Source organism: Dendrobates tinctorius, unplaced genomic scaffold (assembly GCF_039654945.1).
Source record: "Dendrobates tinctorius isolate UK_male_01 unplaced genomic scaffold, ASM3965494v1 ptg000044l, whole genome shotgun sequence".
In the NCBI taxonomy this organism is placed as follows: Eukaryota; Metazoa; Chordata; class Amphibia; order Anura; family Dendrobatidae; genus Dendrobates; species Dendrobates tinctorius.
The window spans coordinates 3,071,190-3,359,547 of record NW_027361712.1 but is presented as its reverse complement, the minus strand read 5'-3'; the positions used below and the strand labels follow the sequence as shown (position 1 = coordinate 3,359,547).

At 44.8% G+C, this 288,358-nt stretch overlaps 1 protein-coding gene across 3 annotated transcripts; it reads right to left on the bottom strand.

Annotated features, from left to right (window-relative positions):
* Window positions 1-65,980: 65,980 nt before the first annotated feature.
* On the bottom strand, window positions 65,981-200,065 carry LOC141089042 (spindle assembly abnormal protein 6 homolog). Of its 3 annotated transcripts, none has more exons than XM_073575311.1 (17): window positions 199,870-200,065; window positions 159,687-159,747; window positions 150,719-150,798; window positions 149,597-149,701; window positions 138,227-138,398; window positions 136,495-136,572; window positions 131,368-131,487; window positions 130,835-131,026; window positions 127,071-127,265; window positions 126,815-126,904; window positions 126,552-126,731; window positions 117,768-117,849; window positions 116,717-116,853; window positions 93,108-93,260; window positions 92,734-92,831; window positions 92,478-92,566; window positions 65,981-66,969 (listed from the first exon to the last, which is right to left on the bottom strand). In XM_073575311.1, exons 1-17 carry the CDS (start codon window positions 200,043-200,045, stop codon window positions 66,878-66,880), a joined length of 2,100 nt encoding a protein of 699 aa, XP_073431412.1. In that variant the 5' UTR covers window positions 200,046-200,065; the 3' UTR covers window positions 65,981-66,877. The 3 variants fall into 3 exon arrangements, with proteins under 3 accessions (XP_073431412.1, XP_073431413.1, XP_073431414.1); XM_073575312.1 differs by lacking the exon at window positions 199,870-200,065 and adding an exon at window positions 199,764-199,792; XM_073575313.1 differs by lacking the exon at window positions 93,108-93,260.
* Window positions 200,066-288,358: the final 88,293 nt, after the last annotated feature.

Below are 288,358 nucleotides of genomic sequence, written 5' to 3'. Positions count from 1 at the left end.
TATATTTTGAATGTGTACGCTATCCATACATGTTATCCGGGGATACGGTACCCCTTCTAACCTTTGTGCAATGACGTGCAATCCATACTGGGCCTAACACCGTCTGAGCCTGCCTCATGCTGTATAGACATATATTTTGAATGTGTACGCTATCCATACATGTTATCCGGGGATACGGTACCCTTTCTAACCTTTGTGCAATGACGTGCAATCCATACTGGGCCTAACACCGTCTGAGCCTGCCTCATGCTGTATAGACATATATTTTGAATGTGTACGCTATCCATACATGTTATCCGGGGATACGGTACCCTTTCTAACCTTTGTGCAATGACGTGCAATCCATACTGGGCCTAACACCGTCTGAGCCTGCCTCATGCTGTATAGACATATATTTTGAATGTGTACGCTATCCATACATGTTATCCGTGGATACGTTACCCCTTCTAACCTTTGTGCATTGACGTGCAATCCATACTGGGCCTAACACCGTCTGAGCCTGCCTCATGCTGTATAGACATATATTTTGAATGTGTACGCTATCCATACATGTTATCCGGGGATACGGTACCCTTTCTAACTTTTGTGCAATGACGTGCAATCCATACTGGGCCTAACACCGTCTGAGCCTGCCTCATGCTGTATAGACATATATTTTGAATGTGTACGCTATCCATACATGTTATCCGGGGATATGGTACCCCTTCTAACCTTTGTGCAATGACGTGCAATCCATACTGGGCCTAACACCGTCTGAGCCTGCCTCATGCTGTATAGACATATATTTTGAATGTGTACGCTATCCATACATGTTATCCGGGGATACGGTACCCTTTCTAACCTTTGTGCAATGACGTGCAATCCATACTGGGCCTAACACCGTCTGAGCCTGCCTCATGCTGTATAGACATATATTTTGAATGTGTACGCTATCCATACATGTTATCCGGGGATACGGTACCCTTTCTAACCTTTGTGCAATGACGTGCAATCCATACTGGGCCTAACACCGTCTGAGCCTGCCTCATGCTGTATAGACATATATTTTGAATGTGTACGCTATCCATACATGTTATCCGGGGATACGGTACCCCTTCTAACCTTTGTGCAATGACGTGCAATCCATACTGGGCCTAACACCGTCTGAGCCTGCCTCATGCTGTATAGACATATATTTTGAATGTGTACGCTATCCATACATGTTATCCAGGGATACGGTACCCTTTCTAACCTTTGTGCAATCACGTGCAATCCATACTGGGCGTGAGAACGGCTGGCGAGCTGTTAAGCAAGCTACAGCACCTGTCCAGACAAGTACAGGGATTCCCTAGCGAGGAGACTTATTTGATTGTTTTCTATGTTGGGACAGCAATTTTTGGGGAGAACTATACTCTGGAGAATGATAGATGGGGCCCACCATACACTGGAACATTCCAAAGGTGGACATCAGACACTGGAGCAGCATTTACAGGGCCCATTATACACTAGAGCATTAGAAATGGGGCCCATTATGTTTGGAGCATTATTTGGGCCCATAAGACAGTGGAGCTTCATCCATGGGGACCAACATATACTGTAGCATTATGTGGAGCTCATCATATACTGTTTCAAACATTATATGGGACCAATGATTTTGTATGGAGAAATAGATGGGCCTCGTCATGAGATGTAAAAAGTGAGGTATTTTTCATTGTACTATACCGCTATTTCTCTGCCGTATCGGAGCATGATGAGTTGTGGTATGTGTTAAATGGGCGCTCTTTCGCCCAGGGCACATGAAAACCTGCAGCCAGCCTTCCCCCCCCACAAATTTAGCCAAATAACCCCCATTTTATTCGGTCGTCCATGACAGCACCACCTGAGAGAGGGGATCCGCCCTTTAGGAACAGGAAACCTACAGATACAAAAGGGTGGCACCTCTCCCACGCATCAGTTGGTTTCCTGTTCCTAGAGGACAGGACTCTCTACAGATCGCCCGTCAGAATCATCATGGAATACCCAGGCCGGCTGACCGACCCAGGTAGTGAGGGGGTCTCCTACCTCGGTCAGTGCGGGGTCCCTGGAAGCGCCACGGTGGGGCCGGGTAGGTCACCACGGCAGTGGACGAAGCAGGTGGAGCAAGGGTCCGGTGGATGCCGTCTCCAGAGCCAGCACCTGGTAGGTATACCCCGGTGCGCTTCCCCAGGCCCGGTCCTCCGGGTCAGTGCTGTCTCCTGGCCGGGCTCATGGCGGCGGGCGCGGGGGGTGCTGGCACTCCGGGCGGACCTGCGCGGCTCCTTCGCGCGCACTCCCGCAGGGCTCTGTGAGCAGCGGAAGTGACGCGGCGGAAGGGGCGGAGCGATGGCGCCGATACCAGAAGTCGGGTGCCGGCGGCCTCCGGCGCGCGCCGCGGGTGCATGCCGGTCCGGGGGTCGCGCGGCGACCCGACGAAGGCGAGGGGGGCCGGAGCATGGGGGAGGGAACGCAAATGCCGGGGGGTGGTGCTAGGACAGTATGCCTGCTAACCCGGACAGGAGACCATATAAGGCAGATGGGGACGCCGCTGGGGTGCTTCTGAAGGCCCCAGCAATGGAGACGTCGGAAGCCCCCTTAGTCCAGCAGGACGAGACGCAGGAACACCCGCAGAAACAGGCGAGTGGCCAGCAGAAGAGACAGAAACGAACCAGCGACCAGAGCCGCGAAAGTTCCTCCAGAAAGGACCCCCCTGCCTCCCTCCGTGATCCGGTACCTGCCTCATCTGCATGGGTAAGAGATCTCCGTGAATGTACCCTGATGCAGTGTTCCTTTATGCTTTTTTTCAGGGGAAGAAGGTTACGGGAAAACAGAAACACAGGGAATGTGCCCTCTGTAGTTCCCCCCTTCCAGATGGCCACCCTAAAAAATTATGCCAGCCATGCATACGGCAGACGGTAGGAGTTATTAAGGACAGGGAGTCCAGGGGTAGATTGTCAGGCCCTTATACTCTCCCCCGTTTATGCAGGTAGCGGAAGAGACACCTGACTTCACTTCAAACCTGAGAGACATGATCAGGGCAGAAATGAAAGCTTTACCTCAAAGAGAACCTTCTAGGAGAAGAGAGGCTAGTGGTTCAGGCTCGGAGGCCTCAGTCGCCCCTGGGAAGGGGGACAATTCCTCGGACTCCTCGGCCTCCTCGTCGTCTTCCTCGGATGAAGACTCTAGCCGGTTCTGCTTCCCCTTAGACCAGATGGACAAATTAGTGAAAGCTATACGGTCCACCATGGGGGTAGCGGACAAAAAACAGGAACTCTCAGCACAGGACATTATGTTCGGGGGGTTGGACCCCAAAAAACGTAAAGCCTTTCCATTAAACGAAAAGGTTCAGAGCCTAATTGATAGAGAATGGAAGAGACCGGAAAAAAGGGGTTCCATGCCACCAGCCTTTAAGCGGAGATACCCCTTCGAGGACCCGGTAGTAAATAGATGGGATAAAGCCCCGAAACTAGATGCTGCAGTAGCCAAAGCATCTAAAAAATCCGCCATACCATTTGATGATATGGCCTCCCTGAAAGATCCGTTAGATAAGAAAGCGGATTCTTTCCTTAAAGGGACATGGGAGATGTCAGCAGGCGCGTTAAGACCAGCGGTAGCTGCCACCTGTACAGCCAGATCCATGATGGTCTGGCTAGATCAGCTAGATTCCGAACTAAGAGATGGAGCATCAAGATCATCTATTCGGAAAAATTTACCCATCATTCAGAATGCCACAGCGTTTTTAGCCGATGCTTCTGCAGACTCTGCAAGAATGGCGGCAAAAGCCGCAGGTCTGTCTAATGCAGCGCGAAGAGCACTCTGGTTAAAATGCTGGCCAGGAGATATTCAAACCCGGTCCCGTCTCTGTTCCATTCCCTGCGAAGGGGAGTACCTATTCGGTCCCGTCTTGGACGAATTGTTGGAGAAAGCTGGAGATGACAAAAAGAAATTTCCCAGTCTCCCGAACCCCTCGTACAGACGTCCCTTCGCCAGGAAAGGGGTTTTCCGGAGAAGGCCGTCCAGAGATCAGGGCAGATGGGATGATAAAAAAAGGAAAGGTACAGGATTCATGTTTGGGGGAGGGCGCCAGGAAGGTCCAGCTCGGGATACGAAAAAGCCGCCCCAATGACTAGTTGCCCCGGTAGGAGGGAGACTAGCTGCCTTCTACCCATCCTGGTCTCTGATCTCCAATAGCAGCTGGATATTGGGGATAATAGCCGTGGGACTACGACTAGAGTTTTCTAGGGTTCCCCTTGATCAATTTAAAATCACCCCTCTCAGGTCATCTGCGGCAGAACAAGCTGCCCTGGAAGCCGAGGTTCATATCCTGTGCGCTAAGGAAGTCCTGATAGAGGTTCCGGAGGAAGAATGGGGGAAGGGATTCTACTCCCCTCTGTTCCTGGTCCGCAAACCGGACAGCTCCTTTAGGACAATAATTAACCTTAAAGCCCTCAACAAATTTTTGGTCATACGTCCCTTTAAGATGGAAACAATTAAATCTGCAATAAAATTGCTGTTCAAAAATTGCTTCATGGTGGTGTTAGATTTAAAAGACGCATACTACCATATACCCATCCATGCAGGCCATCAGCGGTTCCTCAGAGTGGCGGTTCATTTGGATGGGTCAATTCGACATTTCCAATATGCGGCCCTCCCTTTTGGAGTGGCAGTCGCTCCCCGAGTGTTTACTAAGGTGATAGCGGAGGTCATGGCCCATCTACGTGAATCAAACATTCTGGTGATCCCGTACCTGGACGATTTTCTTATTGTAGGTAAAACGGCAAACCATTGTTTACAACAGCTACAAAAGGCAATGTCTGCCCTAGAACGGTTAGGATGGTTGCTGAACGTCAAAAAGTCCCGGTTGCAGCCAATGAAAGTCCAACAATTTTTGGGCCTAACCCTGGATTCTGAAAAACAGGAATGCCGTCTGCCTCCGGACAAGCTCGTTCGCCTCCATTATCAGATCCTGAACGCCTCCAATAACCCCACCATGTCCCTCAGAAAAGCCATGTCCCTTCTAGGCTCTCTCTCGGCCTGTATCCCGGCAGTCCAGTGGGCCCAGTTTCATGCAAGGAAACTACAGAGCGAGGTCTTATTACATCAAAAAGTCCTTGGAGGTTACTTGGAGGGTCAGCTAACCTTATCCCGTAACACAAGGGAGTCCCTAGAGTGGTGGTTACACAAGGATAACTTATTAAAAGGGGTGCCCTGGGAGTATAACGTAACCCGCATAGTCACCACGGATGCTAGTCCTTACGGTTGGGGAGCTCATATGGGTGAAATTTTAGTCCAGGACCGATGGCAACATCATCAGTTAGGAATGTCATCTAACCTAAAAGAATTAACGGCAGTAGAACAGGCGGCTAAAAAGCTCCTTGTGTATCTACAGGGCCATCATGTACGAGTGTTCTCCGACAATCAGGTCACCGTGGCATACATCAATCACCAAGGCGGGACTCGTTCCAGACCCCTGATGTTGGTAGCAGAACGGTTGTTCCATCTAGCAGAACAATACTTCCTATCTTTAACAGCATTGCATATAAAAGGAAAAGACAACATCACGGCAGACTTTTTAAGCCGCAATCGGCTAAAGCAAGGGGAATGGTCTTTAAACACCTCCATATTCAAACTGATTGTTCAAAAGTGGGGATATCCAGAGGTAGACCTATTCGCCACCAGAGACAACACTCAATTGGAACAATTCTGCTCCCTGAATCCCAGAGAAAATCCTCTGGCGGTAGATGCCTTCCTGATAAACTGGGACTTCAAACTAGCCTACGCCTTCCCTCCCCTATCTCTTCTACCCCTAGTGATGAGGAAAATCAGGAAAGACAGAGCAAGGGTGATAGTTATCGCTCCGTTTTGGCCCAGGAGAGCATGGTTCTCATGCCTCAGGACCATGTCGGTGTCCGATCCTTGGGTTCTGCCGGACATCCCGGATCTCCTGTCCCAGGGCCCAGTCTTCCATCCTCAGGTGGCTGGCCTTCATCTGACGGTGTGGAGTTTGAACGGTCATTATTAGAAGAAAAGGGTTTCTCCACAGACCTAATTAACACCCTTCTTAAAAGTAGGAAAATCATTACCACAAAAATTTTTGTCAGGATTTGGAAAAAATTCCTTCAAAATTCAGAAGTAATCGCTGGGGATTCAGCACCTATAATGCAGATATTAGAGTTCCTACAAAAAGGTCTAGACATGGGACTCTCTACCAGTACCCTTAAAGTACAAGTGTCAGCCTTGGGGGCTCTGTTTAGCTGCAACATTGCTGGTAATTATTGGATAAGCAGATTCATTAAGGCAGCAGGTAGATCCAGGCCAATAATGAAAGATAGGTTTATGCCGTGGGACTTGAACCTAGTCCTCACTGCTATGACAGAGACTCCATTCGAACCTATCTCGTCGGCTTCCCTAAAAATCCTGTCCCTCAAGGTAGCCTTCCTGGTAGCTCTGACATCAGCTCGCAGAATAAGCGATATTCAGGCCTTACCTAGGTGTCCTCCTTATTTACAGTTTAAAGAGGATAGGGTAATACTCAGACCTGATCCTGCGTACTTGCCAAAGGTAGTTTCTAGTTTCCATAGGACGCAGGAGATAGTTCTGCCATCCTTCCTCCCTAATCCAACTAATGAGAAGGAAAGGAAACTACACACCCTGGATGTCAGGAGAGGCCTCATAGAATATCTGTCAGTCACTGATCCCTGGAAGAAAGATAATGCCCTATTTATCTCTCATCAAGGCCCCAGAAAAGGTTGTAGAGCATCAAAAAATACACTAGCCAGATGGATTAGAGAGGCGATTGCAATAGCATACACATCAAAGGGCAGGTCGCCACCCGGAAAGCTGAGGGCGCATTCCACCAGGGCAATGGCAACCTCCTGGGCCGAAAGATCAGAAGTCTCCATCGACCAGATATGTAAGGCGGCTACTTGGTCCTCTCCGAGCACCTTTTATAGTCATTATAGGCTAGACCTAGGTGCTTCCACAGACCTCTCTTTTGGTATAAGGGTGCTGCAGGCTGTAGTCCCTCCCTAAAACTGATATTACTCTCTGTAAATCTCTCAGGTGGTTCTGTCATGGACGACCGAATAAAGTCTTAGTTACTCACCGGTTAACGGTATTTTTCGGAGTCCATGACAGCACCCGTATATTCCCTCCCTTTAGTTTAATTGGGGTGTGCACGTCTTTTTTCTTGTATATACCCACTGGTGATAAAAGTTATAATTGTAAAGAATACTGTACATAAATCATGCATTAACCTTGGAAGTCCTCTTGTGCTCTGTAATCCAACTGATGCGTGGGAGAGGTGCCACCCTTTTGTATCTGTAGGTTTCCTGTTCCTAAAGGGCGGATCCCCTCTCTCAGGTGGTGCTGTCATGGACTCCGAAAAATACCGTTAACCGGTGAGTAACTAAGACTTTTCAGTGCGTAACTTGTATTATGAAGTTACTTAAGGTTGACAAGCTTAAGTAAGAAGAATTGATGCTTTTGGCATTCAAATGGGCACTGTAGGTGTGTTTCCTGTCCTCCTCTCACTGCCGACTTTTATTCCCCATTGACTTACATTGGGTTTCGTGTTTCGGGACGACCCCGACTTTTCCCTATAATTGGACGATCTTGCTCGACTCGACTTTTGGAAAAGTCGGGTTTCACGAAACGAAACGCGACCCTAAAAAACCAAAAGTCGCTCAACTCTAGACAAAAGTATTGGCACTGTTCGCAAAATCATGTGATGCTTCTCTAATTTGTGTAATTAACAGCACCTGTAACTTACCTATGGCACCTAACAGGTGCTAGCAATAACTAAATCACACTTGCAGCCAGTTGACATGGATTAAAGTTGACTCAACCTCTGTCCTGTGTCCTTGTGTGTTCCACATTGAGCATGGAGAAAAGAAAGAAGACCAAAGAACTGTCTGAGGACTTGAGAAACCAAATTGTGAGGAAGCATGAGCAATCTAAAGGCTACAAGTCCATCTCCAAAGACCTGAATGTTCCTGTGTCTACTGTGCGCAGTGTCATCAAGAAGTTTAAAGCCCATGGCACTATGGCTAACCTCCCTAGATGTGGACGGAAAAGAAAAATTGACAAGAGATTTCAACGCAAGATTGTGCGGATGTTGGATAAAGAACCTCGACTAACATCCAAACAAGTTCAAGCTGCCCTGCAGTCCGAGGGTACAACAGTGTCAACCCGTACTATACGTCGGTGTCTAAATGAAAAGGGACTGTGTGGTACAAGACCCAGGAAGACCCCACTTCTTGCCCCGAGACATAAAAAAGCCAGGCTGGAGTTTGCCAAAACTTACCTGAGAAAGCCTAAAACGTTTTGGAAGAATGTTCTCTGGTCAGATGAGACAAAAGTAGAGCATTTTGGGCAAAGGCATCAACATAGAGTTTACAGGAGAAAAAAAGAGGTATTCAAAGAAAAAAACACGGTCCCTACAGTCAAACATGGCGGAGGTTCCCTGATGTTTTGGGGTTGCTTTGCTGCCTCTGGCACTGGACTGCTTGACCGTGTGCATGACATTATGAATTCTGAAGACTACCAACAAATTTTGCAGCATAATGTAGGGCCCAGTGTGAGAAAGCTGGGTCTCCCTCAGAGGTCATGGGTCTTCCAGCAGGACAATGACCCAAAACACACTTCAAAAAGCACTAGAAAATGGTTTGAGAGAAAGCACTGGAGACTTCTAAGGTGGCCAGTAATGAGTCCAGACCTGAATCCCATAGAACACCTGTGGAGAGATCTAAAAATCGTGGTTTGGAGAAGGCACCCTTCAAATATCAGGGACCTGGAGCAGTTTGCCAAAGAAGAAAGGTCTAAAATTCCAGCACAGCATTGTAAGAAACTCATTGATGGTTACCGGAAGTGGTTGGTCGCAGTTATTTTGGCTAAAGGTTGTGCAACCAAGTATTAGGCTGAGGGTGCCAATACTTTTGTCTGGCCCATTTTTGGAGTTTTGTGTGAAATGATCAATGTTTTGCTTTTTGCTTAATTCTCTTTTGTGTTTTTTCATTTAAGACAAATTAAATGAAGATAATAATACCAAAGAATTTGTGATTGCAATCATTTTCAGGAAGAAACTGAGTATTATCTGACAGAATTGCAGGGGTGTCAATACTTTTGGCCACAACTGTATACGATGCTGTTTGACAAGTGGACAGCTCTATACGGTGTATGTATGGAAAATTTTAAATCTCCGTCTAATTTTTTACGGAGTCACACACACGCTGTCTCTGTATAGATTTGACCGCAATACAAACAGCAGATATACAATACTGTTTGAGAAGCGGACAGCTCTATACGCTGTATGTATGGAAAATTTAAAATCTCCTATTTTTTTACGGAGTCACACACAGCATGTATATGTCTGTGATACCAGCACGGTAGTGTGTGAGGAGCGTACACCTCTATATGGTGTGCTAAAAAATGAACGCTCTGCAACTGTGCAGAAAATCAGAATAAATTTTGTTTTGCTTTTAAAAAAGCAGTCTGCACAGCAGTGTGCACACAGCAATGCAGCTAGCAGGTAGCCTTATAAGGCAGTCTAATAACCACCAGCGCTGCTGCAGAAACAAAAATCCTCCCCTGTCACTGCACACTAACTGTACAGTTGAAATCGCTATCAGAAGAAGCAGGTTTTTTTTTTCTTTGTTGCCTAACGCTCTCCCTATTGAGAATCAGCGGCAGCAACCTCTCCCTATGCTAAGATCGGCAGAAGTAAAATGGTGGTCAGGGCTTTTATAGCCACTGTGATGCCACACAAAGCAAGCCAATCACGCGAATGCCCTTCTCTAAGATGGTGGTGGCCGCTGCCGATGTCATCGCGTTGCCCAGTGTGAAGTCCTTGATGATTGGTTGAGAAGAGGCGCTGGAAGCATTATGGGAAACGCGACTTGGCGCGCGGGTCAGCGTCCTCATGGCTATGGTCGGATTTCGATCGGCGAAACCCGACTTTAGCGAAAGTCAGCGACTTCTGAATTTGACCGACCCATTTCGCTCAACTCTAATAACAAGGTATAATTACCTAAAGGTCACATATACAGTATATTGTTATATTTTACTTCAGCAACTTGTGCACTTATATCTAACTATTATAATTTACTGTGCTCCCTGTTGCATGTAGCGGGTGAATTTTTGTGTATACCATCTTGACGGAAAGTGCCAAATAGCATAAAACCAATCTTGGTGAGATATATATATATATATATATTTTTTTGTATATATTTACTTGTAAGGGTTGATTCTTGGGTATACCCCCCTTTTTCCCTGTATCTTGCGGTACCTGCCTTGTCTTTATTGTTTTGTTATTTTCTTAATAAAGATTTTGTTGCTTATTGTGATATGGCCCCGTGTGAAGTTTTGTTGTCGGGTTTCTTACATATGTTTGCTTCATGGCTTTGTATAAGGGATATGCTTAGGTGTTTCTGAAGCCTTTGTTAGCAACATTTTAAATAACTTTAAGGATTGCATTTATCCGGCGCTCTACGCACTTACTTTAAGGATTCTATCTAAATCTAATGGTGACGTGATTCAGATGAAACACCCAAGGGATCCATTCACTATAATGAGGCAGCAGTTACTCTGGACATCTGGCCTTTGTTCAGCGGTGTCCTTCTTTTCAAAGGTGCAGAAAACTGTGGCCAACGGCACTTTTACACAATCATAAAAAGATGAACACCGCCATATCACTGGTCCTATGGCATACACAGTGCCTCCAACTGCCTCATTACAGGGAATCTTCTGCTGGGGGATTCCACCTGAATCATGTGTTTCAGAGATTTACACAGAAGCCCTGTGTAAGTGCTCAGCACAGAGCAGAGGATAAACGTGTGTCAAGCCTAAATAGGATATTTGGGAGGCAGAATGAACAAAACAGCAGGTGAAGAATTAGTTTTATTTATTTTTTACTCCGTTCCTTGTGTGGTACAAGTGATTAAGTGACTTTACTCTTCAGGTTGGAGCGATTACAGCAATATGAAATTTATATTGGGTTTTTATGTTTGGCTGCTGTCACACGCTAAAAAACGCTTTTTATTGCAAAATCATCACCATATTTTGAGAGTTATGATTTTTCCATATTTCGGCAGCAGGATCTTTATTTTTGCAGGACGAGTTGACATTTTATTGGTAGCATTTTCAGACACATGACATTTTTTGATCGCTTTCTATTCTATTATTCGGGTTAGTACGATTACAGCAATACCACAGTAATATAGTTTTTTTCATGTTTTGTCGCTTTTACACAATAAAAACTATTTGATAGAGAAAATAATTATTTTTGCATAGCTTTATTCTGAGAGTCATAACATTTTTATTTTTCCGATGATGATGGCTTGTTTTTTTCAGGACAAGATTACATTTTCAGGGGTACCATATTGATTTATATTAGTCTTTTTGATTACATTTTATTCTACTTAGATAAAGAATTGTTTTTTGACTTTTTTATGGTGTTTACTAAAGGGGTTAACTAGCAGGACAGTTTCAAAGGTTGGGTTGTTGCACAAGGATATACCAAATATGTGTACTTTTTTTTTTTTTTTTTTTATATTTATGCGTACAATATATTTTGATTTTTTAAATTATCATCATCTTTAATATACATTTTGCAATTTTTTAAAAACTTTTTTAAACTTTTACATTTTTCACTTTGTCCCACTCTGGGTTTATCACTTTTTGCAGGGTGATTGCTTGTATAGCATGGGGATGCAGCAGCATGCCTATGCTAAGCAAACTATCAGCGTTGCCTTGACAAGGTAAGTTGCAGATCATGCTCTGAGCATGATCAAGCAACTTTCCTTGATCTGGTGACCGGGATGTTGTAATGACAACATCGAGTCACCATGGCAACGAACAGGACCCCACATGGCATTGCAGGGTCTCCGATCTAAGGGCAGAGGGACTGTCATCCCTTTGCCGACTCCCAAAATGCTGCGATCAAATTTGATTGTTGCGTTTAGGGTATTACAGTTCTGGGAGTGGCGCTGAACAGATCATGGCACTGACATCCAGCACCAATCGCGTACACAGCCCATGTGAGTGCAAGATTGCTGGGACGTATCCATACGTCCCAGGTCAATCAGACCAAGCTCACAGGGACATATGGAAACATCTAAGGTGGGAAAGGGGTTAACTCTACAAGGAGATGCATATTTTTTAGCTTTTTGCGCTTTCATTTTTTCCTCGCCTTCTTTAACCCCTTAACGACCGCCGATACGCCTTTTAACGGCGGTAATTAAGGGTACTTAAACCACAGCGCCGTTAATTCACGGCGCTGTGATTTAAGTGAATAGCGCCCCCCAGTGTCGGATTTTCTCCAGGGTCTCGGCTGCCAGGGGTAGCCGAGACCCCAGAGAACATGAATCGGTCGGTTTTTACCGACCCCCGCTTTTGCGATCGCCGTTATTAACCCTATAACGGCGACCGCAAAAAAAAAAAGCCGCGATTTTACATTTAATTTCTCTTTCCTCTGATGTGATCGCACATCAGAGGATAGAGAAATAGGGTCCCCGATCCCCCCGGTCCCCTCCCGGTACCTCTCCCTTGTCCTCTGTCCCCTCCCGGTGGTCCCGCGCCCGCCGGCGTCATCCGATGGGCGCCGCCATCTTGAAAATGGCGGGCGCATGCGCAGCGCGCCCGCCGGGAATCTTCTGGCTCCGGCTGGCAGATTCCATTCATTATTTTGATCACTATGATAAACGATCATAGTGATCAAAATAATAAAAATAGTACATAACCCCCCCTTTTATCACCCCCTTATTCTGGCACACATAATGAAATAAAAAAAATATTTTTTTTTTCAGTTTTCCATAAGGGTTAGGGTTAGGGTTAGGCTAGGGTTAGGGTTAGGGTTAGGCTAGGGTTAGGGTTAGGCTAGGGTTAGGCTAGGGTTAGGGTTAGGGTTAGGCTAGGGTTAGGGTTAGGGTTAGGCTAGGGTTAGGGTTAGGCTAGGGTTAGGGTTAGGCTAGGGTTAGGCTAGGGTTAGGGTTAGGCTAGGGTTAGGGTTAGGCTAGGGTTAGGGTTAGGCTAGGGTTAGGCTAGGGTTAGGGCTAGGCTAGGGTTAGGGTTGGGCTAGGGTTAAGGGTTAGGGTTGGGCTAGGGTTAGGGTTGGGCTAGGGTTAAGGGTTAGGGTTGGGCTAGGGTTAAGGGTTAGGGTTGGGCTAGGGTTAAGGGTTAGGGTTGGGCTAGGGTTAAGGGTTAGGGTTAGGGCGAACTAGGATTAGGGTTAGGATTAGGGATTAGGGTTGGGATTAGGGTTAGGGGTGTGTTGGGGTTAGGGTTGGAGCAAGAATTGAGGGGTTTCCACTATTTACCAACTTTGGGGGTCTAAAAATTGGGGTCTAAAAAATCACTTTTGTGGAAATAAAAAAGACTTTTTATTTTCACGGCTCTGCGTTTATAAACTTCTGTGACGCGCTTGGGGGTTCAAAGTGCTCACCACACATCTAGATAAGTTCCTTAGGGGTCTAATTTCCAAAATGGGGTCACTTGTGGGGGGTTTCCACTGTTTAGGCCCATCAGGGGCTCTGCAAATGCAACATGATGCCCGCAGACCATTCCATCAAAGTCTGCATTCCAAAATGGCACTCCTTCCCTTCCGAGCTCTCCCATGCACCCAAACAGTGGTTCCCCCCCACATATGGGGTATCAGTGTACTCAGGACAAATTGCATAATAACTGTGGGGGTATGATTTCTCCTGTTACCCTTGTAAAAATAAAAATTTGGGCGCGAAAAGATCATTTTTGTGGAAAAAAAATGGATTTCTTATTTTCACGGCTCTGCGTTTATAAACTTCTGTGAAGCACTTGAAGGTTCAAAGTGCTCACCACACATCTAGATAAGTTCCTTCATGGGTCTAGTTTCCAAAATGGAGTCACTTGTTGGGGGTTTCCACTGTTTAGGCCCATCAGGGGCTCTGCAAACGCAACATGATGCCCGCAGACCATTCCATCAAAGTCTGCATTCCAAAATGGCACTCCTTCCCTTCCAAGCTCTCCCATGCACCCAAACAGTGGTTCCTCCCCACATATGGGGTATCAGCGTACTCAGGACAAATCGCATAATAACTGTGGGGGTATGATTTCTCCTGTTACCCTTGTAAAAATAAAAATTTGGGGGTGAAAATATAATTTTTGTGGAAAAAAAATGGATTTCTTATTTTCACGGCTCTACGTTATAAACTTCTGTGAAGCACTTGAAGGTTGAAAGTGCTCACCACACATCTAGATAAGTTCCACAATGGGTCTAGTTTCCAAAATGGGGTCACTTGTTGGAGTTTTCCACTGTTTAGGCACATTAAGGGCTCTCCGAACGCAACATGGCATCCGATCTTAATTCCAGCCAATTCTGCGTTGAAAAAGTCAAACGGTGCTCCATCCCTTGCGAGCTCTGCCGTGTGCTGAAAAAGGGGTTTACCCCCACATATGGGGTATCGGCGTATTCAGGAGAAATTGTACAACAAATTTTGTGGTTAATTTTCTCTTTTAACACTTGTGAAAATAAAAAAATTGGTTCTGAAGTAATTTTTTTCCCAAAAAAAGTTAAATGTTAATTTTTTCCATCCACATTGCTTTCGTTCCTGTGAAGCACTTAAAGGGTTAATAAACTTCTTGAATGTGGTTTTTTAGCACCTTGAGGGGTCTAGTTTTTAGAATGGTGCCACTTTTGGGTATTTTCTGTCATGTACACCCCTCAAAATGACTTTAAATATGATGTGGTCCCTAAAAAAAATGGCTTTGTAAATTTTGTTGTAAAAATGAGAAATCGCTGGTCAACTTTTAACCCTTATAACTTCCTAACAAAAAAAAATTTTGCATCCAAAATTGTGCTGATGTAAAGTAGACATGTGGTAAATGTTATTTATTAAGAAATTTATGTGACACATCTCTCTGATTTAAGGGCATAAAAATTTAAAGTTTTAAAATTGCAAAATTTTAAAATTTTTTGCCATATTTCTGTTTTTTTCATAAATAAACACAAGACTTATCGAAGAAATTTTACCACTAACATGAAGTACAATATGTCACGAAAAAACATTCTCAGAATCAGCAGGATCCATTAAAGTGTTCCAGAGTTATAACCTCATAAAGGGACAGTAGTCAGAATTGTAAAAATTGGCCTGGTCATTAAGCTGCAAACTGGCTCTGTCGCTAAGGGGTTAAAGAGCCATAACTTTTTATTTTTCAGTCAACATACAAGTGCTTCTCATTAAATTAGAATATCATCAAAAAATTAATTTATTTCATTTCTTCAATATAAAAAATGAAACTCATATATTAGATAGTCATTACAAACAGAGTGATCTATTACCAGTGTTTATTTCTGTTTATGTTGATGATTATGGCTTACAGCCAATGAAAGCCCTAAAGTCATTAGCTCAGTAAAATTAAAATACTTTTTAACACCAGCTTGAAAAATGATTTTAAAATTAGTGGCCTACTGAATTGTATGTTCAGTAAATGCACTCAATATTTGGTTGGAGCTCATTTTGCATCAATTACTGCATCAAAACATCGTGGCATGGAGGCGATCAGCCTGTGGCACTGCTGAAGTGTTATGGAAGCCCAGGTGGCTTTGATACAGCCTTCAGCTCATCTGTATTGTTGGGTCTGGTGTCTGTCATTTTCCTCTTGACAATACCCCATAGATTCCCCTTGGGGTTAAAGTCATGCGAGTTTGCTGGCCAATCCAGCAAAGTGATACTGATGTTTTTAAACCAGGTATTGGTACTTTTGGCACTGTGGACAGGTGCCAAGTCCTGCTGGAGCATGAAATCTCCGTCTACAAAAAGCTTGTTGGCAGAGGGAATCATGAAATTCTCTAAAATTTCCTGCTAGATGGCTGCGCTGACTTTGGTCTTGATAAAACACAGTGGACTTATATCAGCAGATGACAGGGCTCCCCAAACCATCACAGATTGTGGAAACTTAACACTAGACCTCAAGCAGCTTAGATTGTGTACCTCTCCACTCTTCCTCCAAACTCTGGGACCTTGACTGCCAAATAAAATACAAAATTTACTTTCATCTGAAAACAACACCTTGGACCACTGAGCAACAGTCCAGTTCTTTTTCTCCTTGGCCCAGGTAAGACGCTTCAGGCATTGTCTATTGGTCATGAGTGACTTGACACATGGAATGCGACACTTGCAGCCCATTTCCTGGATACGTCTGTGTGTAGTGGCTCTTGAAACAATGACTCTAGCAGCAGTTCACTCCTTGTGAATCGCTGCAAATTTTTTGAATGGCTTTTTCTTAACAATTCTTTCAAGGCTGTGGTCATCCCGGTCGCTTGTGCACATTTTTCTACCACACTTTATCCTTCCACTCAACTTTCCATTAATATGCTTGGATACACCACTCTGTGAACAGCCAGCTTCTTTAGCAATGACCTTTTGTGGCTTACCCTTATTGTAAAGGGTGTCATTGACTGCCTTCTGGACATTTGTCAAGTCAGCCTGATGAAGAAGGCAGTTTGCACCTTCGAAACGCGTTGGTTTGCTTTTTGGCCTACACACTGCCCTGTACAGGCTGTGACGTCACACGCCCAGGTACTCTCGGGCAGCTGTTCCTAAGTGGGTTTCTAGGGACGCCACCGGCCGGGGCTTTCCCTTCCCACTCCTTTCATCTCCTGCCCTCCCCTGTGCCTGTGCAAACGCTTCTTATCTTGGCAGCACGCCGTTTGTGCACGGACTTCCTAGCACATTATCACCCTGCATTGTGCTCCCGTCACATCTGCTGGTATGCAACTACTGCTGTTTTTGTAATTTATGTCCCTGTTCATTCCGGGGCATGCTCAGCCTTTGCTTTCATTATCATCATCATCATCGTTTCTCTGGTGAGTGCATGCCTGTTGCCTTGAGGACGAGTATTTAATGATTACTGTTTTATGTGCAACTATCCATTGCATTTGGAGCTTGCACTTTTGTTGAACTGGTGTATGTTTACTTGGGGGGTGCCTTTGACTATCATTTGTTTACTTTTGTAGCCTCGATTTAACCCTTTTAGCGCAGGTCTTCCTGTTTATTTTGCATTTGTTTTCTAACTGTGGGCTGACACCGACCTGCACTAGACCTAGCAGCTGGGGAATCACTAGTGTTGATTGCTTGGTAAGCGCTTGTGTGATTTGTTGTTCAATTATTACATTTTTAGGGAGACTAGGTGACTAAAAATTAAAACAGAACATAATTCTGGCATTTTGATTTTTTTTCTCTTTATGGTATAAATCAATTGGTCAATTAGTTCCATACTTTAATATATCAGACTTTTTTTTTACTAATGCAGCTAAGGCTACTTTCACACTAGCGTCGTGCGACGTACGTCGCAATGCGTCGTTTTGGAGAAAAATCGCATCCTGCAAAGTTGCCCGCAGGATGCGTTTTTTCTCCATAGACTTGTGTTAGCGACGCATTGCGATGTATGGGCACACGTCGCATCCATCGTGCGACACATTTGTCGTGTTTTGGCGGCCGCGACACACACAAAAACGTTACATGTAATGTTTTTTTGTGCGTCGTGTACGCCATTTTCGACTGCGCATGCGCGGCCGAAACTCCGCCCCTCCTCCCTGGACATTACAATGGGGCAGCGGATGCGTTGAAAAACTGCATCCGCTGCCCCCGTTGTACAAAACTTTCACAATGTGCGATGGTACGTCGCCCCGACGCAGCGCGACGTCCGTCGCATGACGCTAGTGTGAAAGTAGCCTAAACAAATATGTTTATTTCTTTATTTTTTCTCCCTCTATTTTTAAAGGGGAAAAAGTGGGGTGATTTGAACTTTTATATTTTCTTAACAATTTTTATATTTTTAAAAACTTTTTTCTTTATTTTTTACATTATTTTTAAATTCCCTTTAAGGAACTTAAACCTGCAAACAAATACCATAGGATTTAGAGAAAATCTTGATTTGTAATATAGCTCAGTCTACATCGGTGATGGCAGTCTTCACCAGACTCCTCCCTATCATGATAACCCCATTGGTCCTATGCATTTAAATGATTAACAGCCATAGCTGGAACTCGGAGAAATCCAAGAACAGGGGAACACAACATCCTTCTTTTTGGAACTTTAACCCCTTTCCTATATTAGACATACTATTCCATCCATGTGACCTGGGACCTAAGTCTCAAGGATGGAATAGTACGTCTAGCGCGATCAGCAGCGCTCACGGGGGGATCGCAGCTGATCGCGGCCGGGTGTCAGCTGATTATCACAGCTGACACTCGGCACTATGTGTCAGGGGCAGTCACAGACCGGCACTATGTGTCAGGGGCGGTCACAGACCACCCCTGACCCATTAACCCCTGGCACACTGCAATCAAACATGATCGCAGTGTACCGGCGGCATAGGAGAGAAGCGCGCAGGGAGGGGGCTCCCTCCGTGCTTCCCTGAGACCCCCGGAGCAGCACGATTTGCTGCGCTGCTCTGGGGGCCTCCTTCCCTGCAGGTCTCTGGATCCAATATGGCGGCGGGGACCTTCGGGGGCCTGCAGGGAGGTGGCTTCCTCACTGCCTGCAGAGCGCAGGCATGAGGAAGGCTGTGAAGCACCTGTGTCAGATCGCTGATCTGTCAGCGATCTGTGATGTGACAGATCAGCAATATGTCACATGACAGTGATGTCCAACCTGGTACAATGTAATAAAGTTTAAAAAAAAAATTGTAAAAATAATTTATAAAAAAAATCGCTAAATAAATTTAAAAAAATATTCCCTAATAAATTCATTTTTTGAAAATAAAAAAATACAATAAAAGTGCACATATTTGGTATTGCTGCGTCCGTAATGACCCGCCCTATAAAACTTTCCCACTAGTTAACCCCTTTAGAGAATCCCTTAAAAAATAAAAATAAAAAACGAAGCAAAAAATAATGCTTTATTATCATACCGCCAAACTAAAAGTGCAATAACGCGCAATCAAAAAGACGGATATAAATAACCATGGTACCGGTGAAAACATCATCTTGTCCCCGAAAAAAACAAGCCACCATAAAGCATCATCAGCCAAAAAATAAAAAAGTTATAGCTCACAGAATAAAGCGATGCAAAAATATTTATTTTTTATATAATTGTTTTCATTGCATAAAAGCGCCAAAACATAAAAAAAGACATAAATGAGGTATCACTGTAACCATACTGACCCAAAGAATAAAAGCCTTATCAATTTTACCACATATGGAAAGGTGTAAATGCACCCAACAAAAGAAATTCATGAAACGATGGTTTTTGTTCATTCTGCATCCCAAAAATAGGAATAAAAAGCGATCAAAAAAGTCACATTCCCAAAAATAGTACCAATAAAAACGTTAACTCGTCCCACAAAAAATAAGACCTTACATGACTCGGTGGGTTAAAATATGGAAGAATTATAGCTCTCAAAATGTGGTGATGCATAAACTATTTTTACAATAAAAAGCGTCTTTTAGCATATGACAGCTGCCAAATATAAAAACCCGCTATAAATAGTAAATCAAACCCCCCTTTATCACCCCCTTAGTTAGGGAAAATTAATAAAATAAAAAATGTATTTATTTCCATTTTCCCATTAGGGCTAGGGTTAGGGCTAGAGTTAGGGCTAGGGTTAGGGGTGTGTTGGGGTTAGGGCTGGAGTTAGAATTGGGGGGTTTCCACTGTTTTGGCACATCAGGGGCTTTCCAAATGCGACATGGTGTCCGATCTCAATTCCAGCCAAAAAAGTCAAATGGCGCTGCTTCCCTTCCGAGCTCTGCCATGCACCCAAAGAGTGGTTTACCCCCACATATGGGGTATCAGTGTACTCAGTACAATTTGAACAATAACGTTTGGGCCCTGTTACCCTTGGGAAAATAAAAATTGGGGGTGAAAAGATCATTTTTGTGGAAAAAATATGATTGTTTAAATTGTACGGCTGTACATTATAAACTTCTGTGAAGCCCTTGGGGGTTCAAAGTGCTCACTACATATCTAGATAAGTTCCTTGGGGGGTCTAGTTTCCAAAATGGGGTCACTTGTGGGGTGTTTCCACCGTTGAGGCACATCAGGAGCTCTCCAAACTTGACATGGCTTTCGATCTGAATTCCAGCCAATTTTGCAGTGAAGTCAAACGGCGCTCCTTCCCTTCCGAGCTCTGCCATGCACCCAAACAGTGGTTCCCCCCACATATCAGGTATCAGCGTACTCAGGACAAATTGCACAATAACTTTTCCAGTCCAAATTCTCATGTTACCCTTGGTAAAATAAAAAAATTGAACCTGAAGTAATTTTTTTTGTGAAAAAAAGTTAAATGTTCATTTGTTTTTTTAAACATTCAAAAAATTCCTGTGAAGCACCTGAAGGGTAAATAAACTTCTTGAATCTGGTATTGAGCACCTTGAGGGGTGCAGTTTTTAGAATGGTGTCACTTTTGGGTATTTTTCTATCATATAGACCCCTCAAAGTGACTTCAAATGTGATGTGATCCCTAAAAATAAAATGGTGTTGTAAAAATGAGAAATCGCTGGTCAAATTTTAACCCTTATAACTTCCTAACAAAAAAAAATTTTGGTTCCCAAATTGTGCTAATGTAAAGTAAACAAGTGGGAAATGTTACGTATTAAGTTTCATATCTCTTGATTTAAGAGCATAAAAATTCCAAGTTGGAAAATTGCGAAATTTTCAAAATTTTCGCCAAATTTCCGTTTTTTCCACAAATAAACGCAAGTTATATGAATGAAATTTTACCACTAACATGAAGTACAATATGTCATGAGAAAACAATGTCAGAATCACCAGGATCCTTGGAAGTGTTCCAGAGTTATTACCTCATAAAATGTACAATGGTCAGAATTGTAAAAATTGGCCAGGGCATTAACATGCAAACGACTCTTGGGAGTAAAGGGGTTAATGGTACAGAAAAATCTTAATGTTTTGGCCACATAAGGCCTTTTTCAAACCATAAAAAAGGAATATTTGCATAGACAACCAGATATGTTACTGTTTTAGAGAGTTAATTGTAAACCACTACCCATGGATCCTCTTGTCAGTCCAACCTCTATTGCTATGGAATATGTACATAATAATAAAAACAAAACATCATTATCATTAAAAACATGGGTTAAAATGCAAATATGCATTCATGCAATGTCACAAACAAGTTTAATTATTGATAACTTAAGTATCTAAATAGAGGCTTAAGACTGTTGATATGTAGGTGATTAGTAAGATCATGTTTATTAATGCAAACATCAATAATGACCACACCCCCAGAGTTAGCTGTGACCATTCATACTAGGCATCATCCATACTGAGGGGAAAAGAGACATGTGAATAGATAGCAAAGCAAGGCTCCACAGCTCAAAAATGTGGATCCAAAAACACTAAGCAGCCAAAATTGTAAACATTAGATGACATTAAGTATGCAGAAGCCAAACCCACCCTGAGCATGATACCATTCTAGGTCAACCCCTTTAGAGTACATTGTGTGTCATTTATTAACCAGCAAGCAACCAATGCATGTAGAGCACCTTGTGTGTCATCTGTTGCTAACCAGCAGGTAACCAATTCCTGTGAAGCACCTTGTGTGTCATCTGTTATTAACCAACAAGCAACCAATCACAGTAAAGCATCTTATGTGTCATCTGTTGGCAGCCAGCAGGCAGCCCATCCTTGTAGAGCATTTCAAGTGTTATGTTCTCTCAAAACTCAAATTTAACTAAGAAATGATAAACTAAAACTTGAACAAATATTTCCTCATAAAACTAGATTTATTATGATTAAAAAAACGCCAACCCAGTGAAAAAAGGGGTATATATCCAATTATACCCAAAAGATAGAACCTAACCTATAGGATACCCTACAATAGGCCTAAATATTTTTCCTTCCTGACTGTGGAGGTTGGCACCCTAAAAGCACGATTTTAGCGCCCCCACTCAGCATAGGCTTTCCCTCACTCCCCTATATTACTCTGCGATGAAAGGTGGGAAAACAATGTCCAAGAAGGCAGAGGTGAAGAAAGTCTTGAAACTATAATGGTAACCAATAGGTTAAAAAAAAAAAAAGTTCATGGCAGCATCCTGCTACCAAGTTTGAAGGAACTGCTCAATCACAGTACAAAATGGCACATTAAAGACAAAAACTAATAAGCATCATTGCCCAATAGTCAGCTTCGCATTCAAATGAGACATAAATAAGTCAAACAGTTTCAATGACGGTCCTTACGACTGTAGATAAACAATAGATATGCAGCAAAAGCTTTTGAATTCATGAGTTATCATATCTGATGCTGTCCAAACTCATATAACCCAAACACTGATGCCAGCATAGTCTCATATTCGATGAAATATCAAGCTCATATGCAAAAAGATGCCATAATGGATGATGACACACTGCAGGCCCACAGAGATTGGACTTAAATAACCACCCACAGTATACACGCCTCAATGTTCTATATAGTTACCAAAAGGAGGACATCTGGTGCCCTGATTCCGGGATTTCTCTGTATTAGTACAACCTTGTGGAGGGTTGCACCAAGTGTACATTGACAACAGAGTTGTGCAAGGGATCATGTATTCCAAGTAAAGCCATCACTCATATCCAACTGTGGCTGTTAGAGACAGGTTCTAGCTAATAATATAGTAAGTGTCTACCACATGTGGATGGAGCTCAGAAAGTGAGCCCTCTGCACACTTGAGGACCTCTTCACAAAACTTGAATTTAATGTCGTTTTGTGGAAAGGGGTTAAGATTTTCTAAAAGTCTCCTTTTTATCAATATATATTAAGCTGCATTTAACACATTTAAATATATGTATATGATTAAATATATAAGTGTAGATATCAAATTAGAAAAATTACAGCTTATATCATTTTATATTGGATATGATTTTTCTTGTTTGGAATTAAAAAAATATTTACAATTTTTGTTATAGTTGCACATTTTTCATTGATAGAAACCACACTTACACAAATCATTGACATGAAACCACGATTTAATTAGTTTACTAAAGTTTTAAAAACTTGGAGAAATTTGGTTGCTAGTGGTAATAGCCTTTCTAGATACCACTTTTGCAACCAATTATAAGTATTAGAATCAAAATAGCATAGATGTTTTTCATCTCTTTAAGTTTTTGGAGAGCAATTTTATGTTTATGGGTTAAGTTTTTACAAAATATACTGTTGTATAATTTCAGCAGTAATATATTTGGTACTGAAAATGCAATATGTATTGATATGGCAGATACATAGACAATTTACTGTTCATCTAGTCAGAAGATGGGTCTGCCATACCAATAATCATGAAGATCTTAAATGAAAACATCCATAATCTACATTTTAATCACCAGAGTCATAAATCCCAGATAACATTTTTAGATTTAACCCTAAGAGCTCTTGTGGGAGAAACAATTATTGCCTCTTATATATTGCTAACCTACTGCAAGTCTACAATTCTCCATACCAAAAGTGCACATCCACCCAAAATGCAACAGTAGCTCTGCTAATATCTTGAAAACAGAATCTGATGGTATTCACTTGAGACTCACTGTTAGAGATGATTAATAGAGCAGATATTATCGTACAACATAGAAATTGCATGGATTTAATTTTTCAACATAATCAACTCAAAAACAACACAATGACAGCAAACAAATCCAACTCTTGTACTAATATACAATCAAAAATTAAATCTAATTAATAATTAGTGTTGAGCTATACTGTCCGATACTACTTAAAAGTATCGTATCGGATGGTATCGGCCGATCTAAAAAAAATATCGGGTATCGCCGATTCCGATACCGGAAGTCCCATTCAAGTCTATGGGACTTCCGGTATTGGAATAAGAAAAACCCTATTTTTGCCTTGTACAGCCTCTCTGGGGTCTGTACGGGCCTTTTGGGGGGCTGTGCCGGCCTGCCGGGGGGTCTGCGCAGGCTCCGGTGGCCTGTGCAGGCCTGCCGGTGGTCTGTGCAGGCTCCGGGGGTCTGTGCCGGCCTGCCGGGGGGGCTGTGCCAGCCTGCCGGTGGTCTGTGCAGGCTCCGGTGGTCTGCACAGACCACCGGCAGGCCGGCACAGCCCCCCGGCAGGCCGGCACAGACCCCCGGAGTCTGCACAGACCACCGGCAGGCCGGCACTGCCCCCCAGCAGGCCGGCACAGACCCCCGGAGCCTGCACAGACCACCGGCAGGCCGGCACAGACCCCCGGACAGTCGGCACAGCCCCCCCGAAGGCCCGAACTGACGGCGCATCATGATGCGCACAGACAGCGCATCATGATGACGTCATTTCGGCAGCCAATCAGAGCCACAAAAGTGGCTCATTGCATTTTGGACTTCCGATTCCGGTATCCGATACGAAAAAAGTATCGGTACTCGGTATCGGAATTCCGATACGGCAAATATCGGCCGATACCCGATACTTGCGGTATCGGAAAGCTCAACACTATTAATAATAGTTTGCAAATACCTACCCGCTTCAAACGAGGATACTGATGTAAGATGTATTCTTTCTTATGGTCATAGAGTGGCACCTAGAAAGACATTCGACTTTCTCTAACTATTAATACCGCTAGCAAACTGTGGATACATCTCAACAGTTTTTATAAGTGTGGCTCCCATTAAAGCAAAATTTGCAATTATAACAAAAAATTATAAGGAATTTTTAATTCAAAACAAGACAAATCCTATACAATACAAAATTATATATGCTGTAATCCTCCTATTGTGATTTACATAGCTGAATGTGTTAAATGCAACTTACTATATGTAGGTTGTACTATATGTAGACTGGAAAATTTTAGAACAACTTTATGATATCATTAATACAAGATAACAAAATATATGAATTGATGGTAGACACTTCATTGAGTTTCAACAGAGAAACACTAAATAATTTTGCACATATCGTATGGAGATAGTTAAAAAATGTACAAAGTGGGGACACCAGACGATAGTGAAGCTTTCTGGTTATTTAATCTTGAGATATCACGACTGTACACCTAAGCCCAGGTGCAGCTTGTGCAGGAAATTCCAAGCTTGGACTGAGGTGAGTTAATGCATCTTGATTTTTCTGCACTGAATATTTATAGGGAGGTTTGGCAACCAAACAATTCAAATTTGGTGTTAGTCGATTATTTTTCCCTTTATAACATACACCACACATGGGTTAATTTTATCTGTTAATTAACTAGTATTTTTTGACAGTGGGTGTGATTCAAATCTTAATATATATTTTATTTTTTTAATTTAACTTTATACTTAGTCCCCTTAGGGGACCTAAACCTACAATTATTTGATCATTTTTTCTACAGATTGCGAAACTACTGTATTATGGTATATAGTTAAAATAACCTTCAAGCTGGACATCACTGTAATATTAAGATGGCAGCCATGGGGCCTTTAATAGACCTCTAGCTGCTATATCAGCAATATCACTATTCCACCGCAACTGTTAGTGATTGAAAATTGCTTTTAACACTAGAACTACCGCATGTTTCATAATACCTATAACTACCATTAGGGGTCATTTTGACCCCCATTCAAAAGTACTGACTCTGGAGTAAAAATAACTTTTTTGTTGCCAACAAATTAAAGAACATTTATTTTAACTTAGTAGGAACAGTGTTAAGATCAAGTACAGCACGCATTTTCCTTTTACATGGTCATAGCATGCGGTGTCCAACAGTTAACACATACAGTACTTTCCTCCACTTTCCCAGTGCATTTTCCACAAACTGGTTTGCTACAGCTTGCGCAAGTTTTAGTTGTTTTGTTTTCGTTGCATCTTCCAACTCCACATTTTCGACGCTTGCGGATTTCTTGTCCTTTTGTTTGTGGTTCAGACATTGCGGATGATGGGCCACTTCTTCTGACTCATTTTCAGATAAATTCTGAAGACATTTCAAAATTACATCACTTATCAGACCCCTCTGCTTACTCATGCTTCAAATATATGTTGCAAAAAGGGACTTGTAAGATCGCAGAAGTAATAAAATGACACTGTACAAACATGCAGAGTTGTAGCTTCAACTGTAATGTTTGCTACTGAAGTGCAGACAGAAATCGCTGCAAGAGACATGGATCAAACATGTTCAGACAAGTTTTGACAAAACAAAATGCTGAATCATCCCTGATATGCAAAGATACAATTACACTCTACAACTAGGGAGAAGCACTGTGATTTTCTGTACTCTGTAATATTAAGTGACTTGCCTACTACTACTTTTATGTATGGGGTCAAAATGACCCCTTCAGTACTTATAGGTATGAATTTTAAAATCCGGGCCCCTGAAAAAGTTACAATTCATTTTTGTATCCTAAAATATACAATACCATGAATAAATAAAAGTCACAAAAAGTCAGAACTCATTTGTTAAAATTTTAGAAATGATAGGAAAAAGAAATAGCAAAAGGGTCAAAATGACCCCTCTGGTAGTTCTAGTGTTAAATGGGGAAACAGCAGCAATTGGAGCAAGCTCCAGAGGCTGCTATTATATGAAGATATTGGTTGTTTAACACACCTGGCATCTGCACTGTATGAAGTGGACTCAACTCCTGAGCCTGCTCAGTACACCAAAATCTGACTCATGTGACATACTATTGCATCACACTTTGTGCTATGTGTCACAATTTGTGACATATATGGTATGCGAACATTGTAGGTTGCTTACGTGACAATTTTCTGCTCATAAGGAGTCAATATAAAATATTGGGCAGGCAACGTTTGGAACTTATTAACTACTAGATGTGTGCCCGATGCTATCGCATCGGGAGGGCAGTAACATCATGATGGGGGCAGCTTTGTGGTGCTGGGGTGGTGGCCCACCCACTTCCGTGCAGTCACAACCTGCAGGAAAGTCAATGTTTTGCGGCCTGTGCTGGAGATGGTGTGCGGCGCCACCAGAGGGTGGCCGCACCCAATCTTCAGCACAGGCCTCAAGCTGCGGTCTTTCCTGCCGGCTGTGACTGCACGGAGGTGGGTGGGCAGGCAGTTGCGGGATCCAGTCAGGCGGTGGGTCCTGGCGGCGGTCCAGCGGCGGCATCCCTCTCATTACTCCCCCCTCATTACACCCTCTTGTTACACCCCTCTCACAGCCGGCAGGAAAGATGGTGTTTTGCGGCCTGTGCTCTAGCACAGGCCCCAAGCCACGGTCTTTCCTGATGGCTGTGACTGCATGGAGATGGGGGGCAGGCAGCGGCGGGATCTGGCACGTGTAGTCAGGCGGTGGGTCCTGGCGGGGGTCCGGCAGCGGCATCCCTCTCAATACTCCCCCCTCATTACACCCCCTCATTACACCCTCTTCATTACACCCCTCTCATTATACCCTCTCGCTACACCCCTTTCACAGCCTCATGATCGCAGCGGCGGCCAGAATCTGAGCGGTGGCTGGGAGTCGAGCGGTGGCTGGGATCCAAGCAGCGGTCGGGATCCCAGCAGCAGTCGGGACTGCAGCGGCGTTCGGGATCGCAGCCGTAGCCTGGATCTGAGCGGCAGCTGGGATCCCAGCGGCATTCGGGATCGCAGCGGCGTTTGTGATCGCAGCTGCAGCCTGGATCCAAGTGGCAGCTGGGATCCCAGCGGTGGTCGGGATCACAGCGGCGGCCTGGATTAGAGCGGCGGTCGAGATTGCAGCAGAGTTCGGGATCGCAGCTGCATCCTGGATCCGAGCGGCATCACTTGGCTTGGGTGTTCCAAAATGGCGGTCGGCGTACTTCCGGTGTGACGCGGTGGATTGTGGGATTCGGGGCATCCAGACGGAAGTGGATAATGGACAATTTAAGGCAATTATATATATTGATTCCCTTTATTGTTATGTTTTTGATAATTTGGTTCTATTGCATTGCACTATAGTTTTATATGAATCATAAAAAAAAATAAAAAATATGCTTGTTCCGATCACTCATGTTTTCTTGAATAAAATGGTATGCATTTTACAAATTCTGCCTAGGGCTTGTAACCTTTTGGGCAAAACTGCGTATCAGCATAAAAAGTCTAATTAAATCACCTGTTATTTAATGTCATTATATGTTGAATCCTGGATACATTTTATTTTTAGGCACTTTATATACACGTTACAATATCACTTATAGGATAAAAGTAAATTGATACAAAATGTCAGTGCCTGTCATCACTGTTAACATTTATGTTATAACAATTAAATAAGAATTGTCTCAAAGTTGTATATTATGGTAAATTTAGTGAAGAACTGTCCATCATCAACAAGCACAGGGTTATTTTCTCAGCACCTGGAAGATGTAATGTATCTTGAAGTTATTCAGTCACTATACTTGGCAGACAAAACATAGGTTTTGTGTGATTTAAAGAAAATTGTAATAATAATTCTTTGTCAGACACCAAGATTAGATTTTAAGCTACATTTAGAAACCGACTCAATTGTCAAACGTATTTCTAGAGGTCATTGCATTCTATCACTAATGAGGAAAAAACTTACTACACTGTAAGCTTAATAGTGCTTATAGAGGCTAGAAGTAAATATTCAAAGGGTTTTCTAATCAAGACAATTATATTTTAATTGATAGCTTATGTATTTTTTAAAATGTCAATCAAGGTTTTCACCCATTTTTGATATCTGATCTTATTGTACCTCTACTAGATATCTGCCTAATGTACATTTTTGTTGCCAATACTGAATATAAGCAGATCGATCCTCTGGGAATTGTTTTTGAGTCAAATATTCTTGATATTCACAGGTTCATAAGAAATAAGGATGGCATAAGAAAGGAAAATAAATGTTAGCCAACATTTCACACATTGCTAAAGATTGCCGAAGCAACAGTTGATGAAGGTGCCATACGGGCTTCTTTATTATGTTTTGCAGTCAACCAGGGGAGACTACCAAAGGGATTATAAAACAAGAATCATCAAATTTCGAATTTTACAGCCTGGATAGAAAGTCAGAATGCACACTTTATTTTACACAGACTTTGAAAAAGGCCCAAATCTGATTGTGGTGTACTACTGTAATACTGAATCACATTGAAAATGGGAGTGAGAGGGAGGTGTTGGATCTGAAAAGTCAAAATAACGATGAAATTATTGATCTGAGATACAGTTGAAATCAGAAGTTTACAAACACTAAATAAAAAGACACATGCATGTTTTTCTCAATATCTGACATGAATTCTTCTCTCCTATATTTTCATTGTATGAAATTAGAATAAACTTTTCCCTTTTTAGGTCATTTAGGATTGCCATAATTATTATTTGCCAAATGCCAGAATAATGAGAGAGAGAATGTTTTAAGGCATTTTTACTACTTACTCTAAAGTCAAAAGCTTACATAAATTTCATTAGTATTTGGTTCCATTGCCCATAAACAGAATGACTTGGGTCAAACGCTTGAGATATCCTTCCCCAAAATAGTTGGTCGGAATTTGGGCCCATTACTACTGACAGAACTGGTACAACTGATCCAAGTTTGTAAGTCGCCTTGCTTGCACCTGCCTTTTCAGCTTTGCTCATAAATTTTTAATTGCACTGAGATCAGGGCTTTGTGATGATCACTCCAAAACATTGACTTTGTTATCCTTAAGCCAGTTGTTCCCATTTTGGCAATATGCTTCGAGTCATTGTCCATTTGGAAGACCCATTTCCTCCCAAGCTTCCTGGCTGATATCGTGAGATGTTGCTTCAGTATTGCCACATAATCTTTTCTCATGATGCCATCTATTTTGTGAAGTGCACCTTCTCCTGCAGCAAAACTACCCCACACCATGATGCTGCCACCCCCTTGTTTCACAATTGCGATGGTGTTCTTAGGCTTCCAGGCCTCCAAATGTAACGATGGTCATTATGTCCAAAAAGTTAAATTTTAGTTTCATCAGACCACAGGACATGTCTCCAAAAATTAAGGTCTTTGTTCCTGTGTGCATGTGCATTTATGTTTCTTTTGGAGTAATGGCTTCTTCCTGCAGAGTCAACTTCCTGCCCATGTTGATACAGTACTCTTTTCACTGTGGATATTGACACAATGTTACAAGCTTCCGCCATCATCTTCACAAGACTTTTTGCTTTTGTTCTTGGGTTGATATGCACACGTTGGACCAAAGCACATTCATCTCTGGGACACAGAACCCATCTTCTTCCTGAGTGGTATGATGGCTGGACATTCTCATCTTGTTTGTACTTGCGTATAATTGTACGGATGAATGAGGCACCTTCAGGTATCTTGAAATTGTACCCAAGGATGAGCCAGACTTGTGCAAGTCCATTATCATCTTCCTGATATCTTTGCTGATTTCTTAAGACTTTCCTATGATAGTACATAAAGAAGCAGTGTGTTTTAGGTGTACATTAAAATACAACCACAGGTATATCTCTAATTAATTAAGATGTTGCCAAGAAAACTATCAGAAGCTTCCAAACACATGACATCATCATATGGGCAGTCCAGAATTGTTTAAAGGCATAGTAATCTTAAAGTATGTAAACTTTTGACTTTGTAATAAAAATGCATTAAAACATTCTCTCTCTCATTCTGGCATTTGGCTAATATTAATAATTATGGTAATCCATAATTTGAACTGCTTTTCTCTACAGTAAGTCATCAGTTTAAGAAGGGCCCACAAGTAGAGATGAGCAAATTTGTTTGGAAAACATCCGCCAATCTCAAATTCAAATGTAGCACATTCGTATTTGTGTTCAGTTTCCCGATGATTTTTACTTAAAGTTGGCAAAATTCAGTCACAGTTGGGTAAATGATCTCCTTTCCACTAATGCTTTTGTTTAGACTTTGTCTATGATAGTGGTGATGTATGATGAGCGGTGGGGATGTTTTATGAGGGGAGATGGTGTATCTAGATCAGGTGAGCAGCAGAGTGTAAAAATTTTTTTTCTCTTTAATAACAATGTGTGTACATTCCGGCAGCCAATCAGGATGCAGAAACCATGCACAATGTCATGACATAAGGTCTTCTGTGATTGACTGCCAAAGTCATATGTGTTTGAATCTGTTTAGTTTGTGACTATCCGCCATTTTCTTGTGGTGTTCTGGCTGCTCATCTTTTTCCTCTGGTGCTGGGTTTGTCTTGGGTCAGGTGATTGTATCACTTTTTATTAACCAACACCTGTCTCCCAGTCCATGCTGGACAAAAGTGTTAATCCGCTTGAGTTCTGACTTGGTGCTTTGCTTTGCCTTCTGTGTGCTTTAATTTGTGCAGTGCTGGGACCTCTGGTTCTGCTAGTCTTAGTTTCTGTTTTCAGTTGGTTTCTGCAGCCTTCTCTGTGTTTTCTATTAGGTGACCCGTTTTTGTACCCAGTCCTTAGATCTTTCAGGGACCCCTTTTGTGAACACTTTTGACCTGACTTCTGAGTTTGGGCTCCCTCTGGTGGTTGCTGTGAGTAATGGAGTTGGTCGGGTTGACAGAAGTCAATCACCTAAAGAGGATGATTGGAGGTCAGGTGTTACAGACTGGGAATATTTAAGTCAGCAAGCTTCCCTTAGTTGTTGCTGGTGATTTGGTTTTCTTCCTGTGCATTTTGAAGTCCGCTTGCCCCCTGCTTGGTCCTGCATTGTTCAGATAAGTTATGTGTTTGCTGGAATCTTTTTGCATTTGATCCTGTTTTTGCCTTTCTCTGCTTTGATGTGTGGGTTCAGCATTGTTCACTGCTGGGACCAGTGCTGGACCCCATTCCATATGCCACAGCTTATGTCAGTCTGTTCAGTATTGCTAGTCCCTTGTTATATCAGTATCTTTTGCTTTGCTTCCAGTTCACACCAGAATGCTGATCTAGTGGGGGAGAGATTGTGTGACCTCAGTATTTTTGCATATCAGACGTGTTGGATTTTTCTTAGGGTTTTTTGCGTGATTGCAAACAGTATCTTTCCTGTCCTGTTCTATCTAGACAGTTTGGGCCCCATCATTTGCTTACTCTATTTTCTGCCTGTGTTTGTGCCTCATCTTGTCTCACCGGCAATATATGTTTGGGGGCTATCTATTCCTTTGGGGTTCTACTCCGGGGCAGTTTAGCTTTCCCCTTTCTTGCTTTAGGCTTAGTTAGCTCTTTGGCTGTGCCCAGGCGTCTAGGGTATCGTAGGTACGTCCCACAGCTAATTCTAGTTGTGTTGTTAGTTTTTGGGGTCTGCAATCTGCTTAGTTACCAACCTTTCTGGTTTTCTGGTTGCCTAGCTTTTTCCCCGGCTATCCTCCTCGGTGACCTAATCATAACAGACCCCCCTCCCCCTATCTATAGGTCTTCGCTTGAGATTAACCTAGAGTCGTCGGTGGGTCTATTCACAAGGAATGGGTCGCCCACTCCATTGTAGGGGATCAGCCTTGTCATAGTGCAGGGTCAGTTTTCCCCCTTCTACCCTACTCCTGTGTTGCAGATCCGTAACAAAATGTCCCTGTCCATATAAAAAGTGGACATCTTGTTTTGCTGTTCACATTTTGTCAGTGTCACAGTGCAGAGAGGCTGCTGCTGCTGAAAGTGAACTTGTCAGTTACCTAGATAGGATCCTGTCCTGTGTGAAATCAATCTTCCAACATCTGACAAGATTGTGTTAAAACTGTGTTGCAGTCTCAGGAGGCTCCATATGCTAACAAGAATCATTTGGGAAAAAGCTTTGTTGCAGGCAGGAATCTGGAGGCTCCATTTCCTCTTTAAAATTGTTAGACCCAATATTGGGGATCAGCCAGGAGTCCATATTTGCTATTCCAAATCGTTTGTGATAAAACTGTGTTGCAGTGAGGAATCAGAAGGCGACATTTCCTCTTAAAAATTGTTAGGCCTAATATAGGGGTTCAGTCAGGAGGCTGTATTTTCTAATACAATTTTTTTGTGATAAAACTGTGTCATTGCATTTCCTTCAATATCGTTAGGCTTAATATAGGGGATCAGCCTGTAGACTGTATTTGCTAATTCAAATAGTTTGTGATAAAACTGTGTTGCAGTGAGGAATCAGAAGGCTACATTTCCTCTTATAAATTGTTAGGCCTAATATAGAGGTTTAGCCAGTAGGCTGTATTTGCTAATTAAAATTGTTTGGGATCAAACTGTGTTGCAGTGAGGAATCAGGAGGACGCATTTCCTCTTAAAAATGGTTAGGTATGAGAGTGTTGTTCAAGCACACTATAAAAAAAAAATAAATAGTGATTGTTCATTTAGAGACAGGTGACTGACAGCTGAGGGCCTAGGGTTGTGAAACAGCAGGTTAAAAGAGGGGAAGGGTACATACATGAGTGGGAAAAACAAATGCATATATACCAGGCTAATACCCACAAAAAAGCTGATTAAAAAATCAGTATATATATATATATATATATGTGTGTGTAAGGACGTGTAATGAGGGGTTCAGTGCAAAAAGCAATAGAGATCTTATCAGGAAAAAGCACCAGTAGTGAATCAGGTAAATGGAAACACAGGCAAAGTAAATAATCTAAGACATATAGGTCAGCTCAAAGTGCAAGTGCATAGTGCAAACAAATATATCATCAGTACTGAAGGCAAAAATCAGCCATAATCAAAAAGCATATGGAGCAGAGACTGTAGGTAGAAAGTACATGTGAGCCTGAGAAGTTACCTGAAGGACCGTGGCGTCACCCACTCCAACGTGCGTTTCAGCGCAGTACCTTCTTCCGGAGGTGGCATCTAAAGGAACTGTGGGCCTTATATATATGTAAGTAGCCAGTCCGGGCAACCGTAACATGAGGGGTAAAATGCTGATCCATCAGCAGCGCATGCGCAGTTGGCCGCAAACAGAGCCCAACGTCACTGGATGGACGAGCCACACATCACTTGGACATGCCCACAAAGTCATGTGAGCGAGACCGAGGACGTGAGCCCACCCAGAGCCAGAAAGATGCCATCGGCGATGCCAAGCAACGGAGCACCGGCACGAGTGCGCAAGGAGCAGTGGATATCTACAATGCAACACAAGGGAAAATGTAATGAAGATGACGTGGGGTAAATAGTGAAGGGGAAAGAAAAATAATGTGAAGTGTGCATGGTGAAGTGAGTATTTAATAGTAAAAAGAATATAACCAAACAAGTGTATTAATAATGAAATGTTGATGGGGCAATGTAAAAAAAGAAAGAAAATGAATATATGACCCACTAGCTGAAGAGCCCGGCGTTTCCCGGGCATAGTAACTAACTACGGTTAGTTATAACAAATTATAATGATTATATCTATATATAAAAAGCTGAGTGTAGAGCACCGCCCACGCCGCATATCCACATTCTCTATACTACCCCTAATATCCCACATTGTCCCGTCTGCCAGAGCCACGGACTACTACCCCTAATATCCCACATCATCCCATCAGCCAGAGCCACCAGACTACTACCACTAATATCCCACATCATCCCATCAGAGCCACCGAACTACTACCCCTAAAATCCCACATCATCCCCTCAAAGCCACCGGACTACAACCCCTACTATCCCACATCATCCCGTCAGCCAGAGCCACCGGACAACTACCACTAATATCCCACATCATCCCGTCACAGCCGCCGGACTACTACCACTAATATCCCACATCATCTTTCCCACTGTGGTTGATCCCCCCTATTCCCACAAGGGGTTGTAGACCCTGTGGAAATTGTATAGCATGCCCCAACATTATCCATGCAAGTCATTTCTCTTCCTCTGATGGTAGGGATTTTCTTATTACTCAATCACTTGTTCAACTACTATGGTTGTGTACCACGGGACGTGCCCATGTAATAAAATTTACGTGGGTCTTACAACATGTGCCCTCAAGGTTCGGGCACGTGAACATGTGAGGGACATTTTGGAGGCTGCTAATGAGGATAGTGTTGAGTCTCTTGAATCTATCACTCGACACTTTAAGCTTCATCATTCTTGTGATCCCACTGGCTTTAAAATCAAGGGGATAGATTAAACAGTCTCCAATCTCCATGGAGGTAACTTGGGTCATCTATTAGCACAGAAGGAGTCTCGTTGGATCCAGAGGCTTTGCACCTTACAACCTCATGGCCTTAATGAAACTTTGAGTTTTGCCCCTTTCCTTTGATTCACCAGTCACATGTTTTTTAATTGGCATCTGTCTTGTTTTTTTATTTTTCCATGCTGTTTGTTTTGATTTTAATACTGTTTGTTTTTTTATTTATTATTTTGTATGTAGTCATTAATGGACTCTGCATTACTCCATACTCTGCCTCTCCGGATGTATACCTTACTAAGGGATCAACGTTTTATCATCCAAGAAAGGACTGCAATTCATTCACTTTCATTTTTCTCTTCTTTCTTTTTTTAATTATCAGTTACCTTTGCTATTTATTTGTGTTTGTCATATGTTTTTTATTAACATCTTTCCTTCTATTTAAACTTTTATTTCATATTTTGTATTTTTCATTTCTCTCTCTGTTGCTAGGTTTCTCTTTTATATTGTGTATTTTACATTGTATATTTACTTATATTTGATATGTGCATGCACTTTTATATTTAGGCTTCCCATAGCTATGGTTCATATATTCATTTTCTTTCTTTTTTCATTGCCAATATCAACATTTCATTATTAATACACTTGTTTGGTTATATTCTTTATACTATTACATACTCAGTTCACCTTGCCACACTTCACATTATTTTTCTTTCCCCTTCACCATTTACCTCACGACATCTTCATTACATTTTCCCTTGTGTTGCATTGTAGATATCCACTGTTCCTTGCGCATGCACGCTGACACTCCATTGCTTGGCATCGCCGACGGCGTCTCTTTCTGGCTCTGGGCGGGCTTGCGTCCTCGGTTGCGCACACATGACTTTGTCAGTGAGTCTAAGTGATGTGGGGCTTGTCCATCCAGTGACGCGCTCGGTGATGTTGGGCTCTGTTTGTGGCCAACTGCGCATGCGTGGTTGATGGAGCAGCATTATACCCTTCATGTTACTTATATATAAGGCCCACAATTCCTTTAGATGCCACCCCTGGAAGATGGCACTACGCCAAACCACGCGTTGGGGTGGGTGGCGCCACAGTCCTTCAGGTAACTTCTCAGGTTCACATGTACAGTACTTTCTACCTACGGTCTCTGCTCCATATGCTTTATGATTATGGCTGCTTATTGCCTTCATTACTTATATATTTGTTTGCACTATGCACTTGCACTGTGAGCTGACCTATATGTCTTAGATTATTAACTTTGCCTGTGTTTCCATTTACCCGATTCACTACTGTGGCTGTATCCTTTTCCTGGTTTACCATTGTCACTTTCCTGTCATCTTATCAATTTATTGTTACTTCAATAAAGTTTTCTATTTTTCAGTATTTTGGTTCGTTATGTTGCTTTTTCCTGATATGATCCCTATGAGTGGGAAAAAGTGACGTCGTGGTGGAAGGGGGAAAAGGTTTTCTTGTTCAACGTATACGTGGGAATAGGTGTTAATGTTTATGAAAATTCAACTGAACATACAAAGTCTTGTCCTATCCAAAGACCACTGACAACATCTGATACTGTACTGGCTACTCAACTCCCTTTCTTTGTCACCAGCACAGTAGTAAGCCTTGTAGGGAAGGGCCAGAAAAAGCATGTGCTCCCAGAGATGGCAAATGCTGTATCAAGTGGTTTCTCTTCCTCTTCTTCCACCTTAACATGACACAGTACAATTTTCAAAGGTTTGGCACCCCATACACCCTTTTTTCCTCCTGCGTCACACATTCCAAATGCCCAATTGACTCATGAGCCATTCTACACAGCTGTTCACACATTCACCTAACGCTCATTCCATTGAAGCCCTCGTCTCCTGTAATAAATAGAAAATAAAAATCAACCATATCCCTTACCTGTCATTTTGTCCCATGCCATAATCCATGTCTGGGGATAAACAGTTTTCAACCTGGACAGAGCCAAGATGCAACCTTCCATGCTGAGAACCACTGGGGAATGAGCTGCTGCGAACTCCACCTCAGTGACTAGAGGTTGCCGCCAGTCACAGAGGTTGCATTCCCAGCTGGGCCTGTTGTGAATTCACTTTCTGGTTTGCCTCTGGTTTCTGGTGAGTGTGGTGGAGCTGGTTGTATTGACAGAGGAGTCGTGAGTTCTCTTTCCAGGCTCCCTCTGGTGGATGCAGGAGGTAATTAAGCTGATCTAATTAACAGAGACCTGCCACCTGATAATGAGGACGACGATTGGACATCTGGAGTCTCTGACTGGATTTAAGACAGCCGACTCCCTCTTTCCTGCCTCCTGAGGTCTTAGTTTCCAGTTCAGTCCCTGCATTCTCAAGCTAAGTGTTCTTTGCTATTGTTCACATTTGATTTGGTTTTGTCTATTCAGTTTTGTGTGTTCAGCCAGCCCCGGCTGGGGCTGAGCGGAATTTCCATTCTTATGTTACCGTTTGTGCCAGTTTGCTTTTTGTCCCTTATTAGATTGGCCTCTTTTTGCTCTGTTTTCAGAATGCTGATATAGTGGGTGAAGTCTAGTGACTTCAGGGTTTTTTTTGCTATCAGAAGTGTTGGACATTTTTGCAGTGTTTTTTGGCGTCATTGCAGACAGTATCTTTCCTTTCCTGTCCTTTCTAGTTAGTGTGGGCCCCATTGTTTGCTCAGCCTATTTTCGTACCTGTGTTTGTGTTTTCATCTTGTCTCTCCGACAATATATGTTTGGGGGCTATCTATTCCTTTGGGGTCTGCTCTGGGGCAGTTTAGATTTCCCCTTTTCTTGCTTTAGGCTTATTTAGTCCTCCAGCTGTGTCAAGGCATCTAGAATCATCGTAGGTACGCTCCACGGCTACTGCTAGTTGTGTGGATAGGATCAGGGGTCTGCAATCCGCTTAGTTACCAACCTCTCTGGTTTTCTGTGGCTTAGCTTGGTCTTGTTTTCCTCCTCGGTGACCCAATCATAACATGGGCCCCTGAACTGCGGGGACCTCGGTGAAATTACCTCTAGCACAGTGAGAAAAAGTCTCATGGTGCAGTGGTGAATTCACCACAGTACACAGGGAGAAGTTTCAGGGACCCTGCTGGGAACTACTGTAAATTATTAATGCCGGTCACAGCTGCGGGGTCACGCTGACATCTGACAGCATGTCCCCACAGCACTCTGACCAATGATAAAGATTTTGCTGCAATAAGAACCAACGGTAAGATCACAGCCTTAGTGGACACTCAAGCATTTACCAAATTTTGAGAAACATGGTCAGAATCCGAACACAAATCGGAATGTGCAATGTCGTGCCAACTTTGAACTTGTTCTGAAAAAGTTCACCAATCTCAATCAACTCTAGCTGTCATGCTGCGACCTCTTGGAACTAGAAGATACCTCTACAGAGAAGATCTTCACATTGGTCACATCCAGGATACATTCTTCAGGCAGTAGGTCTTTAGGAAACCGGCCATTGGAGTCATCACCTGCCGTAGAGGATGGCAACACTGGCAATGTAGCTGGAAGCAGACCAACCAGGCACTTTTCGAGAAATTCCTTTCTCCATTTAATTACCTCACTAGACTTCCAATCTAGCACAGGCTCATGATCTCTCAGCTATGGAAGATCTAAAGGGCCTGTCACACTAAGGGATATCGCTAGCAATATCGCTGTAACGTCACTGGTGTATGTGACGTGGCAGCGATATTGCTAGTGATATCGCTATGTCTAATACTTACCCCAGACCGGCTCCCCGTTGGTTATCGCTGATCGCGCAAGAACATCCTGGATCGTTTCTCGTCGTCAGCTTCCTGCTGGGCTTCCTGTGGCACCGATGAGCGACGCGTGGACACGGGCGGGAGGACGTCAGGATCGCCTCGTCTGACAGGTAAGTAATGACCCCCAACCCCTGCTATGTCGCTGTTGGGATCTGCCTGTGTGGCAGCTCACTAGCGACCACTTAGTGATGCACCAGCGATCCTGACCGCGTCATATCGCTGGTCGGGATCGCTGGTGCATCACTAAGTGTGACAGTACCTTTAGAGAAAGGGGTGAAAAATGTCAGTAAGTAAAAAGAAAGCAATTTTCTCTGAACCAAGTGCTTCAGTCTGTAGCTCCACTGGTTCCCTGATGAATTGAACAATTTCAGGGAGATCCCTCCCTTCAAAAGATGTCAATGTCAGCAGGCTCTGGAGGCATTGGACAGGAACATAATACCGATCCATCATGGCTTGCTGTAGAAAATTTCCTGCCAAACCAGAGTCAAGGAAGGCTGTTTCTTTGAAGTAGACTCCTCGACAGGACATGGAATTGTTCAGTCAGTGGCAAAGAACATACTCTCTCAACTAGGAAAGCTTCACCCACCTTCCCACTGTGTCACAGCCCAGATTTACCCTGGAGGGCGTTACTAAGCAGCTACCTTGGTGCTCACTGGAGCATCTAGTGGTGAGGTCAGACTTGTGTACCAGGTAGTTGCCAGGTGCTACTCCAGGGCTACGTCTGGCAGTAGCTGTTGACCCCAAAGGGACAGAGACGTTATTTCAGATTCTCAGACAAAGCAGGATGGCCACTTAGGATAAGTTAGGCAGGATGGCCTCTTCGGACAATTTCTGAGACAGGGCGGCGACAGGGACAGATTCATATGGTGCAGACTGGATGGCCACAGGGATAAGTTCACAGTTCCAGCCTGGGCATTCAGCCCCAAGGGTGTACGACAGGTACCGCCACTGCAGCCATACCACAGGTACCACAAACGCAATTTAGTGATTCAGACATCGCCGAAGTGGTTGTGGGAAACACAAACTAACTATGGTGAACTAATGGGAACACAGGATACGGGACATTAATAGATGAGAGAAGGGGGACCTGCAACATACATTTGCACACCAATCCACCTAACAAAACTATAACGGTTGCTCGGGCACCTCCTAATAGGAAAGGGTGACTTTTATATAAGATGTTTCCCAGATATTGGCTGAGAGACACCATGCAGGTAAGTACACATTAACTAACTCCCTTCCAGCAGCTGCTGGGAGCATTTACCATGTGTGCATGTTGCCCCATTAAGAACAGGGAAGTGCACGCACCCATGCCCTACACACAGTGTGGTGTGCACAGAGAAGGAAAGAGGCAAGAACAGGAGCATGCTGGGTATCTTGCCGCTGGTAGCAGAACATGACACCATGCAGGGGCACAAGGCATGGCATTACAATAACCCTTTTAAGTTTTTCTTTGGTTAAGAATCCACTGGCATTAATTGGTTAAAACTGCTTTCACAAATCAAGTGAAAAATACACAGCACATTTAATGACTAGAAGGTTTGCACACAACTAGATAGATCATGTTTTTAATTTTCTACTCACAAAGAACAAGCTCTCAGCAGGATAAATAAATTGATGTAATAAAATGTATGGAAATAAACTATTTGACATTTGCTATCCATATAGAAACACCTGCTAGGATGAACAGCCATCTGATGGTAAACTGTCATAAAAATGGCACATGCTGATATTTTAGAGTAAACAGGGCTTAAGTGAATTTGAATAGTTTTGCTTTATTTTGTCAAACATTTTCAAAAAAATAATTATATTCATTTTTAGAGCAATTTTCGACCTTTCAAAGGAATGCATTTAAAACTTGAGAGTTTTTAAAGGTTTACATACTGCAATAAACAAGATGTTTTTATCTGTTTTATTTCCTACAAATGCACTGTTCTGTGTCATATGATAAATAGCTATAGGTGAACCCAAACAGTAAATTTCAGGGTCCATACTGAACACCTACTGTTGGGGCACATACCCCGAACATGGACTGTTACTGTTTGTGTTCGGCACCCCAAACATCTGGTGTTTCTCACGCTGTCATCTCCGTGACGGCACGAGAAAAAATGGCAGCTCTGATTAGCGGTAAGATTATTATCGCCGGTCAGAGCACCAGAAGCTGTAACCTGTGGTGAAAAGTTTACTTCCGGTCACAGAGGTGTTAGCTGATGAGAGAGTACTACTCCCATCAACCTACGCTTGCTGCTAATAACAGCAAGAGCAAGCACTTCTGATGGGAGTATTGATCAGCAGGTATCTGCTCTATAAATAAATTAAAAAGAATGATGTGGGGTCTGTTCTATTTTTGATTACCAGTATGGCAAAACTAATATCTACAGGCTGCAACCCTCAGCTATCAGCTTTATCATGACTGGTTGTCAAGAATAGAGGGGTCCAACAAGTTTTTTTTTTTAATTTAAACAAATAATTTAAAGGGAATCTGTCACCCTTTTTTTGCCCTGTTAGCTGCCGGCATAGACATCGGGGGCTTATCTACAGCATTCTGTAATGCTGTAGATAAGCCTCCGATGTAACCTGAAAGAGAAGAAAAACATGTTATATTATACTCACCGAGGTGGGCGGTCCAGTCCAATGGATGTTGCGGTCCCGTCCGGCGCCTCCCTTCTTCATGCGATGACGTCCTCTTCTCCTGTCCTGTAATGGTTCTGGCGCAGGTGCATTGCTCTGCCCTGTTTAGGGCAGAGCAGAATTCTGCAGTGCGCAGGCGCCGCACCTCTCCCGACGCCTGCACACTGCAGGACTCTGCTCTGCCCTCAACAGGGCAGAGCAATGCGCCTGCGCCGGAGCATTACAGGACAGGAGAAGAGGACGTCATCGCATGAAGAAGGGAGGCGCCGGACAGGACCGCAACACCCATCGGACCAGACCGCCCACCTCGGTGAGTATAATATAACGTGTTTTTCTTCTCTTTCAGGTTACATCGGAGGCTTATCTTCAGCATTACAGAATGCTGTAGATAAGCCCCCCGATGTCTGTGCCGGCAGCTAAAAGGCCAAATAAAGGGTGACAGATTCCCTTTAAAAAACAGTGTGGGGTCCCCCCATTTTTGACAACCAGGCAAGCTGAAACAGACATCTGGGGGCTGGTATTCTCAGATTGGGAAGGGGCCATGGATAGTTGTCCTCCCCAGCCTAAAAATAGCAGCCAGCAGCCATCCTAGATAAGGTGCATCTATTAGATGCAACAATTCTAGCACTTTTCCCAGCTTTTCTAACTTACCCTGGTGCGGTGGCAAGTGGGATAACAGCTTCAGTGGATTAGACAAAGGTGAGTATAACTTCGCTTTTTTTTATTTCTTAAAAAGGTGTCAGTGTCTATTTCTAATAAAGAAATTTATAGGGTTATGTGGTGTAATGACCACTGTGTCCACTAGGGGGCGCTGTGTGGCTGCCAAGCGAGTGTCCCCCAACCTTGCATGACAGCGCTACCTCACAATTGGTGGAGAAGCTATGGGCAGGGTTGTAGCTTTGTTGCTGTGAGCAACGGAAAAGGACTGCAAAATTTGGTGGCAAAGAGCAAGGCTGAGCCAGGAGGGCTGACGGTTGTGGAAGCCGTGTGATGTGCTGCTGACTGGCCACGTGTGAGCAAAGCCTGTGATGGCCTGCAAGTGGGGAAGCCACTGTCCGGCTGTGGTTTTGGAAACCGTGGGGCGGCCTAGTGAGTAAGGCACTGTCCGGATCAGTGAGCTCAGTGCGGCCGCTTCCCCAGGAGAAAGAGACTGGTAATTGCTAGGGTGCCTCTGCGGAGAAGAGGTACCTGAGGACCTGTGTGGGCAACACAGGAGAAACGGACTGGTGTTCGTGTGGTACTGACCTGGGTCAATGAGTAAAACGGTGACCCGTGTGGCCGACACAGGTATCGGACATGTGTTCGTGTGGTACTGACCTGGGTCAGTGAGGAAGACAGTGCACCTGGAGGGTTCAGTGAGGAAAGGTCCTGGAGGGTCAGCCCTGGGAGAAGAGTCGGATCCCAGGAGCACGTGGTATGACCTTGGACCTGGTGAGGCACGAGTGTTGAGCAGTCTCAGGTGGAGACAGATGTCCTGAAGAGCAACCGCCGAGCCCCTGGACCTGGTGAGGCCGGTGTGTTGGGAGACCCTGGGAGGAGGGTCACTCCCTGAATCGCACCCGATGCGCCCTGTGTGTGGGATGGTCTCAGGTGGAGACAGGAGTGTCCTGGATAGCACACAGTCAGGACACATGAGTTTTTGAGTTTTTTCTGATGTGTTTTTTCTTCTTTTTTCTCTACTCAGCCTGCGGTGGCTCAGTGGGAGTCAAGAAGGTGACAAGCGGTTTGATGTGGCTCAGTGGGGCCACGAAGGTGACAAGCGGCTTGATGTGGCTCAGTGGGGCCACGAAGGTGACAAGCGGCTTCCGGTGGATCGGCGGGTCCACGAAGACGGCGCAGCAGGAGCTGCAGTGACTCCAGCCGCTGTGTGTGAACAGCAGCAGTTGGTGCCGGTGATCGGTGACAGCAGGAGCTGTGGTGGTGCCAGCAAGGACTTGTCTAGTATCGTAAGAGACATAAACTGTGTGGTGTGAACTGTGGTCTGAGAAGACCGGTACAACAGACATGGGGAGATCACGAAAGGGGGTGGAGTCCCAAAAGGGGCGGTGACCCAAATCTGGGTGGTAGCCCACAAGGGGGTGGAGTCCCAAATTGGGGTGGTAACCAAAAAAGAAGTGGAGTCCCAAAAGGGGGTGGAGTCCCAAATTGGGGTGGTAACCCAAAAAGGGGTGGAGTCTCAGAGGGAGGCGGTAACCCAAATTGGGGTGGTGGTCCAGAAAGTAGCCGAGTTTGAAGAAATGGCAGCACTGGTTGGCTCAGTGGGTATGTCTGGGAAACTGCAGTGTTCATGTATGTCATTTCCAGAATGTGGGATATTCTTTCCGGGTGATGACTGGCCGCAAGTGTGCACTGTGATGCTACACCGGGAAGGGATCTCGGGACGGTTGGACTCAAAGAGTCAGGTGACTCTGGTAGGAACTCCTCTCACTTTCTGTCTGACCAAAAAAATGGTCCAGGTTCGCTGTAAACATGGGGTCACAGTGAACTATGCGGTAGACAGAATAATGTTTGAGGGGCTCGAAGGCAGTGAGTGCCAAGGGGGCAGTATACCATCAGACTTAGTGTATGCCTTGGAGTGGGGCCGGGACTTTGTCAGGTTTGATGATATATGCCACGAGGGTGGAGACATTCCTACTGTTGGACTAACCAATATGAAGACGCTGACGCCTCCTAACGTGGACAGGCCAGACATAGGGGTGACCAGAGAAAGAATTGCGTTAGATGAATTTACTGACCTGACGTCACCTGAAGGGTACCACAGTGTGAATGAGAATGGTGTGGTAAACAAAAAGAGCGGAGCTGACACACCGATAGAGTGTCTTGGGGGTTCACCGTATGATGTGGTGTGACTGTGACGTGTTGTTGCCAGTAGCCACCACTAGGACAGAATCTAGTGCTGTGCTGACTGAAACTTGTGATAAAACTGACGCTGACATGGTGGGTAAGATGGCGGAAGTAGTCACCCGGTTAGTGAGTAACTGGAGGGATGACTTAATCTCTGGGGGTGACTGTGGCTCTGAGAAAGAAAGGGAGCACAGATTAGAAGGGCTAGAGAAAAGTCTCTGAGCTCAAAGGTCACATGGTAACGTGGCAAGGACTGAATAAAGCCCTCAAAGAAGAGGTGGATGAACACGTCAAATGAGAAAGAGTCCTGAGACAAATGGCCGAGCACAGGGTCGAGGAGCTCGAGAAAGAAGTCTTGGAGCTCAGAGGTCACCTGTCCACCTGGCAAAGTGTGAACAAGAACCTCAAGGAAGAGATGGAGGAACTCAGAGGAGTAGTAAAAAGTCTTGTGCGGGAGAAATTGGACGAAGACTTACCACGGGTGAGCGTGAGTGATAATAAGACAGAACTGCCAGTGGCCATACTGGCCAAGGGTCATGAAGTGGTCCAATCGTGTGAAGTTGATGAATTAAGAACTGAAGAAGACAGTCACCCGGTCGGGTCAACTGTAGTGAGGGAAGTGTCCGTGGTAAGGCCAGAGCCTCCTGGCCTGGAAGAGAGCAAGACCACGTCCTTCAAGACTGTGATTGACTTTCCAGAAAACATGCAAGACGCCTGTGCGGAGGAAGGGGTACATGAGGCTTTCAAAGAGGCGGTCAAGGCGTGTGAGGTGCACTGGGCACCTGAGACTCAGCAGTTAGTGATAATATCTGCCAGGGAAGATACAGCAAACCGGGTAGCTGTCCTGAAAGAGATGCATTTGCAGTGTCTCCACGTCAAACAGTTGGTCAGGCAGAGTAATGTGAAAGCTGCTCGACGCCTGGAGTTAGCCAGGGAGGCTATGGATCGGAGGGGTTTGCGGAAAGATGTGGTTCCGGTACCCAAAGCTCTGATTGGCAGAATCATTGGAAGATCCGGGAAGGTAATGCAAGACCTTGTGAATATCTCCGGTGTCGTGAGAGTGAGGATCCCTCATGATGATGAAGACCAGATATCCAGTGAAGTGGGTAGGAATCCCACCATGGTGGTTGGCTCCATGGAGAGCCTGAGAGACTTTCGGATGCTCATAGAGTATCGAGTGGGGTACCTGCAAGAGATTGAGCAGTTGAGGCAGGACCGCCGGCGAATTAATAAAGAAGTACGGAACACCAGGTGGCAGCTGCCTCCAACCCAAGATGTAAGGACCCGAAGGGCTCCTCCAAGTAGTGACATGGCAGGTGGCCGAAGAATGTCAGCAAGTGGCAGTTTGATGGGCCGTGCGAGGCTGAGAGACAGCAGTTCCTGTGAGACGCTGAATGGGTCAGACTCAGGCCAGACAGTAGGACCAATTAAGACTGATGACCATACCAACCGGGAGAGCCGGTGAGTGGGAGAACGGTCAGGTGACAAAGCGCACTCTAGGAGGGTGGTGACTAAACAGTGTCTGGTGACGCAGACAGACTGCAAATGGAGGGTCAAAGACAATGACCGATATTCTGACTGCTTGGGGCGGGGGAGGCCTAATGCAGAGATGAGGCCGTATGACAGATGGAGACGGTTCTCTCGACCTATGGGGCAAGGTGTAATGTGTGCCCGGTCTCGAGATCCTGGTGTAAGATTGTGTGTTCAACTCCACAAGTTTGAACAGAGGGGCGGGGTATGTGGTGTAATGACCACTGTGTCCACTAGGGGGCACTGTGTGGATGTCCCAAGAGAGAGGATGTGTGGCAGAATACGGAGTGGCCGTGGTGTGTCTCAAAGTGGGTGGCTTTGAGATGAAGGCTTGGTTATGTGCTGATCAGCAGAGTTGATCTTTCGTGCCTATGTGTTAGGGAGAAGCCTTCAGGCAGCTGGAGAGATGGGCGGGTTCTAGCTGCCCACAAACCCACCCAGGGGTGTGTCTGATAACACCTATAGTAAAAGGCTATGTGAGTGTGTGAAGGACCTGTGATGAGGTCATAGCCATGTGACCCAGTGGGCGTGGCTACGGACCATATAACGTAGCCAGGATAGGTCACGAGTGAGTGAATGCTGGGACCTGATTGGTCCAGTTTGGAAGGTCCCGTGAGGAGAAGGATCTCCTCACTAACAGCCTATGTGTGGCTATGTGTATAATGGCTGCCAGAGCTTGAGTTACCTGGAGGGATATGAACGTCTGCAGCCTGAATGAAGGAACCATGTGGAGACCCTGATGTGGGTGAGATAAATGAGGCTAGAAAGCCTCCTAAGCATAACCTGTATGATCACAGGCTTAACAGAGGGAAGCTCTGTAATGGACGCTATGCTGTGGTGAACTTTGTTATATTGCTGTGGTTTATGATGACAAATAAACCTCATGGACTGTTATGGCTTATGAAAATCCAAGCTGGATCTGATTGTGTGGCTGCCAAGCGAGTGTCCCCCAACCTTGAATGACAGCGCTACCTCACAGTTAGTAATGGGGTTGTCTTATAGATGCCTCTCCATTATTTACCCCTGAGATTGATGTCAGCTGACATCAACCACAAACCTAGTACCCCACATTCCACCGCACCAGGGCAAGTGGGAAGAGCAAGGCAAAGCACCAGAATTGCTGCATCTAACAGCTGCGCCTTTACTGGGGTGGCTGCGGGCTGCTATTTTTAGGCTGGGGAGGGCCAATATCCATGGCCCCTTCTCAGTCTGAGAACACCAGCACCCATCTGTCTGCTTTGGTTTGGATGGTTGTGAAAAATGGGGAAGACCCCACGCCATTTTTTAAAATTCTTTATTTAAATAATTTAAAAAAAACAAGTTGGACCCCTTATTTTTAATAACCAGCCATGATAACGCTGACATCTGGGGGATGCAGCCCACAACAGTCAGTTTTGCCTGTGCTGATTGTCAAAAATAGAAGAGACCCAAAATCATTTTTTTACTTATTTTTTTGCAGTCGCCAATTGATGAATACTCTAATCATCAGACTTGCCTGCTCTCGCTGCTATCAGCGACAGCTGGTGTACTCTGATGAGAGTAGTTTTTGCTTGTGACCAATAGTAATCATTTTACCACTGGTCACACCTGCTGGCTGTCATCTGACAGTGTGGGAACCGCAGCTCTTTGACAGGCAGTAATGATCTTAGCCTGTGTTCGCCGAGCTGTCATGCAGATGTTTCATGTTCTCATATATTGGTGTTGTCATAGACTCTAAGAGATTTTCTGCATTGCTGGTTTCTGCTTTGCCAGCATTGAAGATGGGTCATGGCTGGGTCTTCCAGCATGACAATGACCTGATACATACAGCCAGGGCAACTAAGAAATAGCTCCTTAAGAAGCATTTCAAAGTCTTGGAGTGGACTAGCCAGTCTCCAGACCTGAACCTAATAGAAAATCATTGGAGTGATCTGAATCTTAATGCTGCCCAGTGACAGCCCCAAAACCTGAAAGATCTGGAGAAAATCTGTATAGAGGACTGGTCCAAAATCCCTGCTGCAGTGTGTGTGCGCAAACTTGGTCAAGAACTACAGGAAACATCTGACATCTGACCTTTGTAATTATGAACAAAGGTTTCTGTACCAAATATTAACCCTTACACGACATGCGCCATACACGTATGGCGCATGTCAGGTATTCCCAATTGATGAGGGCTCCAGCGCTGAGCTAACATCTTTTCTGGCAGATGTCAGCTGATTCGAATCCCTAGTAGCCGAGGGGGGAATCATGATCCTCCCGTGGCTGTTAACCTGTTAAATGCCACCCCTGTGGTTGTCATTGTCGGATTGCTATGAGCTCCACCCTATGGTCATTAATCAATGCTCAGCGGTTGCTGGATGTGCGCACAGAGGTGGTGCAAAGGGGGGAGAAAAAATAGTAAGTGAAAAAAAGTGTAAAACAGCGAGCACAAGTGCTGATGAGTGAACTGCGTCACTAATCAATGCTCGGCGGCTGCTGGTTTGCGCACAGAGTTGGTGAAAAGAGGGTTGGTGGAGGGGGTAAAAATAAAGGGGGGAGGGTGAAAGGGAGATTGGGGTAGATGAGGAGACATCAGGCAGGGATCAAAAACTTGTCTTCTCTCTTCCTTTTTTATTCCTTCTTCTGTGTTCTTCAGGAGCAGCGATTGTGGTGTCACAGGCTTCTGTGGCACCACAACGCCCAGCACGGCCCATGATCGGACAGCGTGACTGCAGAAAGAGGGGTTAGGGAGGGGGTGAAAATGGGGGAGGTGAGGGAAAGGGGAGAGAGAACGCTACGGTATCGTGAGACCGTTATGTCATCAAAGGTCATTGCCGCAAGGCATCACTGGGAACGGGACTAGCCGGGAGTATTGCTGAGGCCTCGTGACACTGCGAGGGACGCTGGAAGGTGAGAATAACATGATTTTTATTATTATTTTTAACTTTATATCTTTTTACTACTGATGCTGCATAAGCAGCCTCAATAGTAAAAAGTTGGTCACACTAGTCAAACACTATGTTTGACGAGTGTGACCAACCTGTCAGTTTTCCAAGCGATGCTACAGATCGTTTGGAAAACGCTAGTATTCTACAAGCTAATTACACTTGCAAAACGCTAGTTAAAATGCGGGAAATAAGCGGGAATTACACATGCGGAATTTTAGCATATTTCCCACGGCATGGAATTGCAGAATTTCCGCGGGAATTCCGAACATGTGCACATAGCCTTAAGCTATAAAACCTGGAGAATAGAGAATGAAGGCTGCAATTCAAGCTGAGTGTCACGATGTGACTCAACCCAACGGGGGGGAGTCGATCAGCGGACGGCGCAACACACACACATAACGGTATGAAAATGGGGAGAGGAGGCCTTACTGATAGGGAAATGGGGGATGATCAACACCTGAGCTCAAATACGAGCCTGTCCCTGCACTCCTCTAACACACTAAGTGAGTCCTTCCCCACACTGCCATCAGGAAAATCATCTATCACTGTCACCTAGTACCGCCCTGGCTAGTGCAGTGGCTGACAAGGGGCACTAGCCTCACCACTGCAGATGTTAACATACAGCGGACAGTGACAAAAACGAAATGGAGGAGGAAAAAACACCACACTAACCTTCCAGACTCTGCTGCCAAGCTCTACACTGCAGATGACACACAAGCCATACTCCAAACTCCAGAAATAGTGGACACCAGAGAGCTCCCACTGCAAGGCTGGTCTCCATAAACTCTATCACCGATAGTCAGCTGATGCATCAGGTGACCGTTTAAACTAGGATGGTGGGAGTGGTCACGGCCCACATCAGCTGACCCAGCAACTGCAGATTGCCAGCAAGGGAAACCAACATTAACCCCTGCTGGTCAGGAAAGGAAAAAGCTACATTTAAAAAACAGAGTGGAACCAGAGCTGCCACAAATCCAAAAATGTATCTAGACAGTACCCCCTTTTAATGAGATGCCTCTGGATGCTCAACACCGAACCACACCGGAAACGACGTATGGGGAGCACACCTCTATCCAGAGTTCAACTCTGCAGTCACCTGATCTTCAGGCTTATGGCAAATGCAGCCCGATGAAGATGGCAATAACGTAGGCTCCAGAGGTGCCACAAATCTCCAGAGCGCCAACCTGTGGAATATGTTGTGTACATGCATTACTGGAGTTAACTCCAGCTGGAAAGACCCCAGGCTGAGAATGGCCGACACCCCATACGGCCCAATCACCCTAGAACTCCAGGTCCCAGTTGTGTACTTCCACCTGATGTTTTTGGTGGACACTCACACGTACTCATTCACACACAGGTCTTGACCTGAATATTTCCATGCATGCGTTTGTCTCAGGATGTGAACTCTTTGAGGAACCGACAGCAGAGGCATCCCCCTGTGTTGCTAAACTCTTACCCTCACTGCATACAGAGGGAACCACCACCCTCCCCTGACCCCTCCTCCTAAGAGGACTTTGAGACTCAGGGTTTACCTGTGGTGAGGGTTGAGTCTTGCCCCTACTCCCTGGCAGCACCTTCGCTGCCCCCACTGGAGAAGGGGTAGGTTTGAGAAAGATGGCAGAGACAGTAGCTCCTTGGCAGCAGTCCTTACACGACTACTTCCCTGGACCACCAATTTATGATCAGGTTGTGTTTATTCAACCAAGGGAGGCCAAGGATGATGGGAGATGGTATACCCTCCAAGACGTAGCATGACGAGTCCCAATATGCAGGTTTATATTATCTACAACTTGGGTCATCCTCCCTGGCTGAGTGGGACAGTCAATTGCCTGAATGCTAAGGGGCCTCGCCAATGTCCCACTCATTAGACCATGGGTTTGGACAAAGTGAGAATCCACCAAAGTGACTCCAGGTCCACTATCCACAAGCACTGGTATAGTCTCAGTTACCCTGCCAACCACTTCAGCAGGAATGGTACATTGAGGCGAAACGATGGAGGAAATTATACACACCCTGGTTGCCTACCTCCACATGACCAGGGGGACGCAGCTTTTGAGAAGTTGAACGTACTTTGATGCAAGCCAGGCAGACGTTGATGAAATGATCCGTACGACCACAGTAGAAATGCCCCCATCCCATGGCAAAGCCCAGGCAAGTTTGAGAGGCGACTCCTCCCACCTGCATGGGTTCATCCGTCTGCACCCGTGTGTTCTCTCTAGATAGAACGAGGGGTATATTTTGTGTATGTCTCTCCCTGAGGCATCTATCCACCCATATAGCAAAGGCCATGGCTTCCTCCCTCCAATGACCCAGGAGTAGCATACTGCACCAGTGTATCCTGCAGCCTAGGTGACAGACCCTGACAAAAATGACCTTTAAGAGCAGGGTCGTTCAACTGTGTGTCAGTGGCCCACCTCCTAAACTTTGAGCAGTACTCCTCAGCCGGCCGGCCCCCTTGCTTGATCTTCTGGAGTCTGGACTCAGCCACGGAGACACCATCAGGATCCCCATACACCAGTGCCAATGACACAAAAAAACTCATCCACTGACCTCAAAGATGGTGAATCAGTCGGCAGGGAGAAGGCCCAGGATTGGGGACCACCCTTGAGAAGGGAGACTATAATCCCCATACACTGTTCCTCATTCCCTGAGGTATGAGGGCGAAGCCTGAAATATAGCTTACAGGCATCCTGAAAAACCCAAATTTTATCTCTCCCTCCAGAGAACCTGTCAGGGAGATATCTTGGGTTCTGGTTGAACCTGCACATGAGCCAAGACCCAGAACCCTGACAGCTGCTGAAGCTGCTGAGCAACCTGACACCACAGCTCCTTAATCTCATCAGTGCGGGTCTGGATCAGCTGGACAAAAGCCTGGGCTTGAGCCACAGGTTCACTGGAAAAAATATGGTTTGGTGATAATGTCACGATGTGACTCGACCCAACGGGGGCACAACGGACGGCACAACACACACACAATGGGATGGAAATAGGGAGGGGAAGGCCCTACTGATAGGGAAATGGGGGATGGACACCACCTGAGCTCAAACCTGAGGCTCCCCTAATGCCCTAAGTGGGTCCTTCCCCCCACCGCAGTCAGGAAACTCATCCCTTGCTGTCACCTAGTACAGCCCTGGCTAGTGCACTGGCTGGCAAGGGGCGCTAGCCTCATCACTGCAGATAGTACCATACAGGGGATAGTGACAAACACGATAGGGACGAGGAAAAAACATCACACTTAGCTTCCAAACTCCGCTGCCAAGCTCCACACCACAAATGACACAGAAGTCACTCCAAACTCCAGAAACAGCGGACACCAGAGAGCTGCCACTGCAAGGCTAGTCTCCATAGAGAAACTCTATCACCAACAGTCAACTAATGCATCAGGTGACCATTTAAAGGATGGTGGGAGTGGTCACCATACACATCAGCTGACTTAGCAAAGCTGCAGATTGCCAGGGAGGGAAAATCATTAACCCCCGCTGGTCCTGGAAGTAAAAAGCAACATTTAAAACAGAGTGGAACCAGAGTTGCCACAAATCCTAAAATGGATCGTGACACAGAGTATAAAAAATAAAGATGTAAAGTGAGTAAAAAATGTGTGATAAATTAAAAAATAGCAACTTTATATTTAAATATATGTGGCACTGTTTGTGGTTTTTGAAGAGAAATAAATTAAATGTGGGACTGTGAGTGCTCTGCAGTGAAAAATGAATGACAGATTTCAGCTGGTGTCATGACTTTAAACAACAAAGGTAAACACCGGGGAGTGGAGGATGGGGCTAAACCAAAGTAGAAGAAAGGAAATTATCACACACTCAAAACCTAGCAACAGTCACAGATACATCCACCAAACGCCTTCTCCAATAACAACCACGACAACCTCCAGCCATGCAGCATAAGCTTGCTCTGACAATGAGTGCTAGCCAGGACCCAGTTTATATAGGAGATGGGAGTGGCTTACAGTGAACAGCTGAGAGCCTTAATGCAGGAAAGATTTCAGGAGCAGATTAACCCCTGTGCTGCTGAAAGAAATTTGCACAATTTAATATGAAGGTGAAGTGCTTCTAATCCGTGCAGTAGAATAAATCAAATGCTATGGTATTCTAGCTCCTCTCTGTCACCGTAAACCCATGACAATGGCCCAGTGCAAAAGTTTGGGCATCCTGCATGGTTTATACCTAGTAGAATCCCCATTTGTAAGTATCACAGCTTGTAAACACTGACAAGAGTCTTTCAATTCCTGTTTTATCCATTCCTCCTAGGAAAATTCTTCCATTTCTGTGAGATTCCTGGGTCGTCTTGCATGCACTGCTATTTTGAAGTCTAGCCACAGATTTTCAAAGATGTTCAGATCAGGAGACTGAGAGCCATTGTAAAACCTTCAACTTTCACCTTTTGAGGCAGTCAAGTTTGGATTTTGATGTGTATTTAGAATCATTATAGAAGCCATTTTCTTTTCAACTTCAGCTTTTTTTTTACAAATGTTGTTATGCTTGCATCAAGAATTTGCTGAAATTCCATTGAATGCATTCTTCCCTCTACATGTGAAATGTTCTCCGTGCCACTGACTGCAGCATAACCCTAAAGCAGGATTGATCCACTGCCAACCTTAATTGTTGGTGAGCTGTTCTTTTCCTGAAATTGTGTGTCTTTTCTAACCTCACACACCTTTGATCATTGTGGCCAAAGAGTTCTATTTTAATCTCACTGGTCCAAAGGATTGGTTTACAAAATGCATCAGGCTTGTTTAGATATTCTTTTGCATACTTATGATGCGGAATTTTATGGTGAGGATGCAGATGTTTCAACTGATGACTCTTCCATGAACGTCATATGTGCAGGTGTCGCTGAACAGTAGAACAATATATATCCCAACTTCAGAGTCTGTTAAATCTTTCTTAAGGTCTTTTGCAGTCAGAGATTCTGACATCTAGAAATCCTATGAGCAGCTCTTACTGAAATTTTGCTTGGTATACCAGACTGCATCTTGACCTCCACTGTGCTTGTTAACTGCCATTTTTTAATTATATTTTGAACTGAAAGAGCAATTTGAAACGCTTTGCAATCTTCTTATAGCCTTCTCCTGCTTTATGGACCTCCACCATGTTTATTTTCAGATTGCTAGGCAGAAGAAGCCTTGACTGCTGTTTTTTGATACAAGGTTAGAGGAGATTAGGTTTTTATAAAGCTAGGAAATTTGCATCACCTGGCCTTTCACAACAAGGATGGTGAACAAGCCATAACCAGGCTAATTAAGGTCTTAAAACTTGGCCAAAGTAATCTGAGCACACAAATGATGATTATGGATTAAAGCCAATGAAAACTGAAAAGTCATTATCTCAGTGAATTAGAATAATTAACAAAAAAACAGCAAAGGCTTCCTAAGAGTTTAAAAAGGTCCATTAGTCTGTTTTAGTAGGCTCCACAAACATAGAGAAGTTTACTGACTTAACAGATGCCCAGAAGACAGTCATGTATCCAAGCATATTAAGGGAAAGTTGAGTGGAAGGAAAAAGTGTGATAAAAAAAGATGCACAAACAACCGGGATAACCACAGCTTTGAAAGGATTGTTAAGAAAAGGCCATTCAAATATTTGGGGGGAGATTCACAAGGAGTGGACTGCTGCTGGAGACATTGCTTCAAGAGCCACCACACACAGACCTATCCAGGACATGGGCTACAAGTGTCGCATTACTTGTGTCAGGCCACTCATGAACAATAGACAATGCCAGAAGCGTCTTACCTGGGGCAAGGAGAAAAAGAACTGGACTGTTGCTCAGTGGTCCAATGATGTTTTCAGATGAATGTAAATTTTGCATTTCTTTTGGAAGTCAAGGTCCCAGAGTCTGGAGGAAGAGTGGAGAGGCACACGATCCAATCTACTTGAGGGCTAGTGTGAAGTTTCCATAATCAGTGATGGTTTGGGGAGCCATGTCATCTGCTGGTGTAGGTCCACTGTGTTTTATCAAGACCAAAGTGAGTGCAGCCGTCTACCATGAAATTTTAGAGCAGTTCATGATTCCCTCTGCCAACAAGCTTTTTGGAGATGGAAAGTTCATTCTCCAGCAGGACTTGTCACTTGGCCACAGTGTCAAAAGTTCCAACACTTGGCTTAAAAACAACAGCATCACTGTGCTTGATTGGCCAGCAAACTCGCCTGACCTTAACTCCACAGAGAATCTATTGGGTATTGTCAAGAGGAAGATGAGAGACACCAGACCCAACAATGTAGATGAGCTGAAGGCTGCTATCAAAGCAACCTGGGCTCCATAACACCTCAGCAGTGCCACAGGCTGATCACCTCCATGCCATGCCGCATTGATGCAGTAATTGGTGCAAAAGTAGCCACAAACAAATATTGAGTGCATTTCCTGAACATTTCAGTAGGCCAATATTTTGGATTTTAAAATAATTTTTCAAGCTGGTGCTATAAAGTATTGTAATTTACTAAGATGTGTCACGATCCATTTTTGAATTTGTGACTGCTCTGGCTCTGCTTTAATTTAAATGTTTTTTTTTTTGCTTTCGTACCAGCAAAGGTTAATGTCAGCTTTCCTTGCTGCAAGCTGCTGAGATGCTAGCTCAGCTGATATGGGTGGTGACCACTCTCACCATCCTTTAAATAGTCACATGACACATCAGCTGACTGTTGGTAATAGAGTTATTCTATGTAGACCAGGAGTGGAGTTGCAGCTCTCTGGTATCAGCGCTGAATCTGCTATTTCTGTGGAGTTTGGGATGCTGTTTCCGTGTCCTCTGCAGTGTGGAGCTTGGCAGCGGTGCCTGAAGCTAAGTTACTTGTGTATTTACCCTGTCTCGTGCTTGTCACTATCTCCTGTGCTGTACCATCTGCAGTGGTGATGCTAGCATCCTTGTCGGCTAGTGCACTAGCCAGGGTTAAGTGAGGTGACAGCTAAGGACCAGGATTGTGACATTGGCAGGGTAAGAACCAACAGAGGATGTTAGGGGAGCATAGGGATAGGTACAGGCAAAGTTAGGCGGTGCTCTATCACATCGTTCTCTACCATTAGGGCCTTCCTCCCTCTTTTCCCATCTCCTTGGTGTTTGTTGTGCCGTCCGCTGGACTGACCCTTGTGGTTGTGACTTAATGACTTTTGGGTTTTCATTGGCTGTATACAATCATCAACATTAACAGAAATAAACATTTGAAATAGATCACTCTGTAATGACTAATATAGGAGTTTCACTTTTGCATTGAACAGAAATACATTTTTTGATATTGTAATTTTGTGAGAAGCACCTGTATATATTGCTTAAAATACAAATTAAATGTGTCATCTTTAACTTTATTATTATTTATTTATATAGCACCATTAACTCCATGGTGCCATACATGAGACGGGGTTATATAAAAATACAAATATCACTTACAGTAAACAAACTAACAATGACAGACTTGTACTGTACAGAGGGAAAAGGACCCTGCCCTTGCGGGCTTACATTATTGAAGTCACCCATGTAGATGGAGGGAATGTAAGCAGAAAGTGAAGAAGCCAGGTAGGGAAGTAGGGAATTGGTCAATAAAGGCAATGGTCGGGCCCGGAGGTCGGTATATGACGGCCATTTGGAGGTTGGAAGGGGAGTAGATGCGGACAGAGTGGACTTCAAAAGAGGGGAAGATAAGGGAGGGTAGAGGTGGGATTCGGTTAACCCCTTCACGACCCCGCCTGTTTTCACCTTTCTGACCCGGCCAATTTTTACAATTCTGACCACTGTCCCTTTATGAGCTAATAACTCTGAAATGCTTCAATGGATCCCACTGATTCTGAGATAGTTTTCTCATGACATATTGTACTTTATGACAGCAGTAAAATTTCTTCGATATGACTTGAGTTTTTGTTAAAAAAATGGAAATTTGGCAAAACTTTTGCAATTTTCCAACTTTTAATTTTTATGTCCTTAAATCAGAGTCGTATTGCACAAAATAGTTAATAAATAACATTTCCCATATGTCTACTTTACATCAGCAAAATTTTGGAACCAAAATTTTTTTTGTTAGGAAGTTATAAGGGTTAAAAGTTGGTCAGCGATGTCTCATTTTTACAACACCATTTGAAGTCACTTTGAGGGGTCTATATGATAGAAAATACCCCAAAGTGACACCATTCTAAAAACTGCACCCCTCAAGGTGCTCATAACCACATTCAAAAAGGTTATTAAGCCTTCAAGTGCTTCACAGGAATTTTTGGAATGTTTAAAAAAAAATGAATATTTAACTTTTTTCACAAAAAATTTACTGCAGATCCAATTTGTTTTATTTTACCAAGGGTAACAGGAGAAATTGGACACCAAAAGTTGTACAATTTGTCCTGAGTACGCTGATATATGCAGGTAAACCACTATTTGGGCGCATGACAGAGCTCAGAAGGTAAGGAGCGCCATTTGACTTTTCAATGCAAAACTGGCTGGAATTGAGATCGGACGCCATGTCACATTTGAAGAGCCTCTGATGTGCCTAACCAGTGGAAACCCCCCACAAGTGACCCTATTTTGGAAAGTAGACCCCCTAAGGAACTTATCTAGATGTGTGGTGAGCACTTTGAACCCCCAAGTGCTTCACAGAAGTTTATAATGTAGAGCCATAAAAATAAAAAATCTTATTTTTTTTCACAAAAATTATCTTTTCGACCCCAATTTTTTATTTTCCGAAGGGCAACAGGAAAAATTGGACCCCAAAAAGTTGTGCAATTTGTCCTCAGTATGTCGGTGCCCCATATGTGGGAGTAAACCACTGTTTGGGCGCGTGGTAGAGCTCGGAAGGGAAGGAGGACAGTTTGACTTTTTCATCGCAGAATTGGCTGGTATTGAGATCAGACGTATGTCGCGTTTGGAGAGCCCCTAAAGTGCCTAAACAGTGGAAACCCCCCAATTCTAACTCCATCCCTAATCCCAACCATAACCATAAACCTAACCACAAACCTAAACCTAACACACCCCTGACCCTAATCCCAACCCTAACCTTAATCCCAACCCTAAACCCTAACTATAGCCCTAACCCTAACCTTAGCCCCAACCCTTACCCTAACTTTAGCCCCAACCCTAACCCTAACTTTAGCCCCAGCCCTAACCCTAATCAGAAAATGGAAATAAATACTTTTTCTTTATTTTATTATTTTTCCCTAACTAAGGGGGTGAGAAAGGAGGGTTTGATTTACAATTTAAGGCAGGTCTTTATGTTTGGCAGCTGTCACACGCTAAAAGATACTTTTAATTGCAAAAAATAGTTTTTGCATCACCGCATTTTGAGAGCTGTATTTTTTCCATATTTTGGTCACGTGAGGTTTTTTTTTTTGCGGGATGAGTTGACGTTTTTATTGGTACCATTTTCTGGCACATTACATTTTTTGATTGCTTTTTATTCTGATTTTTGGGAGGCAGAAAGAACAAAAAACAGCAATTCATGAATTTCGTTTGGGGGGCGATTATACTGTTCCATGTGTGGTAAAATTGATAAAGCAGTTTTATTCTTCGGGTCAGTACGATGACAGCGATACCTCATTTATATCATTTTTTATGTTTTGGCACTTTTATACAATAAAAACTATTTTATAGAAAAAATAATTATTTTTTCATCACATTATTCTGAGAGCTATAACTTTATTTTTCTGGTGATGGAACTATATGGTGACTTATTTTTTGTGGGACAACATGACGTTTTCAGCGGTACGATGTTTATTTATATCCGCATTTTTGATCGTGTGTTAGTCCACTTTTTGCTCGGTGGTATGATGATAAAGAATTGTTTTTTGCCTCTTTTTTTACTGCGTTCACTGAAGGGGCTAACTAGTGGGACAGTTTTATAGTTATAGATGCAGGGATACCAAATATATAATATATAATAACTTTATTACATTGTCCCAGTATGGGACATTACTATATAAAGTCAGATCACTGTGCACAATCTGACAGGCAGTGAAGGAGGCTTTCCGGTGCTTGCTCCCAGCAGGTGCTCGCAAGCCACCTCACTGAAGGACTGACAGCAGCATCAGAGGGGTTAAATGCTCACGATTGGTGCTGGCGGAGATATGTCGCCAGCAGTGAGGCGAAGTAGAGAGAGAGACAGAGCAGGGGGAGGAGAGTGGTAGGCTTTTTTTTTTTTATTAGATTTGAAGTTGAGGAGCAGGTCAGTGGAGATGATCAGGTGGGGGGGCAAGAGGGAAGGAAATATTATTACTTGGTTGGAGGGTGCTGGGGTTTGCAGATAGCAAAAGAGTGAGGAGTAATAGAGCCAAAACTATTAGCGGGTATGTCAGCATGGTGAGAGTAAGCGTGGAGGAAAGAGAAAGAAATTTAGTAAATTTAAAATCAACTTGATTAGCTGTTGACAGTAACAGTAATTTTGACCAGGGGTGCACAAACTTTAACAAGCCAGTATATACAGTATGCAACATGAGTCACTTACACTAAGAATAAATGAAATATTGAATGTGTAGTTTTTTGTATATCTGCTCTAACATGGCTGCCTGTTTATAACTTCATGCTGTAAATCTGATTTCATTTCTGAACTCAATGGCTCATATGCACAGATTTAGAGCATGTAACAAAGGTCTGGGTCTATTACAATAGTCAGTGGCAAAAGCTGTCATCTCCAGATTCCTGCAATACTTGCTTCCTTAATAAAAGATATTAAAAAATAGTCCTGAGATCAGCAATTAACTATTTTTTTTTACTTTTCTGAACAAGTGTATAGACCTTTCAGGCTTTGACATTCCACCTTTAAGTGATTCAACTAATAAAAACCAGCACCGTGTACCAACATCTTTCATGCTTTGTTCTTTGTTCTGTAAAGCAATTTATGGGCACAATTAATTCATCAGATTATTATTACCCAATTATAACTGGCACCTTTTATGTAACAACGACAGATAAAAGGCTCTTTAGAGTGAGCTGTGCTATTTGCATAACTGTTTTTCAAACTATTTTTCTTCAACTTTTCTTTATTTAAATGCAAGTATCAAGATCATTAGGATAGTGTGGAGAACTGAAGACAATTTCTTGATTAGACAGTATTCAAGTACTTTATTCTTCTGAGGTGCAATTTAAAGTATGTCTGTTAAGAATCCAGCAATAATAGCATTCTATACCTGATGACATAAAAAAAATGATTCCTTGATTTTAATTTTGTAACAATGTTTTTTAAATATCACTTGCTCCATCTAGTGGAGTTATTATGATTGATTGAAGTATCAAAATAATTATGAAACATACAAACTATTTATTCTTTTCATATTCCAATATAGTGTAATTGTCCTGACTATCACACTTTTACTTAAGGGATCCATTAAGATACAAATTTCAGAAGCTTTGGAAGAGTTTATTTTTATTTATTTTTTTATTGGACAGTGCCTTGTTTGAAGTACATTCTTTTATGAGCCAAGTGGCATATTTTTTTTCTCCATCAGGTGTTTTTTGAAACCTGAAGAAAAAAACGCAAAAAACTTGGATTTGTAAAGTGGTTTTTGAAATGGATCAGCTAAAAAAAAAAAAAACCTCAAATTCTCCAAGTGCGCCTCTTAATGAATTTGACATTCAGGTGCCATGAACCATGGTCATGGAGTGGAGTACATTCTTGCAATAATTATCACTTTTGTAGAGTAAATTAAAATGAACTCGTTGAACTACACTGACCCCACCACCACCGACAACAACAAACACGCAAAGCTTTGCATATTTTTCAAAAAGTTGGTAAAGTTGTTCTAAAAATGGAAGAAGTTGGAAAAATTTTTTACAAAATTTTTCAACATCTGCAACAGTTTTACACATGGCACCAATTGAGGAATTGGGGCTTCTTTGCCCAAATCCATTGATGCTTTTGTCAGAGATAGTTCTTTATAAAGTGCTCGGTGTACCTATTCGTGAGACATTTTTGTGTACCATGCTGCAAATCTCTTATGTAATTAAATCTATCTTCCTCTTCATTGATTAGCAGCTCTGGCCTTATCAAAACCACAAGAGGGTGTAGATTGATAGAAAACAAGTAGGTGGAAAGGAGCACTTAACTGCCAGATGAAGGGTACACTGAGACTCGTTTAACTATGGGTATTCTGGCTTGAGCAAGAAAAGTTGGTATGAATCAATTTGCAAGACCTGGTCCATAAGCCTAGTAATATGTGATCGCTGTACAGGAATCCTGAGAACCACCTCCTACCTTGTTACATCTGTAACTCTTATTTTGATTAATGACCTTAAGCGATGTCATATGTGTCTCACAACAACCTGGTGACATTGAACCAAGCCAGCGTATCAAAAGAGAAGCTGCAAATGTTGTCAGGTAAGCGGTGCTTCTCAGGAATCGTGTACATAGACTAGAGATTACTGAAAGAGCTGTTGGACCAGGTCCTGTTAATCGATTTGTACCAACTCTAGGAACAAGTTAGCACATATCCAAAAGAAACATTACAAATCAATGGCACAATTGCTTTCTTTTGCTTTTCCTCCCAAATAAATATCTAAAAAGTTAGGTAATATATTATATACATCCCAAAAAGGTGCCCATGATAAATATACTCACCCTGCAAAAAAAAAAGTCCTCATGCAGCTTCATTAACCAAACAAATTAAATATTATGCCTGCTGGAACATGACAATGAAAAAATTACTGAGTCCAAAAGAACCAAAATGAGCAAGCCCTTAAAGGGTTAATAGACATGGTAGCCACAAAGTTTGTTGCCTCTTTTTGAATAAAGGTGTTTTTCTACCTGTCTCCCATATAAGTCAGCACTGCAGGCCTTACTTAATCTTTAAGTGTGGAAACACCCTAGATTTCTTAAAGAGACACAGCTTTCATATTGCATCTTTCTCTATTAAGACATCCATACCCAATGTATTGCATGAAATACAATCAGGAAGCGAGTTCATGGAGGTCATTAAAGACATAAGTTTCTAGAATTTGCTACTATACATATACCATATCAACATGCTCCAAGGGTGGTCGAGCAGCTTTTACAAATGGCTCAAAGTTAAAGAGAAAAACTTTGCATTTCTTGTTAGGAAAACCAGCCGGGTTCCACACTGATATCTCCCCGCTGTTACCAAGATATATATATATATATATATATATATATATATATATATATATATATATATATACACATATATATACACACACATATACATACACACACACACACACACATATACACACGGTGTTCTTTTTTGTAAAGAAAAAAAGATGAGGGGTTAAGCCCCTGCCTGGATTTCCGTGAACTCAATACGATCACTGTCCGTGATCCTTATCCGCTTCTTCTCATTCGAGATCTCTTTAACCAAATTGTAGGAGCAAAATGGTTCTCTAAGACGTACCTCAGGGGGGCGTATAATCTCATCCGCATTAAAGAGGGGGATGAGTGGAAAACAGCGTTCAATACACCCGAGGGACATTGAGAATCTGGTGATGCCTTTTGGGTTGACGGACGCACCCGCCGTCTTTCAACACTTTATAAATGACATCTTTAGTCACCTGATTGGCAGATTCATGGTTATCTATCTGGATGACAAATTTATTCACCTGACCTTGAATCACACCTAGTACATGTCAGGCAGGTGTTGCGTATAATCCAAGACAATAAATTATATATTAAAGCTGAGAAGTGTATGGTCTCGGTTGAGGAGATCCCTTTCCATATGTGTTGTCCTCCACCATTTTTCACATGAACACTGATCACTTGCAACTCGCAAGGTCAGAACTCTGAACTGCTTGACTTAAAGGAAGATGCTTACAATTACATCTTGGGCACCTGTAGAGGTGATACAGATGTCCCTTGAAGAAGAGCTAATGGACTTCTAATAGCTTCTTTTGAGACACCACTGTGGAGATACCACTACCCATGTGCAATCTGAAACCATGCAATAGGGAGGAGATCCCAATGCCAGAGGCTGCTCTTCATCACCCTCATCCAATGACTATAGGAAACAAGATTCCAGCCCTTGACAACAGTGCAGATATCCTGATTTTGCTGGACATTCTCTTTTATTCTGTACAGTAGTACACTAAAGACAGATCCTGGTCAATACAACCGGGGATGAACAACCAACATGTTTCAGCTAAGAGCCTTAATTATGGTATGCAAAATTCCAGGTTGTCAGGTGGCAAAACAGGAAAAATGCCAACGGTAGCGAATACGTTTGTAAGCCACTGTATGTGTTCTGACTCTACAATAGCCAGCATTTTTCAGCAAATTGGGCTACAGCAGCCCTTTTGTGGAATTAGACCACACAGGCTAGCCTTGGCTCTGAAAAGTTAGCAATTAGCCTTGGGGCACAACATTTTGAAGCAGTCAACCAGAACTGGACCTTTGAGTACACGGATTATACTACTAGAAAGTTTAAGGGTCTCATCACAAATGGATGAACTCCAAAGTACTTGTAAAAGAAATAAACCCTGCAATTTATTCCTTATTAAACATCCTCTCCGTTATCAAGAACAGAGGTATATTTACACTTATTGTTTACTACTTGTTGAATCAGTTACCAGTCACTGTTGGAGTCCAATGGCTTTTCTACAGAGCTTACAGTGGCTTGGGAACGTAATCACCCCTTCGCATTTTTTGTTTTGCTACCTCACAAACAGGAATTTTATTGTTTTTTTTACAGTTTGTATTACTCATGTAAAGAACATGCCTACAACTGTGAACATTTGGTTTTCTTTTTTTTGTGAAGCAAACAAAATAGGACAGAATAACTGAAAACATTGCTGTGAATAACTATTCCTCACCCCCAAAGTCAGTACTTTGCAGAGACTTTTGGGGCAATTACAGCTGCAACTCTCTTTGGATAAGTCTCTATGAACTTTCCACATCTTGCCACAGGAATTTTTGCCCATTCCTCAAAGCAAAACTGCTCATTCAAGTTACATGGTTTCCCTCTGGTAAGCAGCAAATTTCAAGAATGAAGATAGATTCTCAATCGGATTAAGGTCTGGGCTTTGATTAGGCTACTCTAAAATATATGTTGTACAGGTTTCTGATTAAACCACTCGAGTGTTCCTTTTGCAGTATGCTTTGGGTCATTGTCTCGTTGGAATGTTGCAAGGTAAACCTCTGTTCCAGTCTCAAATCACGGACAAACAGGTTTTGCTCAAGAATATACCTGTATTTCACACCATTCATCTTCTGCTCGAACATTTTCCCTGTCCCTGCTGCCACCACATTTCACTGTGGGGATGGTGTGCTTGGAGTGACAAGCTGGGTTGGTTTTTCGCCAGACATAGCGTTTACCATGGTTGTCAAAAATGTTGATCTTATCTGACCACAGGACCTTCCTCCATACATTTGGGGTGTTTCCCACATGTCTTTTGGCAAACTCAAAATGAGCCTTACAATTCATGTAAGTAAAGACTTTCTGTCCACTCTCCGATAAAGGCTAACTATGGAGTGTGCAGCTTTTTGTGATCATAGGAATAGATACTCCAGTCTCTGCTTTGAAATTCTGCAGCTCCTTTAGGGTTACCTTTGGTCTTTGTGCTGCCTCTCTGATCAATGCCCTCTTTGCCTGAGCTGAGGGTTTTGGTGGGAGATGCTCCCTTAGCAGGTTTTTAGTGGTACCATCTTTTTTTTCTATTTCATGATAATGGATTTGATGGTGCTCCGACGGATCATCAGAGACTGGGATTTTTTTTCTTTTTAATATCTCAATACTGATTTGTACTTTTCAACAATTTGGTCTCTGACTTGTTTGGAGATCCCCTTGGTTTTCATTGTGCTTTTTGGTTAGTGGTGCTTCTTGCTTAATGGTGTAGCAGCCTCTGCTACTGACAGACCATGTGACACTTAAGATTGCACACAGGTGGACTTCCTTTCAATAAGCATGTGACTTCTGAAGGTAATTGCTTGCACCAAAAATTTTTAGGGGTGTCATTTCAAAAGGATTTTTAGTTATTTGATACAATACATTTTAATTTATGCTTATATACTTTACTCATTTCACTAACAGACTATTTAGTGCTGATGCATCACACAATTTGGATTACAAAAATATTTAAGCAAAGATTGTAATGTAACAAAATAGGTAAAAAGCCTAGAGGGTAATAGTTTTGCAAGCCACTGTAAGTGCTGATCTGACATTAGATGGCTTCATCCAACTCCAGTGTGACTGCGCTCTTCCAAAGATGCAGAGCCAAAGCTGCTCGGGCTTGCAGCAGAGAAAATGCAGTTCAGACTAGTTGCATTGTTGTGCTGCTAGTCCAAATTGTCATTATGCTCCTCCCCAAGGAGTATAAAGCTGGCAGGGTGAGAAGCAGAGCACTCCTAAAGATGTAGCATGATACAAACCTTTTAACCCCTTAACGACCGCGACACGCCTTTTAACGGCGGCAGTTAAGGATACTTATTCTTCAGCAACGCTTTTTAACGGCGCTGAGAAATTAAGGTTATAGTGCCTCCCAGCGTCAGAAAATCTCCCGGAAAGCCGAGACCCTGGAGAACATGATTCGGGTCAGTTTTTATCGGTCCCAGTGTTGTGATCATCATGATTCACCGAATAACAACAAATATTCTGGTCCATTTTCTCCGGATACCCTTGCAAAAATAAAAAAAAGTTTGGTTCCAAAGAAAACTTTTTGTCAAAAAAGTAAAGTGTTCATTTTTTCCTTCCAAATTTGCCATCGCTCTTGTTAAGCACCTGAAGGGTTAATAAACTTCTTGAATGTGGTGTTGCTCACCTTGAGGAGTGCAGTTTTTAGAATGGTGTCACTTTTGGGTATTTTCTGTTATATTGACCCCCCAAACTCACTTCAAATGTGATGTGGTCCCTAGAAAAATGGTTTTGTAAAAATGAGAAATTGCTGGTCAACTTTTAACACTTATAAATACATATATTTGCGCTAAAAGTAATATCCTGAGTAGATGATATAAATAACTTTGCTCAAGGCAATATAAAATACCAAAAAACGCGCTTATGACTCAAATGAGAAAAAAAAGGGGGGGGGGGAGGAAAAATAAAACAGTGCTAACACCTTATTTATATCATCTACTCGGGATATTTCTTTTAGCGCAAATATATATATTTATAATTATCAGTTTTACTGCTGTCTGGACAAAGAGGGTGGTATTGTCTGCATATTTGCTGCTCAAATATCCTCCACGTAGCGCCCCAGGTTGTTTACTATTAACTTTTAACACTTATAACTTCCTAACAATAAAAAAAAAATGTTATGATGTAAAGTAGACATGTGGGAAATATTATATATTAAGTAGTTTGTGTGACATATCGCTCTGATTTAAGGACATAAAAAGTCAAAGTTTGAAAATTGCACAATTTTCAAAATATTTGCCAAATTTCCATTTTTACACAAATAAACGCAAATCATATAGAAGAAATTTTACCACCATCTTGAAGTACAATATGTCACAAAAAAAAAATAGCAAAATCAGTCAGAATTGTAATAATTGGCTTGGTGATCACGTACCAAATTGGCCCTGTCATTATGAGGTTAAAGCATTTCACAAAATGGAAATGATAAATTCATTCCAAACACCAGTGGAAATTAATAATCAAAATATAAATACTTTATTATTTTACAGACATTAAATACATGTTTAGTAATGAAATAGTGGTTTTATATAGTGAAAAGTTGAACACACAAGTCATGATGTAAACATTGAAGTAAGGATTATAAAACTGTATCAGAAAATAATGCAAGAAACAACAAAATAGAACAGCAGTCAAAGCAAAGCAAACTGTTCAATACAGATAGATAGAAAGAGATCCGGTCACCATTAGAAAGATCATACATATGGAATAGCCATTTGAGCTGTACTTGCCCATCAGTTTATGGTGAACATTAATACTGACAATAAGGGAATTTGTAGCATTTTTATTAAAAAAAAATCTGATATTTCTAATAGAAATCACAAATTGGCTAGGCAAAATAGGAGGAAATGTAGGGGCCAGCTAACGCATGTTCTCTCTGAAAAATACAGCAAGGATGCATTCCTAAGTGATGCAGTTACACGCCACCAGATCCATTCACTTACTTGCACTCTATTTAGCACTTGAGAAATATGTTATGACCGAGTACTCCAGCACTGAAATAATCATTGATACTTTAGAATTACAGGTAAATATGCAGCAAATGCAGGATAATGGCACGAATTCAACATCCTTCTTGCATATATTATTCACAACAGGTCCGTTTAAAATGTGCTGGCGGAGTAGCTACACAACTTGTGTAAAAAGACAAAAGAAAACACTTACACCCCCAATGCACAAACACTTACAGATCTCCCTACATTAGCACCAAATATATAATATACAGATAAAATAGCAATATTTAGTTTGGATACAGCATTTCTGGTCTCTATGGCAGTTTTTACTAACTGAATATCTACCCAAACCAGTGTTCAGTTAGTTGCAGTAAACGGTCTCGGTATTCTGTGGCATTTCAAGAGGCAGGAAGTCGGGATTGTTGTCCAGGGAAGTAAGCAGACAGTATGGGAGAACTTCCAGATTTCGTTAAAGTTGGCTTTGGTGCTCCTGAAAAAAAATGTAAGAACAATCTGTACATGCACACACAATCCTAGTTTTGTAAAGACCAACCACCTCAAAGTCCTGAAAATTCAGATTTGATCTCTCTCTCTAGCCATCTCACCAAAATATTGGCTTGGCAGTGTCAATAGATCCATGTTTTACTCCTTGATCTTCTTGAAGGCCTAAAGGTTGTTTAGGACTTGGCCAATTTTTTTTTTTTTTGAGACGTTTTCCCTCATAACTTTTCACTTTTACACCAATATAACTATGAGAGTATTGTTATATTTTACTTTAAAATGTACTGTGAAACGAAAAAAAAAAAAAAAAAAAAATCAAGTAAGGTGAAGTGTTTAGGGAAAAAAAAAAAAAAAAAAAAAGATATTCTGTCATGATTTTTTTTGAGGACTTGTTTTTCTGCCATTACTCGTGCAGCAAAAATGACCTGGTAAACATGATTCTTCAGGTCATTACAATTATGGCGATACTAAACGTGTTTTTTTTTTTTTTTTTTACTATTTAGGTGGTTTAAAAATATTGAACTTTGAAAATAATTTAGTATGTGATGCAATTTTCCAAGCTATAACTTTTTTTTATAGTGCCATTGATGAAAAAATGTGAGTGGATTTCTTTTGTGCCAAAATTACTTCCATTAGGGGGTGCATATTACATTTTGATAGCCATTTACTGCATTTTTTTCTAAATTGATGCTGTTTGATGGCTGCACAATTTTGTGGGATCGATTATTTCTTTTTTCTCTACATTTAATATTCACATTAAACAATTTTAGATTATAAAACATCAGACTTTTACAGCAATATCAAGAATGTTTTTTTTTTCTTTCAAACTTGTGATTCAGGCACCTTGGATTCAGGAAGTTTAGAAGGGAGCAACGTATTAATGCACGGTTTGCATTTACTTGTTGATTTATATCTGTCTTGTGAAATCCTTATTAGTAATATGATTGACAATGCCATGATTGACAATGCCATCCTGTGTACATCTTATCGCATGTATGCAATCCTTGACCAGCTGTTTGAGGGTGCATACAGCTGTGAGAGGTGTGTGCACGTTTTACATTTGGAAGCCCAGGTACTGGATCTAAGTGAACAAGTGGCAACACAGATCCACTGAAAGTATGGAAAGGAATTCACCGATGCAGGTGCTCGCTGGGGTAGCTGTGGGGGGGGGCAGCATAGTATGGAGCTTCAGGACAGTGAGGCAGCGAGCTGGGATGACAGTTTGAAGGCAGGAGAAGAGGAAAGAGTGCCAGAGAGGCTAGTCCTGATCTGGCACACCCCAAATAGTTTGCTAAATTGGCATCAAAATACATCCTCTGAAAGCCCTGGCAGTGTCTGCGCCACTAAGCAGGGGAATAGGAATGTAGGGCAGGCCAGACAGGTACTGGAGGACTCATTATTAGAGCGATTGCTGAATGGTGTGTGGTCTTCCCGATGCTCGCATTCAACACATCACTGATAGGGTTGACAGGCTACTGGGAGGGGCTGGTGAGGACCCAGCAGTCCTGATGCACATCGGCACCAATGACAAAGTTAGAGGTAGGTGGAAGATCCCTAAAGACGAATTCAGGTAAATAGGCTATAAGCTAAAGGAAGGACCTCAAAGGTGTTATTTTCTAAAATACTGCCTGTACCACACCACAGAGACAATGGGAGATCAGGGAGGGGAATAAAAGGCTCAAGAATTGGTGTAGAAAGGAGAATTTGGGGTATCTGGAGAACTGGGCTGACTTTTCTCTTGGCTACAGGTTCTATGCTAGGGATAGGCTGCACTTGAATGGGGAGGGTGCAGCTGATCTGCGGGAAAAATGTCAGGAAGGTTTGAAGAGTGTTTAAACTAGAGACTGGAAAGGTTGGCAATTACTGTACAGCTGGGGAAGATCGTGCACAGCAGATAGAGACCTGGGCATAAGTAATGAAATTGGGTGTGGGATGTGGGGTTAGGACAGTCAATGCACTAAGCAGGAAAAGAGGTAGAGATAAATACATAAAGTGCATGTACACCAATGCCGGAAGCCACACCAACACGATGGAGAAATCAGAATTAAATACTGTTGAAAGAAAATTACGGTGTGGTGGGGATAGCAGAGACATAACCGGACGAGAGCTAAGATTGCGTTGTTAATTTACAGGGTTTAGCCTGTTCAGGAATGACCGTACAAAAAAGTGAAGGGGAGGGATTTGCTTATATGTAAAATAGTCCTTAAAACTCATCATATGTGATAATATAGGTGAGATCAATGAGAAGGTAGAGTCCCTGTGGGTGGAGATAAAGGGAAAGAGAAAGAATAATATAATACAGATATGCGGTTGTTATAAGTCTTAATATAATGGAAGTGGCACAAAATATCCTCAAAGCAAATAGATAAGGCAAAAATCATGGAGAAATCATTATTATGGGGGACTTAAACTACCCTAATGTAAATTGGGGAGCAGAAACCTGCAGGTGCAGCAAAGGAAACTATTTTTTTCTTTACAATGAAAGACAATTACTTTTCACAACTGATTCAGGACCCAATAAGAAAGGGGGAAGTGGAGAAGGGGGGCTCATAGACTTTATACTGACAAGCCAGACATCATATCAAATATACGGGCTGTGGGTCTCTTAAGTAATGTTGAACACAAAATAATAGATTTTTCATGTATTATTTAAAAAAAATGTATAATTGAGGGGATAGAAGGACACTAAGCTTCAGAAAGGCAAATTTCCAATGGCAGAGAGATGATCTTCGTACCATAAACTGGAGCAATGTCCTGAGAAATAAAAGTACACAAATCAAATGGGACACTTACAAGCCTCCTGAATAGAACCTGTGCAGAATATACACTCACTGGCCACTTTATTAGGTACACCTGTCCAACTGTGTGTTAAGACTTAATTTCTAATCAGCCAATCACATGGCGGCAACTCAGTGCATTTAGGCATGTAGACATGGTCAAGACAATCTCCTGCAGTTCAAACCGAGCATCAGTATGGGGAAGAAAGGTGATTTGAGTGCCTTTGAACGTGGCATGATTGTTGGTGCCAGAAGGGCTGGTCTGAGAATTTCAGAAACTGCTGATCTACTGGGATTTTCACGCACAACCATCTCTAGGGTTTACAGAGAATGGTCCGAAAAAGAAAAAAAATCCAGTGAGCGGCAGTTCTGTGGCCGGAAATGCCATGTTGATGCCAGAGGTCAGAGGAGAATGGGCAGACTGGTTCGAGCTGATAGAAAGGCAACAGTGACTCAAATTGCCACCCGTTACAACCAAGGTAGGCAGAAGAGCATCTCTGAACGCACAGTGCGTCGAACTTTGAGGCAGATGGGCTACAGCAGCAGAAGACCACACTGGGTACCACTCCTCTCAGCTAAGAACAGGAAACTGAGGCTACAATTTGCACAAGCTCATCGAAATTGGACAGTAGAAGATTGGAAAAACGTTGCCTGGTCTGATGAGTCTCGATTTCTGCTGCGACATTCGGATGGTAGGGTCAGAATTTGGCGTAAACAACATGAAAGCATGGATCCATCCTGCCTTGTATCAACGGTTCAGGCTGGTGGTGGTGGTGTCATGGTGTGGGGAATTTTTTCTGGGCACTCTTTGGGCCCCTTGGTACCAATTGAGCATCGTTGCAACGCCACAGCCTACCTGAGTATTGTTGCTGACCATGTCCATCCCTTTATGACCACAATGTACCCAACATCTGATGGCTACTTTCAGCAGGATAATGCGCCATGTCATAAAGCTCGAATCATCTCAGATTGGTTTCTTGAACATGACAATGAGTTTACTGTACTCAAATGGCCTCCTTAGTCACCAGATCTCAATCCAATAGAGCATCTTTGGGATGTGGTGGAACGGGAGATTCGCATCAGGGATGTGCAGCCGACAAATCTGCACCAACTGTGTGATGCCATCATGTCAATATGGTCCAAAATCTCTGAGGAATGCTTCCAGCACCTTGTTGAATCTCTGCCACGAAGAATTGAGGCAGTTCTGAAGGCAAAAGGGGGTCCAACCCCTTACTAGCATGGTGTACCTAATAAAGTGGCCAGTGAGTGTATACCTTATGGGAATAAACAAGCTAGAAATAGGAGGAAACAACTATGGCTAAATAGAGCTGTAAGGGGCGCAATAAAGGACAAAAAGAAAGTGTATAGAGAATTAAAGAGGGTCATGACGAGGTGTTAATTTTTGAAAAAAAAATTAATTGTGTTAAATCAAGTCAGCAAAGTTTGAGACAGACTCATTTCCAAAGAAAGTAAAACTTCTTTTATTAAAAACAGTAAGAAATTGAAAATGATAAAGTTGGCCTCCTCAAAAATATAGTGGTGAAACGGGGGAGAAGGATGATGGAAAAACTTATCTGTCAAACTACTTTTTCTATTTAGTTATACAAGAAAATCCCATGACAGATGACATGATCAGGGATACTGGAAATTCTCCACTTAATGTCACCTGCTTAACCCAGCAGGAAGTATGGCGCCACCTCTAAATCACTAAAGTAGACAAATCATCAGGCCCGGATAGCATACAACCCCGAGTACTACAGAAATTAAGTACAGTGACAGATCGTTATTTTTAATATTCACAAGTCAAATTCCATAATAACAGGGTCTGTACCACAGGACTGGAGGATATCAAATGTGGTGACAATATTCAAAAAGGGGACAAAATCTGAGCCTGAAAATTATAGGCTGGCAAGTTTCACCTCTACTGTTGGTAAAATCCTTAAGGGTTTCCCAAGATATGCTATCCTGGAGCATTTTAATAAGCGTAACCTTACAACCCAGCATTATCATGGTTTTATGAGGGAATGATCCTGTGAAACTAATCTGATCAGCTTCTATGAAGAGGCATATTCCAGACTGGAACAGGGCACTGCTGTAGATGTTGTCTATATGGAATTTTCAAAGGTATTTGACAAAATGCCACATAAAAAAGGTTGGCATATAGAATGAGAACAATGGGACTTGGGGAAAACATGAGTAACTGGGTTAACAATTGACTCAGTGATAGGAAACAAAGGATGGTTATTAATAGAATATACTCATATTGGGTCACAGTTAACAGTGAGGTACCACAGGGGTCTGTATTGTGCTCTTTTCATTTTAACATATTTCTTAATGACATTGTAAGGGGCATACAGTAAAATTACAAGATTTGCAGATGATGCTAAACTCTGTACAGAGGAGGAAAATTTAATATTACAGAAGAACATATGCAAGCTGCAGGCTTGGGCTGAGAAATGGAAATTTAAGTTTAATGTAGATAAATGTAAGGTTTTGCACTTGGGCAGAGGAAATAAATTGTATATATATGTACTAAATTGTAAAACAATGGGTAAAACTGAGATTGAAAAGACTTGTGTATATGATAATGATACAGTGGGGAAAAAAAGTATTTGATACACTGCCGATTTTGCAAGTTTTACCACCTACAAAGAATGGAGACGTCTGTAATTTTATCGTAGGTACACTTCAACTGTTAAGAGACAGAATCTTTAAAAATAGCTTAGTTACTCACTGATAACGGTGTTTCTCGGAACCCATGACAGCACCACGGAGAAAGGGGATCCGCCCTTCAGGGACAGGAACCTACAGATAAAAAGGGCGGTACATCTCCTCCGCATTCAGTTGGTTACAGAGCATCAGAGGGTCTCCAGGTTAGTTAGACAACAGAAATATATACACAGCATTATAATATTGCTTATTTATCAGAAACACCGTGCCTAAACGGAAACACTCTGCAAAGAGTAAAACGTGCTCACCAAACTCGTGAAGGGGAGGGGAATAGGCGGGTGCTGTCATGGGTTCCGAGAAACACCGTTATCGGTGAGTAACTAAGCTATTCTCTCTCACCCATGACAGCACCACGGACAGAATTACAGAGATTGGTAGCTTAGGGAGGGACCACCACCTGAAGGACCCGTCTCCCGAAGGTCAGGTCAGACGTAGAGGCTAGATCTAATCTATTGTGCCTGAAAAAGGTCGAAGGTGATGACCAGGTGGCCGCCTTACAGATTGGTTCTATTGATACCTCCGATCTTTCAGCCCATGAGGTCGCCATCGCTCTTGTGGAATGGGCTTTCAACCCTTCCGGGATGGTATTTCCACTGGATAAATATGCCAGGGCAATCGCATCCCTTATCCACCTTGCCAGGGTACTCTTAGATGCTTTGAGTCCCTTCCGAGGTCCCTGGAAACATACAAAGAGAGAGCCTTCCTTCCTATATTTTTTGGTGGCCTCTAGATATTGTACTAAGCACCTTCTCACATCTAAGGTGTGAAATTTTTCTTCCCCCTTATTTTTAGGGTTTGGGCAGAAGGAAGGAAGGACTACCTCTTGGCACCTATGAAAATGTGATGACACTTTTGGTAGATAGGCCGGGTCAGGCTTTAAAATGACTCTATCTTCTAGAATTTTTGTGAAAGGTGGCCCTGCTGATAAAGCCTGAATATCGCTCACCCTGCGAGCTGATGTTAGTGCGACCAGAAGTACTGTTTTAAATGAGAGGGTTCTAAGGGATGCCGAGTGAAAGGGTTCGAACAGAGGGCCTGTCAGTGTGGACAGTACAAGATTCAGGTCCCATGACGGAATCCTTTGACTAGCTATTGGCCTGGATCTGGTTGCGGCCTTAATAAACAGTGTCACCCAGGGGTTACCCGCCACATCGTGGTTATAAAGAGCGCCTAAAGCCACTACTTGGACCTTTAATGTGTTGACCACCAGACCCTGTTCTAGGCCCCTTTATAGAAATTCTAGGATCTTATCGATCTGAACCCGGTCCTGAACCTTTGCCCCAGAAGTGGATAAGAATTTTTTCCATGTTCTTCCGTATGCTCTCATCGTAACCGGTTTTCTACTTTTTTGGATTGTAGTTATCAGGTTCTCAGAAAATCCTCTGTCCCTCATCAGTGCCCTCTCAAATTCCATGCTGTTAAATGGAGGTTCGCTGCCTGAGGGTGTAACACTGGGCCCTACGATAGTAGGTCCGGGAGATCCGGTAGGATCCATGGGTCGGTTACCGAGAGCATTCTTAGCCAGGAGAACCAGGTTCTTTTGGGCCAGAAGGGGGCTATTAATATCATTCTTGCCCCGTCCTCCCTGACTTTTCTTAGCACCGCCGGGATAAGCATGATTGGGGGAAAAGCATATGTTAGACTCTGGTTCCATGGGAGCATAAATGCATCCAGAGCTAGAGGATTCCCCCTGGGGTCTAAGGAGCAGACCGTTTCCAAAGTCGGCAAACAGATATATGTCCGGGGCCCCCCACCTTTTTACAATCTGCCGAAAAACGGACCGTTTTATGACCCATTCCCCCTACCGTAGTTGGGTGCGCCTCAGGAAGTCTGCCCTTTGATTATCCATGCCTCGGATGTGTAGTGCTGACAGGGATATCAGGTTTGTCTCTGCTAGTTTGAGGACTCAGGAGGATGTGCCTATTAGGGCCCGGGACCTGGTTCCCCCCTGATGATTTATATAGGCCACCATGACTTGATTGTCCGAAAATATGCGGACATGGTGATTCTGGAGCAGGGGTAGGAAGTGTGTTAACACGTAGTCCACTGCTAAGTTCTTTCTGGTTTGAGGAAGCTTCTAGTTCTTGGCCCCCCTCGCCCCCTGAGCCACCTCGTTGTTCATGTGGGACTGGCGTCCGTGGTAACTATGTGTGTTATTTTTGTTACCCAGGGGATCCCTTTGGAAAGATTGTCTTGGTTTCTCCACCAGACTAGGGAATGAATAGTTTTTGAAAGTAGGGTAATATGACCCTCTAGGTGTCCCCCTACAGCTGATTGGTTGGTTAATATGTCCCACTGGAGTTTCCTTGTGTGTAACTGAGCCCATTGGACTGCTGGCAGGCAGGCGGATAGGGAACCCAGTAGTGACATAGCTTTCCTTAATGTCATGGAGGGATTTTGGCTTACTCTTGTTATCATTTGAGCGATTTTCTCTTTCTTTCGGTCTGGGAGACGACACTCTTGAATGTTTGAGTCCAGTGTTAGACCCAAGAATTCCTGTACTCTGCTGGGCTCCCATCTTGATTTCTTCAGATTTAAGAGCGAGCCTAGGCCTTGTAGAGAGTGTCCATCACCCTGTCCCTCTGTTCCCTGCATTTTCGGGCCGAGTTGCTTGCTATTAAAAAATCGTCCAGATACAGAACTATTATTATGTCTTGCTCCCTTATATGAGCCATCATTTCCGCTACTATTTTGGTAAACACCCGTGGGGCTACCGATATTCTGAACGGCAAGGCTCTGCACTGGAATTCTTTTACCTTGCCCTTTATTGAGATGGCTAACCTGAGATATTTTCTGGAGTTTTTGTGGATGGGGACGTGATAATAGGCATCGCTGAGGTCTAATACAGTCATGAAGCAGTTCGGAACAGTATTTTGGTGGCGGACCTGAACGACTCCATTTTGAAGCTTTAATTCATGACGTATCTGTTTAATTTTTTCAAATTTATGATCGTCCGAAAAGTGTCGTCTGGTTTGGTCACCAGGAAAAGAGGGGAGTAGAACCCTCTGACCATTTCCTGCAGGGGAACCTCCTGGAGGACTCCTTTTTTTTACCAGGTTTAGGACCTCGTTTTCTAGGGCTTCCTGCTCCTGCGTAGTGGTTCTTAGCGGAGTTATTAAGTACTTTTGAGGTGGGAGAGAGAGAAAAAGTCTATTTCTCTATTAGCCTTCCCCCCACCCTGGGCGAACTGTCACTTAGAGGGCTTTTTGTCTCGGGACGAGTTACCAAAGAGGAACCCTCTATCTTTCCTTCTGATGTCCCATTTTTGTTCTCTCGGTGGTCTCCTCTGAAAAAACTTTCTATTCCGAAAGGGCCTCTTAAATGCTGCAGGCCCCAAATTCGGGAACCCTTTCTTCTTGTCCCCTGCTTTCTGTAGGATGTCATCTAATGTCTCCCCAAAAAGGAATTTCCCTTCACAGGGAATTGAACACAATTTCATTTTTGTCTGAAGGGTCCCTGGCCAACTTTTGAGCCATAGTGTTCTTCGGGCTGCATTTAAGAGAGTTGCTGCTTTGGACACTAGTCGGACTGAATCGGCCAATGAATCTAGGATCTTATCCCTTGGTGTCCCTTCCCTTAGTTGCTTATCAAGTTGGTCCGCCCATACCATTAAGGCTCTTGAGGTACATGTCCCACTGTGGCTGGTCTGAGATTACCTCCTGCTGACTCCCATGCCCCTTTAAGGAAAGTATCTGCCTTTTTATCTAGGGGATCCCTGAGGGTGCCCAAGTCCTCGAAGGGGTGAGCGAATTTTTTGAGGCCTTTGCGACGGCTGCGTCGAGCTTCGGGGCCTTATCCCAAGACGTGGATGCCTCTCCATTAAAGGGATATTTCCTTTTAAGGGAAGGGACTGTGGTGTCTTTCCTGTCCGGTTTGTCCCATTCTTTTTTGACTAACCACTGAACATTTTCATTTAGCGGGAACACTCTTCGCTTTTTCTGGCCTAGTCCCCTGAACATTATGTCCTGGACTGTTTTATTAGGCCTAGGGTCCAATAGCCCCATGGTAAACCTTACCGCTTTCACTAGTTTGTCTACCTCTTCTAGGGAAAAACAGTGATGCCCCCCCTTTTAATCGTCTGAGGAGCCGGATTCCGAAGTTTTAGAAGTGATTTCTCCCAACGTCGAAGAGTCCGACTGGGAGATCACTATCGTATCTTTCTTTTTGGTTTTGTCCCTGTGCTTAAGGGATATAAGGGCACTCTGCACCTCTGATTTGATCGCAGCTCTTAGGTCAGAGACGAAATCAGGGGTTTCCTGACAGAGGACTTCTTTCGTACAAGATTCACAGAGTTTTTTCTCCCAAGATATAGGTAGGGGTCTAGTACAAGTGGGACATTCCCTGTTCTTTTTCCCCTTCTTCTTTCCCTAATAAGGGAAAGGAATTCTATTATAATGGTGAACATTCACGGAGATCACTCACCCAGAAGTATGCGGCTGCAGGTACCGATTCGGGAGACGGAGTCAGATCTTGTACAGACTGCTCTCCCGGTGACGATTTGCTCCTTGCAGCTGACTTGCTGCGCTGCGTGGAGTGACTGCTGGAACAGCCATTGTTCCTCCGTTCCTTTTGGCGATGATGGTGATGGTGGTGCTGCTGCTGCTGTTTAAGCTGCTGCCTGGCTTGCTGCTCCTGTTGCTGGTCGCATCCTCCATTGCCTCAGGATGCTTCCAGCCAGGAGTGTATGCAGGCCCACCTTTTTGAATTTCCCGGCGCTATGACGTCACCGCTCCCATCCTGCACCGCGTCTGCCGGGGAGAGCGCTCCTGCGCATGCTCCGGTTCCAGGGACCCGGAAGCCGGTTTCTGTTTCCGGGGCAGCGGCCATTTTGGTACACCTCTGTACCAAGGCGCTGCCTGCAAGATTTCCGGGTCCCCCGAGCCCCGATCTCCTTTCTGGAGCGGTGGCTCCGACTCCCCCCCGCTCACCTGGCAGCCCGCATCAGCCCCATCGGTGGCGGCTTTGGGCACCGCACCCGCCGTGAAAGGGGCCTCCCCGCTGCCATCCCTTGGACAGGTCGGCCCCGGATTCGGACTCCCACGCAGGTAACGCCGTCCTGTGGGTCCCCCGTTAGGGACAGGAACCCAACTGAAGGTGGAGGAGAGGTACCGCCCTTTTTATCTGTAGGTTCCTGTCCCTGAAGGGCGGATCCCCTCTCTCCGTGGTGCTGTCATGGGTGAGAGAGAAATTATGATTTTTAGATAATAAATTTGCATTTTAGTGAATGAATTAAGTATTTGATACTATAGGAAAACATAATTGAATATTTGGTACATAAACCTTTGTTTTCAATTACAGAGTTCAGACGTTTCCTGTAGTTCTTGACCAAGTTTGCACACACTGCAGGGAATTTGGCCCACTCCTCCATACAGATCATCTTCAGATCTTTCAGGTTTCAAGGCTGCCATTGGGCAACATTGAGTTTCAGCTGCCTCCAAAGATTTTCTATTGGGTTCAGTTCTGGAGACTGTCTAAGCCACTCTGGTACCTTGAAATACTTCTTATGGAGCCACTCCTTAGTTGCCCTGGCTGTGTATTTCAGGTCATTGTCATGATGAAAGACCCAGCCATGACCCATCTTCAATGCTCTTACTGGGGGAGGAGGTTGTTGGCCAAAATCTTGTGATACATGACCCCATCAATACGGTGCAGTCATCCTGTCTCCTTAGCAGAAAAGCACCCCCAAAATTTGTTGTTTCCCCCACCATGCTTCACGGGTGGGACGGTGTTCTTTGGGTTGTACTCATCCTTCTTCCCTCCAAAAACAGCGAGCGGAGTTGATACCAAAAAGTTCTATTTTGGTCTCATCTGACCACATGACCTTTTCCCATGCCTTTTGTGGATCTTCCAGTAGGTCAATGCAATTTAAATATTTACAAATCATATAAAATGATTTTCTGATTTTTTAGATTAGTCTCTCACAGTTGAAGTGTACATACAATAAACAATAACGACCTCTCCATTCTTTGTAGGTGGGAAAACTTGCAAAATCGTAATGTATCAAATACTTATTTTCCTCAATGTAAGTGTCAGGCAGCTGCTGCCAAGGAAAATAAATTAATGGGATGTATAAAAACAGGCACAGATGCTCATGAAGAGAAAATAGTTTTGCCGCAATACAATTTACTAGGGCGGTCACACTTAGAATACTGTGTACAATTTTGGTCTCCGGTGTGTAAGGAGGACATAGCTAAACTAGAGCGGGTGCAGAGAAGAGTAACCAAGGTTAAGGGAATGGGTGGACCACAATACCAAGATAGGTTATTAAACTTGGGGTTATTCAGTTTGGAAAAGGCTCAGAAGTAGTGATAAGCGTACGTGCTCGGATAACGTGATATCTTGGGCATGCCTGGATAAAATATTCGAGTCTCTGCAGCTGCATGTTTTGCGGCAGTAGACAGACGCAACACATGCATGGATTGCCTCTTTGTTTTGCAATACTCACATGTGTTGCGGCTGTCTACCGCCACAAAACATGCAGTCGCTGGGTCTGGAATACATTTTCTAAGCATGCCCAAGATATTCTGATAACACGTTATCCAAGCACGTTCTCTCATCACTATTTAGGAGCGATCTTATTACTATGTACAAATATATAAGGGTACAATACAGATATCTTTCTAATGATCTTTTCACACCTCGGCCTGCGAAGGTGACAAGTCGGCATCTTCTACGCCTAGAGGAAAGACGGTTTAACCATAATCAAAAGTGCAGAATTTTTACTGTACAAGCAGTGAGACTGTGGAACTTTCTACCACATGATGGGTAATGGTAAATTCAATACTAAAATTCAAATAGGGTCTTGATAACTCTTTTGAGAAACATGGATTTTTGTGATAAACTCACCATAAAATACTTTTCTCCGAGACGCTCATTGGGGGACACAGGTACTGTGAGTGTATGCTACCTCAGCCTGGAGGCTGACACTAAGTGGAAAAAGAGGTTAGCTGCTCCTCCGCCGTATACACTAGGGTGACCGGATCTCATATGGGGGGGGGAAATGTCAGAATCTTGTTCGTCTGGACCCCACAAAACGATTCCCCTTTCCAGATATTGAGAGAGCCAAAATTTGAGCTCGATCAAACGACGTTAACCCGTGCCGCTCGTCGCTCAAAGTTTGAAAAAATCCAAATTGAGGTATTTTAAGATTTAGGTATTTTGCATAGTCTGTTAGACTATAAAGAATGTGACAACAACATTGCAGAAATAGCCCTGACCAAATTTTCGAACCATTTGAGGTATTTGAATGCAGAGTTGGTGGGATTATCGTTTTTTTGATCCCACCATTACAGACAATGAAAAGTTGTTAATGGCTAATAAATTGCTCAGTAGCACAGATGAACCATCAGAGCACGCTAACCTACATGAGTTGATAATTTTACATAGTTATCTAATCTATTCTAGAGCTTTTGTTAAAGTAGTTTTTGAAACGTCAGAATATAATGCTCGGCATTTTCTTACAACTTGCAGGACATATTGCTTTTGTTCTTCATCTTTTGTCAGAAGGTCGTTAAAGTCGGTTACTTCCTACCTCTTTTAATTTTTCTTTCCTAACTTTTGGATTTACAACCCTAGCGTGCTCTGATGGTTCATCTGTGCTACTGAGCAATTTATTAGCCATTAACAACTTTTCATTGTCTGTAATGGTGGGATCAAAAAACGATAATCCCACCAACTCTGCATTCAAATACCACAAATGGTTCAAAAATTTGGTCAGGGCTATTTCTGCAATGTTGTTGTCACATTCTTTATAGTCTAACAGACTATGCAAAATACCTAAATCTTAAAATACCTCAATTTGGATTTTTTCAAATTTTGAGCGACGAGCGGCACGGGTTAACGTTGTTTGATCGAGCGCAAATTTTGGCTCTCTCAATATCTGGAAAGGGGAATCGTTTTGTGGGGTCCAGATGGACAAAATTCCGACATCGATTTTTTGCGGTCACCCTAGTATACACCCTCGCCCTGATTGCGGGCGGAAACCAGTTTAGTGCAAAAGCAGGAGAGCAACAAAAATCAGCCTTAATGCAGATAATAATATGTCTAGAAAAGAACCACCCTAATATCAACAAAAAAGCACATTAATTAAATAAACAAGAGCCAACTGGCTATCAGGGTGGGTGCTGTGTCCTCCAATGAGTGTCTCGGAGAAAAGGATTTTATGGTGAGTTTATCAAAAAAATCCATGTTTCTCCTTCGCCTCATTGGGGGACACAGGTACTGTGGGACGTCCTAAAGAAGTCCCTGGGTGGGAAGTTGACTCACCGCTCCAAGCTACATGCACCTCATGTCTAATGGTGTGCCACCGCTTCTTAGAGAATCCTTCTACCTAGGATCGCATCCGCTGAAGCCCGAGTATGGATATTGTAGTGTTTGGCAAACGTGTGCAGGCTGGACCAGGTTGCTGCCTTGCAAACCTGTTCCATCGAAGCCTGGTGCTGAAGTGCCCAAGAGGTGCCCACTGCCCGAGTAGAGTGTGCTCTGATCCCTGCTGGAACTGGCGCACCCATAATGCGGTAGGCCTCCTGAATAGTCAGACGCATCCACCTGGCTATGGTCGATTTTGAGACAGCGAGTCCCTTCCTGCGTCCCTCGGGGAGCACGAACAGCGTCTGTCTGCCGAAAGGGTGCCGTCCGTGACACATACCTCCTGAGGGCTCTTACCAGGTCCAATGTGTGAAGAGCCTTTTCCACGTGGTGTACCGGCGCTGGACAAAAAGAGGGTAAGATAATATCCTCATTAATGTGGAACGAGGAAACGACCTTCGGCAGAAAGGGGGGAGCTGGTCTGAGAACCACCTTATCCTTGTAGAAGGTGAAAAACAGTGCTCGGCAGGACAGGGCCGCCAGCTCAAAGACTCGCCTGATGAAAGTTATGGCTACAAGGAATACCACCTTCCAGGAAAGGTACGACAAAAACATCTTGTAGCGGTTGAAATGGAGCTTCCTGCAGAACACTTAGGACCCGGTTAAGGTCCCAGGCGTCCAGGGGCGCCCTATAGGGAGGTACCAAGTGGGAGACTCCCTGCATGAAAGTCTTCACCTGCATATTGGTAGCAATTCTGCGCTGGAAAAGGACAGATAAAGCCGATATCTGTGTCCTAAGGGAGCTCGGGGCTAACCCTTAGTCTAGGCCAGACTGGAGAAAGGCCAAGATGTTCTCAATGGAGAATAACTGCGGTCTCAACACAAAGAAAACCTTCCAGGTGTGATGGTAAATTCTCACCGAGGTAGGCTTCTGGGCGCTAACAATTGTAGCGACCACCTCGGGCCCAAACCCTGCCTGGGTCAGAATCCAAGATTCAACAGCCATGCCGTCAAACACAGGGCCCCTGAGCTCGGGTGGAAGATCAGGCCCTGGGACAGTAGATCTGGGCGCTCTGGGAGTCGCCAAGGAATGTCGGCGAGAAGCTGCACTAGGTTTGCGCACCATGCTCGATGGGGACAGTCTGGGGCCAGCAGAATTGCTGGAACCCCTTCTGTTTTGATCTTTTTGATGACCCTCGGAAGTAGTGGCAGCGGGGGGGAACAAGTATGGGAGGCGAAACTGGTTCCATGGCAGACCCAACACATCCACGGCGACCGCCTGTGGGTCCCAGGACCGAGCGACAAACATGGGTACCTTGTCGTTCACCCTGGAGGCCATCAGGTCCACAACCGGTGTTCCCCACCATTGGCAAATCTGCTGGAAGACCTTAGGGTGCAGTGACCATTCCCCAGACGCAATACCCTGCTGGCTGAGGAAGTCCGCCACCCAGTTTTCCACGCCCGGGATGTGGACCGCCGATATGACCGAATGGTTCCTCTCGGCCCAGTGAAGAATATGCCCTACCTCGCGCATGGTTGCTCTGCTGCGGGTGCCCCCTTGATGATTTATGTAAGCCACCGCCGTGGCATTGTCCGATTGAATCCGGACGGGGCGGCCTGTTAGAAAGTGCTGAAAATGTTGCAGAGCCAGCCAGACTGCTCGTATTTCCAACAAGTTGATCGTGAGGCGTGCCTCCTGTTGCGACCATTGTCCCTGGGTCGTGTGGTGGCGAAAAACTGTTCCCCAGCCGAGGAGGCTGGCGTCGGTTGTGACTACTAACCACTGGTCTGGGGAAAAAGGTTTCCCCTGAAGCAGGGAGGAACTGGCTGTCCACCACTCGAGCGACTGGCCTGAGAGGATAACCAGCAACAGTGATCGAGCGTGAATGGGTTCTTGTCCCAGGATGACAAGAGGGCGTGCTGCAGGGGGCGAAGATGAAATTGGGCAAACAGAATCACTTCCATTGCTGCCACCATTTTCCCTAGTATCCTCATCCCGAAACGAATGGTGTGAGGGATTGGTTGGAGAAGTGTCCGGACTCCCTGCCGGAGAGCTAGGGCTTTGTCTTGAGGGAGAATTACCAACCCTCGGAAGGTGTCGAAGATCATCCCTAAAAAAAGAAATCCTCTAGGCTGGGACAAGGGATGATTTCTTCATGTTGACTAACCACCCTAAGCGGGAAAGGGTATCCAGCGTGATGCTGACATGCCCGAAACGAAGGGCACTTGACTAAGAGGTCGTCTAAGTATGGCAAGACGACTATGCCCCGAGAGTGCAAGATGGCCATGACGACTGCCATGACCTCTGTGAACACTCTGGGGGCGGTGGCTAGCCCTAAGGGCAGCGTTGCAAACTGGAAACGTAGGCCATTGATGGCGAAGCATACAAACCTCTGATGTGGAGGAAAAATGGGCATGTGCAGGTAAGCGTCCTGAATGTCGATAGAGGCCAAGTATTCTTCCTGCCCCATGGCCAATATAACTGAACGGAGAGACTCCATTCGGAAATTTCTGATCCTGATGAATTTGTTCAGGAGCTACAGGTCCAAAACAGGCCTGACGGTCCCGTCCTTTTTGGGGACTGTGAATAGGTTGGAATAGAAGCCCTGAGCCCTCTCTCGTGCTCCACCACGGGAATAATGACTCCGCTGTGCTGGAGGGACTAGATGGCTCCTAGCAACGCCCTTGCCTGGGTCTCCCCTTTTGGAAGACGGGAAAGAAAGAACCGTTTTGGGGGGGGGTACCTGACAGACTATCTTGTACCCCGAGGACACCAGCTCTGTCACCCATGAGTCGTGTGCTACGGTGACCCAGACGTGGCGAAACCAGAGTAGGCGGCCGCCTACCTTGCTGATGTCGCCTAAAAAATGCTTCGAGTCATTTGGCTGATTTTTGGGACCTGGTTCCCCTCGACCTGGGCAGGCGTGCACGCATCCTCCCCAATGGGTTGGCTCTATATGAGACCTGTCGATCCCTATCCTGGTTGGAGCGATGGAACTGGCCGCTGTAGTCCACCTGGGGTTGCAAAAGGCCCGAAACCGTGCCTGAAACGTGGTGAAATGACGGCTTAACCCTTTGTTGAGGGAGAAAACTGCTCTTTCCCCCTGTGGCATCAGAGATGAGCTGGTCTAATCTTTCTCAGACTAGGCGGCCGCACTGATAAGGCAGGGAAGTCAAGGACATCTTGGAGGCTGAATTGGCCAGCCATGTCCTTAACCATAGAGCTCTCCTAATGGAAATTGCGTTTGCGGCCACAAGTGCAGCGCAAATGGCCGCATCCAAAGAAGCATTAAGTAGTCCCCAGCCATAGCGATCTGACTCGCAATCTCTGATACCTCCACAGGTAGGTCCCGATCCTGCAAGGCTCTGTTCAATGATTCTGACCAAGAAATCATGTCCTTGGCTACCCACGTTGCCACGAACAAGTGAGAAAGTGTTGATCCTGATGCTTCAAACACTGAGCGAGCCAAGTTCTCTACGAGACGATCAGTGGGATCCTTAATAGAAGAACCACTAAGTACAGATGACAGGATTTTAGAGGCCAAGCGTGACACAGGTGGATCCACCGTTGGGGATTCCATCCATTTCTTACAGAGATCCGGGGCAAACAGCTATCTCGTCTCGAGTGCCTTCTGGCCCGAAAAACGCCTGTCCGGCCGTTCCCTGTGTCGTTGCACTATGTCCTCGAACTCTGGGTGAGTGCAAAATACTCTATGCAGCCGCTTAGCCCACTTAAAAGACATCTTATGGCCTGAAGCCAGGGTGGAATCATCCTCAATCCCCAGCGTCTGATTGACAGCTTCAATGAGGCTGTCCACTCTTTCTCGACACCCCGGGGTATCTAGATCCAGGGGTTCGTCCGAGTCATAATCTTAGCTTTTCCCGCTCTCGACTACTGGTGAAGGAGAGCGAGACGCAGAACTCACGGATGCCGAGGCACCGGATGGGCCAGGAGACGCCGTGTGGGTTAGTTTCCCCTGCGTCTGCCTGGAGTGAGAGCGGCCCCTGCAGGCCGAAGGCTCTTGTGAGGTGGAGGACCCCTCCAAGACAGGAGAGCCACTACCTCTGCCCCTATCTGGGGCGCGAAGGGACTCGATCGCCTTTGTAAGCAATGCCAGAGACTGCGACAGTGATAGGGCCCATTCTGGGGGACTTGGAACACTGGGCTCGGTTGCATGGGAGGGCTCCTGGGCACGTTCGTAATTGCAGGCTTTGCATAATTGTTTGCTCTGTGCCCGCGGAAAAGCGGCCCGACAGGTGGTGCATGCAGCGTATAGGAACATGTGCGTCTTCACTTTTCCGGCCATATTGTATCTGCCAGGCCTCAATACTGCCCTGCTGGGGGGGGGGGGGGGGGAGGAGGGCACTCCTCGATTACACATATCGTGGCTCTAGGGTTGGGGTGAAGCACTTACCCCAGTCCTGGGTCCCGTGTCCTGGAAGCTCCAAGCGCTGCTCCTCTCAATGACAAGCGCGCCTCAGCTGTGGGCAGGCCGTCGGGAGAAGCGTCCTGACGGTACTTCCGGTTGCGGCCTAGCCCTGGTCCGAAGCCGGGGGCTCAATTTATTTGGCGCCAGCCCAGGCCATGGGGGGGCGGGCTGCCGGAAGTGACGCGGAGAAGGAAGGCAGGACTTCCGCCTGCGGCCTAGCACCGGCTGAAGCCGCAGGCTGGATTTTTAGAGTCTGCCCGCAACGGGGGAGGGGGTGGCGGGCAAGCCGCCGACCACCAGCTGAGGAAGCGTGGCCAGACGTCAGGACACACCGCCATGCACGACAGGGGGGGAGGGGGACTACCTTCGCACGACCAAACGAGGCTAAGGGCTCCAGCCCTGTGGACGCTGCTGCAGAAGCCCTCCCAGGCCATCCCCTCCGTGATGATGCTCCGGTTTCAGTTCAGGTAGAGGGGAGGGGGACCACATCCAGGACGGTGCAGGCACCCTGGCTCCATCGTTCCTTACCCGGGATGATGAGAGGGACCGCCTTCTTGCAGAACCACAATCTAGCATTGGTGGAGCAGTTGGGGCCGCACGGACTATGCTTGTGCTTCTGTTCAACCCATGGTTTCAATCCCTAGGGGTGGTCAGGGCTAAGTCTGGCATCATGTCCCACGTTACGGGAGAGGATACATGGAGGCGACACTCGCACGTGCTCATACCAATGGGGGACTGAACCTAACCATCAAATTACATCTTGTACATCATACTAAGCTAAGTACTCCAATCCATCTTGCTCCTGATGAACCTCGGAAGAAGGGAAACACGTTGAGCTGTGTTTTATACTGGAGTGTTACTGGCCATCAACTGTGACTGTCCAAAATCATTTTATATATGGACATTCTATTTGTTATTATATTTGTCGCTTGATTGAGTGCCACCCTATACCTAGGTGGCTTTATTTGCGTTTATTATGGCCGGTATAAGTTGTGAATGAGCTGCGTTTTATACTGGAGTGTTACTGGCCATTAACTGTGACTGTCCCAAATCATTCTATAAAGTATATGGACATTCTATTTGTTGCTACATTAGTCGCTTGACTGAGTGCCACCCTATTTTTTATGGGGGGCTTTATTTGCGTTTACTATGGCCGGTATAAGCTGTGAACTATAAAGGTATTTAATCCTTTGTATTGTAAGCTGCATGATTGGATGCGGCTCTTTTGTATATATAGACTGTTTGGTTTGCAGTGTTGCGGGCTTTGTATAGACGTGATTTTTTTCATGTTTATAATCATACATGGGTTTGTCGTATTTTGATTGGATGCCTTCTTTTTGCTCTGGCTGAGATAAATCTATACAGAGATATATTGATAATCTTTTCAATAGTTAACTGATTCCTTGACAGTTGGGTATAGTAATAATATATTCTCTCTATTACTTCTTCTTGGGTCTCACTATCAAATAGGGGAAATTCTTCATTTGCTATTCCACTATGAGTTAACTTGAATAATACGACAATTAGATACCCTTCACATATTAAGGAGATAATTAGACTAACGCAGTGATTAAAGGGAATCTGTCACCTACCCTTTGGCGGGCGATGCAAACGAGGTCGGTCCGGTCCGATGGGCGGTGTTCCCGATGTGTGCCGCCTCCCCATCCTTGCCCGCCGTCCGCAGGTTATTGCTGATTTGGAGTAGGTGTACGCCATTTTTTGCACGTGCGCTAAGCATTCATAGCTAGCGCATGTGCAGTATGCTTTGCCCAACTGCGGGCAAAGCCGAAAATCCGGACTGCGCATGCACCGGTTATCTAAGCTCCGGAACACAGCAAAATACTTCCGGGGCTTAGTTATCCGGTGCATGCGCAGTCCGGCTTTTCGGCTTTGCCCGCAGTTGGGCAAAGCATACTGAGCGTGCACTAGCTATGAATGCTTAGCGCACGCGCAAAAAATGGCATACACCTACTCCAATTCAGCAATAACCTGCGAATGGCGGGCAAGGATGGGGAGGAGGCACACATCGGGAACACCGCCCATCGGACCGGACCGACCTCGCTTTCATCACCCGCCAAAGGGTAGGTGACAGATTCCCTTTAAGATATTAGAGAATAGCTCTCCATTTGCAAATAATAGACAATCTAGTATATTTCCAAGGAGAAAGAAGAGGTCTGATCCAGAACTCAAGCCAAGAAGAAGAATAAGGATTATACATTATATCTCTTTCTCACCTACCTGTTTCAAAACTTTATCACTCCCCTGCCACTATAGGGCCCTATAGGGAGAACAGTGTGAGTCGACGTGGAGTGGGGGGGCCAATTGCGCAGGTCTTAGGGCTCCAACCTCCGCTGTCAGGCAGGGAGAATCAGCCAGTACAGGGACAGGCACCTCCCAGTGATGATCATTCTTTTTTGGTATGATGGGTTGTTTTAAATAATTTTTGGTTAAGTAATTGTGATCTTTAAATAAAGTTTGTATTTTTAGCATAGTTGCAAGAGAAACTGTGAACCTCTTTTGAATGTCTTTTGTTATATAATTTTTTCTTGAGACTGTGATTCCTCTCAAAGACGCGCGCGCCTCATCTGCGGGCAGGTCGTCGGATGAAGCATCTTGACGGTACTTCCGGTTGCGACCTAGCCCTGGTCCGAAGCCGGGGGCCCAATTTATTCGGCGCCCGCCCAGGCCACGGGGGGTGGGCTGATGGAGGTGATGCGGAGAAGGGAGGCAGGACTTCCGCCCGCGGCCTAGCACCAGCTGAGGCCGCGGGCTGGATTTTTAGCGTCTGCCCGTGACAGGGGAGGGGGGGCGGGAAGGCCTTCGACCACCAGCCGAGGAAGCGTGGCCGGACGTCAGGACACACCGCCATGCGCGACAGAGGGGGGAGGGGAACTACCTTCACCCGACCAAACGAGGCTAAGGGCTCCAGCCCTGTGGACGCTGCTGGAGGAGCCCTCCCAGGCCATCCCCTCCGTGATGATGCTCCGCTTCCAGTTCAGGTAGAGGGGAGGGGGACCACATCCAGGATGGTGCAGGCATCCTGGCTCCATCGTTCCTAAACCGGGATGATGAGAGGGACCGCCTCCTTGCAGCACCGCAATCTAGCATTGGTGGAGCAGTGGGGGCCGCACGGACTATGCTTGTGCCTCTGTACAGCCCATGGTTTCAATACCTAGGGGTGGTCAGGGTTAAGTCTTGCATCATGTCCCACGTTGCGGGAGAAGATACGTGGAGGCGACACTCGCACATGCTCGCCCGTTGATGGTTTGGGGGAAATCGGACCCTTTCGATAGGGTCCGTTGCCCCGGTCTTATCTTCATGGAAGGTAAAAATCAAAAAGTCTGGGAAAAAAGACCAGACATGTCCCCCGTTGCGGGAGAGGATAAGTGGAGGCGACACTCACACGTGCTCGCCCGTTGTTGGTTTTGGGGAGATCGGACCCTTTCAATAGGGTCAGTCGCCCCTGTCCCATCTTCATAGAAAAAGGGAAGAAATTATAAAAAAAAAAAGTCTGGAGAAAAAAAACAGACGTGTTGCCTCCAACGGACACTAGGCATGAACTGGTTTCTGCCCGCAATCGGGGAGAGGGTGTATACGGTGGAGGAGGAGCTAACCTCTTTTTTTCACTTAGTGTCTGCCTCCAGGCGGCAGTAGCATACACCCACAGTACCTGTGTCCCCCAATGAGGTGAAGGAGAAGTATAATATTACAACTTATGGGCACTAGATTCTGTGGTGGAGCGTTGATCCGGGGAGCTAGTCTGACTGCCTTATGTTGAGTCGGGAAGACATTTGTCACCTAATATGAAGCTATTACTGTCTGCACCATGATGATTTTGCCTTCCTCTGGATCAATGTGTTAGGCTGATATATAGTTTTGATATACACTGTAGTCAGACCTGGGCAAAGTGCGACTGAGACAACCGTGAGGCTGGAAATCAGAAGTCCACGGGCCGCATGGTGCCCGCCCACTTGCTGTTAACATGTGCGGCTCTGCGCTGCGCCGCTGACTCCTTTGGTGGAGGAGCGGCCTCCGGCCACTTCGTCCACCAATCAGCGTGTGAAACAGCCGACGTGATGACGTCATTTCATCGCGTAAGCTGTGTACTGCTGAGAGGCCGCACATCAGAGGCAGAGAGAGAAGCCGAGCGCCGGGGAACAGGACCGAGGTGAGTATGCACTTTTTTTCCCTCATGTGTATGTCTGGGCTGTTTGGGTAGGTATGGAGAGGCTATGGGGGGGTGACATGGTGCTGCACATAGGGGGGGGGTGACAGGGTGCTGCATATAAGGTGGGGTGACAACGTGTTGCATTTTGGTGCACCGTCAAAAGGACGCATGCGCCAGCAAAAGCATACCTGCGCAGGGCCTGCGTATCCAATGCTAAAGATAGGGTACGCAGGTTGCATGCAGCATCATGCGCCCATAGGCGGAGCTGACTGGAGGAGGCGTGGCAGGGGGCGAAGCTTCACACCGAGCGTACGCTGCGTCTCCTAACGCAAGTGTGAAAGTAGCCTACCGCTGTTATGTTACTTGTTTGCTGCAGCCAAATCAGCAGCCACTAATCAGCTGGTTTATTCACACCTCCCTTGGTTGAAACTCTTAAAGGGAACCTGCCACCAGAAAAACCATTATCAATCTGCAGATATGAGGTTAATCTGCAGGTTAATAGCCCGGCGCCTGCACTTAGCCAAACGCTGTAGGGAGAAAATGATCTTTATTCTCCTCGGCAGTGTTCCGGTTTGAGTCACAGAGGCAGCCGCTGATGCAGTCAACATTCTGATTTTACACAACGGCGGCTATAAAAACGCCCCCGGCCCTGACTGACACTTGCTCTGCATTGGCTGTCAGTCAGCGTAACTGAAACCCGAATGCTGCTGGGGGGGATAAAAACTATAAAAGGGAAAAAAAAAAAAAAAAAAGAGCATGAACCACACCTTCGAAAAGGATACGCTGATCTAATGCCGCCAGGCAAAAATTTATATATAACTGTACATGAGGTTCTTAGTTTAACATTCTGATCAGACTGTATGAATCCCAATGCCATGTCATGGCAAACCTCGTAGTGGGTACCTACCGCCCTAACGGAGCAGAGCCGCGTGATGACCACCACAGCGGCAATGTACCAGAAGTGCAGATGGCCCAGTGTCTTCAGTCCGCGCCGCCCCACCAGCACAAATCCACTGCAACAATGGCCGCCACACAGCACCAACACCATATGAAAGGAGCCCCCACGGAGCAGAGCCGCGTGCCAACCACTGCCACAGGTCAATGCAGCAGCAGGGCAGACGGCCTGGTGTCTCACAGCACCCTTGCTACAAGACAGAGAATAAATAATAAGAGTATAATAAAATCTATTTTCTCCCCTCAGCGTTTGGCTAAGTGCAGACGCCAGGCAGGTTGATAATGCTATTAACCTGCAGATTAACCCCATATCTGCAGGTTAATAGATACTGCTGGCGAAAGATTCCCTTTAAGACCAGAGAAGGTGCTAGAACTGCACTCTATTAGCAGTTGTTGATTATTAGGTGCTGGCAGATGCAGCATCAACATCGCTGGAGTCTGTGAGGAGAGTATAAGCGGTTTATATTTTCAATGGAGCATCGTTTCATAAAAGAAGGGGACGTTCACCTTTAAGTACCCCTTTACGCACTGTAATATAATGTCCTAAAAATATTCTTTTAGGACTGTGTGGTGGAGAAAACCAGGCAGGATCACATGCTTTAAAAGCTGCTGTCAGTGATTGACCTTGTCATTCAGCAGGTTAACATCCATCGTAGTTCACTCCAGCTGCTCCTCTGAGAGGCAGATGATGGCTGTCTGGCACAGCCAGCATCTGCCTTGTGTGGCGTGGGCTCAACTCCCATAAGTCAGATGCTGCTCTGTGATTGTTAGGAACGGCGGAACGCACTAAATAAAAATAATAATAAAGTGCGTTCGTCGCTCGGGGTCCACCGTGCAGTAGGTGATATAACCGCTGCTAAGTGGTGGCAGGAGCAATATGGCGGTAATGCGCACAGGGTTAAACGTCACCCAGGTATGCAGAGCAATCTCTGTTAATTCACAGAGATGCCAAAGAAATACAAATACAAAAGACTGAGCCTGTTGAGGTCACAATACTCAGTAAAAAACGCATACACGGTATCAGGTCACAGGAGTAGCCCAAGACGGCGGCACTACGTCCGTCTAGACCTACCATGTGCGGAGCGTCGCAACTGCGAACGCAAAGGAGCTGCTACTACAGCGTGGCGTGGCCACTGCTGCTAAACGACAAGGGTAAGGTGCAAGCGCAATGTCGGACACTAGCAGCTGTGGATGTTGCAGCAGAGGAGCGCTGGTGCTGATTCTAAACTCAGTCCCTAACCACATATGTAATATCAGAGGGAAGGGGTTTTATAATGAGTCATTCACCAGAATCATAGATCCGTCCTCATACACACAGCAGCAAGTAAGTCTATACTAGCGCATGGCGGAACAGCCATGCGCGCCTTTTATAGCAGCCAGGACCTTCCGCATGCTTCCAGATCTCTGAGATGGACCAATGAGATCCGAAGCGGGACCTGCACATGACTCCCGATCTCCAATGGAAGATCGTCCCATTAACATGCTCAGTAGGAGCACAGAAGGACTTAAGGTACTGTCACACTTAGCGATGTACCAGCGATCCCGACCAGCGATATGACGCGGTCAGGATCGCTGGTACATCGCTAAGTGGTCGCTAGTGAGCTGCCAAACAGGCAGATCTCACCAGCGACATCGCTGGGGACGGGGGTCGCTACTTACCTGTCACACTAAGCGATCCTGCGTCCTCCCGCCCGCGTCCACGCGTCGCTCGTCTCTCCACAGGAAGCGCCGCAGGAAGCTGACGACGAGAAACAGTCCTGGACGCTCTCGCGCGATCAGCGATAACCAGCGGGGGAGCGGGTCGTAGGTAAGTATCAGACACAGCGATGTCGCTAGCAATATCGCTATAACGTCACAAGTTATAGCGATATTGCTTAGTGTGACAGTACCTTTAGCCTCAGGAGAGATTTGCTGCAAGGCAATCTCCTCTGCAATCTCCTCTGCAGTAGATAAACAGCAGGAGACTGCAGAATGTGAGGGTCTGGATCCCTGCGGAGTAAACGCAGAAATCCGACGCCTAACAGTGATAGAGCAGTATGTGTCATGGCACAGGAAGGGATTAAATATATATTTTTAAAAAATAGACGCTCTTTGTCGAACGTAAAATAGAGACATTTCCCTTTGTACTGACCTGAGCTTGCACCATTTACATTCTTTGGTACTTTGACAGGGACATTGGCATTTCTTTTAAGGTATTTCATATCTAATCCAGCTGGATCACTGAAACATCAAGTAAGCAATCTGTTAGAATATATACAGCATAAAAGAATCTTATGCCAGGTTCACACAGCACGGTTTGGTACTTTATTTCTTAATAAAAGTGTAAAAGCATTGTTAAAAAAAAAACAACAAACACCACTGTATATACAGTACACTTACGAACATACCATGAGGTAGGAGGCAAAATAGGAGTGGATGTAGAAGGGACATGTCGATGCTCAGGAGTGGGACTGGAATCAGCTGGGAGATTTAAACTGAATCTCACCTATGGTAGAGAAAGCAGACAGTACATACAATATGGTCCCAGAGTCAACGCTTTAAGTAAAGTTATCCTACTAGAAAATACATTAGTGAAATGAGATTTATACTTTTTTGTTGCTTAGCTTATAAAGTATGAAGAGACAACCAAGTGATACAACTAAACGCACATTTTTTGCATTTGTTATTATTAAGTCAAAGTGAAGTGCTCCCATAATCACCATGATTCAAGTGCATAATAAAAAAATCCAAAGTGTTAAAAGTGACTAGAAACAGTGCCTGCCTGAGGGCCCAGCCTTGAACCACCAGGGGTCGGCACACTTGTTCGTAAAGCGGGCGTAACACTATTGGGATAATACTTAGATGTTACAGAATGGCCAACTGGATGAGATACTGATGAAGGATAGTATGGGACATTCCCAGTCAAAAACGGAGGCTAAAAAAGCAAAAGAAAAAAAAAAAAAATTTGAGACATTTTGCCAACATCTTTTTCTTCCTTAACCAATAAAGTGACAATATAACTAACAGGGTTTTGTGAAAAATCTATTGTGCAATGTGAAACCTGGGGAACGAAAAGGTGGTCACAAGTCTGCGAAACAATAGTCATGTAGCGGAATTAACAATCTGCAGCAATCCTGAAATTCAGCACAAATGTACGTGAATGTGACTTGGAAAAGCTGCTTTGTAGGGATTGATGCCTCCAATGTCATAAACCCACAATTTCATATGTAAACGTTTCTCTAGGAACAAGTATGAAAATCAGCCCAAAAAAAAATTGTGGTTCCATTATATCCTGTATTAGGCCTGTTTCACACTTGCTTTTTTTTGCAGCGCGTTTTTCCCGCAAAAAAACGCATTGAAAAACGCATACAACTGCTGCGATTTTTCAAGCATTTTTATGAGCATGCATGAAAAAAACGCAGCGTTTTTATGCGTTTGTATGCGTTTTTAGTGCGTTTTTACCGCGTTTGCGTTTTTTTCCAACATTAGGTGGCCCCTCACACTAACCCAAACCATGACTTTACTAACCCTAACCCTGACCCTAACCCTGACCCTAACCCTGACCCTAACCCTTAACCAAACCATACTTAACCCTAACCCTGACCCTAACCCTTAACCAAACTTAACCCTAACCCTGACCCTAACCCTGACCCTAACCCTAACCCTGACCCTAACCCTTAACCAAACCATACTTAACCCTGACCCTAACCCTAACCCTGACCCTGACCCTTAACCAAACCATACTTAACCCTAACCCTGACCCTAACCCTGACCCTAACCCTAACCCTGACCCTAACCCTTAACCAAACCATACTTAACCCTAACCCTGACCCTAACCCTGACCCTAACCCTTAACCAAACCATACTTAACCCTAACCCTGACCCTAACCCTAACCCTGACCCTAACCCTAACCCTGACCCTAACCCTTAACCAAACCATACTTAACCCTAACCCTGACCCTAACCCTGACCCTAACCCTGACCCTAACCCTTAACCAAACCATACTTAACCCTAACCCTGACCCTAACCCTGACCCTAACCCTTAACCAAACCATACTTAACCCTAACCCTGACCCTAACCCTAACCCTAACCCTAACCCCCCTTAACTAACCCTAACTTTACCCAAACCCCTAAATTCCATTGTCTAAACTAATGGTAAAAAAAAAAACCGCATGTGCAAAAAAATGCATACATAAGCATGCCAATGCGCACATATGCTCACCATAGACTTATAATGGGTGTCTTGCTGTAAAAAAACGCATTGCGCGCGCATGCGTTTTTTTGAGGCAAATCGGACGCACAAAAAATGCAACAAGTTGCATTTTGTGCGCCCGAGCGCATACCGCAAAAAAACGCATGCGCGGTAAAACGCGTACAAACGCATGTGTAAGCGCACATAAGCGCATCCCATGCAAAGTATAGGAAAAAAAACGCATGCGCTATTTAGCGCTAAATTACCGCGAAAAAAAACGCAAATGTGAAACCAGCCTTAGGGAGGTATTTCCCATACAGTTAATTAAATGATCTTTGAAATATATAACTATAGAAAGGCTCATGGAGGTGAATACAGCTCCGTAGCACAAAGGAACAGGGACTTTGTGATTTGGATTCAATTTTCATCCTTATTTGGTTCGCGTTTCAGTTCTTACCCTCCATGTTTTATCAGCGATTTTCTTATTTAGAAAAAAAAATTACAATGCTTCTACTTATTACAATGCTAAACATAGATAGCACTCGAATGACAATGTGTGTTGTCAGCAGCTTTCATAGGCTGACTTGTATGGGTAAATATTGATCCATGACTTGGATCAAAAATGGACACGTCTCTGTTTTTTTTTTTTGCAAACATACTGTCCACAAAAAAAAAAAAAAAAACTGACATGGAAACACCACAACATGTCATAAGGGTTGGGTGTCATATCTGAGGAAAACGCGTATAGAACACATACATGCAAACAGGGCATAAGAATGAGGCCTTAAACGTAGTTAATGGAATAACCCCATTTATCAAGTAATGGCCAGCACAGGCGATACATTTCCAATCACCAGCATCACCACCATTCCTGAGAATGGAGATCTCAAAAGCCCCCTATATGAGTGGAATTCTGAGGAAGGGGGAAAGATCCTTTTTGCACTGATCAAAAATGCATTTTAAGAACAAAATGTAAATTGGACCTATAAATTAATTACTGCATATTTTCTTAAAGCAAACCCCATCAGCAGGATTGTGCTCAGTAACCTACAGACACTGTCAGGTTGGCGCTGTTATATTGATTAACCCCTTAGCGACCACCGATACGCATTAAAACATTGCAGTTTTAAAATGGCAATCGGGAATCAGGCTGTAGCGCCCCCCGGAGTCAGAAAATCTCCGGGGTTTCACGTACCATGGGTAGCTGAGACCCCGGAGAAAATGATCAGACAGGATTTTAATGTATCCGATTACATGATCGCCGTTAATCAGTGAATAACAGTGATCACAAAAAAAAAGTTTGACAGTTGTTTCAAAGATTTCTTTCCCTTCTGAAATGATATGCATGTTAGAGGAGAGAGAAATGATACCCTCCAAGCCCCCCAGTACCTCCACCATCCCCTGATCCCTCCTCATCAGTACCCCGCCTGCCCACATCTTCATGGAAAAAATGGCTGGCGCATGTGCAGTGTGTGGACAGAGTATCTCGGATATCTGCATTTTTTTGGGGGGTGTCAAACAGCGGCGAAACATGCTGGGCAGGCACCAGTGATATTAGGTAAATATCCGCTCACCCGATACAAACTGGAGTAGCGAGCACTTGCGCTCAACACTAATGATGACATAATGTCAACCTAATGTCAACCTAATGTTATCAAATTCTGTGTCGTACCTGTGGGTTCAAAATACTCACTATACCCCTGGAAAAAATCATTGAGGAGTATGGTTTCCAGAATGTTGTCACAGCAGGGGCTCTCCAAACGCAACATGGCGTCCACTAATTATTCCAGCAAACTTTACATTCAAAAAGTCAAATGGCGCTCCTTCCCTTCCGAGCTCAGCCATGCGCCCAAACAGTGATTTCTCTCACAAATAAGGTATCAGCGTATTCAGGAGAGATTGCACAACAAATTTTGGGGTCCATTTTCTCTTGATACCCTTGTGAAAATAAAAAAAAGTTTTGGTCTAAAGTAATTTTTTTGTGAAAAAAAATGAAATGTTCATTTTTTCCTTCCACATTGCTTCAGTTCCTGAAAGGTTAATAAACTTCTTGAATGAAGTTTTTGAGTACCTTGAGGGCTACAGTTTTTAGAATGGTGTCATTTTTGAGTATATTTTGTCATTTAAACCCCTCAAAGTCACTTCAAATGTGAGGTGGTCCCTAAAAAAAAATGGTTTTGTAAATTTTGTTGGAAAAATTAGAAATCACTGGTCAACTTTTAACCCTTATAACGTCCTAACAAAATAAAAATATATGTTTCCAAAATTGTGCTGATGTAAAGATGATGTTGGAAAATGTTATTTATTAACTATTTTGTGTAACATGACTGATTTAAGGGCATAAGAATGGTTTCAAAATTGTGAAATTTCTTATCGAAGAAACTTTACCACGATCAAAGTACAATATGTCACGAAAAAACAGTCTTATAATCAGTGGAATCTGTTGAAGAGTTCCAGAGTTATAACCACAAAGTGACAGTGGTCAGAATTATAAAATTTGGCTTGGTCACTAAGGAGATAAAATGATGCCTTGGTTGATTAAATTTGTCTTGTGGTTGTTGATTAATCTGCATTTACAGTTTACAACACCTGTGCTGTAGCATGATACGGCAGATAATATGCATACTTTCATTTTATTTGTTCTGAGAGATGCTACTGCACAGGCACCGCTGTTGCCATGTTGATGGAGCCTAATTTTTTTTCTCTACCAAAATGGCACCTGAGCTGAGATATATTTTTACAAACCAAACTATTGTCAGGAACACCGCACTGCACTTGCTCACTGAGCCAGTGAGTGTGTCCTGAGTACAAAAACTATACACAAAGATACCTGTGGAGCGGGGCAGCAGTGGTGATGATGCATGCTCCAGGCTCACAGGACCTGAAGCATGTGACTGCTGAGGGCGTGGTCTAAACTCCAGAGAGCTAGGAGCTGAGGAAAACTCCTAACAGGGTAACTACGGGACAATGTTACCAAGGGGCATAGACAAAGACATAAACCAGATCAAGCTGGGGTCAAAGCACAAGATAACACGACTGTACCAAAGGGATAGACAGAACGGATAGTCAGGACATAGCAATAGATAAGAAAACCAGTGTAACGGAGTAACAATAGCCAAGCCAGGTGGTCAGAACCGGAGAAGACAATAGTACCAAAACGAGAGACGGAGTACAGAGTGAGGAGACAGACCGGGTCATACACGGGAAGCAAACAAGCAATGCAGTATACACACACACCAGAGGTCAGACACACAGCCAGAATAACAGTATAGCTGACAGAGAACCCAGGTAAAGAGTGAGTATAAACACCCCTCCCAGATCCAGAAAGAAGCCACATACACTTAACCCTGTGAGTGCAGGGCAAGAACCCTGTCCAAACCATGACAACTATATGCCGGTATGTCTAAATAAAACAAAAATATGTATATTATCCATCATATCATGCTACTGCACAGGCACTGACTGCCTTTTGAATGTTATTTTTTTTTTCAAACCATATTATATTCAATGTGTAAAATAGGAGGCAGGTCACTGAGGGGATCAGTGACCTGCCATAAGCTACAAGGATGAATACCTAAGCAAAGCACCACAAAAAGCCTCCCTCCCCCACAGGCCGCCCCGATGCATGAAAATCTGATTAACTAAAAACTGCAAATACAGATTTAACAAAAGCCACAAGACGGATTTCATCAACCAAGGTATCATTTTAATCAGCATAATGGCACCAACCTGACACTGTCTGTAGTTTACTGAGCACAATCCTACTGACAGGTTCACTTTACAAATGGTTTATTGTACATCACTATTGCTAAGTATACAAAAAGCATTTTTACACAAAAATTAAATTACTGTTGACAAGCATCACAAAATGGATCTGAGTTTTAACAGTTTATAAACGAGAAAAAAATGTAATGCATAAAAAAAACATTAAAAAATTTAGAATAAGTGTAAACTTGTACATTTTCGATCAACAGATGGTCTTAAAGAAAATAAAGACACATTTATACTGTTTCTCTGCTTATACTTCTGACAGTTCAGAGCATAGTCTTTCATAACTTTTTTTTATAGAACCTGGGGGACACATTTTTTTGCTTAAAACACCTGTCCATATATTCTTAAGAAAGGATTTCTCCTTCAGATTAGCATCAGATTCCGTTTACAGCCATCTGTTGCACACCTGAGAAACTCAGCAGAATGAGTACTGTAGACTTGGGAGCCATCTAAACACATGATCTCCTCTACATGAATTGCTTTATAAGAATTAAACTTAGTGCTTATTGAAAGTATCACGGTAAAACTGCAATACTTCAAAGCATCTTTTTTGCTACCCTTCTATTACCTTCAGTTTTCCATGGCAGTGTGAGAACTGTAGATCAGGAGAGCAGACTTTCAGTCATTACATGTCTCATACTGATTATGCACCCTTATATTTGAAATAGGCAGATTCTCAGGTCAAGGAGATTTATGTCCCACCAATAAAGCATAATAGCTCATTTACATAGGGGGGTCTCCTGCTGGACATAGGCTACGTGGGATGGTCTCCTGCTGGACATGGGGAGGCTACGTGGGGGTCTCATGCTGGACATGGGGAGGCTACGTGGGGGTCTCATGCTGGACATGGGGAGGCTACGTGGGGGTCTCATGCTGGACATGGGGAGGCTACGTGGGGGTCTCATGCAGAATATGAAATAATTATAAATAATACGTTAATATTAATATCGAGCAGAATTAATTTCAGCTTATTGGTTCGGCTCTCCACAAGAGTCAAGGTCTCTCATGTTGCCCTCGGGAAAAATAATTGTTCACCCCTGGTATAGGAGGATTAATCTTACAGATAGATTTTCTATATAACTTCACAAACACCAGAAATAAAAACTCTGTAGAAAATAGAAAAAAAATAAAAACCTGAAAAAGCGTAAGTTTCAAGGGTGTATCTAAACGTAAAAATTCTGTAGAATTTTTGATTTATTTAATTTCCTATATAATGCATGCCTATGTAGATGGCTTAGAAGGGTTGATCCTACTAACATTCCCTTTAAAGCACCACTCCAGCATTATTTTTATCGCAGTTCTGGAGTGATGTCATTAATCCAAGTTCCATGCCTCGAGAATTATACTTACTAGCTACTGTCTTCATCTTTTTTCAGGGCCACGGTCAGCAGTTTATAACCTTCCGGACCACTCCAGGATTTCATGGATGATCCAGAAGTCACAACTCAATATAAGTCTATAAGAGCCATAACAAGACTTACCGTATATACTCGTGTATAAGCCGAGATTTTCAGCCCATTTTTTGGGGCTGAAAGTCTCTCTCTCGGCTTATACGTGAGTCATATACGGGGGTCAGCGGGGGAGGGGGAGTGGGGGGTGTCAGAGACCATACTACCCCCTCCTGGCACGGTCTCTGCAGCCCCCTGCTTTCCCCACTATCTCAGTGTCCCAGATGTTCCTGCATTCAGCGGTCACGTGGTACTGCTCATTAAACTCATGAATATGCGCATATTTAATGAGCGGCTGCGGTGCCACGTGACCGCTGAATGCAGGAACAGCCTGGGATGCCGACACTATGTTGGAAGCAGGGCCTGAAGAGACCGGGCGCCAGGAGGGGTTGGTGATTATGACGGGGAGCAGAGCAATACTTACCGCTCCCCGTTCCATCGCAGTCTCCGGGTCCTCTGGCTGTGACATTTAGCGGAGGGCACGATGACGTAGTCACTGCACAGGACCCGGAAAACAGCAATGGAACCAGGAACTGTAAATATACCCAGTGCCGGGAGCATGTGCCAGCCGCTGCACCGGCACCTGGCCCCCAGCGATGGAGAGGTATGTTTTTTTTTTTTATAGCAGCAGCTGCGTGGGGGGGGGTATTTTATGTATGGAGCTTCTACTTGGGCCACCATTAACTCTTGTGCAGAAATATATGGGGGTATTTGTGTATGGAGCATCTACTTGGGCCACCATTAACCCTTGTGCAGCAATATATGGGAGGTATTTATGTATGGAGCTTCTCCTTTAATTTGTCTTAAATGAAAAAACACAAAAAGAATTGTCCTAAAGCCAAATTGGATATAATTCCACACCAAACATAAAAAAGAGGGTGGACAAAAGTATTGGCACTGTTCAAAAAATCATGTGATGCTTCTCTAATTTGTGTAAATAACAGCACCTGTAACTTACCTGTGGCACCTAATAGGTGTTGGTAATAACTAAATCACACTTGCAGCCAGTTGACATGGATTAAAGTTGACTCAACCTCTGTCCTGTGTCCTTGTGTGTACCACATTGAGCATGCAGAAAAGAAAGACGACCAAAGAACTGTCTGAGGACTTGAGAAACCAAATTGTGAGGAAGCATGAGCAATCTCAAGGCTACAAGTCCATCTACAAAGACCTGAATGTTCCTGTGTCTACCGTGCGCAGTGTCATCAACAAGTTTAAAGCCCATGGCACTGTGGCTAACTTCCCTAGATGTGGACGGAAAAGAAAAATTGACAAGAGATTTCAACGCAAGATTGTGCGGATGTTGGATAAAGAACCTCGACTAACATCCAAACAAGTTCAAGCTGCCCTGCAGTCCGAGGGTACAACAGTGTCAACCCGTACTATCCGTCAGCGTCTGAATGAAAAGGGACTGTATGGTAGGAGACCCAGGAAGACCCCACTTCTTACCCCGAGACATAAAAAAGCCAGGCTGGAGTTTGCCAAAACTTACCTGAAAAAGCCTAAAACATTTTGGAAGAATGTTCTCTGGTCAGAGGAGACAAAAGTAGAGCTTTTTGGGCAAAGGCATCAACATAGAGTTTACAAGAGAAAAAAAGAGGCATTCAAAGAAAAGAACATGGTCCCTACAGTCAAACATGGCGGAGGTTTCCTGATGTTTTGGGGTTGCTTTGCTGCCTCTGGCACTGGACTGCTTGACCGTGTGCATGGCATTATGAAGTCTGAAGACTACCAACAAATTTTGCAGCATAATTTAGGGCCCAGTGTGAGAAAGCTGGGTCTCCCTCAGAGGTCATGGGTCTTCCAGCAGGAAAATGACCCAAAACACACTTCAAAAAGCACTAGAAAATGGTTTGAGAGAAAGCACTGGAGACTTCTAAGGTGGCCAGCAATGAGTCCAGACCTGAATCCCATAGAACACCTGTGGAGAGATCTAAAAATGGCAGTTTGGAGAAGGCACCCTTCTAATATCAGGGACCTGGAGCAGTTTGCCAAAGAAGAATGGTCTAAAATTCCAGCAGAGCATTGTAAGAAACTCATTGATGGTTACCGGAAGTGGTTGGTCGATGTTATTTTGGCTAAAGGTTGTGCAACCAAGTATTAGGCTGAGGGTGCCAATACTTTTGTCTGGCCCATTTTTGGAGTTTTGTGTGAAATGATCAATGCTTTGCTTTTTGCTTCATCCTCTTTTGTGTTTTTTCATTTAAGACAAATTAACTGAAGATAATAATACCAAAGAATTTGTGATTGCAATCATTTTCAGGAAGAAACAGAGTATTATCTGACAAAATTGAAGGGGTGTCAATACTTTTGGCCACAACTATGCAATATGAAAGAAAAGATTGAAAAGCTCAATTTACCATTCAGATGCCATACAGAATAGGCTCCAAATTGAAATCTGCATCACTAATGCTGAGAGAAATGAACTAATTTAATAAAAAATACTTGGGAAAAGCAATATAACTTAATCTACTGTCATTTCTTGTATTTTTCTCAGAACTCGTATGTCCCCTGTAAATATGTGGCTTTAGAGTCTATGTAAAATACTTGCCATAAGAAGTTCTATGTTGTGTTGAGTAAGAATATTTGAAAGAATTATCTTTACAGCTGGTTGACCAATTAATCAATGTCACTAAAGGTGTAGCATATTGTATTTGTCTACCTTCCAAAAGTAACATAACACTGACATGTGAGTAAGATTAAATGACATATAGATTAGCAAAAAGACAGATTAAATGGTAAATAGACAGATTAGTTCATAGACCAACTATATAGATCGGTGTAGATCAATAAACAAACCACAAAAATATACTTTCAGAGATTAAACAAGTTATTGATCTGGCAATTAAAAAACAGAATAATTGAAGATGCTTAGTCAATCTGAATTTGTGTCTGATCTTTAAAATAGCAATTGTAAAACCCAAGGCAAATACATGTTAATTTGCTAGATGCTTGATTGAAGCTGCCCAATTAAGGCCTCTAATAAGGCGTTATCCTAATGTGGACGCAGCCATCAGAAATCAAGAAAATATCACTTACAAAAATGGATATACCATATTTTTCGGCACTTTTTCCCCAAAAAATTTGGGACTAAAACGGGGGGTGCGTCTAATAGTCCGAATGCAGGCTTAATGTGGAGTTGCGGCAGTGGTGTAGCAGCATCCCTTCCTCAGGGAAGCGGCGGTGGCAAAAGTGCTGAAAGGTCAGTGTCGGCAGAGAGCAGTGATTTCCCTGCGGCCATCTTCCTGAAACCGTGGTTTGCCAGAGGCGGCGGGTGCGTGGATTGAGATCTTGGCTGGGACTCTCGCGCTCCATTTTCTTGAGGCTGTGGGCTTCAGGAATATGGCCTTCGGAGGCTGTGCATGCTCAGATTGAGATCTCGGCGGCCCTTGGCTTCAGGAAAATGGCCGCCAAGAAACCAAAGATGCACTCGGCTCTGCTCACTGTGGACACCAGGCCGCAGCATCGCCACATTTCTGCCGCCGCCTCCCTGAGGAAGGGTCCCCACTCCATGCAACGCACTCTGCTCTGCCTCACCGCCGATACCGGACCCGTAGCATCACACCGCTGGGATATCCCATTACTTGTCTGCCATTCCATTCCAGTGTCAGTTGAATTACAACCAGAGTATAACTCATTTTACTTAATGTGCTTCTGATTAGGTGATCACCTGAACCAAATCTTATATAACGACGGAAAGTATAAAAAACCCTGCTGTGGTGTTCACAATCCTCATGCAATAGGACAAGCTGGATGGCAAAACAAGTGCTAGTAATATCCCAAAAGTAATAGGAATGAAAAACTAGCTTTTAACCATGCTAAATGAGTTGAAAAGAAAAGTCTTGAGTGAGGAAAAGAAGGGCTCAATTATGGCTTTACGAGCAGAGGGAAACCGTGAGCATCATATGTTGCCTCCATCCTTAAAATTTCTAAGACAGCAGTCCATTACAACAAGGTCAAGCAGCAGACATTGGGGACAACAAAGCTACAGACCAGCAGAGGGCGAAAACGACTCTCCACTGATCGGGATGACTGTCATCTTATTTGAATGTCACTCAGCAACCGCAGGATGACATCAAGTAATCTACAAAAGGAATGGCAAATGGTGAAGTGCACAGCAAGAACAGTTCGTAACATGCTTCTAGAGGCAGGGCTCTAGTCATGTAAAGCAAAAAAATGGAGACCTGGAGAAGTGTCCAAGCCAGAGTGTCTTGCACCCACTGTGAAATTTGGTGGAGGATCGGTGATGATCTGGGGATGCTTCAGCAAGGCTGGAATTGGGCAGGTTAATCTTTGCGAAGGACGTATGAATCAAGCCGCATACAAGGTTATCCTGGAAAAACAGTTGATTCCTTCTGCTCAGGCAATACTCCCCAACTCTAAGGACTGGTTTTTCCAGCAGGACAATGCACCATGCCACACAGCTAGGTCAATGTGTGGCTGAAAGACCACCACATCAAATCCCTGTTACGGCCAGCCCAATCTCCAGACGTGAACCCCACTGTAAACCTCTGGAATGTAATCAAACAGAAGATGGATAACCACAAGCCATCAAACAAAGAAGTGAGAAAATGGAAAACGGTCTTAGGAGCGCAGGAAAGAGCCTCAGACAAGAGATGGGTTTAAACCACAACGCGTTTCGACGGAGGATCCGTCTTCATCAGGTGGATGTTTCAAAACATCCACCTGATGAAGACGGATCCTCCGTCGAAACACGTTGTGGTTTAAACCAATGTCTTGTCTGAGTCTCTTTCCTGTGCTCCTAAGACCGTTTTCCATTTTCTCATTGCTCCTATCCTCCATTGGAGGTTTTCGGCTGGAGCTGCGGTTGAGACCTGACATCCTTGTCTGCCCCTGGGTTGCTTCCTAAGCGCTCCTTTATGACCGCTTATCACTGACTCTTATTAAACAAAGAACTGCTTAAATTTTTGTACCAGGAGTGGCCTAAGGTCACCCAAAAGCAGTGTGAAAGACTGGTGGAAAGCATGCCAAGACGCATGAAAGCTGTGATTAAAAATTATGGTTATTCCACAAACTATTGATTTCTGAACTCTTCCTGAGTTAAAACATTAGCATTGTTGTTTCTAAATGATTATGAACTTGTTTTCTTAGCATTATTTGAGGTCTGCAAGCACTGCATTTTGCTTGATATTTTGACCATTCTTCATTTTCTGAAAATACAAAAACTTAATGCTTGGAAATTTGAAGACATGTTGTCAGTAGTTTATAGAATAAAAGAGCAATTTACATTTTACTCAAAAAATATACCTATAAAGAGAAAAATCAGACAAACAGAAAATTTTGCATTGGTCTCTTAATTTTTGCCAGAGCTGTACATCGCATGAACCCCACACAGCCTCCCCATATAGACTGCATGAGCCCCACACATCCTCCCCATATAGACTGCATGAGCTCCACACAGCCTCCCCATATAGACTGCATGAGCCCCACACAGCCTCCCCATAAAGACTGCATGAGCCCCACACAGCCTCCCCATAAAGACTGCATGAGCCCCACACAGCCTCCCCATAAAGACTGCATGAGCGCCACACAGCCTCCACATATAGACTGCATGAGCCCCACACAGCCTCCCCATAAAGACTGCATGAGCCCCACACAGCCTCCCCATATAGACTGCAAGAGCCCCACACAGCCTCCCCATATAGACTGCATGAGCCCCACACAGCCTCCATATATACACTGCATGAGCCCCACACAGCCTCCACATATAGACTGCATGAGCCCCACACAGCCTCCACATATAGACTGCATGAGCCCCACACAGCCTCCCCATATACACTGCATGAGTCCCACACAGCCTCCCCATATAGACTGAATGAGCCCCACACAGCCTCCCCATATAGACTGCATGAGCCCCACACAGCCTCCACATATAGACTGCATGAGCCCCACACAGCCTCCACATATAGACTGCATGAGCCCCACACAGCCTCCACATATAGACTGCATGAGCCCCACACAGCCTCCCCATATAGACTGCAAGAGCCCCACACAGCCTCCCCATATAGACTGCATGAGCCCCACACAGCCTCCCTATATACACTGCATGAGTCCCACACAGCCTCCCCATATACACTGCATAAACCCCACAGTCTCCCTATATACACTGCATGAGCACCACACAGCCTCCCTAAATACACTGCATGAGCCCCACACAGCCTCCCTATAAACACTACATGAGTCCCACACAGCCTCCCTATATACACTGCATGAGCCCCACACAGCCTCCCCATATATACTGTATGAGCCCCACACAGCCTCCCTATATACACTACATGAGTCCCACACAGCCTCCCTATATACACTACATGAGCCCCACACAGCCTCCCCATATACACTGCATGCGCCCCACACAGCCTCCATATATACAGCACGAGCCCCACACAGCCTCTCAATGTGCCGCAAGAGGCCCCCATAGCCTCCCCTTGAGCAGCACAACACCCCCATAGCCTCCCCTTGTGCAGCACGACATCCCCATAGCCTCCCCTTGTAAAGCACAACACCCCCATAGCCTCCCCTTGTAAAGCTCAACACCAAGATAGCATCCCCTTGTAAAGGTCAACAACCCCATAGCATCCCCATGCCCACCCAAACATCCCATGTTTGTATGTTCTCCCCGTGTTTGCGTGGGTTTCCTCCCACATTCCAAAGACATACTGATAGGGAATTTAGATTGTGAGCCTCATCGGGGACAGTGATGATAATGTGTGCAAAATGTAAAGCGCTGCGGAATATGTTAGCGCTATATAAAAATAAAGATTATTATTACTATACACATGAAAAAAAAATGACCACCACATACTCCCCTCGGTCCCGTTCCCTGGCGCTCTACTTGTCTCCCTGTCCCCGTTGCACTGACTCTCCGCACCACAGCACACAGGTCACAGAGGTCCGGCGCTTGTGCACTGCACGAATTTGCTATGCCCTCAACAGGGCAGATAAGTATGCCGATGCAGGAGCGCGGCCCTCAACAGGGCAGATAAGTATGCCAGTGCAGGAGCGCGATGCCAGGATGCCTTTGAAACAAGCAGGAGGGCGGCATCGCAAGAAGATGGGAGGCGCCGGACCCGCGACACCCATTGGACCGGACTGCCAAGCAGATAAGTAAACGTATTTTTCTTATCTTTCAGGTCGGATCGGGGACTTATCTACAGCATTATAGAATGCTGTAGATAAGCCCTGAAAGGCAGTGGCCGCATCTTATATCGGCCAAACCTGAAGACAGGTTTCCATTAAACACTTTGGAAGCCTTTGCAGGTGTTTTTTTTTAATTATTCTAATTTACTGAGTTTTGGCTTTTGGGTTTTGATTGGCTGTAAGGCAAGCCATAATCATCAACATTAACAGAAATAAACACATGAAATAGATCACTCTGTTTGTAATGGCTATATAATATATGGGTTTCACTTTTTGTATTGAAGAACTGAAACAAACTAACTTTTTAATGATATTCTAATTTTATGAGAAGCATGCTGGATCAGGACTGATAAAAAGCACAGGTAACCTTTTTTTCCCTAAGCTGTGCTTAAGGTTGGTTTTTGCCCCCGGTGGCCATTAGGATTATTGCACTGTGGTGTCGTTTGTTCTAAGTTTGCCCCGGTGGTGGTGAGCATCATTGCACTCTAGTTTCGTTAGTTAAGTGCACATGATTATAATGCAGGTGTGATTGCTGGCTCTGCTATAGAAGAGTCACAGGTGTTGCAATCAGTGTTGGTGATAGTGTTCATTTCAACCATCCTTGGTGGAGGAAGGAGCTGAAGAACATTCCTTGCAGCACTGTCTTAGCCCTGGTGTGAAAGGAATCATAGGAGATTTCCTTGTAGCGTTGACAGAGCTTGGTGGCAGCGATTCAGGAGGAGAGCTGCATGCTGGTGGTGGAGTCTGTTGCCAGGAGCAAGTGCAACAGAGTAAAGCTAAGTGGTGTTTCCCTGTTTGTGTTTTTCCTTAGTGTGTATTAGTACAGCGGTGGGGCCAGTGCCTCCGTCACCCAGCTCCCTAGCAAGGGAAAGGTGTAGGGTGTGCTAGGGTGACAGGTTCCTGATCAGCGCCCGGTGCGGAACCGGCAGAGGGAACGTTAGGAGCGTTAGGGACACTGACTCAGAGGAGTGCAGGAGGTCTCCACGTCCTTTCCCTATCGCAGGGCCCACCGTTGTAACTGTTTCCCTTCCCTTTGTCTTGTTGTTTTAGTTACCGTCCTGCAAGCCGTGTCACACAGGACAGTATCACGTGCCGCATCCTGTTGTTCTAGTTACCGGCCTGCTGGTCGCGTCACACAGGATGGGTCCACGTGACATTATCACCAACCGAACTTATTTTTTGTTGAGCCATGGACCCAGTTGCTGCAGACTCTTACTAATGAGATTAGGAGGCTGTGCAGAGGGTTGGTGCTGCAGCTGTTGGTGGGCTCTGGGGGCTTGGTCCAGGAACAGGCTCAGCCAGAACCCAAGATATCCCTCCATGACAGATTTTCTGGAGGGAGAGATCAATTCTTGGTGTTTCAACAAGCCTGTAAACGGTATTTCACACTGCGCCCTTGTTCATCAGGGAGTGAAGAGCAACGGGAGGGAATCATTATGTCCTTTCTTAAAGGGGATCCCCAATCCTGGGCCTTCTCCCTACCGGACGATTCTCCATCTTTAGAGTTCGTGGAAAAGTTATTTGCGGCTTTGGCGCTTGTGTATGGGGATCCTGATGGCGTCGCCCTGGCGGAATCTCGAATCCGTAGGTGTAAACAGGGAGCCCGGATTGCTGAGGAGTACTGCTCAGAGTTTAGGAGATGGGCCACACTTACTCAGTGGAATGACCCTGCACTTAGGAGTCAATTTGTGCAGGGTTTGTCTCCAAAGTTGCAGGATACTCTGGTGCAGTACGCCGCCCCCAGGTCGCTGGAGGCCGCCAGGTCCCTTGCCATCCGGGTGGATTGATGCCTTAGGGAAAGCCATACACAAAAAGTGCCCCCTGATGTCCTCGCTAGGGAGGAGCCACCAGTGCGGACGGAGGAATCCAGACAGCCCGGTGTTGTTGATACAAAAAAGGGGGTGTCTGCGGCTTGTTGTGGTGGGGGGGTATGCTTTTCCTGTGGGAAGCCTGGCCATTTTATGTGAGCCTGCCCAGTTCATGCCAAGTCTCCTGACGAACCCATGCAAGAAGGAGGAGCTAGTTTGTTTTCGGAGCTGCCTACGGTTCGAGGAGTGGGGTCGGCATGTTTGTACTGTGGGCAGACTGGTCATGTCCTGAAGGCTTGCCCATTGCGCGCCAAATTATCTGTGCCATCTGAGAAGCCGCATCCCCCTGGTCGTTTGGAGGGAGGCGACCAGGGAGTATACATTTCCTCAATTTTGCCCTCCCAAAGTACCATGTCAGCAGAGGTCTTGGCTGGCGGGGTACCGGAGGTGATACCGGTGTTTGTGGACAGCGGAGCAGGAGTCAGTCTGGTGGATGCTCGCTTTGTACAGACTCATGGTCTGAGGTGTAGGACGCTAGCCCAGCCTATAAGCATCCGGGCCATAAACTCTGTTCCACTGAGCCAGGGGAGCTTGACCAAGGTCGTAGAGAATATCCATCTGCGTATAGGACATCATGAGGAGTCCTTGTCATGATACGTCTTGGAGGGAATGCCAGTATCTATTGTTTTAGGCCTCCCTTGGCTTAAGAGGCACAACCCGGTAACAGATTGGCGGGCGAGGGAAGTGGTCAGCTGGGGGCACTAGTGTGAGGGCTGCTGCCTAGGAACTACTGTCTCTACCGTCTCTCTTCAACGGACTCCTTCCTCTCCGGTGAGGGCAGCAGATGTGCTGCAGGAGAGTAGGGGCAAGTCTCAACCCTCGCCATTGGCCAACTGTTATGAGCTCATTTTCTGCTCCTCCAGTTGAGAGTTCTCCTTCCGTTCTCCCTCTAGTGGTGACAGGAGGTAGTGAGGTTGGTTTAAGTGGTAGTGATCTGCCACCTGATGAGGATAACGATTGGATCTCTGAAGTATCAGACTGGATATAAGACAGCCGACACCCTATCCTGCTGCTGGTGATTCAGTCTGCTTCTCAGGTCTTGGACTTCAGTTCCCTTCCAGTCTTCTTAAGTTAAGTTTGCTTTTTGCTTATGTTCACACTTGCGCTTGTTGGTCAATTCAGTTTCTTGTGTGGTCAGCTTGTCCCTGCTGGGGCTATGCTGAACTTCCACTCCTATTTATCTGTATTTGCCAATTTACCTTTTTGTCCCTTATTAGATTGGCTTATTTTTGCTCTGTTTCAGAATATTAAAGAGTGCTGATATAGTGGGAGAAGTCTAGTGACTTCAGGGTTAATTTTGCTATCAGACGTGTTGGACATTATTTTTGGTAGGGTTTTCTGGCAGATTGCAGACAGTGGCTTTCCTTTCCTGTCCTTTCTAGTTAGTCGGGACCCATTGTTTGCTCAGCCTATTTTCCTGCCTGTGTATGTGTTTTCATCTTGCTTCACCGTCAATACATGTGTGGGGGCTGTCTTTTCCTTTGGGGTCTGCTCTGGGGCAGTTAGTTTTCCCTTTTCTTGCTTTAGGTTTATGTAGTCCTCCGGCGGTGACAAGGCGTCTAGGAACAACGTAGGAACGCTCCACTGCTACTGTTAGTTGTGTGGTTAAGATCAGGGATCTGCAATCTGCATAGTGACCAACCTCTCTGGTTTTCTGGAACTTAGCTTTTTGTTGCTCCTCGTCGGTGACCCTCTCATAACAGCCAACCCTGGGAGGCGCAGACCTCGTGGTGGAAGGGATTGGAGGGTGGTGTACCCGTTGGTGAGGTGCGGGGGTGTGAGTGTGGTGACACAGGGGGATGCCTCTGTTGTCAATCCCTGAAAGAGTTCTCCAAGTGGTGACAAACGAACGAGTGGCAATAAACGTTCAGGTCCGGACCTGTGTGTGAACGAGCGTGTATGGTTGGCCACCAAAAACATCCAGTGGAAGTGTGTTGTGGAGTGTTACCAGCTCATACCAAACATATACAACCCGTTCCCCAGGTCAAAGCTTCTGAGATGTGTGTTGCCTCCAGAACATACGTTGCCAATACCAACGGGCTCGTTTCTCATCAACCTGACATGCAGGTAGTTGCTGGGGTGAACTCTGGGTCTGGGCGTCCCTGCTGTAGGTGGTTCCCTGATGGGGAGCGGTCTTGAGGGTCCGGAGACCCCTCATTAAGGGAAGGGTACTGTCATGATCCATGCTGGATCAGGACTGATAAAAAGCACAGGTAACCTTTTTTTCCCTAAGCTGTGCTTAAGGTTGGTTTTTGCCCCCAGTGGCCATTAGGATTATTGCACTGTGGTGTCGTTTGTTCTAAGTTTGCCCCGGTGGTGATGAGCATCAATGCCTTCTAGTTTCGTTAGTTAAGTGCACATGATTATAATGCAGGTGTGATTGCTGGCTCTGCTATAAAAGAGTCACAGGTGTTGTAATCAGTGTTGGTGATAGTGTTCAGTTCAACCATCCTTGGTGGTGGAAGGAGCTGGAGAGCATTCCTTGCAGCACTGTCTTAGCCCTGGTGTGAAAGGAGTCATAGGGGATTTCCTTGTAGCTCTGACAGAGCTTGGTGGCAGCGACTCAGGAGGAGAGCTGCATGCTGGTGGTGCACTCTGTTGCCAGGAGCAAGTGCAACAGAGTAAAGCTAAGTGGTGTTTCCCTGTTTGTGTTTTTCCTTAGTGTGTATTAGTACAGTGGTGGAGCCAGTGTCTGCACCACCCAGCTCCCTAGCAAGGGTAGGTGTAGGGTGTGCTAGGGCTACAGGCTCCTGATCGGCGCCCAGTGCGGAACCGGCATGGGGAACGTTAGGAGCGTTAGGGACACTGACTCAAAGGAGTGCAGGAGGTCTCCACGTCCCCTTTCCCTATCGCAGGGCCCACCGTTGAAACTGTTTCCCTTCCCTTTGTCTTGTTGTTTTAGTTACCGGCCTGCGAGCCGTGTCACAGAGGACAGTATCACGTGCCGTGTCCTGTTGTTCTAGTTACCGGCCTGCTGGTCGCGTCACACAGGACGGGTCCACGTGACATAAATCCAACAGATTCTGCGCTGAAAATTTGCATTATACAGAATTTGTTAACAGGTTTTTGCTTCATAATCAGAGATCAGCATGATGTAGGGACAGAGGTTACAGGGATGCGTTACTTGCTGCTTCTCTTAAAGCAAAGGTTCCATCAGCAGGACTTGGTGTCCATCTCCTGGTCAACTGGTTCTGTGAAACCCAATCCTCCATTGATTGATTAGCAGCTGTCTGCCTATGCACAGAATACACAGAAAGCTGCCAATTAGTAATGTGGGCGGAGATACACAGGGCTCAGCATTCTGAACGCTGCTAGATCGGCAGCAAATAAAAATGTGATTTTCATCACAATTGCTCCAACCAGTAACACATTGCTGGAAATAGAATCTCTGCTCCTGCATTAGGGTGCTCTTATATTACCAAAGCAAAGCCCTGCTGACAGATTCCTTTTAAAGGGAATCTGTCACCTGAATTTGGCGGGCTACTTAAATGACTTCTGTCTGGTCCGATGGGCGGTGTTTCCTATCCATTCCTCCTCCCCATCCTTGGCCGCCGTCCGCAATATTTTCTGGAATTTGGGTACGTGTATGCCATAGTCCGTGCATGCGCAATGCAATCTTGCCTCGCGCACGTGCAGTATGCTTTGCCCAACTGCAAGCAAAGCCTAAAAGCAGTACTGCGCATGCGCCGGTTAACTATGTCCCGGAAGTATTTTGCTGTGTTCCAGGACATAGTTAACCGGCGCATGCGCAGTAATGTTTTTAGGGTTTGCTCGCAGTTGGGCAAAGCATACTGCATGTGCGGGAGGCAAGATTCCATTGCGCACGTGCGGACTATGGCGTACACCTACTCCAATTCCAGAAAATATTGCGGACAGAGGCCAAGGATGGGGAGGAGGAATGGATAGGAAACACCGACCTTCGGACAGGACTGAAGTCATTTAAATAGCCTGCCAAATTCAGGTGACAGATTCCCTTTAAAGCACAGTACATTTGATTGAGCGTTTGCAATGCCCCATTTACATTGTGAATTTTCACTAAATGTTATCCTTTTTAATTCAAGGGGGAACATTTGCAGCAAAATCTATGTAGACTTGGAGCAGATTTTAGATTTTTTTTTTTATTTAACAGTTCAGGCCTCGCTCTCTTTAACCCCTTAACCCCCAAGGGTGGTATGCACGTTCATGACTGGCCAATTTTTACAATTCTGACCACTGTCCCTTTATGAGGTAATAAATCTGAAACGCTTCCATGGATCCCAGTGATTCTGACATTGTTTTCTCGTGACATATTGTACTTCATGCTAGTGGTAAAATTTCATTGATATATCTTGCGTTTATTTCTGAAAAAAAACACGGAAATTTGGCGAAAATTTTGAAAATTTCGCAATTTTCCAACTTTTCATTTTTATGCCCTTAAATCACAGAGATACGGCACACAAAAAAACTTAATAAGTAACATTTCCCACATGTTTACTTTACATCAGCACAATTTTGGAACCAAAATTTTTTTTTGTTAGGAAGTTATAAGGGTTAAAAGTTGACCAGCGATTTCTCATTTTTGCAACACCATTTTATTTTTAAGGACCACATCACATTTTAAGCCACTTTGAGGGGTCTATATGATAGAAAATTCCCAAAAGTGACACCATTCTAAAAACTGCACCCCTTAAGGTGCTCAAAACCACATTCAAGAAGTTTATTAACCCTTAAGGTGCTTCACAGTAATTTTTTGAATATTTAAAAAAAAAATGAACATTTAACTTTTTTCACAAAAAAAATACTTCAGGTTCAATTTTTTTTATTTTACCAAGGGTAACTGGAGAAATTGGACTGCAAAAGTCATTGTGCAGTTTGTCCTGAGTACGCTGATACCTGATATGTGGGGGGGAAATCACTGTTTCGGCGCATGGCAAAGCTCAGAAGGGAAGGCGCGCCGTTTGACTTTTTCAATGCAAAATTGGCTGGAATTTAGATCGGCCGTCATGTCACGTTTGGAGAGCCCCTGATGTACCTAAACAGTGGAAACCTCCCACAATTGACCCCATTTTGGAAACTAGACCCCCCAAGGAACTTTTCTAGATATGTGGTGAAAACTTTGAACCCACAATGGCTTCACAGAAGTTTATAACGTACAGCCGTACAATTAAAAAATCATATTTTTTCCACAAAAATGATCTTTTCACCCTCAATTCTTATTTTTCCAAGGGTAACAGGACCCTAAAAGTTATTGTGCAATTTGTCCTGAGAACGCTGATACCCCACATGTGGGGGTAAACCACTATTTGGGCGCATGGCAGAGCTCGGAAGGGAAGCAGCGCCATTTGACGTTTTTTGGTTGGAACTGAGATCGGACACCATGTCGCGTTTGGAAAGCCCCTGATGTACCAAAACAGTGAAAACCCCCCACAAATGACACCATAGCTCGGAAGGGAAGTAGTGACATTTTTGAATGCAGACTTTGATGGAATGGTCTGCGGGTGTCATGTTGCTTTTGGAGAGCCCGTGATGTACCTAAACATTGGATCCCCCCACAAGTGACCCCATATTGGAAACTAGACCCCCTAAGGAAATTATCTAGATGTGTGGTGAGCACTTTGAACCCCCCAGTGCTTCACAGAAGTTTATAACGTCCGGGCGTGAAAATAAAAAAAATCGTATTTTTTCAACAAACATGATCTTTTAGTCCCCATTTTTTTTTTATTTTCCCAAGGGTAACAGGAGAAAACGGACCCCAAAGTTTGTTGTCCAATTTGACCTGAGTACGCTGATACCTCATATGTGGGAAAAAACTACTGTATGGGCACACGTCGGGGCTCGGAAGGGAAGTAGTGACGTTTTGGAATGCAGACTTTGATGCAATGGTCTGCGGGTGTCATGTGCGTTTGGAGAGCCCCTGATGTACCTAAACTATTGAAACTCCCCACAAGTGACCCCATTTTGGAAACTAGACCCCCTAAGGAACTTATCTAGATGTGTGGTGAGCACTTTGAACCCCCAAGTGCTTCACAGAAGTTTATAACGCCCGGGGGTGAAAATAAAAAAATCATTTTTTTCCACAAAAATGATATTTTTGCCCCAATTTTTTATTTTCCTAAGGGTAACAGGAGAAATTGGACCCCTAAAGTTGTTTTGCAATTTGTCCTAAGTAGGCTGATACCCTACCTATATGTGGGGGTAAAACACTGTTTGGGCGCATGGCAGAGCTTGGAAGGGATGAAGCAACAATTGACTTTTTCAACGCAGAATTGGCTGGAATTGAGATCAGATGCCATGTTGCATTTGGAGAGCACCTGATGTGCCCAAACAGTGGAAACCCCCCAATTATAACTCCAACCCTAACCGCAACACACCCCTAACCCTAGCCCTAATGGTAAAATAGAAATAAATACATTTTCTTTTAATTTTATTATTTTTCCCTAACTAAGGGGGTGATAAAGGGGGGTTTGATTTACTATTTATGGCGGGTTTTTGTTTGGCAGCTGTCATACGCTAAAAGATGCTTTTTATTGTAAAAATAGTTTTTGCATCACCACATATTGAGAGCTATAATTTTTCCATATTTTGACCCACAGAGTCATGTGAGGACTTATTTTTTGCGGGACGAGTTGACGTTTTTATTGGTATCATTTTTGGGCACGTGACATCTTTTGCTCGCCTTTTATTCCGATTTTTGGGACACAGAATGAACAAAAACCAGCGTTTCATGAATTTCTTTTGGGGGGGTGAGTTTACACCATTCCGCCTGCGGTAAAATTGATAAAGCGTTTTTATTCTTCGGGTCAGTACGGTTACAGCGATATCTCATTTAAGTCTTTTTTTATGTTTTGGCGCTTTTATGCATTGAAATCAATTTTATATAAAAAATAATTATTTTTGCATCGCTTTATTCTGCGAGCTATAACTTTTTATTTTTTTTGCTGATGATGTTGTATGGCGGCTCGTTTTTTGCGGGACAAAATGACGTTTTCAGCGGTACCATGGATATTTATATGCGTCTTTTTGATCGCGCGTTATTGCACTTTTTGTTCGGCGGTATCATAATAAATTATTTTTTGCTTTGTTTTTTATTATTTAAGGGGTTCACTAAAGGGGTTAACTAATGGGACAGTTTTATAGGGCGGGTCGTTACGGTCGCGGCGATACCAAGTATATGTACTTTTATTGTTTTGTTTTTTTTATTTCCAAAAAATGAATTTATTAGGGAATATTTTTTTTTTTTTTTTTTTTAATTTATTTAGCGATTTTTTTTAAATTATTTTTACACTTTTTTTTTAACTTTATTACATTGTCCCAGGGGGGACATAGCTGTCATGTGACAGATCGCTGATCTCTCACACCACAGATCACTGTGACTGATCAGCGATCTGTCACAGGCACTACACAAGGCTTCCTCCTTGCCTGCGCTTTGCAGGCATGAGGAAGCCAGCTCCCTGCAGGCCCCCGTCACCATCTTGGATTCGGGGACCTGCAGGGATGGAGCCCCCCGCAGCAGCGCTGCACATTGCGCTGCTGTGGGGGGCTCAGGGAAGCACGGAGGGAGCCCCCTCCCTGCCGATGCTTCCCTTTAACCCCCCGGTACACCGCTGTACGTGGGCGCCGCTGATCGCTGTGACGTACTATCCCGTCCCTGAGAATTAAGTCCCAGGGCACATGGACGGGATAGTACGTCACATGGCAGAAAGGGGTTAAAAACTATTTTTTATAAAAAATAGCAGCATATCTGGATGTGGAAGTAAACCCATGCTCTGAGTTCTAGATGAACAGTAAATCGTTTTGGTAATACTATGAATACATTTCTGGAGATGAGGTCTTCTGGCAGTATATGTAGCTAGTGTGTATAGGAAGCAATGGAAATGGGCCTATGTGAAGAGCTTGACCACGCAATGCAGAAAAAAGCGCAGCGCTTTACATTGATGTGGGACTAAGGCAGATACAGGAAAAACAGGCCTTACCAGGCTGCTCTGAACAGCTCCCATGTTTGCCACAGGATTTATTGTTCTAACCAAACCAGGCATTTCACATAAAGCCTGCGATCCTTGCAAAGATGCCATTTTATTCTCATTCAGCTGCTTGTTAAGCCAGGAAATTACTGGAAAGTAAAAATAAAATAAATCTTTTGAAATTCAGTGATTTGTTATTAACCAGTTTAATGAGCATAGATTACTTTACAATTATGTCCCAACAGATGCTGTACGCAGGAAAAAACATTCCGAGAAGTGTGAATGGAACACCTTGGAAAGCATCATGAACTTTCTTTTTTACTAACAACTATTCCGACTGCATCCACGTGCAAATATCATCGGAGAAGAAATACTCTTTTGTCTATGTAACAAATCTAATACACAATTATTACGTTTATTTTTTTTTTTACTAGACACATTTAGGTCCCGATTCATGAAGACTGGAGATTTTCTCGCTGGTCTTGATGATGGGGCATGGTGGAGTCAGATACTCGCGATTCATGAAGGGGCGGAAATGCCTCAGCACATCACAAATTAGATGAGCTGTGGCGTCATGTCTCTGCCGCTCCCGCGTCAGAAGCTACAGCTCCACCTATTTTGGCAAAGCTGGGAGAAACTTGCGTGAACAGGGCAAAAGTCGCAAAATTGTTGTGCTACTCCAAGTGGCACCAAAATTTGTAGACTTTTAAAACCAATGTATGCCAGATTTTTAATTAAAAAAAATACTATGCAGTAATACCTGAGAAAAAGCTCGAGGACATGTAGATATTCAAATTAAAATTAAATGAAGACAGTAGTAAGATGCACGGAGTTGAGATCAGAAAATGAAGCAACAGTATAAATAATCTAGAAAGCGAAGGGCCATTATGTAATACTATATACAGATGGGTTACATGATAAACATCAGCAAAATCAAAACAAAAATGAAGAAAAGACATACCGAAGCGAGATGAAAAAAGCCACAGCAGTCAAGAGCGTCAAGTGACACTGTGCCTAATTTACCAGTGAATAATACTAGAACAAACAGTTTTGCAACACTTGCCATTCTCATTAGTCTTCAACAGTTGCTTGCTCTCTTCCAATTTCTCAATTGTACAGTCGAGCTGCTCTTGTAACTTCAACAGCTATGAAATGGAATTTAACAAAGAAATGTTTGCACATCACAGACAAAATACCCACAGCATAATTCTAATGCATCATTATCACACGAGTGGGAAAAAGGGGGAAACAATGTTACTCAATAAGAGGAAAATAGGAAAAACTTTGAACATTTTATACTGCTTTCTTGTGACCGCATATATACTCCGTACACAGAAGGTTTATTAGACCCATATACCATCATGACCGAAAGTGTTGGCACCGATGAAATTGTTCCAGAAAATTATTGTAATTACACATATTTTGTTATACACGTTTATTTCTTTTGTGTGTATTGGAATAAGATAAACAAAATCTGAAAAAAAAAATGGCAAAATGGACACAATTTCACACAAAACCAAAAAAATGAGCCAGACAAAATTGTTGGCACGCTCAACTGAATATTTGGTTGCACACCCTTTGGAAAAAATACCTTCAATCGCTTCCTAGAAACATTTACAAGCTTCTTACACCTCTTAACTGGAATTTTGGACCACACTTCCTTGGCAATCTGCTCCAGATCTCTATTGTTGGAAGGGGGCCTTCTCCCAGCAGCAATTATAACATCTCTCCACAAGTGTTTAATGGGATTTAGATCCGGCCTCATTACTGGCCACTTCAGAACTCCTCAGTGCTTTGTTTCTATCCATTTGTAGGTGCTTCTTGAAGTATGTTTGGGGTCATTGACCTGCTGGAAGACAGGACCATTTTGGGGATTTTGGGTGAAATTTTGTTCAATTTGTCTTTCTTTTGTGTTGTTCCAATACACACAAAGGAAATAAAAGTGTGTATAACAAAATGTGTGATTTTCAGGAACAATTTCAAGGGTGCCAACATTTTCGGACATGACTATATGCACAAATGTACAAGTTGGTAGGGTTTCGATAAGGAATCACCTAAAGCAGACATCAACGTTACTTTACATCCATATGACGCCAATTGTGAAAAAACAACAATTCACAACAGATTTTGACATAAATTTGAAATCTGTAACAAATCACATGATTCTGTTCAACCCCATATATCTTTACCAGTAGAGTGTCATTTTTTTACACTCTTCATTAAAAATGCTGCAGCCATGTGCTACTTTAACCCCTTCACCACTTTTGACGTACCTATGGTCATGGATGGGTAGGGGTTCCCGATCCTTGATGTGCACGGCACAGGAGATATGACCATGCTATCTTGGCTTAAGTGATAGCCAAGCTGGCTGTCACAGTTAGGAGCAGTGCCTGCAAAGCCCCTGGATGTTTAACCCCATATATGCCGCAATCCATATCGGTCGCACAATTTGGGTGGCTAAGAGAGGGTGGTGGCTCCCTCTCCCTTCTGATTGGCGCCACCACGCCGACAATACAGGGCTCGATTGTTGTCATGGCAACCCAAAGTAGTCATGACGACCTCAGCATCTTCCAGCTATTGTACACTGGTTTAGACCATGCCAGGAGCATGGTCTAAGAGGCTTTTGTCAGTGCAGCACTGACAGCTATAATGCATTGCAATGCATTATACCAGTGATCAGAGTAATAGAAGTTAACGTACCATAGAGGGACCAAGTAGAAAAGTAAATTCAAATGTTTAAAGTGAACCATTTAGGTCCCCCATTGCACTCCAATCCAGCAGCATTGAGCTATATTTGAATAAACTGTCTCCCTAACCAGCCCTGCATAACATACATTTTAAAAAAGCATTTACAATCTCCACTTTCCCCATGTTAGTAGCCAAGACTAGTCAGCCCTTTTTCCATGAGCTCGATAACAATTTCACACATCGCCAGTTCATGCAAATCTGCGCACCCGTGCCGATCATTCTGCAGCATCATTGCGCCTCTGAAGCCGGGTGTATGCTTCTCAGCTTCAGAGACTCTCACTGCACATGAATGGAAGCCATCTTCTGTATTCCAGGATATTCGCAGTACGCCCCTCTGAAGCCGGGAAGCACACATCTGGATTCAAAGGCACACTGCACATGACCGGAAGTCATCTTCTGTATTCCAGGATATGTGCAGTACGCCCCTCTGAAGCCGGGAAGCGCACATCTGCATTCAAATGCACACTGCGCATGACCGGAAGCCATCTTCTGTATTCCTGGATATGTGCACTGTGCCCCTCTGAAGCCAGGAAGCGCACATCTGCATTCAAATGCACACTGCGCCTGACCGTAAGCCATTTTCTGTATTCCAGGATATGTGCAGTGTGCCCCTCTGAAGCCAGGAAGCACACATCTGCATTCAAAGGCACACTGCACATGACCGGAAGTCATCTTCTGTATTCCAGGATATGTGTAGTATGCCCCTCTGAAGCCGGGAACAGAACATCTGGATTCAAATGCACACTGTGCATGACCGGAAGCCATCTTCTGTATTCCAGGATATGTGCAGTGTGCCCCTCTGAAGCCAGGAAGAACACATCTGCATTCAAAGGCACACTGCACATGACCAGAAGCCATCTTCTGTATTCCATGATATGCACAGTACGCCACTCTGAAGCTGGGAAGCGCACATCTGGCTTCAAAGGCACACTGCGCATAACTGGAAGCCATCTTATGAACTTTGGGAAATGCGCAGTGCGCGTCTCTGAAGCCAGGAAGCGGCCGTGATAATACAGAAACAAGGCCGAATAGTCTGTGGAGCTAATGCCCCATTGACTAGTCAAAGCCCTCATTAGCATAGGGAAAGCGGACGTTATAAAGGCTTTTTTTAAAGCATTTAATTAACTGATTTATGTTATACAGGGCTGGTTAGGGGGTAGTTTAATCACATATAGCTCAATGCTGCTGGATTGGAATGCATGGGGGATCTGACAGGTTCTCCTTTTTAAAAAATAAATAAAAAGAAATTATACTTTTATACAAAAAACAAAACAAAAAAAAGTACAAATTTGTTATTGCCAAGTCTGGAACGACTCACCCTATAAAACAGTCACACTACTTGAAAGGGAACCTGTCACCCAAAAAAATGCTATTAACCTGCAGATTTCGAATTAATAGCATTATTATGCTGCCCGGCACCTGCACATAGCCTAACACTGCAGGGAGAAAATTAACTTTATGGTCCCCAGGAACATTCCCCGCTTCAGTCACGGAGGTGGTGTTGATTTAGTCACTGTTCTGGCTGTAACTGCTACTGTATTCTCAGAGGCGTGACTGAACAAGCTCGGCGTCGCCCCCATGATTGAAACTGCACCCCCGGCCGTGACTGACACTGGCTCTTCACTGGGGGGGCATCAGTTCAGTCACGGCTCTGAGAATACAGAATGGCAGCTGTGACTGCGCCCCCGGCCCTGACTGGCAACTGGCCCCATTGCAGAGCCAATGTCAGTCAGGGCGGGGATGGAGTTTCAGTCACAGGTCAGCGCCGGTTCAGTCACAGGTCTGACTGAACTAGGTTAAAAATATTTTTCCGGTGCCAGGTTTCCTTTAACCCCTTCCAAAAAAGAAGGCAAAAAACTGCCTTTTCAGCTAACCGCCGAACAAAAAGTGAAATAAAATGCAATCAAAAAGATGAATGTAAACATTAAAAGTATCTCTGAAAACATTATTTTGGCCTACAAAAAAAAACAAACCACCAGACAGCTCCGTCATACAAAAATAAAAAGAGCTCTCAGATGTTATTTTCTATAAAATAGTTTTTACTGTGTAAAAGTGGCAAAAAATTTAAAAAAAATTATATAAATGTGATATCGCTGTAATCACTGACCAGAATCACGATCGCGGTATCACTGGCCGGCAAAATAAAGCTGCCATATCAGTTTTACCACACAGTAAAAAAAAGAAGAAAGAAAATTCCGGAATTGCTGTTCTCTGTTCATTATGCCTCCTAAAAATTGGAATAGAAAGCGATCGACAAATATTATATGCCCAAAAAACAAGCCCCTACATGACTGTCTGCACAAATGTTGAAAAATTAGAGCTCTCAAAATATGGCGAAGCAAAAACTTGTGTTTGCAAAAAAAAAAAGCATCTTTTAGCGAGTTACAGGAGCCAAATATAAAAGAACTATATAAATCTGGTATCGCTGTAATCGCGCTGACCTTAAGAATTAAGTCGCCATATCACTTACACCGCATGAGGAACAGATTAAAAACAAAAATGTTTAAAATAAAACCAATTCTTGATCTATCTGCTGTTGATTTGCTTACTCTTCTTCTCAAACACCACAGTAAGGCTCGGCAAACATTTAATCCTATTTTGAGCGATTCAGATGGAACTTCTGGCGGAAGAGAATTCAGCCTAATGAGGCAGACGGAGGAACTGTTGACGCCGTCTGGCCTATGATTAGGTGGTGTTCGTCTTTTTAAGTGTGCATAAAGTGCGATCCACCACAGTTTTGTGAACATCTGAAAAGAAGGATTCCGCTGAACAGAAGCCAGAAGTCCACAGTAACTCTGTGCCTCACTATAATGAGTAGCTTCATTGTGGGTTTCATCTGAATCATGTCATTTGGAGACTTAGATGGAAACCAAGACGTAAGGCTACTTTCACACTTGCGTTTTTTTGCGCTGCGCACCGTGCGCAGTGCAAACGCACATTAAAGACATATCATGCATTTGTGTGCGTTTTTTTGCGGTTTTGCGCATAGTTTTTTTTAAAGAAACGCATGCTTTTTTTGCGCTGACGTGCGCATTACCATGCGCACGTCAGCACACCCATAGACTATAATGGGTGTTTGGGTGAAAGAAACGCATTGCGTGCGCATGCTTTTTTTGGGACAAGTCGGACGCACAAAAAAATGGAACAGGATGCATTTTGTGCACCCGAGCGCACACTACAACGAAACGCATGCGCATACAAACGCGTACAAACGCATGTGTATGCGCACCCATGTAAAGTATGGGGGAAAAAAACAGCGCAAAAAAACGCAAGTGTGAAACCAGCCTAAGTGCTTAGCATAGAACACAGGATAAAAGCGATCCCAAAGGTTTTACGTAACATGTTCCCAATAAAAGCTTCCACTCAATTCACAAAAACAGCGAGTCCTCACTCAGGTCCAACATATGTCAATGGAAATATAGGGGGCTTCCATGTTATTGATAGCACAATGGCTCTGGAAAAGTGCTTTGGCTCCTTGTTCCCCCAGAAGAAATCCAGCGAATTCTGAGCTTCCAAATACAAATGCCCCCCCCCCTTCTGAGCCCCACAGTGTGGCCTAAACCACATTTAGCATCCACGTATTTGACATTTCTGTAGCAATGAGAGCCCGCCTAATTTACAGGGTCCGTGTCTCCAGAAGCTAGGGATAACGTACTGGGCACTACAACAGTAGATTTGCAAATTTCACTTAAGAACAGCCACTGCTGATTGTTTCAGGAAAACACCCATGGAGTCAGAATAGTCACTATACCTGTACATAAAATACCAGAGAGGTGTAATTTCCAAAATAGGGTCATTTGGGGGAGGATGCTGCTGTTCTGGCACTTAGGGGCTCTGAATATGGAGTCCTCAAACTATTGCACGATAATTTGTTTTCCAAGAGTCAAATAGCGTTCCTTCCTCCAGATTTGGTGCTAGTTTTACCCATTTCTCGGTGTAAAAGTGTAGAATCTGACGCTAAAGCAAAATTTGTGGTACAAATGTAATGAATTTTTTTTCACTGTCCAATGGTATAAAATTCTTTGACATACACAATATGATCACTGCACCCTTATATGAATTCATTGGAGAGATGAAGTTTGTAAAATTGGGTCACTTATGGGGGTTCTGCTGTTCTGGCACCTCAGGGGCTCTTCCAGTGAGTCATGGCACCCACAAACCATAACTGCAAATTCTGTACTACAATATGGCGCTCCTTATGAGCTTTCCATGGTACCTGAAAAGTAGTTCCCAATTACATGTAGGGCATGTAGAGAAATTACACAATAAACTATGCAGTCGATTTTTACCTATTAGGTCTTAGAAAAATTAAAAACTTGGGACTAAAACAACATTTTAGTGGAAAAAATGTAATTATTGCTTCTTCACCGCCCAATGGTATAAAATTCTGTGAGACACTTGTGGTGTCAATCTGCTCACTTCATCCCTAGATATATACATTGAATGCAGTTTGCAAAATAGGATCACTTATGGGGGGGTTCTGTTGTTCTGGCAGCTCAGGGGCTCTGCCAATGTGACATGTCACCCTCAAAACCTGAACTCTAATATGACGCTCCTTCAATACCGAGCCCTTCCGTGGCACCAAACAGCAGTTTCCCACAACATATGGGGTAAAGGTGTACTCAGGAGAAATCGCACAACGGATTTTGGGGTCCATTTTCAGTTGTTTCCTATGTGAAAAGGAAAAATTGGGGGCTAGAACAACATTTTTGGGGGGAAAGTTGTATTTTTTAATTTTCACGGCTCAACGTTATAAAATTCTGTGACGCACTTGTGAATTCAAAATGTTCACCACAGCTTTAGATTAGTTCCTTGGGATGTTTAGTTTCCAAATCAGGTGTCACTTGTGGGGAGTTTCTGCTATTTAGGCATCTGATAACCACTCCAGCCAATTTTGTGCTCCAAAAGTTGAATGATGATCCTTTCCTTCTGAGCCGTGCTGCAAGTCCAAACAATAGATTTCCAACATATATGGAGTATCTGTGTACTCAGGAGAAACTGCACAACAAATTGTGTGGTCCTATTCCTCCTGTGACTTTTTTGAAACTGTAAAATTTGGGGTTAAAGCAATATTTTTGTGGGGAAAAGTAAAATTTTCATTTTTTCCTTCTACATTGCTTTTATTCCTGTGAAGCACCTACCGTTGTGCTCAGAAGTTTCCATACCCTGGCAGAATTTTTGTTTTCTTGCCTTTTTTTCAGAGAATATCACTGATAACACCTAACCTTTTTCTCCTCTCATGGTTCGTGGTTGAGTGAAGCCATTTATTGTCAAACTACTGTGTTTTCTCTTTTTAAATCATAATGACAACCAAAACATCGAAATGACCCTGATCAAAAGTTCACATACCCCATTTATTAATACCGTGTATTGACCCCTCTAACATCATTGACAGCTTGAAGTATTTTGTGGTAGTTGTGGATGAGTGTCTTTATTTTCTCAGATGGTAATGCTGCCCACTCTTCTTGGCAAAAAGACTCCAGCTCCTGTAAATTCCTAGGCTGTCTAGCGTGAACTGCGTGCTTGAGATCTCCCCAGAGTGGCTCAATGATAATGAGGTCAGGAGACTGAGATGGTCACTCCAGAACCTTCACTTTGTTCTGCTGTGGCCAATGACAGGTTGAGTTGGCCTTGTCTTTTGGATCATTGTCATGTTGGAACGTCCAAGTACGTCTCACGCGCAGCGTCTGTTAGGATGATTGCAGATTTGCCTCCAGTATTTGCTGATAACGTGCGGCATTCATCTTTCCTTCAACGTTGACCAAGTTTCCTGTGCCTTTGTAGTTCACAAATCCCAAAAACATAAGCAATCCACCTCTGTGGTTTACAGTAGGAATGGTGTTCCTTTCATCATAGGCCTTGTTGACCTCTCTCCAAATGTAACATTTATGGTTGTAGCCAAAAAGTTCAATTTTGGTCTCATCCAATTACCTTGTTCCAGAAGTTTTGAGGCTCGTCTCTGTGCTGTTTTGCGTATTGTAGGCGAGATACTTTGTGTCATTTGCGCAGTAATGGCTTTCCTCTTGAGACTCGACCATGCAGCCCATTTTTCTTCAAGTGCCTCCTTATTGTGCATCTGGAAACAGCCACACCGCTAGTTTTCAGAGTCCAGTATTTCAGCTGATGTTATTTGTGGGTTTTTCTTTGCATCCCGAACAATTTTCCTAGCAGTTGTGGACGAAAATTTTGTTGGTCTACCTGACCGTGGTTTTGTTTTTACAGAGCCCCTGAGTTTCCATTTGTTAATCACAGTTTGAACGCTGCTGACTGGCATTATCAATTCCTTGGATATCTTTTTGTATCACTTTCCTGTTTTAGACATTTCAACAACCTTTTCCCGTAGATCCGTTGACAATTTTTTTGCTTTTCCATGACTCACAATCCAGAAACGTCAGTGGCTGGATGAAAGATGCAAGAGTCTGTCTCAGAAAGTCACTCAGCTTTTATGCACACACACTGATTACAAGCAAACCGGTCACAGGTGAGCATGTTAACTTTAGTAGCAATTCAAACCCATTTGTGTCAACTTCTTCTATCAGGCCAAAATCACCAGGGTATGTGAACTTTTGATCAGGGTCATTTGGATGTTTTGGGTTGTCATTATGACTTAAAAAGAGAAAACAGTGTTTGGTGTTATCAATGATATTCTCTGAAAAAAGGACAGAAAGCAAAAATTCTGCCGGAATATGTAAACTTTTGAGCACAACTGTATATGGTTAATCTTCTTGAATGTGTTTTGAGCCCTTTGAAGGAAAATTTTAAAAAGTAAGAAAAACTAAAGACAGTAAAATCCAGTGAAATGTTGAAAAACATGGCTTGGTTTAAAATTTAGAAAATATGGATACAGGGCAGGTTTCAGTTGAGATCTGACTGGTCTGGTGATTCCTCTGGCTGAATTCTCCCACTCCGCTCCAGTGGATAAGACATGTCTCTCTCTCTTTTGTCTACATAGGGAGAGACCGGTCAATCAAATGGACCATGTATATTATACTTTTACATTTAGAATTTGAAACAGGAACTGTTTGACACAAAAAGGAAGTTTGAAATTTTTAAAATGGTGGAAATGAAGTTTACTCTTCTCAGCAGCGTTCCCAAATACCTCGTCTTTTTTCATATTCAGACTGTGCTTCACATTCGCTAGTTCAGTCTTCTCTTTTTGAAGCATCTGATCCTTCTCTCCAAGGAGCTTTTCTTGTTGCATCGTCACAGCATTTTTTAGCTTCATTTTGTCTACCAATTTCTTCATCTCTATCTGCAACTTTTTGATAATTTCATTTGCCTATAAATGAAGACAGAAAATGTATCAGCAATGTGTAATGCAAAATACAGAGAAAGTATGACATTCGATAAAGACGATCTTACTTTTATCAGCTCCTCAGAAAGCGATTTAACAGTGCTTTCAAGCTTCCCAGCTTGCAATCGTTTTTGTTCAAGAGCTTCTTCTAGCTTTTTCTATAAAAAAAAATCATATATATTTCTACCTCTAAACCAAACTAAGTATGTCTAAATGTCATGATATAAAACTCACAATGTCTTCATTAAGCATCCTAACTACATATTTGCAAATTAGGAATCTTGAACTGTTTTTTGATGTAAAACAAATGACTCAAAAACAAACCTTCTGTTCTCGAGCACTGTCACAAGCCTCGGTGGTTCGGACCACGACCTCCTCTTTGTCCTTTACTTCCTGCTCTAGAACAGCTGAGCGCATTTTATACTGGTTTAGGAGTTTCTCTTTATCGTGGCACTCAGAGTCCAGGGTTGTATTCTCTCTTCGGAGAGAGGCTACCTCTTGTTTTACTCTGTGATTTTCCTGAAATTTGAAAGAATTACAAAATTATTACATGCATTAAGAAACAGAAATCAAAGAAGAAAAAAAGTTTAAAGAAATAGTTCATTTTTGGGGACACTTTTTCTCTTAAATACATGTTTTTAGGGCAATAAATACATTTGTATTTAGGTTTTATTGAAAATGTTGCACATCTTACCTTCTACAGCCCCTATTTTGTACTGGACAGAATGAGTTCGGTACGTCTTTCTTCATGTGCAGGCTTTGCAGGACCTTAGGTATCCATGGTTACGACCACAGATCTAATGATAATTAGGGCGCAGACAGACGGCAGTATAACTCGTGCGATGATCACATCGCACTGCATGAACTGGCTCTCTGCTCTCCTGACCCAAGCTTGACAGCTACATAGAAATATATCACGCTGTCACGCTCAGGTTAGGAGAGGTGCCAGGCCTGTCCGTGTAGTGCGATGTGGTCACTGCACGAGTTACACTGCCGTCTGTCTGCGTCCTGTCATTATATCTGTGGTTGTAACCATGGATACATAAGGTCCTGCAAAGCCTGAAAATGAGGAAAGAGCCATAGCAAATTAGAAAAACTACACGACATCTATAATTGGAGGGATTTGTTAACATTATTATAATTATTATTATAATTAATATTATACCTACTACATATTGGAATAGGATCTTGGAGATGGCAACACCCCTTTAACCCATTTTCGACGTCAGGCGTAATTGTACGCCGATGTCGACTCCCTCCCTTTGATGCGGGCTCCGGCGGTGAGCCCATATCTTTCCAGAGACATGTCAGCTGTTTTTAACAGGTGACATGTGCACGGAATAGCCAAGGGTGGAATCGCGATCCACCCGCAGCTATTAACCCGTTAAATGCCGCTGTCAAACGCTGACAGTGGCATTTAAAGGGAACCTGTCACACCCCCAGGGCGTTTTTAAGTTAAAGAGCCACCTTCAGCAGCACCAAGGCTGCATTCTGTGAAGGTAGCTCTTCTGTTTCTGACCCATAGTAACAATGAAATATTGACTTTTATAAATAGCTCCTCATACCTGTAATGTGTCCCATAGGTATGGTGTGTCCCCCTGTATCAGCCGCCTACCATCTGCCCATCATGCCTGTCCTGTGTCTCGGCACCACCCACCATCCGTCCATCACGATGCCCCTGTGCGTCGCCGCCTCCTCCTGATTTGAATGCCGGTGCCTCCGCTGTGACAAGAGTTCTCGGGCATGCGCAGTGCGCGCTGCCCGAGAACCGACATCAGGCTATTGCGCCTGCATATTGTGGAGGCCCCAGATCCCGCCCCGCAATGTGTTATGATGTATTCACACTGCCAGGCTGGAGCCTCTGCAACATGTAGGCGCAATAGCGTTACTAGGCGTCAGAAACAGATGAACCACCTTCACAGAATGCAGCATTAGTGCTGCTGAAGGTGGCTCTTTAACTTAAAAATGCCCTGGGGGGGGGTGACAGGTTCCCTTTAACTCACGCTTCCGGCCATTGGGCCAGAAATCTTCCCAATGGTGTCCCCCATCACCGGTTAGTTGGCAAGACAACCAGAGGTCTCCTATTGTTGTCACTGCTGGCTTGCTGTGAGCACCACCTGGCGGTCGGCGCTCATAGCAAGTGATTAGACTGCTATATAGAGGCGATCTGATCATCGCCTCTATGTAGCAGAACCGATCGGGTTGTGGCAGCCTCTAGTCTCCCATAGAGACCATTGAAGCATGCAAAAAGTAAAAAAAAAAAAAAATTATTATATATGTGTGTGTGTGTGTGTGTGTGTATGTGTGTGTGTGTGTGTATGTGTGTGTGTGTGTGTGTATATATATATATATACACACACACACACACACACACACACATATATGTTCAAATCGCCCCCTTTTCGTCCCATTCAAAATAAAACAATAATAAAAAAAAAAAAATCAAACATACACATATTTGGTATAACGCCCGATCAACAAAAACAAAAAAAAAAGAAAAGGCTTAACTTTATCGTTAAACGGCGTAGCGAGAAAAAAAGTCAAAATGACAGAAGTTTGTTTGGTTGCCACAACATTGAATTAAAATGCAATAATGGGCGATCAAAAGATTGAATCTGCACCAAAACGGTATAATTTAAAATGTCAGCTTGGCACGCAAAAAAGAAACCCTCACCCAAACAGAGATCACGAAAAATGGAGTATACGAAAAAACACGGCACTCCAGAGAAAAACAGAGGAGAATTGGTGCTCAAGTAAGGTTTCCAACCCAGTGTCTGCAAGTGGCTGCACCCTGGATTGTTTCAGCGGCCTCTTAGCGCTGCACCCACTTGCAGACACTGCTCCAGACAGCGCTGCCACTCTCTCCCTAAGGCCTGCTTCATCCAGTCATATTGTATCCAGCCCCTTTGATAGACTCGAGCTCCAGCTATTACAAAACAAACAGGTATATCCTCCTTGCCATCCATATTTGTCAGCATGGACATTTCTATTCTATTATAGTGATGAACACTCTGGGAGCACATAGCCTCATTTATGGCACAGATGAAATCTGAAAACTGCATCTACACTTATATAATGAATTTCTGCAGTCACTTTCCTTCACTATAGATCCTGCTTCTGACGTCAGATTATGATTTATAATTTTGAATGTGTATTATATGCCTATAGCATTGTCCTGACATATTGTTTTGTTCTCTTGCTTACTTTTTTGTACATTATAGTCTACTCTAAAGAATCAAAAAGACCTTTCTGATGAAGATCCGTTGTTGGACCAAAAACGCTCATATGATACGAGTGTCTATTTTTGTCTGGATGCACAATGAAGAAAAAATTGCTTCTCTGATTTTGAGTGCCAAGTATTTTTGCATTGCGAAAAATGGAGATGCTACGGGTATCGGAAAATGGTGCAATTTTTTTTTTTTTTTTTAACAAAGTTTGGAAATTTTTTTCACCACTTAGATAAAAAATAACCTAGACATGTTTGGTGTCTATGAACTCATAATGACCTGGAGAATCATAATGGCAGGTCAGTTTTAGCATTTAGTGAACCTAGTAAAAAAGCCAAACAAAAAACAAGTGTGAGATTGCACTTTATTTTTGCAATTTCACCGCACTTGGAATTTTTTTCCCCATTTTCTAGTACTCGACATGGTAAAAACCAAATGGTATCATTCAAAAGTACAACTTGCCGCGCAAAAAACAAGTTCTCACACGGCCGTATTGAACGGAAAATAAAAAAAGTTATGGCTCTGAGAAGAAGGGGAGCGAAAAACGAAAACGCAAAACCGATAATACCTCCAGTTATTAAGGGGTTAAAGGAACTAAGTGTAGTTTCTGAAAGAAGTTTACCAGGTTCGACTTTCCTTTATTAAACCACCTAACCTATCTAAGAACGAAATAAAGCTGCCATTATAGGTTTACACCAGAGTTAAAAAAAAAAAAAAAAAAAAAAGAAAAACAGTAAAACCTGTTGTTTTGGTCAAACAATAAGAGCTGGCCATGCTATGCACTCTCTGTGCACCACCTCTAGGTGTGCCTTCTATTTGGGTGCTTGCGCTGCACAGATTCATGCCGCAGACCACACACACCTCTTCCATAGCTCCGAGTTTGCCTTTGAGTTCTCGAATACATGATTCCGACTTGTATTTCCGCTCTGTGAGGTCTTTATTTAGCGCTTCCAACTCACACACTCTGCTCTCCAAGTGCTGGATTGTCCGGGTACTCGAGGATTCCAGCTCCTTCTTCTGCTGCTCATATTGATGCTGGTATTGAGTTTGAATCTATGAAGAATGGATACTTAGTTGGGAGAATTCTACTAAATAAGAAACAAAGCCTTTCCCTACATGTGTGTTCACTACAATGTATCTAAATTGCTGAACATAACAATATTCCCAGCAGAGCAACAGATGGGCAGGGCGAGATTGCATGATACGCTGTGTGTCTACTGCGGAGTGATTACCCATTAGTGAAACGCCTGTGACACGAGCTTTGATTTCCGCACTACAAAGAGGCGTTATAGACAGCATGACAGAACACAGGGAAAGCTACACAGAATAAAAAAAGGTTTGCATTTCACACTCCCAATTGCTGGGTAAAATGAAACAACCCAAAAATGTCAAACCTGTAAGACTTTCTCCCTTTCAGTCGTGATTTCTTGTGTATGCCGACTGGTTAATAAAGACGTCTGTGATGTCCATTCATTCCTCAACTTATTAAGTTCCTTACATTTCTCATCTAGAGCCTGTGAAGAGGTTGAGGTCAGTAAACTCAGCATTGTTATTTAGTTTATATGCTTTTGGAAAGCAAGAATATGCACATTACATTTAAAAAAATTTATAAAAAGAATCACAAGAAGCATCTTGCTATATAATTGCTTTATAATGTTTTCATTTCCTGTCCTGTCCAGAATTCACCATATCCCAGAATTCCAAGCGGAGGAAGTTGACCGACCGCCATATTGGGACACCCAAGTGATGGGTGTCTCAATATGGAAACTGCTGCTGGTACCAACCTATTGTGCAGTACCATCAGTGGAACACCGTCGCACCACACATTCACACTGTACCACCAGCGGAACACTGTCGCACTGCGCCTGCACGAATTCCGCGCAGGCGCAGTGAATCATTCGACTGATCCCGGCGGCAGATGTGCGACGTGTCTACAGGCAGAGCAAGCCGGTCACATTAAAGGGGTTTTCCGAAGAACGAAAGTTTGTTTTAAAAATTACACTGGTCAACAGCATTTTTGGTGCCAAAGATATTTCATCGAATTTAGGGTATTTTTGGGGTGCTGATTCTGAATATGTCATCAGTTTTGCCAGATTGGCTCAAGTTTTTGAGATTTTTGGTATCTTATTTATAGCACTTGTTGGTAAATGCGACGCATCATCTCATTAATTTCTTTGGATTAGTACTTGAACTGAGCAGTTCTCAATATAGTTTTGTGTTAATTAGTGTTCTAAAAGTTTGTTCATAGCTTGATTTTTGCACTAACTTTATGTTGTTGTCTGTTTTCCAGTGAAAAGCATGAACTCATCAAGAAGAAGTTGTCTTAACGATCCAGACTCATTCTGTTACATTTGTGGTGAATACACACTGCCAAAACATAGAAGAAACATAACAGACTTCGTAAAAAAAGTGTATTTTGCCTATTTTGGGGTTATGCTTGGGGACCAAGACAAGTTTTGGGCACCACACATAGTGTGCAAAGCATGTATCGAATTATTACGAAAATGGAGCAAAGGACAAAGAAAAAGCTTCAAATTTGGTGTTCCAATGGTGTGGAGAGAGCCAAAAAATCATCATGATGACTGTTATTTATGGTAAACACAGGTACAGGCACATCTTCACAATGAGGGACAGGCCTTCTTGCAGATTCCATGTTACTCCCATTTTCGTTTCTTATGCTTATTGAATCCTTGCACTTGCACTGCACAGAAATAACAGTCATCATGATGATTTTTTGGCTCTCTCCACACCATTGGAACACCAAATTTGAAGCTTTTTCTTTGTCCTTTGCTCCATTTTCGTAATAATTCGATACATGCTTTGCACACTATGTGTGGTGCCCAAAACTTGTCTTGGTCCCCAAGCATAACCCCAAAATAGGCAAAATACACTTTTTTTACGAAGTGTGTTATGTTTCTTCTATGTTTTGGCAGTGTATATTCACCACAAATGTAACAGAATGAGTCTGGATCGTTAAGACAACTTCTTCATGATGAGTTCATGCTTTTCACTGGAAAACAGACAACAACATAAAGTTAGTGCAAAAATCAAGCTATGAACAAACTTTTAGAACACTAATTAACACAAAACTATATTGAGAACTGCTCAGTTCAAGTACTAATCCAAAGAAATTAATGAGATGATGCGTCGCATTTACCAACAAGTGCTATAAATAAGATACCAAAAATCTCAAAAACTTGAGCCAATCTGGCAAAACTGATGACATATTCAGAATCAGCACCCCAAAAATACCCCAAATTCATTAAAATATTTTGGACACCAGAAAAAAAATTTTTTTTCGTTGACCTGTGTTATCTGTGTCTGACCATGTACGGAGCATACCACATCTCCTGGGCTGGGGAGGAAGCAAAAGTCAATACTGACATTACAGCAAGCGATCACAGAGTCAATACTGACATTACAGCAGGGGATCACAGAAGATTCATTTTGTGAGGTAAAATACTTCACTGACTGTTTTTAAATAATATTTTACCACACAAAATGTATCCTCTGCGATCTCCTGCAGTAATGTCAGTATTGTCTTTTGCTTCCTCCCCTGCCCAGGAGCTGTAGTATGTTCTGTACACGGTCAGACACAGCGGTGAGACAGACAGAGCACAGGGGGGAAACAACTCAAACGGGACAGCATAGGAAGGAGAAAGACAGCAGACAAGGGGGATAGCACACTGGGTAGACAGGTCAAAGAAGAGAGCACAGACGTGAGAAGTCAGCACATGGGGAAAGAGGAAGTGGATAGGTGGGTGAGCACATGGGGGGGGGGAGAGATTCTCAACGCTGCAAAGCCTGCCCCCATCCTGACATTACCGCCCTCCCGATGCGATAGCTCCATCTAGTTAAAGTATAAACTAGCAATTCCCTAGTACTACTCAACCCAATCTGCACTTTGTCTCATAGAAACGGTATTTTTATGGAGGAGAAAAATGATTCAGTTCATCCTCTTATCAGCCAGCAATCACTGGAAACCAGGTGCAAAGCAGCACTTGGGACAGTCAGAAGGTTCCAGGGTAGTAGGGGATCCAGCACACGCGAGTACATAATATCAATGTTTACTCCAAAATTGTTAAAAAACTTATATTCCATAAAAAAGATTAGATAAAAGGTATCTTTTCACGGAACATACACTGGTAAAGGTGTTGGAATAAACACTGATTTTTATCTATTCACGTGTGCTGGATCCCCTACTACCTCATTTTTGGGGGTTAATATGTAGAGTGGTCTCAGGTTTAGCCATAAAAATAAATAAATAAAAGGAAAAAAAATATGTTTAATACCGATTATAAACATAGATAACCTAAAGCTTTTAGAGTAGAACCTTGGGTTTAGTATATTCTTGAAATGTGGCTTTAAAAGGGCAGAATGACAGTTCACGTATTTGTTATTTCTTGTGAGCACATGGTAAAAAATGATGAGGCACCACTAACTGTTGGCAGTTAACACAAATACATAGGTCTTTGTATGACATGACACTCATGCTGTGATTATCCCATTATCTGCACTCAGATCATTTTCAGGCAGGGAGAGAGGATGGTGCGGCTAGGAATCTCTGCATAGAACATGGCAGGGTGCTAATAGTCTTAGGGGTGCAGTCAGAAGGGTCTGATGCTGCAGACCAGCGATAATAATGGCCTATGATATACAGACATTCTAAAAAGACTTCTCTTGCTTAAGTGGGTTTTCTAGTTGAAACATACATTGTAAATGTGTTTGCTCAGAGACATTGTTCTATACAATGCCAGTGTCTAGCATTGGAGCTTATTCAAGTGAAAGGGAATGAGCAGCAACAACAGCCATTGTCCTTGGTCAGAACTGGCATAGTTTCAGGAGAAAACACCAACCCTTTCTTCAGCTTTACTGAACAATATCTGTATCGCTTCTCCAACATGTAATCTTGTGGTAATTGCCATAACCAAGTGGCAAACAAAAAATTTTATTTCCCAGACTTGTGATGTTATTTCAGAGGTTTCAAAATTAAAGGTAATAAGTCACCAGGTGTTGTGACCCCATCTGAGAGCAACATAATATAGGGGCAGAGAACCAAATTAAAGTTGTGCATCACTTACTGGGCTGATTGCTGTCATTTTGATAAAATCCCTGTTTTATTTGCGGTAGATCTACCAATTCTGTGAATATTGAGCTCTGTATAACCTGCCCCCCACACCACTGATAGGCAGCTGTCTGCCCATATGCAGTGTACACAGAAAGTTGCCAATCAGAGGTGGGGCCGGGGATATACAGAGCTCATGTATATGCTTGACTACCTGGCAGGAGGTTTACTTGTCATCTAGTGAAAATCTCCTATTGATAAAACAGGGTGTGGTGTAGTGACCCCTGTGTCCGCTAGGGGGCACTGTGTGGGTGTCCCAGGACAGGCGTATAAGCATTTCCAGTGTCAGATAGCTGTGGGATGCTGAATGATCGTAATGTATCTCAAGGTGGGTGGCCTTGAGATGAAGACTTGTGTATGTGTTGATCAGCAGTGATACTGCTGAGGATTTGTGCCAATGGGTTAGGGAGAGCTACCTACAAATCCACCCAAGGGTGTGTCTAGAACGCCATACTAAAGAATGTATGAATGCTTGTAGGCCCTGTGATGCGGTCATAGCCATGTGACCCGGTGGGCGTGGCTACAGACCACATAAGGTGGCCAGGGTAGGTCACATGAGTGAATGCTTGGACCCGGTTGGTCCATTGTGGAAGGTCCCACTGGGAGATGGGGCTTCCTGCCTGACAGCACGTGAATGCTGTGAGTAAAGGCTGCAAGCATCTGACAGTTCCCAGGGAGAGGGAATGAACGTCTGCAGTGAGCTGAATCAGCCATGAGGTAACCCTGTCGGGGTGAGATATCGGTGAGGCTGAAGAGCCTGAGTACTGGACATTGCGTAACCTGTGTGACCACAGGCTTAACAGAGGGAAGCTCTGTCATGAACGCTATGCTGATTATATGAACTTTATGTTGCAGCTGTGGGTTTATGATGCCTGAATAAACCGCATGGATTGCTACTGTTTTATGGAAAACCCGTGCCGGACGTGATTACTTGGCTGCCAAGCGAGTGTCCCCAACCTTGAATGACAGCGCTACCTTACAAGGGATTTTATCAAAAGTACACTAAGCAGCCAGTAAGTGACATCGCTGGAATCAGGGTCTCTGTCTCTAACATCATGCTGCTTCTCAGTTTAGGTGGTGATAAAAACCTGGTGACAAATTCTCTTTAAAGGAAAATGGACTCAAAATGCTTTTATATAAGCAACATAAAACAACAGATACTTCCCCGAGTGATTATCTGCTGCTCGTCCAATCTCAGCGTTTTGGCTATGATGTGACACCAACAGTACCTAGCTGCTCAACGTGCTCAGCAGCTCATCTCGTGCCTTCTACATCAGTAGAACCGCTGAGCCTAGTGACTGACTGCAGCTGTCATTTGACGTGATATACGATTACCTGGGATTCTATCCAACGTAACAAATATAGAGATCTATATTGTATAGATAATAGCACCAACCTGTTGTGTTAAGCACAGTGTTTGAGAAAAATCCTCTTCAGTTTTCTGTAATTTTCCTTTTAGGACACAATTTTCCAACTATAGATATACAATACAACACAATATCATTATCTATATTATACACAGTCTTAACAAAAAGTTGAATATCATGGCAAAGCAATACTTCATATTGCCAGAAAAGTAAATTACCAAACTAATATACATATTGGGGCAAACATGCACAAAATCATTCTTAGGACAGTTATCTGGGGAGCGAGCGGGGCTGCGGAGGGAGCGAGCGGGGCTGCGGAGGGAGCGAGCGAGCGGGGCTACGGAGGGAGCGAGCGAGCGGGGCTACGGAGGGAGCGAGCGAGCGGGGCTACGGAGGGAGCGAGCGAGCGGGGCTGCGGAGGGAGGGAGCGAGCGGGGCTGCGGAGGGAGGGAGCGAGCGGGGCTGCGGAGGGAGGGAGCGAGTGGGGCTGCGGAGGGAGGGAGCGAGCGGGGCTGCGGAGAGAGGGAGCGAGCGGGGCTGCGGAGGGAGGGAGCGAGCGGGGCTGCGGAGGGAGCGAGCGAGCGGGGCTGCGGAGGGAGAGAGCGGGGCTGCGGAGGGAGAGAGCGGGGCTGCGGAGGGAGAGAGCGGGGCTGCGGAGGGAGAGAGCGAGGCTGCGGAGGGAGAGAGCGGGGCTGCGGAGGGAGAGAGCGAGGCTGCGCAGCGAGAGAGCGGGACCCACAGTTAGTTACTATGCCCAGCCAACGCCAGGCTCTTCAGCTAGTATATAAATAAAAGCAAATTATGGTAAACGTGAAATAAGAATGGAATGAAGACTTAGCAAAAGAGTGACAGATTTACTGTATTGTATGCCAAAAAGATCACATACATTGTAGCTAAAACCTTGATTTTAAAGTCAGTGTGGCTTTTATTTCTCTGGCACATTGACAATCAAGAACGTGCCATCACGACACAGTGTACAAGAAATATACCCCAAATAGGCCAACTAAGAAGTGGTGGAAAGTTAGATTAGAAAGTGTAAATAAAGATGAACCAAACTGAAGCACCAAGGACTACTTTGATACAGGTGGTGTAAACGGCCTAATTACCTCTTGCGCTGTCTAAAAATAATCCCCGATATTCTCAATTTAATTATTAAATCCCCAAAAAGAAATTTAAAAAAAAAAATGGATTAACGCCACTTTCAGGTTCAGCATAATTATACTTCAGATATTGTGAAGCCTAACTTCGCAGAGATATGTTAAAGCACGCAGGTATAAAGGTTAGCTACAAGCTAGTAAACATGGTGAGTGTAAATTGTAACCATATACTAATAATACTACAACGGAAACCTTCCACATTAAAGGGAACCTGTCGGGTGATTCATGCGGCCTGAACCACCAGTCTAGCAGGACCTCCGAGGAGAAACGTGCCAGACCTGTAACTAGTCACAGATTAGCCACCTGGCTCCCGTCTCCGTCTTAAAAGTACGTTTTTTATCTGAAATGCCCCAGCAATCTCTGGTTTAGATCATAATTGACACCTTTTGTTATTATAAAGGATGCAGGGCAGAAACGAAAGATGCACGGTTTTCCATTTTAGCGTGGCCTTTGACCATAGATGCTGGTGAGGCCTCGGGGGAATTATTTGAGAAGTCTTACACTAAAGACTTAGGGTTCTCAGATTCCTCTACAAGTACCACATGACTGTCATCATTTGCACTAGACACAGGGCTAATTGGCCATTATGACTGGCGTCACTAACCTTTAGACTCTTAATGCAGTCAGCAAGATATTTTTTTACATCGGTGTCATTCCCTTCTAAAAGTTTCAATGAGAGGTGAACAAGGTGCTTGAATGGATTGGTTTCGATAATATTTAGGCTTGCAGACGTACAGTCAAGTCCATTTGAAGAGGTTAGAAGCTGCAGCAAAAACCTTTGGAGAAAAATAATTTAAAAAAGTGTAGAGTGTAAAACTATATAATATCTATCTACACACTAATAAATTATATATAAAGTGAGTACATCCCTCATTTTTGTACATATGTTATTATAGCTTTTCATGGGACAACACTGAACATATGACACTGATACAATAAGTAGTCAGTGCGCAGCTTATATAACACTGAAGGTTAATGTGCTCTCTAAATAACGCAACACACAGCCATTAATCTCGAAACCGCTGACAAAAGTGAGTACACCCCCCAAGTGAAATTGGTGAAATTATGTCCAAAATGTGAATATTTTGTGTGGCCACCATTATTTTCAAGCACTGCCTTATCTCCCTTGAGCATGAAGTTCACAAGAGCTTCACAGGTTGCCACTGGTATCCTCTTCCCTCCTCCATGATGACGTCCTAGAACTGATGGATGTTGGATACCTTGTGCTTCTCCACCTTCCATTTGATGATGCTCCACAGATGCTCAATAGGGTTTAGGTCTGGAGACATGGTTGGTTGGTCACTCCAGCACCAATATCGAAGTTTCTTTAGCAAGGTCGTGCTTGTCTTGAAGGTGTTTTTGGCGTCGTTATGTTGGAATACTGCCCTGCAGCACAGTTTCCAAAGGGAGGGGATCATGCTCTGCTTCCGTATGTCACAGAGACATAGATGAGCTCAGCATCATAGGCATCCACCATTGCATACATTTTGGAGATCCAGCAAGCCACTCGGCCTGGGCAAAGGAGTCCAATATAAGAACACTGTTCTGTTTTTACTGGATATGAAATAAAGCTGTCAAGATTTTACCAAAAAGCTAGTTTTTTTCTTTTTTATATTGATGTCACAGTACATGTTGACATTCACGGTTCCCTCAATGAACTGTAGCTCCCCACAGCCAGCAGCACTCATGCAGCCCCAAACCATGATTATCCCACCACCATGCTTGACTGTAGGCAAGACACTCTTGTCTTTGAACTCCTCACCTGGCTGCCGCCAAACATGCTTGACACAATCTGAACCATATAAGTTTATCTTGGTCTCATCAGACCACAGGACATGGTTCCAGTAATCTATGTCCTTAGTCTGATTGTCGTCAGAAAACTGCTGGCTTTCTTGTGCATCATCTTTAGAAATGGCTTCCTTCTGGGACACAGACATGCAGACCAATTTCATGCAGTGTGCAGGGTATAGTCTGAGCCCTGACAGGCTGACCTCCCCTCCCCTTTAACCTCTGCAGCAATGCTGGCAGCACTTATACGTTTAGCACTTAACTTCTTTGGTTTACCATTGCGAGGTCTGTTCTAAGTGGAACCTGTCATGTTAAACCTCTATCTGGTCTTGGTCACCGTGCTTCAGCTCAGTTTCAGGGTCCTGACAATCTTCTTACAGCCTAAGTCATCTTCATGTACAGAAACAAATCTTTTTTTCAGATCCTCAGACAGTTCTTTGCCAAGAGGAGCCATGTTAAACTTCCAGTGACCAGTATGAGAGTGTGAGAGCGACACCAAATTTAACCCACCTGCTCCCCATTCACATCTGAGACTTTGTAACACTAACGAGAGACATGAGTGGAAAAATGGGTAATTGGTCACAATGTGTCCATTTTCATTAAGGGGTGTACTCACTTTTGTGATTTACTGTACATACATACCTACGGTATATATAATATATACACACACTTATCCATCTGACAAGAACAACTTCCTTTAGACCTAAAACCTGGCTGAGCCTGTTAGACGCTTCTTTGTGACAAAAGCAGTGTGTGCAGGGCATAATCCTTTTTCCTAACCCAGCATGAATGTTTCACAGCAAAGCAATCAATTTGTATATGCCACAAATAAACACCATGTCTAAACTTATATCACTCACAAGCACTCTACAGCAACTGCTAAAGAAAAATCCATTAAGAAGAAAGGCAGACAGAATAAAAAAAAAAATCACTAGCTGCATAGCACAGAATACAGTACACACTCGGCCCTACTGGAAGAGACATACTATCTACGGTATATATTATCAGCGAGGGACACATGGCGAGTGTCATTTCTTCTTTTTCATCAAACATCATAATAACCCTCATCCAACCACATGCAGACTGCTTTTTCTGAAGGCGCTAAATATTGGAAGCGTTATCTTTCAAGGAGTGATGACCCAGGGCAGAACCAAGTACGCTTGCAATCTTCCAGCAGATCGATACAATGACCTAAACAACACAATAAAACCTTACTCTAGAGCCAACTCCAAGAGAAAGCAAAACCTCAGATGTAAAATCAACACTTCACACAGCTGTTGTACTGAACTTAATGCGGAGAAGCTTCTTCGTGAACAGAGAGAGTTTCACTCATGTCCAGATTACTACACTAACTGCCAATACTAAAGCCGTCCCAACTAGGACCTCCAGTAGTTTACAGCCTCTCCTGGTTGAGTGATTGTTTCCCTCCTTTAAAGGCTGCAAATGATTATACTTTAAATTTAAGTGTATGATAATCATACTATATATTCTTACTACAAAGAGGACAATTAAAGGGATTCTATCAGCAGTTGTTTGCCATGGAATCTGATTGCAGCATAACATAGGGCAAGAAATCCTGATCCCAGGGATGTATCACTTACTGGGCTGCTTGCTGTAGTTTTCATAGAATACCTGTTTGGTCTGATTTAGATTTTGCAGAGCTAAGAGTTAAACCGTGTATTACCCCGCCCACACCCGACTAGTAGCTTCCTGTGTACACTGTATAATGTGAGCAAGCTGCCAATCAGAGGTGGGGGTGGGGTTACACAGATTAGCTTGACTGGGATGTGCCTGAGCTGTAGTCACATAGTATAATCTCTTGCTGATAAAATGCTGATTGCGTTGAAACTACACAACACAGCCTAACAAGTGACACATCCCTGGAACCGGGGTCTTCTGCCCTACATTATGCTATTCTCAGATTAAAAAGCAAAAAACTGCTGATGGATTGCTACAGCCAACAAAGAAAGTTGCAAAACTGAAAATTTTTGAACCCCTTCATCACGCTACTTGTCATAAATAAGTGCAAAAAAGGAATTAATGAAGGTACTGCATCTGATCTAAGTGAACTGGAAGTGTACACCACTGAGAAGGGGCAATGTAATCCCTAACAAATATAGTTATCAATCCCAGCATGGCTTGCTGACAGCAGTGTTTCTGCACATGAAGTTGCAGTTACATAAGGTCAACCGTTAACAACTGTCCAGGTAACTAGCTAAAGTACATGCACAAAGGGCAGATGTGCCGGTGTCAGCCTCCTCCATTGCAGGATCTCAGCATACAAGACTAATTGCTAGGTCAAGTGGGTGGGAACAGAAAGCCGAGCCTAGGTAGCAATAGGCACTATAGGTGAATATGGTGGAAGCTGATCTAAATGGCTAGTGAAATGTAAGTCTGGACAATTTTTAATAAGAAACCAACTTAGGAAGAACAAATTAACTTCCGTGTGTCTTTATAATGTGGGAAAGGGTCAACACAACGTAGTCTTCCCAAACGTATAAATTCCACTAAAAGAGACGCTTCCAGTAAGATTGGCAAATAAGAACTCTTATTAAACCAGTCTCTTCCCAACATTCCCATCTTAGAGCAATGTTCCAGAGAATACCAGCCTGAAAACGGTTTCAGTGCCAGGGCATGCCAGGCCATCCATTGTGCAGGCAGCTGCAACACAGATCCAGACAAGTGAAGGGGCTGGCTGCATTTCCCAACAGGAAAAAACAGAGGCCACCAAGCACAAATCCCAAGTGTTCCTAAAGAAATCCTAGAGAAATGTCCCTGTAAAATTTGTGCACACATCTGCCTGTAAATCAAGCTGACAGCTCCCGTAAACTAACGCAAAGCTCACTGTTTCGTGCTGAGAAGCATTCAGCAGCTTATTAAGAAATGGCTGAAAGGTGTAACCCAAGCCAGCTTTCATACCTGTAGGAGGGAGGGCCCCCGCAGAGTGTCCGGGCCGGAACCAAAGGGACCGCCATCTAGGTTCCTAAGGGAAATGTTCCCGGGGGCAGAGGGAGAAGGTGGACCGCGGAGACTGACAGAACAGCAGGGGGAGGAGCAAAGAAAAAAGGGGCAGGGAGCGCGCAGGGGAGTGAGTCAGCAAAACAGCAGAGACGGAGCAGTAGACTCTGGGAGCGCCAGAGAGCCAGAACCACAAGCAGTGACCAGAGAGGAGGCCAGCAGCAGACAGGAGACTTTCGGTGGCTTGCTGGGAGAAGGCGCTGGGCTGACCGACAGGAGACTGCCGCTTCACTCCAGCCCGGGGTCGCAGCCTGCCCGCGGCCGTTGCCGCTGCACCCCAGCCCGTTGCGGCCTGTCCACTACCGCCCACGGTCGTTGCCGCTTTACTCCAGTGCACGGCCTATCCGTTACCGCCCGCAGCCACCACCACCCCGCTGTAGTCGGCAGTTGGGGCCTGCTCCTTGCCATCAGTGAAACTATCCGCACAGCCCCAGGCCGTGCATGCGGCCTACCAACTGCCACTCCACCTTCATCCCGCTAACAGGCAGAACCCCGCTGCCTTCACAGGGGGTTGCTCCAGCAAAAGACTCGCCTAGGGCCTGTTGTGCCCCCACCTCGCCTGGGCGTCGGAACGCCCGAAGACTACGCCAGATCCGCAGCGGCTGGGCCCAGTGGCTGCGACGCCGAAGCACCATCCTCTGGGACGCTGAGGGACGTCAGGACAGATAAGTGACACAATAGAACTAAGGACCCGTAGTCGGCCATACCGCGGCCCTATAGTGACAGGCCTTTGCTGGAGTAGTCGTGTTCTCATTATTAGTGTTGATTTGTGCTGAGTCCCTGCGTGGACAACTACTGTTATTTTGTTTGGTTGCTTAGGATAGACCTAGCGGTTTCCAGTTATAAAAGTTACTATCTAAAGTCCAAATTAGTCTCGCGTCTCGTCACTGCATCCCGCGTACCTGCTATTACCACATTTGGCATAGTCGGCAGGATGCAGTCTCCGAGCGCGAACAACAGCGCCCCAGACCAGGGCAGGGCCATGAATTCAACAGATAACGAGGGCCCCCGGTCTAGAATTTCGTTGGGGGCTATGCTAAGCAACCTGCCTAGGCTTTCTGGCTCCAATACCATGCTATGGAGCTGGACAAAGCGAATGCGAGGGCTCTTTCGGATGCATCCGATGACCCCTGACCTGGAAGCCGAAGTGGCTCTCATGGCAATAGATGGGGAGGCTCGGGATTCAGTAATGTTGAGGCCCCCGGGACACCGCAACACCTTTGGTAGAGTTTTGCAGATTTTAGAACAGACCCATGGGGACCCAACCAACGTGGGAGAGTTGAGGACCCGGTTTTTCAGTCGGATGCAGGGGAGGGGGAGACCATCGCTCAGTATATGAATGTCCTCCAAGAGTTATACACGGCCATCGAACGGAAGGACGGCGTAGGGGTAGGACCTATCGACATTACCCTACACGACCTGTTGGTGACTGGACTGCGAGACCCGTTTATAAAGCAGGAATTACGGGAGCAGGTCAGAGTGAACCCACGTATGGACTTTTCAGAGGTGGGAAGTCAAGCACGCGCTCAAGAGCAGGAGCAGGGAATGGTGGTCCCCGTGGGGAAGGTCCGGAGTGTGGAGGCCTCCGTGAACGCTGTCAAGGAGCCCAAATGGATAGAGGAGATGAAACAAGAGTTGAAGAACATCAAGGGCGAGTTGGCCGAAGTGAAAAGAAGGACCGAGTCCGGGACTGGACAGCCTAGTTTCAATCCCGGTCCCTGGGGGCATCGCCCTACCCGAGGAGGCTGGTCATCACAGACCCGGTGCTATGAGTGTGGGGAGCTGGGCCACGTCGCCCGAAAGTGTCCGCGGCGTGGCAGATACCCGGCGGCCATTAAACTAGAGGGCTCTGGGCTGGGGGGACGCCGCTCGGAGCCAGAAACCATGATCAGGGGTGGTGGAAGTCCCAAAGATTTGGTCGCAAAGTGTCCGGTGGTATGGGCAGAAGCCAAGGGCAGTGCCGTCCGGTGCCTAGTGGACACAGGGTCGCAAGTAACAACCATGCCTGCAACTTATTTCCGGCAGCATTTCCCTGAGGCAGCGAGACCCCAGTGGGGATCCATGATCAGACTGGTAGCCGCCAATCAACTACCGGTCCCTGTTGCCGGAGTGGTGTGGGTGCAGGTGACACTGTGTGGTAAATCCCTCGGTTGCCGAGGAGTGGTCCTGACACAAGAGGAAACCAATAAGCAGCATCCAGTCATTCTGGGCATGAGCATACTACGGGAGTTTGGCAATCTGCCCCTCAATGACCCCACGCATGAGACCCTGAAGCAGTGGGGTTCCCGCACGGCCCAGGGACAGGTATTCCAGCAGTTGGTGCGGGAAGCGCGAGTCCTCCAGAACTGCCAGGAGGGCGAGGCCCTGGGCAAAGTCATCGCACCAGCGGCTCCACTGCTTGTGCTGCCCCCTGGACAGACAGTGGTGGCCCTGCCAATCCGAGCCTCAATACCATTGAAGGGCGTAAAGACGCAGGTGGAGCCCTGTTACTCGGAGCACTTGCCTCCTGGCATACTGGTGGCCCGCTCCCTGACCACAGTACGGAAGGGGACCGTCCTGGTGCGCTGCGTCAACCTTGAAGACCAAGACATCGTCCTGAAGCCCCGGGCCGAAATGGCCAAACTGGTAAGGCCTTTGGAAGAAGTGCTGCCTGCCCCTGCGGTCCAAATAAAAGTGCAACCCGAGGACCCTTAGGCAGTGACTATTCGGACTCTGCAGGCTGCTGAGACCTCAGCCCAAGAGAAGGGTCGAAACATCCTGGAACAAAATGTGGGCCGAGCTTTCCGGCTTGACTTAAGCCCAACTTTCCCAGATAAAAACACTGCTCGGACAGTACCACGAGGTATTTGCCTGCCATGAGGATGATTTTGGATGTACCACCGCCATCACCCATGGAATTCCCACGGCAAGAGCGGGCCCCATTTGCGAACGTTATTGGCAAATTCCTCCACAGTTCTACCAGGAGGTGAAAACTTTACTGGCTCAAATGCTACGAAAGGGGGTCATCCGAGAAAGCCAAAGCCCCTGGGCGGCTCCCATCATGTTGGTCCGCAAAAAGGATGGCACCCTACGGTTCTGTGTGGACTATCGAAAGCTGAACGCCTGTACCATCAAAGACTCGTACCCACTACCCCGCATAGAAGAATCCTTGTTCGCCTTGGGGAAGGCGACGTACTTCTCGACTTTAGACCTGGCTAGTGGGTACTGGCAGGTGCCCATGTCAGAAGAAGACAGGGCGAAGACGGAGTTCATTCTTCCCATGGGACTGTTTGAGTTTAATCGGATGCCGTTCGGGCTGGCCAACGCCCTAGGGACCTTTCAGCGGTTGATGGAGCGATGTCTGGGGGATCTCAATTTCGAGGCCACGTTGATATACCTAGACGATATCATCTATGCTGCCACGTTTGAGGACCACCTGAGGCGGTTAGGGCAGGTACTCGGCTGGCTGCAAAAGTACGGGTTGAAGGCAAAACCCCAGAAATGCCACCTGTTTCTCACCCAGATCGAATATTTGGGGCATATCGTCTCGGCGGAGGGCGTAAGACCGTCCCTGGAAAAGGTTGCTGCCATCCAGGAATGGCCTACCCCCGAGACAATAAAAGATATGCGGGCCTTACTGAGGTTGGCCGGATACTACCGTCGTTTCGTAAAGAATTTTGCACGTCGAGCCCGAGCCCTGCACGACCTGCTGAAAGCGGCTCCCACCGGGGCAAATGGGCGGAAGATCCAGTGGCAACAACCGCAAGAAGAGGCCTTCCAAGACATTAAGGCTGCACTCTCGGGTGCCCCGGTGTTAGCTTATGCAGATTTCTCGCAGCTGTTCATCCTACACACTGACGGGAGCCTCCACGGGCTAGGGACTGTGTTGTCACAAGTTCAAGACGGCCGGGAGAGAGTGATTGCTTATGGAAGCCGATCACTTCATGATTCCGAGCGCAACCATGACAATTACAGCACCTTTAAGCTCGAGCTCCTCGCAGTAGTGTGGGCCACGACGGAGCGGTTCGCTCCAGGATCCGACAAACAATCCCAGGAAAAAGTCGAGACGATGAACTGGAAGGGGAAGAGACACCATTCGCGCTCACCGCCGCCATGCTCACAGCTGCCACCCAGAAAGTATCCCCCTCGGAAACCCCAAGGGGCATGCTGGAGCATTCCCGTGATAGATGGATCCAACAGCAGCAAGAAGATGAAGAAATTGGGCTCCTACGATGATGGGTAGCCGCCGGTGAACTGCCCACTCTCAAAGACAGACTTTGACTCAGGATATGTTGCTGATGTTACGACAATGGGAGAGACTGGTCATCAGAAAGGGACTATTGTATCGTAAAACAATATCACGGGCAACATCTACGACAATTTGGCAGGTAGTTGTGCCTGGAATCCAACTCAACGAACTGGCCCGAGAATCCCACTTCGGGGCTCAAAAGACCTTGCAATGGTTGCAGCAGAAAATTTACCATCCACGCTTGCATGCTGCTGTGGACGAGACTTGCCGGGTCTGCCGCCTATGTGAGTTAACCAAACCGCCCGCACAGCGAGCCCCAGTGCAAACGATAGTGACCTCAGCACCCCTTGAGCTCTTGACGGTGGATTACTTGACCATTGGTCCCGCATTTCAGGGATACGAACACTGCATACTCGTCACTCGTCATGGTGGACCATTTTACTAAGTTCGCCGTGGTCACTCCCACCCGAGACCAAACCGCGGAGTCGGCCGCCTCCGCAATTTGTAGAAACTTTATACAAGTGTATGGCTGCCCTCAACGAATACATTCTGACCAAGGAGCATGCTTCTTGGGAAAAGTTATGGAGGAGCTACATCGTCTCTACGGTATCGACAAATCCCAGACCACACAATACACCCACAGGGAAACGAGGCCAGCGAACGATTTAATCGGACATTAATTCAAATGTTGCATACCTTGGAGAGTGACAAGAAGGCACGCTTGCCTGAATATGTCCCTGAACTAGTATGGGTCTATAACAACCGGGTGCACCGAGTTACCGGCTATACCCCCTACTCCCTGCTATTCGGGCGAGACGGCAAAGGGATTACAAAGGTAGAATTGGACCCAGAGGAGCCTCAGCCATGGACCGGAGTACCATCGTGGGTACGAAATCACCGACACCGGCTGCAACCCCTCCACCGAATAGTTCATACAAAACTCCAGGACTTAGAGCACCCAGGGAGGAATCTGCCTCTACCCCCCAATCTCCAAACTGGAGACCAGGTATACGTTCTAGACCAACGCCCCCAGAACAAATTAGAACCATGCTGGGAAGAAAGTCCCTAACGAGTCTTGCGCCGCATAAGCCCCGATGGACCTGTATACGAAATACAACCCGAGTAAGACGGAACACTTCCTACTCGCAATGTGCACCGTAATATGTTACGCCTTTGTACTTCCACCGACCCCGTACAACCTGAACCTACCCCCCAGGACCCCAAACCACTGCCAGTGGCCTGGGACCTGGACGATGAGGAAGACTCCACTCCATGCGGGCCCTCCACTCCATGACAATTCAACTGGCCCAATTAGTCCGCTCAAATCGACTAGCCCGCCACCGTCCACCACCCCGGAAGACTCCACCACAGTCGAATTTAGGCCTTGATCACACTTCCGTTTTTTTAAATCTGTCTAAATCCGTCGTTTTCCGTTAAAAAACGGATCCACCATTTTTTTTGAGGGTCCGTTTTTTGTCCTATAGACTTCCATTAGCGGCTACCGCGGATCCGTCAAAAAAACTGATCCGTTTGCATCCGTTTGTGGCAAAACGGAAACGGATCCGTTTTTTCACACTTTGACGGATGCATGCAGATGCCAAAAAACGGATGTGTGAAACAGGCCTTAGACGCTCCGAGCGGTCAACAGCTGGCAAACCCCCCAAACGGTACCAATAGGGACCAGGTTCATATGGCAACAAAAACTGGCATCTACACAGACCAATCCGAGCCTACTCAGACCCTCGCCCGAGGACTGGCGAGCATACAGGATGGGGGAGTGTAGGAGGGAGGGCCCCCGCAGAGTGTCCGGGCCGGAACCAAGGGGACCGCCATCTAGGTTCCTAAGGGGGCTGTTCCCTGGGGGCAGAGGGAGAAGGTGGACCGCGGAGACTGACAGGACAGCAGGGGGAGGAGCCAAGATAAAAGGGGCAGGGAACGCGCAGGGGAGTGAGTCAGCAGATCGGCAGAGACGGAGCAGGAGACTGTGGGAGCGCCAGAGAGCCAGAACCACAAACAGTGACCAGAGAGGAGGCCAGCAGACGAGAGACTTTCGGTGGCTTGCTGGGAGAAGGCGCTGGGCTGACCGACAGGAGACTGCCGCTTTATACCAGCCCGGGGACGCGACCTGCCCACTGCCGCCCGCAGCCGTTGCCACTGCATCCCAGCCCGCTGCAGCCTGTCCGATACCTCCCGCGGCCATTGCTGCTCCACTCCAGCTCGCGGTTGCGGCCTGTCCATTGCCGCCCGCGGTCGTTGCCACTCCACTCCAGTCCGCGGCTGCGGCCAATCCGTTACCGCCTGCAGCCGCCACCACCCCGCTGCAGTCAGCAGTTGGGGCCTGCTCCTTGCCATTAGTGAAACTCTCCGCACAGCCCCAGGCCGTGCACGCGGCCTACCAACCGCCACTCCACGTAACTGCGGCTCTCCTCTGCCCGGGGGCTGTGGCCTCCCTCATCCCGCTAACAGGCGGAACCCTGTTGTCTTCACAGGGGGTTGCTCCAGCAAAAGACTCGCCTAGGGCCTGTTGTGCCCCCACCTCGCCTGGGCGTCGGAACGCCCGAAGACTACGCCAGATCCTCAACGGCTGCAACGCCGAAGCACCATCCTCTGAAGCGCCGAGGGACGTCAGGACGGATAAGTGACACAACAGAACTAAGGACCCGTAGTCGGCCATACCGTGGCCCTATAGTGACCGGCCTTCGCTGGGGTAGTCGTGTTCTCATTATTAGTGTTGATTTGTGCTGAGTCCCTGCGTGGACAACTACTGTTATTTTGTTTGGTTGCTTAGGATGGCCCTAGCGGCTTCCAGTTATAAAAGTTACTATCTAAAGCCCAAATTAGTCTCGCGTCTCGTCACTGCATCCCGCGTACCACATACCCAGTGGTTATTATTTCACACTAGCATATGGACATTAAGAAATGAATGAATGCATCACATACCTGGGTACAGTCTTGTCTTGTTCAGATATACACTGCTCCAATAGTTCTATGAATCTCTGTGGAAATGCAGAATATTCCACTAGTAATCCTTGCTGGTTTTTGAGACTGTAATGCAAGAAAATGAAAATTACAGATATTGGCAGGAAATACCCATTTTATTAACTAGTTAAACTATTAATGTTATAAGCAGTGAGAGCTAAACAAAAAAAGGGTGATGCAGGGGAACAGCACATTTTAAGGGAATCTGTCAGTAGGTTTGTGCTACCTCTTCTGAATGCAGCATAATGTGGCTAAAGAGACCCTGAATCCAATGATGCAACACTTAGATTACTGGGTGCAGCAGATGTGACACAGTTTTTAGATGCAGCATTGCTGAGAAAGCTAACCCCACCCCCACTACAGCCATCTGTCTACATTGTCTATTGACACTGACGTTATCAGAATAGCATGCATGCTGGGACCAGGGCTTACAAGAGCCTCAGTCAGGGCAGTGATCATCTCCTGGTGATAAAACCTTCATTGTATGGAAACAATAGCACACAGCCTAGTAAGTGACACATCGATGAAACCTGTGTTTTAACTCCTACCTCAGACTGTCCTCAGCTTATATAGTAAAAACCTGCTGACAGGTTCCCTTTAATGTCAACCCTCCATTCTCCAGCTATCACAGCACAGACCACTTGTGTTTCATGCTACACAACTTGCAGCAACTTTTTTATACTCAAGTGCCCTCTAGGGCAAGGTGTGCCAAGACTACAATTTGTAAAATGTTCTGGTGATAACAACTTAGACAATTCCATCGGAATCCTCTAGATGCTACAATCTGGCAAGTAGCTCTGCCTTCATGTGTTTAGTACAGCCACAGGTTCTATGGCCACAAGTGTACATGGCGAAAAAAAGGTAATATTTACCAATCAATTATAAGAATGGACACTAATAGTAAGCGCTACCCACTTGCCCACATTTTGTATCAGAAAAGAACATTTGGAAATCAATTTTGATTTTTAGTTAAACCAGTAAAACTTTTATAGTTTGCTCTATGTGGATGAATCGCACGGAATACATAATTGATAAAGTATAGACCCAAGCTAAATGCTCAGCTGAACATATATTCACATTTACCTGAGAAAGTCTTCTTCCCCTAGAGTCAAATTATATAGGAAGAACGGATCGTTATCGTCGGAAAGACGCACAACTAGGTCCTTGCGGAAAAGATTGAAAAAAACAGGTTACAAATCACATCCATGTATCGCAGAGTGTAAAAAAAAAAATACAGACAAATAAATCATGTCAGGGAATACCTTTCAAACAGCCGTTAGACAGTTTATTCTATAATCTGATACTGCTCATCATTTTTAGAAAATAACTAGCTGAAGAGCCCGGCGTTGCCTGGGCATAGTAACCAACTGTGGTTAGTTATAACAAATTATAATGATTATATTGCACATAAAAACATTTCACATCATATATTCAACACTACAGATTTGCAACAAAAATTAACTAAACAATTACCCAAGTATTGATAGTATTTTATTTTCAACTCATTCAAGAGCCTTTTGTAAACAACATGTGTATCTGTGTATCTAACCCTATCCTGTGTGATGTCTGCTGAGCTGTGTATCTAATCCTATCCTGTGTGATACTTTCTGCTGAGCTGTGTATCTAATCCTCTCCTGTGTGATACTTTCTGCTGAGCTGTGTATCTAATCCTATCCTGTGTGATACTGACTGTTGAGCTGTGTACCTAATCCTCTCCTGTGTGATACTGTCTACTGAGCTGTGTACCTAATCCTCTCCTGTGTGATACTTTCTCCTGAGTTGAGTATCTAATCCTATCATGTGTTACTGACTGCTCAGCAGTGTATCTAATCCTATCCTGTGTGATACTGACTGCTCAGCCGTATATCTAATCCTATCCTGTGTGATACTGTCTGCTGAGCCGTGTATCTAATCCTATTCTGTGTGATACTGTCTGCTGAGCCGTGTATCTAATACTATTCTGTGTGATACTGTCTGCTGAGCCGTGTATCTAATCCTATTCTGTGTGATACTGTCTGCTGAGCCGTGTATCTAATACTATTCTGTGTGATACTGACTGCTGAGCTGTGTATCTAATCCTATCCTGAGTGATACCGACTGCTGAGCAGTGTATCTAATCCTATCCTGTGTGATACCGTCTGCTGAGCTGTGTATCTAATCCTATCCTGTGTGATACTGACTGCTGAGCCGTGTGTCTAATCCTCTCCTGTGTGATATTGACTGCTGAGCTGTGTATCTAATCCTATCCTGTGTGATACTGACTGCTGAGCCGTGTCTAGTCCTCTCCTGTGTGATACTGACTGCTGAGCTGTGTATCTAATCCTATTCTGTGTGATACTGTCTTCTGAGCCGTGTATCTATTCCTATCCTGTGTGATACTGACTGCTGAGCTGTGTATCTATTCCTATTCTGTGTGATACTGTCTGCTGAGCTGTGTATCTAATCCTATCCTGTGTGATACTCACTGCTGAGCCGTGTATCTATTCCTATTCTGTGTGATACTGACTGCTGAGCAGTGTATCTAATTCTATCCTGTGTGATACTGACTGCTGAGCTATGTGTCAAATCCTCTCCTGTGTGATACTGACTGCTGAGCTGTGTATCTAATACCATCCTGTGTGATACTGACTGCTGAGCTGGGTGTCTAATCCTCTCCTGTGTGATACTCACTGCTGAGCCGTGTATCTAATCCTATTGTGTGATACTGTCTTCTGAGCCGTGTATCTAATCCTATCCTGTGTGATACTCACTGCTGAGCCGTGTATCTATTCCTATTCTGTGTGATACTGACTGCTGAGCTGTGTATCTAATCCTATCCTGTGTGATACTCACTGCTGAGCCGTGTATCTATTCCTATTCTGCGTGATACTGACTGCTGAGCTGTGTATCTAATCCTATCCTGTGTGATACTGACTGCTGAGCCATGTGTCAAATCCTCTACTGTGTGATACTGACTGCTGAGCTGTGTATCTAATCCTATCCTGTGTGACTCCTGACTGCTGAGCTGTGTATCTAATCCTATCCTGTGTGATACTGACTGCTGAGCCATGTGTCAAATCCTCTCCTGTGTGATACTGACTGCTGAGCTGTGTATCTAATCCTATCCTGTGTGATACTGTCTGCTGAGCTGTGTATCTAATCCTAGCCTGTGTGATACTGGGCTCCCCCCTGCAGTCTGTGTCAGAGGGTGGTCTGTGTTGGCACGGTAATAAATTGTGTTATTTCCAGCTTTACAGAAGGATGATAACACCATAGAAATGATAAGAATAATAGGCAAAATTGTTTGGTGAATTGGAAAGCGCGGGGTTAAAATTTCGCCTCACAACATAGCCTATGACGCTCTCGGGGTCCAGACATGTGACTGTGCCATATTTTGTGGCTGTAGCTGTAACGGTGCAGATGCCAATCCCGGACACACACACACACACACACACACACACACACACATACATACATTGAGCTTTATACATTAGATGTGATTATGGAGACCATTATTTAATATTTAATCTTCATACAGAGCTGTAAAACAATGTATTAACCCCCATTTATTTTGGCATATTTGTCATACTTTGGTTCACTCTGACATTTAAAATGGTTCCCTCTAAGTATATTATGCTCTGAAACGGGCTGCGGTTTCATAGAATATGTACTTTGGAGATCAGGCTGGGGACCATAGCTGAAGAAGAAGAAGCTGGCTCCTTCTGACTGACAGCTCTATCCCTATTTACATACGAGGTGAGACACCTGACAGTCACCGGTAGCAGCGCCGGGACGAGGCGGGCTACTTTTCGTCTATCTGGATCCTCAAAGTACACTTTCTTTGAAACCCCAGAGCTTTGTCAGAATAATAAGCCCTGTGCAATCGTGCAGCCAGGCGGCCATTCATGGTGCCCGTGGTCAGGGCAGCATAATCACCCTGACACATTTCCTTTAACAAAGAGAAGGCTGGTAGTGCAATAAGAGACTGCGCTGCTGTGGTAGAATTCAAGGTATCTTTATTGCCAACGCGTTTCCTGAGCCAGTCCCAGCTCACTTCATCAGGGCATGTTACAGAAGTTCATTGCAGGGGTATATATACATAAAAAAAAAAAAAGGGGGAGGCACCAAGAATAGTGAGGTGACACGTCAGCATGGATACATATACATGAATCATACAAAACAATAAAACTTTATTACAACCATATTAAAAACGACGTTTAAAATGCCATAAAAAGAGTGTTGGTATAAAAAACGTGATTAAAAAATAAAAAGACACGGGTGGGATCAAGAGGTAAAAGATTAAAAAATGGCTCTCGAGTCCTGGGGTGGATTAGTACTTGCCTCAGAGGATATAACTCATGGTATTAGTCCACTATGCTACATGTGAAACTGGGAAGTAAGGAGTAAATGGTTAAAATCATGTGTAAATAGCTAAAACTAGTCTTTTTTCTAGGTGGAGAAAAGAGAAGAACAACAAGAAGAAACTCTCTGGAATATGTGATATAAAAATGGTTAAAAATTGAGTGTTAAGACATAAAAAAAAAAAAAAAAAAAAAATGCATTAAAATTTTTTTTTCTCTTTTGGACAAGACTCACCTATTCAAGTCTTTGGGTATGAAAAAAAAACACCCACAACAAAAAACACAAAACCGATCCCATACAGATCATCTGTATTGCATTCAATTTGCTTTTCAAGGATACATTACAATAATTAACATTTGGCTATATCCATTTTAACCTGTCGAATATATAAATATGGAAGGAACTAGCTTGGCCCGTGCAAAATTTTCACACCTTGGTCGTCGGGGGCGCAGGCAATTTCAGAAAAAGCAAGCTGGTCAAATGTAAATGTATTTCATGATCTGATGAACACAGACAGGTATTTATATATGTAGATTGGTAATACAATAAATTGGTTTGATAAGTAGAGGCCAAAAAATGTCTTCCGGTTGAGGTGCCACCTGCAGGTCATTGTGTCTTTCTGCAGGTTTATGGAAATTAATGTTTACACCGTATTTAGTGATAAAATCCTGAATGTGTGGTTTGTTTGCCTATTTTCTTGCTGAAGGGGGCAAGTTTATCTTTCAAATGGTGTATAATTTGTGTGTGTGGGGCGAATTATGAACGGGGATACAAAGGAATGACCGAAATAAAGGGTTTAGAAATAATAGATAAACAGACACTGATGTCACACGAATCACCAGGAGATCACTAGAGGACTAGTAAACCTGATGCCATGTAGTAATCTGCATTCATCAGCTCGGTATAACTACGTCCACACCACCGAATGGCAGCTTTCTGCCTATGCACTGTGTGCACAGAAAGCTGTCAATCAGTGATGTGGGTAATGTTATAAAGAAGTCAGCATTTAGGGAACTGAAATCTGCAACAAATAAAGCAGCGTTCAATCAAAACTGCAGCAAGCAGCTCAGTAAGTGAAACATCGCTGGAATCCAGGTGTCAGCTCCTGTATAATGTTGCTCTCAGATGGTGTAGCAAAAACCTGGTGACTTATTCCCTTTCACGAATTGGGCATGGAATGGAATAAAACCCCTTCAGCAGGTGCAGTAGTAACATTAAACCTGGCCAGCTTCAAAGGATTCACACCCCCACCAGCTGCCTGGTATGCGACATTCCACAGAATTATCCCCTGTGGATCCAAACTATGCAGCCTGAGTCCTTTGTTCAGCCAGCAGGAGTTATGGAACTACTATACATCCTAGCGGTACATTGTGTATATTTCCAAGATCCCCGGAACAGGGCAGGCGCCTGCCTGGGGCTCAAGTCATTCTTACATGCACAGGAAGGGAAATACATAGACCAGCCACTAGCAGCTAGGTAGCAAATTGTGTTTAGACTCTGACTAGCAGGGCCCCATTCGCATCCGATAGTGCCAGAACTGCTTCCCTAACACCTCCCACAAAAAAGTTTTGATCTTTCATAGGCTTTGGGAGATTTATCTCCAAACCTCCAAGGAAGGGCATTTAGGTTCAGCCCAGAGGGCAGGAGGGGAGTGAGCCCGAGGGTTAAATGATTGTGTGAAGCATATCCTATTGCTTTTTCTCTGGGAGATCACAAAGACAAATTGTGTGAGGACAATTCACACACAAAGAACAAAGGGTACCACAAGCCTCCCATGTGGCATCCCCTCCCCCTCCTTTTATCTAACTGGTAATGATTTGCATATGTGGCCATTATAAATATAATTATATGTCTCTAATATATAAAGCTCAATGTGGGTGTGTATGTACTTATGTCCGGGATTGGCATCTACACCGTCGCAGCTACAGCCACAAAATTTTGCACAGTCACACGTCTGGACCCCGAGAGCGTCATAGGCTATGTTGTGAGGCGAAATTTTAACCCCGTGCGTTCCAATTCACCAAACAATTTTGCCCCTGTCTAAATAATGGGGAAAAAGTGTATGTATTGGCATCTGCACAGTCGCAGCTACAGCCACAAAATTTTGCAAAGTCACACGTCTGAACCCCGAGAACGTCATAGGCTATGTTCAATCAATCAATCAATCAAATTTATTATCGCCAAGTACATATTACATATATACAAGGAATTCTTTGTGGCAAAGAGGCAACATAATATATAACAACAGATACAACAAGTAACATCTAACAAGACAGATACAGTATATAGTCTACACATGACAATTTAATTGTTGAACAGAGAGTGGATAGAAGCTGTTCATATGGCGGTTGGTGCTGCATTTGGGGGCTCTGAAGCGACGTCCTGAAGGGAGTAGTTGGAATGAGGAGTGTCCCGGGTGAGAGGGATCGGATGAAATTTTCAATGCATGGGATCGAATACTCTTATGTTGTGAGGCGAAATTTTAACCCCGCGCGTTCCAATTCACCAAACAATTTTGCCCCTATCTACATAATGGGGAAAAAGTGAAAGGAAAAAAGTGTTGGGAGGCAAATTGACAGCTGCCAAATGTGAACAAGGGGGACTGAAAGAATGAGAGCGATGGCACCAAAGAGTATATACCGTACAGTAGCTAAGGTGGGGCCCTGACATGGGATACTCACCACACACGGGGATATGAACACACGCACAAAATGCGCCACACACTACCACGTGCTTCAACACATATACCACCCTCAGCACAGACACATGGCTCAGCAGGCAGTATCACACAGGATAGGATTAGCTACACAGCTCAGCATTCAGTATCACACGATAGGATTAGATACGCAGCTCAGCACACAGTATCACACAGAATAGTATTAGATACACGGCTCAGCAGACAGTATCACACAGAATAGGATTAGATGCACGGCTCAGCAGACAGTATCACACAGAATAGGATTAGATGCACGGCTCAGCAGACAGTATCACACAGAATAGTATTAGATACACGGCTCAGCAGACAGTATCACACAGATTAGGATTAGATGCACGGCTCAGCAGACAGTATCACACAGAATAGGATTAGATGCACGGCTCAGCAGACAGTATCACACAGAATAGGATTAGATGCACGGTTTTTATGTGCAATATCATCATTATAATTTGTTATAACTAAACACTGTTGGTTACTATGCCCAGGGAGAGCAGAATATCATGTTGTTAAAAGTGGGGAGCCCTTACCACGTGATCCCACTGGGTGGCATGGTGTGGATACTTCACGTTTCATCACATTCCCATGAACCAAATTATGATCTATGACGTATAGGTACATCACAAGTCGCCCCCCCCTCTTTTGTGCAGGCCCCGGCGCTGAGCCCGCAACTTTTCCAGCACATGACAGCTAATCTTATCAGCTGTCATGAGCCCCTAACCGCCACGGATAGACTCGTGATCCACATGCAACTGTTAAAATCTTAAATGCCACTGTCAATCTCAGACAGCAGCATTCAACTCATGCAAACCGGAAGCACATTAGCTCCGCTCATTGGCACCCCTGTCACAGGACCACGAGGCGCTGATAGGTTGGCATCATGTTTGCAGGAGACCCCTGTGGTTGTCACTGCCAAACTGCTATGAGCGCCGCCCCAGCAGATGAGTATTTTTGCTACACATAGCAGGGCTGCAGCCTTGCTTTGTGTAGCACAAGCAATCAGATGATCACAGCTTCAAGACTATTTCAGCATGTAAAAAAAAACAAAAAAAAAAAGGTTTTTGAAAAATAAAAAAAATATAAAAAGTTCACAACACCCCCATTTTGCCCCATTCAAAATAAAACAGTTAAAAAAAATTCAAAAATACACACATTATTTGGTATTGCCGTGTTCAGAAACGCCCGATCAAAATATAAAAATAACTAATTTGATCGGTAAACGGCGTAATGAGAGAAAAAAAATCAAAACGCAGGAATTCGTTTTTTTGGTCGACACAACATTTCAATAAAATGCAATTACAGGCGATCAAAACAATGCATTTTTTTCAAAATGAAGTCAATAAAAATGTCATTTTGCAAAAAATAGGCTCTCACCCAGCCCCAGATCCCAAAAAATGGAGATGCTATGGGTCTTGGAAAATGGTGCCTTTTTGTTTTTTGATAAATTTTGCATTTTATTTACCAGTTAAATAAAAAAAAAATCTATACATGTTTGGTATCTGTGAACTCATAATGACCAGGAGAATCATAATGGCAGGTCAGTTTTAGCATTTAGTGAGCATGGTAAAAAACACAATTGTGGTAATTAAAATAAAGTATATACAATGGGTATAAAGCCCTAATCTGTCTCAGAAGGCTGCAGTTATTTTATGTAGTATTCATATTCCTGCTAATTTACATTAATATAGTGTATAGCACCCGGTATGCTAATACATACTGGCAGATTAGGAGAACAAATTTTAGCACCAGCGTCTCCCCAACATGATTCACAGCGCTAGTGGCATCATCAGGGGATAGGGCATAGGAGATAGAAATAAAAGTTACATTTTATTATGGTATTCTAAGTGAGGGCTTATTTGGGTTCTGCCCGATTCGTAAATTAATTGTGGAATTGCAATTTTTCTTGGAATTTCACCGCACTTGGAATTTTTTTCCTGTTTTTCAGTACACAATATGGTAAAATAAATGGTGTTCAAAAGTATAACTCGTCCCACAAAAAACAAGCCCTCCCATGGCCATATTGACTGAAAAAAAAAAAAAGTTTTATGGCTCTGGGAAGAGGGGGAGCAAAAAACAAACACAAAAAAATGTAAAAACCTAAGGTGGTAATGGGGTTAATGCACAAAATGGCCAGTTGTTTCCATCTAGAACTTGACAGAATCATAGAATCATAGAGTTGGAAGGGACCTCCTGGGCCATCTGGTCCAACCCCCTGCTCAACGCAGGATTCGCTAAATCATCCTAGACAGATGTCTGTTCAGCCTCTTTTTGAAGACTTCTATTGAAGGAGAACTTATCACCTCTCATGGCAGACTGTTCCACTCATTGATCACTCTGTCAAAAAGTTTTTTCTAACATCTAATCTGTGTCTCCTCCCATTCAGTTTCATCCCATTGCTTCTAGTCTTTCCTTGTGCAAATGAGAATAAAGTTGATCCTTCTACAATGTGACAGCCCTTTAGATATTTGTAGACAGCTATTAAGTCTCCTCTCAGTCTTCTCTTTTGCAAGCTAAACATTCCCAAATCATGCAACCTTTCCTCATAAGACAGGGTTTGCAGACCGGTCACCATTCTGGTCGCTCTTTTCTAAACTTGCTCCAGTTTGTTGATTTTTTTTTTTAAAATGTGGTGCCCAAAACTGGACACAGTGTTCCAGATGAGGTCTGACCAAAGAGGAGTGGAGGGCAATAATGACTTCACGTGATCTAGATTGTATGCTTCTGTTAATAATCCTAGAATTGCATTTGCCTTTTTTGCTGCTGCATCACACTGTTGACTCATATTCAGTCTGTGATCTATTAGTATACCCAAGTCTTTTTCACATGAGCTGTTGCTTAGTCCTATGATGCTGGCACTGACAGCCTTGGGATCCCAAATAGGCTGACTAATACATTTCTTGGGCAATAGAAAGATACAACCATAAATATAAAGTGCAAAGCACAATTCTGATTATTAGGTAACAAAGTATACATTCTTGCAAACAGATGTGAACCTACCTTTTTATATACAGGCTTTGAAAAAGAATGTGTTTCTACAGTCAGTCTGACAGAGGATCGCCTGTGAGAAGACATTTGAAAATGATAAGATTACACACATTATCTACTGTATGTGTCCATATATAAAGTCTCTACCCAGAAGAAAAATAAATAAAAAATTTTAAAAATAGACTTCAAAAGATATTGTAAAAGGTTATTCATCTAAAATAAACTATGCATTTACATTAACCCCTTCACCCCCATTCAGTTTTCCTTTTCCAATTATTCCTTTTTTTATATATATATATATATATTCTCCTCCATCCATATAGCCGTTTGAGGGCTTATTATTTGATGAGTTGTACTTTGTTGTACTTTTGAATAGCATAATGCATTTTATCATGCCACTAACTGTAGAGTAGAAAAAATCCAAGTGCTTTAAAATTGCAAAAAAAAAATGCTATTTCACAATTGATTTATTAATTTACCATGTTTACTATATGATTAAACTGACCTGGGTATATGATTTTCCAAGTCAGTATGATTGCGAAGACACCAAACGTGTGTGTGTGTGTGTGTATGTATGTGTATACAGTATATATATATATATATATATTTTTTTTTTTAGGTTGTCAGTATGGCAGGTACTAATCTTATATGATCCGGATGCGCTGAAACTTCCACTCGGGGCGCTCTGTTCTTCTTGCATACTCAGTCCTCTTCCAGGACCCATCTCTGATAATACACTGTCACTTACTTCTGCTCTGCATTTCGTTATCCCTTTCCACTCGGTCTCACTTTAGACACCTGAGAAAGCGGCTCTGCTTACATTGGACCTAAAGTATTTTCTCAATGCACTCCAAGCCCTATCTGCCTGTCACTTTCCTTTCAATTCAGCCCCTCCCACTCTAGGCTAGTCCCAATCACATTAAAACTCACTGTCCCTAGTGTTAAACTACACACATTACTACCATCATTAACACAAGTCACAATTCACATTACAATCAATGTGGTCTTTTAATAAGGCCGGGATCACATATGTGAGAAACACGGCGGAGTCTTGCATGTTAATACCCGGCACTGCCGCCCGCACTCAGGAGCAGAATGTGCGGTTCCATGTATTGCTATGTAGCCACACGCTCCGATCCGAGAGCCGGCGGCAGTGCTGGGGATTAACACGCAAGACTCGTCCGAGTTTCTCGCATGTGTGATCCTGGCCTAATGCAGACTCTTTTTCACTTGTGACTCACTCATATCATTCAAAAAGGATGCCCTCTCCAGGCTCTATTTACCCTCCAGCTGGCATTGGACTGATCCTGCAATTATCTCCAGTGCTTTTGGATATACTCCTAATTCCATATCGACGCCATCGTTCGCCTGTAAAAAATTCTAAAATAATAAAATATATACCAACAATATCCATACCTGTCTGGCGACCAGTCACGTCCCATAGCGTAATCCATCCCAGGGGTTAATCAGTTTACAGCTGTAGCGCAGCTACTGTGACCTCTCCGACTGTAAACTACTGGGGAATGAATGGAAGCAGCGCGCACAGGCTCTGTGACGTCACCGCTAGTTACTGAGCTTGTCATATGAAGTTATAATGAGTGATTCACTTCTAAAATTTAAGAGGGGACAGGATGCCTTTCTTGAAAAGTAGAATGTTACAATGTTACAGAGAAAAGAGAAGAATTAGCTGAGTGTAAAGGAGGAAATTAACAATTGTAAGCACACAGTGCCATATAATTTGATGAGTGCAATATATTAAAGAGAATAAAAACTTTGATGGGAGGAGGAGTGCTTCTTCTAACAAGAGAAAGTGGGCGACCTCTAAACTAACTTCCAGCTGTGGTGTTTGAGACATTTAAATAAAAAAAAAAAAAACATTAAAATTAACGAATGTGAATCCAGGCTAAATCTTTCCCCATACTGTTTAATAAAAAGTGGAATAAAAAAAAAATCAAAAATTCAAATGTAAATAAAAATGATCTCTCTAAAAATGTAATCTTGTCCTGCAAAAAACAAGCCCCCATAGAGCTCAATCAGCAGAGAAATAATAAGGCTGTAGGTCTCAAAATATGGCGATGCAAAAACAATCCTGTTTTTTTTTTATAAAATTGTCTTTATTGTGTAAAAGCAGCAAAACATGAAAATGAGACATAAATCTTGTATCGCTGAAATGCCACTGACCCGAAGAAAAAAGTTGTCTAAAAGTTCTGCACGAGAAACAGCAAAATAATAAGTAAATAAAACGAATTCTTCACCTGCTGTTGATTTGTTCATTCTGTCTCTCAAAGATCGCAGTAAGGCTCGGCTCACATTTATTCTATGCTCTGCGCCGAGCGCTTACCCCGGAGTTTCTATGTAAATTTCTGAAATAAGTGACTCAGACGGAACCTCCAACATCTGTCCCATGATCCAGCAGGGTCCATTTTTACGTGTGTATAAAAGAGCGGTTGGCCCAAATTTTGTGCACTTCCTGAAAAGAAGGACAATGCTGAACAAATGCCAGAAGGAGTCCATAGTATCTCTGCTGCCTCATTATAGTGAATGATTCCCTAGGAGTTTCATCTAAATCATGTCACTCGAAGATTTAGATATACAATAAATTATATTGTGGTACCGTGTTAGCCAGGAAAATCAATGTGAATATTTTTCTGCCCAATGATGACAAAAATATTCCCAATAAAAGCTTCAATTCAATCCACAAAAAAAGCAAGTCGGCACTCAGGTCAGTTAATATACTTTACTGGTAACACAAAGGCTCTGGAAAAGCGCTATGGCTCCTCACCGTTCAAAACAAATCCAGCAATTTCTGCTCTCCCAAATGTCCCCCCTTCCACATGTCTGTCGGTACCCACTTAGTTTACGACATGTCTCCATGAAGCACAAGCTGGGCACAATGTACGGGCACTACAACAGCATATTTGCAATTTTCACGCAGCAACATCTACTGCTGTTTGTTTCTGGAAAACACCCATGGAGTAAAAATAGTCATTACACCTGCAGACAAATTCCTAAAGGGGTGTAATTTTAAAAATTGGAGTCACTTGATAGGGGATTCTGCCATTTCTGGCACTAAGCGGCTTTGAATATGGAGTCTGCAAACTATTCTAAGATAATTTGCTATCCAAACATCAAATAACGCTCTATACCTCCATAGATTCTCTGTGTGGTTAAACAGTACTGTACAGCCACATATGAGGAATTGACACATTCAGCAGAAAGTGCAAGACAAATTTTGGTACCATTTTTATTGATATCCTGTTGTGAAAATGTAAAATCTGGAGCTAACATTTTTTTGTGGTAATAATTTTTTTCTTCACCGTCCAATGCTATAAGGTTCTGTGACACACCTGTGTTGTCAATATGATCACTGCACCCTTAGGCCTGTTTCATACCTCTGTCGTCGGCGGTCAGTTGAAATCCGCCAAAGGATGAGAGCAACTGATCCTTGACGGACGGATGGCAGAGGAGTTGTTGAAGGAAGGATCCGCGGGAGAAGCGACGTGGCGTAATTTAAAGCGACCGCGAGTTGGATCGAGAAATTCTGGTAGTTGGAGCGAGATCATGGAGCGAGACCGGGAGGTGGAGCGAGACCGGGAGGTGGAGCGAGGTGGAGCGAGATCACGCGGGCGGGAACGTGAGGTGGGGAGAGAGAAATTTTAGCGGCTCCCGGAACGGCATTTATGGGTTACTGCTCAAAATAGCGGACCGTCAAAGCAAAAAAACATTGCAGGGTCCATCTCATCCGCCCGGGAGCCGCTAAAATCTTGGCGGATCTGTAAAAAAACAGGTGGTATGGACGACCGTCAGTCAAGATCCGCCAATAATGTAAGTCTATGGGGGAAAAAACGGATCCGCCCCTTTTTTGGTGGATCCGTTTTTTAAAAAACTTGGCGGATTTTGACTGACGGGAAAATACGGAAATGTGAAACAGGCCTTAGATGAATTCATTGAGGAGTGTAGTTTGCATAATGGGGTCACTTTTGGGAGGGTTCTGCTGATCTGCCACATCAGGGGCTCTGACAATGTGACATGGCATCCACAAACCATAAGGCTATGTGCGCACATTGCGGATTTGCTTGCAGAAATTTCTGCACGTTTTTGCATCTCTTGGCAGAAAACGCAGTGGAAAATCCAAACATTTTTATGCGTTTTTTCATGCGGATTTCTATGTGTTTTTGCAAATCCATACAGCTAAAGATATATATATATATATATTTTTTTTTTTTTTAAAGAGAATTGTGATGTCATTTCCTTGTTCAATGTCTTTTGCATTCTCCACTGAAGACCATAATGTCATTATATACCATGTTCAAATATAACGTTTACACACAAAAAAAACAAATGAAACTTCTTTTTAACATATTGTGGTACAGTAAAGGGTGTTTTACTGGATGGCAGTAACATTTCTCCCAGCAGATTAATGTTTGGCCAGGTTTTTCCCTAAAGACAGGACCTGCGATGATGTCATGGTCACGTGATCAGCCCATGTGATGTCTACCTCACCTGTGGGAGGGGTTATGGGCTATGTAATGGAGGCTGGTATTTGGCACATGGTGAGTGTGTGTCTGGAAGTTACAGGAACTTGGCTGGACTTAGCCTGAACTTGTACACAGGATCCCCGTGCTGCAGGACTATAGCAGCAAGACTCAACAACCCTGGGAATGGCACCTGGCGGATGCCGCAGGACCTGGCAGCCGCTTAGTTAAGCCCGTCCCGTGCAAGGGGTGAGTCTGGGACCAGTGGTTCTCCAAGCTGGAGTACATTTATGTTTTTCTCTTATTTTCTGTTAACCTGCTGTTTGCAAAGTAACATTAAACCACTGAAATTAGACTTTAAGCCTGTGTGTTGCCTCATTACTGCAGCCCCGCCATTACCTACCAGAGCGAATCCCTACAATATTTAAAGACCTTGAAGGGGGCATACAGAGTAGAATTTCAATATTTACAGATGACACTAAACTCTGCAGGGTAATCAATACAGAGGAGGACAATTTTATATTACAGGAGGATTTATGTAAACTAGAAGCTTGGGCTGATAAATGGCAAATGAGCTTTAATGGAGATAAATGTAAGGTCATGCACTTGGGTAGAATGAACAAGATGTATAATTATGTGCTTAATTGTAAAACACTAGGCAAAACTGTCACTGAAAAAGACCTGGGTGTATGGGTGGATGACAAACTCACATTTAGGCCATGTGCATACGTTGCGGATTGTGCTGCGGATCGGCAGCGTTTCAAGCTCTGCGGGTCTGCAGCAGATTTCGCTGCTCTGTACAGTACCATTGTTTTCAATGGTAAACTGAAAAACGCTGTGCACATGCTGCGGATTTTTCCATGCGGATTTGCTGTGGGTTCAAATCCGCAGCATGTCAATTCTTTGTGCGGAATCCACAGCGGTTTCACACCTTCTCCATTGTAAAGGTGTGAAACCGCAGGCTAATCCGCAGGTCTTTTTCCAAATCCGCACAGAAAAATCTGCAGCACCTAAAACTACGTGTGTGGATCACCCCCCCCCCCCCATGGGGGGCCGTGGGATACTCGGAGCAGGGCCCGGTGGATTTCAATGGGAGTTGTCACAGCGGCGTTGACCCGGTCTGTGGCCCTGGGCGTCCATTGTAAAAGGGAGTTGAGTGAATGGATGATAATTAAAGTTTATGAGTGGACGATTCGTGACGCCACCTGTGGTGTTCGGCAATGAAGATGTTAAGCCGATGCTGCAGACAGATCCTCTGGGACAGATGGTGTGGTGCAGCAATGATGTTGTGGCCCTCCACAGGTAGGGCCGTAGTCCCAGAGCAGTGTAGATGAAGATGTAGTGAGGAGAGGAGAATGGTGTGATGTTAAGCACAGAGCTGTAGCAGTGCTGAGTTGGTTGGCGCAGGAAAAAGCAGAGGACACAAGGGCATGTAGTTCCAAAGCTTTACTCACAGTCTGTTGAGCATGCAGATGCCCGCATCCGTGCCCTGTCCTCCAGGTCAGGAGCTCAGTCAACCTCCAGGCAAGATGAAGTACTCCGTTCCAACACTCTGCCAACAAATGTGCCTTTTCTGAAGTCTCCTCACTAGCGCTTATATTTGAGGTACTCACAGTACTGAGTTACACTGAAGTTCCTCCTTTCAGATGTTCTTTAGAACTCTACTTGTCTGGCAGACAGCTGTAGCCTGCTTCGGGGACTCTTTGCTACAAAGTCCCAGCTCACTTATGTTGCTGTTGTGCCCCACAAGTCTTGCGTGGGAATAAAGTGGTGACAACTTCTATTCCTCTGGTGTCTACTGCAGGACCATTAGTATCCATACAACCTCGGGGACCGGACCCCGGCATGCGCTTAGAACTTGAGGAAGGGCTCTGCTCTAACCCTGGTCCTTAGTTCTCTTCTTCTCCTTACGTTCCGTACAAATCTTTCTTTCTTATGGTGGATCAGGCTTTCTATATCTCTTCCCCGTGCCAGCAGCCTCAGGTCACTGAAGACTGCTGCAGCCTCAGGTCACTGAAGACTGCTGCAGCACCTCCTTCAATCCATCCCTATCAGGGGATCTTCTCTCACAGACTCCTAAGTCAGACTCCTGACTGACTCTCAGTCAGACTACACTGACTCAGTCCTAATCTTCTCCCGCTCTTTTGGTGCAGACTGAGCTCCACCCACCTCCCAGCACTCTTCATGTTCCAAGCAGGGAGCCACCAAAGGTGCTTTGCTACACTACTATGTTGTGTGGGATGCAGGTGTTGGAGTGTGGTCAGGTGTCTCCACCTTACCTGAATGGTGGGGTACCACACCTCAGGAGGAGGTGCAGTACCTCTGTGGTGACTGAACCCTCAGGGGCGCCACATGTGCACATAGCCTTAGTGGCCAGTGTCAGGCAGCTGCTGCAAAAGCAAATAAAATAATGGGATGCATTAAAAGAGGCATAGATGCTCATGAGGAGAACATAATTTTACCTCTATATAAGTCACTAGTGCGACCACACTTAGAATACTGTGTACAGTTCTGGTCTCCGGTGTATAAGAAAGACATAGCTGAACTGGAGCGGGTGCAGAGAAGAGCGACCAAGGTTATTAGGGAACTAGGGGGTCTGCAATACCAAGACAGGTTATTACACTTGGGGTTATTTAGTTTGGAGAATCGAAGGCTTAGGGGTGATCTTATTACAATGTATAAATATATGCGGGGACAGTACAAAGACCTTTCTAATGATCTTTTTACTCTTAGACCTGTGACGGGTACAAGGGGGCATCCTCTACATCTGGAGGAAAGAAGGTTTAAGCATAATCACAGGCGCGGATTCTTTACTGTAAGAGCAGTGAGACTATGGAACTCTCTGACGTATGATGTTGTAATGAGTGATTCCCTAATAACATTTAAGAAGGGGCTGGATGCCTTTCTTGAAAAGTAGAATGTTACAGAGAAAAGAGATGAATTAGCTGAGTATAGAGGAGAAAATGAACAATTGTAAGCACACAGTGCCATATAATTTAATGATTGCAACATATTAAAGAGAATAAAAACTTTGATGTGAGGAGGAGTGCTTCTTCTAACAAGAGAACGTGGCCGACCTCAAAACTAACTTCCAGCTTTATTGTTTTAGACATTTAAAAAAAAACAAAAAAAACCCACATTAAAAACATTGAATGTGAATCCAGGCTAAATCTTTCCCCTTTGTTTTCACTATATGTATGAATTACCACTGGTTTTGTTGCACAAATATGTAGGCTTTATTCCCACACTGAAGATCTGTATAAGTATTCCTTAGCTTTATTGCCAGTCAGTGTTACAGAAACCATCCACTAATTTTCAAGAATGCATACCATAGCCAAACAAGTCTCACTAATAATGCAAAGGCTTTTGTCCATTTCGCTGACAATATATGTCAGAGGGGTTTTCCACTTTTGTTAAGTAATGGCATATTCACTAGGTTATGACGTCACTAATATTGGAGTGGGGGGCAGTAAAAGAAAGAACAGTGTGCTGATATAGCAGTGTCCCCTTCACTGCAAGCAGGCACCTAGGCCAGAGCAGAGGGACCACATTACAGTGCCGATCCCAGTACATTTCACATTGGAGATTCAATGCATTTTTTTGTCTGTGTAGAAAATGTTATTTTACCTGTAATTACCACGTTTAAAAAGCATGTGAAGATAACGAGGCAATTCACAGTAAAAGCGCATAATTTTACTTACTATCCAATGCATGAAGCCACCAAATTGCTCAGTTTTGTATACAGGAAAATGAGGCTTTCATGGAGCGCTAAGAGGCCTCTATTGTACATCTGTATGCATGTAATTTCATAAAGAGGCTTCTACAGATTTCACACATCTCCCAGCACAACAAAAAAACATAGCTGCTTCATCAAACTCCAAAAGTGCAAGCTTCTCGCATCTATCTGGCTGGATTACATCTGAATAACTTTCAGGTCAGGTCCACACAGCACCCGATCTTCATCAGTGTGCGCCTACCAGCATCAGCAGATTCTGTAGTACGCAAAGAAAAATGGATGTTAAGTAGTTCCAGGCAGTGAAAAACGGACTGTACCAACAGGCCAGTCTCCTGTCTTAATAACCGATCCATGGAACTGCATGGGTCATTTGATCAGTGACTAGTATCAAAACATGACATGTCTCCGCTTTTTTAATTTTTTTTTGTTACAGACACTTGTTCCACAAAAAATTGTGATAAGCCTTAAAATATAACGGTACATGTTCCCTCCATGAAAAAAAGCGCATGAGAGAATCAAGTGTGAATTGGGCCTTACGGTGTCTTAGTATTCTGCAAGGTTAACCCCTTTCTGACATTGGACGTACTATTCCGTCCATGTGCCCTGGAACTTAATGCCCATGGACGGAATAGTATGTCATAGGTGGAGGGAGCGTGGCTGATAGTGGCCGGGTGTCAGCTGATTCTCCTAGCTGACACCCGGAACTAAGTGCCAGATCACAGACCGCTCCCAACATTTTAACCCCTGTAACCCTGAGATCAAACATGATCGCAGCGTTCCGGAGCCGGGAGAGGGGCTGACAGCCACTTTGGCTTAGGATCACAGACCCCGAGGCATGACGCGGGGTCTCGATCGCTGCCATGGAGACTCGATGTCGGACGACATTCGGGTCTCCAGAACGAAGAGACTTCCTGTCACGCGCAGTGCATGTCAGGAAGTTTCTCAGGTTAGTGCATAGAAGCTGCAGCGTTGACACTTTCTATAGCATGCAGATCTGAAGGCTTAGGAGTAGTGATAAGCGAACGTGCTCGGATAACGAGATATCTTGGGCATGCCCAGATAAAATATTCAAGTCTCTGCAGCTGCATGTTTTGCTCCAGCCGCCTCCCATGTGCAGTGCTGGCTCACATACATTGATGATATTTTGATTTTGTGGGATGGGACTGTGCGTGAGCTCGAGGAATTTATGATATACTTCAATGACAATCCATTAAACATCCGTCTGACTTACTCTGTACTTTCTACCAAAATTGACATTCTGAACGTCACCATGAGGCTGTGTACACACGTAGCCTTTTTTTGCGCTTTCACGCGTTTTTTAACGTGTGATTTTGCCGCGATAACGCAAAAAAAAAAGCATCTCATGCAAACCTATGGCATTCCACACATGCTGTGCTAATGCTGCGTTTTTTTCCACAGTGGAATCGCATCGCGGAAAAATACGCAGCAGGCTCAATCTTTGAGCGGAATCGCGGATGGTACTCAGGGTCTGGAGGAGAGGAGATTCTCTTCCAGGCTCTGGGTACCATATACCTGTAAAAAATAGAATTAAAATTAAAAAAAAAATAGTGATATACTTACCCTCCGGCGGCCCCTGGAGTCCATCCCACTTCTCACCACGCTCCCGGCATCTTCCGGTCCCAGTAATGCTTTGCGCGAATGACCGCGATGACGTCGCGATCTCTCGAGCGTGACGTCATCTCAGGTCCTTCGCGCAAAGCATTACTGGGACCTGAAGATGCCGGGAGCGTGGCGGACAGGCGGGAAGGCCCCGGCGGCTCTCGGAAGGTAAGAATATCACTATTTTTTTTTTTTTCATTATTTTTAACATTCTATCTTTTACTATTGATGCTGCATAGGCAGCATCAATAGTAAAAAGTTGGTCACACTTGTCAAGCACTATGCTTGACAAGTGTGACCAACCTGTCTACCACCTTTCCAAGCGATGCTTGAAATCGCTTGGAATGCGCAAGCATTCTGCAAGCGAAAAACGCTTGCAAAACGCTTGTTTTTCGAGGGAAAAATGCATGCAAATTCGCATGAGTTTTACCCGTGGCGGGAGTTGCGGAAATTTCCGCAGCATTTCTGCAACGTGGGTACATAGCCTGAAGATCGACAATTCACGTCGTATCCAGACAGACGTATTCAGAAAATCTACATCAGTCAATTCTCTGATTCACGCAAGTTCTGCGCATCACCCTGCTACCATTAGGGCTGTCCTGGTAGGGCAGTTTCTTAGGATGAGGAGAATATGTTGTTCGGACACCATTTTTGAAAATCGTGCAGCAGATCTCAAGGAACGCTTCCAGGCCCGTGGTTATAGTAATAGAGCTATCTGATGTGGATATGATAGAGCAAGAGGGATTCCACATGGCAGTCTTTAACATACTGGGAAGAAACAAGGGAGCACTGGTGACGGGCGGGCCTATACGATTCATTACTACGTATAACCATGAGTGGCATAGTACGCAAATAATCATGGCAAGGCATTGGGATATTTTGAAAGCTGAACTCTCCCTTGGGACCGTACTTGGGGAGTTCCCTGCTATGACCTCCAGAAAACCTAAAAACTTGAGCGACTTTTTGGTTAGAAGCCATTATACTCCAACTCCTACTAAGTTTTTGAATACGCGGGGAACTACCCGGGGATTTTTTTCGTGTGGGCACTGTCTTGCCTGCGCCAATGCCCACCGCTGCGCCACATTTACATCATCTGATGGCTCCAGAACTTTTGATATTCACCAGAGTATATATCCTGTGGCAGTACCAATGTTATTTATTTTGCCACCGGGGGCTGTCCCAGGATATACGTTGGACTTGCAACCAGAGAACTTCGTATACGTGTGCGGGAGCATGTGAGGGACATTGGAGCGGCCAGGACAGTGTCCAATATTTGGGACTTGAAAACTCTCCCCTGCCACTTCAAGTTATTTCATGGTTTTGATGCTGGATCATTAAAAATTCGGGGCATCAATGCTCTACATCTGGGCAATAGGGGTGGTGACTATATAAAATTTCTTGCCCAGATGGAAACAAAGTGGATTGTCACCATTGAAACCATGGTTCCAAGGGGTTTGAATGAGTCTCTTAGTTTCACCTCGTTCCTATACTACCCCTTGCAGCCTTGTATTGCCCATCAGCTGGGATTTTTTAATTTGTTTTTAATTTTATCACATTTGTTTCGTGTATTTTTTAGTTTTCGCTACATCGGTGTGTTGCTGACCTTCTTATTCTTTCATGACTCTGCCGAGTAATATTCTCATTGGACCTTCAGGACGAAGTGGAATCCACATATCACCCTGTCGGATTGCAACAATGCTCCCCTCACACCTCTTGTTCGCCGTTATGCGTTATTTTCTCTTGTTGATGGAATACTGCTATTGTATTAAATATTACTATTTAGGGATACCCACCTATTGTTGTATTGTACAATGATTGTATTATACTGGATAGCAGTGTGTCGTCATATGAGTGCTAGGCAGTATTGGGCTATAAAATGTATTATTTTGTTCCTTCCCCCATTGATGGTGCGCGTATCTGATTCATGGAGGGGCGTCTTTCTGCCTTCTGCGCAAGCGCAGGGCCTTTTTCCCAGCGTGAGCGCTGGAATGCATGACGCCCTGTGTCATGTCTCAGGACCTGCGACTCACAGTGCGCAAGCGCCGGCAGCGTCAATGCTATTGCGTAACTTTGGTCACATGGCCCTACACTGTCATGAATTTAAGGTCCTTAATGACCAGCTTGTGATATCCCCTTGAGAAAGCTGTACCCTTGACAGCGAAACACGCGTCGGGGTTCCTAATCCTAGCAGGGGTCACCCTTTCCTCATTGCTCACCTGGTAAGCCTTTGAATATGATTGTGTCACTAGCGTTTTACTCATTTTGAGGTTTTGATATGTGCTTACATTACTACCGAGGCTTTCCTGGTGACAAATCCATGACTTTATATTGTTACTGTGATCTTTTTAATGAAAGGGTGATTCTCACCCATGTTGTTACCATCTTGTGTCCTCTATGCTACATACCTTTGTGATGACTGTTTAACTTTTGAATAGGTATTTAATAAAATTTGATACGTTTTTTATATTAACACTCGCAGCTCTTTTGTTCTCCTGATCTCATATGCTATAGAAGCAATCAGCCTGCACAAAATGAGTGTCCCATAGTGGGACAAAGTGTAAAAGTAAGAATGAAAAAAAAAAAAAAAATTGTAAAAATATTTTAAAAAATAAAAAAATATTTATTCTATCATTAAATCAATATTTGATTAAAAAAAAATCTAAACAATAAGGCTAAGTGCACACGTACCGGAACTCTCGCGGAAATTACCGCGAGAATTCCGGAATTCCATTCCGCGGAAACATGGATTTTTGTGAGTACTCACCGTAAAATCCTTTTCTCCGAGACGCTCATTGGGGACACAGAGACTGTGTGTGTGGGTGTGTGCTTCTGCCGTCTGGAGGCCGACACTAAGTGTACAAAAAAAGAGTTAGCTCCTCCTCCGCCGCATACACCCTCGCCCCTAGGCCGGGCGTAACTCAGTTTAGTGCATAAGCAGTAGGAGAACGCGCCTTAAACTCAGGCAAGAAACTATATGTCTGAAAAAGGGGGCCACCCTAAACTTTGTACAAGGATTTGTATAACTCAAAATAAGTAAATGCCAACTGGCTGATAGGGTGGGTGCTGTGTCCCCCAATGAGCGTCTCGGAGAAAAGGATTTTACGGTGAGTACTCACAAAAATCCATGTTTCTCCTTCGTCTCATTGGGGGACACAGAGACTGTGGGACGTTCTAAAGCAGTCCTCTGGGCGGGATCTTAGCTCACCCAATCCATGCTAATTTTGCGCCCCTGATTAGAGGTGCGCAACTGCTGCCTGGAGAATCTTTCTTCCCAGGCTTGCATCCGAGGATGCCTGGGTATGTACGTTATAATGTTTGACAAACGTATGCAAACTGGACCAGGTAGCTGCTTTGCATACCTGCTCCGCTGAAGCCTGGTGTCGCAGTGCCCATGAGGCACCCACTGCCCGTGCCGAGTGAGCCTTGATCCCTGCCGGAACCGGCGTGCCACTGATTTGATAAGCTTCTTGGACCGTCAGGCGAACCCATCTGGCCAAAGTCGCTCTGGACGCAGCGAGCCCCTTCCGCCGCCCCTCTGGAACCACGAATAGAGAGTCTGTCTGGCGGAATGGCGCTGTCCTTGTCACATACCTTCTAAGAGCTCTTACCAGATCCAGGGTGTGCAAAGCCTTCTCTACCCTGTGCACCGGTGCCGGGCAAAACGAGGGTAAGACAATGTCTTCGTTGATATGAAATGCAGACACAACCTTCGGCAAGAAGGGAGGAGCTGGCCTTAAAACTACCTTATCTTTATAAAAGGTCAGGAACGGCGGTTTACAAGATAAGGCCGCCAATTCCGAAACCCGCCTAATAGACGTTATAGCTACTAGAAAAACGACCTTTCTGGACAGGTAAGGTAAGGAGACCTCTTGCAATGGTTCGAAAGGAGCCTCCTGAAGGGCCCTGAGCACCAAGTTCAGGTCCCATGATTCCGTCGGCGCCTTATAGGGGGGTACTAAATGTGCGACCCCCTGCATAAACGTCCTAACCTGCCAGACGGAAGCGACTTTTCGTTGGAAAAGCACCGACAGGGCCGAGATTTGCGTTCTGAGCGAACTCGGAGCCAACCCTGCGTCCAGCCCTGCCTGTAGAAAAGCCAGTACGTTGGGGATCGAAAAAACCAGAGGAGCCACTTCACGATCCCTACACCAACGGAAAAAAACTTCCCAAGTTCGATGATATACTCTCGCCGAGGAAGGCTTTCGGGCACTCACCATCGTGGCCGCCACATCGCGCCTGAATCCTGCCTGTGTTAACAGCCAAGATTCAATGGCCACGCCGTCAAACACAGGGCCCCTAAGTTCGGATGGCAGATCGGCCCTTGGGACAGTAAGTCCGGCCGATCTGGAAGACGCCAGGGTACATCCACCACTAGTTGGACCAGATCTGCATACCAGGCCCGCCGGGGCCAGTCTGGGGCCAGCAGAATTGCTGGAACCTTCTCTCTCCTTATTTTCCTGATAACTCTTGGAAGCAGCGGCAGTGGGGGGAACAAGTACGGGAGACGAAACTGGCTCCACGGGAGCACCAGAGCGTCTGCTGCGATTGCCTGCGGATCGAGGGATCGAGCGACAAACCTTTGTACTTTGGCATTCTCTCTGGATGCCATAAGGTCCACGTCTGGTGTCCCCCACCGTTGGCAGATCTGCTGAAAGATCTCGGGGTGCAGGGACCATTCCCCTGCCGCGACCCCCTGACGGCTGAGAAAATCTGCCGCCCAGTTTTCGACTCCTGGAATGTGCACCGCTGAAATTACCACGCGGTTCTTCTCTGCCCAACGCAGTACCAGTCCGACCTCGCGCATGGCTGCCTGGCTGCGCGTGCCCCCTTGATGGTTGACATATGCTACTGCTGTAGCACTGTCCGACTGGATGCGCACCGGCCGGTGTCTCAGGAAACACTGGAAATGTTGCAGGGCCAATCGTATTGCCCGTATCTCCAGAATGTTGATCGGGAGAACTATCTCCTGAACGGACCACCGCCCCTGGGCTATGTGACTCTGGAAAACTGCTCCCCAACCTTGCAGGCTTGCATCGGTCGTCACCACCAACCATTGTTCCGGGGGAAAGGGTTTCCCCTGGACCAGAGACGAGTCGCGAGTCCACCACCGGAGTGAACCTCGTACCAGCGGAGACAACTTGCACCGATGACTGAGAGACAGCAGCCTCCGGTCCCATGCTGTCAAGAGCGCATGCTGAAGCGGACGGAGATGGAACTGGGCAAACGGGATTGCTTCCATCGCCGCCACCATTCTGCCCAACACACTCATGCCGTACCGGATGGATCTGGTGCCCGGCTGTAGAAGGTTCCGTACCCCTTGCTTGATTTTTTGCGCCTTGTCCTGAGGGAGGATCACCAGCCCCCGGGAGGTGTCGAAAATCATGCCTAGGAACACGATTCTTTGGGCTGGAACCAAGGACGACTTGCTCCGATTGATCAACCAGCCCAGACGGGCCAGGGTATCCAGAGTGATACTGACATTGTCCTGGCACTCCTGAAACGACGGCCCCTTTACCAAAAGGTCGTCCAGGTAAGGTAACACCGTTATGCCCCGTGCATGCAGGATGGCCATAACCACCGCCATTATCTTTGTAAAGACTCTGGGGGCAGTGGCTAAGCCGAAGGGCAGAGCCACAAATTGGAAATGACGTCCTCCGATCGCAAAACGCAGGAACCTCTGGTGTGGGGGAAATATCGGACTATGCAGATATGCATCCTGCACATCGATCGAGGCCAGGAATTCCCCTGGATCCATGGCTGCAATGATCGAGCGGAGGGACTCCATCCGGAATCGCCTGACCCTGATGAATCTGTTCAGGATCTTTAGATCCAGTACTGGCCTCACAGTCCCGTCTTTTTTGGGGACCGAAAACAGATTGGAGTAAAACCCCTGCGACTCTTCGCCCTGCGGCACTGGGGCGATGACCCCTTTGCGCTGTAGCGTCATTATAGCCTGTAACAAACTCTCCGCCTGCGAATCTGTCTTGGAAAGTCGGGAACGGAAGAATCGCTGTGGTGGCCGTCCGACAAACTCTATCTTGTACCCGGACGATATTAGTTCTGCCACCCAAGTGTCGCGTGTCACTGCGACCCAAACGTGGCTGAACCCTAGTAGGCGTCCGCCCACTCTGTCGTCCGTAGGTACGGAGCGCCTCCAGTCATTTAGCTGGAGGTTTTTGGGACCTGGCCCCCCTCGCTCTGGGCAAACGGCCTCGGCCTCTACCCAGCGGATTGGCCCTGTAAGAGGCTTGCTTTTCCCTACTCTGGCCATCGTTTGCGGAGGAGTATGCCCTGGCCGAAGTCCCCCCCCAGGGGCTACGAAAGGGTCGAAAACGCCTCTGCGTTTGCCTGAATGCCGGGCAACTTCTCTGCTGCGGGAGGAAACTACTTTTCCCCCCTGTGGCTTCTGAGATAAGCTTGTCCAGCTTCTCACCGAACAGCCGATTGCCCTGAAAAGGCAATGAGGTTAAGGATTTTTTAGAGATAGAATCCGCTTTCCACAGCCTCAGCCATAATGCACGCCTAATGGCGATCGCATTCGCTGCCGCAACAGCCGAACACTCGGCCGCATCCAGTGAAGCGCTGACAAGATAATCACTCGCTCCTGATATCTGATTTGCCACCTCCAAGACCTCCGCGGGCAGATCCCTGTCTTGGAGGGCCTTATACAGAGCGTCCCCCCACGAAACCATGGCTTTAGCCACCCAAGTTGCCGCAAAGGAGGGGGCCAGAGCCGACCCTGCTGCTTCATATACCGAGCGGGCAAGCCCGTCCATGAGGCGATCAGTTGGGTCCTTTATAGAAGAAACACTGGGTATCGACAATAGCGATCTTGATGCTAAACTTGATACCGGTGGGTCCACTACTGGCGACTCTACCCAACCCTTATGGAGCTCAGGAGGAAACGGATACTTTGCTTGCAGCGCTTTTTGCATTGCAAAACGCTTATCCGGGTGTTCTCTATGTTTCTGGACTAGCTCCTCAAACTCCGGATGCGTGGCAAACCTTCTATGTGGTCGCCTGGATTTCTTGAAAGAGACCTTGTGACCTGAGGCTGTGGGCACCTCGTCCTCGATCTCTAATGTCTGGTTGACTGCCTCAATGAGACTGTCCACCGAGTCCTGGAACCCCAGGCTTTCTAGATTCCAGGCCTCCTCCTCCTCTCCTTCATCCTGATCGCTCCCTGAGCTCAGCGACGGGGAACGGGATGCCCTAATACCCGCCGCCGAAGCCCCGGAGGGCCCGGCCGACGGGGAACGAGCCCTTTTGATATGAGCTTGCCTGGTACTGGAGCGACCTCTAATGGTTGGAGGGTCCTGAGACGAGGACGAGCTCTCTTCCGCTGGCAGACCACCATCCTTGTTCCTGCCCGGGCCTTGAAGGGATTCAATTGCCCTTGTGAGGGACAGCATAGAATGCGATAAGGACACCGCCCATTCCGGGGGGTCCTGACCCCTGGGTTCAGAAACAGTGGGGGGCTCCTGGGCGCGCTCCGACTCGCAGGCTTCACAATATTTACCCGCCTGTGCCTTTGGCAGCCTGACCCCACAGGACACGCAAACCGCGTAAAGGAAAGAGTGAGCTTTCCCTTTGGCAGACATACTTGCACAGGCTGAAGGCAGGGTAGAAGGAGGAGGAGGGTAACCCCTTCCCTGACAACCAGTGCGGTTCTCCAAACGGAGTTACACTCACCCACCGGCAGGGTCCCACTCCTGTTTGAAGTACCCCGGGAAGCTCCGGATGCGTGGACGCGAGGTGGTAGGGCGGAAGTCTCCTCTCCGGGACCTGTGCGCCCGCCGTTTTCCACCCCTTGACCCCCAGGCCTCCTGCTCCTATACAGCGCGTCTCCCCGACGTCAGTGGGCGGGACTTCCGGCTACCACCGGAAGTCGGCGCGCGACCTCGCGCGATAGTCACGGACCTCCTCCTGCAGCGGGGCCGCGGCCGCCGGCGGGCTTCCGGCCGCACTCCGGTACACGCGGTGTGCGGCGTCCGGTTGCAACGCCACTCTGGCTACCATTACACACCGGGGCAAACTTGCGGTGCGCTCCAGGAGCGGATCCCCCAAATATTAAAGGTGAGCAGGGCCATCCGCCGTGGGCTCCATCCCCGGCAGGGGGGGGGGGGGGGGGGGGGGGGACTTCTGGTACCGGCTTCTTCCCCCTGTACTCGCCACGTCCACAAACTAGATCGGCTCACCTGCGCCTCCAATTCAGCCCCTGGACTCACTACCAAGGGGTGGAAGGGGCCTCCATACATTGTTGTTGTAGGAGAGGAACAACGTGGAGGCTGACCCCTGGTTCTGCTCACACGTGCTCGCCTGATGAAGTTATGGGGAAACCGAATCCTCTTATCAGGACGCGTTGCCCCTCTTTTAAAAAAAAAAAAAATAGTTGTCTGGCAAAAAGTCCCAGATGTGTCCCTCGGTGCGGGAGAGGACACGTGGAGGGTTACTCACACGTGGTCGCCCGTTGATGATTTGGGGAGATCGGATCCTCTCTATAGGATCCGTCGCCCCTGTCTTATCTTCATAGAAAAAAAGGGAAAAAAAAAAAAAAAAAGAAAAATCTAGTCTGGAGCTCCAGACTGCGTGTGCCTCCATCAGACACTAAGCAAAAACTGAGTTACGCCCGGCCTAGGGGCGAGGGTGTATGCGGCGGAGGAGGAGCTAACTCTTTTTTTGTACACTTAGTGTCGGCCTCCAGACGGCAGAAGCACACACCCACACACACAGTCTCTGTGTCCCCCAATGAGACGAAGGAGAAAAATCGCATTTTAAATTCCCGCGATTTTCCCGCGGAAAAACTAGCATTTTGCAAGCGTATTTAGCTTGCAAAATGCTAGCGTTTTCCAAGCGATCTGAAGCATCGCTTGGAGAACTGATTGACAGGTTGGTCACACTCGTCAAACATAGTGTTTGACAAGTGTGACCAACTTTTTACTACTGAGGCCGCCTATGCAGCATCAGTAGTAAAAGATAGAATGTAAAAAAAAAAAAAAAAAATAGTGTTATTCTTACCTTCCGACGTCCCGCGCATCCGTCCCCAGTAATCCTTTGCGAAAATGCCCGCGATGACGTCCGTTCTCGCGAGATCGCGATGTCTCGCGGTAATTCGCGATGACGTCGCGCGAATGACTGCGAGACTTCGCGATCCCGCGAGAACGGATGCCATCGCGGGCATTTTCGCAAAGGATTACTGGGAACGGGAGCGTGGAGAGAGGCAGGAAGGCTGCGCGGGACACCGGAAGGTAAGAATAACAATATTTTTTATTTTAAATTCTATTTTTTACAGGGATATGGTACCCAAAGCCCGGAGGACAGTCTCCTCTCCTCCGGACCGTGGGTACCATCCGCAATTATTCTGCTTACTTTCCACATGGTGTGCACAGCCACATGCGGGAAGCGGAACAATGCATTCCTATGGGTGTGGGATCGCCGCGATTCCGCAAATTAGTGAGCATGCTGCGTTTTTTACCGCAAAGCGATTCCGCCGCGGTAAAAACCGCAGCATTAGCACAGCATTGCGGAATCCCATAGGAATGCATGGGATGCTTATTTTTCGCGTTTTCGCGGCAAAATCGCGCGGTTAAAACCGCCGCGGAAACGCGAAAAAAACGCCACGTGTGAACTCGGCCTAAAAGTACACATATTTAGTATCGCCGCGTCCATAACAACCCGACCTATAAAACTGTCCCACTACTTAACCCCTTTAGTGAACACCACTAAAAAAAAAAAGCAAGGCAAAAAAAACAATGCTTTATCATCATACCGCCAAGCAAAAAGCGGAATAACACGTGTTCAAAAAGACAGATAAATAAACGTGGTATCGCTGAAAACATCATCTTGTCCCACAAAAAACAAGCTGCCATATAGCTCCATCCTCTGAAAAATAAGAAAGTTATAGCTCTCAGAATACAGCAATGCAGAAATAATTATTTTTTTATTCCAAAGAGTTTTGTTGTAAAAAAGCGCCAATAAAAAAGATATAAATGAGGCATTGCTGTCATCGTACTAACCCGAAGAATAAAACTGCTTTATCAATTTTACCACACGCAGAACGGTATAAACGTACCCTCCCACAAAAGAAATTCATGAATTGTGATCAAAAAACGTCATGTGCTCGAAAATGGTACCAATAAAAACATCAACTTGTCCCACAAAATACAAGATCTCACATGACTCTGTGGACCAAAAAACTATAGCCTTCAAAATGTGGTGACGCAAAAACTATTTTTTGCAATAAAAAGCGTCTTTTAGGCTATGTGCCCACGTATGCAGAAATTTCCTGAGCAAAATCTGATTCCGTCCCAGGAAATCTGCATTTTTATTTTTCACGTTTTCTGCGCGTTTTTTTCCAGAGCATTCTCATTAAATATAGTTGGAAATGCGTTTTTTTCCACAAAATTAATGAACATGCTTTTTTTTCCGAAAAAAACGCATCATGTGCACAAAAATTGTGGAATGTATTATAAGAATGGGATGCTTAATGTATGCATTTAAGCGTTTTTGCATGGAAAAAAACGCTTAAAAAACGTGAAAAAAAGCTTACGTGGGCACACAGCCTCAGCATGTGACAGCTGCCAAACACAAAAAAACGCTATAAATAGTAAATGAAACCCCCCTTTATCACCTCCTTCGTTAGGGAAAAATAATAAAATAAAAAAATGTATTTATATCCATTTTCCCATTAGGGTTGGGGCTAATGTTAGGGTTAAGGTTGGGATTAGGGTTATGGGTGTGTTGGGGTTGGAGTTAGAATTGGAGGGTTTCCACTGTTTAGGCATATCAGGTGTTCTCCAAACGCAACATGCGTCTGATCTCAATTCCAGCCAATTCTGCGTTGAATGAGTCAAATGGTGATCCTTCCATTCAAAGCTCTGCCATGCGCCCAAACAGTAGTTTACCCCACATATGTGGTATCAGCATGCTCAGGACAAATTGCATAACAACTTTTGGGGTCCAATTTCTCCATCTTCTCCATTGTCCGAGTCCACGGATGTCAGACTGCACTTGGGTGACATCTGAGTACTGCTTAACAATACAGAGCAGCCTAAAAACACGCCCCCAGAAAATTACATAGGTCCCGCCCCTTGGTAAACACTATAAAAATTGTGTAGCAAATAAGAAGGTTCATATTTCTCAAACCATATGGAAAACCTATTAAAACTAAACAAAAAAAAAACACTTAGGGGAGCAGAGGGAACACAAACAGCAAAACCTGTCATCTGACCTGGTGGCAGGTCCGCATTGAATATTACTGTCAGACCCTTAAATGTGTGAACCTATCACAAGCTGGAAGCAAGGGAGACAGGTTGAATATGAATGCAGAAACGATAATCCATTACTTGTAGCATTAGGCTACGTTCCCACCTTGATCTTCTTTTGGGGAGTTTTTGATGTTGCAGATTTACCTATTAGGTAAATTAGGTTACTTGTGTTTTTTATAGCATTTGTGTTCACAATTTTTTTCTAACATGCTTTTTTTTTTTGTCACCGCAGTTCTAGTGTGTTTGGTGTATTATGCTTAAAATAAAGTTAAAATAAAGCTGCTTTGTTTTTGATACTTCCTGGTATTTTAGATTAGATACATTAGGTGTGGATTACATGCGTTTTTGATGCATTTATGTAGTGGAAATGCAATAAAAATGCATGTGCGTTTTGTTTGATGTGGATTTTCCACATCTAATATAAGATTGTGGGAAAAATGTGTGCAGAAAACTCAGTGTACCCACAAGAGGAGCGGACGTGTTACTAATTAGAAAAATGCATCACAGGTCAAAATATGTTGAATAAAATAAACGCACAGTGGGCGTGAGGTTTCTATAAATCCCATCCACTTTCCTGGAACTGTAAGACGTTGCGTTTTTGATGCAGCAAAAATACACAGCATCAAAAATGCACCAAAAGCTCATTGTGGGAATGTAGCCTAAGATAGGTTTCAATGAGGAGAAAGGGCTATATGATGATACGCCACCCCTTCCACACAGCCAGAGGTATCATGGGAAATGTAGTCCGCATTAACGCCTTCCCAACCTTGGACGTACTAAGTATGTCACGAAAGGGAATGACTTCCCAACCTTGGATGTACTGGGTATGTTATGGCGATTTTGCAAGCACAAAACCTGTGAGCACGTAATCGCAGCTGAGTGTTCAGCTAACGCCTAGACTACTCCTGGCAGTTTAACATGCAATGATTGATATCACTCGCAGCATTTAGAAGGCAGGGAGAGTGAGGGAGCTGCCTCTCATCTTCGATCGGCACCACCGCGATGATGCCCGGTCTTTGCCATGGTGATCCAAAATGATTATGACGACATCCAGGTCACCAGGCTAGCAAGCTTCCTAGACCATGTCCAGCGCATGGTCTAACAAGCTTGTGTGTCGCTGCAAAGTGGACAGTTATAACGCACAATACTTAGTCCCTTCACCATAAAAGAAAAAAAATAAAAACGGGTCAAAAAAACTATGCTTTTTCATCACACCACTGAACAAAAAGTGGAATAAAACACGATCAAAAAGACAAAGGTAAATAACAATGGTATAGCTGAAAACGACATCTTGTCTGGCAAAAAACAAGCCCCCTTGCAGCTCCATTAGTGAAAAAATATAAAGAAAAAAAGCTTAAAAAAAAAAAGCTATAGCTCTCAGTATACAGAGATGCAAAAATAATTTTTTCTATAAAAGTTTTGTGTAAAAGCACCAAAACATAACAAAATTATGTAAGTGTGGTATCGCTGCAATCGTACTAACCCGAAGAATAAAGCTGCATCATGAATTTTACCACGTGGAATGGCATAAAAAAAAAAAATTCCTGAATTGCTGTTTTTTGTTCATTCTGCTTTGCAAAAATTTGCCTGAAATTGGTACCAATAAAAATGACAATTCATCCCGCATAAAACAAGCCCTCAAATGACAGTGGGCAGAAATAAGGGAAAATATATAGTTCTCAAAATATGGTGATACAAAAACTTTATTTTGAAAAAAAGAAAGCCTTTTTTTAGTGTGTGACAGCAGTTAAACACAATCCCACCTACCTGAAGAATAAAGTCGTCTCACTTATAACGCATGAGAAATTTCATATGAAAATAAATAAAACTAATTCTTCATCTGCTGTTCATTTGTTAATTCTCTCTCCCAAAGATCGCAGTAAGGCTCGGCCCACATTTATCATGCACTCTATGCTGAGCGCTTACTCCGGGATTTCCTTGTAAATCTCTGACATCTGCAATTTAGGTAGATCCCCCAGCAGAAGATTTCCTATAATGAGGCAGATGCAGACACTGTGAACTCTGTTTGTCCTATGATTCACTGGTGTCTGTGTTTTCAAGCGTGCATAAAAGTGTGGATGACCATAGTTTTGTGCACCTCTAAAAAGAAAAACTGCTGAACAGAGGCCAGATGGAGTTTAGCGTAACTCTGCTGCGGTCGCATTATAGTGAATGGATCCCTCGGGGATTTGAATCACTTCATTTGGAAACCTCGATGTACGTGCTCAGGGTAGAGCATAGCATAAATGTGATCCAAAATGTTATCTAAAATGTTCCTAATAAAAGGTTCAATGCAATTCACAAAAAAGCAAGTCCCGACTCAGGTCCATCATGTGTCTTATGAAAATATAGGGGGGGTTCCACTTACTGGCAGCACAAAGGCTCTGGAAAAGCGCTATGGCTCCTCGCCCTTCTAATGAAATCCAGGGAATTCTGCACTCCCAAATCCAAATGCCCCTCTCACTTCTCAGCGAAAGGTTGGCATTACTGTACCGATGAGAGCCCGCTTAATTTATGGGTGCATGTCTAGAGAAGCATGAGCTGAGCACAATGTATGGGCACTACAAGGTACTGAGAACTACACATGCAGATTTGTAATTTTCCCTGGGCAACATCCACTGCTGCTTGATTCTGGAAAACACCCATGGAGTCAAAATCATCACCACATCTGTAGGTAAATTACTAGATGGGTATCAAAATGAGGTCACTAGAGGGGGGGTTCTGCTCTTCTGGAACTTAAGGGCCATATATATGGAGTCAGCAAACTATGCTACAATAATTTGTTCTTCAGGAGTCAGTGTTCCTTTCCTCCCAAGTCTCTCCATGTGGTAAGCAATACTGTACAGTCACATATGGGGTATTTCAGCAGAAATGGTCTGACAAACTTGGTTGCCAGTTTTACTAATTTTCCAGTGTGAAAATGTAAAATCTGGGGCTAAAACAAAAATATTTGTGTTAAAAATGTTATTTTTTTTTTATTGACTAATGGTATAAAATTCTGTGAGACACTCGTGGCGTCAATGTGATCACTGCACCCTTAGATGAATTCATTGACAGGTGTAGTTTGTGAAATGGGGTCACTTATGGGAGGGTTCTCCTGTTCTGGAACCTCAGGGGCTCTCCCAACAACAAAGCCTGTACTACAATATGGAGCTTCCTGCCTTCTGAGCTTTACACTGTGCCTGAAAAGTATTTCCCAGATTACATGTAGGGAATTGACGCACTCAGGAGAAATTGCACAACAAACAGTGAGGTCTATTTTTTCCTATTAGCCCTTTAAAAAAATTAAAAACTTGGGTCCAAACTTTAGTGGAAGAAAATGGTAATTTTCCATTTACTGAGCCCAATGTTATACAATTCAGTGAATTGCATAAGGCTGTGTGAACACGTTGCGTTTTTTTGCATTTTTGCGGCGTTTCTCCACTGCGGAATCGCCATGAAAACGCGAATTCGCATGCGTTTTACCTGCGGCAGGAGTGTGGAAATGTTGCGGAAATTTCCGCAGCATTTCTGCAACATGGGTACATAGCCTAAAAGGTGAAAAATACTTACTTCACCCTTGCATGAATTCCTCAAGAGGTGTAGTTTCCAAAAATTGGGTCACTTGGGGGTTTCTGCTGTTTTGGCATGTCAGGGGCTCTTCAAATGTGACATGGAATCAACAATCTATTCCAGGCAAAAACTGTGCACCAGAATTCAGTTGGCGCTGCAACACATTCCGTGTACCCAAACAGTAGTTTTCCACCACAAATGGGGTATCTATGTACTATGAGAAATTGCACAACAAAAATTGTATGGACCATTTTCTCCTTTTACCCTTGAGAAAAAAAAAATTTGAGGAAAACCAACATTTTTGCAACAAAAAAGTTGTGCAATAATATTAAAACTTATTAAGGTGTTTACACCAGATTTCTGACATAAGCACGTTGATGAATTGGCCACATAGACCTGTTTTTTTCTAGCAGCACTGAATGTAGACTATAATGTTCAATCCATGAAAAATAACAGATTGAACACGTATATGAAAATTGGACATATGAACGAAATCTAACTGTATCCATGACCACCATCAGGACACTACTGCCCTGGTGTATGTGGTTCCATGAGCAGAGTCAAAGAGGATGGTCCCAGACCCTGTCCGGGCCCCCCACCTCTTTTGCTCACTGGGCCCTAGGGTATAACAATGTACTGTGTGCCGATGAGCTGCACACATCTCAGCGCGGGCAGCTTTCCTGGAGCTGCACAGCCATGAAAAACAATGTCCGAACAGGTCCAGTTACCCCTTCACTTTTTCTAGCAAATAATGATGAATTGATGGAGGGGGACAGCAAATGATAATTGAAAGTGGGAGACAGCAAATGATGTTAAATTAAGGGTGGTGGAGAGCAAATGATGATGAATTGAGGGTGCAGTTGAGCAGTTGATAATGAATAAATGGTGGGGCTGGGAGACAGAGGACATGACAATGAATTGGGGTTGAGGGGGCATGTAACCATATTGAATCGGGGGAGCGGGAGGTACAGAGTGGGGGCATTAAGGATGCAGGAGTGTGATTTGTATCAAATTGGGGGAAAGTACAGGTTCTAATTAATTTATACAATTATTGGGTGGGGAAAGTTATTATAATATTTATAGTTAAAGGGAATCTGTCACCCCATTTTGGCCATCAGGGGCTTATCTACAGAATTCTGCAATGCTGTAGATAAGCCCCCGATGTAACCTGAAAGATAAGAAAAACGAGTTAGATTATACTTACCCGGGCATCCGGGCCGATGGGTGTCACGGTCCCGTCCGGCGCCTCCCATCTTCTAGAGATGACGTCCTCCTTCTTAATTCTGCCGCGGCTCCTGCGCAGGCATACTTTCTCTGCCCTGTTGAGGGCAGAGTAAAGTACTGCAGTGCGCAGGCGTCGGGAAAGCTCAGAGAGGCCCAGCACCTGTACACTGCAGTACTTTACTCTTCCCTGAACAGGGCAGAGAAAGTACGCCTGCGCAGGAGCCACGGCAGAAGCAAGAAGGAGGACGTCATCTCTAGGAGATGGGAGGCACCGGACCGTGAAACCCACAGCACCCACCCACGCCCCCCGGTGAGTATAATCTAACTTGTTTATCTTATCTTTCAGGTTACATCCGGGGCTTATCTACAGCATTGCAGAACGCTGTAGATAAGCCCCTGATGGCGGTGCCCGCAGCTTATAGGCCGAAAATGGGGTGACAGATTCCCTTTAATGGGGTGTGAGGTAGCGCTGTTATTCAAGGTTGGGGGACACTCGCTTGGCAGCCACACAATCAGATCCAGCTCGGGTTTTCATAAGCCATAACAGTCCATGAGGTTTATTTGCCATCATAAACCACAGCAGCAATATACAACAGCGCAGCTTCCATTATATAGCTTCACATGACAGCATAGCGTCCATTATACAGGCTATTTAGCCCCAGGGTTATCTCACCCACGTCAGGGTTCCCATATGGCTGTTTCTCCAGGCTGCAGACATCCACTCACTCCTCAGGGACTCTCAGACACTGGCCGCCATTACCCACACAGCCGCTCCACAGGCTGTTAGTGAGGAGATCCTTCTCCTCACGGGACCTTCCAAACTGGACCAATCAGGTCCCAGCATTCACTCTTGTGACCTACCCTGGCTACGTTATATGGTCCGTAGCCACGCCCCCTGGGTCACATGGCTATGAACTCATCACAGGTCCTTCACCTACTCACACAGCCTTTTACTATAGGTGTTATCAGACACACCCCTGGGTGGGTTTGTGGGCAGCTAGAACCCACCCATCTCTCCAGCTGCCTGAAGGCTTCTCCCTAACACATAGGCACGACAGATCAGCTCTGCTGATCAGCACATAACTAAGCCTTCATCTCAAAGCCACCCACTTTGAGACACACCACGGCCACTCCGTATTCTGCCACTCATCCTCTCTCTTGGGACATCCACACAGCGCCCCCTAGTGGACACAGTGGTCATTACACCACATACCCCGCCCCTCTGTTCAAACTTGTGGGGTTGAACACACAATCTTACACCAGGATCTCGAGACCGTGCACACATTACACCTTGCCCCACCGGTCGAGAGAACCGTCTCCATCTGTCATACGGCCTCATCTCTGCATTAGGCCTCCCCCGCCCCAAGCGGTCAGAATATCGGTCATTGTCTTTGACCCTCCATTTGCAGTCTGTCTGCATCATCAGACACTGTTTAGTCACCACCCTCCTAGAGTGCGCTTCGTCACCTGACCGTTCTCCCACTGACCGGCTCTCCCGGTTGGTACGGTCATCAGTCTTAATCGGTCCTACTGTCTGGCCTGAGTCTGACCCATTCAGTGTCTCACAGGAACTGCTGTCTCTCAGCCTCGCACGGCCCATCGTACTGCCACTTTCTGACATTCTTCGGCCTCCTGCCATGTCACTACTTGGAGGAACCCTTTGGGTCCTTACATCTTGGGTTGGAGGCGGCCGCCACCTGGTATTCCGTACTTCTTTATTAATTCGCTGACGGTCCAGCCTCAACTGCTCAATTTCTTGCAGGTACCCCACCCGATACTCCACGAGCATCCGAAAATCTCTCAGGCTCTCCATGGAGCCAACCACGATGATGGGAATTCTACCCACTTCACTGGATACCGGGTCTTCATCATCAGGAGGGATCCTCACCCTCATCACACCGGAGATATTCATGAGGTCTTGCATCACCTTCCCGGATCTTCCCATGATTCTCCCAATCAGAGCTTTGGGTACCGGAACCACATCTTTCCGCAAACCCCGCCGATCCATAGCCTCACTTGCTATCTCTAGGCATCGAGCAGCCTTCACATTACTCTGCCTAACCAATTGTTTGACACGTAGACACTGCAAATGCATCTCTTTCAGGACAGCTACTCGGTTTGATGTATCTTCTCTGGCTGATACTATCACTAACTGCCGAGTCTCAGGTGCCCAGTGCACATCACACGCCTTGACCGCCTCTTTGAAAGCTCCATGCACACCTTCCCCAGCACAGGCTTCTTGCATGTCCTCTGGTACATCAATCACAGACTGGAAGGTCATGGTCTTGCTCTCTTCCTGGACCGAAGGATCTGGCTTTACCACGGACACTTCCCTCACTACAGTTGCCCCGACCGGGTGACTGTCTTCTTTAGTTCTTAACCCACCAACTTCACACGATGGGATCACTTCATGTCCCTTTGCCACGATGGCTACTGGCAGTTCTGTCTTATTATCACTCGCGTTCACCCGCGGTAAGTCTTCGTCCAACTTCTCTCGCAGAAGACTTTTTACTACTCCTCTGAGTTCCTCCATCTCTTCCTTGAGGTTCTTGTTCACACTTTGCCAGGTGGACAGGTGACCTCTGAGCTCCAAGACTTCTCTCTCGAGCTCCTCGACCCTGTGCTCGGCCATTTGTCTCAGTACGCTTTCTCGTTTGACATGTTCATCCACCTCTTCTCTGAGGGCCTGATTCAGTCCTTGCCACATTACCATGTGACCTTTGAGCTCAGAGACTTCTTTCTCTAGCCCTGCTATTCTGTGCTCCCTGTCTCTCTCAGAGCCACAGTCACCCCCAGAGTCTGAGTCATCCCTCCAGTTACTCACTAACCGTGTGAGTACTTTAGCCGTCTTATCCACCAGGTCAGTGCCAGTTTTGTCACGAGATGTCTGGTCCGTCCGTTGGGCTGACATACCCCTTTTCCCGGTCACTTCCACCTCTGACCTTTCCACGTCAGGAGCCATCACCGTCTTCGTATTGGTTAGCCCAACAGTAGGAATGTCTCCACCCTCCTGGCATATATCATCAAACCTGACAAAGTCCCGGCCCCACTCCAAGGCATACACTAAGTCTGATGGTATACTGCCCCCTTGGCACTCACTGCCTTCGAGACCCTCAAACATTATTGTCTACCGCATAGTTCACTGTGACCCCATGTGCACAGCGAACCTGGACCATTTTCTCAGTCAGACAGAAAGTGAGAGGAGTTCCTACCAGCGTCACCTGACTCTTTGAGTCCAACCGTCCCGAGATCCCTTCCCGGTGTAGCATCACGGAACACACTTGCGGCCAGTCATCACTCGGAAAGAATATCCCACATTCTGGAAATGACATACATGAACACTGCAGTTTCGCAGACATACCCACTGAGCCAACCAGTGCTGCCATTTCATCAAACTCGGCCCCTTTCTGGACCACCACCCCAATTTGGGTTACCGCCTCCCTCTGAGACTCCACCCCTTTTTGGGTTACCGCCCCAATTTGGGACTCCACCCCCTTTTGGGACTCCACTTCTTTTTTGGCTACCACCCCAATTTGGGATTCCACCCCTTTTTGGGCTACCACCCCGGTTTGGGTCACCGCCCCCTTTTCGGACTCCACCCCCTTTCGGGATCTCCCCATGTCTGTTATACCGGTCTTCTCAGACCACAGTTCACACCACACAGTTTGTCTCTCACGATACCACACAAGTCCTTGCTGGCACCACCACAGCTCCTGCTGTCACCGATCACCGGCACCATCGGCTGCTGTTCACACACACAGCGGCTGGAGTCACTGCAGCTCCTACTGCGCCGTCTTCGTGGACCCGCCGATCCACCGGAAGCCGCTTGTCACCTTCATGGCCCCACCGAGCCACATCAAGCCGCTTGTCACCTTCTTGACTCCCACTGAGCCACGGCAGGCTGAGTCGAGAAAAAAGAAGAAAAAAAACACACCACAAAAACTCCAAAACTCACGTGTCCTGACTGTGTGCTATTCAGGACGCTCCTGTCTCCACTTGAGACCGTCCAACACACAGGGCGCACCGGGTGCGATTCAGGGAGCGACCCTCCTCCCAGGGTCTCCCCACACACCGGCCTCACCAGGTTCAGGGGCTTGGCGGGTGCTCTTCAGGACATCTGTCTCCGCCTGAGACTGCCCAACACTCGCGCCTCACCAGGTCCAAGGTCACACCACGTGCTCCTGGGATCCGACTCTGCTCCCAGGGCTGACCCTCCAGGACCTTTCCTCACTGGACCCTCCAGGTACACTGTCTTCCTCACTGACCCAGGTCAGTACCACACGAACAGCTGTCGGATACCTGTGTCGGCCACATGGGTCACCGTTTTACTCATTGACCCAGGTCAGTACCACACGAACACCAGTCCGTTTCTCCTGTGTCGCCCACACAGGTCCTCGGGTACCTCTTCTCCACATAGGCACCATAGCAATCACCAGTCTCTTTCTCCTGGGGAAGCAGCCGCACTGAGCTCACCGATCCGGACAGCGCCTTACTCACTAGGCCGCCCCACGGTTTCCATAACCACAGCCGGACAGTGGCTTCCCCACTTGCAGGCTGTCACAGACTCTGCTCACACGTGGCCGGTCAGCAGCACATCACACGGCTTCCACAACCGTCAGCCCTCCTGGCTCAGCGTTGCTCTTTGCCACCGAATTTTGCCGTCCTTATCCGTTGCTCACAGCAACAAGGCTACACCACTGCCCATAGCCTTCTCCACCAATTGTGAGGTAGCGCTGTTATTCAAGGTTGGGGGACACTCGCTTGGCAGCCACACAATCAGATCCAGCTCGGGTTTTCATAAGCCATAACAGTCCATGAGGTTTATTTGCCATCATAAACCACAGCAGCAATATACAACAGCACAGCTTCCATTATATAGCTTCACATGACAGCATAGCGTCCATTATACAGGCTATTTAGCCCCAGGGTTATCTCACCCACGTCAGGGTTCCCATATGGCTGTTTCTCCAGGCTGCAGACATCCACTCACTCCTCAGGGACTCTCAGACACTGGCCGCCATTACCCACACAGCCGCTCCACAGGCTGTTAGTGAGGAGATCCTTCTCCTCACGGGACCTTCCAAACTGGACCAATCAGGTCCCAGCATTCACTCTTGTGACCTACCCTGGCTACGTTATATGGTCCGTAGCCACGCCCCCTGGGTCACATGGCTATGAACTCATCACAGGTCCTTCACCTACTCACACAGCCTTTTACTATAGGTGTTATCAGACACACCCCTGGGTGGGTTTGTGGGCAGCTCGAACCCACCCATCTCTCCAGCTGCCTGAAGGCTTCTCCCTAACACATAGGCACGACAGATCAGCTCTGCTGATCAGCACATAACCAAGCCTTCATCTCAAAGCCACCCACTTTGAGACACACCACGGCCACTCCGTATTCTGCCACTCATCCTCTCTCTTGGGACATCCACACAGCGCCCCCTAGTGGACACAGTGGTCATTACACCACAGGGGTCATAGTTGTGAATTAGAATTTATATTTGGAATGGTGGGTTACATAATAACTAATTATATTAATGGTGGGTGCACATCTGTATTCAGCTGCGTAGTGTTAAAGTTGGGGAATAAGTGGGGAATGTTCTCTGGACGCGGGGCTCTGGATAACTATGTGTTATTTTCTGCACAGACGAGTCTTGGCTGGAAGAAGTGATGGCAATCTGCGCTGGATGAAGAAGAAAAGCAAAGATGAAGGACTTACCTATACACTGACACTATACACTATGTACAGAGTTCCTGCGTAAACTGACAGTTATGGTAATTTTATTTAAATTAATGATCAGCATAGTATTCGGTCACTATGTGGTGGTAATATGTGATCTGGTCATGGTGTGGCAGTATTTGTTCCTTGTATGTGGTATTATTCAGTTACTATGTGATGGTAATACGTGTTGGTATTTGTTCATTGTATGTGGTATTATTCAGTTACTATGTGGTGGTAATACGTGGTGGAATTTTTTTCCTTGTATGTGGTATAATTCAGTTACTATGTGGTCTGGTCATGGTGTTGCGGTATTTGTCCCTTGTATGTAGTATTATTGGTCAATATAAAAAAAAATGTACACAACATTCCCTTAAAGAAAAAAAGAAAAATATACCTAAAAAGAGTTTGGGATATTTTAAGAAATGTTTCATAGGTTAGAGTTGAGTAGAGTCCGGCCAAAAGAGTCTACCTTGTCAAGGTGACAGGTTTAAAAATATCTTTCGGCCAAAACAAAATCTGATGGCTATGTATGTAATATGGTGTTCGATGGGAACTGTTAATGTGTGGTTGCTGATGACTTGGTGCAGAAATATATTTCCAAGAGTGGGCGGTGGGACTGTGGAAGGTCCGAGGGGTGGAGGCAGAGCTGGTGTAGAGCTTGGGTGGAGTCTCAAGTGAGCCCAAAAATGTTGTCAGCAGTCCTGACTGTATCTAGACAGGAGTGGCATGAAAGTGCCAAAAGGGTCTCAGTCAATTCATTATAGGGAATTCACACTTTAGTAATGGATCTATATTTTCAAACACAAACATTATGGATTTTTTTTAATTTCTTTTACTTGTGCAACCCTGTTGTTAGACGGTGAGAAGGATGGTCATGTGTTTCTCCCTTGACTAGAAAAATGGTTATAGCCTGTGTATGTGAAAAAGTGTTTTATATTGCATAGAACCATGTACGCACCAAGGTGTATGGTTAATGCATTGCTATAATATGTGGATTAGAATGTGTTCTGATAAATGTATTATACAGGGAAAGGTTAATAATAGTACATAGGACATAGGTTAAGATTTAGCTATAATATGTGATCAGGTATAGTGCAGTGGCGGGCACAATAAATTCAGTAAGTAGAAAGGTTTAGGATAGAAACCGCTCCACTGTGGGAGGGACAGAGACACTTAACAAGAGGAACACTTCATGGTTAGTGTAGTCAGAGGAAGAGATTAGATGCAAAGAGTGAAGGACTGAGGGCACGAGGAGCATGGGCTGTTCAGCAACAAGAAAACGTCAGTCACAAACTCAGGGTAGGCATTCCTGGAACGTCCAAGCCTACAGTCCAACTGAGGCACTTAGAAGTGTGTTTAATTATCTTCCTAGGAGAAGAAGTTGGACAGGGAATCGCATAAGGCAGTTGAGGAGGGACTCATAGAAGCTGCAGAGCTGGACAGAGTATTCCAGGAGTCAGAGATGCCAGAGAAGGAAGGGATAGCTCAGCGTGAGCAAACAGTGGACAACAGAACGTGCTGTGCTATGGACTTTGTAATTGGAAAGTGTGAGCCCAATACGGCATGTTTCAATGTGATGAAAATGGACAGTTAAGTAAACTTCTTTAAAACGAGTTTTCATGTCCCTAACGTGTGTACGGCTGCACCTGAAGTTTAAGAACCACAGACTGCAGAAGCCTGTGACCAAGACGTGAGTTTTATGCACCACATGCATAGCACAGGAGACCATTTATTTGAAGGATGCCAGGGTATGTGAACACAGCAGCCCCTCGCACATGAATATAGCCCTAAGCACGTTACGCATGTTAAGCATGTTTACGTTCTATATTTGTTCAGTATTTTGTTTGGAATTATCAGTTTTCCATACAGATTCATTCCTTTTCAGTAATGAATAAACAAAGTAAAGTACAATGTAAATGAATGAGTTTTTAAAACCTTACAGAGGAGGCAAAGAAAAGTCTTAGGGTTTGTCTCCACGTTCTGTTTAGGCAGTGCTTTGGACGCAGCTCCGTCCAAACATGCTGAATCACCGCATCCTATACATAGAAAGTGATATTTACCTTGTGGAGACTGAGAGTCTTTGCAAGAAAAATAGACATGCTGCGGGCCATAAAGATGTGCCGCATGTGCGTATACGCAGGTCTGCCACCTGCATCTTTGAACAAATAGTGAATATGGGATTTCATAAAATCCGCTACACTATGCTGTAACATCTGTGGCTGTACACAGCGTCCAATCCGCAGCAAATACTGAACGTGGAAACATACCCTTATGCAGATTTTAGACAGGGTGCACATGTCCCAATAATTACACATTGTACAAACTTGAATCTAAAGGGATTGTCTGGTCAACAGACGAAAAAGTCGGCAGTCACTCTGCGACATGGAATTGCACGTATGTGATTTGTATCCTTGTAGTTATATGCCAACTAGACTCACTTTTCCCAATTCTCACGTGGCCACAAGTATACAAGTCAAATGTGTGTTTTTCACCCGCATGGGGAACACAAGGGAATGTTAACAGCATGTGCATCCCACAGGCTTTACTGCTGAAACCGTACAACCAGCTTAAGGCCATGTTCCCATGTGGCACAAATAATGCGCTTTTTTTCTGCTGCTTTTAATTGTTCAAGCAAAGTGAATGTGATTTCTTGAAAACTCAGGCCCGTTATCCATTGAAAAACAGAATTCATCATCTTTACTCTACCCCTCCACCAGACCTATCCATCAAAGTCAATGGCTGCTCACTTTCCCCAGTCTTGCACGCTCGGTGCCTTGGGGTGATCCTTGACTCTGCCCTCTCTTTCAAACCACATATCCAAGCCCTTGCCTCCTCCTGCCGCTTCAAACTCAAAAATATTTCTCGGATCCGTGCATTCCTCAGCCATGAAACCACAAAAACACTAGTGCATGCCCTTATCTCCCACCTCGACTACTGCAACCTCCTACTCTCTGGCCTCCCCTCTATCACTCTGGCACCACTCCAGTCCATCCTACACTCTGCTGCCCGACTAATCCACCTGTCTCCCCGCTATTCCCCAGCCTCCCCCCCTATGCCAGGCCCTTCACTGGCTCCCTATTGCCCAGAGGCTCCAGTTCAAAACCGTAACCATGACATACAAAGCCATCCACAACCTGTCTCCTCCATACATCTGTGACATGGTCTCCCGGTACCTACCCGCACGCAACCTTCGATCCTCTTAAGATCTCCTCCTCTACTCCCCTCTTATTTCTTCTTCCCACAACCACATACAAGACTTCTCCCATGCTTCCCCCATACTCTGGAACACTCTGCCACAACACATCAGACTCTCACCATCAACGGAAACCTTCAAGAACGTGAAGACCCACCTGTTCCGACAAACCTACAGCCTGCAATGACCCACAGTCTTCTGAACCACCGCACAACCAGCTCTACCCTCTCCTAGTGTATCTTCACCCATCCGTGTAGACTGTGAGCCCTCGTGGGCAGGGTCCCCTCTCCTTATGTACTTGTGTGCCCCTTGTCTTACACATGTTTATTGTACTTGTCTATATTTCCCCTTTTCATATGTAAAGCGCCATGGAATAAATGGCGCTATATAAATGTACTGTATAATAATAATAATAATAATAATAATAATAACTGTGCGCTTTTTGGAGCTTTTTTTCTCTACAGATTTAAATTGCAGAATTCCAGTATTTCTGCACTAAAAAAAATGCATTTAATCTGCATAAAAAAAACACATAAAAAATGCGATAACAAAAGCATATTGTTATTGTATATTCTGCTGAAAAAAAACAAGAGCCCTCACTCTTTGGGAAATGCATATTAGCCGCGGCATTTATCAGTTGCAAACAGTGAAATCGTAAGTGAGAATCCACAAAACAAGTTGCCTTGCGCTGGTAAACATACGCTGCAGATCATTTTTATGCATCTACAATAATGGTAGTGCAATACAGTATACTGCCGATTTGTCACATGGCATATCGGCAATACACACTTGACATTTATCAACATAGCATTCAAATGTTTGGTTGCAGAAAATCCAATCCACAGTGGCAAAAAAATCCTCCAATTTGTGCTTTTTTTGTTGTAGAAGTTTGGTAGATTTTACCCTTTGCATTACAAAAGAGTGAAATCCGCAGTCTCAATTGACAATACAGTCTGAAGTCCCGCAGCGCAGGTCTATTTACACCGCAGATGTTTAATGTTGCATGTGGATGAGATTTGGGGAAAATGCATCCACAATGACGCTAATGGAACACGCTGTGTAGTTTGCACCCAAAAAAATTCAGATCTGACTACCATATCTGTCCCAAGCATCAACCCTTCAAAAGGCAGATTTAGTAAAACATATAAAACTCGGTTAACCCAAGTTTGCCGAAAGGTAAGGAATTTAGGAATACCACCATATCTATATACAGTAATACTCTGTACTTCTAAGGCATCCGCTACAACTCTAAGTTGTGCGCCCCACACACTGGCACAGTGGCATTGCAGATGATGGCCACTTTTAAGGCATAGAGGCAAAAAAATGGGTCACATAGATGCCCATCAATGAAGACACGTCATAACACCTGACTGAACACGTCATATCTATAGATAGCGAGCACAAGCCATAATAATATCTGTACCTATAGATGTCCATCACTGCATTAATGTATTACCTGTACCTAGAGATGCCACCACTGAATGTTATATCTGTACCAACAGATGGCCACCAATGAGCACATGCTGTAATAACATCTGTACTTACAGAAGGCCATCACTGAACATGCGCTGTGATAATACCGGTACCGACAGATGGCCATCACTGGACATGCGCTGTGATAATGCCGATACCGACAGATGGCCATCGCTGGACATGCGCTGTGATAATACCGGTACCGACAGATGGCCATCACTGGACATGCGTTGTGATAATGCCGATACCGACAGATGGCCATCACTGAACATGCGCTGTGATAATACCGGTACCGACAGATGGCCATCACTGGACATGCGTTGTGATAATGCCGATACCGACAGATGGCCATCGCTGGACATGCGCTGTGATAATGCCGATACCGACAGATGGCCATCACTGAACATGCGCTGTGATAATACCGGTACCGACAGATGGCCATCACTGGACATGCGTTGTGATAATGCCGATACCGACAGATGGCCATCGCTGGACATGCGCTGTGATAATGCCGATACCGACAGATGGCCATCACTGGACATGCGCTGTGATAATACCGGTACCCACAGATGGCCATCCCTGGACATGCGCTGTGAAAATACCGGTACCGACAGATGGCCATCACTGGACATGTGCTGTGATAATGCCGATACCGACAGATGGCCATCGCTGGACATGCGCTGTGATAATGCCGATACCGACAGATGGCCATCACTGGACATGCGCTGTGATAATACCGGTACCGACAGATGGCCATCACTGGACATACGCTGTAATAATGCCGGTACCGACAGATGGCCATCACTGGACATGTGCTGTGATAATACCGGTACCGACAGAAGGCAATCACTGGACATGCGCTGTGATAATACCGGTACCGACAGATGGCCATCACTGGACATGCGCTGTGATAATACCGGTACCGACAGATGGCCATCACTGGACATGCACTGTGATAATGCCGGTATCATACATATACAGTAGATGCCCATCACTGAGCACATGCTGTAATAATTTTATATATATATATATATATATATATATATATATAGATGCCCATCACTGGGCACACACACAGCAATACTGTCAGTACATATAGATGCCCATCACTCATAACATGCTGTAATAACACCTGTACCTATAGGTGCCCATTACTAGACACATGATGTAATAACTACCTATAAATGCCCACTGAGCACATGCTGAAATAATACTTGTACCCACAGATTGCCACCACTGAGCACACGCTGTGATAATACCGGTACCTATAGATTCCCATCACTGAGCATATGATGTACCTATAGATGCCCATTACTGAGCATATGATGTACCTATAGATGCCCATCACAAGACCCAGTCACATAATAACCGTACCTATAGAGGCTCAGTAGTGAGCACAGCCTGTAATGATACCCTTACCTAGATGCCCATCACTGGGCACATGCTGCAATAGCATCCTTACCTATAGCTGCCCGTCACTGGGCACATGCTGTAATGATACCTATAGATGCCCATCAGTGGGCAAACAATAATGACATCTATAGATGCCCATTACTGAACATACACTGGACCTATAGATGCCCATCACTGAGCACATGCAATAATAATCATACATATAGATGCTCATCACTGAGCACATGCTGTAATAACATCTGTACCTATAGGTGCCCATTACTAGACACATGTAATAACTCTACCTATAGATACCCATCACTGAGCACATGTAATAACTGTACCGATGTCCATCACTGGCCACACGTGGTACCTATAGATACCCATCACTGACCACACACTGTACCTATAGATGTCTATTAAGTAAAAGCTGTAATAACACCTGCAGATGCCCATCACTGAGCACATGCTATAATGACACCTGTACTGATAGATCATCACCGGGCACACGCCGTACCTATAGATGCCCATCACCGGGCACACACCGTACCTATAGATGCCCATCACCGAGTACACGCCGTACCTATAGATGCCCATCACCGGGCACACGCCGTACCTATAGATGCCCATCACCGGGCACTCGCTGTACCTATAGATGTCCATCATTGGGCACACGCAGTACCTATAGATGTCAATCACTGGGCACACGCAGTACCTATAGATGCCCATCACTGGGCACACGCAGTACCTATAGATGCCCATCACTGGGCACACGCAGTACCTATAGATGCCCATCACTGGGCACACGCAGTACCTATAGATGCCCATCACTGGGCACACACAGTACCTATAGATGCCCATCACTGGGCACACACAGTACCTATAGATACCCATCACTGGGCACACACAGTACCTATAGATACCCATCACTGGGCACACGCCGTACCTATAGATGCCCATCACTGGGCACACGCCGTACCTATAGATGCCCATCACTGGGCACACGCCGTACCTATAGATGCCCATCACTGGGCACACGCCGTACCTATAGATGCCCATCACTGGGCACACACCGTACCTATAGATGCCCATCACTGGGCACACACTGTACCTATAGATGCCCATCACTGGACACACACTGCACCTATAGATGCCCATCACTGGGCACACGCAGTATCTATAGATGCCCATCACTGGGCACACGCAGTACCTATAGATGCCCATCACTGGGCACACGCAGTACCTATAGATGTCCATCACTGGGCACACGCAGTACCTATAGATGTCCATCACTGGGCACACGCAGTACCTATAGATGTCCATCACTGGGCACACACTCTACCTATAGATGTCCATCACTGGGCACACGCAGTACCTATCGATGCCCATCACTGGGCACACGCAGTACCTATAGATGCCCATCACTGGACACACGCAGTACCTATAGATGCCCATCACTGGGCACACGCAGTACCTATAGATGTCCATCACTGGACACACGCAGTACCTATAGATGTCCATCACTGGGCACACACTCTACCTATAGATGTCCATCACTCTGGCACACGCAGTACCTATAGATGCCCATCACTGGGCACACGCAGTACCTATAGATGCCCATCACTGAGCACACGCAGTACCTATAGGTGCCCATCACTGGGCACACACAGTACCTATAGATGCCCATCACCGGGCACACACAGTACCTATAGATGCCCATCACTGGGCACACGCAGTACCTATAGATGCCCATCACCGGGCACACGCAGTACCTATAGATGCCCATCACCGGGCACACGCAGTACCCATAGATGCCCATCACTGGACACACGCTGTGCCTATAGATGCCCATCACTGGGCACACACTGTACCTATAGATGCCCATCACTGGGCACACACCGTACCTATAGATGCCCATCATTGGGCACTCGCCGTACCTATAGTTGCCCATCACTGGGCACACACTGTACCTATAGATGCCCATCATTGGGCACTCGCCGTACCTATAGTTGCCCATCACTGGACACACACTGCACCTATAGATGCCCATCACTGGGCACACGCTGTGCCTATAGAAGCCCATCACTGGGCACACGCTGTGCCTATAGATGCCCATCACTGGGCACACGCTGCGCCTATAGATGCCCATCACTGGGCACACACTGCGCCTATAGATGCCCATCACTGGGCACACACTGTGCCTATAGATGCCCATCACTGGGCACACACTGTGCCTATAGATGCCCATCACTGGGCACACACTGTGCCTATAGATGCCCATCACTGGGCACACACTGTGCCTATAGATGCCCATCACTGGGCACACACTGTGCCTATAGATGCCCATCACTGGGCACACACTGTGCCTATAGATGCCCATCACTGGGCACACACTGTGCCTATAGATGCCCATCACTGGGCACACACTGTACCTATAGAAGCCCATCAATGCACACATGCCATCTAACGTGTGCCCGTCCAGGTCCTGCAGTATACACACAGGTGGGTCTCCTCACTGGTGCAGCCACGTCTTCTTACCTCTCCTCACAGTCCCGGCATTTAATAATAATGGAGACAACTTTACAGAAGAGTTCTTCCACCATGGTGCCGCCGTCCCCTCCTACACGTACATGTCCCGCTGGCTCCCGGGCTGGGGTCTCGCACAGACCGGCACCTGTCAGCGGCCATACAGCGGCGCCAGCGCTCGGCACCATGCTCGCCGGGGGGACTGACGCGCCTCACCTTGGCCGCTCTGCTCCTCCCACGTTACCTTCCCCCTTCCCTCAGCCTCAGCTCCCGTGGGGATTCGCGCCACCTTCCCGCCGCCCGCAGCTCTCTGGTCTTTCCGTGTCTCACTGCAGGTCACCTCGGGGCAGGTGTGCACACAGGGGCTGGGAGGGAGCCCATTACTCAGGGCGCAGCCATTCCTTCTGCTAGATTCCTGTCCGTCTTCGTGTCCTCCTCATGGTAATGTCCTGATGCAGGTGACTAGGCTGGGGTGACTGGACCTGCAGCCCAGAAATGGCTCCAGACACCTACTGCCATGTTACTATTTGGCCGGGGTCACACTGGCGAGGAATACGGCCGTGTGAGAGGCGCTAAAAGCACGCATTAGACACGGACCAATGATTCCCTATGGGGTCCCTCGCACCAGCCGTATATTTCTCATCCGTATTCTACGGTCTGTGCCAATCGCAGCATGCTGCGATTGTCAGCGTAATACGCCAATGCAAGTCTATGGGTGTGCAAAAAATACGGATTACACACGGACCACACATGTGACTTGTGGGAAATACGCAGGTCTTTTGGCTGGTGACAGGAAATGGGCCAATCCATCATCAGGAAGCCTGGACATGCAAATGAGCTCAAAAAGTGCTCCAGACATCCAGGAAGTACGCCTCCACGGAGTACAGCAGCAGCATGGCGTCCACTTACATTAATGTGGAAATGTTAATAGTCCTGGTGCAGGAGCTTCCCGAACTATGGGACCAACATGATGCCCATTATTCCAACCGGGCAAGAAAGGAGGCGTCATGAAGGCGCATCTGTCGCCAGATGTTCCATGACATTGGTGATCGGCCACGTGAGGAGCAGCATAAAATTCGTAAGTACAAGCCAAAACATGAGTAACCTTAGCACACAACAAAAAAAGAATATAGAATCAGCACCCCCCCTTCCTGTGCTTGTACTTTTTTCCTCATGAGGCCGTTGGATTTGGATGTGACACGTGGATTCACACAGCCATAACTTGGGTTTAGGCCACAAGCTCCTCATCCTCCTGGAAAAACAAATTATTTTAATTGTAGCTATTTGATACATCAACTAAAGAGACCCTGTGTATCTGCCCAATTAGATATGCCACCATGGGTAGAAAGCACACCCCAGAAGGCCTCATGCCTAGACTACTGGTAGCAAATGTGACCTATCAAAGATGTGAATTTGACAATATTTCCTGTCACATTGCAGTGGAAGATGTGATGAGATGCTGGTGAAGCATCCGGGACCAATACCGCCGGGAACGGCAGCAGCGGTCCAGGAGTGGGGATGCTGGCTACGTGAAACAAAAATATCTATATTACGACCGCCTCTCCTTCCTCGCCCCAATTCTGGATCTGAGACCGTAAGTAGATACCTCACACCACATTACACAGATACTTTACAGGGCCAAAAATAGGTATTTATTTTTGGCTCTGTTCTATTTCTTCACAGAACTCAGTCCAACCTTACGGACAGAGGCACTGGCTCGGATTCAGAGCCCATCATTGATCCTGGGTCTGCAGGGAAAGAGGTGGCTGGCCCATCTTCTCCCCCTACTAGGAGCAGGGGTGAAGACTCGAGTCAGGATGTGCCATTGCCTGCGCCCCAAAGCCCACCACCAGGACCATCTGGTGCTGCTGCTACTGCATCAGCACCAGCAGAGGATCAGGGCAATATCAGCAGCAGCCCAACTGGCCACATCCGGGGCTCCCCTCAGCCTGCTGCCACATCCCGGCGAGGAAGAAGCCGAAGATGGAAAATACCTGCCCCTGATACCCGCACTAATGTGGACACTGGGGTCCTGAATTATTTAGCCAGAGTTAACACTGATGATGGGGAGGACGCATACTCTTGCAGCCTGGCCAATTATCTCCGTTCCCTTCCCCGTGAGGTCAGGCTCCGTATTAGAGGATGCTTTCAGATCCTGCTTGATGCCTGCACATACGCCCTACGAACTATTTGAATACATTGAGAGGTGGCAGCTTTCACCACGAAATGTCATGCGCCTTAGGCACCCCCCACAAATGCAAGGCCAAGCAGGATCTGAGGATCCTCAAATACGTGGGCCTACACCTCACCCCCTTCCTCCCACTACCCAACCTTCTATTCAGCAGCCACAAATGTCAGCCTCTAGCCAACCCCACCAATATGGCCACTTGTACCCACCCAGTGTTGGAGGCTGGTCCCAACCTGGTTGGGGACGATATGGCTATCTTGGTGGGTATGAGCCACGTGCCTACCACAGCCAACAAGATGCCCCTCCCCATTATTCCTCTGGCCAGTACCCCCAACATTCCCAGGAGGCAGGACAATTCCCACATCATGCGCATCAGTATGGCCCCACACAGGGCGATGTTGGCCACAGTGTCCAGCAGCACCCACAGGCTGCTCTTCCACGTTCCCCTTCCCCAACCTATGAGGATTTATAAGTCTGATGGCCGGAGATGTCCAGTGCGGTTTCACTGGTGCTCCAAATACAAAGGAAAAAACAGGTGGTCTCCATCACCAAACTTTGTTTAAAAATTGAACATTCAAATTTTTTCACAATGTTTTCAAATCATATTAAGAATCCATCATGACAGGCAAGGCTACCTCACGCCTTTCAGACTGATATTACATGTCTGTACAAAAGAGAATATTTAAATGCCCTATACTGTAAAGTCAAAGGATGAAAATACACTACTCACTTGCTAATGCCTAGGAAAGGCGTGCTGGCCTTAGTGAAGTAGTCACCTTTTTTGCAACCCATCTATAGTAACAAATCAAGGCGACCAGCCTTCAGAATATCACGCTCTCTCTATCTTAACAAGTGAGTATTGTTTTTTCATACTTTCACTTGACCAGTATAGCATGGTTAAATATTCTCTGTTCTACAGACATGTAATATCTGTCTGAAAGGCGTGAGGTAGCCTTGCCTGTCATGGTGGAATATTAATATGATTGGCAAACATTCTGAAGAAATGTGAGTGTTATCTTTTAGCAATAATTTTGGTTATGGAGATCACCTCTTTTTTTTCCTTTGTATTGAAATATTCTCATGCAGCAATGTTGTTATTGCCTAATGTTTTTTTGGGTTATGTTATATAATGTTACTTTTCAAAAAAGTTTTATAATGCAAAAAGGGCAATTTGGGACATTGCCAAACTTTGCATATGGCAATATTATGTTTGCCTTTAACAAAAAAAAGCAAAAAGGCAAAACTAAAAATTAGTCTACTACAGTTAACGTCTCTGTGTGATTTCTCAAAAACCCTGTCAACATACGCTAACCAATGCAATGAAACAGTCATAGAATCATAAGGGGTTGAGTAATATATATTTAGACACACTTAAAGAAACAAATTATAACAAGGACACAGCATGCTCTTGCCAAGAAGTTGCCCCCTCAGGTGAGATAAAGTAATTAGTGAAAATATCACGCACTTTGAGGCCAGAGAGCGGTCTACGTTGAGGGTTCATAGGTGGTCTCACCCTGCGCACATTGTCTGGCCTACGCACAACACCAGCAGAGGAGGAACAATCATGTATCCTGGTGAAGTTATCAAGAACCACACAGGCTTTCACAACTTCATTAACATTCTGTTCACTCAACTGAATGGCAGACTGGAGTACCCGCCATTTGGCACAAAGAATGCCAAAGGAACACTCCACCAGTCGCCTAGCACGTGATAGGCGCAAGTTAAAAATTCTGCGCCTGTTGTCAAGGTTGCGCCGGGGATATGGCCTCATGAAATTGCGTGATAACTGAAACGCCTCATCTGCCACAAGGACATAAGGGACTGATTCTACAGTGGAGCCTGGTAGCTGCCGTGGTGGTGGTAGATCCAACTGGTTGGTGCGTAGCCGGCGAGTCGTTATGGAAGTATTTAAGACTCTAGAGTCTCCCGTCCTTCCATAGGCCCCAATGTCAACAATTATAAACTTGTATTGAGGGTCTACCAGAGCCAACAATACAACAGAAAGGTATTGTTTATAATTGAAGAATTGGGAGCCAGAGTTCGGCGGCTTACGCACCCGTATATGTTTGCCATCCTGGGCCCCAATACAATTAGGAAACTGGCATTCCTCCTCAATGTCCCTTGATATCCTCAACCAGTCTTCCATCCTGGGCTCGGGCATGACGACTTGATGGAGTCTTGTCCAGATTTCTGTACATGTTGACCTCACTATGCCAGAAATGGTAGATCTTCCAATAAGAAACTCATGGTGGAGGGCGGCATAAGACAGGCCAGTGGACAGGAAGCTGTAGAACAACAGAAATGGATAATTTTAGAATGCAGAAAGACCAAAAACATCAGTTACATGCTGACCAAACTTGGTAGGAATTGAGATAGAATAACACATATTTGGTTGCACAATGACTAAGTGATATGCAGTACATATTAGAGCTAACATTCTGGTGTGTTAGTTGAACCATATTTGGAGTAAGATGAAGGCATTAAACTTAGTCCAAGAAGGCAAAAAAACATACTTTAGTCCACACATTATGAACATAGAGAATGTGGTTGTGTAGTACATACTGTATTGTGAGTAGAAGTCGCTCCTCTGCAGATATAGCTTTGCGAATCCTTGTGTCCTGAAAGGTTATCCCAGGGCGCACTGTCTCCAAGAGTCGATCAAATGTGGAAATGCTCATGCGACAGTATTGGTAAAATTTCACGGGATGCTTCCACAGAGAAGAATAGAGGCGGTGAAAATGACCTCTTGTGAGTCGTTGCCTCAAAAGTGGATGTACCCAAATGCGTCTCCTCCTCCGCGGATCCACTGTCACTGGGTATGGTGGCCCAAAGCGCCGTGACAAAAGCCAGTTGAAGAGAACCTGCTCAGTTGTATTGAAACTCAGACCCTCTGCCATGTTGCACAAAGAACACCAACACACCTCGTGAAAGCAAGGTCACAAATGGACAGAATGGAGGCAGCCACCTGTTCCTGAGTGTATAAATAGGGTGCAGGCTAATGATTTAAATTGTTAGCAGGCCTCAAAACCGTTAAATGTCCATTTTGCTAGGCTGTGAGAAAATCTCAGCATACAGATTGCATACGGATTACATACGGATGCTTACATGCGGAAAATACGCGACCGCACCTTGCTTACGGATGACCTACGGAGCACTATTTAGGGGTCATTCATCCGTATTACGCCTGTAATCTACGGACCGTATTTTGCATCGTTTAGTGTGACCCCAGCCTTTGGCTGTAAAAAAAGCCAGTTGTATCTCAGCATGGTCGCTAGCAAGTAACGGAACAGCATGGCTACATCAACTGACCGCAACCCATTCAGCGCACACAAAGATGGCGGCACATCACAGAGCAATGCAAGGGTGTGGCGTGGTTAGAAGCCAGAAGTCTGACAGGTACATCATTTATGGATGGGTATTCCTGTCAAAACGTAAAATACTGAACTAGCAGAGACCCATATTAGCCGCCCCAAAACGAATATAAATAACTAGATGGTGGCCCAATTCTAATGCATCAGGTATTCTAGAATTAAAATTTTTTTTTTTAAAAAGTTATTCTCACCTTCCGACGGCCCCCGATCTCCTCTCCATGCTCCCGGCATCTTCCGGTCCCAGTAATGCTTAGCGCGAAGGGCCGGAGATGACGTCACTCTCGCGAGAGCACGACATCATCAGCAGTCTTTCGCGCAAAGCATTACTGGGACCGGAAGATGCCGGGCGCGTGGTGAGAGGAGGGAAAGTCCGGGGGCCTTCGGAAGGTGAGTATATCACTATTTTTTATTTTAATTCTATTTTTTACAAGTTTATGGTACCTAGGACCTGGAGGAGAGTCTCCTCTCCTCCGGACCCTGGGTACCATCCGCACATTGAGCGCTGTGCCGGTCATCTCCCAGCTGCGTCGCCGCTTACCTCAGTGCGGCAGGAGATGACCCGCGGCAACCGCGCCGCAGACCTCCCGTCGGTAGCGGTGGCGTGCGTCGTTCGAATTCCACGCAAATTTGCAGACGGGAACCCCGTCCGCGACCGATCCGTGACGCTGGATTTCCATGACAGACAGACAGAATTAGAAGATTATATAGGAGAACAGAGGAAAGGGAATTTTTTTTTTTAGCTAAAATTCAAAATCTTTTTCCCTGAGACCCTACAAAGATGTCTGGGGGCAGTGAAAATGTTGAAATAGAAAAAGTACTGACTGGAAGAAGAGCATGGGGAAGACCCCTGAAGGCACCTCTGACTCCAAGATCGCCGCTGAGAACAATGGTGTCACGCTTTTACTTCACTTTAACCTCTTCTTGACCGCCAATGGTAGATATAAGTCGGCTCTAGCAGGGCTTTGTGCAGCGCCGACGTTTGTCTACAGTTGGCAGTATTGTGCTGATCAAGACCCCCACGTACCTTATAGCAAGGGGATTCCGATGCACAACGCTTCCTGTAACCCCCGACCTCATCGAGATCTGATTGGTTCAGGTCCTGATGACGTCAGCCTCACACCAACCAATGAGGCAGTTCACTGGGAGAGTTTGTTGTAGCAAGAGATTTTCCCTGGTGATCTGCCTCATAATAATGATGTTTCTCCTCAGATCTCCTGTCAGTGAGAGATTACAGGAAAAACTGTTACAAGTGCTGCTGGCAACAGCTGTGTAAGTCAACGATCTTGTTATGAAGTAAAAAAAAAAAAATCAGATAAGGCAGGTTAGTGTTAGGCTAAAGTTAGCGTTAAGGCTACTTTCACATTAGCGTTTTTTAGCGCAGCGCTTCGTGCGCAATAGAAACGCATGCAAAAAACGCATCAAGTGTTTTGCATGCTTTTGCGTTTTTAACCAGTTTCAAGTCATGTTATCTCTTAAAACGCATGCGTTTTATAACGCAGGCGTGCACATGTCCATGCGCACGCCTGCATTCCCATAGACTAATGCGTCATTCCGTGCGCAAGTGTGCGCATGCGTTTTTTTTTACGCCGTTGGACGGACCCAAAAATGCACCAGGTTGCATCTGGCACGCCTGGGCGCACACCTTAAAAAAAAAACGCATGCGCACGAAAACGCATTTGAACGCTTGCAAATGCTAGATCATGCGCTCCCCATGTTAAACATAGGTGCACATGATGCATGCGCATGGACGCGCACGATGCGCTGCGCAAAAAAAACGCTAATGTGAAACTAGCCTAAGCTAAAGTTAGGGTTAGGCTAAAGAATTAGCCTTTTTCAATCGTTCCACCAATAATTTGGTCACATCAGTCACGTCACAGTTTTCTATTTCCGGAAAAAATGAAAAACAAATAAAATGGCCCTTCACTATTATAGTGCAGAGGAGGCTTATACACTTTATGTTTTGACAGCAAAGAAAGTGCAGTGTCAGATGGAGATGTAGATTTCGAGGGTTTTAGTAGCGGAGACAGTGATAACTCAGAAATGAGCAGTGATTCTGGTCCATCCTCACACACAAGGACCAGTACAACAAGAAGGGCAAATAGTGCTTCTGGAGAAATGTCTCCAACTCAGGGAACAATGCCCATTACTAGCGCTGTCCCTAGTGTTCGTTAATTGGGCACACCAATGTCCAAGGGGCTTTGCCTCTTGATGTAGCATTTCCCAGATGGAAGGCTTCGAATTCGGCTACTCGATTCATTCCTAATTTTAATGCCATTCCTGGTATAAATGTGGAAGTGTAAAATTTTGGACCAATTATATTTTTTAATTTCTTTATGACAGCTTGCGAGAGCATATTGTCCTACAAGCAAATTTATGCGTGTCCCAATTCATTATCCTATTATGCTAGATCAAATTTATGGACACCAACTAATGTCCTGGAAATGAAAAAATTTTTAGGACTTACATTTGCTATGAGGCTTGTTAAAAAAACGAGCATTCCGTCCTATTGGTCCAGCCTCCCTGTTCAAGTCACCCCTATGTTTTCTGCCTTTCTTCCTAGGACCCGTTATGAAATGCTCATGAGATTTTGGCATTTTAAAGACAATAGTCAATGCCTGCCCAGAGATGCCCGAGAACATGACAGACTATTCAAAATCAAACCTTCAGACTTGACAGAAAAGTTCTTAAAGCTCTACACCCCAACAGAAAACATTTCCATTGATGAGTCCCTTGTAAAATTAAAAGGACGACTATACCTCAAGAAATTTTTCCCATCTAAGAGGGCAAGGTTTGGAATAAAGCTCTATAGAGTTCAACCGGATACACATCAGCTTTTTGAATTTATGAGGGGAATGATAGCCAACTAAACCCACCAGGATGCCCTACTTATCTGGGGACATCTGGAAAAATCATTTGGGAGCTGATAACTCCATTTTAACAAAAAGGCTACAATCTGTATGTTGACAACTACTACACCAGCTTACCCCTATTTAAAAGTCTAGTTGAACATAACAGGGGCTTGTGGGACCTTTCGCAAAAACCATCAGGGGTTTCCACAATCGTTGGTCAACGAAAAGTTCCAAAAGGGGCAGTCAGGGGCTTTACGCAATAGACAGCTGCTTGCCCTTAAGTGTAAGGATAAAAAACATTTTTAACCTGAGCTCGATCCACCAGGTATCAAGAAAATCATATACCTGGTATAACAAGTTAGTCATTTATTTGTTTCAGGTGGCCACATATTCTTTTGTGTTATACAAAAAAAGTCAAATGCATATACTTTCCTTGATTATTGGGAAAAGGTCACTGAAAAATCTTGTTTTTGAAAATTTTGTCCCCGCCCTGCTTTAGAATCTGAAGATCTTTGAAGATTCACTGAGCCACATGTTATTGCACTCATCGCAGTAACCGGAATAAAAAAGAACCCCAAGAGAAGATGTTGTATGTTGTGTATGTTCCAAGAGAGGAATGAGGCATGACACCCTCTATTATTGCCCACCATGCCCATCGCCAGAATTATGCCTCCATGACTGCTTTAAAATCTTCCACACAGAACCATGTTTTTAAACTGTTTTGACATTCAAGCATTTGGTTTATTTAGTGACAGACACATTTGAGTAGAGCTGACTTAATTTCTGGGGGTAGGTGGGGGGATGTCTCCAGAGACAAGCTGGGCACAATATATTGGACACTAGAATGACATTTTTGCAATTTTGCTCTAAAAATTCCACTACGTGTTTCTGGAAATCATCCATGTAGTGAAAATGGTCACTATATCCATAGTTGAATTTCCAGAGGGGTGTGATTTCCAAAATGGGGTCACTTCAGGGGCGATTCTGTTGTTCTGGCACTTAGCGGCTCTACAAAGTGCCATAATAGCAGAATCCCCCCTGAAGTGACCCCATTTTGGAAATCACACCCCTCTGCAAATTCATCTATGGGTGTAGTGACCATTTACCTATCTACCTATTTTCCAATGTAAAATCTGGGGTTAAAACAACATTTTAGTGGTAAAATAGTAATTATTTTTTCTTCACTGCCCAATGGTATCATTTTCTATGGAACAGCTGTGGTGTCAGTATGCTCACTGCACCACTAGAAGAATTCATTCAGGGAAGTATTTTGTAAAATGCAGTCACTTTTGGGGGTTTATTCTGTTCTGGCACCTCAGGGGCTCTGACAATGCGACATGTCATCCACAACACAATTCCTGCAAAATCTTTCCAATATGGCGCTCCTTCCCTTCCGAGCTCTGCTATGTGCCCAGTGGTTTAGCACCACATATGGGATGTCAGCATACTCAGGACAAATTGCACAACAACTTTTGGGGTCTGATTTCTCCTGTTACCCTTTAGAAAATAAAAAATCAAGGTCGAAAAGATCATTTTTGTGGAAAAATGATTTTTTATTTTCACAGCTCTATGTTATTAACTTCTGTGAAACACTTTGGGTTTCAAAGTGCTCACCACACATCTATAGAAGATCCTTGAGGGGTCTAGTTTCCAAAATGGGGTCACTTGTTGGGAGTTTCCACTGTTTAGGCATGTCAGGGGCTCTCCAAACGCAACTTGGTGTCCACTATCGATTCTAGACAATTTTGTATCCCAAAAGTCAAATGGTGCTCCTTCCCTTTCATGCCCTGCCGTGGTCCCATACAATAGTTTTCCATTACATACTGGGCATTGGCATACTAAGGAGAAATTGCACAACAAACTTTGGGGTCCATTTTTTTCTTGCTATCCTTGTGAAAATAAAAAATTAAGGACGAAATGGTGCTCCTTCCTTTCCGAGCCCTGCCGTTCACACAAACAGTAGCTTTCGATCACATATTGGGTATCGACGTACTCGGGAGAAATCGTACAACAAACTTTTTTTTTTCTTTGTGAAAATGAAAAATTTGCAGTTGAAGTAAAAGTTTTGTGGGACAAAGTAAACTTTCATTTTTTCATTCCACATTTCATTAATTCTTCTGAAGCACCTGAAGTGTTAATAAACTTCTTGAATGTAGTTTTGAGTACCTTGAGGGGTGCAGTTTTTAGAATAGTGTCACTTTTGGGTATTTTCTGTCATATTTACCCCGCAAAGTGACTTCATATGTGATGTGGTCCCTAAAAATAAAATGGTTTTGTAAATTTTGTTGGAAAAATGAGAAATTGCAACTTCCTAACAAAAAAAAAAATTATGTTTCCAAAATTGTGCTGATGTAAAGTAGACATGTGGGAAATGTTATTTATTAACTATTTTGTGCGATATGACTCTCTGATTTAAAGGCAGAAAAATTAAGTTTGAAAATTGTGAAATTTTCAAGATTTTTGCCAAATTTCCATTTTTTTGAAAAAATAAACCCAAGTCATATCGAAGAAATGTTACCACTATCATAAAGTACAATATGTCATGAGAAAACACTCTCAGAATCACCGGGATCCGTTGAAGCGTTCCAGAGTTATTACCTCATAAAATGACACTGGTCAGAATTGAAAAAATTGGCCCGGTCACGAGGCAGAAACAGGCTCTGGCGCGAAAAGGTTAAGGACTGACAATAAAACATTCAAAATTGAAGAGAAATTGGAGTTTAGAGGAAAAAAAATGTTAAGGAACATTCTTTCCTGTATAATGATTTGTACATGGTGGGCCATTTATATGGATACACCGAAATAAAATGGGAATGGTTGATGACCCAGACCGGGGCGCTGAATTTGCAGAATGGGCAAAACAAGAATTGGAACTGGGCCCTCAGTTTACACAGAACATTATGTTCAGTGATGTGGCAAACTTTTTTGGGTCGGCCATTTATATGGATACACATAAATAAAATGGGAATGGTGACAGTTTTCTTGCGTAGGGTGTCTTGCATTGAAATCTACTGCAGTGACCTGGGTACTGTAATCACCATACATCAACACAATTTCTATCCGCTCCTCACGTGTTAACCTCTGCGACATGTCAATGGTTGTAAACAAAGAGAAACTTGTAAATAGCTCATGAAATAATAAAGTTATGTTAAAACCAAGCACACCATTGTTTTTCTTGTGAAATTCTCAATAAGTTTGATGTGTCACATGACCCTCTTCCCATTGAAAAATATAAAGTTGGATCCAAAATGGCCGACTTCAAAATGGCCACCATAGTCACCACCCATCTTGAAAAGTTTTCCCCCTCCCATACACTAATGTGCCACAAACAGGAAGTTGATATCACCAACCATTCCCATTTTATATAGGTGTATCCATATAAATGGCCCACCCTGTATATAAGTCAAAATGTAAAAAGGATTAAATAAAAATAATTAAGTAAGCCAAAATTGAAACCTTTATTAAAAAACTGGAAATTTGAGTTTAATTTATAAAGAAAGCAAGAACTGCCAAAATTTGATGGAAGAGGGACTCGAATACACCCCTTATTAGACATAAAGGAGGGCCTGGGACACATTCTGTTCAAATTATCATGTAGTGGTACTCCTATACTCATAAAGGCTATGCACTAAATGCAAAGTCTATCAAAAATTGCAAGCAGGGTCATTCATAAACGCTTGAAGGCACCAACTGGAGTGGCTCATTGAAAAAGTGTGAAGAAAGTGTATTTGTGGTTCTCCTACTCATTAAAGCTCTGCACACAGTGTAAAGCCTGCCAAAAATTGCAAGCTGGGTCATCCATACACTCTTAAGGGCACTAACTGTAGTATCTCATTCAAATATTGTGAACAAAATATAGTTGTGGTACTCCCACACTTATAAAAGATCTGCACAAAGTGCAAAGCTTGCCATAACTTACAAGCAGGATCATCCATACACCTTTGAAGGTACCAAATTAGTACCTTATTCAAATATTAAGAAAGTGTAGTTGTGGTAGTCCTACATTCATAAAGGCTCTGCACACAGTGCAAAGCCAGAAAAAAATTATAAGGAGGGTCATCCATACCCCCTTTAAGGCACCAAGTTGAGTGCCTCATAAAAAAAATTAAGTGTAGTTGTGAAACTTCAACACCCATATAGGCTTTGTACACAGTGCTAGCCAGGGGAAAAAATAAGGAGGGTCATCCATAGACCATATAATGCTCCATACAAAATAATGGGCCTCATAATGCTCTATTCAGAACAATAGGCCTCATACCGTGCTCTATACAGAAGACTATATCCCATATAATGCTTCACAGAATAATGGACAATATATAATGCTACATGCAGAATGGGCCCCATATAATACTCCATACAGAATGGGCCACATATATTGCTCCATGCAGAATGGGTTTTGTTTCAGTTTTAGAGATCACAGAAATGTTCACAGACCACGTAATTGTACAATATGTCTGAGAAATGGAAGTCTTCAAAATGTATAAAAGTTTTTGTTCACTTTTAGAGATGACAGAAATATTCACAGACCATGTAATACTGTATGTCTGAGAAATGGAAACCTACAAAAAAGATTTTTAGCAGTTTTACAGATCACAGAAATGTTCACAGATCACGTAACACTGTATGTTTGAGAAATGGAAGCCTGCAAAATTTTTAAAAGCTTTTTAACAGTTTTACAAATTATGGAAATGTTCACAGACCAAGCAACGCTTTATGTCTGAGAAATGGAGCCTAGAAAATTTTTTAAAAGCTATTGTTCACTTTTAGAGATCACAGAAATGCTCACAGACCATGGAACACTGTATGTTTGACAAATAGAAGCCTACAACATTTTAAAAAGCTTTTTAACAGTTTGAGAGATCATAGAAATGTATTCCACATTACTAATAGTGTATGGCTGAAAAATGTAGCCTAGGAAAATGTTTCAACTATTTTTGGGTGTGTTATATAACATGAAAAAGGACCTCAAGCACGTAATACTTGATGGATCAAAATATATTTAATTTTTTTATTTTATAAGCCCCCACAAAAAAACTGTAGCTATATATTTACCAACAGACTGCATATGCCTAATTTCTGTCTACAGACTGGATTCTGTCACTCTCCCTGCTCTTGCAACTCTGCCTCCGTAGGCTAAATGCAGACTGTATGTGTGGTAAATGATAAGCCCTTAGAAGGGCTGTCCGTTTGATGGCTCAATTCAGTACCAGTATCTACACTACAGGCCTCTGATTCGTTATACTATGCATATAGGCCAAGACAAGCACTCTCTCCTATACAAAATGCGACAAAACTTGTTGGGGTTAGGGTTGGAGTTAGAATTGGGTGATTTCCACTGTTTGGGCACATCAGGTGCTCTCCAAACGCAACATGGCGTCTGATCTCAATTCTAGCCAATTCTGCATTGAAAAAGTCAAATGGTGCTCCTTCCTGTCCAAGCTCTGCCATGTGCCCAAACAATGTTTTACCCACACATATGGGGTATCAGCCTGTTCAGGACAAATTGCAAAACAACTTTTGGGGTCCAATTTCTCCTGTTATCCTTAGGAAAGTAAAAAATTGGGGGCAAAAATCTCATTTTTGTGGAAAAAAATGATTTTTTTATTTTCACACCCGGGCGTTATAAACTTCTGTGAAGCACTTAGGGGTTCAAAGTGCTCACCACACATCTAGATAAGTTCCATGGGGGGTCTAGTTTCCAAAATGGGGTCACTTGTGGGGAGTTTCAACAGTTTAGGCACATCAGATGCTCTCCAAACGTGACATGACACCCGCAGACCATGCCATCAAAGTCTGCATTCCAAAACATCACTACTTTCCTTCCGAGCCCCGACGTGTCCCCATACAGTAGTTTTCTCCCACATATGGGGTATCAGCGTACTCAAGACAAATTGGACAACAACTGTTGTGGTCCAATTTCTCCTGTTACCCTTGGGAAAATAAAAAAATTGGGGACTAAAAGATCATGTTTGTGGAAAAAATGATTTTTTTATTCCCACGCCTGGGCATTATAAACTTCTGTGAAGCCCTTGGGGGTTCAAAGTGCTCACCACACATCTAGATAAGTTCCTTAGGGTGTCTAGTTTCCAAAATGGGGTCAGTTGTGGGGGGTTTCCACTGTTTATGTACATCAGGGGCTCTCCAAAGGCAACATGACACCCGCAGACCATTCCATCAAAGTCTGCATTCCAAAACATCACTACTTCCCTGCCGAGCCCTGACGTGTGCCCATACAGTAGTTTTCTCCCACATATGGGGTATCAGCGTACTCAGGACAAATTGGACAACAACTTTTGGGGTCCAATTTCTCCTGTTACCCTTGGGAAAATAAAAAAATTGAGGACTAAAAGATCATATTTGTGGAAAAAATGATTTTTTTTATTCCCACGCCTGGGCATTATAAACTTCTGTGAAGCCCTTGGGGGTTCAAAGTGCTCACCACACATCTAGATAAGTTCCTTAGGGTGTCTAGTTTCCAAAATGGGGTCACTTGTGGGGGGTTTCCACTGTTTAGGTACATCATGGGCTCTCCAAAGGCAACATGACACCCGCAGACCATTCCATCAAAGTCTGCATTCCAAAACATGACTACTTCCCTGCCGAGCCCTGACGTGTGCCCATACAGTAGTTTTCTCCCACATATGGGGTATCAGCGTACTCAGGACAAATTGGACAACAACTTTTGGGGTCCAATTTCTCCTGTTACCCTTGGGAAAATAAAAAAATTGGGGACTAAAAGATCATGTTTGTGGAAAAAATGATTTTTTTATTCCCACGCCTGGGCATTATAAACTTCTGTGAAGCCCTTGGGGGTTCAAAGTGCTCACCACACATCTAGATAAGTTCCTTAGGGTGTCTAGTTTCCAAAATGGGGTCACTTGTGAGGGGTTTCCACTGTTTAGGTACATCATGGGCTCTCCAAAGGCAACATGACACCCGCAGACCATTCCATCAAAGTCTGCATTCCAAAACATCACTACTTCCCTGCTGAGCCCTGACGTGTGCCCATACAGTAGTTTTCTCCCACATATGGGGTATCAGCGTACTCAGGACAAATTGGACAACAACTTTTGGGGTCCAATTTCTCCTGTTACCCTTGGGAAAATAAAAAAATTGGGGACTAAAAGATCATGTTTGTTGAAAAAATTATTTTTTTATTTTCACGCCCGGGCATTATAAACTTCTGTGAAGCCCTTGGGAGTTCAAAGTGCTCACCACACATCTAGATAAGTTCCTTGGAGGGTCTAGTTTCCAAAATGGTGTCATTTATGGGGGGTTTCCACTGTTTAGGCACATCAGGGGCTTTCCAAACGCGGCATGGCGTCCAATCCCAATTCCAGCCAAAAAAGTCAAATGGCGCTGCTTCCCTTCCGAGCTCTGTCATGCGCCCAAATAGTGGTTTACCCCCACATATGGGTTATCAGCGTACTCAGGACAAATTGCACAATAACTTTTGGGGTCCTGTTACCCTTGGAAAAATAAAAATTGAGGGTGAAAAGATCATTTTTGTGGAAAAAATGATTTTTTAATTGTATGGCTGTACGTTATAAACTTCTGTGAAGCCCTTGGGGGTTCAAAGTTCTCACCACACAAGATAAGTTCCTTGGGGGGTCTAGTTTCCAAAATGGTGTCATTTGTGGGGGGTTTCCACTGTTTTGGTACATCGGGCTTTCCAGACTCGACATGGTTTCCGATCTCAATTCCAGCCAAAAAAGTCAAATGGCGCTGCTTCCCTTCCGAGCTCTGCCATGTGCCCAAATAGTCGTTTACACCCATATATGGGGTATCAGCGTACTCAGGACAAATTGCACAATAACTTTTAGGGTCCTGTTACCCTTGGGAAAATAAAAATTGGGGGTGAAAAGATCATTTTTGTGGAAAAAATATGATTTTTTAATTGTATGGCTGTACTTTATAAACTTCTGTGGAGCCCTTGTGGGTTCAACGTTCTCACCACATAACTAGATAAGTTCCTTGGGGGGTCTAGTTTCCAAAATGGGGTCACTTGTAGGGGGTTTCCACTGTTTAGGTACATCAGGGGCTCTCCAAACGTGACATGGCGTCCCATCAGAATTCCTGCCAATTTTGCATTGAAAAAGTCAAACGGTGCTCCTTCCCTTCTGAGCTCTGTCATGCGCCGAAACAGTGGTGCCCCCCACATATCAGGTATCAGCGTGCTCAGGACAAATTGCACAATAGCTTTTGCAGTCCAATTTCTCCTGTTATCCTTGGTAAAATAAAAATAAATTGGATCTGAAGTAATTTTTTTTGTGAAAAAAAGTTAAATGTTCATTTTTTTAAACATTCAAAAAACTCCTGTGAAGCACCTTAAGGGTTAATAAACTTCTTGAATATGGTTTGGAGCACCTTGAGTGGTGCAGTTTTTAGAATGGTGTCACTTTTGGGTATTTTCTATCATATAGATCCCTCAAAGTGACTTCAAATGTGATGTGGTCCGTAAAAATAAAATGGTGTTGCAAAAATGAGAAATCGCTGGTCAACTTTTAACCCTTATAACTTCCTAACGAAAAAAAAATTTGGTTCCAAAATTGTGTTGATGTAAAGTAAACATATGTGAAATGTTACTTATTAAGTTTTTTGTGTGTCATATCTCTGTGATTTAAGGGCATAAAAATTCAAAGTTGGAAGATTGCAAAATTTTCAAAATTTTTGCCAAATTTCCGTTTATTTCACAAATAAATGCAAGTTATTTGATTGAAATCTTACCACTAACATGAAGTACAATATGTCATGAGAAAATATTGTCAGAATCAGCGGTATCCATGGAAGCGTTTCAGAGTTACTACCTCATAAAGAGAGGGTGGTGAGAATTGTAAAAATTGGCCCGATCATGAACGTGCAAACCACCCTTGGGGGTTAAGGGGTTAATAAAACAAATAAACTGCAACATGGATCATAAATAGTGTTGATAAAATAGCTTCGGAAAAGCACTAATCTGAATAGCTATAGCGCTTGCCGAATAGCTGCCTCGGGAACCTGGATACTTGGAGCGCTCCCGATAATCAGCTGTTTGGCGTCGCAGCTGCATGTGTCGCGGCTGTGTGATAGTCACAACACATGAATGGAGAGCCCAATAAACAGGCTTTCTCTGTTCAATTTCCTACCTACTTAACTCACCCCTTCTCTGACCACAACATTCTCTCCTTCACGCTCACAAATCGTCGCCCACCCCAGCACACTTCTACCTAATACACACTCAAAAATCTACAAACTTAACTCTCATACACTTACAGACTCCCTACAGTCATCACTGTCCCCAATCTCCTCTTTTTCCTGTCCTGATCTGGCTTGAAATCACTACAATGACTCTCTTAGGCTAGTTTCACACTAGCGTTTATTTCCTGCAACGCACGACGCCGCTAAGCTCCGCCCCCCTCCCAGCTCCCTGCCCGCTCCATCCGGTCATCGCCGCCTACTAGCGCACAAGGGCGCTTGCGATCTGCGTACCCTATCTTTAGCATAGGGTGCGCAGATCGTGCGCTAGCAGGATTTTGCTGTGCGCTGCGCACTTTTGAAGGTGCGCCCGTGTGCGCCGAATGCAGCATGTTGCCTTTCGGCGCGCTCGGCGCACCTTCAAAAGTGCACAGCGCACGGCAAAATCCTGCTAGCGCACGATCTGCACACCCTATGCTAAAGAGGGTGCGCAGATCGCAAGCGCCCATGTTCGCTAGTAGGCGGCGATGACCGGATGGGGCGGGCAGGGAGCCGGGAGGGGGCGGGGCTTAGCGGCACCGTGCGCTGCAGGAAATAAATGCTAGTGTGAAACTAGCCTTAGAAGCACCATGGAACAAGTAGCGCCTCTCACCCTCAGAACCTGCAAAACACAGTAAAACATCCCTGGCTCATATCGGAAACTCGATTTCTCCATCGATGTTCTATTAGTGCCGAACGCCTATGTAGGAAAACTCGCACACCAGAAAACATTATCCATTATAAATTTATGTAAACAACCTATAGTAACTGTGCCCTTCACCTCGCCAAACAGACCTACTTCACCACACTGATCCTCTCACTATTTAACAGCCCAAAAACAACTCTTCAACACCTTTCATTCCCCCCTCAGTCCGAAAGTACAAACCCTTATCACAGATATTTGTGCTGATGATCAGGCCTTCCACATTACAGATAAAGTATCAGCCAGGAAATCAGCCCCCAGCCACCAAGTGCAATGACTCCCATCTCTCCCCACATCTCCTCTGGCTCACTCTCAATATCTGACCCTGTCACGGATGAAGTCATCTCCAGGCTCCTCTCTTCTCGTCCTACTACATGCACTACAGACCCCATTTCCTCACACCTACATTTCCAGTCTTCACTACTCACCTAAAATCTTCATTCTCTCCCTCTCTGGTATCTGCCCCTCCTTCAAACACTCTATCAATCCTCCATTAAAAAACAACCCTCTCTCAACCCATCTTGCACAAATAACTACATACCTCTCGACTCACTCTCTCCTAGATCTATCACAGTCTGGCTTCTGCCCCTGCATTCTACAGAAAATGTAGTCATCAGAGTGACCAACAACTTTCACAGCAAAACGTAATGGTGACTACTCTCTGCTCATTCTTTTTTACCTCTTTGCAGCTTTCCACATTGTTGACCACCACATCCTACTCTATGCTCCAATCAAAAGGCTGATGCTCTGGAACTCCAACCCGGGACAATCTGTTGGTTTCACATACTCAGTCCTGTCTATGTCCATTACCTTCAAGAGTTATAAACTGTGGGCCTTTCTTCTAGGCATTCTCTCTCAGGATCCGTGTCTGATAGATCACTCTGTCAATTAGTCACTTCTGCTTCGGATCTCACTCTCTCTTTTGGTCTTTTTTCTCTTTAGGGACACCCCAGAATGTGGCACTCCTCAGACTGGACCTTGGGTCCTTTCTCTATGCAATTAAGGCCATATTTGAATCACCACCAAAAAACTGACACTTTCCTTTCAACTTATCCCTGTCCTACTTTGGGCTAGTCCCAAACATTAACATTAACTATCCTTACTGACTTTCGATTGCTTGGTAGAACACAGCTTAATCACATTACAGTGCAAAACATTACAAGGCAAACATTATCTATGTTTCCCTACAGTCTGGCACAACACAGTCTATCACTAACAGGACATGTTATAATTCACATAATATCACATAACATACTTGTTTCTTCAAGGGGGAATGTGAGCAGTATGTCCATCTCCTTGCACTACCTCTATATGTCACTGATTTCACACAAAAGTGTACCATTCCATATGAAGGGAACATGGCACCCAGTGGATTTGTCACATCAATATAAATGAAACATGTTTTTTTTGATGATGGTCATGCTTGTAACCTGTAATAATCATGGTAAAATTAAGAGTATGTAGGTTATTTTCAGGGCTATGTCAACCTGATGCCAAACAATCTTTTCTGTGTCTGATAAATACTGATACCTATTACATTCTTCCACAAGCTTCTAATAGGCTTTCTTTAAGGATAAGATCTAATCAGCTTTATGTCAGTACAACACTGTCGGGATGTTGTTATGCACTGAATTACTTATAAAGTGCATTGTACCTTCATAGTGTTCAAGAAATTGCATATTCAAGTCTCTTTGAGGTGATTAATTAAATATTGTAAAATAAATTAAATGTACAAGTATAATAATTTTTTGTGTTGAAAAATATAAAAAATCCAGGGTTCTCAATAAAAAAAATGGCTTAATCAGGGGGAAAAATTATAAATATTTGATGTTAGAATTGCTTTTTTTGTTCATCTGCCTTAAAAAAGGAATGAAAAAAGTGATCAAAAGGTCTTTTGCAAAATGGTACAAATGAACATACCTTAGTTACAAGAACAAGTCCCCTAATAGCTGTTAAAACCAAAAGATAAATAAATAAAATAGGACTATCTTAGCCCCTTAGTGAGAGAGCCAATTTGCTACTTAATGACCAAGCCAATTTTTACAATTCTGACCACTGTCACTTTATGTGGTTATAACTCTGGAATGCTTTAATGGACCCCACTTACTCTGAGATTCTTTTTACTTCATGTTAGTGGTAAAAATTTCTTCGATATGAATTGCATTTATTTATGAAAAAAATGGAAATATGGTGAAAATTTATTTAGATTTTGCAATTTTCAAAATTTTAATTTTTATGCCCTTAAATCAGAGATATACACTACCGCTCAAAAGTTTGGGGGTCGCCAAGACAATTTTGTGTTTTCTATGAAAATGCAGACTTTTTTTAATCAAATGAGTTGCCAAATGAATTTAAAATCTAGTCCGTCCAGACATTGACAAGGGTCGAAAAAAAGATTTTTATTTCAAATAATTTTCTCCTTCAAACTTTGCTTTCATCAAAGAATGCTCCTTTTGCAGAAATTACAACTTTGCAGACCTTTGGCATTCTAGCAGTTAATTTGCTGAGATAATCTGGAGAAATTTCACCCCATGGTTCCAGAAGATCCTCCCACAAGTTGGTTTGGCTTGATGGGCACTTTTTGCATACCATATGGTCAAGCTGCTACCACAACAGCTCAATTAGGTTGAGATCTGGTGACTGCACTGGCCACTCCATTATAGATAGAATGCCTGCTGCCTGCTTCTTCCCTAAATAGTTCTTACATAATTTGGAGGTGTGCTTTTGGTCATTGTCCTGTCGTAGGATGAAATTGGCTGCAATCAAGTACTGTCCACGGGGTATGGCATGGCGTTGCAAAATGGAGTGGTAGCCTTCCTTATTCAAAATCCCTTTTACCTTGTACAAATCTCCCACTTTACCAGGACCAAAGCAACCCCAGATCATTACATTACCTCCACCATGCTTGACAGATGGTGTCAGGCACTCTTCCAGCATCTTTTCAGTTGTTGTGTGTCTCACAAATGTTCGTCTGTGCGATCCAAACACCTCAAACTTGGATTCGTTTGTCCATAACACTTTTTACCAATCTTCATCTGTCCAATATCTGTTATTTTGCCCATATTAATCTTTTCCTTTTATTAGCCAGTCTCAGATATGGATTTTACTTTGCCACTCTGCCCTGAAGGCCAGCATCCCGGAGTTGCCCCTTCACTATAGACGTTGACACTGGCGTTTTGTGTGTACTATTTAATGAAGCAGACAGTTGAGGACCTGTGAGGTGTCGATTTCTCAAACTATAGACTCTAATTTACTTGTCTTGTTGCTCAGTTGTGCAGCAGGACCTCCCACTTCTCTTTCTACTCTGTTTAGTGCCTGTTTGTTCTCTACTCTGAAGGGAGTAGTACACACCGTTGTAGGAAATCTTCAATTTCTTGGCAATTTCTCGCATGGAATAGCCTTCATTTCTAAGAGCAAGAATAGACTGTCGAGTTTCACATGAAAGTTCTTTTTTTCTGGCCATTTTGAGAGTTTAACGGAACCAACAAATGTAATGCTCCAGATTCTCAACTAGCTCAAAGGAAGGTCAGGTTTATAGCTTCTCAAATCAGCCAAACTGTTTTCAGCTGTGCTAACATACTTTCATAAGTGTTTTCAAGGGTATTCTAATCATTCATTAGCCTTCTTACACAGTTAGCAAACACAAAGTACCATGAGAACACTGAAGTGATGGTTGTTGGAAATGTGGCTCTATACACCTATGAAGATATTGCATTACAAACCAGACGTTTGCAGCTAGAATAGTCATTTACCACATTAACAATGTATAGAGTGTATTTCTGAATCATTTAATGTTAGCTTCAATGGAAAAAACTGTGCTTTTCTTTCAAAAATAAGGACATTTCTAAGTGACCCTAAACTTTTGAACGGTAGTGTATGTCACACAAAATACTTAATAACATTTCCCACATGTCTACTTTACATCAGCACGATTTTAGAAACAATTTTTTTTGTTAGGAAGTTATAACGGTTAAAATTTGACCAGCGATTTCTCATTTTTACAACAAGATTTACAAAACCATTTTTTAGGGACATCACATTTCAAGTCACTTTGAGAGGTGTACATGACAGAAAATACCCAAAAGTGACACCTTTCTAAAAACTGCACCCCTCAAGGTGCTCAAAACCAAGTTCAAGAAGTTTATTAACCCTTTATGTGCTTCACAGGAACTGAAACAATGTGAAAGGTAAAAAATGAAATTTAACTTTTTTTCACAAACATTTCCCTTCCAATTTTTTTTATTTTCACAGGTGTAAAAAGAAAATGAACCACAATTTTTTTTGTGCAATTTCTCTTGAGTACGCCAATACCCCATATGTGGGGAAAAGCCACTGTTTGGGTGCAAGGCAGGGCTCAGAAAAGAGGGATCACCGTTTGACTTTTTGAACGCAAAGTTAGCTGGAATCAATGGTGGCGACATGTCGTGTTTGGAGACCCCCTGATGTACCTAAACAGTAGAAATCCCCCAATTCTAACTCCAGCCCTAACCCCAACACACCCCTAACCCTTATCCCAACCCTAACCATACCCCTAATCCCAACCCTAACAGCAGTAGCAGCAACAGGCACAGAAGTCACAACAAAAGTGTCACAGACTGCAATAACGCGAGATCAATGAATAACATTAAAAACGACACCATTGCCTAGTCTGCCCAGTCTACCGCTGGAGTGGAAAAATCATTGGAGATCCATAACTTGTTCATTTTGATGAAATTTAGGTGGTCTACACATTCAAGGGACAGCCAGATGCTCTTATACGTCAAGACACCACTGAGAGAACGCTGGCTGCAAGCATGACAAAACCTCCAATGCGTGAAAGGTGAGCTCTGGCCACTTTTCCATTTTTGAAGACCAAAATGCAAAAGGGTCCAAATTCTCCCAGATGGCATTGATCTTCAGTTCTATATACAAGCATGCTTTGATACTCCAGCATGTGGCCGTCCGTTTCCAAGGTGGAGCACCTGGCAAAATTTACTCTTTTACCATGGATCTAACAGAGTGGCAACTCCGTAGTCAATGCTATTTCCAACTCTAAGAATCATGTTGAAGATAGTGCAGCAAGAAGGCGCTCATGTGTCGGATGCTTCCATGTCGTCCAAGTCCATGGTGTGTTGGTGGTAGGGTAGCACTCAAGTTTGCTTACTCCATCCCATCCCGCCAACCACGGACCACAGAGAAATGATTATTTTCATCTTCATCTCCTGACTGTTGCGTGCTCATCACCTGTACCTCCTCGACCTCCATTTGTTACTCGGCTCTTGCACCATCAATAACAGTTTGTAAAATACCATGATCCCCCCCTCGATAGCTATAATCCATCCTCTCATGACACCCTCCTGTGCGACGACCATCCGTAACTTAGAGATTTTGCTATTTCTTCTGCATCCTCCTCTGCTTCTACCTCTTACTCTGGAACCACCACTTCCTCACGCAGACTATTCCTATTCATAGTGTGCTTCTGCATGTAGGTGACCGGAATAGTGATGCTGATAATGATATCTTCAGCAGTTATCATATTAGTAGCCATTTCAAAACTGTGCAGAAGGGTGCAGAGGGCCTTCATCTATAACCACTCCGCAAGCATGATTTGCACCACGTCTAGACTGCATTTACCCAGGAAATGCAAAAGAACATACTGCACCACGGCTCATCACTGCTGCCACAGTTTCTGCAAAATGTGCAGAGTGGAATTCCACAATGTCAGCAAATTGAAAATGAAACAGTTATCCGGTAGGCCGAAAGACCTCTGTAGCCATGCAAGTCAATCACCTGTGGGGGGCAATCAGTGGAAGTGAGTACAAAGCGACCATGCATTCTGTGGCAGCGCATCCAGGCCAGGAGAGTGGTGAAAGAATTGCTGTACCACTAGGTTGAGGATGTGAGCCATGCAAGGCATGTGTGTGCGTTTCCCCCGGCGTACGAACACCACCAGGTTTGTACATGGCCTTCCCTGGCTCCAGGTTCAGTGAAGACAGCCATTGCTCTAACTCATCCTGGATTGCTGTCCACAACTCTTGATCACCCAGTGCCCAGTCAGCGAGATGTATTGGCCCTGCCCATGTTTGTCCAGGTGTCAATGGTGAAATGCACCTTGGCAGACAGATTTTTTTCAGGGAATGAGTGATGTCTGCAACATGCTGGTGTAGCGCAGGCACTGCTTTGTTAGAGAAGTAATGGCGACTGGGGGACTGCAACGGCCATTATCTTTCATAAAGGCAGCATTTCTGTGGCTAACAGATTGGAGATGGTGAAATTCAAGCTCTTAGCTTTGGCATGTGTTGGAGGAAACATTCTTTTACATGACCACAGCTGCCTGAGAGCTGGCTACTGTGCTGAGAGAGGATGGAGTAGGGCGAATGGGACAAACTGCTGGACTGTGAGCGAGGTGCAAGCAGAGATTTTATGATGGATTGAGAAAGATGGGGTGTGCTCGGTGAAACAAAAACAGCAGGCTTCTCTTCTTCCATAACTGGTGGCATGTTCTCACTCACCCTGACTGTAGGGGATTAACAAGTAGAGGTTCTGCCGGAGACCTGTGTGAGAACACTTGCCACAGTGGTGAGGGAGTAAAAAGTAGTAGATGTGGTTGATGGGATGGCCGGTGGTTGCCGAGGTCCTCATTTTAGCACATTGTGATTCCCAGACTAAGGCATGTTGATCGTGCATATGCCAGGTCATGCATGTAGTTGTCAAATTATTGAAATTTTTGCCTCTGCTAAGTTGTTTATTTCCAGTTGGCAGATATGTTAGTTGGGTCATCCTTTTCAGTCTCAAAAAGGGCATATGCTAACAAACAGTTGCTGCCCCTGCGAACTGTAGACTCGCGATGCTGGTCACAGTTGTGTCTGAGGATGCAGTGCTTGCTGTGGTCGCATCACTTCATGTCCTTGTCTTCCTCCTCCTTTACCTACTCTTCTGAGCTACTCAGCTGCATGCCTCTGGGTTCACATCAAGTGAGACCTATAACCTCATTGTCATTTTCTGTGTTCTCCCACTCATCGCCATGAGAGTTACCCCCCTCCTCTTCCTGTCCTTACAGCACAGTAAAGTCCACGTGCACCTCTGGTATCTGAGTCTCATCAGTATCACCTCCACCCCCAGGGGATTAACGTCTGGTAACAAAGGTCTGAATTCTGCTTGGACCCTACTTCATCTGGCCTCGGATCCAACAAGAAAACATTTTGGGCATCGGTACAGCTGCTTTCCTCCTCTGGATTCTGTGAATCTCTGATGCCCATAGAGTAAAATGTGTGAACAGCTCTGCAGACTCTTACGTCTGTGGTTCCCCACTGTCAGTTGGGCAGTTGGAGAGTTGTTATGCTTGGGGAAACAAGGATAATTGGGGTGCCACCTCTGAGGAGTGAACTTTGTGTGATGTTAAGGTGGAGGAAGAGAAGGAGTAGCCACTTGATGCAGCGCTTACCATCCACTGGAGCATGTGCTCTTTCTGTCCCTCATCTACAAGGCCTACCACTGCAGTGGTCAAAGTAAGAGAGTCAAGTAGCCCGCCCAGTAACAGATGTCAGTTCTTTTTGGATGTAACAAAACGGTGCTTGTTCAGTTGAGCATTGATTAACAATATCACCTGTTGAACACTATTTTGATGCGCAAATGGGACCTCCTGATTCCTCACTGCAACTGTTTTATCTCAAACTATTTGGATTAGAAAATATGGCCTCCTGGTTGATCCACTATATTAGTGTTTTGCCAAGTAAATGATTACAGAATGTTACAGAACAGAACGCACCAAATAATAAAGATGGAATAAGGTGGGTTCGCAGCCTGGGGTCCACCGTGCAGAGATGACAAACTGCTGCTCGGTAATAGTGGATGCTATATTGAGTAGTACTAACACCGGCGGGTAACCACTTGCCCAGTGTGACAGGAAGCAAACTCTGTTACCTCACAGAGCCGCACTACCACTCAACATAAATGCCGGAGCCTGTTAACCTCACAGGACTCAACAAGGTGAACACTAGTTAAGAGACACAGGACTCTGCCCCAAGGACACAGGGTTAGAGTCCCTGTAGTCCCACTAGCGTTCGACACCTCAACTGCGATGCCAGAACTAACAATTTAATTGCACCACGTACGCACTACATCGGTTCAGCGGACGTCACTAAACACCCTGAGCAGGGAGGTAAGCATTTGACTTGTGCACGGCGCCGCTGCGAGGAATGCTGCTGCTCTTGCGGTACAGTGGTGCCTTGTGCTGAATGGCACTATCTGGCGCTAACGCTCGTGTGGAGAGCGGGATGCTCTGTGGCACATAGCTTATGCCACTACTGGCGCTTACTCTATAACCCTAAACCCTAACTCATACACAACCGAGGGTAGGGGTTTCATAATGAGTCAGTCACCAGTCTCATATATCCGTCATCACACACACAACTAGCCATCAGTCTATACTAGCGCATGGGCGAGCGGCTATGCAACTTTTATAGCGGTGTCCTTCCGGGTCCTTCCCAGTGGACCAATCAGAGCTGGAATGGGACCTGCGCATGTGACCACTGACCTCCAATGAGAGGTCGTCCCACGGGCATGCTCAGTAGGCAAAATACAGAACTTAGTCCCTGGAGTGTCTGCTTGCTGCTGACTCAAGCATGGCGTTACAGCAGAGCCTGAAGGAGCAACCAGATTCCTTGCATTAGCCTGGGCAAAATGCCAGGATGGACGTCTCTGCTGAGCAGGAATCTCTGCGGCCGCAGAGGAATGGGAGACCGCAGAGGACATGGCTTCAGATTCCCCCTGTGCAGTGGGAGAAACTAAATGCCGAACACAGGAAATAGTGTGAAATTGCATACACTTTTGCATAATATAAATCCCTAAATCACAAAGGTAAAGTTCTTACACTGCACACTACACAGAAAGAAAAACTTCACCAGGAATCATGCATATCATCTGTCTGGAAAAACATTAACCTTGAGAAGTGAATGGCGAATACAGAGAAATTCCTGGGATATCCACACTGTAGACGTACATGGGTGTCCCCTCCAGTCTACAGGTTAACAGGCTTCGTCTAAGCTGCAATCTTCCCCAGCTTATGTATTGTTTGGAAAAAATGCTTGTGTAACCAAGTGTTACACAAACTCTAATAAATTCTATTTGTCCAATATAATATCTCTCTTTTGAGTGGCCAGCTCTTCAGATGTCAAATTACGCCGGACAAATACCTTATGTCATCAGATGTAACATGCCAAAGACCTTCCTGGTTCTGGATATTCTACCATATTATAAACACAACATTTCTCACCATTAATAACGCAACTGTGCAGTAATTGGATTAATAATATAAACACACACTTTCCCACTGAAGAATAAAAACATACACCGTTCTCACCAAACAGCGATAAAGAACTATGTGATAATTGGGTGAATACTATAAATAAGCATGTCCTCATTAAATATTGAAGTTATGCAGTCTCCAGGTGTAAGGAAATTTACAGAAGACTACAAGGCTAATATGAGCTGAACTGCTACTGTCTAATATCTTAAAGAAGTCTTAAAGGGGATCTGTCACCCCATTTTTTGACTGTCAGCTGCCGACACCGCCACCAGGGGCTTATCTACAGCATTCTGTAATGCTGTAGATAAGCCCCCGATGTAACCTGAAAGAGAAGAAAAATGAGTTAGATTAAACTCACCCCGGGTCTGGTTCGGGTCCGATGGGTGTCGCGGTCCGGTCCGGCGCCTCCCATCTTGTAGCAATGACGTCCTCTTCTTTGCTTCCCGTCGTGGCTCCGGCACAGTTGTACTTTATCTGCCCTGATGAGGGCAGAGTAAAGTACTGCAGTGCGTAGGCGCCGGACCTCTCTGAGCTGGTCCAGCACCTGCACACTGCAGTACTCTGCTCTGCCCTCAACAGGGCAGAGCAGTGCAGCGGAGCTGCAATGGGAAGCAAAGAAGAGGACATCATCGGTACAAGATGGGAGGCACCGGACCGCGACACCTATCAGACCAAAACCGGTCCCGGACCGCCCTTGGGTGAGTATAATCTATCTAGTTTTTCTTCTCTTTTAGGTTACATTGGGGGCTTATCTACAGCATTACAGAATGCTGTAGATAAGCACCTGATGGCGGTGGCCGCAGCTCATAGTGCAAAAATGGGCTGACAGATTCCCTTTAAAGGGATCTTTAAGACAGACTACCAATATGGGTTCCCGATTGTCATTAATATCTTAGCACTACAATTAGGACTAACGATTTTCATGAGCAAATAGGGCCTCCTGATACCTCACTGCAACATGGTTTTAGCCCAAACTAGTTAGATGCTTTAAGATTGATTTCACACAGGACAGGATCCTATCAAACTAAATGACAAATTCACTTGCAGCAGCAGAAGAGACCTCTCTGCTCTGTTACCTTGATAAAACGGTGCCAGCAAAAAAAGACGTCTGCTTTTTAAATGTAGAGGGACATGTGATGTTGGCAGTCAATCACAGAAGACCTTGTGTCATGACATTGTGGATGGTTTCTGCGCCCTGATTGTCTGCCTGAATGTACACACATTAAATTATCACAGAAAAAAGAAAATAAATAAAAGGATGAGGCCAGCTTCAGTGCTATGACACTCCACTGATGGTGCAATAGCGAAACTGCCTCTGCAATAATGTCAGTGGTCCAAGTTGTCAGTCATTCAGCAGCTTACCACCTTCACTGGCAGCAGAAATCTGGGAGACAAGGGAGCGGTGTGCTTCTGAAGACAGACAATGAGGCAGCCTCTTTGATAATATTTATTACGAATTTCGGCAGCTAGCTAAGCAAGTCCTAAAGAAGGTTCCATGTCTACTACTTTCTCCATCACTCACAGATTACAGTTGCTCAATTGAATTCCTCACTGTAGCAGATCATAGTATGTGTTGTTGTATCTTTATCCAACTATGCAGCTGACTTATTCTTTAAAGGGAATCTATCACCCCATTTTAGCCCTATAAGCTGCGGCCACCACCATCAGGGCTTGTCTACAGCATTCTGTAATGCTGTAGATAAGCCCCTGATGAAACCTGAAAGATAAGAAAAACACGTTAGATTATATTCACCGGGGGGTGGAGTCGGGTGCAGTGGTTGTCATGGTCCGGTTTGGCGCCTCCCATCTTCATATGATGATGTCGTCCTCCTCCTTGCTTCTCCCTCGGCTCCTGCGCAGGCGTACTTTATATGCCCTGTTGAGGGCAGAGTAAAGTACTGCAGTGTGCAGGTGGCGGGAAAGGTCAGAGAGGTCCTGCGCTTGTACACTGCAGTACTTTACTCTGCCCTCAACAGGACAGGTAAAGTATGCCTGCGCAGGAGCCAAGGGAGAAACAAGGAGGAGGACATCATCATATGAAGGTGGGAGCCGCCGGACAGGACGGCGACACCTGTTATGAATGGGTCACCGTGGAGGAGAGCAGGTCCAGGATAAGCCAAAGAAAACCAGAGAGGTTGGTACCTAAGCAGATTGCAGACCCCTGATCCTATCCACACAACTAGCAGTAGCCATGGAGCGTACCTACAATGATCCTAGATGCTTCGGCACAGCCGGAGAGCTAACTAAGCCTAAAGCAAGAAAGGGGAAATCTAAACTGCCCCAGAGCATACCCCAAAGGAATAGATAGCCCCCTAACATATATTGTCGGTGAGACAAGATTAAAACACAAACACAGGCAGGAAAATAGACTGAGCAAATGATGGGGCCCACACTGACTAGACAGGACAGGAAAGGAAAGACACTGTCTGCAATCACGCAAAAAACCCTGCAAAAAGTCCAACACATCTGATGCAAAAAACACTGAAGTCACACGACTTCGTCCCCCACTATATCAGCACTCTGGTATATTCTGAAAGCAGAGCAAAAAGAGACCAATCTAACGGGGGTTAAAACAAACTGGCACAAGCAGTAACATTTGGGCGGTGATTCGGCACAGCCCCAGCCAGAGCTGGCTGACCCGCACCAAGAAGAGATAGACAAACCAGATCAAATGCAAACAGAATAGCAAATAAACCACTTAGCTGAACATGCAGGGACATAGCTGGAGAAATCAGACCTCAGGAGGAACAGGAAGCAAATCACCAGCAGGGAAAGAGGTAGTAGTTTGTCTTAAATCCCAATCTGAAACCCCAGATCTCCAATCGTCATCATTGTTATCAAGTGACAAGCCTCTGTCAATAAGATCAGCTCCATTACCTCCAGTAACCACCAGAGGGAGCCCAGAAAGAGAACTCGCAACCCCTCTGCTGATCTGACCAGCTCCACTACCTTCAGTAATAACCAGAGGGAGGCCAGAAAACGAATTCACAACAGACACCCATCGGACTGGACCGAACGCCAGGGTATGTATAATCTAACTCTTTTTTCTTATCTTTCAGGTTACATTGGGGGCTTATCTACAGCATTACAGTATGCTGTAGATAAGCCCCTGATGGCGGTGGCCACAGCTTAGGCCTGTTTCACATTTCCGTTGTCGGCGGTCACTGAAATCCGCCAAAGGTACAAAACAATAGATCTGCCACTGTATAGTGACATACGGATGTCAGCGGACCAGTTTTTAGGACGGATCCGCGGACGATGCAAAGTGCCGAAATTTAAAGCGACCGCAGCAGAGAGAGAGAGATTTTGCCGCTTCCAGGACGGTATTTCAGGGTTAAAATGTTTCCCGGAGCAAAGCATCCGGGCATGCGCACTTAAAAATAGCGGACCGTCAATCGAAAAAAACGTTGCAGCGTCCGTCTGGTCTGCCCGGTAACCGCTAAAATTTTCACGGATCCGTTAAAAAACGGATCCAACGGACGACCGTCAGTCAACATCCGCCACTAATGCAAGTCTATGGGGGAAAAAAGCGGATCCCCAATAAAGGGGCGGATCCGGTTTTTTCACAAACTGGCGGATTTTGACTGACGTCAAAAAACGGAAATGTGAGAAAGGCCTTATAGGCCAAAAATGGGGTGACATTCCCTTTAAATACAAGGTATCAGTTAGCTGGTTGTAATAAATATTTCTCCTGCATAAAGCACTGAGACAGCATATTACTTGAAATGAAGGTTATTTTCAGCCCCATGTCATTACTTAGGTACTTTAGGAAGCAATGACATTAATGAATGAGCAAGGGTTGCGTTCAAAGTTTGTCTGCTATGGAAACTACAAGGGAGTGCTTCCTCCTGAACCTATAATTGCTCAGACATGATTAGCCAAGCCTACTTCTCCCTACTTTACTTTGTTAATAGTAGGTAGCTGGAAAAGGTCAAATGACAAATGAAAAACGTTCACATAGAAGAGTTGAAGCTAAACTGTTTGCCCTTTGAACAGTGCTGCTCCTGGCAATGGTCTTGTAATGTCTTTATACATGTCTGAGGAATGCCTCATATGACTGAGGACAATCAAAATATCAATATTTTACAGGCAAAACTATGTTGTGCATAAAAGTAGCAAATGCAGTAAAAAAAAATTAAAGAGTACATATCATGAGGTCAAAAGTATTTTTTTTCTCTTATTTTATTCCCACTGCTCCCCTGAATCTGATTTTTTATTTTTTTAATTCAAATCCACTCTGCTGTTCCAGAAATATTTGCCTTTTTGTTTATTGTTCATTTTTACAGTCTTTACTAGGGGATGCTCACAGATTCTCTGAAGGTGTATCTTTAGACTGCTCTGCGGAATTGCTGTGTGAGCACCACTGACTGTTTGTTAAAGAATATAGAACTGTTGATGTCTGCACATGAAGATGTTCCATATTATGCATTTGTGGTACAAACAAAATAAAACCTGGACAGAAAAATTGAAAATGGGAAATAGCCTTTATTATAAATGTTTAAGGTTATGATCCCACGGTCAGTAAACTCTGCGGGTTGGACGTTGCTTACATCGGCAGTGTCAAACCCACAGCTGCCAGATGTTACAGCATAGTGGATGAGATTTCAAGAAATCCCATGCCCACTATGCGTTCAGAGATGCCTGCGGCTTACGTGCAAAAACAGACATGCGGCGCATCTTTCCAGACTGCAGCATGTCAATTTATGTTGCGGAGATGCTCAGTCTCCGCTGCATAAATTACCCATAGGATTTCATTAGATGCGGTAAAACCGCATTATCTTTCTAGTCACATGCGTATTCACTGTAATGTAACTATTGTTACATTGTTAACTTAATATTACCAGGTTATGCTATACATAAAACACATGTTTGATCCACTCACCGATAAACATGTATTTTAAAAATTTTGTTTTAGAGGTCTAAAATAAAAGCTATTTTTTAGATTTGTTTTTGTTTGGTTTATGCTGCAAGGAGGCAAGTTGTTAATTTTATTTGCCAAATACATATTTATGATTTCATAATAAAAATCATGTTAATTTGTTTCACCTTGTATTTTTCAACAAAATAAATTATGATACAAAATAGTACCGTAGGTGATTTTCTAACTTCAGAAATGGTTAAAAATGGGCCTAACAAGTGTATTCCATCAGTTATATTTTTGAATATTAACTTACTACGATTGTTCCTGTCAGATGTTCAACAAAAGTGTAATGCTGTGATATTGCTGGCCTGCTGTGCAAAATTTGGTTAAAATTTATTTGAAAAAAATGTGAAAACCATCAACAACACCAACATGTAGTCTATGGGGGGGAGGCCTACCTACTAGGTACAAAACAAACATTCAATATGATGGCAAAAGGTTCAAAGGAGACAACCTTTGCCAAGGCTCAAGCACTATTTGCTTGATGGTCTGCTGTCTACATGTTTTTGTATACTATAGATATATGCACCATGATATATCTTGGTATATATTTAATTTTTTTTAAAAAGTGGTATTATATATATATATATATATATATATGTATGACATATATGGCTTCTACCACCCCCCCTCAACACCAAAAGACACATATTATATACTGTATTTTCAAGCATTTCTTTTTGTTTTTAAAATTATATCCAAACCACATTTACCTTTTCAAAGATTTATTTTGAAAAAACATTGCATAAACAGTATACCGTATATTTTCGTGTATAAGCCGACCCGTGTATAAGCCGACCCCCCTAATTTTGCCACAAAAAACTGGGAAAACTTATTTACTTGCGTATAAGCCTAGGGTTAAATGGTGGTCCAAGAAGATGCTCCATAGATAAAACCCTCCATATGCTGCTGCACAAGGGTTAATTCTGGCCCAAGAAGATGCTCCATAAATACCCCCCATAATATGCTGCTGCACAAGGGTTAATGCTGCCCCATAAATACCCCCCATATGCTGCTGCACAAGGGTTAATGCTGCCCCATAAATACCCCCCATATGCTGCTGCACAAGGGTTAATGCTGCCTCATAAATACCCCCCATATGCTGCTGCACAAGGGTTAATGCTGCCCCATAAATACCCCCATATGCTGCTACGCAAGGTTTAATGCTGCCCCATAAATACCCCTCATATGCTGCTGCACAAGGGTTAATGCTACCCCATAAATACCCCCATATGCTGCTGCACAAGGGTTAATGCTGCCCCATAAATACCCCTCATATGCTGCTGCACAAGGGTTAATGCCCCTTAAATACCCCTCATATGCTGCTGCACAAGGGTTAATGCTGCCCCATAAATACCCCTCATATGCTGCTGCACAAGGGTTAATGCTGCCCCATAAATACCCCCCATAAGCTGCTGCACAAGGGTTAATGCTGCCCCATAAATAACCCTCATATGCTGCTGCACAAGGGTTAATACTGCCCCATAAATACCCCCCATATGCTGCTGCACAAGGGTTAATGCTGCCCCATAAATACCCCTCATATGCTGCTGCACAAGGGTTAATGCTGCCCCTTAAATACCCCTCATATGCTGCTGCACAAGGGTTAATGCTGCCCCTTAAATACCCCTCATATGCTGCTGCACAAGGGTTAATGCTGCCCCATAAATACCCCTCATATGCAGCTGCACAAGGGTTAATGCTGCCCCATAAATACCCCCCATAAGCTGCTGCACTAGGGTTAATGCTGCCCCATAAATACCCCTCATATGCTGCTGCACAAGGGTTAATACTGCCCCATAAATACCCCCCATATGCTGCTGCACAAGGGTTAATGCTGCCCCATAAATACCCCTCATATGCTGCTGCACAAGGGTTAATGCTGCCCCATAAATACCCCCCATATGCTGCTGCACAAGGGTTAATGCTGCCCCATAAATATCCCCATATGCTGCTGCACAAGGGTTAATGCTGCCCCATAAATACCCCTCATATGCTGCTGCACAAGGGTTAATGCTGCCCCATAAATACCCCTCATATGCTGCTGCCTAAGGGTTAATGCTGCCCCATAAATACCCCTCATATGCAGCTGCACAAGTCTTAATGCTGCCCCATAAATATCCCCCATATGCTGCTGCACAGGGGATAATGCTGCCCCATAAATACCCCTCATATGCTGCTGCACTAGGGTTAATACTGCCCCATAAATACCCCTCATATGCTGCTGCACAAGTGTTAATGCTGCCCCATAAATACCCCTCATGTGCTGCTGCACAAGGGTTAATGCTGCCCCATAAATACCCCTCATATGCTGCTGCACAAGGGTTAATGCTGCCCCATAAATACCCCTCATATACTGCTGCAAAAAAAATGACATACTCATCTCTCCGTCGCTGAGGGGCCAGGTGCCGGTGTCCTAAGCCCCCGGCACCGGCGATATTTACCTGTCCCTGTTCCATTGCCATCCACCGCTCTGTCTCCCAGCTATCTGCAGTGACAGCAGAGGGCGCACACTGACTATGTCATCGCGCCCTCTGCCGTCAAAGCATGAGGACCCAGAGACACAGCGGTGCACGGCTTGGAACGGGGACAGGTGAATATTACTCTGCCCCCGTCATACCTCTCCTGGCACTTCTCTGCAGCCCCTGCTTCTCCTCTGCCCTCTGCTTCCTGCATTCAGATGGTCACATGGTACCGCTCATTAAATATGCGCATATTTCTGAGTTTAATGAGCGGTACCACATGACCACTGAATTCAGGAAGCAGACAGCAGAGGAAGAAGCAGAGGCTGCAGAGAAGTGCCAGGAGAGGTAAGTATGATCTCTGACACCCCCGGTATACGACACGCGTATAAGCCGAGAGGGGGACTTTCAGCCCCAAAAAATGGGCTGAAAATCTCGGCTTATACACGAGTATATACGGTACTAGTAAAGCATAAAAAATTGGAACATCATTAATTCTAGTCCTGAAGAATGATATCCGTGATATCTCCTGTCAAGTGGATGTTTTTTGCATACAGGCTGCGCACCACCAACACAGGAGTATTGCCAGGGCACAGCACCTTCGGAACTCATGAAATGATCAGCAAAGGTTTCTTGAACACGCAAACCTGTCATGTTGGGACGTCCAGGACCCCAGTTGATTGCTGTATCAAAAGGTTGGTACAGTGTCTCCACATCTACTTCTACATCTACTGGTGGAGAGCTGCAGTGACAACTGACTTTGTGGAACTTTCTCCCATCTCTCTACTGCATCTGTGGCGCTCAGCCACAGTGATCTTTGTTGTTCTTTTTTACATCTCTCACAAAGGCTCTTCTCCCATGATTGCTCAGTTTGGCTGAATGGCCAGGTCTAGGAAGACTACTGGTGGTCCCAAACTTCTTCCATTCAAGGATTATGGAGGCCACTGTGCTCTTAGGAACCTTGAATACTGCAGAAATTCTTTTGTTAACTTGGCCAGATGTGTGCCTTGCCACATTTCCATTACTGAGCTCCTTGGTCAGTTCCTTTTGACCTCATGATTTTCTTTTGGACTGACATGTACTGTGAGCTGTGACGTCTTATATATACAGGTGTGCGCCTTTACAAATCAAGTCCTATCAGTTTAATTAAACACAGCTGGACTCCAATGAAGGAGTAGAACCATCTCAAGGAAGATCACAAAGAAATGGAAAGCATGTGACTTAAATATGAGTGTCTGAGCAAAGGGTCTGAATACTTATAACTAGAGTTGAGCGAAACGGGTTGGTCAAATTCAAAAGTCGCCGACTTTAGCTAAAGTCGGGTTTTGCCGATCGAAACCCGACCATTGCGTGAGGACGGCCATGAGGTCGCCGATCCGAGCGTCAAAGTTGCGTTTCAAATAATGCTTCCAGAGCCTTTCTCAGCCAATGATGGAGGACGCACACTGTGGGCAACGCGATGACATTGGCAGCGGCCAGAACCATCTTAGAGAAGGGCATTGAAGTGATTGGCTGGCTTTGTGTGGCGTTACAGTGGCTATAAAATGCCGTGACCGCCGACCGCCATCTTACTTCTGCCGATCTTAGAATAGGCTGAGGTGCTGCTGTTGATTCTGAATAGGGAGAACATTAGGAAGGGAAGAAGAAAAAAAATTGCTTCTGCTGATAGCGCTTTTCACTGTACAGTTAGTGTGCAGTGAAAGGGGAAGATTTTTGTTGTGTGCAGCAGCGCTGGTGGTGATTAGGCTGCCTTTTAAGGTTACCTGATAGCTACATTGCTGTGTGCACACTGCTGTTCAAACTGCTTTTTTCAAAGCACTCCAACTTTTATTATTTTGTTCTGGTCAGTTACCGAGCGTTCATTTTTTCACACACCGTATAGCGATGTACACTCCTCACACACTACCGTGTACCGGCTGGTATCACGGACAAATACAAGCTATCTGTGTGTGACTCTGGAAAAACAAACAGAGGAGATTTTCCATTTTTCCTGACCTACACAGTATAGAGCTGTCCACTTTTCAAACAGTTTCGTATATCTGCTGTTTGATTATGGTCAAAACTATACAGAGATAGCGTGTGTCACTCCGTATAAAAATAGATGGAGGTTTACAATTTTCCATACAGACACCTTATTATTATTATTATTATTATTTATATAGCACCATTGGTTCCATAGTGCTGTATATGAGAAGGGGTTGCATACAGATTACAGATATCACTTACAGCAAACAAACTAACAATCACAGACTGATATAGAGGGGAGAGAGGACCCTGCCATTTTGGGCTTACATGCTACAGGATGGTGGGGAAGGAGACAGTAGGTTGGGGGTTACAGCAGTTCCAGTGATGGTGAGGTGGTAGCTCCAGTAGTGGTGAGGAGGCAGCGGGGATCACTGCAGGCTGTAGGCTTTCCTGAAGAGGTGGGTTTTCAGGTTCCGTCTGAAGGAGTGTGGTTGATAGCAGGACGTGTTGGGGCAGGGAATTCCAGAGGACTGTATAGCGGTGTACGCTCCTCACACACTACCGTGTACCGGCTGGTATCACGGACAAATACAAGCTCTCTGTGTGTGACTCTGGAAAAACAAACAGAGGAGATTTTCCATTTTTCCAGACCTACACTGCATAGAGCTGTCCGCTTTTCAAACAGTTTCGTATATCTGCTGTTTGATTATGGTCAAAACTATACAGAGACAGCTTGTGTCACTCCGTATAAAAATAGATGGAGATTTAAAATTTTCCATACAGACACCGTATAGACCTGTCCGATTCTCAAACAGTGTTGTATATCTGCCATTCGCATTATGGTCACATCTATACAGAGTCAGCGTGTGTGTGTGACACTCTGTCAATACATATATGGACATTTCCATTTCTCCATACACTGTATTGAGCTGTCCGATTCTCAAACAGTATTGTATATCTGCTGTTCGCATTACAGTCAAAACTATACAGCCAGCGTGTGTGTGACACTCCGTAAATACATATACGGAAATTTCCATTTCTCCATACACCGTATTGAGCTGTCCGATTCTCAAACAGTATTGTATATCTGCTGTTCACATTACAGTCACATCTATACAGAGTCAGCGTGTGTGTGTGACACTCTGTAAATACATATATGGAGATTGTTAGTTACACAAAAAACATATACAGCTGTACACTTCTGATACAGTACCGTATATCTGCTTGTTGGATTATGGTCAAATACATACTGGGAGATCATCTGTGACTAACAATATATATACGTAGATTACATTTTTTTAATACACCTTACACAGCTGGACGCTCCTCATACAGTACCATCTCTCTACTGGTATTTTTGGTACATTTTCCCAAACATGAGGAAGTATGGTGGAAGAGGCCGCGGCTGGTACTGATGGTGGTGGTGCATCGGCTGGTTCTGGCAAAAGCACAATAGCAGCTAAGGCAGGAGGTGTTGAGCCTGCGTCATCGTCTGGCCCAAGAAGGCCTGTAAGGTTCTCTTTTCTTGGAGTAGGAAAGCCGCTTTTAAAGCCAGAGCATCAGGAACAGGTTTTGGCGTACATTGCCGAAACAGTCACCAGCTCTATTGCCTCCTCTTCTGAACGTTCGAAACCTGCAAGCATGGAGTCGTCAGTGCAGGGTTCTGGTCAGGAAAAACACCTTTCCTTGTGTCCTTCACCCCCACCAAAAGTTAAGGATGCGGCAGCCCACACTTCAGATTACTCTATGGAGCTCTTTTCACATACCATGCCTGGGTTATCCTGTCAAATCCTGAATTCCCCAGTCAAAGATGAATCTGACATGGAGTGCACTGATGCACAGCCACTGCTAGATGATTTTGCTGGTACATTGACCCAGAGCACTACATTGCCCTCGCAATCTACTGAGCCAGAATCTGACCCTGATGAAACTCATTTGCCCCATCCCGCATACTATATCACCTTACACAGTGACACAGAGGAAGGTGCAGATGAGGAGGTGATGGCTGACCCAGTTTTTGACCCGGATTGGCATCCATTGGGCGAGGAGGTTGGCGCTGACAATAGTTCAGATAAGGAGAATGATCCGCAGCAGGCATTGACATCGCAGCAGCGGTTATCTGGCAGGCCCTTAGCTGTCCAAAAACGTGGACCAAAAACTAAAAGTTGCAAGACAGCTTGGCCAGACGGTCAACTTAGCACAGCGTGCAAGGCCAGAAAATGTATACCATAGTAGGAAGAGTGCAGTGTGGCATTTCTTTGTCCAAAATCCTACTGATGAGGCAAAGGTTACCTGTAAGAAGTGCGGAAGGATCTTTAGCCGAGGTATACAACTCAGAAATTTGAATATCAGTTGCATGCTTAGACATTTAACCAAAATGCACTTGCAAGCGTGGATGGACTACAAAACCTCAGGTAGCACATGTGCACCTGCTCCGACTGAAGGTAGCCAGCAATGCTCCATCGCTTCCCCCACTGTAAGACCACCACCACTGTTAAGCACACCACCAGCACTAAATGTTGAGGTGTCGTCGCAAGGCCAAAGCACTCAGGGAATCACAATGGTTTTCCAACACAACACTGAATCTAGGCCATCACCACTTATACCATCACCAATCCCCTCTCACTCCATCCGGTCCACCGCTACTTCCCCCATATGCAGCTCTCCAGTCCAGCTCACCCTACCAGACACTCTGAGTAGGACAAGAAAGTACTCATCCTCTCATCCGCGTACACTGTGTTTTAATGCCTACATTGCCAAACTAATCTCATTAGAGATGATGCCCTACCATTTGGTTGAAAGTGAAGCTTTCCGCGAGCTCATGGCCTACGCAGTTCCACGCTATGACCTACCCATTCGGCACTTCTTTTCTCGAAAAGCCATCCCAGCCCTCCACCTGCATGTGAAAGACCACATTGTCCATGCACTCAAGCAATCAGTGAGTGGAAAGGTGCACCTCACAACAGATGCATGGTCCAGAAGGCATGGCCAGGGCCCTTACGTGTCCATCACTGCGCACTGGGTTAATGTGGTGGATGCAGGCTCCACAGGGGACAGCGGTGGTGGAACAGTGCTGCCTAGCCCACGGAATAGGAAATAGTTGGCTGTAGGCTTTCGACCCTCCTCCTCCATAAGCGAAAGCTCATCCACAGAGCGCAGTCGCAAGAGTACTCCATCCGCACTTGGCAGTGTTGCACACGAGGTGTCCCACTATCGATCAGCTAGAGGTAAGCGTCAGCAGGCTTTGTTAAAGATTATGTCTTTGGGCGACAACAGACACACCATGGAGGTACTGGCCGACTACTTGCAGCGACAAACTGAGTCATGGCTGGGCAGTCTATATCTTGAGCCAGGCAAGGTAGTCAGTGATAACGGCCGTAATTTTGTGGCAGCCATAGCCCTTGCAAAACTCACACACATACCTTGCCTGGCTCACACTTTGAACCTGGTGGTGCAGTGCTTCCTTAATAATTATCCGGAATTAACATCCCTGCTTCATAAGATGCGAAGACTGTGCGCGCACATCCGTCGCTCGGCCGTACATTCAAGTCGTATGCAGAAGCTGCAGCAATTACTCCACCTCCCCAAGCACCGCCTAATCATAGACGTTGCAACAAGGTGGAACTCCACCCTGAACATGATTGGGAGGCTGTGCGAACAGAGGCAGGCTGTAATGCATTTGTGGGAGGATACACGGGCAGGCAGTTTGAGGGAAGACATGGAATTGTCGGGTGTGCAGTGGTCAAAGCTGAAAGACCTCTGTAAAGTCCTTCAGTGTTTTGAGGAATGCACACGGCTGGTAAGCGCAGACGACGCCATCATAAGCATGAGCATCCCACTTTTGCGTCTGCTCATGTAAAGTTTGATGCACATTAAGGATCTGGCATCTGCTGCAGAGGAGGAGGAACAGGAGGAGAAGGAGGAGGGAAGCCGTGCTGACAGTCAGCCATTGTCTGGTCAGGGAACTGTCCTGGACGAGGTGGAGGAGGAAGAGGAGGAGAGGATGAGGGGATGATTATTTTGGGCAGGAGGATGCTTCTCAGGGGGCAAGAGAAAATGTTGGCATTCCAAGGTCAGGTACAGGGTTTGTGTGTGACTGTAGGGATGTGGATTTGCCAGAAAGTGCTCCTCCACCCAGCAGTGGCAGTGCATTATTCACAACTGGAACATTGGCCCATATGTGCGATTATGCCTTGCAGATCCTAAAAAGGGACCCCCGCATTGCCAAAATGATGAAGGATGATGACTACTGGCTAGCCAGCATCCTCGATCCACGCTACAAGGCAAATTACACAACATCATGCCACAGGAGAACCTGTGCTTTCCCAGCGAGCCGTAGTGGCACAATGGAAGAGGTGTTCGTGGTGCACACAGCCGAAGTGGCATTGGAGACAGGGGTTTTGTGACCATGTTGTGGTCTGATTTCTCAAGTACCGCTCACACGACTGCTAATAGTGCATCGATTAAAAGTGACAGGAGACAGCAGTTGTCAACTATGGTTACAAACTACTCCCATATCAATGTTCTCCCTCACAGGTCATTCCCCTCTTACTATTGGGCCTCTAAACTGGATACCTTGCCTGAATTGGCACAATATGCCTTACCGGAGCTCGCTTGCCCTGCTGCTATTGTGTTATCTGAAAGAGTCTTCAGTGCTGCTGGATCAATCCTGACAGAAAAAAGGACCCGTCTGTTGAGCCAAAATGTTGATGATCTAACCTTCATTAAAATGAACCATGCATGGATTTCAAAGGATTTTGTCCCATCTTCCCTTGATGACACATAGGTGGCAATAAAAATGGCTCGCTTTTGTCCTCCTCTTCCTCCTACTTCTCCACTTCCTCCATTTGCAGCTGCTGAATGTCCAGCCTACACATCAACATATGCCATTTTTTAAACCTCCCTAACTGGGCTGCCCCCCCAAGGGCTGGGGTCAACACCTGGCGCACCCGGGCAAGTGCCGTTGCTCTGAACAGGTGGATGAGCCCACTGATGGCCGATGGCACTGGCACAGGGCCCCTCATAGTACAATACAGTGTATCTGACGGGGGGGGCCCACTCGCCATCAGACACACCAGCGTACTATGAGGGGCCCTGTGCCAGTACCGTCGTCCATGTGTGTGCCTCCCCTGCTTGGTCATGGCGACAGCACTTGCAAGTTGCAATACTTACCTCTCTGTGCTCCACCGCTGTTTAGTCTGGGCAGTTAAATCCTTCACAGGGACGGCCAATAGAAATTTGGTGTATTGATCGATGATGGTTAAGATGTAGCTATGGCCTGTCCTGCTGGCCTCTACCTTCAGATGATCAATGGCTACCATTTTTAATGGACGTCAACTTACAAGCGGATGCAGTGGTGCTTTATGATCACCTTTCACAGTTGTGATAGTCACAGACGTGTGACATTCCTGCCACCATTTTTCAATGTCTCCTCTCATGCCAATCCAATAGAATCGTCTACGGCCTGTGGCTTCTGTCTTTTGCACTCCAAAATGACCAGACGACCAGACACATCATGATAGACAGTGAGGACAATGTCTACATCTCTCCCTGTGATCACAATTTGATGAAGACGAGTAACGGTGATGTGATCCACGCTACTGCGATAAAGCAATCCTTTCTTCACAAAGAATCATTTTTGCTGTCTCCACAGACGCAGTAATTGAGGGTCTGCATCGCCTCTGCAACATCTACCGGGAGGTTTCCTGCGATGAGTAATTTCCAAATTTCTGCAAACACTCAACTTTCCATCTGTACTTGTATCCATGTAGTTTCCAGTAGCGGAGAGTCTGGACTGGCTTACTGAGATTGAAATATATATGAAGATTTAAAAGTACCACAGCACTGTATACTGGTGTACGCTTCGAATACCTTTCCCTTTTTCTACTTTTTAAATTCTGGTGTAATACATACTGAGCCTGTGAGTGTCTGTGTCTGACTCCGGAAGTATAGACGGAAATTTACAATTACCCCTAGACTGGATACACCTGGTATGTGCTGATACAGTACCTTTGTTCAAAATTTTTTATTACGGTATCATCCATAGTGAGAGAGCGTATGTGGTTTACGCCTTCTATATATACGGTGAATCGGAGATACCAAATTTTACCCTATACTAGATACAGCTTGTATCTTGTTATACAGTACCTTTGTTCGACATTTAGTATTACGGTCAAATCCATACTGGGTAAGCGTCTGAGATTGACTATGGGACTATGTAAAGGGAGATTTCAATTGTACCCTATAATATATATACATGCTATCTTGTTATCCAGTATCTTTTTTACAATATTTTTTATTATGGTCAACCCCAGACTGAGTGAGCATCTGAGGGTGACTCTGGAAATATATACCAATATTTCAGATTTGGCCAACACTGTATACAGCTGTACGTTTCTGATACAGTGACCTTTTTTGCTACTTAGATTCTGGTGTAATCCATAATGAGCCTGTGAACGTCTGTTTTTTACTCCAGAATTATATTTGGAGAAGTAAGATTACCCCAACACTGTATACAGCTGTACACTTGTGTTACATTGCCCATTTACAGCTTTTCATATTTTTGTGTAATCCATACTGGGCCTGAGAGCGTTTGTGTCTGCCTCCTGAAATATATACGGAGATTCAGAATGTTTACACTATACTATATACACTTTGTATCTGGTACCCTTTTTCAACTTTTTATTTTATTGTGTAATCCATACTGAGCCTGTGAGCGTCTGTGTATGACTCATGAAATATATACGGAGAATTACTGTTATCCATAGACTGTATAGAGCTGTACGCTTCTGATACAGCACCATATATCTGCTGGTATTTTGGGTCTATTTTCCAAAACATGAGGAAGTATGGTGGAAGAGGATGTGGACGTGGGTGTGGGGGGCCACCTGTTACTGATGGTGGTGGTGGTGCATCTGCTGGTAGTGCCAAAAACACAATAGCAGCTAAGGCAGGAGGTGTTGAGTCTGCGTCATGGTGTAGCTCCGGAAGGCCTGTAAGGCTCCCTTTTCTGGGAGTAGGTAGACTGCTTTTAAAGCCGGAGCATCAGGAATTGTTTTTGGCTTACATTGCTGAAACAGCCTCCAGCTCTATCGCCTCCTATTCTGAAGTTTAAAAAAATGCAAGCACTGAGTCGTAAGTGCAGGCTTCTGGTCAGGAGCAACCCCTTTCCTTATGTCATTCACCCACACCAAAAGTGAAGGATGCAGCAGCACACACTTCAGATTACTCCATGGAGCTCTTTTCACATACCATGCCTGGGTTCATTAAAAATGGGGCCCATCATATACTGGAGCATTCCAAATGGGGGACATCAGACACTGGAGCAGCATTTACAGGGCCCATTATACACTGGAGAATTAGAAATGGAGCCCATTATATATGGAGCATTATTAGGGCCCCTCATACACTGGAGCATCATCCATGAGGCCCATCATATACTGGAACATTCCAAATGGAGCACATCAGACACTGGGACAGCATTTACGGGGCCCATTATACACTTGAGCATTGGAAATGGAGCCCATTATATATGCAGCATTATTTGGCTCATAAGACACTGGAGCATCATCCATGAGGCCCATCATATACTGGAGCATTCTAAATGGGGCAGATCAGACACTGGAGCAGCATCTATGGGGCACATTATACACTGGAGCATTAGAAATGGGGCCCATTATATATGGAGCATTATTTGGGCACATAACACACTGGAGCATCGTCCATAGGGACCATCATATAACTGAAGCATTATGTGGAGCTCATCATATACTGTATGGAACATTATATGTGACCAATTATTCTGTATGTAGAAATATATGGGGCTCATTATTCTGTATGGCGCACAATGTGGTGGCCATATTACTGTATGGAGTGATATACTGTCCTTTTTTGAGCTATTGTACAATTTAAAATAGATCAGTCATGTCATGTAAGAAGTGAAGTATTTTTCAATGTACTATACCTATATTTCTGTGCCGTATCGGAGCATCATGAGTTGTGGTATGTGTTAAAGCGGCGTACAGACACTCTTTGGCCCAGGGCACACGAAAACCTGGAGCCAGCCCTACCCCCCCACAACTTTAGCCAAATAACTCCCAGTTTTCAATGTGTAACTATTATTATGAAGTAAATTAAGGTTGACAAGCTTCAGTAATAAGAATTGATGTTCTTGGCATTGAAATAGGCACTGTAGGAGTGTTTACTGTCTTCCACTCCCTGCCGACTTTGCTTCCCCATTGACTTGCATTGGGTTTCGTGTTTCAGTCGGCCTCCAACTTTTCCCTATAGTCGGCCGATTTTGTTCTACCCGACTTTTGTGAAATTCGACCCTAAAAAAGGCAAAGTCGCTCATCTCTACTTATGACCATATGATATTTAAGTTTTTCTTTTTTAATAAATTTGCAAAAATTTCTACATTTCTGTTTTTCTTCAGTTAAGATGGGGTGCAGAGTGTACGTTAATGAGAAAAAAAAGGTCTTTAATTTACCAAATGGCTGCAATGAAACAGATTGAAATATTTAAAGGCGTCTGAATACTTTCCGTTCCCACTGTAATTGTACAAGACAGATCCTGACCGCGTTGGCTGAATCACTGTTACATGCTTTTATGAACTGCACCTATGCAGTTTGGGAAGTTGCCAACAATCTGAAAGCCTGCTGCGACCTGATGGTTGGGAAAGGCATCACTATGGGCTGCAATTTCTGTGAGATAACATTGCATGTGCTTTGAACAATTTTAGAAATCGTTGATTTTCCAACTCTAAATTGAAGATGAAGTGATGCAAAGGTCTCTCCTGTGGCCAAAAATCTGAAACAACAAAAAAATATTCACAAAACATATGACCTGTGATTGTTAGCAGCGGGAAGGTGGTATTGGTATGTCTTAGGCTAGCTTCAGACTAGCGTTTTTGCCTGCAGCGCATGGCGCTGCTGTGCCCCCTCCTGTTATCCGCCTAGTGTCGCACATCGCTGCATGCGATCTGCACACCCTATCTTTAGCATAGGGTGCGCTGACCATGTGCTGGCCATGCGCTAGTAGGATTTTGCATGCGCTGCGCCCTTTTGACGGTGCGCCGATGTGCGTCGAACACACCATGTTGCATTTTGGTGCGCTCGGAGCACCGTCAAAAGGGCGCAGCGCACGCAAAATCCTTCTAGTGCACGGCCAGCACATGGTCTGCACACCCTATGCTAAAGATAGGGTGTGCAGATCGCATGCAGCGTTGTGCGACACTAGGCGGAGATGACCGGAGGGGGCGCGGCAGGGGGCAGGGCTTAGCGGCGCCATGCACTGCGGGCAAAACCGCTAGTCAGAAGCTAGCCTTATCATTGGAAAATAACAAATGGAGCACTGCTGACATCACCCGACTGCTGCAGACAATCACTGGGTGCATTGTTACTTTGTGTACTGTAATAGTGAGGCAACATTTCTTGAACAAAAATGAAGTTATTTTACCACAAGGTAATGAGCTGCCTTTCTTCAGCACAGATAGCCTGCCTCATAACGGTATCTTCCATGGTCAAATTGAGATGAAGAATTTGTAACAAATCTTCAAAGGTTTTAATTGGAAGCTGTCAAAATGACCAAAATTTTTTTAGATATCTGAAAAAAAAATTATATATATATATATATATATATATATATATATTGTGTGTATATATATATACACAGTATATATATAATAACATAAATGGAAAAAAGTAGAATTGTGTAAAAAAAAGGTCCCAAAACAAACCTGTGCAAGTGATTATTAAAGTGTTCCTTTTCTGCATGCTCCTCAAGTAGGGTGTGAACCCAGAAGCGGTGCCTGCGTCATGCTTGTTGCTACATAAAAAATATTATTAACCTCTTCATGACCAGAGCTTTTTCAGTTTTGCGTTTTCATTTTTTGCTCTCCTCAGTGCCATACCTTTTTAATTTCTTTGTCAATATGGCCATGTGAGGGCTTGTTTTTTGCGGGACGAGTTGTACTTTTGAACGACACCATTGGTTTTACCATGTTCTGTACTAGAAGACGGGAAAAAAATGCTAATGGCAGTGAAAAAGCGCAATCCCACACTTGTTTTTTGTTTGACTTTTTTACTAGGTTCATTAAATTTTAAAACTGACCTGCCATTATGATTTTCCAGGTCATTACGAGTTCATAGACACCAAACATGTTTAGGTCCTTTTTTTATCTAAGAGGTGAAAAAAAAATTCCAAACTTTGTTAAAAAAAATTGCCCCATTTTCTGATAACCGTAGCATTTTTATTTTTCGTGATCTCGGGTTGGGTGCGGGCTTATTTTTTGCGTAACAAAGCTGCCGTTTTTAATGATACCATTTTGGTGCAAATACGATCTTTTGATCGCCCGTTATTGTCACGGTGACCAAAAAAACGTAATTCTGGTGATTTTAATTTTTTCTTGCTACGCCCTTTAGCGATGAGGTTAATTCTTTTTTTTAGTGATAGATCGGGCAATACTGAATGCGGCGCTACTAAATATGTGTTTGTTTGATTTTTTTTTGTTTTATTTTGAATGGGGCAAAAGGGGATGATTTGAGCTTTTCTTTTTTTTCTTTTTTTTTTCTTTTGGCATGCTTCAATAGTCTCCATGGGAGACTAGAAGCTGCCACAACCCGATCAGCTCTGTTACATACAGGCTATGATCACATTGCCTCTATGTAGTAGAATTACTCACTTGCTATGAGCGCCAACCACTGGGTGGTGCTCACAGCAAGCCGGCACTGGTTGTCATGTCTACGAACCATTGACTCGCCGTCACGTGACGAGAGGCACCGGTGAGCAGATTTCCAACCCAATGGCCAGATGTGCGAGTTAAATGCCACTGTCAGTTTGACAGCAGCATTTACGGGTTAATAGCCATGGGTGGATCGTGATTCCACCCACGGCTATTATGAACACATGTCAGCTGTTCAAAACAGCTGACATGTCCCGGGAAAGATGTGTGCTCACCAACGAAGCGCACAAAAAAGGGAGGGAGTCCAACGTTGGTGTACTATTACGCCTGATGTCGGAAAGGGCTTAAATATATTCACAATAAAATGTAAAAAACAACGACATATATATTTAATATATACTTACTGTTTATAGCATATTCATTCTTAAAATGAGAATTAACAAATGTAATGCATTGCAGCAATATATCTGCAAACTGGAAATCACTTTTTTTTCCTTCCAAGAAGCCAATTTTCAATTAGCTTTATTTAAAGTGGCAAAAAAACGCATGCTATGAAAAAACGCATCAAAAACGTAGGTGACCTGCCAGTGCAGATTTGGTGCAGATTTCACCTGCATCAAATCCTGAGCAAATACTGAGCTATTCCCGATTTGTGTGCACATACCCTAAGAGGTTTAATAAAATTGCAAGTTCTACATGGACATGAATAACTTGGCTCTTTCTCTTTAATTTTACTATGGAATGTAGTCGTTGGCTTTAAGATACATGAGGATTCTATGGTCCAAATAAGGGTGGGGAAGGCAAACATTGCTTCATGAGCCCGTGAATGAATATCAATAGCTTTTAATCTTATTGTTTGCTCTGTGAACATTAATAACACTTTCACTGACACAAATGTATTATGTAGACTTCAGCATATTGCCAAAATATTAGATTTCTTTTCAGTTTTAAGTAGTTGAGCTGTAGGAGTATTTTTTTACCTTGACTATTCTTGAGAGAAATGTTTGTTTGTATAGCAAAAAGCAAAACTAATGTAGCTTTCCTTTGGTTACTCCATGCCTTGTAAATGCTTGTAAACTCATCCTAACATTTCCACTACGTGATAGCATGTAATTTTTAATTAGCAAAGAAATATGCTTTTCCACAGCCAAGTTTAGAGTATTGGTGCAGTTTTTTTTTTCACCCCTTAACGACCGCTGAAACGCATTAAGAGGTCTTATTCCCTCTTTACCGTTTTAAAAACTGCGATCAGGAATAAGTGATCTGTACATGACAGATACCCTGCGGTATCAGCTCCGACTGTTTTTGGAACCGACACTGTCAATCGTCAATCGCAACAACTTTATCTAAGTGGTTAAAAGGGGGTTAAAATATCCCCTTTGATAGGATCGACCACCCATCTGATCACCCCAGGGTGCGGTGGCCTGTCACATCCTGTTATAACAGTCTAAGGCTGGAGTCACACTAGACATATAAAAAAATCGGTCCGTTTTTACGGACGAGAATTGCACAAATGTTTCATGAACAGCGATCCATATGTCATCCATGTGCAATGCGAGGATGCGATTTCCTCACATCAAAGTATCCGTGTGACATCCATATGGCAAGATTTTCTCGCCGGCTTGCAAAATGGACATATAATGGGTCCATAGCCTCAATTATTCGTGAAAACATATACAGTCAATATATATCTATAATATAATGCTGGGGGCGTCACTCTGTCCGAAGCCTTTATAGACATACTTTATGGACATAAAGTGAAGTGTGTATATAGGTCATGGGGGAAAAAAGAGATTTTTTAAAGTGCCAATGTGCCTAAAAGGAGGGATTGTGTAATGTGTTTAGTGTATTAGTGCATATGTTTGAAAAAAAAAATATATATATCTCATATGCGATTTTGTAAAAGGAGCACCATGAAGGTGCCAAAATGTGTAATGTAAGAACAATTTAAAAGAAATGTAATGATGTATATCCCACTAATTTAGTGTAAATAGCATATAATGTAATATAAAGTGCATTGTGCATAATAAAATAGGGATATAGCATGCAAAAAATAAAAAAATAAGTAAAAAATGCAGATAAGAAAATTATCAAAATTGATACAATGAGACTATAAAATTAACAAATGAATTCACGGTAAGATTCATTTCTACTTATAGCCACAAATGGCTTGAAATGAGAAACGCCTTAGAGAAGTATTGGACCTTACTTCAAATGGATCAAACTCTCTCCAAATACATTTCTGATTGTCCATCAATTATTTACAGGCAATCCTCAAACCTTAAATACCAACTACTTCACAGCTATTATCCTGGACCACAACTGCACAAAGGTTTTGGATCAAAAGGACCGAAATGGGGATTCTACCCCTGTGGAGCCTGTATTGCCTGCCCCAACATGCTTTGTGCCACTAATTTCAAATCAAATAATGGTAAGAGAACCTTTGCAATTACTCAGCACATAACATGTGATACCATAGGGGTGATTTACTACACTGTAAGTCCTTGCCCAAAAATTTACGTGGGACTCATGTCTAAACAATTGAAGATTAGGGTAGGAGAGCATTTTCGGGGCATTCTCGATGCCTGCGACGTAGATGATTTGACATCACTAAAACCGCTACCCAAACATTTTAAAATCTTTCTTAACTGTGATGCCAAGTTATTGAGGGTCACTGGCATTGATAAGATACACATTAGTCTAAAGGGCATGTCACACTAAGAGATATCGCTAGCAATATCGCTATAACTAGTGACGTTATAGCGATATTGCTAGCGATATCGCTGTGTCTGATACTTACCTACGACCGGCTCCCCCGCTGGTTATCGCTGATCGTGCGAGAACGTCCAGGACTGTTTCTGCTGTGACGACGAGTGACGCGTGGAGCCGGGCGGGAGGACGCAGGATCGCCTGGTGTGACAGGTAAGTAGCGACCCCCATCCCCAGCGATGTCGCTAGTGAGATCTGCCTGTGTGGCAGCTCACTAGCGACCACTTAGTGATGTACCAGCGATCCTGACCGCGTCATATCGCTGGTCGGGATCGCTGGTACATCGCTAAGTGTGACAGTACCCTAAGAGGAGGCAATTGGAGAAAAAATCTTTCCCAATTGGAGGCCCAGTGGATCTCCAAAATTTGGTCAATTCAAACATTGGGTCTCAATGAAGTTTTGAGTTTCGCCCCCTTTCTGTAACTTTGCTCTATTTATTTTAACCTGTAATTTTTATCATGTCATTTTTAATATTTATATTTTTTATTTATAGTGTTTTTATACACATTCACCTTTGTTGCATTGGAGTGAAGCGGCTTCTTGGTTGCTTCGTTTTGGACATCTTTCTTGCTCCTGCGAACTTGAGAAATGGGAAGATCTGGAGAAATGAGAGAAATAGAGGCATAATAATCTTTTGGGACTTATGGGAAAATTTGTTCATTTTATAGTCTCAGTGTATCAATTTTAATAGTTTCCTTATCTGAAATTTTTTTGTTATTTATTTTTTAATTTTTTGGTATGCTATATCCCTATTTTATTATGCACCATGCACTTTTTATTATATTATGTTATTTGCACTAAATTAGTTGGATATACTTCATTACATTTCTTTTAAACTGTTCTTATATCATATATTTTGGCACCTTCATGGTGCTCCATCACAAAATCACATATGAGATATGCATCACTGAGGTGGAACTTCAGATTGGGGCTGTCCATAAGGAGAGGATTACTTTCTATGTACTACCAAACCTTTCTCCTCCATTTCTGCTAGGTCTTCCTTGGCTTTGCATCCATGAACCGGTTCTGGATTGATGGACTGGAGATGTTTTGTTGGGGTCAGTCATATCATCATCACTGTCTCACTCCTGTGCAGCTAGTCCATATTCCGCAACCTCCCCCAGCCCTACCCAGGTTACCTTTGGCCTATTGGTCCTTTGCGGACGTGTTCAACAAACGTGAGGCAGAGACTCGACCACCACACAGGTCATATAACTGCCTCATTGATCTCATTCCAGGTTCTATTCCTCCCAAAGGCCAGATTTACCCTCTGTCACCTGTCGAGACTCAAGCTATGTCTGACTATATCAAGGAGAACCTGGTTTGGGGGTTCATCCAGAAATCCTCCTCCCCTGCTGCTGCGGGGTTCTTCTTTGTGAAAAGGAAGGATGGGTCTTTGCATCACTGCATTGACTATCGAGGTCTCAGTGCTATCACAGTGAAGAGTAAGTATTCTCTGCCTCTTATTCCAGAACTCTTCAATTGCCTTCATGGATCCAGGATCTTCACCAAGTTGGACTTCCGAGGAGCCTACAATCTTATTAGGATTCATTCCGGGGCTGAGTGGAAGCCCACTTTCAACACTCCTGACGGTCACTACGAATACCGGGTAATGCCTTTTGGGCTAAGTAATGTGCCAGCGGTATTTCAGGAATTCATCAATAAAGTCTTTTGTGACCTTCTCTACTTCTGTATCTGAATGATATCTTGATGCTTTCTCCATATCTCCCTACTCATAGAAAAAATGTTCGTCAAGTCTTTCAATGATTGAGAGAGAATTGTCTGTATGCCAAATTTGAGAAAAGCCTCTTCAAGCAGAGCTCTCTACCCTTCCTGGGTTACATTATCTCTGACACAGGTCTCGAAATGGATCCTGAGAAGGTGTCGGTTGTTCTCAAGTGGCCACGTCCTGTTGGAGTCAAAGCCATTCAGCGATTCCTAGGGTCCGCTAACTACTACCGGCAGTTTATCCCGTACTTCTCGGATCTGACCAAACCTTTCACTGCTCTGACTCGAAAGGGATCAAGCTCTCCATATGCCAATGGTTGATAAGCAGTTTTTCTTGGAGGTGGACGCTTCTTCTTCTGGAGCCAGAGCCGTACTCATGCAGAAGCTTCCCTCCAGGAAGATGGTGACCTGTGGGTTCTTCTCCAAGGCGTTCACGCCCTGTGAACACAACTACTCCATCGGTGACAGGAAATTGTTGGCCGTCAAACTGGTCTTGAAGGAATTGCATTACTGTTCTGAATGGGTCACCGAGGAGGAGAGCGCAATAAGCTATGCCACTAGAACACCAGAGAGGTTGGTCACTCAGCGGATTGCAGACCCCTGATCTTAACAACACAACTAGCAGTAGCCGTGGAGCGTTCCTACGTTGCCCTAGACGCTTTGTCACAGCCGGAGGACTAACTAAGCCTAAAGACAGAAAGGTGAAATCTAAACTGCCCCGGAGCAGATCCCCAAAGAAATAGACAGCCCCCAAACATATATTGTCAGTGAGACAAGATGAAGCACAAACACAGACAGAAAATAGACTGAGCAAATGATGGGCCTGACAGCATGGCAAAATCAGATGCAAAGGGTTTAGCAAATGACACAGCTGAAAAAAGCAGGATCAGGCAAGAGACAGAAATCCTCAATAAGCAAAGAAAGGAGTATCACTGGCAGCCACTGAGAGAAGTCTGCTCACTTATGTAGTCCCAGTCACTACCCCCACTCCTCCAATTATCTTCTGCAGCTGTTGGGTTAACATTATGTTGACCAGCTCCACTACCAGCAGTATCCACCAGAGGGAGCCTTGCCTCAAAAGTCGGATTAAGAGAGTTCACAACACATTACCTTCTGGAAGGTGCAGTTCATCCAGTTATTATCTACACCGATCATAAGGATTTGTCCTACCTTCAGTTGGCTCTGAGGCTTAAACCTCATCAGGCTCGGTAGTTGTTATTCTTCACCTAGTTCGACTTCCATCTGCACTTCCGTTCAGCTGAGAAGTGCATCAAGGCTGACGCTTTGTCCAGGGCTTTTTCCACCAACGATCAAGATGAAGATCCTCGCTAAATCTTTGATCCATCCAAAATGATCACCGTAGCATTGGTCAGGCTGTTGTAACAGCCTCGAGTAAGACCGGAAACATTTACTGCTGTGGGGGCATTCTTCTAAGCTTGCTGGTCATGCGGTGCTGAGAGACCATGCAGCTGATCTCGCGGCACTACTAGTGGTCCAAAGTGCATCTAGATGTCAGGGATTTTGTCGCCTCTTGTCCCTTGTGTGCTCGCAAAAAGACCCCCAAAAGGCTTCCTACTGGTCGTCTTCTGCCTCTTCCCATACTGTCTGCTCCCTGGAGGTACATCGTGATGGATTTCATCACTGACTTGCCAGTATCTTCCGGTTGTACCGTAATATGGGTCGTTGTTGACAGATTCTCCAAGATGGGTCATTTTGTTCCTTTTCCTGGCCTTCCTTCTGCACTCAAGTTGGCAGAGCTGTTTGTTCAACATCTTCATTTTCATGGTTTAACTCTTCATATTGTGTCCGACTGGGGAGTGCAGTTTGTGTCCCGGTTCTGGCGATCCCTCTGCAAGCAGTTGGATGTCACTCTGGATTTCTCCTCGACATATCACCCTCAATCCGATGGCCACGTGGAACGGGTGAATCAGGTACTTACCAACTACCTGCGACACTTTGTCAATGCACGCCATAGTGATTGGGTTGCCTTGTTGCCTTGGGCGAAATTCTCCTACAATAACCATGTTGGTGAGTCTGCTACCAATTCTCCGTTCTTTGTTTTTTATGGATGCCACCCTAGGACCCCAACTTCCTTGAACATGCCTTCCAGTAATCCAGCAGCTGAGGTTCTAGCTAGAGACTTCTCCAAGATCTGGTCCGAAACCAAGACTTCCTTGGAACGGGCCTCTGTGCGGATGAAAGATCATGCAGACAAGAGACATCTGGATTCTCTTCCTTTCCTACCTGGGGACTAGGTATGGCTTTCTTCTAGGCACATTCGCCTCAAGGTTCCCTCTTACAAGGTTTCTCCTCCGTTCATCGGTCCCTGTGAAGTGCTTCAGAGAATCAATGAGGTATGCTACCGAAGTTGCCTTCCTGTTGCGGATCCACAATTCTTTTCATGTCTCACTCCTTAAGTCTGTCATCCTCGGATGCTAATTCTGGGATCCTGGTACTCTTCCTTCCCCTGTCTCTGCTGATGATGTCTTCAAGGTCAAGACCATACTGGATGTAAACCGGAGAAGGAACAAGACACTGGTTTTGGTTGACTGGAAGGGTTTTGGTCCAGAGGAGCAGTCTTGGGAACCGAGAGAGCATATTAACGCTCCACGTCTCATTCATAGGATTTTGGGTGGCTTGAAAAAGAGGGGGCGTAAGGGAGGGGGTACTGTAGTGCTCCAGCTGGTGGGTCTCGTCTTCAGGGTTCAGGGAAATCGGGTTCCGTCAACCTGCAGACATTCCTCTATTCCCATCATTCCTTCTCACCCAGTCCAGGCTGCGGCATCTTCCCATCATGTCTCCTCTGCTCCTTCAATTACTGGTTGCAGGGGAGCAAGCATAGGGCACGCACACACTGCTGTCATAGGATTTAAAGGGCCAGTGCACCCTTTTTCCTGTAATTAAAACTCAGCCGATCGCTGAGAGATCTACAGGGTGGGCTATTTATATGGATACACCTAAATAAAATGTGAATGGTTGGTGATATCAACTTCCTGTTTGTAGCTCATTAGTATATGAGAGGGGGAAAACTTTTCAAGATGGGCGGTGACCATGGTGGCCATTTTGAAGTTGGACATTTTGGATCCAACTTTATTTTTTTCAATGTAAAGAGCATCATGTGACACATCAATCATATTGAGAATTTCACAAGAAAAACAATGGTGTGCTTGGTTTTAATGTAACTTTATTCTTTCATGAGTTATTTTCAAGTTACTCTTTAGCCCCCATCACACACAGCAATCTCGCTATCGAGATCGCTGCTGAGTCACAAGTTTTGTGACGTAACAGCGATCTCACCAGCGAGATTGCTGTGTGTGACACTTGTCAGCGACCGGCCCCCCCTGCCGGGTATCGCTGATCGTGCTCGAATGGCCTGGATGCACGGCACTTAGAAACCCGATGTTTACCTTGGTTACCAGCTCCCTGCACCAGCGCGCTGGTATCTTAACGTACACTGCGGGTAACTAAGCAACGTGTGTCGCTTGTTACCCACGTGTTGCTGTCCTGATCGCTGCTGAGATCTGCCTGTTTGGCAGCTCACCAGCGATCATGTAGCGACACACCAGTGATCCTGACAAGTTCATATCATTGTCGGGATCGCTGGTGAGTCACTATGTGTGACGGGGCCCTTTGTTTACAGCCATTGACATGTCGCAGAGGTTAACATGTGAGGAGCTGATACAACGCAGTACCCAGGTCATTGCAGCAGATTTCAATGCAAGAAAAATGTCACCATTCCCATTTTATTTAGGTGTATCCGTATAAATGGCCCACCCAAAAAAGTTTGCCTCATCACTGAACATAACGTTCTGTGTAAACTGAGGTTCCAGTTCCAATTCTTGTTTTGCCCATTCTGCAAATTCAGTGTGCCAATCTGAATCACCAACCATTCCCAATTTATTTAGGTGTAGCCATATAAGTGGCCCACTCTGTATGTACATTTAAGGTCCTCACTTCCTTTTGGAGGTGCCTGGGCAACTTTGTGCTTGTTTCTCTGTTGCCGTTCTCAGGTCCTAGACCAGTGCCTGCTTGTTCAGTCTTGTCTTGCCTTGTATTAATACTCAGTGTTTTCTCCTATTTCCGTGGTCCCGTCTGCCTACCATCTGCCTGTGGACTCTAATGGTATCCTCTGGACCATCTGGTTCTTATTTCACTATTCCTCTTGGGTCTGGCCCTCTGGTCTTGGAACTGTTTCACTTGAGCCTCCTTGGTTGTGCCGGTACAATCCCTGTTAAGGGGTTCGCTCTCTGGTACTCCCTCGGTGGAATTCGGTCCAGGAGGTTCTTCCTGGTGAGTGCTCTTGTTTGTTATCCTAAATAAAGCCTTGCAATTTATCTGATGTCCTTGTCCGGCTGGTTCCTAGGGTTCAGCTTCCACAGAGTCCTCTCTGGTCCAGTGGGTTCACCAACCTCATTCTGCCTGCCTTGGCATGACACTATTATACTTTATTTACATTTACTCTGAGGAAATTGATGCCACTTTAGTGCTGCTTGACAATTATTTTTTTGAAAAGTGGAGACTCAAAGTTGGGTCTCCATCTGGTGGGTTGCCTGTAGTAGAAGGTGTGTCAGAGGCCAATTATAGCATTTCTAATCTGTGTAAATTGATGCCACTTTAGTGGTGAGTGACAATTTTTTTTTTGAAATGTGGAGACTCCAAGTTGGGTCTCCATCTGGTGGGTTGACATAGTAAGTAGGGCTCCCAGACAGGCAGACCTGCACTCACTTTCAGTAAACTACCAGTGTTACTTTCCTTGTTTTCTATGAATATTACTGTATGAAACTTATATTTGTGCCATCTGAGTGTGGCTGGATTAAAAAAAAAATTGGAGGTATTACATGAGGTATCAAATCTCCCAGCTAAATTGTCTTACACCGCTCCTTTAACCCCAGGTCCTCATGAAAACTTAAATTTCAAGCTGTAAATGCTGGGTCAAACCCTTATACCTACTTCTGCACCATCATAAAAGGTTCTACTATGGGTCAATTGATCAGTCAACAACCTGTGCTATTTTCTTTACTTTTTTCTACCAATAGTTCTATATGAAACTAATGTTTGTGCCATCTAAGGCTACTTTCACACATCAGGTTTTCGGCGTCAGGCGCGATCCGGCGTCGTGCCGGAATGCCGTATCCAGCAAATGTTTTGTAAAACCTGATGTGCCGGATCCGGTTTTCTGCCGGATCCGTCTTGTTCTTGACAGACAAAACCGGATCCGTCTCATCCGGTTCATCCGTTTTTCTATCCGTTTTTCGACGGATTACGCCGGATCCGGTTTTTAAAATTGACCCTTGTGGCCTTCCGAACGGGATTGGCTACTGGAAAACTATATATAGCATGTTCCTACAGCCCTTCTTTGACAGGTTGTAGAGAAGAAAGTGCAGGTTGGAGAGAAGAGCAAGTTACTGGCGAAGATGGATGTTGTCATTGGAAATATTACCACTAGAAGTTCTGTGACGGTTTCAGTAATGAGGGACAATTTTGCACTATACTTTATGTCACCTCAAGGCAGAGTACACTGGCAGGATGACAGAGTGTGAAAGATTTGTGCCCTAACCAAACTTGTGTACCTTCTGGACCAACAGTATATACCTTTGCCAACCAAAGTTGGCTATCTTGTCATGGTCTTACTATTTTTAGCTTTAGGCCACAGGTGTGTACCTGGTTGTGTTTTATGCAAAGTATTTCACCTTTTAACAAAAGTTGTGTACATTGTTAGGAAATCACCAACAATAAACACAACTTTTTAGGTGAAATACTTTGCTTCAAACACAACCAGGAACACAACTGTGGCAAAAAGCTAAAATTTACCCACAGTTATATACCTGGTTTTGAATACCTTTTTACCTTTGAAATACCCTGTATTTAACCTTTTTTTTAAACATAGTTCGCCGCAGAAAGAAATGACAGACAACCATTGTGAAACGATAATTTAACTTTTATTTAAAATTTTTTTTTTTTTTTGTAAAATGTTTTTAAAGTGCAAAAAACTTTTTTAATAAAGGTTCTAAACCCAATGGGCATTTTTATTAAAAAACACACATTACAAATCTGTGTAGTGTGGGGTGGAAATACTGCTGGAGGGGCTGCGGGACACTTCGACACTGGGTGTGTGGAGAGAGGACTGGGATTGTGGTGGGGAAGGAACAGTTAGAGGTGAAGGTGTGGAAAAAGCTACAGAATGGGTGGACATGTGGGAAGCAGAAGAGGTGGTGTGTGGTGGAGTGGAGGGTTGGGCAGGGACTGTAGGAGCAGATGATGTTGATGGCAAGTTGTATGGGGAAGGAGTTTGGTATGGGGCAGGTTGCTGGAAGTGGGGAGATGTCTGGTACGGGGCAGGTTGCTGGAAGTGGGGAGATGTCTGGTACTGGGGAGGTTGCTGGTACTGGTGAGGTTGCTGGTATGTAATAGGAGGGGGAGGATGGAAAGTGGCTGGAGGGGGTGCAGATGTAATAGGAGGGGGAGGATGGAAAGTGGTTGGAGGGGGTGCAGATGTAATAGGAGGGGGAGGATGGAAAGTGGCTGGAGGGGGTGCAGGTGGAGGAACTACAGTGGTGGGAGGTGGAGGTTGGGAGGTAACCTGCTGTAGAGCACCGTGGCACGAATGCATTACATGCATCTGCTGGGTAGGAGATAGTGTTGCCATGCGCTCCACAACAGACCTGAAAAAGGTGTGGTTTGGCGAAGATCTTGCTTCTGAATGCATGGTTTGCAGAAGTGTCTTCACCTCCAGAATGCTGGAGTTGATCTGCTGAAAGCCTGCGGAGATTTGCTCTGACAAGACTTTTAGACAGTTCTGGAAAGATGCATTCAGATGCAAGAACTCTTGTGCATAACTCTTTTCCTGACCCCTCTGCCGCTGTCGCCCAGTACCCGCAGGTGTACTAGAGGTGGCAGGGGCAGAAGGGTGGGGTAAAGGGAAAGCGATCTCCTCACCAGCAGCTTCATGTAATGTAGGCGGCCATGATGCTCCTGTGCTGGTGGATGGGACAGATGGGTCGAATGTGTGGGAAGGCTGGGAAGGTGCAGATGTACCGGGGCGGTCGAAGTGTCCCTCGGTGCCGGTCTCCTCAGGGATCGCCTCAGAAGGGTCCAATCGTGCAGGCTCCCGAGTGCTGCTCACCGTGCTGTGGAATAAAGAGAAAAAAAAACAATTAAAATACTGACATGGTATGGCCCTGGCTGAAAAAAAAAAGTTACATCTAACATTTTTTTCACATGTGGTGTGTAATATTTACCTTCTAGTGACCATTGTTTCCCGGAGGAACGACAGGGCTTGTGCGTACTTGTACTTTCTCCTGCGTCCTCCAGATCCACTCGGGGCCCGCATCTCTTTATTGAACTCCTTCTTGAAACGATCCCTCACAGACCGCCACCGATTCACAATTCTGTTCCCTGAAACGAGAAAGGAGTGGTTAGTATACAACATCAGTGTTTCACAAACTCCAGTCCTCATGGTCCCCAGGGGTCATGTTTTCAGGATTTCCATAGTAAATAGAAATCCTGAACACATGATCCGTGGGGACCACGAGGACTGGAGTTCGGGAAACACTGGTTTACATCAAGCAACCGGTACTGTATATACTTACGCTCTTTAATCTGGGCCCGAACATTGAGGTCCTCCCAGCGGCCCACAAGGTGCGAACAGATTTCCTCCCAGAGTCGTCGGGTAATGATAAGGTCAGTGTGGCGGCGGTCAGCCATATTCCAGAGCGGCTCCCTTTCTCTGACGAGATCGATGAGGTGGTCCACATCGAGTCCTCCATCCTCACCGCCAGAGTCGGGAGCACGCTGTGAAGGCTGTTAAAGAAAAAGACAAAAATAACATAATTAGCCTCCACAAAAGAAATGAAATAAAAAGTGCAAAAAAACAAAGCAAAAATATTTATACTTACACGCTGGTGACCGCCGCGTTGCTGTCGCCGACGACCCTGGGAGGCACTGCGAGGACCTCTTGGCCGAGCACCAGATTGGGAAGACTAGAGAAGAAAACAAAAAATGTTATGTCTTTGGATGTAGGCATTTGTTTGCTGTGTGTGGTCTGCAGAACATTGTTTTCTATGTGTTGTGTGTAGTGTGATGTTGTGTTTCTGCGTTTGATGCAAAAAACTTACCAATTGTGAGCCCACTCCAGGTGTCTGTCCACCCCTTCCTTCTTCTTCTGGGAGCTCCTCTTCATCTTGTGATTCCTGTTTTGAAATAAAAGGCAATGAATAGACATATATTACAGAGATGATGGATTTTGGAAATAAAAACTTACCGTCAAACGCTGACGATGCGAGGGAGGGCTCCCAGAAGAAGATGTGCTGTCCTGTTGATGGCCAGACTCCATGGCTGTGGGTTTTGCTGCTGCTGTTGCTGCTGCCAGTGATGCCATTTCTGCTGCTGCTGCTGCATCTCTTGGGCGGCTGTTGAATAAAGAGAAACAAAGGGCCAATGAATATCTTGATATTCCATGGCCCTAGTTTGGAGGAATGGGGGATTTGATAATTACCGTCTCTCATCTGCTGCTGGACTCCCCTCCTCAGCATGTTCCATTTGCTGCTCCATTTGGGGTGGTGGTGGTGCTGATGGTGCTGCAGTGGTCTCCTGCCTTCTCCTGCTGCGCTTGGTTGCTTTCTTGGGTGGCATGTTGGGTGTGGCTGTGGGTCCCACTGTCTTGCTTTTATATATGTCTTGTGGGCAGAGCTACTGAGCATGCTCAGACCAAAAAAAACGGATCCGGCCACCGGATCCGGCTTTCGCCGGATCAGGCGCATTGCGGCGCTCATAGGCTTTCATTGTGTGAAAAAGCCGGACGCGCCGGATCCGGCGGGTCCGGCTTTTTCGCCGGAGACAAAAAACGTTACAATAGCCGTTTTTTCCAGACGCCGGATCGCGACACATTGCCGGATCCGGCGAAAACCGGATGAAACGCATGGCCATCCGGCGCAAATGCAAGTCAATGGGGGGGAAACCGGATCCGGCATTGCATTTCGCCGGATCCGGTTTCTGTCAAAAGCGCCGGATCACGCCTGACGGCGAAAACCTGATGTGTGAAAGAGGCCTAACTGTGGCTGAGATGTCATATCTCCCAGCTAAGAATGCTTTCACCGCTCCCTTAACCACCAGGTCCTTATTGAAACTTCAATTTCAAGCTGTAAATGCTGTCACAAACCCTGTCTCATGCATGGTGCATGCCTGACTGCTGTGCCATTATAAAAATTGATGCCAATTTTCATGGTGTCTGACCTAATTTGAGCTTATTGAGCGGCTCCCCCCCCCCCCGAAAGTGTTGTCTGTGCATTTGATTTTGCCTCTAGTAATGAGCGAGTATACTCGTTGCTCGGGTGATCTCTGAGTATTTTGGTGTGCTCGGAGATTTAGTGTTTGTCGATGCAGCTGCATGATTTGTAGCTGCTAGACAGGCTGAATACATCTGTGGAATTCCTAACAAATGGGCAATTGTCACATGTATTCAGGCTGGCTAGCAGCCACAAATCATACAGCTGCGTCAACAAACACTAAATCTCCGAGCACGCCAAAATACTCGGAGATCACCCAAGCATGCTCGGGAAAACCCGAGCAATGAGTATACTCACTCACCACTATTTGCCTCCCATTGAATTCGATGAGGTTCAGAAACGCTCGTTGAACTGTTCGGCAAACATCGGTGTGTTCAGTGAATTCGAGCCGAACCTTGAAAGGTTCGTTCATCTCTTGTCAAAACTAATAACAACCTCCTCTGGATCTAGAAAATTTGAGCCATTTAGCAAATGTAAGCATCATATTACTTTTCAGGACGACAAAATGAGTTGAGTTCAATTTGGTTGTAGAACAGAGTAACGTGTGCTCTCCACTTCCTGATGTGTTGACTCCTCTCACTTTACAGCAATGCTGAGTTATTGCAGACACATCAGGAGGCGGAGCCAGCAGCACACTGAGGGAGATGACATCACCAGCAAGGAGGAGCAGGCAGTCTTAACCTCTTCATGACTCGTCATCCTGCTGCACTTCATACAGCTGCAAGCCACAGGTTGAGGATCTCATTGGATGACATTTGTTTTCATTAATCCTGAGCAATTATTAGCTTACAGTTTGAAAACCTATACCTTGTCGTGACAGTATTTTTTTATTCCATTTTTGATTTTTATCCCTCTTAATCAAAAAGTAATGTAATAATGTAAAGTGCCAATGGTTTTTAGTTTTTGATTGATTAGTTGGTTTCCACAAATGTAAACATACTTATACCATACCATGGTATATGTACGGCCCATATACATACAAGCATATCACAACTACTGCGCTCCGGCATGCTGATGACACTGGAGTCCCACAGGCCCCGGCGGAGTCCCTGGACGGATGGGCCGCAGTCCCCAGACTTGGCAAGCGGCAGCGATGTAGGGTGGCGAATCACAGACCACCTGCGCAGCTAATGGCTGCGACGTGGAGTCCGTGGCCAGCAGAGGCTCGGCCCCTGCTGCGGACTGCAGCGGGACAGTGGTGGCCGGCGGCGGCACTGTACCTGCCGTGGCCACTGGTGAGAGCAGGGCGGCTGCTTTTGGCGGGGTACAGGCCGCAGGCCGGAGCGAGGCGGCAGCAGCCACGGGTCGAACTGGGGCCGCAGTGGCCGCGGGCTGGAGCAGGGCAGCAAATCTCGGATGATCGCCCTGGCGCCGTCCCTCTGGAGTCCTCAGTCGGTGTCTTCCCTGGCACTGGTAGGTCTCTCTATCTTGCAGTCGCTCCCACGGTCTCCTGCTGCCTCTGTCCCGGTCTGCTGACTCATTGTCCCGGGGATTCCCCGCCTCCTTTATACTGGTCCCTCCCTCAGCCCATCTGTCTGTCACAACGGTCCATCCTCGAACTCTGTCCCCCGGGGACAGTTTCCCCCGGAACCCAGTTGACGGCTCCCTTGGTTCCGGCCCGGACACTTGACGGGGGCCGTTCCTCCCACATCTGCAGCCCCGCTTCTCCAGGGTCTACCTTCCTGCCTTCAGAGGTCATGTGATACCGCTCATTACACTCATGAATATGCGCATATTCATGAGTTTAATGAGCGGCACCATGTGACCACTGAATGCAGGAAGGGAGACCATGGAGAAGCGGGGGGGCGGCAGAGACCACGCCAGGAGGGGGTAAGTATGATCTCCGACACCCCCGCTCCCCCTCCCCCACTGACCCCCAGGTATATGACTCGTGTATAAGTTGAGAGGGGGATTTTCAGCTCAAAAGAATAGGCTGAAAATCTCGGCTTATTCACGAGTATATATGGTAGTTAGAAATAGATAATGTAGTAGTATTTTGTATTTTTGAGGGCACTAAGAGGGTGTATAGGGGTACAGATATTTATGTGTTTCATTAAAGGGGTAATAAATTCTTGATTCGTAATATAGCACATCCCATAGATGTATGGTAGGTGATAACTGTACTTATCTTGAGAGCAAGGTACCCTCATTATTTCTGGTGATGCAACTTTTGTCCACTTCATCCATCATGTAGAGACAGTCTTGAGTGTGCCCAGCTCTTTATAGTCACTTCTAAGTCATTTTACACTATGGGGCAGTCCAGATCTGTGATTATTTTCTCATGCCAAAAAAACAATAATTGCACGCACCCACACAAGTTATCTGGGTGCAGTCTGATTACCGCAGATGTTGGCAGTGGAGGAGATGGAGAAATTACTTTCTCCATCTCTTCCGCACCCGTGCTGTGCTTCTCTCATGTAAAATCACAATAAGCTCATGCTTACAGCAGAGTTTGAGTCGAGGGTCATTTGCAGATAGCATACGATTCTTTTGTGTGAGCATGCCCTTATACTCAATGGTGCTGGTGCCATTCCAGCAATTTCAGCAATTTTTCTCCCATGGCTCCTGTGACACTTCAGACTCCCTGCTTTTGGACGTATCACTTCCAGTATATACTCAAGTATATGCTGAGTTTTTCAGCACTTTTTTGGTGCTGAAAACGTCCCCCCTCGGCTTATACTCAAGTGAGGCTCCCAGAAGATGGAGGGGGAGCTGCAGGGGCAGAGTAGCGGCTCACAGGAGGAAGGAGCCAGCTGCTGAGGCTAAAGCTCGTGCCTGCTGTTAAAGAGAAATTAATATTCATAGTGAATATTCATTTCTCGGTAACAGCGCGCACAGTGTCAGCCGCAGCCGCCAACTTCCTGCAGCGGCCGGGTGATCACGTGTGCCCGCTACTTAAGAGAAATTAATATTCACTTCTCTCCACTCCCCTGGGAGTGGAGAGAAGTGAATATTCATGGCATCGGAATAAGACACTGTGAGGGAGCATAAGAAGGTAAATAGGATGGTTTATTTTTTTTTAATGTTTTTTGATGGGAGGGTCCAAGCATACAAGGATAGGGATGATTAGCCATGCAGACCAGGATAGGGATGAGAAACTATGCATACCAGGATAGAGATGAGGAGTCATATATACCAGGATAGGGATGAGGGGACAATGCATAGCCGGCTTATACTCTAGTCGATAAGTTTTCCCATTTTTTTGTGGTAAAATTAGGTGCCTCGGTTTATACTCAGGACCAGAGTTGAGCGACTTTGGTCGGATTGGGTTTCATGAAACAAAATTTGAGTCGGATGAAACTGGTCCGACTAGGGCAAAAAAAGTCGGAGTTTCATCTGAAACCCAACCCCAATGCAAGTCAATGGGGAAAAAAAGGCGGCATTGAGCCGATGACATTCATCCGCTCAATGCTGACTTTTATTCCCCATTAACTTGCATTGGGGTCGGGTTTCGGATGAAACTCTGACTTTTTTTGCCCTAGTCGGACCAGTTTCATCTGACTCAAATTTTGTTTCATGAAACCCGATCCGACCAAAGTCGCTCACCTCTACTCAGGATGGCTTATACTCAAGTATATACGGTACATCCGGAAGAAGTGAAAGTAGCAGTTGTAAGTTCCTCTGGATGTATGTGATAAGTTCAAAGGCAGGGAGTGGGAAGTGGCCACTTAATGGCTGAGTGGACAACCTCTCTAAGCACAAGGAAGGTTTGGTTTTTGGGCATAATGTCTCTACCTCCTTGTCAGTAGAATTGTAATTCGAATACAATACTAGCCATGTTTAAAGTACATTTTTAGCAAAATTAGGCCACTGCAAAGACTAAACACTGACATAGAGAGTACAAGAGCAGTCGTGGATGATAGTATGGTTTGAGGGTCAAAAAAGACCCAACATCCTTTCTAAGTCTTAACAATTACTAATTAAGGGCTAGATTTTTTTTCCTTTTTTGCAATAATTGCATAAAAAAGTTGCAGTTTTCATAAACCACAGATTTTTTTAAATATGTATCATGCATGTGTGAATACAACATATCAGCAGAGAAATGCAAGTTTAACTTACGAAAAGAGAATGGTCAGCCACTATGTAAAGTTGAAGAGCTTTTACTGTGATATAAAGCATGAGGATATCAGAAGCACATGAACAATGCAGGGTAATATGCTGTGTAATGTTGAGTAAGGGTTAACACATAATCTTGCAACTCTTAAGTGAATATGATAAACACCAATTAATTTCATCCTAGGTGACCCTTTGCAGATACTTGAATATTCTACTTTTTTTTTATATAAAATTACAATCTCTTCAAATCTATAGCTCTATTATAGCCCATTCTAGTTAAGCATCACAAAATCGTGTTAGAAAATAAGATGCCCCATTGTAGGTCATTCTAGCTATAAACATAACACTAAATATGATGGACAGATGCTTTATTTATACAGTTTGTTGAGTCAGTCCTTTCATTTTTTGCTTATGATGCACTTTATGATAACCTGTCTGATTTTTAATTTTATCAAAATGACCTTATTGAATAAGGTCCTCCCCGGCCAGGTCAAGTAACTTTAAAGATAGTATACTATCTTAGAGGAACCCTAAACCTAGAAATACATTGTTACAGTAAGCTTGATGTTATCTTGTCCATACCATTTGTCAGTTTGCAGATTTTTTTTACACTATCCTGAAAGTCTCTTACAAATCCTTCAGAGAACATAGAGGTTAATCTCCAGGTGTTGTCTTCCATTTTAAGATAGAGACCAACTAAAGGGGGTAATTAGGAACAGGGATAGGGACAAACAATCTTTGTGTACCACTGTAGACAGGTAAGAGCAGTTAGGCTTCTGCTTCGTTAGTTAGTGATACTATGGAATATGATGAAGAACAACTAAGTAAGATCAAAGGAAAAATGGAAACAAAGGAAGAAATTTTTGGCATTAGAGAAGAGCGGATCTTTTGAAATTCATATTAACTGGCGAATTTTTTCCAAGAAATTGACTTGCCGCAATATATTCACAGCAAATAACATAAATAAAAAGCCTTTAATTGCCTGGAAAATATGTGTATGACAATCAGAGTTCCCCTCTGAGTTTACTAAACCCGTTTTATAATAAAGCAAAGCCTTTTTAATCATAGTTCAAGAATAGAAAAAAATAATGGCACTCCCTGAAACTGGCATTTTATTTAATCATGGCAAAGATGCAAATTAGCCAAGAGTGAGAGGAGCGCTAAACAAGCCAAGCTGCTTCGCATACACTTGCGCGTCTACTGACAGCAGAACAGTAGAAATTTAGGTATGCATAAACTGGCCATCACGTCGGTGTGTCCGCACCCACCTCCCTATTTTGCTTGTTTCTTTGGCATGAAAAAATGACATGCAACAGTTTTGTTGAGAGCAACGATTTGTTTTTGTTTATGAAGTATAGTTATAAAGGATTTTCACATAGTGTAATAGTGTAACACCACCGTTTATTTATTCCAGAGAACCGTATTAGTTTCAATTTCTTTGCCTGTGATTAAAAGTGCTGGTCTTTTACAACCTTTTTAATGTCCAAAAGATTTCAACATATATGGCTAGGGACGAAAAGGATTATAAGCGGTGGTAGCCAGCAGTGTATGTAACCATACACAGCAGTTTCAAGCTTTGTAGGCTACTTGTATTGTATAAACAGTCCAAAATTATTCCTTTTTGGAGGCAGATGCCTGCTTTGCTGCTGTTCAAACATAGGCAAATGGAGGAAGCAGTGGTATCTTCACAGTTAGGTGCAAAGATGATCCCTCTTTGGAAAGTATCAAGAATTTAAACTTTGCTAAATAAATAAGTGATAGTTTTTTCACAAGCTTTCCAAATATGATCCTGTTAGTTAGGGAGACAATGCAGGTATGCTGTATTGTATGTGAAGAAGTTATTGTTTCTCATTAAGGATTACAAAATTATCGCATTTTGGGGGTAAGCAACTAGTTTGCTAATCACAAAATGATTAGGCTCTTAAAAGAATTTTTATTAAGAAATTCAAAAATTAGTTTCTTTTTCTGGAGACAAAACAGGAAAGTAAAGAAGAAATGGCTTGCCACCAAACCTTTCAAAAAGTTAGCCCTGTTTGGCGAGCTGTTTTATGTTTATATGTCTTCAACAAAGTACATTTCCCAATATTAGTACTACCGTCTAGCACTATGAATTAGTACTGTCTAGAACTATGAAACACAGTGGGCAGCCAGGAGATGTGTGGATGGCATGGCTGTGCAGTTGGTGTGGCAGCAGCAGCACGGTAGACAGGATGGTGTAGTCAAGTAGATGTGTGGCAGTTTAGGACCAGAAGCGGGAGCCCCTGCATCAGTACTACTGTATAGATGACATGATGAACAGGGAGTAGATGTTCAACTGAATGTGTTTCACTGACACTGACATCAGAGGAATCATGTAGTAGACAGTCAATGATGTGAGGTAGCGCTGTTATTCGGGTAGAGGATACTCGCTCAGCAGTCACAAAATCAGATCCGGCACAGATTTTCCATGAAGCAAGCATAGTTTATGCGGTTTATTCAACATCATAAACCGACAGCAGCAACAAAACTTCATATAAACAGCAGAGCGTCCATGGCAGTTTCACTCTGTAAACCCTGTGTTCACACAGGTTGTACAATGTCCAGCATACAGGCTCTCTTAGCCTCACTTATCTCACCCACGTCCGGGTTTCCTCGTGGCTGCTTCAGCTTACTGCAGACGTTCATTCCCTCCCCTGGGAACTCAGACACGTGCAGCCATTCACCACAGCCCCTCCACAGGCTGTTAGCCAGGAAGCTCCATCTCAGCGGGACCTTCCACACTGGACCAACCAGGTCCCTGCAATCACCACCTGTGACCTACCCTGGCCACATTATATGGTTCATAGCCACGCCCACTGGGTCACATGACTCTGACCTCATCACAGGTCCTTCAAGCATTTACACACTCTTCCAACAGTGCTTTAAACACCCCCCGGGTGGGTTTGTAGGTAACCAGGGTCGCCCATCTCTCTAGTTACCTGGAGACTTCTCCCTGATACATTGAAGCAACACCTCAGCAATGTCATGATCCACACACATACATAAGTCTCCATCTCAAGGCCACCCACCTTGAGATACATAGCGGTCCTTCCATATTCTGCCACTCATCCTCTCTCTTTGGACATCCACACAGCGCCCCCCTAGCGGACACAGTGGTCATTACACCACACAATGGTCAGTCAGGCAGACAGATGGTATGCCTAATTTAATCATTGGCATCAGCCATTGGTGCATAAAACTCTACACATATACATGAGTGAATTGTTTTGAGAAATGTTTGGTTTTTCACATATGTGGCAAATACCATGGTGCACTTTGCTTTGACTAATACACCAAACACACTGAATACCATTTCTGATTTGACACTGAAGAATGGACAAGTATGCACATGGCAAACTAGTCAAATTCTTGCCACTGGTCCAATTTGTTGACTCCATGGCAGAGGCGTGTCTAGACTTTCTGGCTTTCTTCCCCATAAATATGTATTTAGCCTCAAATGTTGCATTTTCATAAGGGTAACAGGAACATTTGCACTATACAATTTTTGGTTCAATTTCTCCTGAGTACACTGATTCATAATATGAGGTAGAAAACTATTGTTTGGGCACACAGCAGGGCTTGCAAGGGAAGGAGTGTCATTTGATTTTTTGAATGTAAAATTTCCTGGAACAATTGGCGGACGCCATGTCGCGTTCAGAGAACCCCTGATGTGCCTAAACAGTGAAAAAACCCCACAAGTGACCCCATTTCGAAAACTAGACCCCTGAAGGAATGTATTCAGATGTATGGTGAGCTCCTTGAACCCCCAGGTGCTTCACAGAAGTTTATAACGCTGAGCTGTGAAAATAAAAGATCACATTTTTGTTACAAATACGTTTTTAGCGCCAAATGTTGTATTTTCATAAGGGTAGCAGGAGAAATTGTCGTGTCCCGTTTGGAAAGCCCCTGAAGTGCCAGAACAACAGAAAATCTCCATATGTGAACTCATATTTTACAAACTGCACTCCCCATGAATTCAAGGGTGCAGTGATCATATTGACACCACATGTGCCTCACAGAATTTTAAACCATTGAGCAGTGAAGAAAGAATAAATTACATTTTTAACACTAAAATGTTGTTTTAGCCCCATGTTTTAGCTTTTCTAAGGATTAATAGGACATTTTTTTTTACAACAAACTGAGGTCTATTTTTTTCGGAGTGCACCAATGCCCTACATGTAATCGGGAAACATTTTTCATGCACGGTGCAAAGCTCAGAACGCAAGGAGCACAATACTATAGTGCAGATTTGTTGTGCAATTTCTCGGCAGTTGATTGATACCCCATATGTGGTCAAAAACTACTTTTGAGGCACAATGCAAAGCTCAGAAGGGAAGGAGAGTCATATTACATTGCAGATTTTGCTGCTTTGAGGGTGCCATGTCACATTGGCACATAAACTGAGGTGCCAGAATAGGAGAACCCCCCATAAGTGACCACATTTGGCAAACTACACCTCTCTATGAATTCATCTATGGGTGCAGTGATCATATTGACACCACAGGTGTGTCACAGAACATTATACCATTGAGCAGTGAAGAAAAATAACTACATAACAAAATTTTGCTTCAGCACGAGATTTTATATTTTCACAAAAGGGTAAAAATAGTGTAACAACCCTGCTGGCGTCACTGCATGGCCTCCCATCCCCCGCACATCCATCAACTTACTCACTGCTCAGGGTCATGCTGTGAATTCTGTCTATTGCCAGCCCTGTGCTCTGTGCCTCTGCTCTTCTGTATGTTTCCTGGCTATGTGTGTATAGGGGGGCGGCGCCAGAACTCTCTGGTTCTTATGCAGTCAGGGTGCTCCTGTCTAATCTGTCCCTGACCAATTACCTAGAGCCCTTGACTATTTAGTTCCGACACACCCACTGAAACATTGCCTGTGCAATGTCTAAGCTCAGTAAGCTCCTTGCTGCTGAGCTAGCCAGGCCCTGTCCTATGTCTTGCCTTCTCTAAAGGCTCTAATTGCGTATTCCTGTGTCTTGGTACCTTGCCTAGTACTTCTCTGTCCGCCTGCCAGGAGGCAGAATATCCTGGTCCTTGTGTCTTTGTCCCTGTGTCTCTGTCTGAACTCAGTCTTACCTCTGTCTGTCAGTCTCCTTGTCTGTGGTTCCTTCTCTTCTGTGTCTTTCCTTGTGTCCTTCCTATCTGAGGCTCTGCACTCTTGCAGCTCTGCCTGCTCTGCTCCCTTGCAGCTCTGCCTGCTCTGCTCCCTTGCAGCTCTGCCTGCACTGCTCCCTTGCAGCTCTGCCTGCTCGGCTCTTTATCTGCTCTGCCTGCTCGGCTCCCTATCCGCTCTGCCTGCTCTGCTCCCTATCCGCTCTGCCTGCTCTGCTCCCTATCCGCTCTGCCTGCTTGGCTCCCTAGCTGCCCAGCCTGCTCGGCTCCCTAGCTGCCGAGCCTACTCTGTACTCCTGCGGCTCTGCCTACTCCGCACTCCTGCGGCTCTGCCTACTCCGCACTCCTGTGGCTCTGCCTACCTGCACCTCCTGTGTGATCAGGTCCAAACCTATTCTCTCTTATACCACTCCTGCTTGCCCTGTTTCTCAAGCCGTCACCTACCTGTCCTGTGTCTTCAAGCCGTGCCCGCCTGTCCTGTGTCTCCAAGCCGTGCCCGCTTGCCCTGTGTCTCCAAGCCGTGCCTGCCTGCCAGTGTACCAAGCCATGCCTGCTTGCCCAGTGTCTCAGCCTGCCTGTTAGTCACACCTGTCCAAGAGACTTGTCCCCGAGTGGGATCAGCAGCCACAGCCAGACACCACCCTGGAGTGGCACCCGACAGCTACCTACCACACAAGCCTGACCTCACTATCAGAGGCTCCAGTGAAGCCCGAGGTAGCTGTCGTACTCACGCCCCTTCCAGGGTAGCCTGGTTTGTGGCACAGTGGGGCCACAACCCCCCAGCTCATGCCATTCAGCCAAGGCGTGAGCGTGACAGTTTGGACAGGCCATGGTCCCCGCTGAGTCCCATGTCCTTCTGCTCGCAGAGCATGATGAACTCTCACCCTGCCAGTGTGAGCCACCGGAAGAGTTTATTCCGCCTTGTGTGGTTCCAATTGTTGAGACTTCTGAACCACTCATAGTCTCCAAGGCCATCTATGAGCAGCTCCTGACCTATGAAGAGCACGACCCAGCAGACCCGCCTAGGTTCTATGGGGACCCCAAGAGTGCCAAGGGTTCCTGAAAAAGTGCCTGCACCAGATCCTGCAGAATGCAGCTTGGTTCCCCTCTGACCGGTTCAAGGTGGGATACATCATGTCCTACCTAGCAGAAAATGCTCTGATGTGGATTACTCCCCTCTGGGAAGCAGGGGATCCCATCGTCATGAACCTAGGGGCCTTACTGGTGGACTTCCGTAAAGTCTTTGATGTGCCTCGACCAGTTGCTTCTGAAAAGTCTTCCCCGCCAAGTTTCCAGATACAGACCAGACAAGAGGAACCTATGGTTGAATCCTCTCATCCGTCTATGACCATCAATCACCCACCTGTTCCACAGCCTGCCAAAGCAGCCCCCTGTGCAAGATCCAAGAGGTCTAGGAAAAAGGGGAGGGTTAGGTTGTCGTTGGAGTCCAGTCCTGAGAAGGAACATCCTGATGGTCTCTGCCCTGTGAAGCTTGTACTCCAGAACCCTGGGCCAGTAGGAGAGGCTGCCCTTGGCGAGAGTACTCCCTCTCCATTAAACTCTTTGACTGTTTCTCTGCCTTCAGGGAGCTTTGGTGTGTTTAAGTCGCCAGTCATACGGAGTCAGTGTGTGGTCTGTCGTACAGTTCCCAAAGTGGACGTTGTCTCGAGGTAGCCGAGCCCTATTGGAGATCAGTCTAGTCCTGCAAGGACAACTACAGCTCCAGGTCGGAGCTTTATACATGAAGAAGTTCATCTTCCACTTGCTGTCTGGTATGCCCAAGACTCATTCTGATCCAGAGATTCTAATACCCGTCTATGTCTGGAAGCCTAGTAGGGCACCGCGCTTGAAACAATCAAGTGACCAGAGGTGTCTGGTTCCCTTGCGTCAGAGTCACTCAGCAAGGTCACCTTCTTCATCTGGTCTGCTAGTCGTCGAGTCAAGGGGTGATGACATCTCCGAAGAAGGGGAAGTGGTGTCAGTCTCCTCACATGTCTCCAGCGACTATACCAGTAATCTGCTCCCAGGAGCATCCCTGTCTCTTGATTGTCCTCCTCTGGATTACCGGCTGAAGATGGGTCCTAAGTATATGCCTTCAACTCCCGTGTGGCCAGTGAGTGAAGATACTGAGACAGAGATTTTCTCACCCTCTAACCTGGTAGAGGAGGACCAGTTTTTTCAGGGTAACAGGCTGAAGTGGCTCCCTGTATGTATGCCTCCAGCTTCCATTTGGCAGGTGGGTGAAGAGGTTGGAACAGTGACCTACGTATCTCCGTTTCTCACCAACCAGGAGGAGGAGGTCCAATTTTTCTGGCACATCGGGCGGATGTCGGACTCAGTGAAGGTGTCTTCTGTTTCTAGCTGGCCGGCTGATGTAGGGGTCAAGTCTGAAGCTTCCAGGTCCCTGCCTTCTGCCAATCAGGAGGAAGAAGTCTTTGTACCCTCTGTGTTGGAAACTGACTCCCTTGGGCACCAAGAAACCGGGCAATCTGGGATTCCTGATGGCACACACACTCCACCCTACCTGAAGGATGTCATGTCAACCTGGACTGTGTGTGGTCCCATACTCCTCCTTCAGGTCATTCTGGCAGGCTTGAGGAAGAGGGGCCGTAAAGGGGGGTACTGTAACAACCCTGCTGGTGTCACTGCATGGCCTCCCATCCCCCGCACATCAACTTACTCACTGCTCAGGGTCATGCTGTGAATTCTGTCTATTGCCAGCCCTGTTCTCTGTGCCTCTGCTCTTCTATATGTTTCCTGGCTATGTGTGTATAGGGGGGCGGCGCCAGAACTCTCTGGTACTTATGCAGTCAGGGTGCTCCTGTCTAATCTGTCCCTGACCAATCACCTAGAGCCCTTGACTATTTAGTTCCGCCACACCCACTGAAACATTGCCTGTGCAATGTCTAAGCTCAGTAAGCTCCTTGCTGCTGAGCTATCCAGGCCCTGTCCTATGTCTTGTCTTCTCTGAAGGCTCTTATTGCGTATTTCTGTGTCTTGGTACCTTGCCTAGTACTTCTCTGTCCGCCTGCCAGGAGGCAGAATATCCTGGTCTTTGTGTCTTTGTCCCTGTGTCTCTGTCTGAACTCAGTCTTACCTCTGTCTGTCAGTCTCCTTGTCTGTGGTTCCTTCTCTTCTGTGTCTTTCCTTGTGTCCTTCCTATTAGAGGCTCTGCACTCTTGCAGCTCTGCCTGCTCTGCTCCCTTGCAGCTCTGCCTGCTCTGCTCCCTATCTGCTCTGCCTGCTCGGCCCCCTATCGGCTCTGCCTGCTTGGCTCCTTATTGGCTCTGCCTGCTCGGCTCCCTATCGGCTCTGCCTGCTCGGCACCTCCTGTGTGAACAGGTCCAAACCTGTTCTCTCATATACCACTCCTGCTTGCCCTGCGTCTCAAGCAATCACCTACCTGCTCTGTGTCTCCAAGCCGTGCCTGCCTGCCAGTGTATCAAGCCGTGCCTGCTTGCCCAGTGTCTCAGCCTGCCTGTTAGTCACACCTGTCCAAGTGACTTGTCCCCGAGTGGGATCAGCAGCCACAGCCAGACACCACACTGGAGAGGCACCCGACAGCTACCTGCCGCACAAGCCTGACCTCACCATCAGAGGCTCCAGTGAAGCCCGAGGTAGCTGTCATAGTCACGCCCCTTCCAGGGTAGCCTGGTTTGTGGCATAGTGGGGCCACAACCCCCCGGCTCACGCCATTCAGCCAAGGTATGAGCGTGACAAATAGCTCTATAATTTGTCCCACAATTTCAACTGGACATGGCAATACCCCATATGTAGCTGTACAGTACTACTTAGCCATATGGAGAGACTCGGGAGGAACGGAGTGCTATTTTCCACCTGGAGCCCAGATTTTCCTAAAACAGTTTGCGGAACATTACGCTGTAGTGACCAGAACGTTGCAGTCACCAATATGCTATGCCCAGCCCATGCTTCTGAAGACATGTACCCGTAAGTTAAGCGGGCTCTTATCACTTCAGAAATGCCAAACATGTGGACACTATATGTGGTTTAGGTACACTGTGGGGCTAAGAAGGGAAGGGGGTATTTGAATTTGGGAGCGCAAAATTTGCTGAATTTCTTTTGGAGGGTGAGGATCCATTTTGCTTTTCCAGAACCTTTGTACTACCAGTAATGTGAATGTCACCTATATTTCTGTTAAAAGATGACAGACCTGAGTGGGGACTTGCTTTTTCTGTAGATTGAGTTGAAGGTTTTATTGGGATCACTTTACTTAACACATTTATCCGACGCTCTGCACTGAGCACTTACTTTGGGGTTTCCATCTAAGGCTGAGTGCAGACGGAGTTTTGAGCCCTGCGGATTTTTCCGTGCAGAATGGAAGAAAACTGCAGGTCAAATGACCTGCATTTTTCCTGCGGATTTCTTCCATTTTTCACGCGGTTTTCATGCGGTTTTTGTGCGGTTTTCCATCGCGGTTTTCCCCCTGCGGATTTGGTAACAGGGGAGATAGAAAACCGCACAAAAGAAGTAACATGCTGCGGATTTTGTACCGCAGGAAAACCGCGCGGAAAAATCCGCAGCGTCTGCACAGCGTTTTTTTTTTTTCATTCATTTTAAAGGTACTGTACATCACAATGCGGATATGCAACGTTTCTGCGCGGTAATATCCGCTGCGGAAACGCTGCAAATCTGCATCGTGTGCACATGGCCTAAATCTCTGAGTGACGTGATAAATAGTAGGGAGGCACACTCAGCTTAGAAGAGGAGGTGGTGGTAGCTGAACAGGACTAATCCAAAAAATCACCGAACAAAGGTTAAAACAGCTGCACTCACAGTCATTTGCAAAGAGTTTTAAATAAATGAAGATTTTGACACCACAAAAAACCCCTCCGCCACAGCGCTGAAATACACGCCCTCCGGCACCTCTTCTCAACGCTAATCCCCAGCACCTTTAATTGTGCAGCAATTTTTGGGCCACTAAAAATCAACTTTAGCGTTGTTTGAAAAAGACCTAAACTGGGTCAAAACATCACACGATTCTTGATTTTTTTTGCCTATTGCACAAAAATATTTTTTTTTAGTGTCAAAATCTTCATTTATTAAAAACTCTTTGCAAATGACTGTGAGTGAAGCTGTTTTAACCTTTGTTTGGTCTGATCCCCGAGGGATCCATTAACTATAATGAGGCATAAAACTGTGGCCAGTGGCACTTTTATACAATCCTAAAAAGACAGACAACTCTGGTTCACATGTCAGACAGCATCCACAGGTCCTCCATCTGCCTCATTATATGGAATCTCCTGCCAGAGGTTCCGTCTGAATCACGTATTTTAGAGATTCACATGGAAAACCCAGTGCAAACACTCAGCGCAGAGTACAGGATAAATGTGCGACGAGCCTTACTGCGATTTTTGGGAGACAGAATGAAAAAATCAATAGCAGGTGAAGAATTGGTTATATGTTTTTTTACGCCGTTTCTCATGTGGTATAAGTGATTAAGCGACTTTATTCTTTGGGTTGGTGTGACTACAGATATACCAGATTTATACCAGGTTTTTATGTTTGCCTGTTGTCACATAATGAAAGACACTTTTATTTGCAAAAAAAATAGTTTTTGCATCACCATATTTTGAGAGCTATAATTTTTCCATACTTTGGCCCAGAGTCATGTGAGGGCTTGTTTTTTGTGGGACGAGTTGATGTTTTTACTGGTACCATTTTCAGACACATGACATTTTTTGTTCGCTTTCTATGCCAATTTTTGGGAGGCAGAATTAACAAAAACCAGCAATTCAAGAATTTTTTTGGGGGGTGTTATGTCATTCCGCATGTGGTAAAATTGATAGTGCAGTTTTATTCTTTGGGTCAGTACTATTACAGGATCAGATTGGAATGTCTGGGGACACAGGTGCTACCTTCAGTTAGACCCCAGACACGTGGAAGCTGGCCCAGTGGAACAGGTGGACTGGCAGAGATAACAGGGAGTGGTGGACTTGACAGATGGCAAGAATGAGACGGAACTGGGACAGGCAGCACTGATGTCGTCCGCAGTAATGGAGTGACGGATGGTGGAGCGGGATGGTACTTGCACAGGCTGCACTGTTATCGTCCCGGGTATGGAGTAGAGAGCCACTGATATTTTGAGAAGACCAACAGTAGTAGCTGGATACAGACAGGACACTGGCGGTGCACAACAGAACACAGGCACAGCAGTACAGGGAACCAGAACCTAGCAACAGGAAACACTTGTTGCACTGGCGTCTCCTCTATGGCAGAAGGGCCAGAAATAGTACTCACTATTACATCATTGGTTCGGAGCATATTTGAAAAATGCGCACTGTCTCTTTAAGAGATCGGGAAAGTGCGCCCTCAGCGTCATACCCGGAGTTATGCTTGTCGCGCACTTAGAAGCAGGAACAGGAGAGGGGCCAGGGACCGAAGCCGGGCAGTGGGGAGCAGGCCAAGAGTGAGGACCCCGACGGGGCCCCCGCGGAGGTACGGATGCTACAGTGTCTACTGGCACCTCTCCGTTTTTCTGTAACTATGGTTTTCACCCCCATTTTGATGAATTTTCCAGGCTGGATTTGTGGTGTTCAGGGGCTGATTCGGTGTTTCAATGGTTGGGGAGGTTTGGAAGGAGGTCCAGAAGAACATTGGGGTGGCTCAGAGCAAACAGAAACATTTTGCTGATAGGTAACGATCTGTAGGACCTAAGTTTTTGGTAGGGGATAAAGTGTGGTTGTCTACCAAGAACACATGTCTGAAACGTCCTTCCATTAAGCTTATTAGTCCTTACGAGATCATTGAGGTTGTCAACCCAGTTGCCTTTCGTTTCAACCCAGTTGCCTTTTGTTTACACTTACCTCCGTCACTTCGTATCCCCAGTGTGTTCCATAAGTCCATTCTAAAATCATTTGTACCTTCCTCTGCTGGGTCTCCACCCCCTCCGCCTTCTGTTTCTGTGGATGGACAAACTGAGTATGAAGTTGAACGCATTGTCGATTCTCGGATGGTTTGCAGTTCGCTTCAGTACTTAGTACATTGGAGTGGTTACGGTCCTGAGGATCGATCTTGGGTCCCAGTGCGATCAGTCCATGCTGATCGATTGGTTTGGGTTTTTCGTGCATATTATCCTGGGAAACCAGGTGGTCTGGTGGCCCCCCCTTGAAAGGAGGGGATGGTCAAGATCCAGCCCGGGTTTTTGATCTTGTCTCTCCTTTCCCTGTCTGGTCATGTCAGGGGTTAACTTTCTCTACCTCGTGTCAGGTCTGCTATTTCTCTGCCCTGCATCCTGCAGGCAGTGCCAGTTATATTTCCTGCCTATGGCTTGTGTAGCTGGCTCTGGTGAAAGCCTGCTTTGTCCTGCTGTGTTTAGCTGACTGCCCATCTCTGTGCACTCCTCTCCTACCCGTCACGTCTCTGTATGTTTGGATTCACCGGTACTTGACTCTGCTTTGGCTCTGACCTGATTCTGTCTCTTCCTTCTGGTACTTCTGCTACGGACCGGTACTGACTTTATTGGCACTCCTCTGACTCTGTGTTTGGGATTCCCCTATGTACTATACTACTCTCTGGTAGCCTCACTGCAGTTCTGCTGGTCTGCTCTGAGCAGAATTTCAGCCCTCTCTCCACTCTTCTGCCATTTAGTGGAGTTTGTGTTACTCTACATTTACCTGCAGTGCTGTGGCGTGACAGGTATGATGATAAAGCATTGTTTTTTGCCTTGTTTTTTATTTATTTTTTTAAGGTGTTAACTAAAGGGGTTAGCTGGTGGGACAGGTTTATAGGACTTGTCATTCCGGACGCGATGATACCAAATACGTGTACTTTTATTGTTAACATTTTTTTTCATACATATATTTTTTTATGGATACAGTATCTTTTGATTTTGTATTATTATTATTTTTTTATATTTTTATAATTATTTTAAAAAGTTATTTTTTTTTTACTGTTTTTTTACTTTTTTTTTACTTTATCCAGCTATGGGACTATCATTTTTTGCAGGCTGTTCGCTTGTAGAGCATGGGGATGCAGCAGCTTCGATATGCCATGCAAACTGTCAGCTCTGTACTGATAGATCAAGTTGCTGATTATGCTCTGAGCACAATCTAGCATCTTTACTAGCTCTGGTGACCCGGATGTTGTCATGACAATATTGTGTCATCATGGCAATGATAGGGACCCCGCAATGACGCTGTGGAATCTCCAATCCAAAGTAGAGAAGCTGTCTTCCCCTGCCTGCTCCCGGAATGTTGCAATCAAGTTTAGTTGCACCATTTAGGAGGTTAAAGTGACGGGCGCAGTGCAAGACTACTCCTGGCACTTAATGCCAGGTGTCACCTGTCAGAATCCACTGACGCCCGACGGCAATCATGTGGGCGTAATAATCTGCCCTACGTCCATAACTGCCAGGGCGCAGGGATGTATTATTACGGACCACATCGGAAAGAGGTTAAATAGCAGGTAAAGTCTATATGTGCTGTGTGCCATTAAACAGGCTGTTTGTTACTACTGTTATTCAACCATTTACTCAAAGCCATGTATATTGAGGTCACTTTGACATTTCTAAGACCATATTTGCATTTAAGAGCTAGGAAGGATATCAGTTATAGAAGACCTCAGTGAGTTTTGTTAATGCTGTCAAATTCAAATTTCAAATGATTCCACCATCTCTAGTAATATGGCATCACAAAATAGATTTGACACGTTCCACATTTTACTATTCTTTATCAAATGTAATTAAACAGTTAGGTCAATGGTGTGTGGAATGTGCAAACATTGAATATGTTGTCTTGCAAAACTCCCTAAAACAGCTGAGTCAAAATTATAGCATTCAACTTTTACTTATTTTAAATTCAACACCGCATTCATCATTCTAATATTACAGTAACAAGCATGCAGGATAGTCCCCCTTGCGCACCTCCAATGGCAGATATGGTGGGACATAGGAACACAAACAATGAAAAAAAGGGGAAGTGATAGTCCTGATAAAAGTAATAGCAAATTTTATTGAAAGTGATAATACATGTAAAAACAAAAATGCAAATAATAAATCATTTATATGAAGACAAGATCAAGAGAGAGGCTCAGTGGGAACAAAAGAAACAAACACCTCCATGTAAATGGTAGAATGGTTATGGGAAGTGATAACTGGACAATATGTGCATATATTAGTATAAAAGAATTCAAATTATAAAGTGCCAGTGCTATTGCATCTCATGGGACAAGGCCTTGAGGGGAATAAAGTGGGCAGCACGGTGGCTCAGTGATTAGCACTGCACCCTTGCATCACTAAGGTCCTGGGTTCAAATCCCACCAAGGACAACACTTGCAAGAAGAATACCCGTGTTTTCATGGGTTTCCTCCGGGTACTCCAGTTTCCTCCAATGGGGATAGTGCCGATAATGTCTGTTGTCGCACAGGCAAGTGCCATGAGAGGGTGTCTTACAGCAATCAAGAGGGGCTCATGGTACCAGAACAACTGTTATTGTAGGTGCAGGAGCTAAGGAACAAATGGAAAATAAGTTGATGGATGCACAAAAGTCAGGAGATGCAGCGGATAATGATCCACAATGTACATCATAGTTCTAGACATCCAACCCCTAGAAACGTCAAGGTATCATTCCAAAAACATTAGCAGCAGCAGTATTGTAAGTAGCATAAGCAATTTCACACATTTTTAGACCAGTTTGTGCACCAGCAGAACAGAGTGAGGCTATGTGCACACGTTGCGGAATTGCCACGGAAATTTCTGCTGGAATTCTGGAATTCCATTCTGTGGGAAATATGCGAGAAAACCGCATTTTAATTCCCGCCTATTTCCTGCAGAAAAACTAGCGATTTGCAAGCGTAATTAGGTTGCAGAATGCTAGCGTTTTCCTAGCGATCTGTAGCATCGCTTGGAAAACTGATTGACAGGTTGGTCACACTCATCGAACATAGTGTTTGACTAGTGTGACCAACTTTTTACTATTGAGGCTGCCTATGCGGCAGTAAAAAGATATAAAGTTAAAAATGATAAAAAATAAAAAATCGTGATATTCTCACCTTCCGGTGTCCCACGCAGCGTTCCCGATCATCGCAATGCTCCCGGCAGGTCCCGTTCCCAGTGATGCATTGCGACAATGACATTTGATGACGTCGCGGTCTCGCCAGGCCGCTATGGTATCGCGAGACCGCGATGTCATCAAAGGTCATTATCGCAATGCATCACTGGGAACGGGACCTGCCGGGAGCATCGCTGAGGCCTGGTGACGCTGCGAGGGACATCAGATGGTGAGAATATGACGATTCTTTTATTTTAATTCTATTTTTTACAGGGATATGGTACCCACAGCCTGGAGGAGAATCTCCTCTCCTCCAGACCGTGGGTACCATCCGCAAATGTTCTGCTTACTTTTCGCATGGTGGCCACAGCCACATGCAGAAAGTAAGCAGAACAATGCATTCCTATGTGTGCAGATTTTCCCGCGATTCCGCACAAAGAATGAGCATGCTGCGTATTTTTCCGCAATGCAATTTCGCCACGGAAAAATCTGCAGCATTATCACAACTTGTGCGGAATGCCATAGGATTGCATCGGATGCTTTTTTCGCGGCAAAATTTGCGCGTTTAAAATCGCCGCGAAAATGCAAAAAAAAACGCTATGTGTGAACACAGCCTGAAAATCTGACACTTTGTGAATGACTGGAGAGGATGGTGCAGGAGTATCTGGAGCTCAATATCAATGCCATCAGGGAGGGTTTGGACCTTTTTGAATTTTGGTCTTCAAAGATGGAAGAGAGGCCTGAGTTCATCTGTCATGCCTTGGAGGTTTTGTCATGTTCGGCAGTCAGCGTTCTCTCAGAATGTGTCTTCAGCACTGATAGTGGTGTCCTGACTGATAATCACATCCAGCTGTTCCATGAAAGCGTACACCACCTAACTTTCATCAAAATCAACAAGTCATGGATCGCCGATGACTTTTGCACCCAAGACTGGGCAGATTAGGCGATGGTGTCGTTTTTCATGTCAAGCATTAATCTTGCTTTATTGCAGTCTGTGCCATCTTTGTCATGGCTTCTGTGCCTGCTCTTGCTACTGCTGATGATATTACATATAATTTTTTGAAATGTGGAGACTCCAAGTTGTGTTTCCATCTGGTGGGTTTCCTGTAGTGGAAGTTGTGTCAGAGGCCTATTATACTGTTTCTACTGTGTGGAAATTGATGCCACTCTGGTGTGTGATAATTTTTTGAAATGTAGAAACTCCAAGTTGTGTTTCGATCTGGTGGGTTGCCTGTGGAGAATCCAAGTTGAGTCTCTTTCATGTGTGTTGCTTGTAGAAATATGGCTCCCAGAGAGGCAGGCCTGCACTTACTTTCACTTTACTACCTGTGTTACTATCCTTACATTTTACTACCATTAGTACTCTATGAAAATTAAGTTTGTGCCTTCTGAGTGTGGCTGGGAAAAAAAAGAGGAAGCTTTTGCATGAGGTATCAGGGCTCCCAGAAAAGAAGGCTTACACTGCTCCCTCAACCACCAGGTCTTAATTGAAGCTTCAATTCCAAGCTATAAATGCTGAGCTAATATTGTGTTGCAGTCATGAGGTCACGTTTCCTAATCAAAATCATTTGAGATAATATTTTTTATGCAGGCACCAGACCCCATTTAATCATCAAAATTGTTTGGGCTAATAGTGTTTTGCAAGCTGGAATCCACATTTTCTAATCAAAATCGATTGGCCTAATACTGTGTTCCAGTCAGGAGGTCACACTTTCTTATCAAAATCTTTTGGGCTAATAGTGTTGTGAAGGCAGGAGTTCACATTTCCTAATCAAAACTGGGTTAAAGATATGTTCCAGTCAGGATATCACATTTCCTCATCAAAATCATTTCAGCTAATAATGGTGTATAGGCAACAGGCCACTTTTCCTAATCAAAATCATTTTGGCTAATATTGTTGTGAAAGTATCAGGGTATCAAGCCACATTTCCTAATCAAAATTATTTGGGATAATATTGAGGCACAGGCAGGAATCCACATTTCCTAATCAAAATCATTTGGGCTAATATTGTTGTGCAGGCACCAGGCCTCATTTCTTAATCAAAATCGTTTGGGTCAATGTTATTTTACAGGCACCAGGCCACATTTCCTAATCAAAATTGTTTGGGCTAATATTGTTGTGCAGGCACACTATCTCAGGAAATATAAACTTACTAGCTGAAGAGCCCGACACTGCCTGGGCATAGTAACTAACTTTGGTTAGTTATAACAAATTATAATTATCCTCCATCCCATAGTCCCGTGCCCATATACCCATCATACATATCCACGATCCCATAGGCCCGTGCTCATATACCCATCATACATATCCTCCATCCCATAGACGAGTGCCCATATACCCATCACACATCCTCCATCCCATAGTCCCATGCCCATATACCCATCACACATCCTCCATCCCATAGTCCCATGCCCATATACCCATCATACATAATCGCCATCCCATAGTCGAGTGCCCATATACCCATTACACATCCTTCATCTCATAGTCCCATGCCCATATACCCATCATACATATCCTCCATTCCATAGTCCCGTGCCCATATACCCATCATACATATCCACGATCCCATAGTCCCGTGCCCATATACCCATCATACATATCCTCCATGCCATAGTCCAGTGCCCATATGCCCATCACACATCCTCCATCCCATAGTCCCGTGCCCATATACCCGTCATACATATCTTCCATCCCATAGTCCAGTGCCCATATACCCAACACACATACTCCATACCATAGTCAACCATTATGACATCATAGTGAGCGGCGGGGCTTGCAACCTATGATGACATCAGCGTCGCCATGGCAACCATTCTGACATCATAATGAGGGGCAGGGCTTGATACACACACACTTTTTCCCCATTATGTAGATAGGGGCAAAATTGTTTGGTGAATTGGAAAGCGCGGGGTTAAAATTTCACCTCACAACATAGCCTAGGACACTCTCGGGGTCCAGACGTGTGACTGTGCCAAATTTTGTGGCTGTAGCTGCGACGGTGCGGATGCCAATCCCGGACATACACACATACATACATACATACATACATACATACATACACACACTTGAGCTTTATATATTAGATTGTTAAGTTAGTGACAGGCAACAGACTGGTCTGGGCCTAGGTTTATTAGGTGGTAATGTTACTAAGAGCTCTACTGAACAAACACTGTCTCATCCTATCCAAAGACAACTAGCAACATCTGTTACTGGATGGGATAATCGACTCCCTTTCTTTGGCAGCTGTACAGCGGTATAACTTGTAGATGAGGACCAGAAAGAGCATGTGCTCCTGTAGATGGCAAATGCTGCATCAAGTGGCCTCTTGATTTGCCCAAATGTTTTTTCCTGTTGGTTCCAGGGCCAGACTAAGTAGGGTCCAAGAAGAATCCAGACCATTATGACCCGACGTTAAACCCTGGGTGGGTGAAGGTGATCCTGATGAGACTCAGATACCTGAGGTACATGCAAACTGTATTGTGATGTCAGGGCAGGAAGAGGAGAAGGGTGATTTTCAGGGCAAAGAATGAATGGAGGAACAGAGAGGATGAAAATGAGGTTGTAGATCCCACTTGGTGTGAACCCAGAGGCATGCAGCTGAGTTCAGCAGAGGAATCGAAGGAGGATGAAGACGAGGAGCTTACGTTGCAGACACGGAGTTAGAGCCATGATAACGGTCCCATCCTGGTTGTGGCCCTATGTCGGGGCAACCTCACACAATAGCCTTGCATGGCTCATGTCCTCAATTTGGTGGTACAGCAATTTATCCACCACTATCTCGGCCTGGATGCTCTGCTGCAGAAAGCACAGTCACTGTGTGCTAACTTCTGCCGCTCACACCTTGCAGGTCATCGACTTCCATCACTACAGAGGTCTGTCGGCCTACCAGGTAACTGCTTAATTTGCCATGTGTCGACACTGTGGAATGCTAGTCTCCACATGTTGCAGTGTCTGTGGCAGCAGCGATGATCCGTGGTCCAGTAGCCTGGGCCAACTTACTACGGATGTGGTGCAAATACTCTTGCAGAGTGGTCACAGATGAAGGGGATCTGTTATGACTGGTTCACCAAGGAGAAAAAAAGCAAAACTATGCAGATTGCAGATCCCGGATCCTAACCACACAACTAGCAGCAACCGTGGAGCGTACCTACGATGGTCCTAGACGCTTCGTCACAGCCGGAGGACTAAATAAGCCTGAAGCAAGAAAAGGGGAAAACTGTAGTAAGGACCGCCCACTTTCTGAATTTTTGACAGTATAACTCTGCAGAATCCTGACCCTGGTTTAATGCCAACAGGGTTCTCTCAGCTTGATCAACAGCATTAGGTTCATCATACAACAACCCCAAGGCCTGAAAAAATGCATCCACATTAGTTAGAACAGGATTTTCAGGTGTCAGAGAAAAAGCCCAATCCTGGGGATCGCCGCGCAGCAAGGAGATGACAATTTTAACCTGCTGCACAGAGCTCCCCGATGAGTTAGGCTTCAAGGCAAGAAATAATTTACAATTATTCTTAAAATTCAGAAATTTAGTCCGATCCCCAGAAAACACATCAGGAGTAGGGATCTTAGATTCAGCAGCATGTGACTGAATGAGGCAGGTGGAAATTCCCTGTACTTCAGCAGCAAGTTGTTCCACACGATGAGACAATTGCTCAATCTCCATTAGGAAAAAAAAAAATCCTCCTACGGCCCCAGAAAAAAAAAGGAGGAAAAAATAAATTAAAAAAAAAAATTCTGACACTTTTTTCTTTTCTTTCTTTAACAACTTTTTCCTGCTCTTGAGTACCCTAGAATCTGCGGTATGGCTGGTGATTCTGTTATGAATGGGTCACCGAGGAGAAAAAAAACAAAACAAAGCTAAGTCACAGAAAACCAGAGAGGTTGGTAACTATGCAGATTGCAGATCCCTGATCCTAACCACACAACTAGCAGCAGCCGTGGAGCGTACCTACGATGGTCCTAGACGCTTCGTCACAGCCGGAGGACTAAATAAGCCTGAAGCAAGAAAAGGGGAAAACTAACTGCCCCAGAGCAGACCCCAAAGGAAAGACAGCCCCCACACATGTATTGATGGTGAAACAAGATGAAAGCACAAAAACAGGCAGGAAAATAGGCTGAGAAAACGATGGGGCCCAAACTAACTAGAAAGGATAGGAAAGGAAAGACACTGTCTGCAATCTGCAAAAAACCCTACAAAAATAAAGTCCAACACTTCTGATAGCAAAATTAACCCTGAAGTCACTAGACTTCTCCCACTATATCAGCACTCTGAAATATTCTGAGACAGAGCAAAAAGAGGCCAATCTAATAAGGGACAAAAGGCAAATTGGCAAATACAGATAAATAAGAGTGGAAATTTAGCGCAGCCCCAGCTGGGGCTGGCAGACCACACAAGAACTGAATAGACCAACAAAATCAAGTGTCAACATTAGCAGAAAAACTTTGCTTTAGATGACTGGAAAAGAGCTGAAAACAAAGACCTGACAAGCCAGAAGGAATCACCAGCACCAGACTAGGGCGTCGGCTGTCTTAAAACCAGTCTGAGATTCCTGAGGTCCAATCGTCATCCTCATTATCAGGTGGCAGATCACTACTGATTAAATCAGCCTCACTACCTCCAGTTACCACCAAAGGGAGCCTGGAAGGAGAACTCACAACTGGTGGACCGGAAAATGAACTCACAACAATACCCCCCCTTGAGGAGGGGTCACCGAACGCTCATCCATGCCACCAGGCCGATCAGGATGGGCCCGGTGAAAAGCACGAACCAATCTATTGGCATGAATATCAGAGGCAGACACCCAAGAATTATCCTCCTGGCCATAACCCTTCCATTTAACCAAATACTGGAGTCTCCGTCTAACCAAACGAGGATCCAAAATTTTCTCTACCTCATATTCCATATTGCCTTCAATCAACACAGGGTCAGGAGGTGCTGCCATAGGAACCACTGACTCAACAAACCTCTTCAACAGAGACTTGTGAAATACGTTATGGATCTTGAATGTAACTGGAAGAGCCAATCGAAAAGAAACAGGATTAAGAATCTCCAAAATCTTATAAGGTCCAATAAATCTTGGCTTAAATTTTGGAGATGCAACCTTCATAGGAATATTCTTAGACGACAACCAAACCATATCACCCACTTTAAACCGGGGACCAATGGTCCTATGCTGGTTGGAAAGTCGCTGGGCCTTTTCCTGAGAGAGTGACAACTTATCCACCACTTGGTCCCATATCTGCTGCATTCTCTCAACCACAGTGTCCACACCTGGGCAAGATGAAGATTCCACTTGCCCTGAAGAGAATCAAGGATGAAACCCAAAATTACAGAAAAAGGATGACATCAAAGTGGCAGAACTAGCTCTATTGTTCAGTGCGAATTCGGCCAAGGGCAAAAATGAGACCCAATCATCTTGATCAGCAGATATAAAAAATCTTAAATAAGACTCCAAGGTCTGGTTTATTCTCTCAGTCTGTCCATTGGTCTGGGGATGAAACGCGGAGGAGAAGGATAACTGAATTCCCAGATTGGAACAAAAGGCTTTCCAGAATCTGGAAACAAACTGGACTCCTCTGTCGGACACAATGTTCTCAGGAATCCCATGTAAACGAACCACCTGTTCTAAAAACAAGGGCACCAACTCAGCGGAAGATGGCAATTTTGGGAGTGGTACAAGATGGACCATCTTCGAAAATCTATCACAAATCACCCAGATAACAGTGATTCTCTGAGAGACAGGAAGATCAGAAATAAAATCCATTGAGATATGGGTCCATGGCCTCTTGGGCATCGTCAGCAACCCACTAGAACGAGAACAGGGTTTAGACCGAGAACAAGTCCCACAGGACTGTAAAAAATTCCTAACGTCACGAGATAAGGCAGGCCACCAAAAAGACTGACTCACCAAATCTCTGGTACCAAAAATACCTGGATGACCAGCCAATGTGGAGCAATGAATTTCAGACATCACTCTCTTTCTCCACTGGTCAGGAACATACAATTTTCCCATAGGGCAACGCTCAGGTTTATCCTCCTTAAATTCCTCCAGGGCTCGTCTCAAGTCAGGCGAAATGGCAGAAAGAACTACCCCCTCACCTAGCATGGTAGTAGGCTCGGTCACATTAAGAGAATCGGCAAAGAAACTCCTAGAAAGGGCGTCTTCCTTAACATTCTTAGTGCCCGGAAGAAAAGAGACCACAAAATTAAAACGCGTGAAAAACAAGGCCCATCTAACCTGCCTAGGATTCAAGCGTTTGGCCGACTCCAGATAAATCAAATTTTTGTGATCGGTGAGGACCACAACTTGATGTCTAGCTCCCTCCAACCAATGTCTCCACTCCTCAAATGCCCATTTCATGGCCAACAATTCCCGATTCCCCACGTCATAGTTGCATTCAGATGGGGAGACCTTTCGAGAAAAGAAGGCACAGGGATTCACTTTAGAAGTCACAGGGTCTTTTTGGGACAAAACAGCTCCTGCACCAATCTCAGAAGCATCTACCTCCACCTGAAATGGAAGTGAGACATCAGGTTGCCGTAAAACTGGAGCTGAAGTAAATCTCCGCTTAAGCTCCTGAAATGCTGAGACAGCCTCAGGAGACCAATTCAGCACATCAGCGCCCTTCTTGGTCAGATCAGTCAGTGGTTTGACAATACCAGAAAAATTACCAATAAATTTACGATAGAAATTGGCAAAACCCAAAAACTTCTGGAGGGCCTTCAAAGAAGTAGGCTGAACCCAATCAAAAATGGCCTGTACCTTGGCCGGGTCCATTTCAATAGTCGATGGAGACAAGATAAATCCCAAAAATGAAATCCTCTGTACACCTAAGAGGCATTTCGATCCCTTAACAAACAGGGAATTCTCC

What these genes read in the sequence shown, in the direction of transcription:
- LOC141089042 (XM_073575311.1), bottom strand. Translation starts at nt 200,045, where the DNA reads ATGGTGCCGAGCGCTGGCGCCGCTGTATGGCCGCTGACAGGTGCCGGT. An exon ending in TGAATATGAAAAAAGACGAG is followed by an intron (nt 117,850 to 126,551) that starts GTATTTGGGAAC and finishes TCCATTTCATAG; the next exon opens with CTGTTGAAGTTACAAGAGCA. An exon ending in GAGCTGTTCAGAGCAGCCTG is followed by an intron (nt 93,261 to 116,716) that starts GTAAGGCCTGTT and finishes TTGCTTTTTTAG; the next exon opens with CCTCCGTTTTTGACTGGGAA.